The 260,424-nt window shown below is 43.2% G+C and overlaps 4 protein-coding genes and 2 long non-coding RNA genes across 23 annotated transcripts; 3 read left to right on the top strand and 3 right to left on the bottom strand.

Annotated features, from left to right (window-relative positions):
• Nucleotides 1-37,674: 37,674 nt before the first annotated feature.
• Nucleotides 37,675-162,688, top strand: LOC134041457 (attractin-like). Of its 6 annotated transcripts, XM_062488286.1 has the most exons (28): nt 37,687-37,997; nt 71,219-71,302; nt 75,872-75,985; nt 83,933-84,061; nt 85,984-86,189; nt 87,128-87,296; nt 88,658-88,748; nt 89,863-90,106; nt 91,579-91,762; nt 94,551-94,705; nt 98,591-98,675; nt 100,051-100,271; nt 101,457-101,578; nt 102,092-102,230; nt 104,209-104,390; nt 106,524-106,740; nt 107,869-108,054; nt 109,374-109,607; nt 110,244-110,381; nt 116,068-116,161; nt 117,488-117,540; nt 119,105-119,199; nt 120,096-120,174; nt 120,552-120,709; nt 139,741-139,802; nt 149,324-149,402; nt 151,647-151,731; nt 151,886-156,736. In XM_062488286.1, the coding sequence occupies exons 1-27, from the start codon at nt 37,687-37,689 to the stop codon at nt 151,686-151,688; spliced, it is 3,873 nt and encodes a 1,290-aa protein (XP_062344270.1). In that variant the 3' UTR covers nt 151,689-151,731; nt 151,886-156,736. The 6 variants fall into 6 exon arrangements, with proteins under 6 accessions (XP_062344274.1, XP_062344270.1, XP_062344273.1 ...); XM_062488289.1 differs by lacking the exons at nt 151,647-151,731; nt 151,886-156,736 and adding an exon at nt 161,973-162,688; XM_062488287.1 differs by lacking the exon at nt 151,647-151,731 and having other exon boundaries at nt 152,939-156,736.
• Nucleotides 149,790-151,498, bottom strand: LOC134041461 (uncharacterized). Its single transcript, XR_009933005.1, has 2 exons — nt 151,397-151,498; nt 149,790-151,273 (listed from the first exon to the last, which is right to left on the bottom strand). It is a non-coding gene; the product is annotated as an uncharacterized LOC134041461 (long non-coding RNA).
• A 148-nt stretch (nt 162,689-162,836) lies between the features above and the next one.
• Nucleotides 162,837-203,626, top strand: RPGRIP1L (RPGRIP1 like). 10 transcript variants are annotated; one of them, XR_009933002.1, is made up of 24 exons: nt 163,137-163,341; nt 165,059-165,150; nt 165,919-166,063; nt 167,362-167,660; nt 168,877-168,976; nt 170,353-170,496; nt 171,781-171,886; nt 173,973-174,119; nt 175,198-175,271; nt 179,610-179,749; nt 182,471-182,577; nt 182,786-182,842; nt 184,002-184,181; nt 184,852-184,969; nt 186,084-186,536; nt 187,601-187,752; nt 188,691-188,774; nt 191,494-191,665; nt 192,728-192,855; nt 195,554-195,737; nt 197,211-197,295; nt 199,276-199,409; nt 200,063-200,221; nt 201,977-202,099. XR_009933002.1 is itself a non-coding variant. In XM_062488293.1 (23 exons), exons 2-23 carry the CDS (start codon nt 165,066-165,068, stop codon nt 202,078-202,080), a joined length of 3,198 nt encoding a protein of 1,065 aa, XP_062344277.1. In that variant the 5' UTR covers nt 162,837-162,889; nt 165,059-165,065; the 3' UTR covers nt 202,081-203,626. The 10 variants fall into 10 exon arrangements, 8 of the variants coding, with proteins under 8 accessions (XP_062344277.1, XP_062344278.1, XP_062344275.1 ...); XM_062488293.1 differs by lacking the exons at nt 163,137-163,341; nt 200,063-200,221 and adding an exon at nt 162,837-162,889 and having other exon boundaries at nt 201,977-203,626; XM_062488294.1 differs by lacking the exon at nt 200,063-200,221 and having other exon boundaries at nt 182,792-182,842; nt 201,977-203,626.
• Nucleotides 203,627-203,974: 348 nt separating this feature from the next.
• On the bottom strand, nt 203,975-209,050 carry RBM11 (RNA binding motif protein 11). 2 transcript variants are annotated; one of them, XM_062488300.1, is made up of 5 exons: nt 208,830-209,050; nt 207,746-207,908; nt 206,807-206,885; nt 205,966-206,059; nt 203,975-204,238 (listed from the first exon to the last, which is right to left on the bottom strand). In XM_062488300.1, the coding sequence occupies exons 1-5, from the start codon at nt 208,929-208,931 to the stop codon at nt 204,047-204,049; spliced, it is 630 nt and encodes a 209-aa protein (XP_062344284.1). In that variant the 5' UTR covers nt 208,932-209,050; the 3' UTR covers nt 203,975-204,046. The 2 variants fall into 2 exon arrangements, 1 of the variants encoding a protein (XP_062344284.1); XR_009933004.1 differs by lacking the exon at nt 207,746-207,908 and having other exon boundaries at nt 204,095-206,885; nt 208,830-208,855.
• An 8,868-nt stretch (nt 209,051-217,918) lies between these two features.
• On the bottom strand, nt 217,919-236,024 carry LCMT2 (leucine carboxyl methyltransferase 2). Of its 2 annotated transcripts, none has more exons than XM_062488284.1 (13): nt 235,631-236,024; nt 233,806-233,887; nt 233,310-233,490; nt 230,877-231,033; nt 230,258-230,447; nt 229,541-229,648; nt 228,156-228,246; nt 226,618-226,875; nt 224,336-224,530; nt 223,211-223,308; nt 221,312-221,499; nt 220,952-221,087; nt 217,919-219,012 (listed from the first exon to the last, which is right to left on the bottom strand). In XM_062488284.1, the coding sequence occupies exons 1-13, from the start codon at nt 235,795-235,797 to the stop codon at nt 218,845-218,847; spliced, it is 2,019 nt and encodes a 672-aa protein (XP_062344268.1). In that variant the 5' UTR covers nt 235,798-236,024; the 3' UTR covers nt 217,919-218,844. The 2 variants fall into 2 exon arrangements, with proteins under 2 accessions (XP_062344268.1, XP_062344267.1); XM_062488283.1 differs by having other exon boundaries at nt 224,336-224,566; nt 235,631-236,022.
• Nucleotides 236,025-236,185: 161 nt separating this feature from the next.
• LOC134041455 (uncharacterized) lies at nt 236,186-244,458 on the top strand. 2 transcript variants are annotated; one of them, XR_009933000.1, is made up of 3 exons: nt 236,186-236,512; nt 239,104-239,330; nt 243,733-244,458. It is a non-coding gene; the product is annotated as an uncharacterized LOC134041455 (long non-coding RNA). The 2 variants fall into 2 exon arrangements; XR_009933001.1 differs by lacking the exon at nt 243,733-244,458 and adding an exon at nt 239,544-239,755.
• The last annotated feature ends 15,966 nt before the right edge of the window (nt 244,459-260,424 follow it).

Raw genomic sequence — 260,424 nt, 5'->3', positions numbered from 1 at the left:
TGGCGACTATTGAACTCGCCTGCCTGAATCCGGCCCCGAAACCGACCCCGCGTTCTCGGCGCGATTTTCCGTCGCCTTTTACGCGGCGCGGACGGGCGCGGACTGGTCAGCGGTGCTGGAAATGGCTCGTGGGGCAGGCGGCGGGAGAGCGCGCGATCGGCGTCGGGGGTCGGATTCAGGCAGGCGACTTCAATAGACACCATTATCTGGGGCTTTACAGTTACCACAACAACGGTGGCAACGCCACCGGAAGTGGCTTCTGCCAGGACCACATTTGGCGCCAGGAAGGGCGGAAATTGCAGCGTGCCACTCCCAAGATGGCGACCTGGCCATCACTCACCCGACCTTCTACAAAGGACGGCAAAAAAAAGGGCGGGAAAAGAAGGACACACCCCCCCACACACACCCCCCAGCGTATCTCTGCCGGGGCCCTATTGCGTCCGCCGTCCCGAGCGTCGCATCAGTTCCAGTGGAACGGCATCGTCACCTTGGGCCATCCGCCATCTTGAGAAGGTCACACGCCCCCCACCACCCTCCCGCAGCAGCGCCGAGGAGGAGCCCGTCGCCGCTTCGGGGCACGGCTGCAGTACCGCGCTGTGTCCACAAGGCGGCAGCACTGCCCGGGCTCCGGCTCCGGGCACGGCTGCAGTACCGATCTCTTCCCACAAGGCGGCAGCACTGCGGCCGAGCTCAGCCCGGGGCTGCGGCTCTTTGGGGACACGGGGGACACAGACAGAGAGACGGAGAGACACACAGACAGAGAGAGAGACAGAGAGACACACAGACAGAGAGAGAGACAGAGAGACACACAGACAGACACACACACTGAGAGACAGACACACAGACAGAGAGACACACAGACAGAGAGACAGAGAGACACACAGACAGAGAGAGAGACAGAGAGACACACAGACAGACACACACACACACACACAGACAGAGACACACACACAGAGAGACAAGGGGCCAAAAAACATCGAGGTCCCTCCCTTTAAAAAATCCTACTAAACGAATGCCCCCCAAAAAACCCCGACCCAAACTAAAAAAATCCCTGCCATGAACAAATTAAAAAAACCCCAAACCCATTAGAGATATATATATATATGTTTGTTAATAATTAATTTATATTCATAATCAATACCTATTTTTGGATATTGAATTTAATGTGTATTGGCATCAATTACAACATGGGTACAATATTATTTTTATTAAGAAGTCTTTATATTACTAACATTTATATTTTATGTGTGTGTGTATATATGTATACACACACACACACACACACGCACACACATTTATATATTCTATATCTTCACATTTTTATATCATTTATGGAAAAGCCCGGCCTCTAACAAAACAGAAAATTAAAACCCCTTTATTTTAAAACTATATTTCAATTCATTTTTCTATTTATATTTGGCATACTTACGTGGAATTCATATATCCATATAGTCTACACATTATAAACCACTCAGTATACAATTTTATTTATATTAAATACTGCATCTACACTTCTATTTTTGTTCTATTTCATATTTAGATGCATACTTACACATATTCAAATTGGCATATTTCTATTTATAAATTGATGTCTGGATACATTTATATAGATTTACAAATAAATGTAGTTATAAGATTAATTACATGAAAGTTACATTGTATCCACAGATTGATACTGTATCTTCATATTAGACTCTACTAGCAGTACAAATCTCTTTAGAAATCAATTTAGAGAAATAGAAACATATAGAGTGTCTATTTGCATACTTATATTTTGGTTGATATTCTTTACAAAGAAACCCACCTCTAAGCAAATGAAACCATTGAAACATGGATTTTAAACTATGTTTTAATACTTTTATATTTCTGTTCTCCTATTTACAACTTGCGTTTACACATTATATATTTTCATTCTTTATATTACATACTGTATATTGGATAGAAATGTGTTACCCATCTCTGCAATTTATAGTCACACAAATATATTTATATTTTTTAATTGTTCTATACTTATATTTCTATTTCGTATTTATATGTACACTTACACACATTGATATTTCCATAGTTACAAATCTATATGTCACTATATGATTAGTTCTAACAATATATTTTTAAAGAAATGTATTAATATTAGAATAGTCATTCTATTAGATTAAAATGGTAATGTAATCTATCAACAGAATATATTGGTCTGTTATATCAATATTAAAGTTAGCATTTATTACTATTATTAATCCATTTATAGCTGTAATGAATACATAATTTCATGTATAAATAGATTATTATCTATTTCCACACTTATAGTTTTCTTCCTCTTATTTCTAAAAAACCCCCATCTCTAACCAAATAATACCAACGAAACATTGATTTTAACTCCATTTAAATACTTTTACATTTCTGTTCTCATATTTACAACTTACATTTCAACATGAGATGATATTTTCATTATCTATGTTATGTACTACAAAGGTACATTTTTTTGTTGTATTATTACAATATCTTTTCTATTTTATTTTTTTCTATTTTTTTTTCTATCCTTTATGTTTCGTATTTCTATTAGCTATGTAAAACCCCAACTGCAGCCAAATACAAACCAATCCAACACTCCCTCTGAACCACACTTGGGTCCTTCCCCTGCTCCCCTTTCCCACGTGTTCTACGGCCACCCCTCCCTGGGAATGTCCTGGCACCCGTGGGTCCCTCTGGGGGAGGGCACCCAGCACGGCCCCCCCCCCCCCCCCACCCCCCATTCCCCACTCCCCTGCTCCTGCGCCGCAGCGTGGCTCCCTCTGCCGGGGACCTCGGGCTGCCCCGAAACACATCGGAGCCCCCCGAGTCTCCACCCCGTCCCCCCCTCAGCCTTCTTCCCTCACCCCCAAAATGAAGGCACAGAACCGCTCCAGCTGCCCTGGACGGCAGCACGGCCCTTGATGGGAACCCTCCCCACGGGTCCATGCCCCCAAAAAGGGACCCTGCTGGCACAAGGAAAGGGGTAGGGGGGGGGCAGCCCCCAGGAGGGCTGAAGTTCCTCCCCAGCCCCGCAGACACAGAGGACACGAGGCAGAGAGTGGCAGCAGAGAGGACACAGGAAAGAAAATGAAGATCGGGGTGCAGGATGAAATGGAGGAAAAAAAAAATAGAAAACAAAACCACAAAAAAGGGATGCTAGATGGGCAGCACGAGAGAGGGATTAAAAAAGAACAGGGGCAGCGAACGGGACACAAGGATCCCGGGGGAAACAATGGCACGGGGAGCACCACAGAGCCACAGGGAACAGAACGGGAACACGAGTGAGGCACGGAGAAGGACAGACAAAAAGACGGAGTCCCAAACACACAGCAAGGACGCAGGGACACAGAGACAAAAAGGGAAACCAGGACCGGGAGACAGGAATCGACCACGCCACGTGCTCGGGAGGGTAAAGACGGGCACGGAGCGGCACGGGCACGGGGACAGAAAAGGCACGGCCAGCAGGACAGAGGCTCACCAAGAGAGCGTGCAGTCAGGGAGCAGCACTGGGCAGCAGTCAGACTGGGCAGGGCTCCTCTAGGACAAAAATATTTACAGTTAGAAGCCATTCCCTCCCTGGCATCTCATTTGTATTTAACCTCCCCAAAACTGAATTCATATCACGAGCAATGTGCAGTCCTGGCTTCTCCCCGCCCAGGATTTGGACAGGGGACCTGGGCACAGCACCCACTAGTGAGTCAGTGGAACACATCCCAGGTGACACTTCAAGGGTTCTCCTTCTGGCACTGCATGTTTGCAGACCTGGGCTGGCACGTTCAACTCCCCTCATGGCCACATTCAAGAACAACTGACCACATTTGGCAGAGAATTCCCAAGAAAACTCACGTGCCATCAGTGAGCAGAAAATCCTTTGGGGTTTAGTTCCATCTCTCACCTGTTCCCAGTGGAGGGAAGATGGGCTTTAGTCACACATCACAGCCGCAGTGATGGAGCGGGGCTTTTTTTCTTTTAATTAAATGAAGGGGTAACACATTCAAACCAGGTCTGATGGAAATACCTTTAACAATTTGTCTGGCACACCAACATAAACATAAGGAATCATCAACCCCCAAAGAAAGCAGAGGCAGAAGTATCCAGCTCCAGGCCAGCAGGCACCTGTAACTTTGAACACCACAACACCACGCTCGCTGGAAACAAACTGGGGCTTCAGTAACCTCCCCCTCACTGCAGTTCACTCTCGGCTCTGCTCCCCACCAAGAGTCACACGAGTGAACGACATGGAGTTATTCCCTTTTGACCTTTCTTAGGCACCTGTTAACGCACAGACTGGTACGGCACGCAAGGTCTGATGGAAAAACAATCCTGCTTTTACACAGAACAGTCACTTGGACTGTAAGTCGCTGAACACTTTTTCCTTTGACGCTGATGTGAAGAGAGTTCCTCTCTCTCTCTCTCTCTCTCTCATCCGAGTCCTGCTGAATAAAAAGTACACTTAGGAAGAATGCAGGTGGGGAGAGATGAGAGAGAAACAGTCGTATCATTTAGAAATCCTCTCCTTTCCCTGCTACTCAGTCCTTCGCTGCCCATCCCCACAGAGGATTTACTCCACCTTTGGCTCCCCACAGCACCTCTCTCCCCAGCACAAATCCCACTTGGCACAGACACAGACGGAGCAGACCTAAGGCAATGGATCCAGCAGCAGCTGCGATTCCGAGCTCCCCGTTCCCCGCACAGCTCATCCATCCAAGCACTCCCGGCAATCTCACCTCAGCCCGGACTCTCTGTTCCTCAGAGGCAAACACGGCCTGATGGGGCACGGCTCTGGCACCCCATTTCCTCTGGGTCCTGCCGACCTGGAAAGCCACAGGGAAACGCAGTCCCCCGGAACCTCACGTCCCTGGATACCAGCAGAGCCGCAGTTTCACCCAGATCCCAGATTCCATAGACACTTCATCCCAGCGGGGAGGAAAAGGGGAACCCTGCGCGGTCAGGACCGGGAGCCCCCCAGTGCAGAGCCCTGGTGCTGAAGGCACCTTGGCTCTGGCTCCTCAAACACCACAGCTTTTGGCAAAGACGGGAGGAGTGGAACCATTTCTCTGGTCCTGGAAGAGAAGAAGAGGAAAAGAAAATGAAGTCCCCCTGCAGAAGTCAAAGGATCCCAGCTTTCACACTTCTGCTCTGATTGTTCGCTGTGGGGCTGGATCCAAGACAGGTGACACCGATTCAAATATAAAAGTGCCCCTCTCCTGCATTCTTGCTCCTAACCCTTTCAGACATTACAAGGATGCTCGTTTTTCTTACTGCATTCTTTGCTCCATTTTAACAGAACCATTTTCATGCCAGACCCCACTTGTCAGTTCTCAATCCTTTACCACTGGACTTTGCACAAAGGGACACCCGGGGTTCTGCATCACAAGAAATCCCAAAGAGAAACCCCTCCAAAACCTGACAGAGAAAGGTTTGAAGGAATTCCAGAACACAGACACAGTTGTTCAGGCCTTCTCAGGCCACACCAATCCTGTCCCATCCACCTGAGCTGTGCAGGTGAGCTGTGCAAAGGCTCTCCTTCCTCCTCGGCAATTGCTGTCTGAGGCCACAGGTGTCCCTCCTGGGCAGCACCTGGAAACAACATGGGAAAGGCAAAATGAGAATGTTTTCTGTCAGAAAATGAGTAACAATGACAATAATAATCAGAACTTCTGGACAAATTTAGTAACATCACTTTCATATGATAAATACTGGCCATGCCCATCCTTCCAGCCCAGGTGAAAACAGGAAGGAGAACTACAGGAAAAGCACAGTCCCTTCTTTGGATGTCTTTCCTAAGGAGTCTCTGCACTGTATGCTCTTTGTGCTCCTCAAAAGAATGGATTACTGCTAAAAAAATCTCAGGCCATATTTTCTCAGCCACAGGCGGGACAAGGTGGGCTGCAGCTGCAGAGCCAGGGACATGCAGGACCTTGGCACACCAGGGATAAGGGCAGGGGAAGCAGGGGAGGTGCGGGGCAGAGCTGGACAAGTGAAGGAACAGGCATTTTCTTGTTCACGTTCATCCGTGCTGGGAACTTGGGAAACACGTGGTGCTGCGTGCATCCAGGACACAGTGCCCACGGTTTGGTTGTTTTCCCTCTGGTCATAATCCCTGCCTTCAGCCCCACTCCAAGGGAGCAGAGAATTCCTCCAGGCTAGGGGTGAGTCTGGTCCCACTCCAGGGATGGGTCTGGTAAAGGAGGGGAGTGGTTTACAGGAACTGACCACAAAAATCAAACCAAACACTGAAATGGACTCTATTAAGGTTTGCTCATTAGTCACTTCTATTTCTATTTCTATCTTCTATTCCAGCCCAGTATTTTCCCTTTCCATTCCTCCATCCTTCTAAGAAAGTTTTTCTTGTCTGTTTTTGGCTGATCACCAGGTTTATGGCTGTAAATTAATGGAATCATATGGAGGAAACCCACCACCCTACTGCAGGAATCCCAAGGGATTCCCAGACAGATGTTCCCCCTTCTCAGTGCCAAAGTTTACTAGTTGGAAAGCAAAGCAGTGGGAGATTCCAAGTCAGAACTACAATTTAAAAGGAAAATTAAGATAAAGGCAATAATAAATAAACACCAGCTTAAAGTGACAAAGTCAGAATACAACCTGACACCCTGTTGGTAGCAATACAATTAAATGGTGGGTGTAGTCCCATTGGAGTGATGGATGTGTTTCTGTCGAAGCAGTGATGCTCTAGTTAGGTCTGGTCCTTCTCTGAAGGTCCAGTGGTGGTTATGGAGGTCTTGTCCTCTGGGAATCCAGTGGATAGTGCTACTGATGATGTTCCAAACCTCAGCTTCTATCCAGGTAGGAATGCTTGGTTCCTCCCCCTGGGCAGAACATCTCACAAAGGGGTGATGTAATTTTATCAGTCTGCAGGGAGACCTTGATGGCCCATTAGCAGAAGATAGGACCTAGAGGGAGTTATTAGGGATGAGTGTGGAGAGGGTAAAGAGCACTGCCCCTCCTATCTTAATAGCTTATGAAGATGGCAATAGAATACATACTTTTGGTTACATCTTATATTGTAGCCTAAGACACAAGGATGTGCAAAGTCTGAGAGTCCTGAAATACTGCATTTTGGCCTTTATTTCAGGGAATCCCTTTAGGTACATACCTAATTTTAAGGACATGCTTAACTCTTTCCCCTGAGCAGGCTTTCTATCCCCAGCCAGAACCAAGGCAAACACTGTCTTTTATTTAAAGGGTATTCATCTGGAATTTTTCACAAGCCTTGAACACAATAAAAGTACTTCTAACTTCTTACCAGAAAACAAGTTTCTCTGGGTAATAAAACATGATTCCACCTAGAAAGACGTAAGACATGCTTTGATTTGTGTTCCTTGAGCTGTCCTTGAAGAGGAGTGGTGGAAGGGGACAGAATAACTTTATACAGATGCCAGCAATAAATTATTAAAGCCTTTATGAATACAGCATATTATCTGTCCATGTGCCTTCAGGCATTTTCTGTTCTCTTTTTGCTTTTAAAGCAATTAATCTTGCAACTGCTCATCGTTTTCAGATCCAGTCTTACAACTCTGGAGAATGTGTGATTATTGGAGAAACTGGAGTGAGTGAGTGGCAGAGGAACTGAGGATTCACTCTTCCCACCAATAGGGGCTTGCAGGATGGGACCGTCCTCAGTGGGATATTTTCTGGGGTATTCTACTGGAAACTGCAAGTACCTATCCTGGGACTCTCATCCCTTTGTTGGAGAGCTGATCCTGGCTGTTAGAAAATGCATTTTCCATGTCAGTCTGTTCTTTTTTACATTAATCCCATTACTCTCAGGTCTCTCATCTATGCCACCCCTGAATCACTTATTTCTTGCTTGCAGCCCTAGTCTACTTCCTAAGTGCCAAACAGAAAATGGTGCTGCTTTTTTTCTTTCTTGTCAAAATAATCTAAAAATCAAAATCTTCATTTACTTTTAGGCTTGACATCAGTGTTTCACTTCACGTGAAACCATTCAGGCCCCTATAAATCATAAAAACAGTTCAGGTGTTCATAGCCTACCCACTTATATGTCTCCCAGCAGGAAACATGGACCAGAATGCTGCCTTAGAGGCCTGTCCAAGGAGATCAGGCAGAGGTTGGAGTTGGGGGAATGCTCTTCTCCATCTTCTGCCCACGTCAGGACAACTTTGTATGAGTAATGAAAGAGAAAAAGAGAAGGTTCTTTATTATTTTTCTCTGTTCTGAGTGAATGTTCTGCACTATGAGCTCTAGCCTTTCCCAGCATCACCTTAGTGATTACTTAAGTGCTTCACACTCAGCTGAACAGCTCAATCACAGAGCCCTGAGACTTGTCAAGATACCACTCTTGTTGTTATGGTAGGGGAGAAGTGGTTCAAGTTTAAGTAGTGCTGCATGGATTTCTAGGACCCTCAGATTGTCCCAATGGGCTACAGTTTGGGGTTGAAGGTATCTTGTGGGTCTGCAGGGGCATGGTGGTGCAGCCACTGATATCTCCAGTAAAACAGGGCTTCACCAGTTGCTCCAGCAATCCCTCCACCCGGACTCTGCAGGACTTTTGCCTGGGAAAAATAATGTGGCTTGAATTTGTAAATAGTTTGGTATCTTGATTTTGGCAAATTTATCCTTGATGAGAAAGCTTCTCCTGGCTCCAGTACAGCTTCTGGAAGCTGGGCTGCTCAAAATGCTGTCATGGGGAATTGCAAAGCCTCCTCTGAGCAGTGTGGAAGGAGAGCCCCATGGCTTGAATGGGGCTTCTCACCACGGGGAGGTTGGAGCTAAATCACTCAGACAGCTCAGAAGACCTGCTCAGTTAGAAGGTGCTACAGATCCAACGTAATGAATGATACACAAGGTGATTACATCCAGCTCTGAAAGGAAATTCAGAAAGGGATGATCTGGATCTGCCAAGAAGGCCACTGGCCCCTGGGCTGTGCCAGCTGCAGGGTGGCAGCAGGGCCAGGGCAGTGCCCATCCCCTGTGCTGGTCCTGCTGGGGCACCTCCAGTGCTGGGGCAGCTCTGAGAGCCCTGGAGGGGCTGGAGCGTGTCCAGGGAAAGGAACAGAGCTGGGAAATTCCTGAGGGAGCTGGGAAAGGGGCAGGAGAATTCCTGAGAGAGCTGGGAAGGGGCTGGAGAATTCCCGAGGGAGCTGGGAACGGGCTCAGCCTGGAGAAAAGGAGGCTCAGGGGGGAACTTGTGGCTCTGCACAACTCCCTGACAGGAGGGGACAGCCGGAGTGGATTTGGGATCTGCTCCCAGGAACAGGGACAGGAAGAGAGGGAATGGCCTCAGACTGGGCTGGGGAGGCTCAGGGTGGATAGTGGGGTAATTAGGAAAAGAGTTGTCCATCCCTGGCACAGACTGCCCAGGGCAGTGGTCCCCATCCCTGGGGAGATTTAGAAGCCATGCGGATATGGCACTTGGGGACATGGCTTTGTCGTGGTCCTGGCAGTACTCGGGTAGGAATTAGACTCGATGGTCTTGGAGTGGTTTTCCAATCTAAATGAGTCTGTTGTTCTATGGTTAGTGACAGGAGCCCATCCTGGGGAAACCCTAGCAATTAGGATGTGATTCCACAGTTCTTTAGGAAAAGGACTTGCTGCATAGAGAGGTCTCTGGGAGGGAGCAGAGGCGCTGTTGGTAGCAGTGCCTGCACAGCAGCAGGGTGGTGGTAGTGGGGTTTGCAGAGCAGCCAGGAGATGGAGCCCAAATACAAGACACCACAGATTCCAACCTCCTGCCATGGGCAGGGACACTTTCTACTATCCCAGGGTGCTCCAAGACCCATCCAGCCTGGCCTTGGACACTGCCAGTGATCCAGGGGCAGCCACAGCAAAACTGGGCAACCTGTGTCAGGGCCTTACACCCTCGCAGGGAGGAATTCCTTCCCAATATCCCATGCCCTCTGGAAGTGGGAAGCCATTCCCCCTTGTTCTGTGCCTCCATCCCTTGACCAAAGTTCCTCTCCAACTTACTTGTAAACCCCCTTTTAGGCATTCAGCCTGATCTCACTTCTACCAGTCCATGGTGAATGCAGACTTTCAGGCTGGTGTGGAGGTGCTCTGGTGAGGGGCAGCTCTGGGCACCCACACATTAGGGGGTTTGCAGGACGGCTCATCCCTTCTCTCCTTGAGCTCTTTGCTCAAGGGCAAAGAGCTACTGATGGCCTTTTCTTGTTTGTCTTACCTCTGCTAACTGTCACATGCATCCAATGAACTAAATGCAGCCCCCTTGCACGGGGTGGGGGGGCCACACGCTGGGTCATGGGTGGGCTCAGCTCACACATCTGGCCTGAGTAAATGGACACATGTGCAGCTCTTGTGACAAAATAGAAGTCCCTCTGCTGTGTAGTCACATCCCCCACTTGTGACAAGAGAGCTGGCTTTGGGACAGACCTTGTGGACCAGTGGAAAAAAAGGGAACAACACCATTCCTCAGAGTCCACATGTGGTTTGCAGCCTTAGTCTGCAGAGTTCGGGGTCCAGCATGGCTGGAATGTTCCTTGCTGCTATCATCTCCGTAAGATTCACCCAGGGTTGCATTTGCCTGATTTTTCTCTGCCTCTGCTCTGTTTGCAGAAGCACAGCCGAGCTCTCACACAAAACAATTTCCTCCTCCTCCTTGAGAGGAACGAAGGATTGGTCTTTACAAACAAGCTATGGATGTGCTGGTAGATAAGACTAGCACTGAGAGATAAAGGAAACAATGGGAAGGATTCCATTGATTGATGAATAGAAAAAAAATTATTTGCCTTTACAAACAAACTGTAGGTTTGCTGATAAATGAAATTGGATATTGAAAGATGGAAGAAACAATGGTGAAAAAACATTAATTCCATAAGAATTAAATATTAAAAGGGAGGGTTATACATTAGAGGAGAATGTTAGGTATCAGGTGTTTTGGAAAGTCTGTACCTCTCAAGTACCTCAGCCAATGGGGAGAGGGAGAAGGAAATACGGCTGGGCAAACAGGATAAAAGGGAGGCTGCATCCTCTAAAAATTAGAGAGATCCCAGGGCAATGCCCCATGTCCTCTCCCTTTATTGAAATAAAGTAAAAGGACTCCTCTGTCCCCTTTTTGGACATAAACCTCTGGTGTTTGTGGCTTAATTTTCTTGACAACCTGAAAAGCTGGTTTGCTCAAACCCCAGACAAGGTGATGTGTCCCTCTGCTGTGACAAGCACACAGGAAAAATTTTGGAGCTTCCATATCATTCCCTTCTGGCTCAACAAGACACCCCGAGATACAGAAACAGAAAATCATCCCTGACTTTTAGATCACTCTTTCTGAGGAAGACTGTAGGTATCTCTTGCCGTGGTTAGGAATTCAGCTGCCTTGCTGCAGCAACTCAAGGCAGGTGGTCCTTTGGCCACAGAACCAACAAAAGGGAGACACCCCCCCCCAAGTGTAAGACCATGGTTATAAGTTTGAGATGAAGCCATCTTTATTTTGTCATCCATAACACACTCATGTCTCCCTCTAGAGAGGACTTTTTCTTGGGTGTTAGGTCTTCCTCATGATGCCAAGTGACCAAAGACAAGGAAAATCCTTTCTAGAACCCAAGAGCCTGACTTGGGCTTGTGGTCTGATCACTAATATCCCATTAAGCAAAAAGGACTGGATTTCAGCAGTTGTTATTTTATATTTTCACAAGAAAACAGGATTTTCTTGGTCTGGGACATCTGCCCAGTGCTATCAGATGCACTGCAGCAGAGCAGCAGTACCAGGACCCAGGACCCGAACTCCTCAACCCCCATTCCAGGTGTAACTATGATAGACGTCAGTGAAGTTTTTCAAGTCAGATCATCTGCATCTCTTGCTCAGCTTCCCAAAGAGCTTCTCTCTTCACTGTGAGGATGTTCTGTGCAGGAAGGTGGGAGCAATGGACTTATCCCCAGCACATGAGACCCAGGTACACTATCTCCAGTAGAAAATGTCTAGAGATTCCTGCTTCCCACAGTTCCCTCAGAGGACGATTGCCCCAGCACATCCCGCCTGCTTGTGGGCCCCCCTGCTCATAATGTCCCTTTATAAGGCTTCACAAAGGCCTTCTTGGTTCATCTGCAGGCTGCTCTGAAAGGTTGCCAAGGGTGTTGTTGCAAACAATAAGAGGCCTGTGTTTGCAAGGCGGCTGCAGTCATAAATGCTTGTTTTTGTGACCTGCAAATGAAAATAGCTCTTTCTTTCCCAGCAGAACTTCTGGTGTGTCTTCAAGTCACCTCTGAGGGCTGGAGCAGTGTGGTGGCCATGGGGCTGCTGGGGGGAGCAAGCTCTCTCTCTTTGCTGACATCCTTCCAGCTGAGTCCTGCCATGAGCTCCTTCTTGCTTGCGCAATCCAAGGGGCTCAAAGAACACTTGGCATCACCTGGAAATGCTCTTCATTATGTAATTTTGTCAAGTGATTCAGCAAGCTGGATGGAAATCCTGCTGGACTCCTTGGAATGTGGGTCTTCCCTAACCATTCCACTAAACCAGGCTCTTAATGCCAGGAGACATCCCAACGAAAGGATCTTGGAGGGTGCTTGAATACATCTCCCAGCTGAGGCCAGACCTGCACAGGCACACAGCAGACTGCATTTCTGCTCCAAAAATCATTAATTCATCGAGCTGTGGAAAATCAGTGCCACCAAAAGAATTTGGGGTGTCCAAGGTTCTGCAGTAGACGTAGATGTTAAAAGAGAGTAAAAGGTGTTAAAAGGGTGTTAGAAAAATCTACTTGCAAGGAGTAGATTTACTTTGCAAATGAATTTTAATTATATAAAATAAATGAAATAGTAACTACAAAATCTTTCCTGTGAGGGTGGGCAGTCAGTGGCACAGGGTGCCCAGAGAAGCTGTGGCTACCCTTGGATCCCTGGCAGTGCCCAAGGCCAGGCTGGATGAGGCGTGGAGCACCTGGGACAGTGGGAGGTGTCCCTGCCCATGGCAGGGGAATTGAAACTGGATAACTTTTAAATTCCCTTCCAACACAAACCATTCTGTGATGCTATGATTTCTTGGGCTCAGCCTCCCAGAGGCCAGAAGAAAATCACATATGAAAATCACATTTCTCCTCCTAACTTGAGCAGTTGTATGTGTGGCAAATTCAGAAAGCTCAGCATTATTTCATTTTTTAAGCCCAAAGACACTTTTGGGGTGGCACAGGAGGGGACTAGGTGTTGAACTAAATTTAAAAACCCACACATCACAGGCCAGCCTAAGAGGACAGAGAGACAGGCCAGAGCCTGCCCAGCCTCAGATTATTCTCTAACCTCTGCCTGTTCAGACCCTTCCTTCCATCCCAAATCACTGCCCTGTTTTGAAGGTGGTTGTTAAGAAAAATATTAAAAACTTTCACGGAGGCAGGTAGTTGAGAACAGAGCTCAAAGCACCCAGGCATGTGCCCCTTGGAAGCGAAGGTCTCCATGTGTCCACCAAGGAGGTGATACAAGTGGTCTGGGTCAGGAGCATGCAGAAAATAATGAAGGATATATGACTCCATTGAGGAGCTGAAGGACATTGGAACAGTTTTTGAGACTCAACATGGTGTCAAGGCTAAGATAGTGCCTGATGAGTGCAACCCATCTCAGGCATCCTCAGGATGGAGGGAGGAGAACACAGAACAGTCCAGGCAGAGATTAAGTAGCTCATGCACACAAAGCATGCTCTGGCTTCCCAGACTTCCAGGAGTCCATATAAACCCCACAGCCTGAGATGTGGTGACAGAGCAGAGAAACAGGCCTAAATACTCAAAAAGAATATAAAGAAAATGGTTGCAAGATAGTTGCTATGGAACAAAACCCCATCAAAGGTTGTATATGTAGATAGTTCTTCAGGACAAACTTGGTCCTCTATTGTGCTCCTTCCCAGGATCCAGCTGAGCACTTCTATTTCCCCAGGCATTCCTACATGGCCAGTGCATCAGTTCCATATTTTCAGCTCTCCAGATTGCAGGTGGGCTTAGAAAGCTAGGAATATTTGAGAGAACTTGTCAAGAACTGGTTGTATACAAATAAATTTTTAAGTGGTCCTGTAAAGTCTTCTACTATCTTGGCAGCGGGAGGATGATAGAGAGGACAGAGGAGAGACAGACTTCCTATAGATTCACAGTGAAGGGAAAAGGTACAATCTGGAAAAAGAAATCCAACTGGATATAAGGAAGGAAAAATGCACCATGAGGATTACTGAATAGAGGAAGAAATGGTATTTTAGTAACCTGTGTAATAAGGTGAAACCACTGGTCGGTGGTTTCAAGGCAGGTGCATGAAGGCTTGACCAACCCTCATCAACACCCTGTCTTGAACTGTTATTTGTACTGCATAGGTAGAAGTGTTGGATAATGGTTGGACTCAATGATCTTAGAGCTCTTTTCCAACCTAAGTGATTCCATGATTCTGAACCTGACCATATTATCACATATCTGATCACCAAACCAGCAGAAAAAAGCCTGACCAAGAAGCTTTGCAGCTTCTTGAAGCCACCTAAAGCTGGAGCAACACTTTATGTTCATTTGCTAAATTAACAACATCTCCAGATAATTTCCTCCTAGCTTGCAGAGCACCTTTCCATCAGAGCGTCTCCTCCATGCTGCCTTTGCCATGTGGTCCATCAAAGGCCATTCCAGAGGACATCACCACCCCCTCTGGTGCATGGGCAAATGAGGAGACAACAGTCCCCCAGCCCCGACAGATGAATCATGCTGAGGGAATCCCAGCTCTGCAGCCAGATTGGTTTTCCTGGGAAAAGGGAAGAGTTTCACCCTTGGACTTTGAGGGAACAGTATTGAGGCTGTTCAGACATGGAAAAGGCATTGCCTGGAGCTTGAAAATGTCCAGCCATCTGCATTGACTTTCTGCCAGAACATGAACACGTAGTGAATTTGTGATCAACAAAGGAAACCAAAACTAAGTTTACCTGCTAAAGCCCAGGAGAGTGGAGAACTCCACTCTGAGGGCAGAGAGATCTGGGGATGTAAAATTCATGAACACATATTGCTGCACACTCCTCTGACCAACACCTCTCAACCCAGTATGTGTTTTCCCTATCTTGCTCCCTGAAGAGCAGCATCATCTATAATGATCCTAAATGTCTGAACACATGCTTGTCTCCTAGTGAATGACAAACAAAACCAGATGACCCATGCATGAAAAATAAGGTAGTGACATGCTCTGAGTAACATTGTTCGACGATAAATAGATGATACTGTCATGGCAGGACGGATTGTCCTACAATTAAAAAAAACAGTCCCAGGAGTGATGGACTTGGTCTGCAGACTCAGCTCTTGATCAACTCTGATATGGGCCGAAATAAATCACTGCAAGAAATAATCAGGGCTGAGAATAGACCAGAATCCACAATGGCTGTGTGGTGACTAAGCATTGTTCCCACCATGTGGTCATTAGCTTGGTGTGATGAGTTTAGTGGCCTCCCTAGACTAGACAAGCTACTTCGGCAAAGCTGTTGGGAGTAATTGCCTCCTTCCCTGGTAATACAAAGAGGATTTGGGTATGACACCAAATCCCTCCCTCCCTATAAAGGGGGTGGTAGGAAGGCTTGGTGTGAGATGAACTGCTTGGACAGAGAATTGTTCTGCTGGCAAGTCCTCCAGAGCTTAATTCATATGTACTATAAACTCATTTACATTGGGAAATCGATTCAAGTGCTTCTTGCTCCTGACTCACAGCAAGGGGTGACTGGGTTTTGACATGGAGAAAAGCACTGAGGCACTGCAGCCCCTGGCTTGCTGAGCTCAGATTGCCATCAATCCATAACCACCTCTCTTGGACCAATTTGGCACAGAGAACTCAAAGAGAGATTGGAAAAAAATGTCTTCAGATTGTGATGAATCCATAATTTTACTCCATTATTTTGTTAATTGCAGCACCTGAGGATTGTGGAAGAAAACAAGAATCAGTAGATTTACATTCCAGTCCTACTTGCAGGACTTTCTTTTCTCTGGGGTTATTGAGATAGGAATATTTTTCTCAGGATTCAAGATATGCCTTTGATGGATAGTCAGCAGGAGAGGGACTAGGGTAATATGACTCTTGGGCCTAAATTTTGAGCCATGTCAGACACAAGATGGGAAGTCATAGCTGATCACAGTGACCCGAAAACTGCAGCTTGCCTTAACAGCCCCATGGTAAGGATGTCCTCTTCAGAGTGGTATGACTAGTATGTCCTTTGTGGTTGCAACTTCAGATGCTGCTGCAAGACCATCTAATATTATTATTAATCATTGAATGGTTGGAAAGGACCTTAAAGACCATCTCATTCCAAACTGTGCCATGGGCAGGGACACCTTCCACCAGACCAAGGTGCTCCAAGCCCCATCCAACCTGGCCTGGGACACTTCCAGGGATGGGACAGTCACAGCCTCTCCAGGTAGCCTGTGTCAGGCCTCACCAACCTCACAGGGAAGAATTTCTTTCCATTATTCCATCTAACCCTGTTCTTTGCCAGTGCGAAGCCATTCCCTTGTCTGAAGTTCCTCTCCAGTTCTCTTGGAGCCACTTCAGGCACTAGAAGGGGTAGTAAGGTCTCCTTGATGCCTTCTCTTCTCCAAGGTGAACACCCCCAGCTCTCAGCCTGCTAATAATAACTAAGTTATTATAGTTACTTACTGTAACTAGTGAAAGAGGTCAGGCTGTTCTCACAGAGAGAAATGCCTTCTTCCTTAGTAATTATTCTCATCCAGGGAATCTTACAACCACTTCAAGATGACCATCTCCTCCACCAAACTCACTAATGAGGAAGGACTTTATTAACCCTCTGAAAATCTCAGCCCCTGTCTCACAAATTGTTCTTTGCAGCTGTGTCCTAAATCTGGGCTCATCAAAGTCCTGACAGCCAGTGCAGCCCAGCTGGGAAATATGATAAATATCCCACCATTTCTATCACATTTCCCAGCTCCCACAGTTGAGACTGAGCTATTAGGAGATGCTGCTCAGAGAGGGGAAGCATGAGGAAAAATTGCTGCCTTATGGAGATACAGGGAATAATGAGGGGGAAATAGCAGCACAGAATCCTGTTGGCATTGCCAGCCTGAACATAGGCACAGATAACAGCCCTATGTATGCTGGAGATAAATCCCGTCTGTGGCTGCCTGGATGTGAGACTGGATGTAGGACACGGATGTAAGGACAGGAGCCAAGAATTGCATCCTTTTAGCTGTGCTGGGACATTGTGCTAAACACAATGTACAGGAACAATTCCAGTCAGATGCTATAGGTTTCCCAGCATGTACCACGAATAGTGTGGCCTGCAGGAGCAGGGGGTCATTCTTACCCTGTACTCAGCACTGGTGAGGCCACACCTTGAATGCTGTGTCCAGTTCTGAGCCCCTCAGTTTAGGAAGGACATTGAGATGCTCAAAAGTGTCCAGAGAAGGGCAACGAGGCTGGTGAAGGGCCTGGAACACAAGCCCTATAAAGGGCAGCTGAGGGAGCTGGAGGTATTTAGCCTGGAGAAGAGGAGGCTCAGGAGAGACCCCATCACTCTCTGCAACTGCCTGAAATGAAGCTGTAGCCTGGTGGGGGTAGGTCTCTTCTCTCAGGCAATCAGTGACAGGGTGAGAGGTCACTGCCTCAAGCTGTGCCAGAGGAAGTTTAGGTTAGATATTAGACGATTAAAATTCTCCACAGAAAGAGTGTTTTGGCATTGGAATGGACTGCCCAGGGAGGGGGTAGAGTCACCATCCTTGGAGGTGTTTAAAGAAAGACTCAATGAGGCACACTCAGTGCCATGGTTTAGCTGATAAAGTAAGGTTAGGTCACAGGTTGGACTGGATGATCTCAAAGGTTTTTTCACAACCTAGTTTATTCTGTGATTCTATGATAATACTTGATATTCTGCCTGGCAGTGTTCAAGCTCAGGTTGGAAGGGGCTTGGATCAACCTGGGATAGTGGAAGGTGCTCCTGCTCATAGCAGGAGGGTGGAACGAGATGGTCCCTTCCAACTCAACCCATTCTGTGATTGCCTAATCATTCCATGATTCTGGTGGTCAAGAATGCCAAGGGTAGTGTAGGAGCAGGAGATGTGGAGAATGATGGATCACCAGCACTTGCAGAAAGTCAGGGCTGGGAGAAACAAATTAAGAAGGCTGCCAATAAAAATAATTTTTAAAAACCCAAATGCCAAGTCTTGTATTAATTATATATATTATAATTCCAAGTCTTGTATTAATCTTGCATTGAGCTTCCAAAATTCCCGACTCCAGATTAGGAGAGGGTTAAGAGAAAGCTCTGAGCTCTCTGACTGCATGGGATGTTCCCAAGGATGAGCTGAAATCTCCCTGAAAGGCATCCTACCCTTTTAACCAGACTCAAAACAGAATGTCTCTCATCATTAAAGTTAATTCTTCCAGGATAGCAAGCAAGGAGGGGCATTTTCATGGCTGATTAGCTCTGCAGAGCTCAGGCCAATTCAGCTGTTATGGGCAGATATACTGGGCTCCTGCCTTACAGTAGCCAGCCTGCTTGCTGGAGTGGGAAATTGCTTGGAGCAGAAGACATTGCACCAAAAATCCTGTACTGGGGACTGAAGAATGACAAAGCTGCAAAGCCAGATCTCAAAGCCTGCGTGTTGTCTTGATAGTGTTTATATGTCAGATCATAGAATCATAAAATCACAGGATAGTTTGGGTTAGAAGGAACCTTAAAACTCATTCAGTTCCACCCCCCTGCCATGGGCAGGGACACTCTCCAGTGTCTCAGGGTATTCCAAGCCCCATCCAGCCTGGGCTTGGACGCTTCCTGGAATGGGGAAGCCACAGCTCCCCTAGGAACCCTGTGCCAGGACCTCCCCACCCTCACAGGAAAGAATCTGTCTGCATTCAACTAGAGCTAAGCCAAGAGTTGAGATGGCTAAATGCTGGGAGTGGGGCAGGGAAGTGAGGCATTCGGATGCAGAAAGGAGATACTCGGATGCTCTGCTCGGGAAAGTCAAACCTGATTTCACAAACCACTTTTTTTCAAAGCTTTTCATTTCCTTCATCTCTTCTGACTATGCCAGAAAGAAACCAAATCCCATACAACGAATTTTTACCTTGTTTCCCTATAGCACTTCCCATTCAGTAGCAGCTGAGTGCATTTTAGGGAAGCCAGGGACAGCCAGAAGTTGTGAAGCCGTAAATGTAGTGAGAGCCGACGCCCTCTCAAGGGCGTTTCCTAGTGGAAAAGGCTTTGTTCCCAGTAGTTCATGCACTTGATTTAAATGTTGCACAAAAATCCTGCGAAGAGAAACTGCTGAAACTTGTTTGTGGCAGGGGTCAGCTGGGGAGGGGTAAGTGCAAGGCACAGAGGGGACAGGCTCCTGAGTGCAAAATGGGGGATTTCTGGATACCTGAGGTGCTGTAGCCTGGCTTTTGCAAGCTGGAAAGCAAAGAAGGTTGCTGGGGCTTACTGTAAGCAGCTGTTGCTACCCAGAGTGGACTGCAGTGTGTTCCTGCTAGCACCAAGGAGCTTGGATATATCAGAGGTAATCAGGAGACTGGAAAGTACCGGGCTTTATCCTGTGCCTGCAAGACCTCTGTCATCTGAGAGTTGGACACCAAAAGTAGATTTATAAGATAAATCATGGGACTGTGATGCATTATGCCAAGGCCAAGTGAGCTGCAGCCTTCATAAAATCATGGGATGATTTGGGTTGGAAAGGACCTTAAAGACCATCCAGTTATGATGCCTGGCCATGGCAGGGACACCTTCCACTAGAAAGGATTGCTCCAAGCCCCATCCAGACTAGCCTTGGGCAATCCCAGGGATGGGGCAGCCACAGCTTCTCTAGACAACCTGTGCCAGGGGCTCAATGTCCTTATAGTAAAGAACTTCTTCCTAATATTTAACCTGGAAAAGCTACTTGTGGGTTTGATCCAGGCATTTGGTGCAGAAACTAGTGATGCCAGTGGGATGGATAAGTCCTCTGCATAATTACAGAAGATGTGAGGGACAGAGAAGCTGTCTGGGAGCATCTGTGAATTCTAGGTGCTGACAGAGCTTGGGGATGCTCTCTGTGAATTTGTTCACATGTAGCTTGGTTTAACTCAGCAGTGAAGAAGCTGGAAAGCAGAGGACTTGACAGGCCAATTTCTATCACTCTGTAGGTTCTTAGTCCTGATTCTGTCACCCTATAGTGGAGACAGGCCAAAGCAAGGGTGACCTGAACTGTCTGCAACTATCCCAACTTGCTGGCCTGTGTACAATGGCTTAGGGCAGCATACACACAGGTCAGAGCACCCCAGGCATGAGGTTCTCAAGACTCACATATTAGAAACAGGTCCTCTGATTAGCACCACTGGCACTGTGAAGAGATTTTCCAGTTAATATCTTGACCCTTCCCAACAAGGTTTTGCATGGCCCCATCCCTTGAAGTGTTCAAAGGTAGGCTGGATGGGGCCCTGAGTAACCTGATCTAGTGAGTGGCATCCCTGCCCATGAGAGGGGGTTTAACCATATGTTCTTTAACTCCCTTCCAACCCAAACCATCCTGTGATTCACGATTTTAAGTGGTTGTCACTTCTGTACCTGGTCATCTCACTGATGCTGGTTCAGAGGTTGCTCCACCCATCCGATGTCAGTTTCCCTCTGGAGACAAGAGGTGGCCAATGATCCATGAAACTCCATGGCTTCTCCTCATGTGAAGTGTCCACCACTGTCTCCTAAGTGGAGTTTGAGCTCATGTAACAGATTTCAGTCCTGGATAACAGAGGCCAAAACAAGTTAATTATCTAAATGTCTACAAAGAGAGTTCATTTCCCTAAGAGTGCCTTGCTCCTGAGTCACCCTCATCCACCCTCCTGCCCTGCCTCTTCATCAGCCATCAGCACTTCTTAGGTAGACAGATGACTTCTATAGGATCACTTCCCACGAGGCAAATCCTCTAAAAACAGACAGTGGAGCATTTAATCACCATCTTCACAGCAATTCTCATCCAAACTCAAGAACCAGTTACCTCCTCTAAGTCTTTTTAATCCTTTTCCTCTAACATGAGATACCAGGCTGAGGAAAGTAACACCATCAGTCCCAATTCTTGGATGAGGTGTTCCTCAGACGTTTCTGCAATTTTTCTAGCCATCAGCCAGGAGTTTGTCATGCTCTGTGAGACTGGGCAAAAGAAAGTGAAGATATTTTCATACCAGGAAAAAGAATATAGAAATGGGAATTATATATCAACGTCCCTCACAAAAGATCTTTAGAAGAAATTAAGGGCCCTGAGTAAACTGATCTAGTGAGTGGCATCCCTGCCCAGGGCAGGAGTTTGAAACTAGGTGATGTTGAAGGCCCATTCCATGATTTTATGAAATAACCCTTCTCCAGGGCAGGGGAACTCCCTAAAATATTTTCAGACAGCACAGATCGCAGAATGGGACCTGTAGGCAAATTAGGGAGTTTGGCGTATTAAAGCTGTGGCAAATTATGCTGATAACCAGTCTGCCTCTGGATATTTGCTGTAAAATACTTCCTCTTCACCTTTATTCCGATATTTTTATAAGACAATGTAAAAATGTTCATATCAACAATGCTGTTCTGTTTATTTAACTAACAACAATTGAGCTCGCAGGCATTTCCTGGAGAAAGCCTTCTGGTGAGGAGCTTTCATGTTTTAGCTGCTTATTAATCCTCCTGTGAACATCCTGGTTTGACACCATGAATATCGAGGCTGCTACACAATCACTGTTGAGACTACAATATGATTACCTAATGGTAGGTTGTTATTTCTTAGCACCTAATTATGGCAAGGTGCTTGTTGTGTGTCATTAAAATTACTCCTGAATGAAAATTCTCATTATTTACCCCCTGGTTCCCACTCATAATTCTTCTCATCACAAGGCAAGTTATTTCCCCCTCTTTCTCCTCACTCTTTACCTTGAGTTCTGTGTGCAGGTGAATCACCTCTTTCTTGCTATTTTGCCCCAAAGGTAATCCATTAATTTCTAAGCAAAGGGAGAGTGAAAGAGTAATAAAAGTAAAATGGGGCTCATCGTGAAAAAGAGACACTTTACCTGGTCACGAGGTTTCTGTGTGAGCCAAAAGGTTGAAAGGTGGTCTAAGGAGTTGGGTTATGTATGACACCTTTCTGAGAGGTGGTACTCCTCCATTGCTTCTGGGATCATCTTCCCAGTTCATTTCTCAAGCACATTGGTCTTTTGACTCCATCCTTTTCCTGCCTCACAGTCTGAGCCTGCATCAAGCAAAGCACCTTCTTTGCAATTGTCACTCCATTCTCCATATATCTGCAGCCTTTCACAGCCCCCAGAATGTGAAATTTTTGCCTTCTTTTTCTTTAAACTGCTCCTCAGTCTTGCCTGTGCACTGCCACCCACAGTGCCTGGAAGGTCATCTCTTGCTGAAATCTGCAAAAATCACAGCTCTTCAGCTCTACGCTCATCACTCCTCTCACCTTCTTTTCTTGGCTCCTCCATTGGCCTAGTCCTTCCTGCCATTTAGTTCTGAGGTTCCTGCAGAAAACATTTTTTGCTTTGCTTGACATCCTGCACACCAAATCTCTTATCTTGGCTGAGGCCTTGAAAACACATCTGTTACATGTACAAGGATGTCTAACCTGCATGTTATAGGCTGGAGCCCCTCTACTCTGGAGACAGACTGGGACAGCTGGAGGATGTCCAGCCTGGAAAAGAGAAGGCTCTAGGGAGACCTTTCAGCACATTTTAGCATCTGAAGGGGCTCCAGGAGAGCTGGAGAGGGACCTTCGACAAGGGTCTGAAGTGACAGGACAAGGGAGAATGGTTTCACACTGACAGAAGGCAGGGTTAGATGGGATATTGGGAAAAAAATTGGAAGAAATTAATCCTTGTGAGGGTGGTGAGGCCCCAGCACAGGTTGCCCAGAGTTGGTGTCCAGGTGCCCCTGGATCCCTGGAAGTGTCCAAAGCCAGGTTGGATGGGGCTTGGAGCATCCTGGTCTAGTGGAAGGTTTCCCTGCCCAAGGCAGAGGATTGGAATCAGATGATTCTGGGATTCTACGAACTGCAGAAATCCAAAGATTTTTTTGAGCTGCTGTACATGGGTGTCTGCATTGCAGCCCTGTGGTGTGTACTCTCTCCTGGGGCTCTAAAAGCTTTCCAAATGCAACAGATAATTGGATTTCACTCATACTTATCTGCAGACCAAAGCATGGCACAGTTTTGATTTCCTGTTTCAAAGACAAAATTTGCTGTGAACGTTTGTACCGATCTTTCTTGCAGGCCCCCTTAGAAGTACTGAAAGGTTGCAATAAGGTCTCCCTGGAGCTTCCTCTTCTCCAGGCTGAAAAATCCCAAGTCCCTCAGCCTTTACACATAGGAGAGGTACCCCAGACCCAGACTTGCGATCAATTCACTACAGACTGCAGAAAAAAGTTCTGGGACTGCCTCATAAGAAGACATAATCACAGAATGGTTTGGAGTGAATGGGCACTTAAAGACAATCTCACTGCAACCCCACGCCATGGGCAGGGACACCTTCCACTAGACCAGGTTGCTTCAACCTGGCCTTGAACACTCCCACAGATGGGGCAACCACAGGTTCTCTGGGTAACCTGTACTAGTGCCTTACGTCCCTCACAGGGAATAATTTCTTTTTGAAATCTCATCTAAGTATCTTCTGGTTGCTGCCAGTTTCACAGGCCTACTGAGGAAAGTCCCACCCTTTGGGACAGAGACAATGCTATCCATAAAATTCAAGTAACCCTTAGCCCATGCAGTACTTCTGGCCTGGGGCAAGGACGGCATTTGAGGCTCCAGAAAGGCCATCACCTCTTACTCATTGTTGAAGCACAGTTCAGTCAAGGAATGCATTTTCTTGGCTCTCCCTGACTGTTCAGGACTTAACCACAACCACTTCCTAAGCCAGTCTCCGCAAATGGCTAGCAAACATGTTGGCCATATCAGCAGCTGAGGCTGTTCCTTCAAGGTGGTTATTATTGCATGTGCCTATTCGTATATTTATCTGTCAGTACCAAACACAAGCTGACTCACAGATTCCCAGATAAGACTTCTATGCAATGTTATTTCTAAAACACACAATTCTGTTATAAAGACGCCCCTGGGGTGTGTCTCGTTGTGGAAGAGCCCGCTCTGTTTTCAATCTGCATTCTCAAACACAGCAGCAGCCAGTTTTGTGTAGATCCTTTCAGCAGAGTCTGCACAAGACAGTTTTGTTCATTCTAAACCAGCATTTCTTGTTTTGGAAGGTGTCTCATCATCTCCCAATAGTTGTTAACCTGCATGCGCAGTTGTGCTGAATTGAGGGTGGTTTTGTCCCATTTCTTTGTCTCCCACCTTTCCTCCTTGTCTGTCTTTGCTCAGACTGGACACTCACAAAATCATGCTGAGGAGAGCTCAAACCAGTGGAAAAAATGTCAAAAAACTTTTCTATATTTATTTCATAGATCACAACATTTTATGTTTAAGCCACATTTATTTAAACTTGAAAAAAAAAAAAACAAAAAACAAACCAAGCAATCCAGCACTCCAGACCTTTCTGGATTATAATGAAAAACTGTTTTCTCCCAAGAGATTCCATAGCAATCTCCTCGAGACAAAAGTTTTGCTTCCTTGAACAGCTGCACAGTGTTTTTGCAGTAGCCATCACCCCAACTTGTGCCACAGAGCCGAGCTTTTCCAGCCCAATCTGGGAGTCCAGAGATGTGACACCTTCCGGGACTGTGAATGGGGTAGGAGTACAGTCTGCACCCAAGGCAACAGGATGGAACCAAAATACAGGAACTCAGCCTCCATGAGCTGATGATCCCTCCTTGCCTCTGACTCCATGAACTGTCATAAATCCTACACAAAACAGTTGTATGGTAGCATCTGTTTCCTATTTTGTTCATTTCTCTCTCCCTTTCCTCATGACCCCTCTGCCCTCACACCCAAATTTTGCAATGACTCACCCAGTGGTGCAAAGGCTGTTGCAGTCTGCTCCCAGCAGTTTATTCCTCCTCTCTGTGCCACCTAAAAACCATGCCCTGGTGGTACTCCTCCTGATGGAGTTACACTATCTCTACCAAGGAAGGAAAAAACATGCTTTCAAGGTTCTTTTACTCCTAAAATTGTTTTAATCCCCTGTTAATATGTAGGCATCTGCAGCTGTACTGCAGCTAAATTGCATGAAACTATTAATCCTGATTTAGTGCTTAGAGATGTGCTGACTAGTCATGTATCTTCAAGCCCCAAATATTTCTCCAAGGTGGTTTGAGCTGCTTGGTGGAAGGGGAGAGGGCTGGACGGGGATATTTCTTCCAACTTCAGTTTTTCTGTGATTCCACAGTTGTGCTTTCTTCATCCATAAGAATTCACTCCTGTATTTTGTTTGTTCTCTGTATGTCCATCCCCCTCTTTTATGCATTTCCTACTCTCCAGTGCAATTCATGCAACCTCTAGCAAAATACGTGCTTCAATGCTGTTACTATCCTGGGCTCTATTATCCAAATTATACTTTGCCCAGCTATTTTGGAGAGGTGTTTGGAGAACTGGTTTTAGTGTAAAATCAGTAACTCTTTACTGGTTTGGCCTGTCATGATAGGAGGAAGCAAAATGTGTTGATATAATCTAAACCCCAAGTTCCTTGTGTGCTGTTTCAACAGGCCACAGACCAGCCCCTGGGGAAGTTCCCCTCTTCTTCAGATGGAGGCACCAGTTTAACTACACATCCATTCCCTTCCATGAAGTCATCCAAACCAGTAATTCTCTTAATGATGAGTCCATGTATAAGTTTGGGTAAAGTGTAGTTTCATAAACTTTCTGTAAATGTGAGGCTCTGTATTCCAGAGATTCCATGGCTAAGGAAATTAATTTAGCCCAAGGTGGCTGGACAACAGGGTTTGCAAATGCTCTGCCAACACAGTCCCAGCCAGTTATTAAGTTGATTTAAATGAGCATAACTTCACCCAGGGAAGCCACTGTCACTCCAGGCCATTTTTCAAAGTCCCACTCCATCTCTCTTGAAGCCCCTTAATTCACAGAATATTTGGAATCGGTCAGGTTGGAAGCAACTACAGTGGGTCATCTGGTCCAACTTCCCTACTCTAAAAGGGTCATCCTAAAGTACGTGGCACGGGACTGCATCCAGATGGTTCTTCAATATCTCCAGGCACTGGAGGTACCTCAGAGGTCTCCCTGGAGCTTTCTCATCTCCAGTTTGAACAATCCCAACTCTTGCAGCCTGTCTGCAGAGCAGAGGTGAAGTACTATACTATGAAAAAGGAGCAGCTCTCCTCTAGAATACCTCTGATTGTATTCAACTAGTATGAAGCTGGAACTCCCTTCAGGCAAACGCTTCCAGAGCTGTGCAGACAATGATCCAGATCTTAGAGCTTTATGGTACTGGTGCGTGGTTTGCAGACATCTTGAGGATGAGATATATGAAATACAAGACAATATAATGTAACGCATAATTCCCATTCCTCAGCCATGAACATATAGATTCAATGCATTTCTGCTACCACAGGTCTAGTGTAAGTCTGACTGTGAACAAGCAAGGTCCAAGAAACTTCAGGGCCGTCACCACTGAGGGGTATGTATGAAGAACAAGAAGATTTGAGAAGCAACATGCTACTGATGGACTAGAGCCCAAATGTTACATTCAGGTATTTATCTTCTTGTAAATGTCAGGATGAGGGTATTTGTGCTTTAATAGAATAACAGAGTCATTAAGAATGGAAAAGTGCTTCAGGACCATTCAGTCCAACTGCCAGGGCCCTGCCAGGGCCACCACTAAGCCATGTCCCCAAGTCCCACATCCACGTGTCTTTTAAATCTCTCCATGGATTGGATACTCTGCCACTGCCCTGGGCAGCCTGTGCTAAGGCTGGATAACCCTTTCCATGAAGAAATTCTCCCTCATATCCAACCTGAACCTCCCCTAGCACAGCCTGAGGTCACTTTTTCTTGTGCTGTCACTTGTTATTTGGGAGATGAGCCCAACCCCCACCTGGGTGCCTCCTCCTGTCAGGGAGTTGCAGAGAGGGAGAAGGAGCTCCCTGAGCCTCCTTTTGCCCAGTCTGAGCACCCCCAGCTCCATCAGTTGCTCCACATCAGACATGCTCCAGACCCTTTCCCAGCCCTCTTCCTTTTCCTGGACATGCTTTCAGAGTTTAACTTTTTGATGGTTTCTCTTTTCTACAGCATGAAGTTCATGTTTCCAATAGTTCCCTCCAGCCCTGATTGAGAGCTAACAGGAAAGCTGGTGCACCAGCAGCACAGCACAGCACAGCACTGAAAGGCCACCAGCCCGAGCTCTGTGGAGCTGGAGATAAGGAGCTCCGAGGCTGTTTTTGTTGGGAACACTGAGGAGTCTACCATAGAAAGGACTTTGCACTGACTGGCTTTTTAACAGCATGTTTTTGTGTACAGCCTCATTAGGCCTTTGTCAGGAGTGGCTCGCCTGAGACATGCTGTCTTGTTATCTTCAGCCAAGAGGCAGGTGCCCAAGCAACCTCAGCCAGCCCTGCTCCATCCCCTGGCAAGAAGCAGGCATACATTCCAGCAGAGATTTTTGACTGGGAGTCACCATAACAGCCCTGGAGCCCAAGGCTGGTGTCTCCTGCCACTGCTGTTTCCCTGTAGCCAGGGAAGGTGGTTAAGGCTTTAAGCAGCTGAGAAAATGGAGCTCAGTATCTTCTCCCAGAGAGTGAACACCATTCCGACATCTCTCCCAAGAGCTGGAAAGAAGCAACTTGACATGTGAGCCAGAGGGCCAGAGGGGAGAGAGAGAGAGAGAGAGAGAGAGAGAGAGAGAGCAAGAGAGAGAATTGGTAATGGAATGGCACCCAGCAGAAGTTGGGTATTGTGTAGGGTCTGTCTGTGCTGCAGGTGGAAACACACCTACATCCCTGGAATGGTGCCTGACTTCCCCGTAGTCCCTCTGATGGGGCCATGCCTGTTCCCAGGAAGTAAAAAATGCCACAGGAGCAACAGTACCAGGGACTGACTGGGGAAGGTGTTCCCACCCCAGATATGTGAGTCAGCCAGTGCTAGTCTATGTGTCAAGGGCAGCAATCACATTTCCTTGTACCTGTGTTGGTGAGGGTTGGGCAGCACTGCTCAACTCCCAACAGAAAGGGCTGAGGCAAGGAAGTGTTGCACTTCTGGAGCCTCTGCAAATTACCTGGGGAAGAGGAGAGGTTGGGGAGGCACAAATACAATAGCATGTCCTTTTCTTCCTTCTCTTCCTCATCAGTAAATCTCTCTAAGGGAGGTGAGACCTCCTCAGACATATAGGGCACCATCTGCCTGCTCGTCTGCACCCTCAGGATGGTGTTAGCAGGGTGAGTCTTACACCCATTGTGGGGCTGCCAGGGCTCTTGCTCTACCAAACCACCACGGGCGCCAGCTGCTCCCCCAGCCCTGAGATCAGAGCAGGGAGTCACTGAGATCAGACATAGCAGAGATGCTTCCCTGTGAGAAACGCAGACTGTCTACTGTGGCCCTGAACGATGTGCAGCCTGTCTTCGCTGTTTTGTTTGAGATTTGGTTTTGAATATACTAAACTGTCTTGCCTCCTTTTTTTTCTGCCCAAGAGCACTTTGAATAATGCAGGCAGCTCTTCTCTTTTCAGCCCCTTTCCTGATTTGAATGTGGGGATGGTCACCTTATCCTGGGCTCCTGCGGTGCCTCTGAATGCCTTTTGTTACACTCTTGCTGGGCTCTGTGCTGGAAGGAAGGAGACAGAGCTGTTTATATAGCATCCGGGCTCTCCCCCGACTGCATCTAACTTGCTATTGTTGGTCAATGATCTTTCAATCACTTGCTGCACTTGGGACTTTGCTCCATGCTTGAAAAAAGGCTGATGTAGTTAACATGCTCCTTCCAGAGAGCAGGCTAAAACTTGAATGATTCCTCTATGCAGAAGAGTTGCTTGCAAATACATTGTTTCTTTTTATAAATATTGGGGTTTGAGCATGTAGCTGGCTTTTTCCATGAAGCAAATTTACTATTCTGTGTTAGTTTTCAAAAAATGTCTGTCAGAGATGGCTCGCTGAAATGTTTTTCTGTTCCCAAGACATGCAAGTTTCTTTCTTTTGACATTTTCTTTTTCCTTTGCCCTCTTTGTTCTTAATGCAATATTTTGATTTTCATTGTCAAGGTGGAGGTTATCTCAAAATATGCCAGGGTTTTGGAGGAGTGGTTTTACAGAGATTATGGCTCTAGGCTGGGAGCCAAACTTCCCAGGTCTGGCCCTAACTTTAGTACCTGGTCTATATCAATCAACACTTTCCCAAACAGATACCTTGTTTTCAGAGTTAACTAACTTTAGGCCATCAAATGCTGCTCTTCAGAGCCTACACATCTCCTCCCTAAAATCAGATGGAGATAAATGGGTCAAATCTTTCCATTAATCTCTTTCAAGACATGACCTCAAAACAGAAAATCTACAAGAAAGAGACAAAGAAGATACACTTCAAGTAACTTGACCACTGAGATGCTTTTTGCTGAACCTGGATGGATCCACCAGCCTTCCTGATTCTACATATGAACTTTAATGTCCCTTCCAACTTAAAACATTCTATGATCTTATGACATAGTGTTTATTTTGAATTACATGCAAAACGAAACCCCAAACTTTTATATTCACTAGAGTTCTTCCTGGGGCCTACACATAACCCAAGTCCACATGCGGTTTTCAGAGTCTCACTAACCACCATGTCCTCAGCAGCTTTGGAAGAGTGCACTGTTCTTCATTTTCTCTCCCAATTTCTGTGCTTCAATAAAGTTTTATTAATAGTTTTCCCTTATCCTAAAAATCTAAAGCAATTATGCAGATGTAGTTATTATTCTGTTCATCATTATTGTGCTTGCAAATCTCTCAGACCTTTGCTCCCAGCAGCATTGAGTTACTATATTTCTGCCCTTATTAAGCACTTTTTCAAAGGATCTTTGGCCATCCACATTTCAATAAAGGAAAAAGAGAGATCAAATTAGATGTCTAGCAAACTCTGAATTTATACCTAAATGTGCTTAATAATTGGATTTGTGTTGTCAAACATGTTCATAGCAGGATTTCCAGTTGGGTCGGTAGAAAATAGAGGGTTTCTCTGCTTACTTCTGCCATTCTGACATTTGTATTGGCTTGGGAACTTGGGTGGAAAAGCATTTTGGTATGAGGGGGACTTGTACCAATGAGGCTCAAGGAAACTGAAACAAAACAAGGGTGAATTTTTTGCAGGAAATAAGGAGAGATAAAAAAAAAAAAAGAAAAAAGTCCTTCAAATGACCTAGTGAGTGTTTTGAAGGAAGAGTTGAGGTTGTTAGCTTAGAGAAGTCTCCAGGGAGACCTTTGAACACCTTCCAGTGCCAAAAGGAGTTACCAGAGAGCTAGAGAGAAACCTTGAACAAGGACCTGGAATGACAGGACAAGGGGGAATGGCTTCCAGAGGGCAGGTTAGAGTAGATATTAGCAAAATCATTCCCTGTGAGGATTGTGAGGCTCTAGTATGGCTTGTCCAGAGAGGCTGTGGCTGCCCCATCTCTGGGAGTGTTCAGGACAGGTTGGACAGGGCTTCCAGCAATCTGGTCTAGTGGCCCCACCCATGGCACAGGGTGGAACAAGGTGGTCTTTAACGTCCCTTTCAACCTAAACCATTCTGGGATTTTACAATAAGGCCACATGGCAGTTTGTACGTGTAGAGTTGCCTCACATACCTCCACAGACAGCAAACAAGCATCTTGAGTGAATACATTTTGGTCTGGGCATGATCGTGTTTGGATTCAGACTTCACTGGTGCTGCATAGCTGAAGCACTCAGAGGTGAAGGGAAGAGGAGCTTTGGGGAAAATGGTAGGACCTTCAACAGGACAAGGTGCAAGGTGCTGAGAAATGAGGGCAGAGGTTGTAATGGGTGGAAGCAACAGGTTGGGTGAGGAGTAGAAAAACTGGCAATGCAGAGTTATGAGATAATTGGAGAGTGTTAATTCCAGGCCCTTGGCTAGGCACTTATTTCTGAACTTCAGGACTCATGAGATGTGAGCTCATCTCAACAGCAGACAAAAAGCCTGTACAATGCAGCATTAGGCTTATGGTTTTATGTGATTTTGGACCTCTGATACCACCATGACTTGATCTGTTCTGATAAACATACCATTGAACCAGCCTCCTAGGCAAGATCCATTGTTTACATGTCTGGGATACCCAGCTCAGCAATGACTCAGTCATCTGCAATGATGTTCTGACCATATTAATATCAATGTAAATCTTCTTAATGCAGACATAATTTCACCCCAGAGGCCAATTCATTAATTAGCATGTCCTTCTATCCTGTCATTTGGCATATGAAATGGGTAGTAACTTGGCTTATATAAGAAGCAAATATGTGCTGAGTAAATATGGATTCAACTGCACACATAATGACAACAGATGGGGTCATAAATGTTTGGCAGTAAAAGCTAACAGAGGTGAGTATAACTCCTCATTCCAGCCCTAATTCAGTGCTGGTGGCACTTGCTTGTTTGCTTGAAGTTTGCTTGTTGTACTTGCTTGTTTATAGCTGTCTAAAATCAGTGTCTATGGAAATGGTTGTTGAATTGGTTGTTTATTTCACTTACTGCATGAAGTTGTGTGAGTCAGAATATCATGGATAGAGTAGCCTGAGTGGGAAATGATCCACAAGGATCAGTGAGTCCAACTCCTGGCCCAACAATACCACCCCGTGCCTGAGAGCATTGTCCAAATACTTCTGGAGCTCTGGCAGCCCTGGAGCCACCACAATCCCTGGGCAGCCTGTTCAGTAACTGACCACCCTCTGGGGGAAGAATCTCTTCCTGATAGTCACCTAAACCTTCCACGACAGAGATTCAGTGTTCCCTTTGGTTCTGTCCCTGGTATCCAGAGAGCAGAGATCAGTCACTAAAGTGTTGCTTTGATGATGTTATGTTTTCAGCTGTGATACACAGGGCTCTTCCATTCCTCAAGGCAATCCCCTCCCAATGTGAAGTTTGCAAAAACACCATTGTACTGCTGTGCCTGTTTCAATGAAAGGGTGTTTTAACCATTCTAGTACATCTATTATGAAATAATTTTGGTTTTTGAAAAAAAATAGCCAGTCAGAACTCTGGGCTAACCTAACTCCTCTCCTTCCAAGCAATATTTAATGTCAGCAAGTTGCTTGTGAATAAAAAACAACAGCAACAACAGCAGCAACAAAACTAAAAACCAACCAACAAACAAAACCCCAAGCAAACCAAAACAAAAATGAAAAAACAACAAACCCCAAAGCAAAAAAACAAAATAACACCTCCAAATACAAACAAAAAAAAACCCCAAAATAACAGCAGCAACAACAACAACAAAAAAATAACAAAAAAACAAATTAACATTTTTTGCATGTTAAAATCAAACACATTAAGGTTTATATAACAATAATTATCTCCTGCAGCGAAATTTAATGCAGACAGTGTCAGGGAGGGCAGTGTGATCACTAACATGATTAGGAGAGGATTTCTTCTCTTGTGCAATACTCACAGATGTTACTCTTCTCCCAAGTATTTGAGATTCACCACAAGCAGCTGATGAACACTCTGTTATCTGGACTGTTGGTTTATTGTGATGTTAGAATTCTCTCTTCCTGTTTTCATTCACTTGATGATCCTTCTTAACTCTTTTGTTAAATGATTTAAAGTTTGCCTGATAAAAACCATCAACCACTGCACAGAATCTAATAATTCCAGTAATCTGGTAAAAAACCTTTTGATTCCCCAACTGCAAAAACCTTTTGAATTGCTAATTTCCCAGGCTGCCCAGGAAAGTTGTGGCTGCCCTGTCCCTGGAAGTGTTCAAGGCTAGGTTGGACAGGATCTTGGAGGAAACTCCTCTATGGGTGGTGCCCCTGCCCATGGCAGGGGGTTAGAATGATACAAGCTTTGAGATCCATTCCAACCCAAACCATTTTGTGATTCTGTGATTCTATGATTGTATGACTTTTAGGGAACTACTGTTGGGAAAAGGGTGGGGAGAGATCCAATGATAGATGGCACCTTGTTCTTTATCTGCCTAGCTGGATAAAATCCCACATAAACGCTGAGCACAGAAGCAGTTTGCTAAATCTGAAACCAATGAAGAGAAATTCAATTTCTATCTAGGATGGGAGCAATTTCTCCAAGTTTATTTGCACCCTTACCCAATGTTTTTACTTTTTGTCTTTTCTGCAACAGTGAGCTATGTTTGGCAAGAAAGGGGGGAGCAGATGTTGTGAAAATATAAGTACTGTTATCACTGGTAACTGCAAATGAACACAAACAGATGCAAGGAAAGACAAAGTAGAGGATGGGGGTAATATTTGACAGTAGATTCCAACCCCAGCCCTGAGCCAGCTGTATCTGGCTAATCCATGCAGTGTTTTAGAGCCATGCCAGAAACGCTTCCATTGGTTGGAACCTTTTGGCATCACTTGGTGGCAGCAATTTCTCCTGGCATCACTTGTGTGACTGTGCTGGTTTTGGGTGACAAGGCTTTGGTACAAGAGTGGCTCCTGTGAGGAGGTGCTGGAGCTTCCTTCCGTGTCTGATGGAGCCATGGAGGGCATGGGGGTGCAGAGATCCACCTGCAGTTCAAGGACACCCCATGCCAGAGCATGGGGATGCCTGAAGGAGGCTGTGACCCCATGGGAAGCCCACACTGGAGCAGGGGGAGAGTGTGAGAAGTCCAACCCCTGAGAAGGAAGGAGTGACAATGTGTGATGGACTCACCACAGCCCCAGTCCCTGTCCCCCTGCACCACTTGGAAAGAGGAGGTAGAGAATCATGCGGGAAATTGAGCCTGGGAAGAAAGGAGGGGTGGGGGAAAAGTGACTTAAGATTTGGGTTTGTTTCTCATTGCCCTACTCTGATTTGATGGGTAATAAATTAAGCTGATTTCCTCAATCTTTTTTGCCCATGAAAGTAACTAGTGACTGATCTCTCCCTACTCTTATCCCAACAATGAGCCTTTAATTGTATTTTCTTTCCCTGCCTAACTGAGGAGGAGACTGAGAGCAGTTTTAGGAGGCACCCAGTGTCCAGCCAGGGTTGCCCCACCAAAATGACAATCCAGAGAGCCTGTATCCTGAGCTGGGTGACTCTTAGAGCTGGACTGGCTTTTCTGGCAGCACCTTGGGAAATGACTAGGTATCTGAATCCACAGATTCAGGGTTTGATGGCAGTTGTCTGTGTCCCAGGAATATAGATGTATGTAGAAATAGCCTCTCTGTGCCTCCATTTCTTCATAGCCTACAAGGGATTTGCAATCTATTTCTCAATCACTCACACCTTTTTGGTTTTATATTGCCTTTGAATACCAGGTCGGCCCAGCCCAGAAGTTTTAAATTAAACCCAAGGTTTCATCCTCCTTCTTGAGACTTCAAGCAGAAAAGACAAAATCTCTGAGCAATGGTTTTGCTAGAGATAATTGAGTGACAAGAAAAACCAACCACTCATTAGAATGTTTTCTCTCCTATCTCCTCAACACCCTTTGTTATCCCAGTAACTCACACAGAAATCACTAAGGCTCCCACTGAGAACCTCCCTCAGACAGGTAACTAACATGTGAATTTCTAAATGGAAATTAACTATTTAAATATGGTGAGTTGGCTATTTCCACCCAGTCTGCTGTGTGTCTATGCATTACTGTACCTAAACCCTGGTCATCCTTTCGGAGAGAAAAATGTGAACAGCATCTTGTTGGGGGTTGGTTCTCTCCCTATTCCCTCTGTGGAATTTTCCCCATTGTCATGCTAAGATACCTGTTGACTGAGCCCTGGTGGCAAGGGAGAGGAGAGAGAAGAGGGAAACCCCGCAAGATTCAAACAGCCAGAAGAGGAAGCGGAAGGCTGGGCCTCGGCCCATTTCCCCCCGGAGTTCAGACGAGAAGGACGATCGCCGCCTCTGTCCCGTCTCTGCCATCCCAGCGCTGGGAGCCACCCTCACTGCTGTCGAGCTCTCGCCTTAACCTACCACCATTCAGCACTCTGCTGAGCATCGGGACCGACACCGTGAGCGGAGGGGTCTCTCCATCTCTCTCTCCCCCTGGCACAGCGCTGTCATCACCCCCAGCCCTCCTGCGGCTCTGCGGGACCTGCCCACCCCCAGCACCGGGAACTGCAGCTCAGGGAAAAGGTGCCTGCAGCCAGAAAGGGACTGGGACTGAGTTACTGTTCTGTTTGTGGGTAATTTCATAGCTGTTGTTGTTCTTGTTTGTCTTGTTAGATATACTAGTAAAGAACTGTTATTCCTACCCCCATATCTTTGCCTGAGAGCTCCCTTAATTTCAGAATCATAATAATCTGTAGGAAGGAAGGATCATTTCCTTAGCAAACATCTGTCTTTCAAACCAGGACACATCTTTCCCTTTTTCTTCTTTTAATAATAAATTCTGAACTGTTGATATCTTTCCTCACTCAAAACAATTTGTGAAAGTTTGGACACAATCATATTTCTGGGGACAGACCAAAGGTAACAGTTATCCAAGAACTCCAAACACTGTCAACTTTCTCACATCTTTTTCACTCTGTTAAAAACGAAAGGTCTAAAATTTTCACTCTTCCTGCTGCAAAGGACATTTTTGCTGTGTGTCCAACAGAGTTTGTTGCTTTGACCAAAAATTCAGCAGAGGATGACTTTTAACTTCTTTATTCTTCCTTGCTCAAGCTTTTGCAGTTACAATTAAGACCCAGATATCCTTGGAGATCATTAACTTGTTTTCCAAGGTAGGGCTGTTTTTTTCAGTTCCTCTTTTTTCTCTTGCTTACACAATTAGAATCATAAAATCACAGAGTGGTTTTAGTTGGAAGGGATCTTAAATCTCATTCCATCCCACCCCTGCCACAACAGGGACAGCTTCCACCATCTGAGGCTGCTCCAAGCCCCAATGTCCAGCCTGGCCTTGGACACTTGCAGGGATTCAGGGGCAGTCACAGCTGCTCTATGCACCCTCTGCCAGGGCCCTACACCCTCACATGGAACAATCTCTTCCCATATTGCTTCCTAGTGTTATAAACAAGAAACAAAGTCTTGATATTTAGCAAAATTTAGATTGCTTTATTTGATATAGAGGGAGCACGCAGCGCTGGGGAACGTGAGGGGTCACCGCCCACTCCACACTCTGTTGAACCTTGATTTGCAGCTCCTTTTTATAGGATGGTTTTCCTTGTAGTCTCTGGACAGTTTGTCAAGTAGCCATGTGGTCTTGGTAGATAAGGAACAGTAGACGTGGGGTCTGGTCTTAACAGATAGTTTGCGATTGATTATACAAAGGCAGGAAATCTGATTTTACAATAACTTTCAGGCCGTGGGAAACCCCTGTTTTACAAACTGGTATCAAATATAATTTACTAAAAACCACAATATTCATGACAGGGGGATTTAAACAGAATGATTTAATCATATATATTTTTCTTTATCTAACGTCCATGCTTCATTTCAGACCTAAGTATTCTGATTTATACAAACCCCAATACTTTTGTGATTAACACAAATCTTTTATCAATTATCACACTAGGTAGCTCAGAGCCCCATTCAGCCTCGCCTTGAACATTTCCTTTTCCCTCCCCTTCAGCCTCGAGGTCTCCCCATGCCTCAGGCCCACACTCAGAGAGTCTGGGGTGGCTGGGGGGCAGTCCCAAGGTAGGGTGGACATAACCCCACCCCTAAGGGGACATTTTCGGGCTCACCTGGGATAAGGTGACACCCGGGATGCTGGTGGGACAGACCACCGGGGAGCAAACCCCTCTCCATGGGCCAGGGGGACAGCGTAGCCCAGCACGGGGCTGCTGATCCCAGGGCAGTGCCTGTCCCCCGTGCTGGTGCCGCTGGGGCACCTCCAGTGCTGAGGACAGGCCCGAGGTCCGCAATTCAGGACGGGCATTAAGGGGCTGGAGTGTGCCCAGGGAAGCAACAGCGTTGAGGGAGGCTCTGGAGCACCAAGAGGGGCTGAGGGAGCTCAGCCTGGAGAAAAGGAGGCTCAGGGGAGATCCTGTGGCTCTGCACAACTCCCTGACAGGAGGGGACAGCCGGGGGGATTGGGGATCTGCTCCCAGGGAACAGGGACAGGAGGAGAGGGAACGGCCTCAAGTTGTGCCAGGGGAGGTTCAGCTTGGACATCAGAAGGAATTTCTTCATGGAAACGGCTGTCAGGCACCGAAGGGGCTGGCCAGGGAGCTGGTGGAGTCCCCACTCCTGGAGGTGTCCAAGGTGCAACTGTCTGTGGCACTCGATGTTCTGGGCTGCTGGGCAAGGTGGTGCTGGGAGCGGTTACAGGTTGGACTGGGTGATCCTGGAGGTCTTTCCCAATCCCAGTGATTCTGTGATTCTGTTACTCCAATTAGCATTCCTTTAACTGAGGCAGTGCTCGTGCTCTATCTGTGCCAGCTGCTGCTTTCTCACCTGCAATATTTAACTAATGGGGAGCAGTAAAGGGGCTTTAATTTTACAGCTCGATTTTAAATCGACTAATTTCCCGGAAAATGCCATTTCACGGTTTGGGAATTGCCGTGTGTTTTCATCTCTGCTTGTTGAAGTTGCCGAGATGAGAAACTCACCCCTAAGTGAAGAGTTGTGCAGCTGTAGGACCTAACCAAGAACTGCCTCTACTCTTTCTAAACTACGGATTGTACTTAGCGCTCCGATCACGGCACTCGGCGATTCCCTGATCCGCCCTCTCCCTGCCGCCATGGCCTCGGGGTGACGTCACTGGCTCCGCCTTCCCAGTTCCCCCCCCACTCGCGGCCACCGTAGCGGGATCGGCGGAGGCCCCGCGGCGGCCGATGGTCCGTGTTGTGCCGCCGCCCCCCGCCCGCCCCGCTCCGAGCCGGCAGCGGCCGCAGCCGCAGATGGCGCGGCGGGGACCGGGAAGGCGGGGCGGAAGGTTACCGGCGCCGCCGCCGCCGCCGCTGTTGGCGCTACTGCTGCTGTTGGTGCTGGGCCCCGCCGCCGCCGCCGGCGAGGAAGTGGCTGTGTCCAAGGAATGCGACAAGCCGTGCGCCAACGGCGGGCGGTGCCAGCCGGGCACCGGGCAGTGCGAGTGCCAGCCTGGCTGGGTGGGCGACCAGTGCCAGCACTGCGGGGGGCGCTTCAGGTGAGATCCGCGGGGTGGGGGGGGGCGGGGACGTGCCCTGGGGTGGGGGAACGGAGCGCGGGGACGTGCGGGGTCGGTGTGGACGGGGGTGGAGGGGCTGCTTCGGGACTTGTTCAGGAGTGAGGGGTTAGGTTTGGGGTACGGGTATGAATGCCTGGTTCAAGGGTGCGGGGCTGGTTTGAGTGAGGAGTTAGTTTGGACCATGGGGATCGGGCCGGTTTGGGGTACGGAGTGGAGTGTGGGGCAGCCACATCAGAGATGGGGGTGAGGGACAGGGCAAGGGAGGAAGGAGTGGCTCGGTGGCTCGGGTCAGGTTGCTCAGAGGCGCACTTGAGGGAAGTAGGGAGGTGGGTACGAGAAGCAGGTTTGGGCACTCAGACGGGGTGGGAGGCTGAGGGGGGTCCAGGGATGATGAGTGAGGGCGGTAGGGTCGTGGTGCCAGGGGAAGGGCCGGCTGCCGGTAGAGGTGAGGGGCGGGACCAGGTGAGGTTCAAGGTGAGCGGCAGATGGAAGTGACCCTAAAGGTGAGTGACAGGCCAAAGGGATGGTGGGGGACACTCAGGTGATGATAAAGGTGAGGGGCAGGTCCAGGTGACAGTAAAGATGCAGGTGTTGGGGCAGGATAAGAGCGTGTTGTGGGGACAACAGGGGCTGGATCTCTGTGCAATGACGGCGTGAGTGTGGGGCTGATTCAAGGGGATCTGAGTGTAAAGGGATGGGCAGGAGCCATGCAGGGGGGCAAAGGGGATTTGGATGTGGAGGGAGAGGTGGGTGTGTGGAAACAGGCTTGAGGGATGATGGCAGCATGGATATGATGGGGTGACAGTGTGGAAGGCTAGGTGTGGAGGTCTACAGAGTGGTTGGGGCTTCCTGGAAGAGGTCTGGGAGCAATGGGATGTGGATGTTGAGTGCTCCAGTTGGTGCGTGGGGTATTTGTAATGCAGGAAGGCACCCCTTAGGAGGCTGAATTTTCAGTGTTCCTTGGCTGGGGTTGCAGAGGCGTAACTGGCGATCAGTTGGCCATCAACCCCTCTAAGGGGCTGCGTATGAGCAGGGATGTGGTTGTAGGGCACTGGGTCAGTGAGGGTCTAGGTGTGATGGATTGCAGAGCCAGGAAAATGTTTGGTTTAAGTTTTAGTAGGTATGGACAGAAAGTAAGGCTGGAGGGGAGTGGTAGGGGGATTTTTTTTGGCAGCAGGGTTAGTTTTGGGGACTGTGTAAATGGAAGTCTAAGGATGGTGGGTGAATGGGGATGGCTTTGTGTGTGGATGTGGCTGGAGTTGGAAGCAGATGGGAGCAGTGAGGAGCAGGACAGAGGAGGAGAGCGTGGGTGTGGGGCCAGTTCCTGGGTGGGGAGAAGGACTAATGTGGAGATGGGAATAGATCAGACTGAGAACAGGTTGGAGGGGAAGGGCATGCAAGTGGGTGTTAGGGCTGGGTGGAGACTTAAGAGGTGTTTTGGGGGCGGGGGGGGGGTGGTGGCTTTTAAGGAAGCTCCTCTTGGCAGATCAGCAGGTGCTGGTTTTAGTTAAATGTTATTTCAGGACAGGTATGCGCAGGGGAGAGAAACAGTGTCCTTATAGGAGTACTTGGCATTTGGGAGGCTCATCTTCTGGAACTGTAATGCTGCTGGCTCTTGGGGAGGGACAATGGACATGACAGCCTGGTGGAAGAAAGCTCCTGGGCTTGTGAGGAGACAAGACTGGGCAGTGGGAGGGGATTGAACAGGACAGAGGGTATTGGGAAAGTCCTGCTGCTTCAAAGAGGTTTTTTTGAGAAAAAAAACGCTAAAGGAGGGCTCTGGGCAGGAGGCTGGAACCCCCTGACTCTGCACTGGTCCGGGCCATGTGCTAACAACTGTGTGTTGGAATGAGGGGTGTCTGCACAGGAGAGTGATTTTTGGGCTGTATGATGATGGGAAGTGTGTTTCTCCAGTGTTGGGGCCAATTAATTTAGTGTTGTGTTACTTGGTTAGGCTGTGTGTCTGAAATGTATCCCACTGGATGAGAAGATGGAAATCTTCATGTGAATAAGCTGGGGATGCTCTCTGGCTTCTCTATTATGGCAAGGGTTTCTGCAAGATGGTTACCTGCCTTGGACTTGTCAGCTGTGGCAGTGAGAGAGCCAGTGTGTGTGTGTCTGCATGCAATAGGTGAATTCCCTGGCCGGGCTGATTCCTGGAAAAGAAGGAAATGAGAAAAGGATGATTCCTAGGCAGTGACTGTTTTCTTGGGGGGCTACTGAAAGTACCAAGCACCCTTTGATGACGTTCCTTATGGATTTGGGAGGAGGGTAATTGTCTGTATAACCTGAATTAGTGGAAGAAAAATACTTTAATTTTTGTTACTCATATTCATTGACAGTCTGTAGATGAGTACGTGTTGCAAACAGTTTGAAAGGGGTTTTGCATGGAAACAATTCTGGGCTAGGCAAGCCCTGGAATTCCAAACCTGCCTTTTTAATGTCTTTTTGCCACTGTCATGATAAGCATTTTCTTTTAGTTGGGAGAGAGCTTTAAGGAATAGCCTCATACCTGTTACTTTCTTGGAGAAACTTAGGGTATTTGTTGTTTTAAGGGGACTGGATTCAAGAAGCTTCTTTTTTGGTATGGTAATCCCAATTAAAAAAATAAATTGGTATATATTCACTGCTAATAGAACCTCAAATTTTTATCATCTTACTTGTTTTGATAAAATTTCTTTTTTCTTTCTCACTTATAATTCTAGTCTAAAATTTTGCCTGACAATATAATGTATCTTTTTCTCTGTAGATGGTTTATTTGTCTCTTTATTAGTCTATTAAGAAGTTTCTAGTAATGTTTTTAAACTTGGAGCTCTGAGAAGTGCAAACAAGCAGTGTTCAGAGTTTTGCAGTCATGTGTCTTCTTTCACATGACTTGAGTTTGCTCTGTCTCCTCTCAGAATTGGCTTTGCAGGAGGATTTTTTTTGGTTCATGGTTGTCAAGAGTTTGGCTTTAAAGGACTTAATGTGTTATTAGATGCTGTAGGTACAAATGGGAAGTGTCTGGTGAAAATTATTTTCCAAGTGCATCATATTTTATGAGCTTATCTGCTGGACTGAGAGATGTAATTAAATTTGGCATGTTAATCATTGTATCTTATCTAGATGTATATGGTGACTATATTTGTGGCCTTGACTGTTTTTATTTACATTGTAAAGATACACCTTGTGCTTCACTAACCTAATAATCTCTCACATCTTCTTGAGTTCACAGTGAAGGATAAACATTGTAGCATCGAAGGATGAATATTGCATACTGCTAATGCTCCATTTCCCTTTTTCCCTGGGAAATATTTTTTTTCAGCCTGCAGTTAGATGTATGAATAATGCACCCCAGATCAGTGGTGCTCTTTAGAGGTAGAAGGCTGATTTAGGAAGGACTTCAGGTGACTTTTTTTAAGGTGTGGAACCAGCCACTTCAGTCGTTCAAAGATAAACATCTTGATGTTAAAGGGAAGCTGAAAGAGAAAACACAAAATGTGCCTGATGTGCTTGTGTCTTCTGTTTCAGTACAAACCTCCAGAGTGCTCTGGGCTGGCTGGGAGCTGTTGAGGGCTTTGAGCTGCCATGATATGGGTAGGAGAGGAGCTGCTGCTGGGAGAGATGAGAACTTTCCCAGTCACAGAGCTGCAGCAGCATCCTGGGATAACATCTGGAGCTTGGGAGCTCCGAACTTAAGAGTGAAATTGGCAGCATTGATTATTGTACAATCAAAAAGATGCTGCACACTTTGGTTTACAGAGTCTTCAGAGCACTATCTGCAGCTCAGTGACACAACCTCTTGTCCTGCCTAAACTTGAGTTGTCAGGCAGCTGCCTAATTAGCTGATGGAGTAAAGGCTGGAAAAGCCCTCAAAGATCATCGAGTCCAGCTGCCCCCCAGTGCAGCCAAGATCACCACTAACCACATCCACATGTTTTTGAACACTTCCAGGGATGGGAACTCAGCCACTTTCCTGGGCAGTCTGTTCCAGTACCTGACCCACCTTTCCATGAAGACATTTCCCCAGTATCCAACGTAACCCTCCACCACTTGAGGCCGTTTCCTCTTGGTCCTGTCTTTTGTTCCCTAGGAGGAGAGCCCGACTCCCCCTGGCTGCACCCTTCATTCAGGGAGTTTTAGAGAGAGTGAGAATAAGCTCTTCTCATTCTAACCCCCTGAGTTTTTCTGGGCTGAGCCCCCCCAGCTCTCAGCTGCTCCTCACCATACAGAGCAGGTAAAGCACAGGGCAAGAAGTGACCTCTGGTTCACATGGATTTATTGTCCTGAGATTGTAAAGGGTTGGATTAACAAATTCAGGATAATGATTGACTTCTTGAACAGTCAGTGTATGTGGATTGTGTGTAGGCTCACTGATGGCCAGTTTGATGTGTGGCGCTAGCTGAAAGTAATATTTTGATTGCATAATGAAGTACCAAATAATTCCAGGAATATGGATTTTGTGTGTAAAGGCATTGGTGCTCCTTTCATGGTAATACTTTTTCTGTGGTGGGAGATGGCAAATGCTGACAGGACTTAACCATTCAGGCTAACAGTTGGAGAGTAAAGGATACACTCTAATTTTTTTTTTCTAAAACTCCCTTTTTATGAATATAATGGGAGCAGTTATGTGTTGCTGATTAAATGTTATGAAGGACTTGGAGGTAATAGAGTGTTCTTGGCCAAAGAATATGACAGTAAAGAATAATTTTATCTCTAGATTTGTGTAAATCACAACCTGAGAGAGTGTGAGCTGGAAAAGAGCTATCACAATTCTCTTTGTTAAAGAAATAGGGACCTTTGGTCAAAAGCTTAAATACAAACTGTTGTCTTTAAAATGCTACCTGAAGCAGTTTGTAGATTTAGGAAGGTCAGGAAGCTGCTTAATAGATCCAAGGATGTTGGCAATTTGAATCAAATCACTTTAAGTGCTCAAATTAGGTCTGGGGGCTGCATTTGTGCCTGATCCCCATTCTGTTTTTCCCTTTTCATTAGGATATTATTGTGCTTTAAAATGATTTCCTCTTCTATGAATGAGGAATTTCCATAATGAAAGACTTGCTCAAGCACTGTGAACTGGTAAAAAAGAATTAGCTATTCAGGTAGGAAATACTTAAACATCATCAATTCTGATGAATACACTGAATAAAAAAGAATAATTATATGCTTTTATTTAGTTCTTGGAGGTATGTGTGGATATCTTTATGCATGCATATCTATATTTCTGTCTATCCATACATGTAAGTAATGTATAAATATATATTTTGTGGCTTGGAGCAACCTGGTCTAGTGGAAGGTGCCATGGCAGGAGTGTGGGACTAGGTGGTCTTCAAGGTCCTTTCCCACCCAAACCCTTCCATGATTCTATTTAAATGGTCTGTTCAATGAGAAACTCATGGCTATTACTTAATCTGGATTCTGTGTTCTCACACGGTTATATTGGATGATCTGATATTTTACTAGGACTGTTTTAGGAGCAAAACTTCACCTGTGAAATTATTCAGTATTTTTGAAATATCTGAGTTGTTAGGCATTCTTTGCCGTGCACTAAGCAAGCAGCATAAATATTTGACTTGTGGGAGGTTTTGTTAATGTTTGCAATAACCTCACTGCTTATTTTCAGTCTGCTTTATAGTAAGGAGGCAGTAGTGGAAAATTCAGAGGAGTCAGACAAAACAGCTCATGCTGGATCCTCCGCATCATCTCTGCTTCACACACATCCTGTGCCTTCCCTATTGGAGCTCTGGAATACCTATTGGAATTGTTGGAATCACTGAACACTTCATGTGTGAGAGAGAGGAGTAAGTCCTGTCCTGTTCCTGTCTTCCTGCTGAGCATGTCTGAGCATGAGACCTCCTGAAACAGAGCAGATAAAGGATAACATTCCTCTGCCTGCCAAATCCAGGGACATACCACTGACTTAGACTTACAAACACCTCCTTATCTGCGGCAGTCACCATTTCTGTCTCATTTCTCTGTTTCTGTAAGTAGCAGGGAATACCTGCCTGAGTCCCTTAACAGTTGTTTGACACTGCTCTAGATTTTTCCAGTATTTCAGTCTCAGTTGTTCCTTTTGGTTTGGATGCGAAATAATCACAGAATTATTTGGATTGGAAGGAACCTTAAAGGTCTTTTTGTTCTAACACCTTTCACTAGATCAGGTTGCTCCAAACCCTGTCCAAACTGATCTTGAACACTTCCAGGAATGGGGCAGCCACAGCCTCTCTTGGCAACTAGTAAAATAAGCTCAGGTCCAACCAGGTGTTTGTTACCCTCTTCATCAATTTACATTTAACATAAACAGCTTACCCTGAAATACCAAAAATGACTGAGATTAGCATTGTTTTCATAGAAAATAGTTGCTTTCTTTAATAATAATAATTAAAAAAAAATCTAGGACCAGCAGTCCTTTTATCCAGTGTCCTGATACATTTAAATAATATTTTGGAATGTATGTGATGGATTTGACTTTCCTGGCTTGTTCCTCTGAAGCTTTTGTCAGCAATCAAATTTCAAACCCTGAGTTTTCTGTGCCTGACATGTCTATGAAATCCATCCTGAAAATCCTATATTTAGATAAGGCAGCTGCTGACCAAGCTATTGTCTTACTGTATTAATTTAGGTTATCCTTGGGTCTTCTTTTCTTGAACAGTTTCCTTGAAGAATTTTTTTCTGATTTGAAGTTCTAAGCACAGCACTTAGAATTACCTTCTTGACCAGGTAGAGCTTTGCTTTTTTTTCCCTGCACTCAAAATATTCCAGCAAGTAGTTTTTAAATCACAACATTTAAAACATAGTGAAAAAACAGAGTAAACCAGGCAGAAGATGGGGTTGAAAATGATGTGATTTTGTAAGTGAAGTAGTTTTGGGGGAGGAGGGAGCTGCTCCAAACTTGAATTCATGGTAAGGAGTACCACAGCAGTTTTGTGCCAGTGCTTTGTTCTTGCACAGCCGCGTGTTCACATCTGCCCATTAAACCACTGCAGCATCTTGGAAGCAGGGCTGGAATATTTGGTAATCAATTTTACGGCAGTGAACAGAGATGATAATTTGCTTTTTTGCATGGTTTTGAATGAAATACTCATTTAGTCACTGAAACACTGGAGCAGTAATGATGTTTGAGTTTTGTTTCCTGCTTTTGTTCCCTTGCTTTGTTTATGGCTGATCCTCGCAGAAATTCCTTTAGATGTACTTGAGATTGTCACGTTTCCTCCTTTTGCTTAAAATAAATATTTATTTGATGGAGAGGCAGGTTGCTTACCAAGGTTTTGGTGAATGTGTGCTGCATACAGATGATTCTGACCACGATTTGGGCTTGAGGAATGTGAAATGCTTGGGGTATTCAGAACATAAGAGCTCTGTCCTTATTGCAGAGTTGTGACATCATTAGGGTTGTTAAGAGGCCTTAATTGCACACAGAACAAGCTTTATGTAGCAATCTGATAACCTAAATTTGGGACATTAGCATAGTGGGGGATTTGGAGAATAATTTAAAGAAAATGGACTCTGAGTTTTGGGCTGATAATAATCGTCTTAGTGCATCTTGCATGATGGAGATGAATTTAAGTGTTTTACTGACAGACTGAGCAATATTCCTGCTAAAGAGGGGCAGCTGATCCCCAGAACAGATTGTGAGAAGTACTTCTTGGACACCCCAGGGTCTGGATAACATTCCTGGTCCTGATTGTGGCTTCACTTGGTAAAACTAGTTTCCTGCAGTATCACCAGCTTCAGAATTTTCAGTTCCCTGAAAATGCAGAAGTGGAATTAAGTTGGTTTAGGGGATACCATGCTGACAGAGGTGGTCTGGGCATTCCAGCCAAGGGTTTTCCAATGTCTAAACTACCTTCTATTCTCTGCTGTGCCTGCTGGGCTCACAGCTGCAGAAGTAAAAGCATTGCTGTACACAGATTCATCTTAGGTGTGCTCAGTGCATGTTGCAAAAATTTAAATAGGGGGTTGTTGCTTCGTGTAGGTACAGGTTGTTACACATCATCTTTGGGGTGAAAATTATCCATAATGACCTTTATCATGAAACAGTGCTGCTCAGTTTTTCATAGAGACTTATGCAGGATACAGTACAGCTGTGAAAATGCCAGATTTTCTGTTATTTGCCTTTGTCCTCTGTTTCCTGATTTTCAGAAAACTTTTTTGATTTGCTAGTTTCTGTAAGCTGAAAGGAAACCAAAGGAAAGGAAACAAAATAAGGAAAGTTGTGCTAAGGAAAGCACTCTTTGGAAGACTTTCTTGTTAGTGTTTGTATTGCTTGAAAATATAATGTCTGTCTCCAAGGTAGAGCTTCCCTACTCGAAGGATAAGAAGCTTCACACGGATGAATTAGCATTTTTTGTAAACTCCTTTTATAAACTTAGATACAGAAATTGAGAGCTTTTTCAGTTTTTTAATTCAGGAAATTTAGATTTGGTTTAATATTATTTCATGGTAAAGGGAAGGAATTATCATGTCCTCAATTGCTTTGTGATTAAAAGCTGATTAGTTTTCAGTCATTGCAATGAAAAAAATTACTTCTGCAGTGGATTAGCTGTGTATTCAGTGGCTTTAGTGTTTTTTTTTCCCCTCAGTTTCTTTGTGCTTGTGTCATTATCTCTTTTCTTCCACAGTTTGGTCATTTTCCATATGTTGGTGTCATGGCAGTGCTCCCAAATGTAATTGCCCTATCTAGGGAAAATCTGTGATTCAGGTTTACCCTGAGCACAGCTTTTAAATTTCATTGCTTGTCACGATCATGAATGTGTTTGAGTTCCTCTAAAATAAACTTTTCAAGGTGGTTTTGTGAAGGCTTTTTGCGGCAAGGTGCAGCATGTTTCCTGCCAGAGTTGTGCACCTGCCTGTTTAATGATTAATTTACACAGTCAATCTCCCATTAATCCAGAGTGGAGAGTGTCACTTGAATTATATTGTGATTTGAGAGCTTAGATCTCTAGCATCTGTTAGCTACATACTTTGATCTTGTGTGAAATCATCAGAAGTAATGCTGCAAAGATTTCCAGCCTTTGCAAGACCTGAGTTGCAGAGGAATGTAGAACAGAAGTGTTGACTGGACAGGCCAGTGCTGCAAGAAAAAGAAAACAACCAAAAAGCAAAAAACCAAAAACAAATGGAAACCAACACCCCCCCCTCCTCCCCAAAATAACAAAAAAAAAAAAACACACAGGGAAAACTGCAGCATTGTTTTCTATTAAGGATTTTTGTGCAGCTAAAAAATAAGTATACCACTGTATCCAAATTGTGAGCATATATTGAAGTTGCTGGCTTGCTGAAAGCAAAGTATTGAATTCCAGCTAATATGGTGAGAAATAAGTAGTTTTCAGGTCACTGGTGATTTTATTTTTTTTCAAGGGGATATCAGGAACAGGCAGAATTGTAGGGTGAGTAGCTTTTAGTTTTGTTGAAAAAGTTGAAATTTATTGTCTTTCAAGATACACTGTATTTTCATCTGCTTTCATAGTTGCTGCCTCCTTGTTTGACAGTGCACTTTTGTTAAGGGATTGATTTATTTCACTGAAACACATAACAGGCAACTCTGTAAATTTGGGTCAGTTGGTGTCTTTCTCACAAGCACAGGTTGCAGTGACTCTTTAAAATTACTGGTTTTCAGTTTGGGAATAGTAATGGGTGTTTAAGTATGCCCTCGTTCAACTTTTGGCGCATGAATCATTTCAAGGAGGTGTTGATGTAGTTCAAAGTCAAAACCAGGACTTGACTTCCTGCCTATGCACATTTTTTCTAAAACATTTGTACTAATAGTGCTGGAATTTTAAATTTTCTTGCAGATGCTGCTTGATAGTCTGTTAACTAGTTTTATCTGAATTTATGTGATGAGCCCAGAGAAAACTCAGTTACTGAAAACATGTTGAACCAGTTATTAGTGGATCATTTCCAGCTTTTCTCAGTACCTGAGGTGATGAGAATTTCTGGGACAGCAGGCAAATGTCAGCACCAGCAGAATTCCCTTATGTGAATGGTACAATAACAATTTCTATGCAAGTTTGAATGTGAGAGGATGGGGACTTGGATTTCTGGTAGAAACAGGAATGTGTGGTCTGGCTAGAAAAGCTGAAATGACTTTATAACCTCTAACTTTACTGTTCCCTTGAAAAAAAAAATAAATGATCACAGACTTCAGGAGTCAATACAGTTTCCCTAACAATTAATTAGGACAAATTATTCATATGGTTTAAAGATGTTCTGATGATGACTCTATTTACATAAGAATTTGAAGGTTTGGAAGGATATTTTAATGACAGTTTTGCATGGCAACTTGTATTCAGTTGTCTATTCTGAGAATAATACTGCTATACAGAAGAAATGTGGTTATTGTTACTATAAATATGCCTAAATTATCTTCACTGAGGCTGATGAAAAAAGATATTGTGTGTTAAAAGTGATGGAATTTAAATGTGATCTTTAAGTTCTCTATTCAGCACTTATGGGAATTTGTCATGTGATGTGGAAAGACAAGGAATCACAATGTGAAAATTGTGTTATCAGATCAAAGCTGGTTGAGGCATGAGAGTGGCTTCTGTGCCTGAGCTTTGCTTGCTTGCAGTACAAGATGTGTGTGCATTAGATAGGACAAGGTGCTGGAGGAGAGATGTCCTTTGCTATATTCCCACTGTCTAAATCCTACTGATTTTCCAGTATCCCAAGCAGGTAGGATTGAAACATGAGTGCATGTTTTTTACATGACTCACCAGATGTAATTGTAGACCTGGGCTCCTCAAGCAGTGACCTGTGGTAAGACAGGTTCTACATGAGGTTCACCAGTGCCAGTGAGATCAGGCACTATGGCTGGGCTGGAGATTATCCCAGGGAGCATGGAGGGAGGTCTTCCCCGTTTTCTTGCCGGTTGATGTAACTTCATACATCTTCATGGAAGCACAGACTGGTTTGGGTTGGAAGGGACCTTAGAGCCCATCCTGTTCTACTCTTTGCCAAGGGCAGAGGCACCTTCCACTATCTCAGGTTTCTCCAAGCCCCATCTAGCCTGGCCTTGGATACTTCCAGGGATGGGGCAGCCACATCTGATCTGGGCAGCCTGTGCCAGGGCCTGCCCACCCTCGCAGGGAACAGTTCCTTGCCAATATTCCATCTAACCCTACCCACAGTCGGTGGGACAGCATTCTCCCTTGTCCTGTCATTTCATGTCCTTCTCCCCAGTCTCTCTCCAGTTCTCTTGGAGCCGTTTTAGGTACTGCAAGGTGCTGGAATTTCTTTCTGGAGCCTCCTCCAGGCTGAACCAACCCCAGCTCTCTCAGCCTGTGTCTATAAGGTTTCTTGCTTTTACCTGTGGATTTGAAGAAGAAATTCTGTAGGAGACAGTTATGTGTGTCTCTTGATTTTTGTTTGCACCTGATTTTTTCATACATTTTTTATTGATTTAAAGTTAACAATTTGCAGAAGCCTGAGTATTTAATCGCTAGGCTTTGTGGGGCTCTCTGGGCATCAAGGCTGTCTTGCTTTTCCATAGTAAGTTCAATAAACAAGAAGTCAATTTCTGTCATTCACTGAAGTTTTTTCAGTGCTTCAGATTTTTTAATTTTTTTTCCCCAAATTTTTCTGTTCAGGTTTAGGGAGCTTAACAGGATTCTGTAGACACAACTGAAATTGATGTTTCCTTACTGTCTTGTAACTTAAAGATTTTTTGAGTGATGTGACCAGAAAGAGCAAATTCACACTAAAAGTATGAAAGTAGGTGGATGAAGGCCACTACCCATCTGTGCTGGAGGAGATAAACCACTGTGGATGATCTCTGTGGTAACTGCCATATCTGAAGAAGAAAAAGCAACCATTCTGAGGTCAGAAAGCATTGTGGAAAGTTTTTAAATTCTCCCAACTTAAAAACATTTGATAAAAACAGTTAAAAGGTGCTGTGCGTGATGGTTGGAAGCCCTTTGACAGGCCGGGCTGTTGATCTGAAGATTAATGGCAGGTCAGGACTGTGCCATGGCACGAGATGCTTTCCCTTTAATCTCCAATTAAATTAAAGAAGTTCCAGATAGTGATAATTTTAATGGAGTAAAATATATACACACACATATATTTTTCTCTCCACCATGATTGATTCATATTTCAATAGAGGTTCTCCTCTAATGACTTTGAGTCTTTTTATGAGCTTTTTTTTGTAAGTTGTACATGTTCATTATTAAGTCTTTAAAAACAAACTCTGGAAAAATTTGGCCCCAGTGAGTTGTGTGTCTCTGTAACTTCTGCAAGGAATGAAAATAGTAGGAATGATAAGTTTCTATATTTTCTTTTTTGGGTTTTCTTTTGGCAGCTTCTTCTGTAAATAGTTTGTGTAAAACATTTGTAGTGTAGGTAATGCTCTGTGATTTCTGACATGTGCAGTCAATGTAATTATTGTGCATATGTTCCTTAATATATAATATTCTATTTAAGTAATGGAGCTAAGGAGAAAAGAGGACAGGTCAGCAGAGTAAAACAGATGTACAAAGTAGTTTCGGTATATGTAATATGAAGTATATTCTGTATCGTCTCATCCTGATCTTGGTAGCAAAGGTCTTACTCATTGTACAGTAAAATACCTTAAAACATCACTGGCGGTAATACTGTTTGAGATATTCCCTGACACACTGAGTAATTGGGTGTGGGATTTTGAAATTAAACCCTACTTAGGATCTAAAACTGTGAATAAAATGTTATGAGCTGCCTTTTGAGGAACCCTATCCATAGACTGCATGTTATGTGTCTGTTCTAAATTGGCACTAAACTAAAGGTAGATGGTAGCAATATGCCACCTGCAGTCTTATTCCAGGCATCTTCTCTCCCTTCAGGAGAGAAGGGGAGACTGAGAACAGAGCTTGCTGTGAACTGCAGTTCCTCCTGAGGGGCAGGTCTGATCTCTGTTCTCTGTGATGAGGGACAGGAGCCAAGGGAATGGCTGGAGCTGTGTTGGAGGGGGTTGGATGGGTATCAGAAAAGGTTCTTCCCCCACAGGGTGGACAGACACTGCCCAGGCTCCCCAGGGAATGGTCATCGTCCCAAGGCTGCCAGAGCTCCAGGACCTTTTGGGCAATGCTCTCAGACACAGGGTGGGACTGTTGGGGTGCCCTGTGCAGAGCCAGGGATTGGACTTGATGATCCTTGTCGGTCCCTTACAACTAAGGATATTCTGTGATTCCATGTGGAAACAAAGCAAAATCCAGTACAGCAGTCTTCCCTGCTGCTTCCTGGTGATAGCTGTAGCAAACTGCAACAGGGTTGAAAATGGAGAGGGGGAATTGCTGTGCATCACTTAATCTGGTTTGGGTTTTTTTTGGGTTTTGTTCTTTTCCAGAGTCATGGTTTGTACCTTGATTTGTTGTTGTCGAAGTTTCAGTTCAGAAGGGTATAGCACACTTCCCTCTCCAAGTGAATTAATACAGGATAGAATTACAGGACTGATTTATGAAGTGGATAACAGCTGTGATGCTGAACTGGTTGGGTACAAGGAGATACTTTTCAGCCACTGCAGACACAGAGGCTGGGCACTGTCAGACTGATGCCATCAGAGTCTTACCTGCCAATCTGAATGTGCTTTTAGAGAACTGTTTCCACATCAGTCTTTTGGAGAATAATGAGTCCTTGCCCAAGCAGACTTTTAAACTGCAGACCCCATCTTGGGCACTGGAAGTGGGAACATGGGACACGTATACGTATCGTGTTACTTACGTGCACTGAAGTGAGTATGTAGGACTCCTAGTCAGAACATTTGCATTGTGTTTTCCCTAAAATGCTGCATGTTGTGCTTTGTTCTGATTATTTGTATACTGATGGCATTCATGCTCACTGGTTCAAATGAAATTTTCTACCTTTTTCATTGCTGCTCTTTTAATCTTAATGCTCTGATTGGATTTTCAGAAGTTTTATTTTATCCTCTAATCCTTAATTTACCTTTAAAACCTTTTTTTCATCTAATTATAATTGAATTTTGCCCTTGAGCAGGTGTATGGATAATCTTTTAGGAGCAGTTTTAAAAAAGGGTGAAGAAGGTGAAGAGCTAGTCATAGAAAGTAACATTAGTTGAGTTTTTGGTTTGTGGAATAGTGATTAAAAGAAATGGAGGGGAAGATGATCTGCTATCTTCAGACCCATCAGTCTGACATTGAGATCAACATTTAAGAATGCATTAAAGGAAAGAACAATGGTACACAGACAGAAATGCTAGATAGATTTGCCATTTGTAAGTGATACTGTTTAAAATACAATATATATCTGTGTTGGATGTTTTATAAGCCTCATTTAGGATGAAGGCACCTTTAAGAGATAAATAACTACAATCTGGGTTTTGGAAGGCTCTTTGATTCAATGGCACCACCCAGAGCTGGACTGTACTGCATGACCTATGAAGAGCTTTTCAGTTCAGGTGTGATAGTCAGGAAATCTGGAAAGCTTATCTTCTATTCTGCTGTTTCTGTTGATAGAGAATTTATCAGGCTTTTTCTCATATTACAGGTATGGAAGGGGAGCAGTTGGTGAGGTGTTAAATAGGAGTATAAGGGTTAAAAGAGGGGCAAGGGAAGGATTTCTGCCCCTCTCAGGTGAGACCTTACCTGCAGAGCTGCCTCCAGCTCTGGGCCCCCAGCACAGGAGAGACCTGGAGCTTTTGGAGTAAGTCCAGAGAAGGCACCTAGATGATCAGAGGAATGGAGCAGCTCTGCTGGGAGGAAAGGCTGAGAGAATTGGGATTGTTCAGCCAGGAGAAGATAAGGCTCTGGGGTGACCTAATTGTGGTCTTCTAGTAACTGAAAGGAGCTGACAAGAAAAATGTAAAGAGACAAGACAAGAGGGAATGGCTTCAGACAGAGACAATGTTGACTTAGATGACATATAAGGGAGAAGATTTATGATGAGGGTGTTGAGGTGGCACAGGGTGCCCAGAGCAGCTGTGGCTGCACCATGTCAGGAAATGTGTAAGGTCAGTTTGGATGGAGCTTGGAGCACCCTAGAATAGTGGAAGGTGTCCCTGCCCATGGTGGGGGTTTGAAATTGGCTGGGCTTTTAAAGTTCGGTCCAACCCAAACCATTTCATGATTCTATCGTGACAGATAAAATAATGTTTTGTTTCAGCCATAAGACTGCATACTTAATGTCACGTAGGCAAAGATGTAGCTAGCATGAGGCTGGCCTTGGGAGGGAGCCTGGCAGGGAGAAAAAGGGGAGAGTTAACTGATGTGTGTCACAAGGGAGAGAAAGGGAGAGAGAAGGATGTGTTGATTTGAGTGTAGTAGGTGGTCAGAAAGAATGTCAGTTCCTGAGTACCCAGCCAATGGGAAAGGGGACAGGAGTGCCCCCCAGCCGAGAAAAAGCATAAAAGTTTGTATGTTTTAGGGGAGATGTGCCTCCTCGGTGAGCTGCACCTGACTCAGCTGTCTATATTAATAATTAGTACTGCTTCGATGACTTTGATCTCTTTCAGCTTTATTGGTGATTGAGTGCTTCTCACAGTGTGAAAGAAAGGGAGAGGGTCAGAAGTTGGCTCTGGAACCTGGTTTAGTATTTTCATTTGTGATGTGGGTAAAGTGGAGAGATGCACTTCTTTCATCACTGATGATGTCATAGTAGAGCAGAGATCACACCACATCTGGGCAGAGCAGGGGGAATGAAGTGACAGCATGGGGCTGAGGTGGCATCACACTCACAGGAATTTATAAAAAAAAATCCTGTTAAGATGAAGTTATATTAAAAAAAAAAAAAAAGACCCAGAAACAGTAATTAGTTCTTTGAATGGTTGTTACTTGTCAGCATGATGCATTTGGGAAGAGAAAGGAAGAAGGCATAGAGAAGGAGGAAAAATGATACTGTGGTTCAAAGCCCTAGGAGTATCTCCTGGGTAATATCATCACTCTCTGATCAGTTGGTTTCCTTTCAGTCACGCATTTGCAAAGATAATTTTTCTGGTTTTGTTTTTAGGGGCCCTGGCTGTTATTTCTCTTTAAGTTTTTTATGTCTGGTGATCAGCAAATGCTCTTGGCCTGCAGCTGTTTCGTACCAGTATAAGAACCTGGTGGTGTTCATTCCACAGTGCTTCATGGGTGCTAAACTGAAATTACTACTTCTGTTACTGAAGAGAATTTTTAAATGGAGCAAGTCCTCATGTTTAATCCAGAGACATTGATGATTCAGTCCAGCACCAGTCATTCCACGATCCTCTGCATCTCTCCCTCTACAGCCCAGTGACATCTACTCAGATTAGAAACTAGAAGTCAGTAATTGTAGAACATTTTGTCAGGCCATCTTCCATTTAAAAACCTGTTAAGTTGTTTCAGAAATATTTCTTTATTATTTTTTGTTACATGTTGCTCCCTAGCTTACTGGGAGCAGGTGGATACTTTATTTCTTAATTGTCACAATATCAGCTTTTTCTCAAATGGAAAAAAATACTTTTATATTAAAATGTAACTAGGCATATAAAGGCTTGTCACACTCTTAATATGGAACAGCAGCCTCAAATGGAATCAGTTTGAGCCAAACAGTGTGTGTATGTTATCACTTCTCATGGAGAGCTGCTGACAACAGAGCAGGCTGGGGGGGTTCTCCCCCTCTGCTTTCTGCCTGGAGCTGAAGTTCATCCCAAACCCACTGGTTGAGTAATCCTAACAATGATCACTCTTTGGGAGCCTCGCAAGGCTTCTCAGGTGTTCTTCTATATATAAAACAACTTGCAGGAAGCAATTTTTTTCCCAATTCCTCAGAATATTGTGATGTTTGGGTTTTGCTTGGTTTGTTTTGTGGTTTTTTTTGAAGCACAAAGTTTTATGTTTCCAGCTTTCTGCAGGAAATTCTGTTCTCCCAGTTTTGGTGCCTTTTGTGATGTGTAGTCACTGTTCATGTGATAAAGTTTGTGCTTAGAGGATTGAAACACTAATTTCAACCGTTGTAACTTTCAGTGAGTTAAAAAATTCGTATAAAACCTAATGTGGGGCCTTGTATTTTTGGTGTGGAATGGTGGAACCTGTGCAAAAGTGATGTTAAAGTTTTTATGTAATATTTCAGTGAGGCATGTTTGCAGATTACTCTTCCTCCCCCCCCCGCACCCCATTTATTTGCATAAATTAATTTTAATTTGTTTTCCGGGCTAAAAAGTGATTGTTTTAAATGCAGAGCTCAAGTGATACTTTTAGTAACCTTGCAGAAGTTTTGCATAAACATGTAACTTTTATGTAATGCTTCACTACACTGAGTCCTTGATAAAATCCTCCTCTTGCCAATGCCCCCGTGTTAGGGAATTGTGGGAATGTGACTGAGATAGGCAGGATGCAAAGTGCTCTGCAGCAAATTAGTGGCTGGGTGAGGTCTGGGAGTCTTGAGGCTTGTCTGGCAGAGCAGCCTGTGCTTATTGACAACTCACAGCACTGCTCATGTAGAAATAATTTTTTGTCCTGGGAAAAGAGGATGGAGAGCCCTGGGAAAATGTCTGCTTTTTGGTTCAGTGTGGAGCAGTGAGGATCACAGGCAAGAGACAGTTTGGACCAAACTCCTAATAAATGCATTGGCCATGGCTTTTGTCCATGCGGGAATTACTGATCATTATGGAACCAACATTAATGCCGTGAAATCCTGTGTCTCACTGAGACAGCAAAAGTGTCATGCAAATAGTAACTGAATTTATTTGGCTTCCAAAGCAGCAATAAATTTAGTATGAACTGTGCAAGACTCTCCTGTTTCCCTCCAGTGTTAAAGGGGTATTGTGAAAGGTCCTGTGAGTGCATTTAATAATTGTCTTTGCCTGTAAATCCCTGTTGGGTTTCAAGGTTTTTCTGTGTTTGCTGTCCATGAAACACTTTTGGATTCAACCTTAAAATTGTTGCCCACACATAAAAAATGGTGAGTTGAGTTAAACTTGGAAATTAAATAATCCAGATCTTAAAAATGAGCATTCAGTATTTATCAGTTCTTGCCTTTTCTGTCTCTGAAATACCAGATAGTTATTTAGGGAGAGGGAGAAACAAACAAACAAACAAAAAAAAAAAGAGTCAAGTAATTTGTGATGGAGTTGATGGCAAAGGTCTAAATGCTGGTTGTCCTTGCTTTGGAGGGTTCAGGTCAGGGCTAGCTGAGCTGATACTAACAGGTATCAGCTCAGTGTTGGCCTAGTCCTATTTAATATTTTATTGATGCTCTGGATGAGGGGATCAAGTGCACCCTTAGTAAGTTTGCAGATGGTACGAAATTCTGTGGAAGTATCACTCTGCTGGAGGGCAGGATGTTCTGCAGAGGGGTCTGGGCAGCTGGATTGATGGGCTGAGACCACCGAGTTGAGGGTCAGCAAGGCCAGGTGCTTGAGTTGCAACAACCTCACTGAGCACTCCAGGTTGGGCCAGAGGGGCTGGGAAAGGCCCTGGGGCTGCTGTGACAGCGGTTGGACATGAGCCTGGCTGTGCCCAGGTGGGCAAGAGGCCACTGGAGGCCACTGGAGGCCACTGGCCCCTGGGCTGTGCCAGCTGCAGGGTGGCAGCAGGGCCAGGGCAGTGCCCATCCCCTGTGCTGGTCCTGCTGGGGCACCTCGAGTGCTGGGACAGCTCTGAGAGCCCTGGAGGGGCTGGAGCGTGTCCAGGGAAAGGAACAGAGCTGGGAAAGGGCTGGAGAATTCCCAAGGGAGCTGGGAAAGGGGCTGGAGAATTCCCGAGGGAGCTGGGAAGGGGCTCAGCCTGGAGGGACCCTGTGGGGGGACCCTGTGGCTCTGCACAACTCCCTGACAGGAGGGGACAGCCGGGGGGATTTGGGATCTGCTCCCAAGGAACAGGGACAGGAGGAGAGGGAACTGCCTCAGGCTGGGCCAGGGAGGCTCAGTGTGGAAATTGGGAAATTCCTTCCTGGAGAGGGTTGTCCTACCCCGGCACAGCTGCCCAAGGCAATGGTGGGGTCGCCATCCCTTGGGGGGATTTCCAAGCCCTGTGGATGTGGCACTTGGGGACATGGCAGTGGTGGTCTGGGCTGTGCTGGGGAACAGCTGGACTTGATGGTGTTAGAGGGCTTTACCAACCTAAACAATTCCATGGTTCTATGGTAATTTATGACTCAGATGCAGAAATCAGACACCAGAAAATATGGAAAGGCATCAAATACCACTTGTCCTGGCTAACTTGGTGAAATGTGTGGCTGCTGCACAAGAAGTGCTTCTGTACTACCTGAGTCTTGCATCTCCTGCTCTGCAAGGAGCAGCTGCTACACCTTAAGAAAACAGTAAATCAGGTCCTGTACTACAATACTTACAAGGCTCTAAACTACATCAACTTTAAAACCTCTGGGGTAGACAAAACAGCTGCAAGGATCTATTCACAAAGCTCAGATTAAAAAAATCCTAAGGGTACAGCATAAATAGATTGTATACATGCCTGTACACACAGTACTTAAGGCTTATTTCACACTTCACTGTTCACAACAGTGTTGTGTACACTAAATTTTTTATGGATTTCCAAGTGGACTGCAATATATAATAACCAAAGGGAAAGAAGAGAGTTAGGGAGATGAACCTACAGTACATGTATTTAAAGAGCTCCAGCCTTGAGTACTACCTATTCCAGCTCTTTTAAAGAAAAAGACAAAAGGGAAGCAATGACAAGAATGAAGATTTAATGAAAAAGAACTTCAAAGAGAAATATTTTATGCAAAAAGATTCTCTATATTTAAATACTCTCCACTCATTCTGGGAGCCCCTGAAAAGCACAAAACCAGCACAAGAAAATCAGGCACCAATCAATGGTATCTCCTGGGTAAACAGCCAAAACTGATATTGGAAATCACCAGACAAATCCATGGTTTCTTTAATAATAACATGAGTAATACTAGCAGCATATATTTTTCAAATGCAAATTAGTATGCACTGAGAAAATTCCTCTGTAGCCAGGAACTGCACAATAAAGCAAAGCCTCAAAGCTGTTGACTAATTACTATCTAATAAATCTAAAGCAAGCCTGTTGCTAGTGTGTACAAAGACTCACAAATAGTACCTTAGAATCTAGGATTAAATAACTTCGCAGCACTTACTTCAAAGCACTGTGATATTAAAGGTACATTATATGCAGTATATTATATTTATTTTCATCAGAAGTATTAATAAAGAAAAAATGAAGCTTGCCTTTCCTTCATTGCTCACCAGAAAAGGTAAGCAGGCTGGTTTGGTTCATAAAGCATGTTAAAATTTAACCTCTAAGTGGTCATCACTAGATCTCAAAACAGGTTTGTATTACTTTCAGTTAGACTGCAGTGACACTGACAGTCAAGACTTATCAGCATCTTGTCTGGAGAAATTTCACAGCCTTTTCACCAAAAATAACCCCAACCAAATAATAAAAAAACAAACAAAAATAACAAAACCTAAACAAACAAGCAAAACCAAACCTAACAACAAAACAAACCCCAAAGCTCCTTGTCCATCCTAATTTTGAAGTTGTTAAATCTAGGGACTGATGCAATGAGTTTTCCTCCTTTCTCTCTCCTCCTTCCCAATTGCTCAATCACTTCACAATTAAAAGTCATTGTTTTGGATGTACTTGGAATTGAAGGCACAAAGAAAGGGCTGTTACAGCCTCTTAGAAGAACAAATGCTTTCTATCCTAAATTGATTAATAATTTTGTTCACGTTCTCACTAAAAGCACTGAGGTTAAAGGGCATATATTATAAGCAAATGCTTTAGTTTATAGGCATGGAATAGTGATCAGGCACACTGGGCATGGGAGGAGAAGATAAACAATCCAGACAGCTATTTCATGAATTTCTGATGTAGAACAGCTAAATCCCTTCTTCTGCCACCTTGGTTCCACACCACAGGTTAAGCTGGGAAGATGTAATTAATTACAGGCCAGGTTTCACTGATGGAGATAATGATATTACTGCAAAATCCACTTTGGTAAGGATTTTGCTTGTGCAGCAACAAGTACCTAAAACGATGAACTACTCCAGGTGTTCAGAGAATTTTCTCCTCTCTCGTTCACGTATGTAGTCTTCTGAGATAAGTCCACAAGATGAGCAAACTCATGCAAAAGTCACTGTTGTAGAGTAATCATGGAAAACTTAAGTGTTTTAGGTTGGGAGGGACCTTAAAGTTCATCTCATTCTATCCCCCTTTCATTATCGCAGGGTTCTCCAAAGCCTGTCCAGCCTGGCCTTGGATGCTTCCAGGGATCCAGGGAGAGCCACAGTTTCTCTGGGCACCCTCTGCCAGGTCCTTCCCGCCCTCAGAGGGAAGAACTTTTTCCTCACAGTAAGGATTTTTATCCTAGTAATTAAAATGCATAATTTAAAAAAATGGATTATAAAAATAATTAAAATTCCTAGCCTCAAGACTAAGACAACAGAAACTATGAAGGAAAAGCTGATTTCCCTCCTCCAACTCCATTTCCCCACATCGGAAGCATTGAAAAAAAACCCCAGAACTGAGCTGGATCCCAAATGGCACCAGCGCTTTCCACTGCTCAGAGCCATTGTTTATAGATGCTGCCTTGTGATCCTGCTGCATTTGCCACACCAGAAACACACTAGAGCTCTACTCTTGTTTGTGCCTCTAAGTTCTAAATTCAAACTGAAAGCATCCCAAATTTAGGTCCCTGCATATTCTCCTATTTCTTTATTCCCAGCCTCAGATACCACCTCTTGGAGACCACAAAGCAGCATTTATTCACTGCATAACCTCGGCTTTATCTCTGCAGAACCAACCAGCAGCACCGTAAAAGTCAACAGTACTGTGTATGTTTACTACAGACTTTTCCCCCATTCAAACTTACCAGGTAAAACAAATACTAAAAGATTATTATTACTATTATTATTGTTGTTGCACTGAAGGGGTGTGTTCTTCACACAAGCAGCACGTTTTGTGCTGTTTGTCAGCACATTTTTCTGTGACATTGTTCTATTATCTCTGTATTATCTTTGATCTCTGCTTTCGAGCTGTAAGAACTCCAGTCTTAGCACTCTCATTTCTTTGACCCCCTTCCCCAGTGCCTGTGTGTTGTGCAGAAACGTTACCATGACAAAAGGCAAGTTCATGACATCTCCTTGAAGGTCACCGATACCACTCGTACCTTAGACACTGGCCATGCAGATGGTGGATGCTACTATAGCTGTCTATTAATCTAATCCAGCAGTTGAACTCTGCTGTCCCACCTGTTCCCAAATCCACTTACTGGATCTTGGCCTAGTTCTTTGAAATAAAGATAGTTTAGCTGAAAGTGTTTGTAATGCCCAGAAAAACAGGAGTCTCATCCTTCACTGGTGGTCCTAAAATCCTTCTGGGATTTGTGGTAGGGAGCTGTCTTATTCATACCAGGCTGGGGGAGACAGCAGAGCACAGTGGAAGCAAATGCATCTCACACATCATAAACATCTCACTACAGCAGGAAAAGAATATATTAATCCCTCTCTTTCCCTAGCATGCAATGAACCCCTAAAACCTTGGGGCAAGAGCCCTTGCAAGTATCCAAAACTTAACCCCCTGCAAGACAAAAGGACAAAGAAAGCACATTATTGCAATGGTCAAAGCAAATTGTCACAGGCTCATGCACACAAGGTCTATAGGACGATTTTTCATCCCTTTCCCAAAACTAGAAATACTCAGTTATTCAATGGATCTCAAGCATTTGTACAATCATTTAAGTTGCAGTACAGCACACCTGTGACCCTTGTAAATAATGCTTCATAATTCAAATTCTTTAAGTCCCACATGCTTAGAATTGACAGACATCAATCTTCTCCAGTCGGAGAGCCCTTCACTTTAATAAGCTTTCAAGTTGTAAGGCCTACATTTAAGACCAGGAAAAGGATTTGTTGGCAGAATATGTGCTGTATTGTGAATGAAAAGAGGTTAAACAACTGATTTAACCTTCAGGCCGTCAGGAATCAGAATAAGTGGAGTTTAAGGCCATCCCTGTGGAGCAGAGGGCCATCATCCTGCCGCATTTTGTCAGACAAATGCAAACCCACCAAGTTTCTACAAGAAACGTAAAAGTAGCAACAGTGATCCTTTCTGCTTTCCAATGTTGCATATGGAACTGCTGCCCTGTTCTTCCTAAATGCCTAACCACAAAATAATCCACTGAACTCTCAAGAAGCCCATTTAGACTCTGATTTAGCTCCAAACCTGCCACTGTCCATCACTGCTGATTTTTAGGCCAAATGCAGGACTCAGAACTTGGTAGTCACACTTAGAGAAAAGCACAAGCCAAAGAGCAGTCAGTGTTGCAACAAAAATGAAAATATTGAGACATTCTATAAATAAACATCACAGCCTGACCCACTTTCCTAATGGGGATAGGTGTAATGCCTTTTATTTCCTTCCTGACATTCAAAAATTTTAAGCTACTACACAGCAATGTTACCTGCTGGGAAAAATGATTCCTAAAAAATTAAAAGTAATTAGGAAAAAGATTAATGTCAACTTCTGTTTGGTCCAGGCCTCAAAACCAGATTTTGACACAGATCCTCAGATGCAGATCCCTAAAATAGTTATAGTACATCCCAAAATCCAGAGGGGTATTTGAGAATGACAAATCCTTGACTTTTTAAAGCAGGTCTTTGACTGAAACAACACCATAAGAACATGCAAAGATCAGGGAATTAATAATGAAAGTACTGTATTTATTAATGAAACAAATTTTCAGCCAATAAAATAATTTAATGACATCTTGATCAACTAATAAGGAAGATGTTCTTAAGGATGCCACAAGCAGTAAAAATAATGCAACAGCAAAGGAGCCTTTTAAGCATTCAAATATTAAACCTGAGAGAACAATGGGAATGCGGTCCCCCAGAAAAAAATATCTGTTTGAATGATACAAGGATGTGCTGTCTGTCCCAAAAATGTCCTTGTTCTCACACGTATTACTATAAAGAATGAAACACATGTAAATATTTGTCTTGAAGGAGGGAAGGGAGAAGAGTTTTATTGAGGGGAGATGGAGAAGCCCATAGGGCACCAATAATAAAATAAACCAACAATTTCTCACTACAGTCTCTGAAAATCTATTTAGATTGTTCTATTTTCTACCTCATTTCAGTGAATCTGCTTCCAGACATACTCCCTTCAGCCGCATGAGCTCTCTCTCCTAACAGTCCCTCCAGCACACCCACCTGAAAGATTTTGGACAGGCACTCAAGCAGGACTGTGATTGCTGGCTCAGGCAGCAGAGCCCAGGTCAGCACCAGTGCTGGCCCGAGAATCCAGCTGCGTTTCTAGCTGTGTTCCCTCCCACAAAAGCTGATGATACCAAGCTGAGTGGTGAGGGTGACGTGCCTGAGGGATGGGATGGGATGGGATGGGATGGGATGGGATGGGATAGGATGGGATGGGATGGGATGGGATGGGATGGGATGGGATGGGATGGGATGGGATGGGATGGGATGGGATGGGATGGGATGGCACCCAAAGGGACCTGGACAGGCTGGAGAGGTGGAACAGTGCAAAACTCATGAGGTTCAAAAAGGCCAAGTGCAAAGTCCTGCACCAAGGTCAGGGGAATGCCTGGTCTCAGAACAGTCTGAGGATGGAGAGCAGCCCTGGGGAGAAGGACTTGGGTGTGCTGCTGGGTGAGTGCTGGACATGGCCCAGCCCAGAATCCCCCAGCCCTGGGCTGATCCCAGCATGTGGGCAGCAGGAAAGGTGGGAATTTTGTCCCTGTGCCCCCCCAGGTGAGACCCCACCTGGAGAGCTGCCCGAGCCCTGGATCCCAAATTCAGGAGGACGTGGAGCTGCTGGAGGGAGTCCAGAGGAGGCCCCAGAGCTGCTCCAGGGCTGGAGCTGCTGTGCTCTGGAGCCAGGCTGGGAGAGCTGGGAATGTTCCCCTGGAGAAAGGAAGGCTCCAGAGAGAGCTGGAGAGGGACTGGGGACAAGGCATGGAGGGACAGGACGCAGGGAATGGCTTCCTACTGCCACAGGGCAGGGCTGGATGGGATATTGGGAATTAGGAATTGGGAGGGTGGGCAGCCCTGGCACAGGGTGGCCAGAGCATCTGTGGCTGCCCCTGAATCCCTGGCAGTGCCCAAGGCCAGACTGGATGGGACTTTGAGCCTCCTGGGATAGTGGACAGGGTCTCTGCCTATGGTAGGAGGTTTGGAACTAGATGTCTTTAAGGTCCCTTCAACCCAAATCATTCCAGGACTCTATCTTTTAGCACCTGCAGAAACAATTGCAAATAAGCACACAACTTCACACCATAAACAAGAATCACTTATGTTTGCCAATATCCAGGAGAAAGAAAGACAGGAACAAAAAAGCTGTTGCCTGATTTTTGGTTTTATAGGAACTTCTTATTTCCACATACATATTGGTACAGAATTGTAAACACTTCCACAAACACTTATCAGTTCTCCCTTTTCCAGTTCAAGCCAGCTGTTCCTCCCTCCCATAGACTGTTGTGCTAAATTTGTTACCAAAGCAAGAAAAATAATGAGTTGCAACCCCTTGCAGAAATGCACAAGTGGCATTTTCCCCAAATGACTCATGTTAATGAAAGCAATTTCACACTACACAGAAAAGTAGCAAAATATTAAGCACTTTGAGTATCTAATGAAGACAGGTGTACACAGTTGGTTTCCTTGAGAACTTCCCCTTTGTTAGTAGAACAAAACTCAAAAATAAAGGATAATCCAGATGACTTGAATTTAGGCAGGACTACATTGACATGCGGAAAATGTGAATACCAAGCACTTGTCCAGCTGTGTGTTCTTACTCACACCTATGGGATGGGAAGTCACCTGCAGCACTTTATGCTCAAACACACAGCCAAAATCTTAGTTTAGCAAATGGAGAAAAGGCCAGAATTCATGCAGCTTTGATTAAATCATCTTAATCCCTTCAGTGAAAACTTTCTACTGCTGGCACTAGTCACTTTAACCACCAGCCAGCCTAAGCTTTTGCACCAACTCCTGGGAAGAGTGGAATAAAGCCACAGTGCTCAAACCATCCCAGTGTTTATTTAAGAGCCTGAGCAAATAAACCAAATGTGAAAGTAAGTCAGTAACTCAACTGCTCTAAACTCCAGGAGGTGAAGAGTTGGAGTGACTTGCAAATGCCAGTGTGTTTGTTAGCCTCACTGTGACTGGCCTAAATCCCTTAGGGAATGGGGTGGATGTAGGCACTATAGACTGCTATGTTGTATTACTTGCATCTGCACAATAAATTTACAATCCAGATCAGGTATTTCCTAACCCACCAACAGGAACTCTTGGCTATTAAAACACTTGGTTCTTTACCAGAGCAGGAGATGCAGCAAGAAAAGTTGGTTTTGGAAAAAAAAAATCCTTCTGCAAGATAAAAGCAGGCTGGGAGAGCTGGAAATGTTCACCTGGAGATGAGAAGGCTCCAGGGAGACTTTAGAACCCCTCCAAGAGCCTAAAGGGGCTCCAGGAGATATGGAGAGGACACAGGCTGGAGGGACAGGACACAGGGAATGGCTTCCAACTGCCAAAGGGCAGGGATGGATGGGATACTGGTCAGGAGTTGTTCCCTGGCAGGGTGGCAGGCCCTGGCACAGGGTGGCCAGAGCATCTGTGGCTGCCTCTGGATCCCTGGCAGTGTCCAAGGCCAGGTTGGACACTGGGGCTGGGAGCAACCTGGGACAGTTGAAGGTTTCCCTGCCATGGCAGGGGGTGGCACTGGATGGGCTTTTTTAAGGTCCCTTCCAACCTAAATGATCCTGGGATTCTATGATATTTTTAAGCACTTTTTAATCAAGCAAAGACTACATGAAGCCATTTTGGTTTTGGAACAAAATTTGAAAATATAGAAACAACGCACTCTGGCACATTACACAGAATTTGTGGTTTGTGTTAATGCTGCCTTAGCAACAGTCTTGCTACAATATCTTTATAATCCAGGACCTGTTAGCATTTCTTTCTAGGATAAGTAGCTTTGGAGTGCTTGTTTGTGAAACACTTTTGGTTCAGGGAAGGTCACACTGCAGTCTCCCAATTTCTTAGCTGCAGAGGCAGATGTTCCTGCATGGGAGAGGGTATCTTCTTGTAGTAAGGCAGATTCTGGTCTAAAATGCAGATCTCTTGATAATCACTACTAAGAAACTCTTCCTTCAAAAAAATCAAGAACGCAAAACAACAAATCGAACAGACAGGTAGACCAATCAGAAAAATACCGCAATTGTGGACATGCAACCCAACTGGCAAAGTGCTGAACTTCCTAAGGAAAGGCGTAGCTGCAAAAATAATTTCTTACATCCCTAGCTCAGCCATATGAACCTCTCCTATTGCCTTCAAAATGACTTTGAAAGGATTTCTTCTGGGACAGTAGTGGGAAAAAATGAAATTCCATCTGCTCACAACAGATTTGTGACAATAAAAACAAAGACAGTGGCTCAACACTAGTTACGCAAAGTTTTGAAATATCCCCTCACTTTGCTACCAAGCTGAACATCAGTGACAGGCTGCCTCTCCACTAAAAAATGCCAAAAAAAGTCCCCACTTCTTATTTAGGATTCAGTCACCACCAATACTTCCTCACTCTAGTACCATCCTTAGGAAATGGCCCTCAGATGAAGGAGAGTTTAGGTTAGATATAAGGAAAAAATTGTTCTCTACAGGAGAGATAAGGCCCTGGCATGGGTTGCCCAGAGCAGCAGTGGCTGCCCCATCCCTGGAAGTCCACAGCCAGTCTGGACAGGGCTTGGAGCAGCCTGGGATAGTGCAAGGTGTTCCCACTAATGGCAGGGGAATGGAATAATATGATCTTTAAAATCCCTTCTAACCCAAACTATCCCATGATTCTATGCCTGTTTGTACTAACAAGGAATTGTGCACAAAATACTGCTGTGCTTGCCTTAGTTTATTAAGAAAAACAGGAAAGAAGGTTTTGCCTTTTTCTACTTTCCCATTTAGCTTCCTGCATTTTCATTTCATTATCTCTATTCATAACCAAGATGGCTTAAAACATTGTTTATAAGAGAAACATTGATCACCCCCAGTCCAACCCTTAAACCCGTAAGGAGAAGTTCATTCCTGCCTTCAAATTGCTTAAACAAAGAAATGATACTTCACAGTACCCTATGGCAGGGCACTAGGAGAACCACTTATGTGAAGTCGTCCAGAGCAGAAACCCACAACCCACTTCACATGGAATTAATGTTTCCTCTGGCTCGCTCCAACACGGCTGCATTGTCCACGCTCAGAAGCATTTCAAGGTGTTGATGTGACTTGTGTGTCTACCAGGCTCTTTTCCTCTTGGATATATTTTTGTTCCAGGCCCAAAGCAGTTATTTGCCCTGCTGTGGGGCTGAGGAACACACACAGGTGTAGTGCACGTATAACACCGAGGGCAGTCTTGGTGTCATCCCTTATTTCAGATATTTAACACAATAAATACCAAACTTCATGTTCAAAGGAGGAAATTCCAGCTGAATGTTACCCAGACCTAATCACAGATGCATCGATGCATTATAAGGTCAGTACTTCCTCTCATCTCGTGTGCTTGAAATTAATCTGTCAGAGGTAATTTATAGCACACAGAGTAAGAAGTGAAGCAGTCATGGAGATAAATTCTTAGACATACGAAAAATCCAAAGGTACCAAGCACTGGACAACAGCTTTCAGGAACCATTTTGTTCTTATGCTAAAATTATCTATGCAAATCTACAAATAAAAATTCATAGTTTCATGTGAAAAATAATTCAAAATATGTCTGCACATTTCCTAGGAAATTTTAAAACTCCCACATTCAATTAGAGAGTCTGTCCAAGTATCCCAAGTATCTGGAATGTGAGTACTTGACCAGGTGAGGTTCCCACAGCCCAGGTCACATCAAATCCCTGTTACATGTGAACACACAGAACTGAAACCTCAAGAAGCAAACATCATTCCCAAGGCAGAGGGAAAAGTGGTGCCCACCTCTCCGGAGTGTCAGTGGCTGAGATGAGCTCTGGAAAGAAGGTGAGCTGTCACAGTAGTCTGGATAGGGACAAGCAAGAGCAGGTTGCAGACCTAACTTGTTTTTCCCCTTCATCGACCCACGAGAACAGCTGCTTTCCTGCCTGCCAAGAGCTCTGCAGTACTATTTTGAGCTTTTTGCATCTCATTATTTAATTTATTTATTAAAGCCTGATAGGGAAAAAAGAAGGCAAAACTTGTTCAAACCATCTGAGTTTTATTTAGATTAAGACAGGCTGTTCAAATTGTCTCAGAGTCAAATGGTTCCACTAATTACAATCCGTAGTTTAGAAAGAGTAGAGGCAGTTCTTGGTTAGGTCCTACAGCTGCACAACTCTTCACTTAGGGGTGAGTTTCTCATCTCGGCAACTTCAACAAGCAGAGATGAAAACACACGGCAATTCCCAAACCGTGAAATGGCATTTCCCGGGAAATTAGTCGATTTAAAATCGAGCTGTAAAATTAAAGCCCCTTTACTGCTCCCCATTAGTTAAATATTGCAGGTGAGAAAGCAGCAGCTGGCACAGATAGAGCACGAGCACTGCCTCAGTTAAAGGAATGCTAATTGGAGTAACAGAATCACAGAATCACTGGGACTGGGAAAGACCTCCAGGATCACCCAGTCCAACTGGGATTGGGAAAGACCTCCAGGATCACCCAGTCCAACTGGGATTGGAAAAGACCTCCAGGATCACCCAGTCCAACTGGGATTGGAAAAGACCTCCAGGATCACCCAGTCCAACCTGTAACCGCTCCCAGCACCACCTTGTCCAACAGCCCAGAACATCGAGTGCCACAGACAGTTGCACCTTGGACACCTCCAGGAGTGGGGACTCCACCAGCTCCCTGGCCAGCCCCTTCGGTGCCTGACAGCCGTTTCCATGAAGAAATTCCTTCTGATGTCCAAGCTGAACCTCCCCTGGCACAGCTTGAGGCCGTTCCCTCTCCTCCTGTCCCTGTTCCCTGGGAGCAGTTCCCAAATCCCAAATCCCCCCGGCTGTCCCCTCCTGTCAGGGAGTTGTGCAGAGCCACAGGATCCCCCCTGATCCTCCTTTTCTCCAGGCTGAGCCCCTTCCCAGCTCCCTCAGGAATTCTCCAGTCCCTTCCCAGCTTCTCAGGAATTCTCCAGCCCCTTTCCCAGCTCCCTCGGGAATTCTCCAGCCCCTTTCCCAGCTCCCTCGGGAATTCTCCAGCCCTTTCCCAGCTCTGTTCCTTTCCCTGGACACGCTCCAGCCCCTCCAGGGCTCTCAGAGCTGTCCCAGCACTCGAGGTGCCCCAGCAGGACCAGCACAGGGGATGGGCTTTGCCCTGGCCCTGCTGCCACCCTGCAGCTGGCACAGCCCAGGGGCCAGTGGCCTCCAGTGGCCTCCAGTGGCCTCCAGTGGCCTCCAGTGGCCTCTTGCCCACCTGGGCACAGCCGGGCTCATGTCCAACCGCTGTCACAGCAGCCCCAGGGCCTTTCCCAGCCCCTCTGGCCCAGCCTGGAGCTTCAGGGGTTGCTGTGAGCCAAGTGCAGGACCTGGCACTTAGCCCTGTTGAACCCCACATCACAAATATGGCCAAAGCTTTCTGGGGCCAATGACTCCTGAGCCTGGTGGTGTTGGTGACAGGTTACATGGGGTAGGAACATTCTGTGTGAGAGTGGCCTGATGTATGTCAGGAAAACTTTCCACATCCCAGTCTCATTCCTGGAGTGTTTTTCCTTCTGGAGTTACTCGTGTGTTCCCTTCCCAAGTCTTTGCTCGCAGACAAAGCCAAAAAACTGTGTAGGACATGTCCCAGATATGCAAAGCTGCAGACCTGTGTCACGTATGGCACAGGCAGCAGTGAGCATGGAGAACAGGAGGCTGTTTGCTTTTTTACTGCAGCTGGGAGATCAGTTGAGCTTTCTGTACAGAATGGGAGCCATGAAATTCTAATTTCTGTTTGCTTTTGTGCTGAAGATTTCTATCTGTCTGGGAGAGTGTTTATAGAACATGGATGCTGCTGCCCTGCTCTACCCAGGCAGTGTAGACAGTGATAACTTAATTCCTATTTATTTTCCTTTCAGCGATGTCATCTCTGATTTATTATAAATTTTTAATATCCCTCATTTGTCTACGATGGCAGGAATTTTAGTAAGCAGTCTGAGAAACTTACACATATGTTTTTACTAATAGTGTATCAAAGAACTTTGACTTATATTTTTAAAACTAAATCCAATGTTTTGCTGAAACTTCATTGAATTACATTGATGTGGAAATGTTCTTTTTCCACCCCCTCCTGAGTTGTGGCATGCCTGGGGCTACAGTATTAACAGGATTATTTTATTTTGCTTTTGCTGTCACTCTTAGTAACATTTCTGTGGTAATGAATTAGTAATTGTTTCTGGATAAAATTGTTGCAGGAGTTCCATGAGTAGAAGCTCCCTGAGAGCTTGCCACATGGCATAAGATTGCTTTTAGTTTGAGACTCGCTAAGGTTTTCAGAATCTGTCCTCTTGGTTGCAGGTGAAGTTCTATCACTGTTGATACTGTTTGGTTCGTGGCTTTTCCTTGGATATTATATTCAAATGGATACATTTTTAAACAAAAAGACTAGATGTTACTGCCTCCACTTGGAAATTTCATTTAGTTTTGTGTATTCCTGGTCACTAGATAAATGGTTTGAATTCTCAAAGATGTTGAAGTTTTAGAAGAAATATAAATCACATAATCACAGAATAGTTTGGGTTGGAAGAGACCTCAAATCCCACCCAGTGCCACCCCAGCCATGGCAGGGACACCTCCCACTGTCCCAGGTGCTCCAACCCCAATGTCCAGCCTGGCCTTGGGCACTGCCAGGGATCCAGGGGCAGCCACAGATGCTCTGGGAATTCCACCCTGTGCCAGGGCCTGCTCACCCTCACGGGGAACAATTTCTTCCCAATATCCAACCTAAATCTGTACCTTCTGTTTGTGTATTTCTTTTTAATCTAATCTCTGTTTACACCTGCATCTGCGTTCCATAGAAGGCCCAGATGCTTCTTGTGCTTCCAAAAATCTGAGTTTCTTATTCACTTGTTTGAATGTTCATTTCCTGCAGAGCTTTAGTAAGTGGGTTTTAAAAATCTTCAGCTCAATTTCTCAGGTTGAAGAGTATTATCATAAATTCATTTATAGACAGAGGAAGGTAGTTTTTAAAGATCTGTGGGTTTTGCTTTTTTAATTTGAATCAGAGATCAACCTTAAAAATGCTTGATGGAAAAGAGTTTGGAAAATCATTTTTAACACAGCCAAAATATTTAGAAAAGTGAGATGGAAACAATAACAGATCGCTGGGGAAAGGTACAGAAATGGTTCCAAGATACCAGTTTGAGGAACTTTTTGCTTGCTTCTCTTTTTGCCAAGTTTAAATTTAGACTGCTTTTATTTTAAAGCTGTGTTGTAAGTAGGACAGTTGAGTTTTGTCAGGGGGCTGTAATTTGCTCCGTCCGTGTGCCGATGATGGAGTTTACAACTTGCCTAGGAAGGAATCCTGTTTTGGGTGCCACTACCAGAATGGGGTGTTTGGGTACCTTCAGGTGCTGCTGCCATCCTTCCCTGTCATTTATTTTCAGCAGTTTGTTAGAACTCATCTGGAATATTTTTGACTAATTTGTATGGGATAGGAATGTGTATCCTGATGGTTTGGCTCTTGGTTTTGTCTTTTTCTGGTGTAAATTTTTCACTGTGCAGAATTTGCAGATGTTGATAACAATATAGAATCACAGAATGATTGGGCTGAAAGGGATCTTAAAGCCCATCTCATTCCAGTCCTGCCATAGTCAGGGACACCTTCCCTTAGACAAGCACTGTCCAACTTGGCCTTGATCACTACCAGAGATGGGGCTTGGGGATCAGTCCTCCAGTCAGGTGGTTATCAAGGAGTTTGTGGAGTCAAATACAGAATGAGTGAGAGACTGTGCCACGGACGTCATCTGATCTGCATGCAAGAATGATGCAGTTTGCATAAATAAATAGTTTAGGAATAATTTTAGCTTCTGTTTAGCTTCTGTTGTTAGCTTCCTTTTGGTGGTTAGGTGGAATATCCATACATATAGGTTTGGAACCATGACATCAATCTGGTAGAGAAACCATCACTCTTGAAGTGATGTCCTTCAAGATGCCATTCTTGAAGAACAATCATCAGAAGGCCTGCACAGAGAGTTCAACAGGAAACTCCCAGCTGGGTTTTGTTGTGCTGTAGTTGGTTTGTTTATCGGGGCTCTTAAGTAAATAGTAATCTAATGATAGATCTTCAGAATTTAGGGAATCCTTTCTGAATGTGTAAAACCACTGGACACTAATGCTTGTCTTTGTGTTTTTGTTTGCAGACTCACTGAACCTTCAGGGTATGTCACAGATGGGCCTGGAAATTACAAATACAAGACAAAATGCACCTGGCTCATTGAAGGAAGGTGAGTGTTGGAAGCAGCTTGGGACTTTGCGTTGCAAGTTTTAACTGCACTGAATATTTTTGGGTCTCACAATACTTTCTGGCTATTCTAAAAGCTAGATAGAGCAACACTTAATTGTTCTTGGTACATAAGTTTTTGTGCAACTGAGCCCTCCAATCTGACTTCTGATTAAGAAGTTTGTGTTGAAACAGCATGTGGCAAACAAAAATTAGTCCACTTCTGTAAATAATGAAGGATTATGAATTACTTAACTGATATTATAGTAAGCCAATCAGATGATGGGTTTCACTACACATGGGATTTTTTGGTAGCATGAGAAACAGGAGAAAGCACTGAAAGCTTTTATTGATGAATAATCAGTTTCTGTAGTGATGAACTTCAAATGTTTCTTTACTCACTGAGCCATGAGGACTTCAGAGGAACCGGTGACCTTTTATTGCAAAGGTTTTCTAAACTGGGAGAAGTCCCTCAGATCTCTCCCCTCACTTTGTTACGCTTCCTGTATTTGATCCTTATATTGCTTACAGCAATTTCTTGCACAGGTTTTTAGGAGTAGCATATTTCATGTCTATCCTTGATCACCTGGTTGATGGCAGCAGTTCATTGCATCTCACTTGTTGAAGTATATTTTTGATGGTACCAAGCTGGTGCCAGGAATGTAAGACGCATTTGTTTAGTCTCAAAAGCCTTTCCATGGTCATATATGATGCTGTCTGATGGCATCTGTGTTTTCAGTCACATTCCATGTTGTTCCCTGAATCTGCAGGTCTGTGAATTGGCATAAGTCATGTGAGAGTGTGAACTTGTACTGGACAGTGCAAACTGAGTGAAGCCTCTTGGCATCTTGGAGGATGAGAATTGACTACAGTCCCAGAGGGCACTTTTCCTTAGTCTTCTCCCTGTGTTTAATCTGCTGCTGACATGCACAGTGGGATCAAGGCATCCTTAGCAAATTTGCCAATGGACACCAGGCCATATGGTGTGGTCAAGATGCTGAAGGGAAGAAATGGCATCAAAGGGGACCTGGACAGACTGGAGACATGGGACTGTGTGAACCTCATGAAGTTCAACAAGGCCAAGTGCAAGGTCCTGCACTGGGGTTGGACCAAACCAGCGCCCAAACTCAGGATAGGTGGGGAATGACTGGAGAGCAGCCCTGGAAGGGCTGAGAGGGAGAAGGACTTGGGGGTGCTGCTGGATGAGGGCTGAACATGGCCCAGCCCAGATCCCCCCCAGCCCTGGGCTGATCCCAGCGTGTGGGCAGCAGGAAAGGTGGGAATTGTGTCCCTGTGCTCCCCCAGGTGAGACCCCACCTGCAGAGCTGCCCCAGCCCTAGATCCCAAATTCAGGAGGACGTGGAGCTGCTGGAGGGAGTCCAGAGGAGGCCCCAGAGCTGCTCCAGGGCTGGAGCTGCTGTGCTCTGGAGCCAGGCTGGGAGAGCTGGGAATGTTCCCCTGGAGAAGGGAAGGCTCCAGAGAGAGCTCAGAGCCCCTTGCAGGGCTTGAAGGGGCTCCAGGAGAGCTGGAGAGGGACTGGGGACAAGGGATGGAGGGACAGGACACAGGGAATGGCTTCCTACTGCCAGAGGGCGGGGCTGGGTGGGATATTGGGAATTAGGAATTGGGAGGGTGGGTAGCCCTGGCACAGGGTGGCCAGAGCAGCTGTGGCTGCCCCTGAATCCCTGGCAGTGTCCAAGGCCAGACTGGATGGGACTTGGAGCAAGCTGTACATAGCAGGGGGTGGAACATGATGGTTGTAAAGGTCCCTTCCAACACAAACCACACTGTGGTTCTTTGTTTGGGAGCTCTGATGAGTTAGGAAGCATTATTCATTGTTTCTGCTTCAGACATGTAATTGAGTTGAGGAAGTTTAAATCCTAAGCTCCTAAGATACTCAAAACTGAGGTCTAAGATGCTCCATAGAACCATGTAGAATGATGAAATTGAGGGGCAACCACTTACTATTAACTTCATAAGGAGCCCAGTTGTTTGAGCTGGTTAAGAGCAAAAGTTGGATGCTCCAAGTGGCAACACCTTTTAATTTGTGTAGGTAATACGAATACAGCTGCAGACAGTTTGCAATTACAAATAATTAAAAAATGTTTCATAAGAGCATTATTGCAGATAAACCAGCCTCAGCAATTCCAGCATAGCCAGCTTAACCCTCATAAATTCTGTTTTTAAAGGATATTGTGACTCATATTTTTATCAGAAGCTAAGTGTTTCTCTGGAGTCCTCCATAATGTCACCAGAGCTGCTCCTCCAACCTATAATTACTACTACTGAGAGGCTTCCTAGGGAAGCACCACTTTGTGGGGTTTGAAGTGAGATCTTTCTTGCTGGTAAGACAGAAGTGTTCCTCCCTATTCTGTAGCCAGGCATTTATGTTGGAGTCCTTTTCCTCCCTGTGAGTGTTTATACCCTGCTATCAGGACATGGTGGTAAACAGAAAAGACATAATCACACTGATTAAACCAGCTGAAATATGCAGCCGTGTGAAAAGAGTCCATGCTTGTTTCCAGGAGTGAAATTCCCAGAAATCTGGACTTGGAAAGCAGTGCCTGCAAAGCTGTTCAGTTCTGAGTGCCCTCACCTCGTTGCTGGCATTCCATTGTGCAGAGGGCTTTGAGGTTAGCAGGGAAGGGTACAATCTGTGTGAGCTGTTGAAGACACTGGAGAAATTCAGCTGCAGAATAAGCCATGTGTTCCTTAGAGTTCTCATTTCCTTTCTGCACCGTTTCTGATTTTTCTTGACCGGTGTTTTTGCTGTGTTCTCATCCCAGGGGAGTCCTTTTTACTTTTCCCAGGAGTGTGAACAAGGCAGATGAGCTCCATGGAGCCTGAGGACCATGTGATTGTGCAGATGAGTGCTGTCTGCTAATGGTTGTTGGCTGTTGCAAAGAGACTCTTCCTTTTTGTTTGTGGTCTGAACCTTTATTGATTGACAATTTCTTTCTGCTTTACAGCTGTCAGGCTATTCAAGTAGAAGTAAACCTCTATGACTCCATAGGCTGCTCAGTTATGAAGTCATAGATACTCTTTGTACCTTTTCTTTAAGCAGGACATTATCCTTGAGTTCTGCCTGCTGCTTTTTTCCAAATGCCTAGAGTAGATTGTTGTACTTATCAAAAAATCGTCATTTGCAGAATAACTCCCTAAAGAGTTGCCCTCCTGTGCGGAGGAAGGACTCTATGGCAAGCTGACATCTCAAAAATTCATTTCATTAGGATAACAGGGATTTAATCTGAATTCAAGGGCAATGCTGTTGGGGAGATCCTAGATACTTGTGTCTGGCCTTTCAACAGCTCCAGCTGTAGGTGGGAGCAAGAACTGCTGATGCAGATTCATTTTCTATTAGTTTCAGGTCCAAGCACAATGTTAGTGGTGTTTACACCTTCCTGAAGCAGAACCCGAAATTAAATATTTGCTGTGGTTTCTCCGTGATTGTAGTTAGATGTATCTTTTTATATTAGCCATGAAACAAATGGTATTATACCATGCTGAAAACCTGGACATGCCCCAGCCATGTCTGCTGGCTCCCAGAAGCCTCCCCATGCCCTGGGCTGATCCCAGCATGGGCAGCAGGGGAGGGGAGGATTCTGTCCCAGTGTCCCCATGCTCCCTCAGGTGAGACCCCACCTGCAGAACTGTCCCAGTCCTGGATCCCAAATTCAGGAGGATGTGGAGCTGCTGGAGAGAGTCCAGAGGAGGCCCCAGAGCTGCTCCAGGGCTGGAGCTGCTGTGCTCTGGAGCCAGGCTGGGAGAGCTGGGAATGTTCCCCTGGAGGAGGGAAGGCTCCAGAGAGAGCTCAGAGCCCCTTGCAGGGCCTGAAGGGGCTCCAGGAGAGCTGGAGAGGGACTTTTGGCTTGTTTGGGCAGTGGCTGAGGTCACTTGGTTTGTTCAGCCTGGAGGAGACTGAGAGGAAACCTCATCAGAGTCTGCAACTTCCTTCTGAGGCAAAGGGAAGGGTCTGACACTGATCTCTCTGTGGCCAGGGACGGGACCCAGGGGAATGGCTTGAAATTGTGTTAGGGAAGCTTAGTTTAGATATCAGGTAAATGTTCTTCCCCCACTGGGTGGACAGACACTGCCCAGGCTCCCCAGTGAATGGTCATGGTCCCAAGGCTGCCAGAGCTGCAAGAGCATTGGGCAATGCTCTCAGACACAGGGTGGGACTGTTGGGGTGCCCTGTGCAGAGCCAGGGGTTCCTTGCTAGTCCCTTTCAACTCAGCATATTCTGTGATTCTGTGATCTTTTCTGCACAACAGGACACAGTTTTCTAACCATAAAGAATTTTTTGGTTAATACCAGGAGAGCTGTACACCAAAGAAAAAAAAAAAGAAAAAAAACCCCAAAAACAAACAAAAAAACCCCTGAACCACATCATGTTTAATGCACCTGCAATTATGCCAAGTCACTCAGTTTTAGTCTTGTCTAGACCAGAGCTTCACACCAGAGGAGTGTGTTGAAGGGATTTTGTCCTGTGTGTGTTGAGTGGCTAATTAAAAATATTTTATTTATTTATTTATTTATTTATTTATTTATTTATTTATTTATTTATTCTTTACAGGCCAAATACAATCCTCAGGCTTCGATTCAATCACTTTGCCACAGAGTGCAGCTGGGACCACTTGTATGTGTATGATGGAGACTCAATTTATGCTCCCTTACTGGCAGCTTTTAGGTAAGTTCCCCTTGGTAAGACTTAACTGTAGCCAGTGGTATTTTCTTAACTTAGAGCATCTCTTAAATGTGGCTTCTGACACTTTAAATATGATCCAGTAATCCAAATGTATAACACTGCAAGTGTAGCACATATAGCCAGTGTTCTTTTGTGCACTGTTCGTCAGTATAAACAATTAAGGGGTTGTTTTTCACTTTTACAATGAACAAGTTGTGTCACTGCACTCTAGCATGTAACTATTATGTTTTCATTTCCAAATCCTGATTCTTTGAGAGACAAAAAAATTATTGTCATCTGTCTGGGCTAGAGATGATTTGGTGTGCAAGCTCCTTTGAGAGGAGAAAACTGTCCCATTTATGGGTTTGAATGTGATTTTTGAGTTAAACTTGTAGTTCTGTCAATGCAGACAGAAGGGCAAAAGCCAGCTAATGTTATAGACATGGAAGTATCATAGAATTATGTCTATATTTTATGTACCTTAAAGTTCAAATCTTTTAGTTATTTGGAACATGTTCAGGAACAGCAGAGATGGATCAACGTAGTTCTTGTTTAAACATAGAATCACAGGATGGCTTGGGTTGAGAGGGATCTTAAAGCTCATCCAGTGCCACCCCTGCCATGGCAGGGACACCTCCCACTGTCCCAGGTGATCCCAGCCCCAATGTCCAACCTGGCCTTGGGCACTCCAGGTATCCAGGGGCAGCCACGGCTGCTCTGGCCACCCTGTGCCAGGGCTGCCCACCTTGACAGCCAGGAATTCCTTCCCAATATCCCATCCAGCCCTGCCCTCTGGCAGTGGGAAGCCATTCCCTGTGTTCTGTCCCTCTCTGCCTTGTCCCCAGTCCCTCTCCAGCTCTTGATGTGTACAAGTATCCATTCTTTTATCCATTTTTTAATCTTACCCAATAGATTTCAGGAATTTGGCTCGTCCATGTGATGAGAGATCAGTGTGGATGCTGGTGAACAATCGACATTTCATGCTGAGACCTAAACATAACTTGTGCTTTTCTGTATTGCAGTCTCGCAGTGACACCACCACCTTATTTATGCTTTTTATTCTTTAAACTGGAATTAGGAAAATAATCCCAAATTATGTATGGAAAAAAACATTGGTTCCCCTGGCACTCTGCTTGTTCCAAGTGACTGTGTCACTATTTCCAGAATTAACCTTCTGCTGCGCTTCCTTTCATTTGTGAAATGAAGGTCTAAAAATACTTTGTGCTTGTTCTAGAAAATCCTTGTAATGTCTATGAGAGAAGATCAGCAGAAGAACAAAAGTTGATAAAAATTTAAACCATGTGTTTTTTTTTTTTTTTTGTCTTCAACCTCAAATGTAGAGTTGTTTTGGAGTGAAGGAATGTTTCCTGTAAAGCTTCAGACTAATGTGAGGTCAAAAGAGGACACCTCATTTGGAGAAGAAACAACCCTTTTCTTCTAAAAACCTCCAAAAACATGGCACTACCACCTGGAAGTGCTCTCCTTGTATCATGCCCTGACTGATGTGCAGGAAGAGGAGGAAATGTCATCTTGACCCAATGTCATTTTGTTCTAATCAATCTATTTTTTAGTACACTGGTGAAAAGGTGAAATGATGATTTGTGCCCGCCATTTCTTGTGTGTTTTTCCAAAAAAATTAATAGGCTTTTAAAATTGAAGTTATATGTAGTTCACAGCATTAACAGTTACAGTTCAGACTGGGATATCTTCCCTAAATCAGGAAGCCTGGGCCTGAGGACAAGCAACATGAGCTTAGTACAGTAATGTTTTTGAGGCAGGAAAATACCCCAATTTTTTTAAAAAAATGCTTCTTTAGATGACATTTGAATTTAACTTCATTAGGAGTGAGCTGTGCTGTTCAGTAATCCAAGTTCAGGAAATGCCAGATGCTTCTCATTTTGGTAAAGTACTAGAAAGCATCTGTTGAAAAACACCTTTCTCTGGTACAAAATAAATGCATTGGAATTTTTTAAGAGCAGTGTTTATATTTTCTCAATTTACTTGGTTTATATTAAATTTATTATTGTCATAACATATTTCCTTGTTGATTAGTTTTGCACCCTTCCAGGAGATTTGCGAGACTGAGCTTTGGACCCTGTAAGCTTTCTAGAAATTCCTTTCTTTTTGAGCTCAGTTTTGTTCCCTCCCTGGCTTTTTACAGCAGTTCCCTGAACCTTCACTTTCTTCACTGCTCTCATTTTGTTTTCTTGACCTTCTGATACTCATTTATTTTTGTTCACAATATAATATTTATCCTGAAATATATATATATATATATATAAAAGATGATCTTGGGAATCCTCAGCACTGGACTGTAGGGAAGCTTTGGTTTTATCAGTTTTTAGCAGCAATAAATATTTGCTTAATGCCAGCATTTACACAGTTCTGGTGTGTGCATAGACTAAACTCCTTGTAGTCCGAGAGCCTCCAGAGCTGTCTGGTCTTGCACATTAAGCTTTTTTTTATTAAACAGTGTTAAAAATATCTTTGCTGGTTTATATTTGCGACCACAGGCACAGTGAGACTGTGTAAATGTGCTGCTTCAAAAATGCAGTAAAAGAACATGGAAAACAAATGCAGCATGTTTGTCAGCACTGGTGAAGAAATCTGAATTAGATAAACTCTACTCAGCACCTGTGAACTTTGTTGGTTTTGTTAACTTTACTCCACATTAAACATTTACCAGAGCTGGTTTTGTACCTTTATTTTCATTTTGCTCTGGTTGGCAGGGGGTGTTTTCTCATCAAACCCAGTTGTTCTTCTGCAAGACTTCTGGCAGTGGCCCAGAAGCTCCTGGTGGTTGCTGTCAGGTGCCACATGGATGGTCATGTCAGCCCATGTTCCCTCAGGCAGCAGGATCAGCTCACCATCCTTTGGTTCCTTCCTGGCCCATAGGGCACTGGAGCACCCAGATTTGAGTGTAGGGATGAGTTGGGTTGGAAGGGTCTGATCCCTCTCTCAAAGCAGGGCCACCATCAGAGCCCTTTGACCAAGACTTTGTCCTGTCAAAATGTGAATTTATTTTTAGGATGGGGCTCTTGTTGATCCTCTGGGTCAGTGGTCCAGAGATTGGTGTTAAAGTAATGACAAAAAATGATAAAATATGAATTTAATACTAATGTGTAGCCACAATCTCTTGCTGCAACCTGTATGTGTTACCTCCTGTCCTCTTCTTGCAAACCTCTGGTATTCCCATCTCTCTAATTTCTCCTGAGTTAGCTGAGGTCAAAAATTAGGTTTCACCCTTATTCAGCTATATCTCCTTGAAGTTAAAGAAACCTCAGTCCTTCTACCTCTCCTTGTACATAGATCATATGACCTTCCTCTATTTTTCCTTCTATTCTCTCAGTTCTTTGCCAGAAATTGTGACTGACCTTGCTGTCATGGGAACGTGTATCCAGCTCAGGGGCTTCCAGCAGCAGGAAGACATGGAGCTGACAGAGCAAGTCCAGAGGAGGCCACAGAGATGCTCCCAGGGCTGGAGATTCCTTGCCATTGAACCAGGCTGGGAGAGCTGGGAATGTTCCCCTGGAGAAGGGAAGGCTCCAGAGAGAGCTCAGAGCCCCTTGCAGGGCCTGAAGGGGCTCCAGGAGAGCTGGAGAGGGACTGGGGACAAGGCATGGAGGGACAGGACACAGGGAATGGCTTCCTACTGCCAGAGGGCAGGGCTGGATGGGATTTTGGGCAGGAATTGTTCCCTGGCAGGGTGGGCAGGCCCTGGCACAGGGTGCCCAGAGTATCTGTGGCTGCCCCTGGATCCCTGAGTGCCCAAGGCCAGGCTGGGCATTGGGGCTGGAGCAGCCTGGGACAGTGGGAGGTGTCCCTACCATGGCAGGGGTGGAAGGAGATGATGTTTAAAATGTCTTTCAACTCAGACCATGCTATGTTTCATTGATTCTCTGATACTGTTTTACTTTCTGCCCCTGACTTCACCAATCCAGTTTGCCCAAAATAGATGTTATTTCAGTCCAAAGCAGAGGTTTGCCTTTCCCTTGGTTTTACTGGGCAGCTGAGCTGAGTAGGAGTGTTTATTTGCTTTGGAGTAGAGATGGTTGCACAATGTTTTAAAACCTTATGAAAGGAAATAAAAGCTGCGTGTTGCAAAACATGCTAATCTTGGCCAGAGTTGAGTTGCTCAGAGATTCTGGATCATAATTTAAAGGAAATTTTGCATGTTCCTTTATCATTTTGGTTCTGCGTATTGGATCATTTTTCATGGCAGATAAAAGTTCTGTTTGTGCTTCTGTTTATTCCATATGATGCTGGGAGCAGACTGATTTATTCACTGTTTTCAAGGTTGAACCTTTCAGGGATCTGATTGCTTCCACTGTGTTGTGTTCTCTTCATGGCTTTCTCTGAAAGAAATTAAAATACCCCATCCCTGGAAATGTTCAAGGCTAGGTTGGATGGGACTTGGTGCAGCCCGGTCTGGTAGAAGGTGTTTCTGCCCATGGCTGGGGCATTTGACTAGATGACCTTTAAGGTCCCTTCCAGCCCAGACAATTCTATCATTAAGTTTCCTTAGACTGTTTTAAATTTGTCTGGGTGGGATAACATCCTCTTTAGTTATTTACACATGAATTATCAGAAAAAGATGGAAATAAGGCAGTAAGTGGGATGCAAGAATTGTTATGGAGGTACCCATGTTCTTGTCAAACAAACCCCAAATTCGAGATTTCTATGAGAAAACAAAGAATTGTCTAGTGGTAGTCCATTTATTAGGAAAGATTATTGAGGGGAATTTTTTTGTCTTGCCTTCCACTTATTTTTCCCTGTAATATCAGTGATAAGTACTGAAGAAGAAACCAGAAACAAAGCAATTTTTTTCTCATCCCTGAGCTGCAGTTTGCCTTACCCAAATTATTTTCAAATGTTTGTTTTCCTGTGCTGGAGATGAACTGTCCTACAGTGTCCATTACAAAGAAATGAAACAAACAAGAATTTTGTTAGGCTTTTTGTTCTTTGCTTTTGTGGGAGATGGTCTTTTGGGAGAGATAAACTTCAGAAGTCTCAAAAGTTGAGAATGAAACAAGGCACCTCTTCCAGAGAGATGAAAAGGAAATTAATTTTGCTGTTTAATCCCATATCCTTGAGAAGTGAGTGAGCAGTGGTGGGAAATTTGGCTTTCTCATAAGAAATATTTCTTGGAATATATATCACCAGATGTGCTGGAGTTGTTCAGCCAAAACATGGGATCAGTTTCCAGTGATTTTTATGGTGTGTTGGGAAAATTAAGGATATCTCTTTGTCCACCATAAGACTTGTAGTGCAGGAAAGGCTGTTGTGCAGTTTGCAGTGTGGTCCTGCTGTAAGTAACTCGTTCATCTGCTATTTTTGGTGCAAATACCCTAAAAACTGTATCAAAAAGGATGTGGGTGTTTGTGCTGTTCATGGAGCATACCATTGTATGGTATCACGGGGACAGAAAAATTCAGGTCACAGAAATGTGCTTTCCAGGTGGTATTAATGGATGCTGTGGATAGCTGGGAGTAATTTCCTTGAGTGGATTAACTCATTTACTCTGTCCTAGGAAACTGTCTTCAACTGCATTTGCTTTCTATTCTAAATAGATGTGAAAAGAGGAAAAGTAAGTTCTTCTCAAGGGGGAAATTCTTTTCATCATTACTTTTTAGTTGATGGTGGCCCTGGATACTTGGGAGTCACAGGGCATGGGACAAGACTGGGCTGTTGTCCCAGGAGAGCGGCTGGAGCTGCCTCTGGCTATCTGCCCTACACCCTCTGCCCTGTGACTTGAAGGCTCTGCTTGTCACAAAGCTTTGACTTTGCATTTGAAAATGGGAGTGAGGCTGGGGAAAGATGGATTTGTACAGGAAAATATCAACTGAGTGTGAACGGGGGTGGTAGACAATGTGTTGTACATGGATAAAGGCTTTTTAAAACACAAATTCAATGGACTTTGAATTTGTGCCCACTTTGATAGCTTTTGTATGAAGGAGGAATCAAATTTTTCTCGTTGTTTTTGTCAGGCTTCTGTTAACTGAAGAATAAACATTCCTTCTCAGATACAAAGTATTTAGTGTAATAGGGACTTAGGTAGTAGTTACTTTTTTCAAAGCTCATTTTATTTTGTCAGTTTACTCCAATTATTTTGACAAAACATCAAAGCATTATATAAACCTGTAGTGTGTCTGGAATACTGTAGAGAGTCTTGCCCACCATCTTTGCTTCTCTCTGCCAGTCCTGGAAAACTAAAAGGCTGGAGGATCTCAGAGAACCTGGAAGGGTGAGAGAAACAGCCAAAGGCATCCAGAAGTCTGAAGCAAAGAATGAGGTGGGAGTTGAGAGTGTGACAGGCTGCTGTGATGAAAAGACAACAAACGTGGATGTGATGAGTCAGGTGGAACTTATAAATCGAGGGATGATGGGAAGATGTGGTGCAGTTGAGATGGCATCCAGAGGGACCTGGACAGGCCCAAGGAGCGGCGCTGCAGGAACCTCATGCGGTTCACCAAGTTCAAGTGCAAGGTCCTGCATCAGACTGAAGTAGTCCTGAGTATGAGAACAGACTGGGGGATGGAGGGATTGAGAGCAGCCCTGGAGAGAAGGACTTGGTGATGTTGGTGGGTAAGAGACTGGGCATGCCCTGGCCTTGTGAGCTGGGACCCAGAACGCCCCAGCCCAGGGCTAATCCCAGTGTGGGCAGCAGGAAAGATGGGAATTGTGCCCCTGTGCCCCCTCAGGTGAGACCCCACCTGCAGAGCTGCCCCAGCTCTGGATCCCAAATTCAGGAGGACGTGGAGCTGCTGGAGGGAGTCCAGAGGAGGCCCCAGAGCTGCTCCAGGGCTGGAGCTGCTGTGCTCTGGAGCCAGGCTGGGAGAGCTGGGAATGTTCCCCTGGAGAAGGGAAGGCTCCAGGGAGAGCTCAGAGCCCCTTGCAGGGCCTGAAGGGGCTCCAGGAGAGCTGGAGAGGGACTGGGGACAAGGCATGGAGGGACAGGACACAGGGAATGGCTTCCACTGGGAAAGGGGAGATTAGGCTGGGATCTTGGGAAGGAATTCCTGCCTGGGAGGGTGGGGAGGGGCTGGGCTGGAATTCCCAGATATGCTGTGGCTGTCCCTGGATCCCTGCAGGTACCCAGGGCCTGGTTGGACATTGGGGCTTGGAGCAGCCTGGGATAGCAGAAGGTGTCCCAGCCCAGGGCAGGGGTGGAATCAGTTGAGATGAGCTTGAAGTCTCTTGCTTTCAGCTTCTAATGCAAACCAGCCTGCGATCCTATGGCTGACTGTTTGTATTTCTCATAGAAATGGACCCCAAGACGCAGCAAGTAAAAAATGAGTAGAATAATCCTTTCTCTGCTGTTGTGGAGTTAAATTGTTGACCTCACTGCTGGAGATTTTTTCAGGTGAAAAGGATATAAATGATTTAGAAAGGAATTGGATAGAAGCATGGATGAATGGTTTATTTAAGTGCGCTGACTTGGGTGCATTCTCCAGGTCTAAGCATCTGAACTGGATGTCTGGAAGGTGGATTACACATCATCAAAGTCCTCTGTACTTGCTTGATATGTCAAAGCCTTTCCCAGTCATTTTTGTATCCCACAGTCAGGAGGAGACCTGGGCTCAGCAGACCATTAGTTTGACTTTGTAATACAGATTTTATTATTTTGGGACACATTAATTTCTGTTTCCAAACATTGCCTTGCTTCATGAATGGGATCTGCTTAATTCACTGCTAAGTAACAAGGGAGGGAAAGGTTTTTGATAAGGATAACGAACATTGTAGATAGCTTCAGGTTTTCTCAGGTTAAATACTTTCAGTATACATTTATTTATGATTCCACAAATTCATTATACTTCAAATAATGGAAATACATCGAGTTTAAAGAGTTTTATTGAAATTCAGTTATTTTATTGAACGTACTGGTGCATTTACTCTTGTTGCTTTGCTCCCTTTTATTTCACTTCTAATATTGTTCTTTTACTTTTCCAGTGGTCTTATTGTTCCTGAGAAAGACAGCAATGAAACAGTACCTGAAGTTGTAGCTACTTCTGGATATGCCCTTCTACATTTCTTCAGTGATGCTGCCTATAATCTCACAGGGTTTAACATCACCTATAAGTAAGTGGCACCACTCCATGGTGATGCTGCAGGTTGAGCAAAGGGAGTTTTCCCCTTTTCTCGCTTTTGTCTTGAAATAAGCAATTGCCATTGAAGTGTGTAATTATGAGCAGACACCTGAAATTAGATTTTTATCTTTATTGTACCCTTGCAACAGCTAATAAGTGGCATGTGCTTGATGTTGCAACTTGTCACTTGTAAGCATGGATAAATGTTTGCTCAGTTTGATTATATATCATCAACAGGAATTGATAATGTTTTGTGCACGTCTGTGCTCTTAAGCGTTCTTCAGAGATACTTCTGCACAAACACTCTTTTCCATCAGACAGACATTTCACTTGAGACAGTGGGCTGTGGCTGCTCTTGAGGATCCTCATCCTTGGGATATTCTTTCTTAATCAATCCCTGGATTGAATGCCTTAATCTGGCTTGTTTTTATTCTGGACTGGTTTTATATTCTTTCATTCATATTCTAAACAGGTGGGTGCTTTCTGTTCACTGGCATGTATTTAGTCCTCTTTGATGAGCTTTTTAAAAGTAATTCTGTGTGCTCCCTAATTCATTAAATGCTTTTAGTAAGTTTTTGTCTTGAGGTAAATGTGTGGACATACTCACAGAGATGGAAAGTTTCGCTTCTGTGGGGTTAGTGAGTTTTGAATTCTTTTGCTCCTACAGATGAATATTATGTTTGTGCCACACTGGGAGATTCAGTTTGGGAGTAACCTGCAGAAGGTCTCAACTCTTTCAGAAAAACAAACTGGAAAAACTTCAGTTACAACTAACTTCTTGCAAAAATTGAGTTTCTCTTAAAATGAGTAGCTTAATTTTTGAGTATCAAGTCTCAGTGCTTTCACCCTTAGTAAGAACATAAGTATATGCTTAATAATCCACATAATAGTGAATTCTTTCCTCCTGCCAGTCACTTCAAGTGAAAGAGTTGGTTTGAAAGTTACTTAAAAACAGGGGCATCCAGCACCCCTTGAAAGCTCCAGAAGAAGATGAGGAACCTTTGCAAAGTTACTTTGCAATCAGAGGAGCTGAAGAGGAAGCATTTTCCAAGTCTGGCTGATTGCATGAACCAGGACTCCATCTACTGCCAGCTGTTGGATTTGCAGCATTGCAATGAAATACTCTCTTCAAGATAATAAATATTTTTTTTAATTCTTCACTTTCTTCATAATTTCAAACAACTTGAAGTGCTGTTTCACGTTCTGGTTCTTAGGTTTCCTTGTAACACTTTTGCAGTAAGTAGATTAAGTGGTACATAACAGTCTTCATATTTACTGCTGGTGTAGGTGCTCAACAAACACCTGTGAAATTATGTCTTGGAGCCAGTGACAGTGAGAATAATGGATAGTAATTTCCATCTGTGAATTATTCTGGTTGATACACCAGCAAAAACTGGAGTCTGGAAATTAATATAATCTCAAAATTTGGACATTTACCAAGGATGTATCTGGTTTTGCCTCAGCTACATTGCAGATATTATAAAGTCAGAAATTATTCAATTAGGCATATCTTCAGCTTGGGTTTCATCTCCAGCTGTTCTCTTGGTAAGCAGGTCCCAGAATAACACCTAATTGTGAGCAGTTTAAGTATAAATTGCACAGACACCACAGCAAACTTATACTCTCGAGTAAAGTCCTCACTTACTGTTGAGAATTTTAAGGCAAGTCATTTGCCTTACAAATGGCTAAAAATCATATTGATAATTTTCTTGGAACCGAGAGTTTAACTTGTGAAATGCAGCTTTGTAGGAATAGAGTACAAATCTCTACAGGTCCATCACACCAGGTAGCAGATGACTGTCTCTTGGTTTGTAATAATTTGTGTTAACTTTGTTCAGCATCACTCTTGCCTTTGTTAATAATTCAAGGGAATCTGCTTCCTTCCTGATGAGCTGCTTTGTGCTCTGTCCCCAGTTTCAATATGTGTCCCAATAACTGCTCTGGCCAAGGGGAGTGTAGGCTCAACAGCAGCACCATGGCCCTGCAGTGTGAGTGTGCCGAGCGCTGGAAGGGAGAGGCTTGTGATATTCCCTACTGCCCGGAGAACTGTGGGGCACCTGAGAGAGGCCAGTGTAACCTCAATGGCTCTAAAGTGTGTTTGTGCTCTGCAGGATGGCAAGGTGGGTCTCCTGGTGGATATACAGAACTTTTGGGATGAATTTTCTATGTATGGAACTGGCAGTTAATTTGGAGTACGTGGGAATATTCTGTGTGACAAGTATTAGCATTTTAACTAGGAGCACAGTATTTGCTTTTTAAATTTGTAAGATCAGACTTCATTTGGAAGGATGGATATCCTGGAGAGGAGGCCACAGAGGGGCTCCAAGGGCTGGAACCTCTCAGCTCTGGAGACAGTTTGGGAGAGCTGGGGGTGTTCACATGGAGAAGAGGAGGCTCCAGGGAGACCTCAGAGCCACTTCCAGTGCCCAAAGGGCCTCCATGAGAGTTGAAGAAGGATTTTGGACAAGGGTCTGGAATGCCTGGACAAAGGGGAATGACTTTAAATTGAAACTAGGTTCTTTTATATTAGATATAAATAACAAGTTTTTTACAATGAGAGTGGTGGCATCCTGTGCCCAGAGAAGCTGTGGCTGCCCCATCCCTGGAAGTGTCCAGGTTGGATGGGGCTTGGAGCAAACTGGGATACTTCAAGGTTTCCCTGTCCATGGCAGGTGGAAGGGGATCTTTCCAACCCATCCCAGTCTGTGTTTTTCATGATTGCTTCTGAAAGCAACTTTGTCAACATCCAAAGTGGAACCAACCTGTAGTGTACAGGCATCCCTTCAAACCACATCCCTATGCAGCAAATTTGAGCCTGGTTGCCATAGTTGACCTGTGTGAAGATGTAAAATGCTTGTTCTCGTGTCCAGCTGAGCTATCTTCCATGCCCAACTTGGCAGTGATTTGGCCTGAACATACATTTTCCTTTGCAAAGACCTACTGACATGTAGAAATTACTCTCATATTGAGTGCAGTCAGCTACAGCACTAGCAGGAGACTGACCTCCAGCTGAAATACAGCTTTGGAACAAAAATGTTTTTAAGCCTTCTTTTCCCAGGTCCTGGCTGTTCAATTCCTCTTCCTGGAAACCAGTCGTTTTGGACCCGGGAGGAATACACTCTTCCAAAACTTCCTAGAGCATCTCACAAAACCATCATCCATGACAATAAAATGTGGATTGTTGGGGGCTATGTCTTCAATCATTCTGACTCTCAGAAGGTTTTAGCGTGAGTATAAACCCTGATAATAAAAACTAAAGAGAGGAACTTAGATTTAAGAGTTATTTTTAGGAAATGCCATCTGATGTGCTTTGTTTTGTTTTGTGCTTCATCTCCAAGGGAAAGCAACCATAATAAAAAGTCAGGCTCACGTTAGAGATGGGGGAAAATCTTGCTAAGGGGTGCTAATTTTGGAAAAGAAAAGCATAAGGTTCCTGATGTTCAGTGAGGTTTTGATTCATCTGCGTCTGACAGAATTTAACTATTCTCTGTATATTTCTGGGCCAGCTCCTAAATTATATCTAGCCTCATATTCAAAGAGGGTAGTTTTGTCTCAGTGTTTTTAGCCCTTTCCTATGTTGTGTCTGTGTGTCTTGAGTTTTTGGCTCCTTAATTAACACATACTGATTACTCTGGTTGGTTATCCACAGTTAATGGGATACCACACAGGAAGTGTCATTAGGATGAAGACATTTATGCAATTGTTGGAAGAGATTCAACAGTAACTAAAATAACAAGTAATAATCGTGTACTCCATGAAAATACTCAGTGTAAAAAAGCCCAGCTTTTGTATTGTATTAGGGCAGGTCTAGGCAAAAGCTGGATTTTTTTTCCCAGGGATCCTCACATACCTCACTTTGATGGACCTCAGTGAGAGCTGTGTATGCTGCACTCACATCCTGAGGTAATAGTTCTTATAGGGGAAGAGGAGCTGAAAACACACATTTAAATGTAGAACAATTTCTAGTTGCTCCCACAATTTACTCCCCCAAAGTCATACCTCCTTTTTTTTCATAGGATACCCTGTGGCTTTGTTGAATGCTTTCTCTCAGAGGTGATTTTATCTCACAAGGCCCTAAGCCTGGCAAATATAGTGCCTTATTTTGAATAAAAAGCCACAAGCCATTTTCAGGGCAGAGGGTTTATGTTATTTTCGAGCATGAATGCAAAGGCATAATTAAAAAGTGCTTTTAAGCACTGGCAGAGTTTTTAAAATCAAATAGCTGGAAATTACCTCAGTTTAGTGTAAGGTTTTCCTACTTTTTTGAGGGAGAGGTGGTGTAGGTTGTCACAGTTTAATAGGCAATGCATTAGCTCTTGGGTTTATATGGAAAAGAAAACAGGGCAAAGGAAATCAATATGTGGATGTTGAGTAAGAGAGTGGGCTCAACTGGATTTTTCTAACCCATAAATAGTTTGTGTGAGCTTTGTGCATGCTGAAATCGTGGCAGGATTTATTATTTCAGTGAATAATTATATGTAGCATACTATATTGGTAGATAATTTTCCCCAAATCTTAGAAAGGACAAGCAGTCATATTCTCAGCTTTAACACCTGTTCCTTGGAAAATAATTGTTTTTATTATTAAGGTATGATCTTATTTCTGAAGAGTGGCTTCCACTGAACAACTCTGTGAACTCAGTAGAGATGAGATACGGTCATTCGTTGGCATTGCACAAGGTAAGTTCAGTGTTCCAGACTCACTTCCCAGCTGGTTTCCCCTTCCCTCCTGCTTCCCACTCCTTATCCCAGATCAGTCTTGCTTTGTGAGAAGGGCTCCTCATTCAAAGGCTTGTCCATGCTTAGTCCAGGCTGTACACTTGTGCTCAGGGAATCCTTGGGTGGTTGTCCTAGGAAGTCTGTTGTGTCTCTGCCTGTGTGTTTCTTCTTTGCCCTTTTTCCAGGGATTTTGAGGATGGCTGAGGTCAGTGAGTCCATTATTTCCTTCTTACTGTCTGTGCTAACAAGACATGCCTGAGGTTGAGTTTGCTGGAGTTCAGCTGATTCCCCAACTGCCTTTTATGTAGATCACATGAATATTTTTATGAGCTCTGCTGTCCAAGACACCAAGGCAGATCTGAGGGATTAGGGATTTTTGTTACTTGCTCTGCAAGTAAACTCGTGAATCTGATCTTTCAGCATCTGACACAGCAAATGGATTTGACTGTTTTTACCTCCTTTCTCACTTGTGTGCCTTGCTGTGAGTGCAGGCCATGTGAGAGCAGGATGGTAAAGTCTTTAGGAAGGAAATGAGCAGGTCTTTTATTGACCTTTAGGTTTTGGAATGTTACTTAGCTCAAACAGTGCAGGCCTGTGCAAAACTTAATCATAAATACTCAAAAATCTCCACACACCGTTGTTCACAGAGCACTTGAAGAACCTTGAAGCATGGAAATTCATCATGGAATCACAAAATGGTTTGGGTTGGAAGGGACCTTAAAGATCTCCCAATCCCCTGCTGTAGGCAGAGTCCTTCCACTATCCCAGCGTGCTCCAAGCCCCATTCAACCTGGCCTTGGACACTTCCAGAGATGGGGCAGCCAAGCTTCTCTGGGCACCCTGTGCCAGGGCCTCCCCACCCTCACAGGGAAGAATTTCTTTCCAATATCCCATCCATCCCTGCCTTCTTGCAGTGGGAAGCCATTCCCTGTGTCCTGTCCCTCCAGGCCCTTGTCCACAGCCCCTCTCCAGGGGACTTTATTAAATAACTTTAGACCAGTAGCTCCATTCCTTACCAAATAGCTGTTTCCTAAACGCTGAACTCCTTGGTCTTACTTTACGTGACTCCTTTCAGGATAACATCTACATGTATGGTGGTAAGATAGATGCGACGGGGAACGTGAGCAGCCAGCTGTGGGTGTTCCACATCCCCAGGCAGAGCTGGGCCGCCGTGACTCCCAAGGCCAAGGAGCAGTACGCCGTGGTGGGGCACTCGGCCCACATCGTCACCCTGCAGGACAGCAGCACCGTCATGCTGGTGCTGTTTGGGCACTGCCCCCTCTACGGCTACATCAGCAATGTGCAGGAGTACAACCTGGGTGAGTGAGGGAGGGAGGGAGGCCCTCCTGCCAGTCACTTCAGGTGAAAGAGTTGGTTTGAAAGTTACTTAAATAACTCATGTTCAGAAAGCAAAACACGGGCAAATGTGTTCTTCTCCTCCTGTTTGTAGTTACAAGAAGTTGAATCTAACATATTTGTATAACCCAATGAGCAGGCAGCCACGTGCTTCCAGTTTATACACAGTGTTAGGTCCCAAAGACATAAAGCTGTAATTGAGAGGTAATGCAGGGCAACTCTGGGACAATTTAGATTGAATTTCCTCTCTCCCTCTGACAAAACAAACACTTCTGAAATTATTTTTGGATTCTGAAATTACAATAGTGGCTGTAACAATTCAGACCAAATATCTGATGCCCACATCCCCAGCAGCAGATGCTATAGGAAACAGGTGCTGAATTTCTGTATTCCCATATCCCTGATAGGATCTGACCCCCATATCCTAGAATAGTCTAGGCTCTGATTTTAGGATCCAGAGATTTCTAGTATCATCAGTGGAGAAGCAGGGGAAACTTTCCAGGTAAACTGAACTTCTACCTAAACCAGAGAGGGAGGCATGTTCCTGGCTCCACAGACCATGTAGAGGTCATAGTCAAGCACAGGAAGTTCACAACAGGAATATGTTGGTTATTCTCAGGAATAGTGGCTCTTTCTGCACTTTGGACCTGTTATCTTTGTCCTCCAGTCATGCTGATCCAGAGGATCTGCTGGAGCCTGATTCTCTGGAGTCCATGTGAGCGAGATTTCTTCCTCTAGGAGAAGTCCAGAGAGAACCAGGGCGTGTGGGGCAGTGATATGTTTTCTGCCATGTGTGATCTGGCAGACTGTTCAATTCCTTTGCCTTTTGCATGCCTTCTCTGGCCTGGAGTTGGGAAGCTTGTTTAGAGTTTCATTCAGCACTTACTACAGAGATTTGGTGTGTAATGTGGTATTTTTATTTCAGTTGTCATTATAATATGTCTAAAGTGCTTCAGACCAATCTTATTTTAGTGAGTGAGATGCAGGATCATGAATCACATATTAGTTTTTAACTGCAGTGTTCTTCACAGTCAGGCTTGGCTTCAGTGCTGTCTGGCTTTATATATATATATATATATATATATATATATGTAAAGTGAAAGTGCTCTTGAGTCCCATTCCAAATCAAGTCACAGTGCTGGCATTCTCATGTCATTGAAATGCAATCTATTATTTGTCTACTTTTTATTTCTCATTTACTTAGCTTGTCTGCAAAATGTAATAAATTACTGTGGAAGAGCTACTTCTACTCTAATTAAAAATACCTGGCAATGCTTCTTGACAACAGGCTTCTTGAAGGAGAATATTTTTGGGTTAGAAATAATAGAGACAGTGTCTAGATTTGAGTGATGGGAATCCAAATTTATTTAATCATGTTGTTGATGAGTTATTAATGGACAGAAATTAACCATGTTTTGTAACTCATATTTTTCAGTGACAAATACCTGGAGCATCTTACAGACAAGTGGAGCTTTGGTGCAAGGAGGATATGGTCACAGCAGTGTTTATGATCCAAATACAAGATCAATCTATATCCATGGGGGTTACAAAGCGTTCAGTGCCAACAAGTACAGACTGGCAGATGATCTGTACAAGTATGAAGTTGATTCCCGTATGTGGTAAGTGGTTCTTCTGTGTTTTTCCTGTTTACTACCCTGTCAGTTTTGTTTGTAGTGAACAAGAAGATGGATATTTGATAAGGGTACAGGGGTTTATATCTACCTGAATTCAGGATAGATGCTGCCCTCTTGGATGTCCTGTTTTTATGTCTTATGAATAGAGAATGATATAATCAATATAATCAAGGCTGTAAACAAGCCAGGAAATCAATGTTAATCTATTGTTTGATTCAAGCTGAAAAGAAAAATATTTGATTTTTTTTCCTTGCTAGCTGTACAGTCTATGCATATGAGTGCAGTTACTGCAGTCATGCAAGTGATCCATTCTGCAGTTAGGACTGTAAAAGAATTTCTATTATAACCCTATTTTCTTCTGTCCCTGTAACTGCTTGGAATGTTTTTTTCTTAAGATGAAATCTTCTGTAATTTGTTTCTGCCCAAAGGTGAGTTGTATTAAAAAGCTATAGCCACAATTCACAGCCTGAAGCAACAGAGGTGAAATACATTTTCCTTAATTCTGTTCTTTTCTTAATGTTGATTCTAAAGGCTCCTGACAAAAAGGAGACTTTGGGTTAACATATGTAAATTTGACTCGCTGCATCTCTTACTGGGTGTTAAAATAGCTTGTGTTTCTGCAATATCTGTTTGTGAGTCTGTACTGATGGGAAGGTAATAAGTGACTAATATCCAACCCCCCTTCTTCCCACTCAGTTGTACACACAGAAATAACCCCACTTCTGTGGGAAGATAGTTTGTCAGGATAGTGCAGAAGGTAATTTTCCTCAAGGACTTACAGCTGTACTGATTACCAAGGAGTAGAAACAGCCTTGCCTGCCCAATGAGGATGGGGCTATAAAAGAGTGGGCTAGTTGGGCCAGAGGTACCTGGGGTTTGGGATTCAGGGCATGCTGGGGTTTGGGATGGAGGCTGCTGGCTGTGCTGTGAGGAGGAGAGGACCTGTGGTTGTACAAGGGACAGGCAGGGTTAGGAGATAGTGTGGGAGGGACAGACAGGATTAGGTGGCTGGGTAGCTTGGGGTTAGCCAGTCATGCAGAAGGAAGAAGGAAACTTGCATAGAGAAGGAGTCAGTGCTGTGTGGTATGGTGAAGACAGGAGTCAAGAGTTGCCTGAGAGGACTCAACTGAGTAAAAGCACAAAAAGTTTTTAATAAAGGACTGGTGATGGTGTCAGTTGTCTGTCTTGACATCTGAAACATGCTTCCTCTCTGGATTAACTTCATCTTCCACTTTAGGCTTGGAGTGGACAAATCTGGCTGAGTAGGCAGAAACTTAACAAATGTGACAATGTTCTTCTGAGCTCCTGCAGCACCAATTTTCTTTTGTCACATTCATTTTGTCACTTTGGCAAGCCCTTTTGAACAAGTGGAGAATATAGGACTGTATGTTCATCTCTATCTCTACTGTTTTGTTGTTACTGTTTTGTTTTTGTTGTTTATTTGGGGTTTTTTTGTGTGCGTGTGTGTCATAGACTCTTTGCTTTATTCTTCAGTGAGTTAGGCCCTCTCTTCCTTGTTAGATCTCATTATCTTCCTGTGGGCCCTATTCTTGAGCTCTTCTAGGTCCCTCTGGAACAAACCCTGTCCCTCAGGCATGTTAACCACATATTCAACTTGTCCCTTAGTGAAAGGGACCTTAAATCTCAACTGATTCCACCCCTGCCCTGGGCTGGGACACCTTCTGCTATCCCAGGTTGCTCCAAGCCCCAGTGTCCATCTTGGCCTTGGGAACCTGCAAGGGTCCAGGGACAGCCACAGCATATCTGGGAATTCTAGCCCAGCCCCTCCCAGGCAGGAATTCCTTCCCAAGATCCCAGCCCACTCCCCTTTTCCAATAGAAGCTGTTCCCTGTGTCCTGTCCCTCCATGCCTTGTCCTCAGTCCCTCTCCAGCTCTCCTGGAGCCCCTTCAGGCCCTGCAAGGGGCTCTGAGCTCTCCCTGGAGCCTTCCCTTCTCCAGGGGAACATTCCCAGCTCTCCCAGCCTGGCTCCAGAGCACAGCAGCTCCAGCCCTGGAGCAGCTCTGGGGCCTCCTCTGGACTCTCTCCAGCAGCTCCACGTCCTCCTGAATTTGGGATCCAGGACTGGGACAGTTCTGCAGGTGGGGTCTCACCTGAGTACAGGGGCAGAATCCCCTCCTTCAGCACAAATCCTCTCAGAAAAGTAGGAAAATCCTCTAAAAGATGACCCTCTGTGTTCAGTGCCATCAATCCTACTGGTTAAAGTTGAGATCAGTGTTGAGTTTGATTAATGCTTCCCCATGATTTTGTCACCGATTATCCAGTGTGTTGTGCAGGTATTAACCTGCAGGTCTCCTTTTTTAGGAGCTGTATAGATTTCCTTAAAATAGAATTTTTAGTCATGAGCAATAGATGCTGCCCAGTGTGAAAGAATTATTTGGGTTGCCATAAAAGCAGATTTACTACAAAATATTGGTATCTTCCCAGGGTGACTATATTCAAAAGACAGGTTAGTGTGAAATCTTGAGAATCCCTAGGGGAAAAATTGATAATTTGAAGATTTATACCTTTAGAAAGAGGCTCTCATGGATATTTCTTCTACTAATTGGCAAAGCAAATGGAATGATGAGAATGGAATTACAGATGGAATTGAACAGTGTGCAATATAATTGGTAAGCACCTCATTAGGAAAAGTAGATACTATCACCCTCCTCCCTGCACCCTCAAAATGTTCTTCATCTTGGATTTATGGAGTGTTTTGCCTTTGCCAGGTACTTAGCAGTCTCATTAATACATATATTTTTATTTCTGAAGGACTATTCTGAAAGACAGCAGATTTTTTCGCTACTTGCACACAGCTGTGATAGTGAGTGGGACCATGCTGGTGTTTGGAGGAAACACTCACAATGACACCTCCATGAGCCACGGAGCCAAGTGCTTTTCTTCGGATTTTATGGCCTATGATATTGGTAAGTTCTTGCAGAAATAATAATCCCCCAAATACTTGGCTATTCCTGGGGAGCTGTCCTCAGTTTGTCTCCAAAATGACTGGTTTGTATGGGTATATTATCCCAAATGGTGCTGGGCACAGGGATGTGCAGTCAGGAAAGGCTCATTAGTTTGCTACAAAATTCCAAGCAAATGAGGTGCAGTGATTTCCAGTTACAGATGGCAGCAGTTCTGCTTTTTTCAATAATAAAGCCAAATTACTCGGTAGGATTTTCTGAGTTTCAATAGCCAGGAGAGGGCAGCATTTATTTGTAGATTTAGATTCCAGAGACTGAGTTTAAGAAGAGCAAGGAAAGAAGAGGTGAAATTACGTAATGAAGGTACATATGCACCCAGATAATTCACATTGGGGAAAAACACCACTCTCTACTCTGACATTCACCTTGTGCCCTCAGAATTGCCCTAAATGTGGCTTCTCTGAAATAATCCTGTAAATCTGAAATCTCAAAGTGACTGTCCACCAAGACCTCACCCCTGGTTTGTGAGAGGAAAATGCAAGTGAATACTTAAGTCATCAGGGTTTGGTATCCTTGTGTCCTTTGGTTCTCTGTTACAGCAATTATTCCATTCTGCCTCCTGCAATTTCTAGTCACATCCCTCTGGAATCTTTGTGTCCCCCTAGCTAGCTTTATTTTGACTTAATTTTTTTTTTTTTAATTGAAGAGTTAAAATTAGGTATTTGACCAGGTTGGATGGGGCTTGGAGCAGCCTGGTCTAGTGGAAGGTGCTCCTGCCCCTGGCTCAGAGATGAAATGAGGTTGTTTTATGCTGCCATCCAACCCAGAAAGTTTTGTCATTCTGTGGCAGTCATGAACAGTTTGATTTTTTTAAACTGGTAGCAACAGTGATAGATTTTTCTCTTTTCTTCATTCTGCTCTCTGCCCTGACCTGTTCAACTCTGTTAGGTATAAAACATATAAAACACAAATTGCATTAATTTGACAAAATATGCCAACAGTGATGTTCATTTTGATCCACTTCAGGTAACAGGCAGGTTCATGTTACATGACATGAGTGATGTAGTCAACATTCCCAGTTCTTACCAGATATACACTGACATGTGAAGCTTACATTGATTTTACCTCACATGATGGGTGAGAGGTGTTCTTGAGTCCCCTCATTCCTTAGAAAAGGGACTCAGCCTGAATAGAGCAGCTTTTTTTCAGAAGTAAGACCACTTCTGTTCTCTTCATTGCAGGAGCCATTGTGCATGATTTTCCTTATCCCATGTGACTAGGAATGCATTAGGTTGGTGCTTCATCATTTGTGTCACAGCAGAAACATGTTTTCAGTGGTTCTTCATGCATGATCTCTGCAGTAGTTAATTACCCTGGTCATGCTCCCATTGGTGTCCATGGGAATAAGCCCATATAACCCTCCCTGTTACCTCTGCCTTGGTGTTCCCAAGGCACAAGTTACCCAGGAGAAAACCAAACAAGGTCAGTTGATACTGAGAGCCTTCAATGGAGAGGATTAATAATTATCTTTATTCCCTACTTTTATAGTACAGTGGCTGGTTTACTAACTTTTACATCTTGTTGTTTAGCCATCATGATTGATTAATGATCACAGTGATGGTTGGGAGACTGGAGAGGAGTGGAACTAAACCCAGTCTGAAACAAATGCTTCAAACCCAGGTCTTCTCCTTAACCTTTGCCATTAAACTTATTTTGGTGGTAACTAATTTTATTTATGTAATCAAATATTTCTGGTTTTCCCTCCTCAAATTTCCAAGTAATTGGAGCACGTGCACTGAATACTGGGAGGACATACAGATTTTTTTCTGTGTGAGGCAATGCTAACAGCTTGCACTGAGATGTGTGCTGGGGGTGAGCAATAAAAATTCTTGAATGTTTCTTATCCTTTATCCTCTACTTGACTAGGTTGGGGCATATTCAATCCCACTTGTCCAGGTGCTGCCAAGTTTGGGAAGGTTTCAGGGTAACAGTCCAGCTGTATGCATGTGTTACTCTCATTTCTCAGGACAAGCCTTTAGATTGATGTTTGGGTTGGGTGAGCTCTTGGGCAAAGCTGTCTCACAGTATTTCTGTACTTTCTGCACACTGAAATGGCCAGTTAGCTCTTGCTATCACCAAAACTGGTCTCTTTGGCCTTTGTCAAAAAGTTTCCTGCTCTGCAGCAGCTTTGGGTGGAAAAATACCTCACTTAACCCTCCACCTGCTACTTCTGTAAAGGTGCTACTTTTAATTGGTCTTTTCTCCCCAGAGAAGAGAAACTAAAACCCTTCTATTTACCCCATCAAAATTCTGATTCTGATGACAAACACAGGGAGAGGCTGGAAGTTTTTGTAGCTGATATGTTCTGTTTGAACAGTATATTTTATAAATCCTGGCATTGTAAGTTTTAGGTTAAGTCAGGAAGGAGAAGATTCTTTGTAGTCTCAGAATTACTCTGTTTTGCCAATACTTGATCTCTGGTTAAAATTGGGAAAGAAGCTTAGAAAGCAAAATATTCCTGGCCTTCTATTAATCTAGAAAAAACATGTTACTTGGCCTCAAATAACACACAACTTGAGGGCTAAAAAACTGTGAATTGGTTTCCAGTTTCTCTGAAGTCTCCTATTAAAAATTGAAACTGTCATGCTTGGCTTGGGAGTGAGGCTGGGGATAGGTTAAATTCTTTGAAAATGGGGCAAATGATATGTAAAAATAAAATTCAAAATTATAATTTATCGAAGTACTAAATCTAACGGCGTCTTCTGTCTTTTCTTTATCAGCACTCTTGAGCAAAATTGCTCTGCATCTGTTGTTTTATCCACAATTCTCCAATTAAATTTAGTAAAAAATTAAAACTTTGTTATTCTTTGCCCTTTTAGTTTATCCACGGACTAGTTTGGTTTGTGGGCTTTCCTTTTTTTTTTTTCTTTTTCCAGAGGGCCAGCCCATGACACAATGATTTTATCTCATATTAAAGAATCTTAGGAGTATTTGAGGGCTCTGAGGAGTATTTGAGATCTTTACAGAAGATTGACTTTTCTGTCTTAATTGCATAAATTGCACCCAAGTTCCTCTAGGGTATTGGCCCCCAAGGTGATCAATTCCCTTTATGAAGTTTGAGTGTTATGAATTGGACTGACTTTTCCTACTTCTGTTCCTTTGCTCAGTGGGTTACATGTTTCTTAATTTGCTTTTTTTCCTCCCGTGCTACCCAAAGGAAAAAAGTTACCTGAGAAACCAAGTGAAAAATGAAGTAGAACTTATAAATTTTATGCTAATAGAAAAAGATGGCACAATCTAACATTGTATTAAAAGAGAGAAACAGCCACAAATCCTTGAGCTATAATGACTGAAAAATATTTTTAAAAACATGGATATCTGCCCTCTAGGAACATAATGGCAGTGGGAAAAAATAAAAAAAGAAGATAAGCCTCTGTTCTCAGTCATACTGGTTTGAGGCAAAACTGGAAAGAATTCATGTATAAACAGATAAAACCTGAACTTGTTACATGATGAAAAATACTACTAGTAAAGGAGGAAAAGCAGCTTCTTGTCTTGTTCCCTGGGAGCAGATCCCAAATCCCCCCGGCTGTCCTCTCCTGTCAGGGAGTTGTGCAGAGCCACAAGTTCCCCCCTGAGCCTCCTTTTCTCCAGGCTGAGCCCCTTTCCCAGCTCCCTCGGGAATTCTCCAGCCCCTTTCCCAGCTCCCTCAGGAATTCTCCAGCCCCTTTCCCAGCTCCATTCTCTTCCCTGGGCGTGCTGCAGTCCCTCCAGGGCTTTGCTGGAGCATGGCAGGTGCTTTGGGATGGTTCTGGAGGAACCCAGGTGCTGTGGGACTTCTCTTTCATTATCCAGGGAAATGTTTCTGAAATGTTTTTTCCCTCGCAGCCTGCGACCGATGGTCGGTGCTCCCCCGGCCGGCCCTGCACCACGATGTGAACAGGTTTGGGCACTCTGCTGTGCTGTACAACAGGTAAGGGCACAAAGCTCCTTGTCTACAGAGGCTGTGGCCGCCCCATCCCTGGCAGGGCCCAAGGCCACGTTGGATGAGGTTTGGAGCTACCTGGTCTAGTGGAAGGTGCCCCCCATGGCAGGTGGTGGATTGAGAGGGGATTTAAGGTTCCTTCCCACCCAGACAATTCTGTGAATCTCTGAAAGCTTTCAGATCTTCAGTCTTGTAATGTCTTCAGTATTCACCTGTTCCCATCTGCCCTTCTTCACTGGGCTAAACTAAGCTCACTTAGTTATTTTCAATAATTTGAATTTTTTTCATTATTTATATATATATTTATATTTTTATTTATTTTGTACATTATTGTGCATCTCACATTTATTTCTTAGCTGCACTGACAACATTTATTTCCAAATCTGAATTTCACTCATGCTTTTTAAAATTTGTCCATATTTCACTTTACACACCTTATGCTATGGGGCTGCTCTTCCCCAGGCACATGATGTCCAGTATTTAGGTGAAATCTTAGGTGAGATTTTGGCTGTTAAGCCTTACAGACTGTAGTGTTATCCCTCTTTCCAGATGAACAGCTGTTACTAAATCAGTGCAACCAAGTTTGAGAAATCAATTTTATAGGAGGTCTAAAATGGAATGAAAATCATAATAAAAATACCTATTATTCAACCAGAACTTCGCCTTGGCCCTTCTTCACTTTATTTTTAAAGGTGCAGTGACAAACACAGATGCATAGAGAATTTTTGTGTGACATTTTCTTGTAACTACTAAAATTTAATGTTTTGCCTGGTGCAGCTGTGATACTGAAGGAGGTTTGAAATCCCCCACTCTTCCCCCTACAAAATATTATTTGTTTTGGGCATTGTTCGGGGTTTTTTAGTTGACACAATGACTCTGCTCAGTTGTTGCTAGCCATGCAAAGTGTGGTTTTCCTACAGAGGAGCAGAGAGGGACAGCACCAAATTGTTTTGTCACAGTTTCTGAACTCTGGTTTAATGCTGTGATACCATGTCCCCAATTTTTAGCCTTCTTCCATGTCTTGTCACTGCAGATTACAGGAGGATCCCACATTTTTGCAGAATTTTACATATAATCATGTTGATCAGGTCCCTGCAATGTTTGGGCTGAAGGACCTTGAATCAGCTGATGACCTTGAATAGCTTTGGCTCTGTGTTGAGTCTCTCTCAGGCTTATCTGAAACAGTTGAATTTGTCTGACCTTTTCTTTAGTGCCTCCCTTAATCGAGAGCTATTTATTTGGATTTATATATGCTGGCATGTAATAAAGCACTTCCTTCACACCTTAAATCCCATTTACCTGGAGCAGTACTCTGTCCATGAAAACAGCTGTGTTTTTCTCTCTTTAATTCCATGTTGTCCAGCACCATGTATGTGTTTGGAGGCTTCAACAGCCTCCTCCTGAGTGACATCCTGAAGTTCACACCTGAGAGATGTGAGGCTTTTGACAATGAGATGTCCTGCCTGCGGGCAGGTCCTGGTGTCAGATGTGTGTGGGCTCCCCGCCCTCCTGGCTGCATCCCCTGGGAAAATGCAACAGTGGAGCAGCAGCAAAAGGTCTTTGAAGACTGTCCTCCCAAGCCAGGTATGTTTCACATTCTTCCTGTTCCCTTTTCTGAAAGGCATGCAGTCTTTTTCCAAATTCTGTCCTGTGTTAATTGTATGCCACTACAGGGTCAGGTTTTAGATGGGGGCTGTGGTTGTGCTTCCATGTGTCCTGGGGGCCCTTCCTCTCACCTGGGGTCAAGGAGATGTGGAGGTGTTTCTCTCTCCTGCTCCTGAAGCTGCTTGTTCATGAGATTGTTTTCCTACCCTTACTTTTGGACTTACTTTTCTATCTCTAACAAGCATCACCAGCCAGGAATTGGGCCTGGACCATCAGTCTGTAGATGTTTGCTCTGAGAACTGACTTTGTGAGAGCCAAGAATTTGCTGAAGAGCACCACAGGGCAAGGAAGGGCATCTGGATCTGGTGGAGTTGTCCTGCACTCTTCAAAAGAGACAGCAGGAACACTGCTTTAGGAGAAGTTACTTTTTTTTTTTTTTTTTTTGGCAGGGGGTTGGTACCATATGATATTTAAGGTCCCTTCCAACCCAAATCATTCTGAGATTCTGTGATTCTTTGTATAGAGGAGGCAGATAAAATAAATTAATATTTTAAGGTCTGATCTCTGTATTTCCTCTTAGGATATTTTTAAGCAACTTTATCCTCATACATTCATAGTTCTGAATTGATTATACAACCCTTGATTCTGCAACAGATGTCCAGCCTTTAATTATTTTATGGAAATTGATGTAAGGGGACATTGCCTTGCTGGGCTCTCAATGTACAATAAATTTTCACAAAACACAGTGAATAAATAATTATCAAGATGAATGAAAAGTTCAAGCTTCACATGAAAATGCTCCACTTGAAAGCCAGGCTTGCAGGAAGATGGGTCTGTGGTGAGAAATGGCCACTGTCCTTATGGAATATTGTCTGGCATCATTTCCCTGGGCATTAATGTATCTTAGTTCATGTGCTTCCATGTCTTGGTACATTATTTTCTGGTGGTGTGTTTTAGGGCTCCTTGGGCACCAAAAATGATTGCTATTGTAAATAAAAGTGATTTTCTATCAGTTCAAACACATGAAAGTACCTGATTTTAGCTGCTAACAGAAAATCTACTGGCACTGCTGTTTGGTTGTATCTTTTGCTGTAACTAATCAAGTTCTTAGAGCTCTGTCAGGAAATGCCTGTTTTTGGTCATGCAGGTTTTTTTCTTTAATAGTTGTAGACAATGAAAAATGTGATCAGATTACAGACTGCTACAGCTGCACAGCCAACACAAACAGCTGTCAGTGGTGTTCTGACCAGTGTATCCCAGCACACAACAACTGCACAGAGGAACAGGTAATGGTTCTCGACACTTTTAGTTTAAATTTGCCCTTTGGAATAGCAAATGTCCATGTTTTCATCTGTCAGTGTTAGGATCCCTGTTTCTTTCTTCCCAGTGCATGTCTAGCTCAAAAGTGCTATATGCTTGGGTTTTTTTCAATTTGATCCAAGGGTTTTGCATGAAATTTTCCAATTAATTTAGGGCGATAGCTGTGGGCAGGAGAAGATGTGGAGATTTTGCCATGGTATGATTATTCATTAATCAGATTTTGGGTTTGATATTAATAGGGCTTTTCCTAGGGGGAAAAAAAAATAAAAATAAAAATCTTTAGTATGGAAGATATGTCAGGTGGTGTTTTGGGGGAATATCATGGATAACCAGTTCAGGCTGTGCCCAATTCCACAGGTTTTGGATATATAAATTGCTTTGGAGAGCTGAACTGTGATATGTAGTGTTGCAATCATGGCTGTTATTATCCCACGTGGCTTGGATATTGAAAAAAGCTTCATCTATGCTATTTATTTTAGGTTCCTGTTACTCTCTATGACAATTGCCCTAAGGATAATCCTGCCTACTACTGTAACAAAAAGACGAGTTGTAAAAGCTGTGCCATGGATCAAAACTGTCAGTGGGAACCTAGGAATCAGGAGTGCATTGCTTTGCCAGGTAGGTACTGGTGGCATAACCCAAATTCACCCACTCCCAAAATTGTTGAGGGTTTTTAAATTTTTTTGTTTTATCCCCAAATCTGTAATTTTTATTGTTACAATGGAGCAAATAGTGTTGTTTAACCATACTAGCTTTGGTATGAAACTTAATTTGTAGTAAATCCAGCAAGTCTGCTGGAATATTTTTAGACCCAGTTGTCTGAAGAGAACTATGATCACTCGTATAATTATTAGGCTGTATTTCATCTCTCCATTTTCATTTGATAAAAGCTGTTGATAATAGGTTTCTGCAAGATATTAGATTTAATAATGCATGCTATTTAATTTAGGAACTAAAATGGTGCAAAAGCATAATGCCACATAGTGGACAAATGAGGCAAGTAACACCTGATGTTTAAGGAAAATTCTCCTGTTAGAGTGTTTTCATTGGAGCTCACAGCAGTTGGTTATTAGTTCCATTGCAGTAATTTATTTTTTTTATCCCAATGACTGGGAGAGAAATACAGGATCTTCAGTGATTAACATTTGTAGGTAATAAAATATAGAGAAAGGGGAGAAAACCCATTAGACAGGATATTTTAATGGACATGGAAAGCTTTCCTCTAGGAACTGGTAAGTCTGGACATGTCTAGGTCTGGTGTTTGCCAGTCTGCAACAGTTTAAAATTGAGGAGACTTTGAAGAAGATCAGTAAAAGTGAGAAAAACATTTTTTAGTGAGATAAAGAACTTGGTCTGTTTTATTTGATATAGAAAGGGGGACGACCTGATTATGTGTGTAGAAAGCTCTTCTGAAAACTTTGATGCTTTGAGAGTTTTCTGTCTGTTAAATCTGAATTCACACTGGAAATACCCATCAGTTTTTTCTGGAAGGGAAATAATTAATCACAGAGTGTAAAGAGTTCTTAAGTAGTGAGGTTGTGCTCAAGTTGAAGCAGGGATTAATCCTGGAAGTTCATGCTGTGGACAGGATTAGCACAACAGCCCACTCCTGCCAAAAGGTCCCCTGACAACTGTGGATGAATAAGTGGCTTCAAGACACCAACAAAATACAAATGTGGGTTTTTTTCCTCTTTTTCCTACCACAGTTTTACTATTCAACATAGTAATACGTGCTTTGATTGTGTACTGCAGATAACCAAAAGCTGATGTTGGACTTCAGATCCCCTAAACAGATTTCCTTCTCCTCCAATATTATTATGTATCAACATTTCTGAGCACAGCTCTGTCATACTGGTTTGAGATGGGGCTGTAGGTATTTCTTAGTGGAAGGGTTCATAGAATCACTAAGACTGGAAAATACCTCCAAGATCATCATAATCAAGTTCAGCCTCTGTCCCAACATCACCATGGCATTAAACCACAGCACTAAGAGCCATGTCTGCTCATTTTCTGAACGTTTCCAAGGGTGGGGACTCCACCACTGACTTGGCCAGCCCCTTCCAGTGCTTGGCAACACTTCCAGGGAAGAAATTTTCCCTATTACACAAACTAAGCCTTTCCTGGCACAACTTGAGGGCATTTCCCCTTGTTCCCTGGGAGCAGATCCCAAATCCCCCCAGCTGTCCCCTCCTGTCAGAGAGTTGTGCAGAGCCACAAGTTCCCCCCTGAGCCTCCTTTTCTCCAGGCTGAGCCCCTTCCCAGCTCCCTCGGGAATTCTCCAGCCCCTTTCCCAGCTCCCTCGGGAATTCTCCAGCCCTTTCCCAGCTCTGTTCCTTTCCCTGGACACGCTCCAGCCCCTCCAGGGCTCTCAGAGCTGCCCCAGCACTGGAGGTGCCCCAGCAGGACCAGCACAGGGGATGGGCACTGCCCTGGCCCTGCTGCCACCCTGCAGCTGGCACAGCCCAGGGGCCAGTGGCCTCCAGTGGCCTCTTGCCCACCTGGGCTTATGTTTTTTCATGGTTCTTTTACTTCTTTGGCTTTTGGGATGGTCACCTGCATCTCTGGGTTTACTTTCTTTGCCCCTTTTGTCTCCCAGAAAATATCTGCGGAGCAAACTGGCATTTGGTTGGCAACTCCTGTCTGAAGATCACCAATGCCAAGGAGAACTATGATCATGCCAAACTGTCCTGCAGATCCAACGGTGCTTTACTGGCTTCTCTCACCACCCAGAAGAAGGTGGAGTTTGTTCTGAAGGAGGTGCAGAAGTTTCAGTCTTCGGTGAGTGCTTCTCTTGTACATCCCTTGCCAATAAATCTGTGGCTGTGGCGGAGTCCTTTCTGAAGTATTGTCTGCTCTGTACACAATGGAAATGCCTCTTAACCAAAACCAACTGATTTTCTTTTGGAATTCATTGTACCCTCTGGGTGCTTCTGAGCTGAAATTGTGAAGAATGTAAATGGGAAAGATAAATATAAACATACACAGTGCCTTAGAGATACCGTTTTCTGCACCTGAATCACACCTGCGTTTCCCCGGTGGAATATAGGACTGCAGTAGGAGCCCTCTGGTGATCTGTACACAATGTTTTATAAATAAAAGTCCCTTTGGGGCACTGGAGGTATTTAATGTGAAGTACTGAGTTATTTACTCCACTCAGATAAGCAGCTGTTTAAAATGTCACCTTCTCATTCCACAGAGCTGCTTGGTTTATTTGGCATTATTTGTGTGTGATTTAGTTGCAAGTGCTTTTCTGTCAGGCCCAGGGAGAAGTGAATTGGAATTTTTCCCTCTTTATGCATCAGTGAAATACATACATATTTTTTCCAGTCTCTGGGAGAAGAAGGGAGATGTTTAGGCCAGGTTATGTAGGTGGTGCTACAGCCCTGACAAAGAACGATGCTGTGCATCTCTTCTAAAATCCTGGATTAGCCTGGAAAGCTGCTGTGGCCTGATGGCACATCAGAATAACAACTCCTGGGTCCCAGAGGCCACTCTGGGAAGCATTTTCTCTAGGAAAAATGAGGCTGGAGGTGATAAGATTGCTTTTTTTCAAGGGACAATGTGCTTCAGTACTTATGAGACATATTCCCGTGCTTAAACAAGAACTCCCATTTCTGTTTTGTCTGAGGAACACCCATTTCATTCATTCTCTGCCTTGATTCCCATTATAATTTTTTTAGAGGGTAGTCATTTTAGCCAAAGAAGGGTAGGCTGCAGTTTAAGCAAGGTTGTTTGTTAAATCTTTTGTAAAACGAGGAAGCTAAGCCTGGAATACTGTAAAAGTACATGATTTTGACAGCTCCAGGTGTTTCTGGATATTCCAATAGCTGACTGCAGAGTAAATTCCTAAAGACACACAGTAACCCTCCCCTCTCAGTGTTTAAACCTTTACACTGTGTTAAGAAGTTTTACATTTCTTAAAAGTGTAAAAAAGAATTTTTAATCTGTGGGGTTTTTTTCCACTTACAGAGTCCTTTATAAAGTGAGCCTAAAGAGGTTACGAGCCTGTTTTAATGGATATTAGTATAGAATGCTTGTAAGGTAGGAAAGTGTATCCTGGGCTGATCCCAGCACATGGGCAGCAGGAAAGGTGGGAATTGTGTCCCTGTGCCCCCCTCAGGTGAGACCCCACCTGGAGAGCTGCCCCAGCCCTGGATCCCAAATTCAGGAGGACGTGGAGCTGCTGGAGAGAGTCCAGAGGAGGCCCCAGAGCTACTCCAGGGCTGGAGCTGCTGTGCTCTGGAGCCAGGCTGGGAGAGCTGGGAATGTTCCCCTGGAGAAGGGGAGGCTCCAGAGAGAGCTCAGAGCCCCTTGCAGGGCCTGAAGGGGCTCCAGGAGAGCTGGAGAGGGACTGGGGACAAGGCATGGAAGGACAGGACACAGGGAATGGCTTCCTACTGCCAGAGGGCAGGGCTGGGTGGGATATTGGGAATTAGGAATTGGGAGGGTGGGCAGCCCTGGCACAGGGTGGCCAGAGCAGCTGTGGCTGCCCGTGGATCCCTGGCAGTGTCCAAGGCCAGGTTGGACATTGGGGCTTGGAGCACTGGTGACTGTGCTGGGGGAGGCTCTGTTTTGCAGTTGCTGCTTTTTCAAGTAAACTGTATATAGATGTTTAGTAATGACAAGAAAATGTGTTAGTATGAGCATGATATGCTTTGTCATGCTGTTGCTGTTGGAAGCTGCAGCTCTAGGGTATAAAAGTGCATAAAATCATTCTGAAGTAGGTGATGTTTACTGATTTTAGCAGTAAAACCACATATTATACCAATAGAGCTCAAATGCTCCTCCCCAGAATGAAAGTGTGCCAAAAAATAAATTGCCAGTAGAAATAGTTGTCTTATAGGATCTTTGCATTAAGAAGTTTGTGGCCAGCACCACTAATTTAGATTTGACTTGCTCCTTTATTTCTAGCCCAAGACTTTGACTCCGTGGGTTGGACTGAGGAAAATCAATGTGTCCTATTGGTGCTGGGAAGACATGTCTCCCTTCACCAACACCCTCGTCCAGTGGCTTCCCAATGAACCAAGTGATGCTGGATTTTGTGGATATTTAGCTGAGCCTTCCCAACAGGGATTGAAGGCAGCAATGTGTATCAACGAGGTCAATGGCACTGTCTGTGAAAGGCCAGGTAACAACAGCTGTCTGGTTGATTTATATTTCCTAGAGAGTAAAGAGAATGCAATTTATTATATTTTAAACCAGCTGCATCATGACTTTGCCAAAGAAAAGTACTTGTGAATCAGTATCTTGTGTACGTATGTCATGCAGGAAGTAGAAATTTTAAAAACAGCTGAACATTTATGTTGTTAACTGTAAAATATTTGAAGTATGTTATTTTAATTATTTTTTTCTCGATTGCATACCTACGTGTGACGTTTAGGGTAATTATGGTATGGAGCAATCTCCTGTTTCAAAAAAAAAAAGTAACTTCCTGATTGAATTCCCCTTTTCCCCCTCCCCTGCTATGTAGCCAGAGGAGGATTTTATCAAAGTTTGAAATTAATTGGCCAAGACACTTTGGAGATATGAGAACTTTGGAAAAAAAAAAGCTATTTGCTTTTGGGGAAAGTCTTCCAGCTTTGTTAAAATTGCATATCTTTTCAGATGGCTTGGTCTGTTAATTCTCCATTGTAGCTGATTATTTCTGAATACCAATTAGTGCCTCTTTAAGCATTAGGGAAGTTGGTTGATTCAATAAAAAATTTAAGTACACTGCACCAGTTGAAATAATTCTTTGTGGAAATGCAGGATGCAAATCCTGAATGTGGAGCCTGAACTAAAAATTCCGTTATGTTTTCACTTGCAGCACTTGGGTTTAAGCTTTACCCTGGTTTTTATGGTCTGAGAACGGTCACTTGAAGCAAAACTGAAAGCATTGGCTCATACTGCAAACTGCTGAGTTGGTTCTGCTTTCAGTGCTTGTTTGATGTCTGGAACTGATCAAATCACTTAAAAAACATCCCTGCCTGCTGATGTGAAACAGCGTTCTACCCTGCACTTTGATGGGGAGTTTAGCTAAGGAATATCTCAGCAGAACTGCAGAGAAAGAGACTGGGCTCACAACACTGTTCCCAGATTTGCTGTGGCTGCCCCTGGATCCCTGGCAGTGTCCAGGGCTGGACTCTGGGGCTGGGAGCAGCCTGGGATGGTGGGAGGTGTCCCTGCCGTGTCAGGGGTGGGATGGGATGGGCTTTACGGTCCTGAAGTATTCCACGGCTGCTTGTGGAAGAGAACTGATGGCTGTCGTCCCCCACAGCCAACCACAGCGCCAAGCAGTGCCGCACGCCCTGCGCGCTGCGCGCCGCCTGCGCCGAGTGCACCAGCGGCAGCTCCGAGTGCATGTGGTGCAGCAACATGAAGCAGTGCGTAGACTCCAACGCCTACGTGGCCTCGTTCCCCTACGGGCAGTGCATGGAGTGGTACACCATGAGCAGCTGTCCACGTGAGTCACCGCTCCTGCTCGGGGCTGGGCACCAGGCCATCCAAACCTGCGGGCTGTGCTGGGAATGTCCTGCGCCAGAGGAACGGGGCCAGGCTGGGTGGGCTCTGGAGCACCCTGGTCTAGTGGAAGGTCTCTTGCCCATGGCAGGGGGTGGAACAACACAGTCTCTAAGGTCCTTTCCAACCCAAACCATTCTCTGATTGCCTGATTATCAAATCCAAATTAGGGTTTATATGAGTGTTTTATTCTGAAGTACTGTCTCCTTAGAGACTGTAGTAGGAATTCTACCTTATTTGAAATAAATTATATACTTTTTTGCCCCTTTTAGGTAGATGTGAGCAAACTGCAAAAGCTTCATGGCATTTTGGAATAGCGTGTATTCTTTTCAAACTGGCGTAAAAGAGCCTAAAAACTTAAAATGAGTGAAGATGTAGAAGTTGTTTTATTTATGTTGACTTCTTTAGGAGCTGGGTGTGAGCAGGGGCCTCACAAGTAGCTCAAAGTGTTGCAAAATAAGAGATGAAGAAAATAAATTTAAGGAACATGAGAATATGAACCTCCCACATTGCCAGAGGTCAAAAGTTGGAGGAAGCATAAGGAAGGAGATGAGTAAGCTGAAATAATGGAAAACAACCTTTTTTTCTCTTTAAAGGCAAATATTGTCTATCTAAACATCAAAATGGAAAGTCTGCTTATCTTGTAATACCAAGAATCCAGAAAATTTTTTCAAGATGGTCTGGGGAAAAGAATAGAAGAAAGTTTTCTGTATCTAAAGAGTTTGTCACCCCTGAAATTCAATCCCATTAGAGAAAGGAGGGGCTAAAGGGTAGAATTTCATTCTCCTATTTGTATTCTATTTTTTTTTTTTGACTCAGATAAATACTTGAAATAATAGCATGTGATACTGAAATGTGGCAGGAAGAGGCTCAGAGTGACTGAACTGGTTGGTTTTTAGCCTTTGCTTCCAGATGGTTCATTTGGCCATCTGATCTCTTTTTAAATCAATCGGAGATGTTTTGTAGAGGGAACATTAACCTCTGGTGTTAAAGGATGGTGGGTAATGGTTTGAAAGACCTCTCTGTGTTGTGCTGTTTTGTAAGTCATTGATTATTGGAACCTTTGTTGATAGTTATCTTAGATTCTGGACTAAATATGCTGATAGGAATTAATATATTACTGTGAATATCAGAATAAATATTTCTAGATTTGGTGAGATAAAAATACAATTACACAAAATACATTCTGCATTTTTTTGTTCCCCATGTTTGAGATAGTGATTTATTCTGCAATTTCATGTTTTGTTTTGTTTTTTTTTGTAGCTGAAAACTGCTCAGGGTACTGCACCTGTGCTCAGTGCTTGGAGCAGCCGGGCTGTGGATGGTGCACAGACCCGAGCAACACTGGGAAGGGCAAGTGCATCGAAGGCTCTTACCGGGGTCCTGTCAAGATGCCAACCCCATCCACACCAGGGAAACACAGCTTGGAGCCTGTCCTCAATGTCAGCCTGTGTCCTGTGGAGAATAGCTATAACTGGTCCTTTATTCAGTGTCCAGGTAAACGAACAGCGTTTAATTGTCCAACATTTCGATTAAGTTCAAGGAGAGAGAGTTTTTAAGACTATGGTCATGTCTAATGTTCCCTGCTGTTAATGAAGGGAGTAGAAGAGTATGGAATATAAATGGGAATTACACACTTGGCGATGGAAGGAGCTGTGAAGCAGCTGAGCTGCATGAAGATATTATTTATTACTTGGGAGAAGTTTTTCCTTTCCCTACAGACCTTTGCTGAGATTTTAACTTCTGTTTATTTATTTTAAGAATGTTTGAAAGAAAGGCACATCTTCCTTTGAAGGTTGTTTTAAGTGTTAATAATGCTTAGGATGATTTTTGACTAATGTTTTTTACAGAAAGCCAACACTCCACTCCCTGTTCCTTGTAAATCCATCCCACCAGCAGCTTCCAGTCCAATGTGCACATAATGTTTCGCAGTTCAGTTTTCCATGTGTTGCTTTAAATTTCATTTTTTGATACACACCTGTCTTTGGGTCTGTGTATTGCTAGCAAGAGACAAGAACCTCTTGGGAAGGTGTATGAGATGGTTTCATTTGTCTTCTGCACAGTACAGACTCCTGAGGGTGTCTGGGAGCTATATTTGAGCACCAGTACTCATAGTTTTCCTGTTTTCCACAGCCTGTCAGTGTAATGGGCACAGCAAGTGTGTAAACGAGAGCATCTGTGAGAAGTGTGAAAACCTGACCACGGGCAGGCACTGTGAGATGTGTATCTCTGGCTACTATGGGGATCCCACCAACGGGGGCACGTGCCAGCGTAAGTGCTGCCTCAGAGCTTCCTGCACTAAGCTCCTCCACGGTTTTCACTCTTTGCTCATTCTTCTGCTATTTGAACACAAATCATATCCTGGTAATTCATGTTTTCTTTCCTGCAGGTGAGGCTCAGTTCTTGTTTCTTCAAATCAAAGACACTCAAACTGATGAGTGAAATTGCTTTCATTGCACATAAAGATGATTTTATACCCTCCTTTCTAAACTTGGAATGACCACAGTGAAAAATGCTTGTATTTTAGTGTTAGATGATGCTGTTTTTAAAAGAAAGTGTTGATCCAAATGTCTTCAACAAATTTCTGCTTATCTAAGTTTCACCTTCTATTCCATTTGGTTAATGTGTTGTGTGTCTATAGTTAAAATTGTCTGCTTCATAAAGGCTTGCTATGTTTCACTGAGGATTTGGATGGATTTCAGTTGAGGATTAGGAGAACCCTGTTAAAATTGTATTTGAGTTGGTAAAGTGCTTTGGGACTCTTTGGCACAAAGAGCTATTTTCAGCTGTGCAAGATCCAGTTAACAAATTGGGAAGAGGGCTGCCTTGAAAAACCATGGCATTTAATACTGAGAAATATAAATGGAAGACTTGGAGTTTTGACCTGCAACCTTGTGGCATAGTCTTGAACTGCTGTGATTTTTTTTCAGTGCTGTGGCAGGGGGTGACCAGTTGTAAACCAGAACCCAGCTGTGAGAGGTACAGATGTGAGGGAAGGTGCTTCTTGCTCCTGAGTGATTTTCCTAGAGTCATGGAATAGTTTGGATTGGAAGGGACCTTAAAACTCAGCTCATTCCAATTCCCTGCCATGTGCAGTGACACCTCCCAGTATCCCAGGCAGCTCCAAGCCCCAATCCAGGGATCCACGGGCAGCCACAGCTGCTCTGGCCACCCTGTGCCAGGGCTGCCCACCCTGCCAGGGACCAATTCCTGCCCAAAATCCCACCCAGCCCTGCCCTCTGGCAGTAGGAAGCCATTCCCTGTGTCCTGTCCTTCCATGCCTTGTCCCCAGTCCCTCTCCAGCTCTCCTGGAGCCCCTTCAAGCCCTGCAAGGGGCTCTGAGCTCTCCCTGGAGCCTTCCCTTCTCCAGGGGAACATTCCCAGCTCTCCCAGCCTGGCTCCAGAGCACAGCAGCTCCAGCCCTGGAGCAGCTCTGGGGCCTCCTCTGGACTCCCTCCAGCAGCTCCACGTCCTCCTGAATTTGGGATCCAGGGCTGGGGCAGCTCTCCAGGTGGGGTCTCACCTGGGGGGGGGCACAGGGACACAATTCCCACCTTTCCTGCTGCCCAAATGCTGGGATCAGCCCAGGGCTGGGGGGATCTGGGCTGGGCCATGTCCAGCCCTCATCCAGCAGCACCCCCAAGTCCTTCTCCCTCTCAGCCCTTTCAGGGCTGCTCTCAAGTCATTCCCCACCTATCCTGAGTTTGGGCTCTGGTTTGGTCCAACCCCAGTGCAGGACCTTGCACTTGGCCTTGTTGAACTTCATGAGGTTCACACAGTCCCATGTCTCCAGTCTGTCCAGGTCCCCTTTGATGCTATCCAGGAACTGTGGGAGGCTATCTAGGTCTGTGTGGATGTCCCCCCTTCCCTCTAGCATGCTGACCTTACCAGTTTGTTGTCACCAGCAAACTTGCTGTGGGTTCCTCAGTCCCACTTGCCTCTGTCACCAACAGAGATATTAAACAGTGGGTTATGTTAGTGGAGTACAGTGAGGTGGGATGAGACAATTCGATGCAGTGATGGAAAAGGTAGAATAAAAATAACATTGCTCAAAGTGCCAGTACTTCTGTGAAAGGAGTATGGGTGGTTTGTGGCCAGCCTGGAAGAATGAAGTGGAGCTGCCTCCCTTAGAGCAAAGGGATATGGAATTCCAAGCAGACAGCACAACAATGTGGGTACAAAGGAGAAGGTGCATTCCTGACACTTGATTTCACAACATTATCTGCCAGATTAAATACCACTGATACTAATAAACTCATTTCAGCTGAAGAGGCTTTGAAATGCTCTGAAGTTTACTTGAAAGTAATGAATAAATTGAGGCTGAGTTGCTTGAGAAAATACAGAATTCTACCCTGAGCTTTCAGGTTTAATCACTGGATCGCAAGGTGCCTGTTGGTAGGTGTAGCTTTTCTATGCGTGTAGAAATGGAGAGTAAGTTCTTTTGGACTCTTGTGCATAAGGATTGTCCCAAAATAGTTTGTCGTTGGGATAACGAATGGCAGACTGAAATCATCCAGATGCCTGAAAAAGAAATTAGAAAATGTATTGAGAGATTGTGGAACAGTGTTCATTCCTTATCTGATGGAACCAGTAGCTCATGTCAGAAGTGCTTTGCTCTCAAGTGCTTTGGACCCAGGTTTTTATTTTGCTGTAACACTGTTTACTGGGAAGGGGAAAGAACGAGGGAAGCAGGAACCTGGGCAGAAAGGCTGAGGTGGATTGGGAAAGGGAAAGCTGGAGCAAATCACCCTATCTGATGCAGCCAGGCTGATTGCTGCCAATTAGTCATTTCTGCTTGGTGAAAGCATTTTCAGAGGGGAATTCTTCAGATAAGCATTGGCTGATGGGCAGCAGAGCTAACTCCTGTTTTCTCCCTTCTTTGAGCTGTGTTCCTTTCATTCTTTCCCATTAATAACGTGCTGATTTCATTCTTCTTGTGCATTTGTGAAGAATACTTAGTGCTGCTCTGTTTTTAGAGGCCATGGTCACAGCCATGCTGGAGGCTGTTGTTGTACACTCCAGCCTGACACGCAAACAAACATCTGTATGTTTGTACACTCACTGCCTGGTGCAAGTCCTGGGATTATGGAATGGTTTGGGTTGGAAGGGTTCTAATAGACCATCCCATCCAACGCCCTGTCCATGGCAGGGACACCTCCCACTGTCCCAGGCTGCTCCAGCCCCAATGTCCAGCCTGGCCTTGGGCACTGCCAGGGATCCAGGGGCAGCCACAGCTTCTCTGGGCACCCTGTGCCAGGGCCTGCCCACCCTCCCAGGGAAGAATTTCTTCCCCTTATCCCATTTAACCCTGCCCTCCTATTTGAATGCCTTCAGTCCTACATATTCCTGTAAAAAGTCCCAACACAAGATTATATTACTTGGGTTGAAAATATTTTGTCAAACTGCAGTTATTTCCCTGAGAAAATTGTTAGCATCACATCATATGCCCTGGTGTTGGCAGAGCTGGGCAGTTAATAACTAAATGGCAGGTAAATGACTCCTCAGAGGTTGCTTTTAGGAAGTCTCCAAGTAGAGGAGAATTAATCAGGAAGGGGAGGAAATGCAGCACATCAAATGTAAAAATAGCTGCAAGGTGCTCTCTCTGCATTCAGGATTTTTCTGAATTTTCTGGTTAAGAGTTTCCCATGAAAATATGGTGGTGGGAGATAAGGTTTTTTCAAGTGAAGGGAATGTACTATTATGCCTGGAATCAGATTGCATCTGTGGCAGTGCTTCTGAACACGTCCATGCAGCCTTCACTGGTGGCCCATGAGCTGCTGGTGCCATGGATCTGCCTGATTCCCTCTCCCAGGGCTCAGGGAGGCCCTGCAGGGCAGCTGAAGCATGTGGCATGGAAGAATAGTGTTGGGCAGGTGGGTGATGGTGTTGCCATTGGGAAGCTGGACCATCACAAACATGGAAAGAGGAGTAATGGTCACTATGACCATCTCTGAATGAATCTGTGACCTGTGGTTTGTGGAGAAGGTAGGAGACTCATCTGGTGGATGGTGCTTCATCATCAGGCTGTTACCATGGTACAGTCAAAAAGCCATTTCCAGTGGTTTTGGGTTTCTGCTCTATCATTGTACTCTGGCAGGAAATTGTCCTTTGTAGACTCCAGTGAGGTTGTCTAGAACATTCTGTCAATAGTTTGTTTCCAAAGTTTAAAGTTCTCTGAAAAGCCATGAGAAAATGTCTCTGTGCATATTCCAGTTCTTCAGTGAATGATCTCGTTACAGGCTTGTAGAAAAGTGGATAAATTAGTCAATTCCATTGTTTGAAATAGAGATATTTGAGTGTCCAGTCTTCTTGATACACCAAAGAGCAGAGAGGAAAGATAAATTAATGTTATTGCTCAAGATGCTGCAATCTGCCTTTAAACAACCTGAGGTTTAAAAATCAGGAGACATTTCATGTGTGTTCATACTGAATATTGATCACTTTGCTTCCTTTGTGCAAGGCATAAAGAAAGAAGTACAAGACATTCTCAGTAGTACTAAGACTTAATTTTCTTTAAGTGGCACTAATGAAAAGAGTGTTTCCTTCACAGAATATAATTATTTTGTTGAATTTTCATTCAGTCTCCTTGTTCCCACAACAGGCCTTTTTGCTTCTTCCTATTTTTCTCTGTGTTACTGCTAGGAAACCACTCATCCACATCTGAGGAGCACAATTAAGTGTCCCTGATACAGTATAGCTTCCATTATGTGCCAACAGAAAGAAGATATCAAAAGGATTCTGAAAATGAGGTCCAGGCTGGCAGAGATATTCAGGATGGGGACTTCATGTCTAAGAATCTGCTGGTGCATTGATTGGCATGGCTGCTTAGTGAGGAGGAATATGCCTTTTTAACAAGGAAGCTCCAGCCTTTAAAGCATCTTGTTCCCAGCAGGCTCAGATCATAAACAAGGGATCTTTGCTTTGTGTAGTTTTTTTCATTATATTGTATACTTTGCTATGCTCAACTCCAGATGGATGCACCTGCATTGGCAGAATGACTCCTGAAAGGCACCTAGATGCCAGGAGAAGTTGTTAAATCTGTTTTTCCAGTGACAGTGAAAAAGATATCAGAGTCAACTGGCTGTGTAGGCTTTGTTCTTACTTGTTGGTTTGTTTTTGGGGTTATTGTGAATGTTTCTCTTCTATATCTTTATAAATAAAAGTCTCAAAGTGTGTCAATATGAGCATTTAGCTTAAATAAGGAGCATTCTTGTGAAGAAAAATCTCCTGTGTGTCCCTACCATGTTACCCTGGGTTGCATCTTGAGCAAACTGAGGTGTATGAGGAGGTCTGTTTTGGGCATGCCCCAAATCTGAAGTAGCTTAGGGCTGTACAGGTTTCCTTCAACCACAATTTGATATTTGGCACAAAGCTATCCTAAAGTATATTGGGGAATGCACTCCATCTATTCCCAGCATGGATGACATCATCTTAGCATCAGATGTTTTCTGCTGATGCTGTTGATAATGACATTATTTCCTCAATAGAACTGATGAAAGATTATTTTTCCCTAGGCCTATTTATTAGTTTCTGTGAAAAGCCCTTGAAGTCCCACAGGCTTTGTTTTATTTTCCAGACTCTTCTCTCAAGAGTTTTGAGTTGGGCTGAAATGTGTTAGCAAGCCCAAAATGATTCCAAATATTGTCTTTTCCTTCCTAGTTATAATATCACCCCTGCTGTCTAACAATAGGAGAGGAAGCTAAATGAATTTCAGAGGCTAAAAAGCAGAGTCTGATGATGATTTCATACAAAACACCAGTCCTGTGCTTGCTCTGTTTTGACACACGGTTCTATTTTAATCTGCCTTCTGTAGCACAAAAAAAGCAAAGAGCACCAAATGGCTTTTCATCTGCACGTTAATTGTTGATGTGTCTCAGACCACTAAAGGACTTAATTGCTATCAAATCTGTTTCCTTTCTTCCTTCAATGTTACATCTTCTCCCCCTCTGCTCAACAGCTTGCAAGTGCAATGGCCACGCGTCCGTCTGCAACACAAACACAGGGAAATGTTTCTGCACAACCAAGGGAATCAAAGGAGATGAGTGTCAGCTGTGAGTTCATTTCCCTTTCTTATTTGAAAATAAAAAATTATGCACGTACCTCCTTTCACCCCCCCACCCCCCCCCAACCCCCGTTTTTTTAATGGTTTGTTTATGATGTCTCTGCTGATTTCTTCCTCCTGACAGTTGACTGACTTCACTGAGGGTGAAACCAGCCGTGCTTCCCCTGGGGAATATCATGAACAGGGTGATTTCCTGAAGAATTCCAATTTTAAAAACATTTCAAAAATGAATGTCATGCAGAAGGGATGGGTGAAAAAATCCTCACCCCCCAAACTATGCACAGAATAACAGAATAGTTTATATGGGAAGGAACCTCAGGGCTCCTCCTGTTCCACCCCTGCCATGGCAGGGACACCTCCCACTGTCCCAGGCTGCTCCAGTGTCCAACCTGGCCTTGGACACTGCCAGGGATCCAGGGGCAGCCACAGCTGCTCTGGCCACCCTGTGCCAGGGCCTGCCCACCCTGCCAGGGAATAATTCCTATTTTCCACTATCCCACCCAGCCCTGCCCTCTGGCAGTAGGAAGCCATTCCCTGTGTCCTGTCCCTCCATCCCTTGTCCCCAGTCCCTCTCCAGCTCTCCTGGAGCCCCTTCAGGCCCTGCAAGGGGCTCTGAGCTCTCTCTGGAGCCTTCCCTTCTCCAGGGGAACATTCCCAGCTCTCCCAGAGCAGAGGGGCTCCAAAGCAGAGGGGCTCCAGCCCTGGAGCATCTCTGTGGCCTCCTCTGGACTTGCTCTGCTTTGCTTTATCCCTCAGTGGTTTCTTTTTAATTGGTAGATTTCAGTGCCCGTGCTCTCTGATGATGTTCAGTGGGAGTGTAAATATATCCGAAATGAGCCTTTGACATTCAAGCAGTTTAATGGAGCAGTTTTAGAGCAACAAAATTGCTGGAGGGTTTTCTGTAACATAACAGAAACACTTTTAGTGTAATGTTAGTGGAAATAATTTAATTCCAAATAATTTAATTGCCAGGTTTATTTTTAAAGCACTGCTCACATGAGCAAACATTTATAGGATAGAACCTGGAATAGCTATAAATGACTAAGCTAATCCAGTTCCATGCATTGTGAACAGCTAATAAATACCTTCCAAGTAGATGCAAGTGTTATATCCTGAATTTTATATTGCATTTTTACTGCATATGAGTTGAACTTGCAGGGAATATGGAATTTCTTCATCAGCCCAATCTAGCTCATACATTAATCTTTAATTGTGTACTGTTATAAGCACAGGTTGTGTTTTCTGGTATTTAGTGGCTGGGAATAAATAGAACTGAAAAAAAATTCATTTATTAAAAGATGTATATTCTTTTCAGGTGTGAAGTTGAAAACAGATATCAGGGAAATCCACTTAAAGGAACGTGTTACTGTGAGTACCCTTGGGTTTGTTTTGTTTTTTTTGGAGATAAAAAATGTGATTGAAGTTTAAAATACCTTATTTAAAACTTGTTTAGTTGCCTCAGCATGTGTTTAAAATATGGGGGATTAGGGAAAGGACTAAAAAATAGCTCTAAAAACCTTTACTTTTCTCAAATACATTGTTTAAAGAGAATGAAAATACTTTACTTGATAAGGTCCGTGTGATGATTGGATCTTTTGAACAATGTTTTAAATGTTTTTCATGTGACTGAGATTGTCTGGTCTTTTGGAGAGCACTTTAAACTATATTCCTAACAGGTAAAAAGCAAAGAATGTCCTTAGATTTTTTATAAATGCAAAATACTGTTTATTTTAAATTCTGGTCCATGTTAGAATGGATTTCAAAATTGCCATGCTTCCTCTGAAATGAGCTTTTGGATTCCCATGCAGTTCCAGAAGATCCTTTGCCAAGATTCAGATTATCTAATGTAAACTTTCCCACTTCTATTTGCAAATACTAGCAATCAGCAGCCTGGCAGGCGTGGAGAGATGGAATCTTAAACTACATGAAGTCTCCAGTAGTGGTTTTGTCCAGCTCAGAAATGATCAACTGGCTGGTTTTGGCTTATTTGAATTCTGCCTGTGGGGCCAAACAGAGCACTGCTTGCTTCTCATGGCATCTCTGTATAAGAATGACCAAATTCCTTGCTGACATGGCAGGGATAGTTAAATGGGCAAAAAGTGGGGGAAGTCAAAACTTTCCAGCTCTTAGAGGAAGAACCTTATGCTGTCCAGATCCAGTCTTGCCTGGTTTCATTTTCTGTTCCTTCGTGCTGTGTTGTGGATTGACACCTGCAGCTTGTGTGACTTGTGTCCGTCCAATGAGGGGTCACCAGGAGGCAGTAGAACAGCACCTGGTGTATCAACTCCTGCTCATTACTGCTTGGAATATCTCTGCATGACTTCAGGAATAATAGTGTACTTTAATGGAAGGGTACTGAGGTGGGTGAGTGCATCCCCACCAGCCTGGGCACACGGGAGCAGGGAAGGACAGACAGACCAAAGGCTGCTCCTGGCATGCCTGGCTGGGATGTGTCCTGAAGCAGGATGGCAGCTGGTTCTTCACCAACCAGCTGCTCTGTAGAACCTCTCCCAGGAAAATATGCTGGTGTACAGAAACCTGGAATGAGGGGAACCATTGTCCCCTTCCAAGTGGGAATTACACAGCTGCTGAATTTTTCTGCTATTCCCTTAGATCACAGAGATATTGCAGGCTGGAAAAGTAAATCTTTTGGCATGTTTCTTACAGTGTATAGGTAGGAATATTGATTTAGATCAAGGCTGGAGGCTGTTGCCTGGCAAGTATAAGTCACTCTCTTCCTCCTCTAGGCTCAGCTCCCAGAGTTTTTTGTTCCTTATGTGGGATCATATGTAGGTTGGAGTAATTTGTAGCAGTGTCATGGCAGTGTCATGTCCTAGCTGTCCAAGAAACCCTTCAGTGACATCATGCCTTCCTTTACAGAAGTTATTTTATTCCAGGTGATAGGATAACTGTCTCCCTGCATTCCTTACAGATACCCTTCTCATTGACTATCAGTTTACCTTCAGCCTTTCCCAGGAGGACGATCGTTATTACACTGCAATCAACTTTGTAGCAACACCTGAAGAGGTACATTTTCTATTTCCCCTTTTAACTTTGTCCTTTGTCTCTCTTGGCTCTGGAGGCAATGAATTTTTACAGTTCTGCCGGTCTTTAGGTGTAGTCTTGTGATAAGGAAGGTGTGTCCTGCTCCATTGAGCAATCAAAGATTTTCACCTTTGCTTTGCTGTGCAGTCCCAAATCATCACAGGAAAATTTCATAAAGAATCACATTTGATTCTTTCCAGTTGTTGGACCAACCTCTGGGCAGTTCTAGTTTTTTTTTAAGTCACAGAACAGTTTGGGTTGGGAGGGACTTTAAAGCTCATCCTGCTCCAAACCCCTGCCATGGCAGGGACACCTCCCACTGTCCCAGGTGCTCCAGCCCCAGTGTCCAACCTGGCCTTGGGCACTGCCAGGGATCCAGGGGCAGGGATCCTTCTGGGCACCCTGTGCCAGGGCCTGCCCACCCTGCCAGGGAACAATTCCTAATTCCCAATATCCCCTCCATCCCTGTCCCCTGGCAATAGAAGCCATTCCCTCTGTCCTGTCCCTCCATGTCTTGTCCCCAGTCCCTCTCCAGCTCTCCTGGAGCCCCTTCAGGTACTTCTCCTCCTCAGGCTAAACAATCCCAGCTCTCTCAGCCTGTCTCCAGAGCAGTGATGTTATGCTGGTTTTCATCCATCTCTTCTGTCTCAGTTCTTCCTGTGATATTCCATACACATAACTTCTTTATCCTTTGATATATATTCCTTGGGAAGAATATTTCGTTCAGAAAATATAGTATATCATTTTAGCTTGATGTATTTTCTTTATATAAGTGACAAATTTCAAGATAATTTTTTTGTAGCAACAATTTCATAGGAAACAGTACAGTAAAATTGCTTATCCTAAAAATGGGGTTTCTTTTCTATTTCTTCATTTAGCAAAACAGAGACCTGGACATGTTTATCAATGCATCTAAAAACTTCAACCTCAACATTACTTGGTCCACAAGTTTTGCAGGTAAATTGAGGATGATCTAAGCAACTCAGGAGCTTCTTTCATTTATCAGTTTCTGAAAAAGGCAAATTTAATTGGGAAAACTTGGGGAGTTTTTAACCTATGTACTTTTTGCATACTGTTCGTAAATTGTCAGCCTGAGAGGTGAAGTAAAATATTTAAAAACCTTATGTTTTCAACTTTATTAGTGTTTTCTGTAAACACTAAAAGTGCAAATTTGGTTTTTAACAATGCAACATGTTGGCATACAGTGATTTTGATAGTGCAGTGCAGCTTAACATAGTTTTGAATGAGTAGTTAATTTTTAAAAAGTTCTATCTAGGATGTTTTGTCCTTTTGTTTGTTTTCTTAAATAGACTTCTTGCTATTCCTTACAACAGCTGGTACTCAGGCTGGGGAGGAAATTCCAGTTGTTTCCAGAACCAATGTAAAAGAGTACAAGGACAGTTTCTCCAATGAGAAATTTGATTTCCGCAACAACCCGAACATCACGTTCTTTGTTTACGTCAGCAATTTCACCTGGCCCATAAAAATACAGGTAAGAGCTGCTAATAGATGTCAGATTTTTTTAAGGGTGCTTTTTTTTATTTCTCTTAAGAGCTGTGGTAGTTTGCTGTGCCTGCAGTTGTCCAAGCTGAACCAACCTGGTGTAATCCCAGAGTAGACAGAGTTTGGTGTTCCTGGGTAAGAGGAAGAAGGTGTGAGACATCTGGTGTTGTCTCAGGCCAGTGGATCTGAAGATGTGCTGTGAAATAAAGAGAGGCACTCATTTATTAACAGGGCTGTGTTTGATGAGATGTCTGACTTCAAATGTGCAGATATTGATGGTGCAGAAAAAGACTGATAAAGCTGAAAATAAAGCCTGGAAAGAGCAGACAGAGGAAATGCTTTAGTAGCTCTTTAGTGCCTGGTACTCCAAAGGCACAGCTCAAGGCCCCCCCTGCCCCTTCCTCCTGCTGCTGCCTCAGGCTGGTGGCAGGTGCAGGACAAGAAGCTCATCCTTTCCCTTTATTTAGGGTAGTTGGTTGGCAGGCAGTGGTGATGGAGCTGGTGCGGGAGAAGCAGTGGATGAAGCTTGGTGGTCATAAAATCAGACAGAATCACTCTGTGATTGAAAAACAGATTCAGCAGCTGCTGAGGCAGCTCACAATTCGGAGCAGCCTCGGCCACCTTCTTGCAGTGGGCTGGGCAAGTATCAGCTCACTGTGTGCTCAGAATGATGTGGGTGTTTGAAAGACAAAATGCTTCGAGGTCTAGAACAGAGATCATGGAATGGTTTAGGTTGGAAGGGACTTTAAACATCTCATTCCACCTGCTGCCATGGGTAGGGGCAGCTTTCACCAGCCCAGCTTGCCCCAAGCCCTGTCCAGCCTTGAGCAGTTACAGGGATGGCATAGTCACAGATCTCAGATAAAGCTTGGCATATTTGAATTCTGCCTTATTTAAGAAACTTGGTCAAATATGGGAACCCAAATTCTTCCATCTTCACCCTGGTTCATGCAATTGTTTTGTGAAAGCTGACACTTCACATTAATGTACTTGGTATTTCAAATATATTGGTCAGGCAAACTCACTCTTTCAAAAAAATAATGCACAGGATAATAGTGAGCAAGAAAATGAGATCCACCTGGAAAAGAGGTCCTTAAGATATAGTGATATTTTTCCCGAATTTTTAAAAAAGTATTAGGAATGCTTGTGAAATTTGGGTTCTCCTAAAGACAGTGGGTTTTAATTACTTGGGAAACTTTCTCTTGTTGATTGCAAACTGAAGATTTGGCAGGTTGGCTTTGGGCTGTTTTTAATATCACAGTTTTGGTAATCAGTTTGCAGCTGGAGAGTTTTTACTTTATAAATTTGTAAAGTCTTAGTTTATTTTGAAGTCCTGATTTTTAAATATGGAGGAGTTGATGAGCTGCAATGTAAAATCATAATGTTATTGGATACTCAAGTAGCAGGTCCTAAACCTCCTAGTTTTCATGTAAGTGCTACTTGCAGTGGTAGTAGCATCTGTGTACAAAGGTGAGCACTTGTGCAACTATTTATTTAAATATCTGAGCTTCTCTTTCATCAAATTCATAATTGCAGGAGTTAGGAAAAGAATTATTTTTTTTAACCTTAGGGGTTATTTTGATTGATACTTGATTTTCCATGATCAGTGCTGGACTGCACCTTACCCTGATTTGTTTCTTTGTTATTTATTGCTGCGGAACTGAGTGTTAAGGATACAGCTGATTGGTTTTTCTCTTACCTCTCCTTAAAGCATCCTCTCTTCCCTTCCCTTCCTGGTTTCCTTTGCTTGTATGGTTGAAACATCTCGTGCTGCTTTGTTTTCATTTGCTGAGCAGTGGCACAGCTTGACTTCTGGCAGTTCTTATTTTCTCTCTCTACTTCTTGCTGGCTTTAAAGACATTGCTAATGAATCCTTTCCTCTCCTTAATACAAAGTCTCTTTAATTCATCCTCATATCCCTTTTGAGGTTAGCTATGAGGATGCAGCTTTCAAATAGTTTTGCATCTTTGACCTGAGAGAAATAGTTACATGGCAGCTTTCCCATCCTGATCTCCTTAGTCCACTTTTTTTTCTGTTTTATTTCATTTCTCACAGTTAAAGAGTGAAGTTGGATTCTCTTAGAGCACTTAACCTCTCTTTATCCTTAATTTAATGTGAATGTGCTTGTATGCACTCAATCCAAGTTAATGTTTTATCACCACCTCTTCTTAATGTCTTTATTACTTGCCAAAACAAAGTGTAAAATAGCATCAGCTCTTATTCATTGAGACACAGTTTTTGTAAAGAAGTCTGGCAGTGACCAGCAATCAGTGGTCCATAGAATTTCTCTTAGTTTCCTCTTCAGTGCATGGCTAAAAACCAGGACTCACTGTGTCCTTTCAGGTCTTGTGCAGTCTGTTGTGATGGATTGAGTTTCCCTCAGTTGCAGTCTATGTTCCTACCTGTCCTTTCCATGCCCCAATTTCTTTTCATTTTTGTGAAGTAGTAGCTGTCTGTAATCTGTGTTCAATGTGATAAAATAGAAGCTAAATCATAGTACAGGTATTTGGGCAAAGATTTATTTAACAAATGCCCAGAGAAGCTGTGGCTGCTGCACCCCTGGAAGTGTTTGAGGCCAGGTTGGATGGGGCTTGGAGCACCCTGGGATAGTGGAGGTGTCCTTGCCCATGTCAGGGGGGTGGATTGAGACGAGCTTTAAGATCCCTTCCAACCCACCTCATTCTCTGATTCTGTGGTTTTAGGACTTCCTGCCCATCAGTCCTTGACTCATCCCATGCTGCATTCTTCTCAGGAATAGTTTTTATTCAGAGCTTTCCTTATCTCATTTGTTTTTCCAAGGGGTTCATCCCTGATTTCACTGCAGAAAAGTTCCTGTGCTGTTGGGATCAGTCCTTCAGGGCAAACTGGCTTGTTAATTAAAACTCCATGTTTTATGGGTAGAATGCAAACTGATCTCTTATCTCCTAGCTTGTCTCCTACAGTATTCCTCATTGCACTTCCACTATTAAACTGTTATGCAGCTACAGAACATGTTTCAATTTCCCTTTGGAAATTACACTGATTTTAATAGAGTATGTCAAAGTCAGGAAAAATGTGTTCCTGCCAAGCTGCTGGAAATTATTCTGTCCTCATGTGTGTGCATCACCTGGCAGCTCATGTATGTGTTTGGGCTGCTCCTGGGCAGTGCAGCATGCCCAACTCATATTTTTAGGGGTTTATTCTTTCTTTGACTATCTTAGTAAACTGTCATTGTGCATACACTCACTTGTCCTGGCTTATTTTCAATTTCAATACAATACATGTATTTAAACAGGAGTATTTATGTCTGTACAAAATCTTGTTACAGAAAACTTTATAAATCTAATTTTTATTCTACAATCCACCTTTTTTTTTGCCTGAAATATTACGAACTTTATCTTGAAGTCCTTGATATCTGTCTCCTATTCATTCTCTCTCCTTGCCTATTAAAGTCTGCATTTGGAAAGTAGAAATGCTTCTTTGTGTAAGAGATGGCTGTGTCCCTGCTAATGCTCAGTTCTGGCTCTTCTTTCCCCATCTTGCTCCACCTCTTTTTCATACCATTTCAGTTCATTTCTTTTTCAGATATATTGGTTTAGGATGTCTTTCCCTGCCTGGTTAATAACTTAAAATGATTATTCAGTAAAAGAACTAAAGCAGCAAAATGCAGAAAGCTTTCTAAGTACAGCAGTCCTCTTCCTAATTCCTCCTTTCTGAGCAGTTGCATGAAGGAGACCTTCCTTAAAGCCTTACCTTGCTAAGCTTTCCTGAAAAACCAGGGTAAGGTCTTGTGAACAGAGTCTGGATATTTCCATTCTCTCTGCTTTGGGAGCTCACTGTTGCTGCAAACACTGGACACATGGAATTTTGAAGCATTTAGCGAACCCTAACTGTTCACCTTCCTCTCTTCAGCTTTCCTCTAAATATTCCCTGTCTTTCCCCAAACTGGGAGTGCACCCTTTAGGAAAGGACGCTAGTGGGCATTGGAAGGTTGAGGGTTTTTATCACTTATATAAATGTTATTGTAATATCTTCCTCTTTGCATAATCTTCATTGTGAGTTTGCTTTGTTGTTCTTTTCAAATTAAGCTCAGAGTAGAAGAGAGGCATTGGCTATAAGTAATCAGCAATTAGCACATTAACAGTAACAAAACAATAGCACAGTAAGAAGTGAAGGAATTCAATGCAGAAACTTTCTCTTCATGGGTTTCCGTCCATGCAAAGTCAGCTGACTCTGAGGTGAAACTGCAGTTCTGGAGCTGACAAGCAGCTCATGGGGAGAATTTGAAACTCTCTTCGATACCTGTGTAAAATGTCAACAGGTTTTAACACTGTTTGAACTTGTATGTATTTACCTGGGGCTGAGTCCACTGAGTGTACCCCCTCCAGAGTGTACAGGGGGATGAAAATTTGATCTACTAATACAAGAAACTCTTCCCTGCCAGTGAGCTTTATGTTTTGTCACAATTTACTGCTCATGGTGTTTGCTACCACTCACTAAATAGAAATCAGTGCTTTAGTCTTGTTTCATACCCAAACTGTTGTTTATATTCACTGACATTCTGTCCCATTTGATATTTGATTTTTTTCCTCTCAGGTTTCAAGCATCTTGCATTGATCTCTGCGTTCTGAGAATGTGTAAGACTTTTAGGAGCTGATTAAGGCAAAACCAATTTGTAATTGTATCATTAACTGGCAATTACCTCCCTTCTTTCCTTTGTGTTGGTTGAAGGATTTTGATTTGAACACACTTAAATATTAATTATGAACCAAATGCTTCAAGAAACGAAAAGAGAAGAAGGAATTTTGCAGCCTTTGCATACAAAATGTACCATTTGCAAAATCTCATTAGGTATTCACTATATATAATTTTCTTGTCAAATTGTTGTTGTGTTGGGCTTCAAAAAGTGCCACTGTGACTGCACAGCATCACTGCACGTGCAGCGTGGTGGAGGCTGCAGCAGCATTGTATAGCTCCCACTGTTTGAAGAGCATTTGAGAACCAGGGGAAATGTTCAACTCACTGAAATTGTTGCTTTCCACTCAGATTTTATAAGGGCTGTAATGGAAAAATAGCTAAAATTGCCTCTGCGGCCTTCAGTTCTAGTTTCTCAAACATTATTCTGGTTTCCTCTACTTGACTTATTTCAGGATGGTCTATCTATATAGTCTCCTTTCTATCTTTATCACTTTATACACAGATAGCTCATGGAACAAACAGGATTGGAGGGACCTTAAAGACAATCTGTGGATTGCTTAACTCAGTCACATCATGTGTTGTCATAATGATTCTATCTCCAAACATGCTGTTTACCCTGATAGGAAGGCACTGGTGAACACACTCAAAATGCTGCATTGCTTTGTGGTTCCTCTGTTGAAAGGGTGAGTGGTGAGCTGAAAGGTGGAAACAATTCATGGCCCTTCAGTGGATTGCAGCTGGCACAGGAGGTGTCAGGTGGTCACGTGCAGACACTGTCCCTATTGGGAGGCCTGGAAATTGAGGACAGGCTCAAATGTGCTGTGATTAAAGTAGAATTTGGTCTGTGGTGCTTTCTTTTGGTAATGATCCAAGTGGCTGTCACAGGTGACTGTGTCTGGAGTGGCACGCAGAATCCTGGAACCACAGATGGGTTTGGATTGGAAGGGACCTTAAAGACCCTCTCATTCAAATCCCCGTCATGGGCAGGGATACCTTCCGCGACCCCAGGGTGCTCCAAGCCCCATCCAGCCTGGCCTGGTACAATTCCAGGGATGGGGCAATCACAGCTTCTCAGGGCTACTTGTGCCATGGCCTCACAGGGAGGAATTTCAAATCTCGTCTAACCCTTCCTTCTGGCACTCGGAAACCATTCCCCCCAGTCCTGAAACTCTATGCTTTGTCCCAGGTCCCTTTCCAGCTCTCCTGGAGCCCCTTTAGGCCCTGGGAGGGGCTATAAGGTCATCCCAGAGCCTTCTCTTTCCAGGCTGACCTCCCCCAGCTCTCCCAGTCTGGCTCCACTGGAGAAATCCAGGTGTCACAGCCCCAGCTGCTCTGTACAGATCCATTGCAGGTACCATCCCCAGGAATGAGATGTCAGCCATTAGCTCAGGTGCTCTTTAATGAACCCCTTCCTTTGGGGCCTCCCCTCTCTGCCTTCTGTTGCTTTTCTTAAATTCGCATTGCCAGGATGACTGCATCCAACTTCGGAAGGAAAATGCTCATTTTAGTGCTCCAGTGAAGAGCTGCAGTGCTGCATGAAGTGAGATTTCTGATAGATGTGGGGGTATGACTGTGCTCTCGTTAAACCTTTCTTGGAATCAAGTGCCTTGTGTGTTAGACCTGTGACTACTAATCTTTTTAAGACATTTTCTTCTGTCCTGAGTTGTTTTAAGGGAATAGCGGAAGTTCTGTTGTTTCACAGGCATCAAAAGACTTCTTTGCCTCTCTCTGCAACCCAAGGGTTTCCCAAAGTGTTACAGTTACTAATTGCCTGCTTTGACCTGGGAGCAGTTCCCACTGGTTTCCAGTGATACGCTGAAAATGTCTGTAGGGATGAAGGAGAGCAAGCTCCCTTCACATCTCTTCGGCATAGCAGGGCTGGCAATGATGTTGGAAATGGGACTTTTCCTTCTCCATTTCCTGTCTTAGGATGTAGGCAAAGTTCATATGGAGCCATCTGGTATCAGCTGCATTTTGGAGTCAAGATGAATTATACACTAGACTGAGATTCAGCTGAAGGATGGCTCTTGTTTTTTCTTATGCTGAACATGGCTATTGAAATTGGAAATATTAGCCAGTGTTTTGCAAGCTGTCAGGAACTGCATTTTTAAGAAGACTCCACAATCGTCAAAGCTCTAGCTCTGAACTTTATCATTGTTTATTTCAATATTTCATTGCTGTTGTGTCCTCCAGTATGTAAATATTGAAACCTTCTGAAATTCTCATTTTTCAAAGTAAAGCTCCTTCATTAAAGCAGTTTTGATTTGAAATTATTCTTCTAATGCCTTTCCCCATCACCCTGCTAGTATTATTGGCAACATTCCCCCTAAAACAGACAGTCTGCATTAGCAAGAATCTTAATACCACTTTCAGTTAGGCTTTAATTTTACATGCCATTCATGTTTAGTGTAGTTCAGGAAGCATTTGTTTTCTTCCAGAGATAAATGATGGAAGACACTGCTACAGCCAAGGAAAGCTGTGGGGTACCCCTTACCCTGCCGGGTGAGGAGGGGCCCAAAACAGAGCTGGAGGAACAGCAGATCTCACACATTCCTTTTATTTTAGGCTTTTAGCCTCTTTCAGGGGGTGTGATCATTGCCATCAGTGATGCGCTCTGCATTTCCCTCTTTGAGGTTTACAGCCTGACTAAAAGGCTTTGATAATACATGGAAAAAGAATGAGTGAAGAAACCATCCACAGTTAAAAAGCAGGGCCTGAACTGTCTCTAATGCTTTGATTCCTCTCTGGAAGAAGCATTAGCTATTTGATACAGGATATAAATAACCCCTGAGGGCTGGATATGGCCCGTGGAGGTTTCCAGTCTTTCTCTAAATTAGTGTCATTCTCAAATCAAAGGTGACAGGCCCACTGAATGAGAGCTCTCGGTGAGGGCAGACAAGAAGTGTCCTTGTTGTTGGCCAAAGAGAGTAAAACACATTCAGACACGTAGGGATTGCTTTGATAAAAAAATTGTGTAGGCTTGAAGTTGCAGTGAGGTTGCTGATCTGGACAGCTTTCCTGCCAGGTCCTTATGTGCCTCGTGCATATTTAACAAGGAAGAGATGTAAGTGCAGAGATAAAATACTCCTCAACTTTCTAGGATCCTTTATTCAGAAAATGTTCTTTTTTGGTGTTGCTTCTGAAAGCGTTGTAATGCCAAATTTCTTTGCTAACGATGTTCCTTGCCTTTCTTTAGCTATAACTGCAGGTGCTTTTGAGCCTCTCTCCCTGCATCTCTCTCTCCATGTGAAAGGTTTTCTTGCAACCCAACAATGAAATTTAAATCAATTTGTTAATCTGATGAAATTTGCTGTTTAATGTAATTACTTTTGAAGACATGCAATTACATGATGATTTTTCAGAACAGGCAAACTGACATCTACTGTGGGATGGAAAGATTTGAAACAGAACAGTTAAATGGTCCTTCAAAACATGAAACAGCTGTTGTTTTATCTGCTCCTGCCACCTTATTTTTGGCATCAACCGATGACATTTTTCTCTTTTTAGAAGTTGTTCCCTTTTCAATTAAGTAATACTTTTGCTAGCACCTTCTTAAATCTTTAAAAAGGAGGATTTCTCTCACAGGCAGTTAATCCTTGGTGGGATGTGGTGCCACTTCAGTCCTCTTTACAGGAGGCTGTAGAATCAGCAACCCTGAAAATTGTTCATGCCAAACTTTTCCAGGTGCTGTGTTGGGGGGGCAGGAGGGGTGGGATTTTTCTGTGAGATTCATAGAATGGTTTGGGTTGGAAAGGAGGTGAAGGAGCAGCTCATTCCACCCGTGCCATGGCAGGGACACCTCCCACTGTTGCAGGCTGCTCCAAGCCCCAGTGCCCAGCCTGGCCGTGGGCACTGCCAGGGATCCAGGGGCAGCCACAGCTGCTCTGGGAATTCCAGCCCAGCCCTGCCCCACCCTCCCAGGCAGGAATTCCTTCCCAAGATCCCATCCAGCCCTGCCCTCTGGCAGTGGGAAGCCTTTCCCTGTGTCCTGTCCCTCCATGCCTTGTCCCAATTCCCCCTCCAGCTCTCCTGGAGCCCCTTCAGGCCCTGCAAGGGGCAACCAATAAAATTCTGGGGTTTTGCATCTGAAGCTTGGGATTTCTTGGGAAGGACTGTAGTGACTCGCATAACTTTTGTGAGGTTTATTGTAATATCTTTCTACAGCCCTGAAAGTCTTTTTGAATGCCCGTTGCAAAACTTGAGCTGCATAAATAAGAAAAGTTATAGGTTAGCAGAGAGAGACAATCTGCAATTCAGATTTAATAATACCAGGAGCATTTCCTGGGTTGTGTTTTATTGAGATCTGATAGTGACATATGTATTTATTGCCTTAATTTTAAGGAAGCTGATTTTTTTTCTCTTTTCAAATGTGGGGCTGGAAAATATATAAGAAATCACAGAATTAATTTTCTATGGAAGCGAAGTCTGAATCAGGCATTAATTTCTTCTGTGTGAGGTTGTTTGAAGTTGCTGTATTTCTGTGATGAATAACTCCTGAAAACACCATAATCCACCACAATGTAAATATAGACCTCAAATTCAAATATATTTCAGAAAATGAGTGCTGTGAGCCATTGCTGGGGAGCCAAAAGAGCGAGGTACTTTTCTTTATACAAAAGCTTATTTAAAGAGTCAAAGAATAGTGAGCAGAGCTAATGAAGGGGAGAAAAGTGTATTGGCAGTAAAATAGAAGAAGTGCAACAGTGGATGTAGCCTGGCTAAACCACAGAGGAAGGTATATCCAGAGCTAAGAGAAGGTGAGAAACCCCAAAGCCTGTGGCTGGTTTAGCTCAGAAACACCAGGCCAGAGACACCAGCACTCCACTTACAGCTCTCAGCTGACTGTGCAGGGCTGCTTTTGCGAAACAAAAAACATCCCTGGAATGTCCTGAGAACTTCTTTTTCTCTCACATATTTTCCTGACTTTGTGTTATTAAGATTTTGACCTTTTTTTTTTTTTTTTATTGTATTGACAAATGTTGCTCACAGCAGTGTTGGCAAGGAAGAGCTGAGGTCAGGCAGGGTAGTACTGTCACAGTCCTGTGTGGGAATAAATTTCTGGGATGATTGGGTTTTTCATAGAGCTGAAAATTGGTTCTCTCCTAAATTATTTATTTTGAGTTGTAAGTGTCATGTATAGTTACTTCTTTAACCAGTCTGTTTTGCATGCAAGATTAGCACCATCCACCTTCCCACACCCAGACCCAAAGTATCAATAAATTACAATAATATTTTCACTGAGGATTGAAGCAAATTCCATCAATTGATTTGTCACTTCAGTATTTTACTGGGAAATTCTTCATGACAAAAGAGTGAATTACATGTTCTAGAAATCCTTTGGTGAGAGGCAGTGACTACCTGGACTTTTAAATACAAATATAAGAGCTTATGGAGAGGTTGTTCATTCTGCCCTACCCAGCATGGTTATTTTTTTCATGTTAAGATTACCTGAACACCAAATCATAGCTAAGGCTTTTGACAGAAAAACCTGTGATGAATAAAACAGCCCAGCCCTATGATTCTGATTTAATATCTCTTTCATGTTCTGGTGCTATGTGGTTTAAAGTAAATTTGGGGAGTTTGAATTACTACCACTTCAGGTCATGATGTGACACCCGGTCTGAGACGACTTGTGGCTTCAGTGTTGTGTAATAATGTGAAGATGTTGTCATTCAAAGGTATTCTAAATTTATTTATATAAATACATATTTAGTTTGGGTCTGGAACTAGATAATCTTTAAGGTCCCTTCCAAACCAAACCATTCTATCATTCTACATGCAATATGTATAAATACATATACTCTTATTTTACTACTTTATTAAATATGAGATTTCTGCAGCTGGCATATTACAGGATGTCTTGCTGCAGGTTGATAAACATGTTAAATTTCTCATCCAGTATGATCCTTGGAATTCACAGCCTCCTCAGGGAAGGAGACAGAGCTGCTTTTCCCCATTAATGGCACTGTAACTCTGAACTCTCTCTTGCATTTTTTCCCTGATTTGTCTGGTCAGAAATGATGCAAGACAGAAGGTTTTGCCTGTTTCCATCTGTCAGCTGTATTGAAGTCTAGAAAAATAAACTTGCAAATATTGCTTTAGCTGTTTTATACTTTTTATTCTTGATTCCCTCTTGTGTACTTACATCACCTGCTCTTTAGGAAAACAACTGTTCTATTCCTTTTAAGTTCAGTAGACTGTAAAGCTCATTTTTAGTGGACTTTGAGGGTCTGAATGAGAGTTGGAGCTGTTATGTGCTAAAGTTTTAATGTTTTCCATGCTGAAACTCCCCAGCAATAGTTGGCATACTGCCGAATGTAACCGAGCCTGCACGCAGATGGTGTCAGAGCTCTGCTGGGCACAAAGCCAGGAACAGGATCCTTCCTTCCCAAATGCATCCACACTGCAGTGCCTGGGACTGGAGGGAGGTGTTGAGGACTTCAGAATTTGAGAGGATTGGAGTTTTTTCCTGCTGGTGACTTTTCTTCTGTCTCAACGTTTAGGATCTTTATTTTTAACCACTTTTTCCAGGCACCTCAGAGCTTCCTTGTCTCCAGAATAATTGTTGCAATTGCAGGATCACAGAATTATTTATGTTGGAAAACCCTCAGACCATGGAGCTCAGCTGTTCCCCAGCACAGCCAAGGCCACCAGTGACCCATGTCCCCAAGTGCCACATCCACAGGGCTGTTAAATCCCTTTAGGGAGAGGTGCTTCTTCACCTTGGGCAGCTGTGCCAGGGCAGGACAGCCCTTTTCCAGGAAGGAATTTCCCAATTTCCACCCTGACCTCCCCTGGCCCAGCCTGAGGCCGTTCCCTCTCCTCCTGTCCCTGTTCCCTGGGAGCAGATCCCAAATCCCCCTGGCTGTCCCCTCCTGTCAGGGAGTTGTGCAGAGCCATAAGGTCCCCCCTGAGCTTCCTTTTCTCCAGGCTCAGCCCCTTCCCAGCTCCCTCAGGAATTCTCCAGCCTCTTTCCCAGCTCCCTCAGGAATTCTCCAGCCTCTTTCCCAGCTCCCTCAGGAATTCTCCAGCGTCTTTCCCAGCTCCCTTAGGAATTCTCCAGCCCCTTTCCCAGCTCTGTTCCCTTCCCCAGGCATGCTCCAGCCTCTCGATGTCTCTCCTCTTCTAAGTGGCCTGAAAGAACTGAGAAGTTCAGAGGATTCAGGAGTAATCACTGAGGATTGAGAAGAACTGAGTTTTTTCTGGCCCTGCCTTGGCTTTCTTGGGGTGTGTTTCTGTCGTGGGGAGGTGTGCAGGGTCTGAGCTGAGTTTGTTCAGTTACAAGACTTTCCAGAATTGTATTTCTTAGTACACTTTAAATTTAGATGAGCATCACAATTCAACCCCTGGCTGTTTATTGAACAAATACTTCTCATTTGTGAGATTTGTGTGATAATATCTGTGATGCAGTGAAATTTGGGACCACATCTTAAGCACTATTTTTAATTTACAGTCATGCCTGTGTTCACTCAGCACACCATGAGAGAGTACACATGGGAAGACAAAACACGTATAATTGGCATTTCTGAGCCAACTGCTGACTGCAGCCAATTAGCTGAGAAGTGACAATTTGTGACTACTGCAGGAAGGCAGCACAGTATTGGAATATAAATTGATTTTCATCTCTGAATAAGTTCAGAAGTGAAGCAGGTTTTATACTTGCACAGTAGCGAGTATTTGTGCCATAAAGCTCAATGGCTCAGTTAATATTGCAGCAGGTGAGGAGTCAGTCATTAATGTCTTTCATCCTTCATGCAGGAGCAGAGTGACTCAGAGTAGTAGGTGTGAAAATCAAATTTGAGTGAGGATTTTATTTTTGCTTGTTGTAGAACTCAGATGTGAGCATGGGAACCTCTTCAGCTGCACCAAGTTCTCTCTGAATTGGAGAAAGATGGATTTGATGGGTGAACTGTTCAGTAGATGAGCAACTGGTCCAGAGGAAGCCATGGAGGTGCTCCAAGTGCTGGAGCCTCTTTGCTCTGGAGGCAGAATGAAAACTGGGGGTGTTCAGCCTGCAGAAGAGAAGGCTCCAGGGAGAGCTCAGACCCCCTTGCAGTGCTACTTCTGCTGTCCACACCTACAGCATCAGGTGCATTGCAAACTCCCTGGGGTCTCCCACCTCCAAATCATGATCCATTTCAACTTGTTGTGTGTCAGTTTTTCAAGTTACAATTAACTCCTGTTAAGATCCTTTTTTCTCTGAAACCTAAGATTTAACTTTCACCCTAGAGAATCTATCCCTGTGGATCAGGTTAAATTTTCTACCTAACCTCCAAATTTGGGTGCAGTTTTGCTGTTCATTTGAAACAGAGATCTGTGTGTCTCTGAAAGAGAATCTCCTGCCTCTGTGTGGTGATTGGGATATGGATTCATCCAAAAGCTGTTGGATGGGGCTTGGAGCAACCTGGTCTAGTAGAAGGTGTCCCTGCCCTGGCAGGGGGTGAAATGAGATGGGCTTTAAGGGCCCTTCCAACCCAGCCCATTGTGTGATTCTGGAGCAGCAGCTGGAGGCCAGGTGAGCTGTCCCAGGGCAGATGTAATAGCTTTTACCCCCTTTAGGCAACAAATGGAACTTCTACTTCATCCGTGAAACCAAGGGCAAGGATGCACCATGGAAATGGAAACTATATAAATTTAGGGATCTACAAATAGATGTCTTTGTGTGCCTCAGTGTTAATGGTTCTGTTATGGAACTGGTCAGGTAATAATTTTTGTTATTTATTCCTAGGCACCTGTGTTGGTCAGCTGAATCACAGATGAGGTTTCCATTGAGTGTAAAGGGCTAATAAGAATACCCCTGTGACCCTAGATTTGGATGTCATAATCTGTGTCTGAATCCCACAAATCATCAGCAGAGGTGAACAAATGCTTCCTTCTGGAAAGTGTTCCTTGGAACTGACATTGAGATCATTTAAGAGCCACCTACCTGAAAAAGGCTCATCTCAGGTTGCTGCTGTGTTTGCTCATCCCTCAGTGAGCAGGGTCAGCTCCAAAATCCCAGCTTCTGAAGGGTGTTTTTGAAAGGCTTTTTGTCTTTCATTCCTGTGATTAGCTCTCCGCTGCCTTGACTTCCATGGCTCATTAAAGATGATCACAGAACACAGGAAGCAGCAGCACATGGCAGACCTGAGACCATGTTCAGGTGGTAGAGCTGGATTGCTGTATTGGCACATTCTTTCCTAAAACCTCCTGGCCAGGGCTCTTAGAGTTGGCTCACTGCTCCTCTGGAGTGGAGAGCACCGAGCTCAGTGTGGGCTGTGGCCATGAGTTTCATTGGAGCTGCTGTGATTGCGCCTAAAGAACTGCAGCAGGCAATGGCAATACTCCTGAGCAAAAGAGAACTTTCCCTCCCATTATTCTAGAGGGCAAAATGAATGTTTTGATGACGTTGGCATCACTCAAGAATACTTAAAGACTTTTTGTTTTACAGCAAGTCCTTTGACAAAGGCACGGGCACTCAGCATTCAAACCATGGCATCCTCTAAGTGTTGTTTGTATTCACCAAGGTCAGATTGAATCATTGCTCTACCCGTAGGAAAAAAGAGACAAGACAATGGAATTTTGGGGAAGTAATAGAGGAAGATGTGCATAAATGCCCCCTGCAGCTGATTTGGCTTGTGCCTTTCTCTCACTGGAAGCCTGTGGAACTCCCAGCTTTCCACTTTTCCCTGCTGCTTTTTGTTTGTTAACTTTGGTGCTGGGGCTAGATTGAAATAAAAAGCAAAAAGCAGCCCAAAAGCCACTAAATTTCTGTGTGGTCCTCTAGACTTTCAAAACATGTGCTGTAGCATTCTCCCACCTGCCAGGTGAGGTTAATGGATGCAGCAGTTGGACCTTTTGATACTTTCTGAATTCACAGCAAGCTCCAAGCTCTGGGAGCCAGCTTCACATTGTGCTGTCTCTGTTGGACCCCTCTAGTTTCAGAAGGTAATTAGACTTTTGTTTTTCTTTCTTACACAGTTCTATTCTAGGAACGTGTCCTGTGCAAAATACCATTTTTAGTTTCTCTTTTTCTCATCTCTGATATGAAATAGGGATGAAAAGGAAAGCACTACTGGTGGGAATTTAGTCACTTTATATATTTGTGAAGAAAGGTAGAAATATAATATGTAAGGTAAAAAAGTTGTGGAAACACTGTTTTCTGTGGCTGTTCATGTTTTTCATGTTTAGAGATCCAAAATTTACCAAATTTTGGTGTGAAATTGCCATACTTGAAATATTCTTTAGTACATTCACAGAATCACAGAATACTTTGGGTGGGAAATGACCTTAAAGCCCATCTGTGGGCAGGGACACCTCCCACCATCCCAGGCTGCTCCAGCCCCGATGTCCAGCCTGGCCTTGGACAGTGCTAGGAATCCAGGGACAGCCACAGCTGCTCTGGGTATCCTGTGCCAGCCCTGCCCACCCTGCCAGGGAGCAATTCCTAATTCCCAATATCCCATCCGTCCCTGCCCCCTGGCTGTAGGGAGCCTTTCCCTGTGTCCTGTCCCTCCATGCCTTGTCCCCAGTCCCTCTCCAGCTCTCCTGGAGCCCCTTCAGGCCCTGGAAGGTCTCCCCAGAGCCTTCTGCAACAGCCCCAACTCTTACGTTATCGGTTCTTTAGTTAATTTTAGATTAGAGGTACTCATATTATGGATCATATTGGAAATTACTTACATTTGGAGAAGTTGTTGTCTTAAACCCATTGTGGTGAATCGTTTGGCTTCCTGTAAAGTATCACTAATTTCCAGCACAAGTGGAAAGAGTCATGCTGTGATGAACTATCTACATCTGTTTATTGCAGTTGAATGGGAGGAGTTACTCAAATTTGGTTCTTGCTGGATGTAACAAAAACTTTCTACATAATTTCTTATTTGGTTATGGATTTTTCTTAGTGGTATGTGAAACTCAATTTGTTGTTAAAGAGTTCAGAACACTTGTAGATCACAGGAATAGAGGTTTAAATAATTTTAGGTATTGTTGCATGTACAGGTTTAAGGTGAACTTATATCATAGTTAGCCTACTTCAGTACAAAATTATCATCTCAAAATTATTCTCAATTTTTTTCCTCTTGGAGAACAAACTCTGGTGTTTATGCAAAGCAAGTCCTGGTATGTAATTGTTCTAGCTGGTTTTTCAAAATTTCTATCAGTCACAAGCTGTAGTTTAGCTCCAGCAATATTTTGAGTTTGTAATGCCAGCTGTTACTGAAATGTCAGTTGGGTTCAAATATATTTTTCCTTAGTTTCTATTATTTTGTGGCCAAGGCATTTACCATTAACTCCTTTGAAATTTGTGTGTACTAGTTCAAAAAAACAGTGTAATTTTTAGATGTTGGCTAGTTAGAGGAAGCCAAATTTTCTTCTTGGCTTCATATTTTATGCTAATCAAATGATAAAAATGTAAAGCTTTTCATTATAATTTTTTGTCAGTCCATGCAGCCAGCTACTTCTGGTTCTCTGGAAAGCAGGTGGATTACTTTGGTACTTCAAATGGCATGGCAACAGAAAAAGCAGGACAGGTGGTTGTGCTCTCCAAGGTACCTTTGCAGATAAGATAAATACAATTTTTAATATTCTTTAGAATGAACATGGCTGAGTGTCTGATTGTAGCTACCTAGGGGTACTGTGTTATTCCTGAGCATGGGATACAAACCATCCTTGAGTGCTGTGCATGGCTCGGGAGGAGTCATGGAGCTGCTCCTTGGAAAAGGACCTGGGGGTGCTGCTCCACCACGGCTGAAGGTGGCTCAGGTGTGCCCAGGTAGAGGTTGAAGTTGGATATTAGGGAACATTTCTTCCCACAAAGGGATGTCCAGCCCTGGCTGCCCAGGGCAGGGCTGGAGTCCCCAGTGCAATCCTCCCCCTGCAGGGATTTCAAAGCCCTGTGTGTGTGGCACTTGGGGACGTGGACAGTGCTGGCCTTGGCAGTGCTGGGGATGGTTGGGCTGGATGGGCTCAGAGCCTAAACCTAAACAATTTGGGATTCTGTGATATGAAAGTGGGGCTTTGATTGTGCAGCTGAGCTAAGGCTCTGCCCCATACCTGGCGGAGGCTTTCCAGGTCCCAGCTCCAGCCCCACTGAGCTTTCCTGCAATTAAACTGCTTCAGCCTGTGGTACAGAATTAGTTTTCTGAGAATGGATGAATGAATCTTCTGTTGTCAGTTAAACTTAATTAAAAATCCGGACTGCTAAGAAATTGGTGCCATATTTTTTGTGGATCCAGAATGAGCAGCCTGCTTTCAACAGCTATTTCCAACTAAACTTTCAATGTAACTGAATTAATTAAATCCTGGGAACAGATTATATTAGGGGAAATTAAGCTCTAAGTAAGCAAACCATTAACAATTATGAGACCAAATTGCCTGTGACGCAGATTGGTCAGGTTTGATGGCACAAAGTATTTTCAGCTTGTGAGGAATAAATTGTAGAAACAACCTGGATTTTTTAATCTATGTATGAGGTACAGGTCCTCAATTGGACTTTACAGGAGAAGAGCTCCAACAGGTAGAGAATATAATCACGACTGGCAAAGCTTTTTTAAGGTGTCTGTGTGAAATAAATATAAATTATTTTTTGTTTGTTTTTGCATTTACTTGTTTTATCCTGCAGTTGTCAAAGAAAAAGAAGCCCTTCTCTGCTAACAGACTCATTAATCTTTCATAGAATCTCTCTTATTTTAAAATTAACAGATTCTCGTTTCTTCTAATGGGAGCAAGTTTTGGTTTCTGTCACAGAAACCGATCCTGATGGCCATGCGCAGGGGACTGGCCTATTAGTGATTCCTTTGTGCTTTTAATTTTCTTTTTCTGCTAAAGGATTGTTGATACATAACAAGGGTTTTATTTTGAAATGCATCTCTTCTAGTCACTCAGCATCAAGGTTATTCTCAGAAATAATAAGAAAAGTTATTATTTTTATACTGGGTGTGTTACATGTTTGTATTTTGGGATGTGATATTTCACTAAGGATTATCTTTGCCTTAAAGACATTCCAGAATATCCGTTTATGCACATACTCTACCCCTTTGGTTACTAGGCACTGTTTTTTTACACAAAAAAGTGAAATCTTGCTCTCTGTCTTTTAATAATCGGAAGACTATTGGGAAGCAATTCAGAAATAAAAATCAAAAAGAAACTCTTTCCTTGTTTTTTGTAGGCAGGACTGTTGAGGTTGCAGCATCTGGTGTGTAGGTTTGGGGTTCACTTTCCAGCCACACAGTGGTTGTCCACTGCAAAGGAACTTTCAACTTCAAAATATTTCAATTTATTTATAAGAGAACTATTTGGGGCAGCTTCTGCACCAAGTTACAATGGATATTTAAAGCAAACGTAATAATAAAAAGTGTTACAGAGCAACAGGAACCCAAGCAATGATTCACTTTACACATATTCATGAATTTTGGGATGTGGCTATTGCTGGGAGGAGGGATTTATGTTTATGCTAATGTTGGTGTAAGTACTGATTATTAAGGGAGAAAAACAACAAATGACACCAGAAATGCATTTAATGTCCATGAAAGGCTTTTGTCAGTGCAGATTTCACTTTAATTCTGATTAAATCCTGTTACTCCATGAAAGAGTTAATATTCTGTTGTGGTGCTAAGAGATTGATAGGCAGAGGAAATAGGAGGTACCTGGAAAGAACTTCTGATTCCTAATATTGCACAAGTTGCTTTTCTCTTGGCTCGCCTTCCCTCCACGTTGTTATTTTTACCCAGGCTCCCTAATCTTCCCTTTTGCCTCTAACCACCTCCCAGTTTCCTGTTCGCCTCTTCCCTCTGGTTTTTGTCCCAAATATTCCGTTGTTTTTCCCTGCTCTCTGCTGCCGGATTGCAGGGCAGGGAGCTGAGATGAATGCCATAGCTGTTTTCACAGTATCTATCATCTTCTGTGTTTCGTGCCTCTTTGCAGCTCTTGGTGTAAGTTCCTTTCTCGAGGAGATTTTGTCATCTGGATATTGTTTGAAATGTAAATATTAAATTTTGGTTTTCTGTGTAAACAATAATTAAAGATTTTCACTTTAATTAAAGATTATTTGCAGCTCTGTGAAACCTCTGTTCTAAGTTTCTGAAGTAGTGTTTTCTTCAGTGTGCACTGATGAATATTCCTTGGAACATAGCTGGGAGACAGAGTTACTTGTTCAGCTTCATTTTTGGGATATTTGTTTTCAAAACAATGTGAAGTTATAATTTATTTTCATTTCCCTCAGAATATTCCCATTCTTTTTCAAAAACAGTGTTCAAAAATATTAATTGATCTGAGTAAAGATGCTTTTCATTGTAATATTTCATCCTTTTTGCATATCTTGAAATAGGAATTTTCAGTAAGTAACAGAAAGCATTTGCTTTTCTCTTGCAGATTGCATTCTCAGAGCACAGCAACTTTATGGACCTGGTGCAGTTCTTTGTGACATTTTTCAGGTACTTTTCATTTAAGACAGCTAAATGTTACTTCTTAGGTTTTGGGCTTCACAGTTTGGGTTCTTCTTGGTCTGTGTTTTTAACTTAAACATCCTGCTTACAGCCTAGAAAATGGAAAACTTTAGTCTGTTTTAAATATTTAATTAGGAATTATATTAAGAAAATTAATTGTCTGCCCATTGTCTGCCAGTGCATGCAGGGAAAAGAAGGATGGGGCTGGGAGAGGCTTTTGGAAAAGGAGAAGTTCCTTTTGAGATGGTGTAGAAAACATTGACTTCCCACAGGTAACATGTGCCTTATGCAGTTTTTCACACCTTGTCGGACACCTGTTATAAACTCAGTGAGTTATTTTACAAAGAGTTAAGTCTGGAGTAGCTTCCAAGTCTTTAGGTACCACCTTTTGATTTTAAACTGAGCTCTGAAAGTATGTCAAGTTAAATATAAACATACAGAAGTAAATATAAACAGTACAATAGAAGTAAAATACTTCTGTTTTTCATACACAGCTTTAACATTCCGTAGTGCCAAGTGAACTGATGATTCCCTCAGAGTGGGAACCTACAGAAGTCATTTCAGTCCTTGTCTCCTCTCTGTCCTTCAAAAGATACAGCCCAGCCAAAGAGGTGAAATGCTTCCAAAGCACAGCAGGCCCTCTCTTCAAAGCTTCAGAATACCGTATACTGGCCTCTATTTTAGGGACTGTTAATACTCCAGAAGTATAAGCCAATACCTGATCAATAAGAAGTCCTACGGGAGGGATATACACAGAGTAAATATTACTCCAAGTCTTACAGCGTGTTCTAAAGCAGGTAATATTGCCTGGTATAAAATGAGCAGTGGGAATATCTTGCTTCAGATTTCATGCTAAATTTAATTAAAGCAAGAAGCTCCAGACAGGTCCTTCAGACAAGTGGCTTATATCAATTTTTTTTCATGTGGAGCTTTTAGAGAGTAGAATCTGCTTTAGTACAGTCCCTGGGAAACAGGAGTTTGAACCACCACCTTCCTGCCACTGCAGCGGAGTAGGTGGTTACTCCTGGCTCAGACTTAAGCTTTTGTTTTGGTGAATTAATAAATCAACATCTTCCCTAAAAATTTTTGTGGCAGGGTAATTGCTTATTAGGAAAATGAAGAGGGAAAGCAGTTGGTTCCTTACTTCTTTTCTAATTGTGTAAGATTAGTGCTTTACAGACCCCAACTACATCTGCATATGTGGCTTTAAATTCTTCAGTATGGGGGATTGCTCCAGATTCATTATTTGAAGACATTCCCAGAGAAGCTGCAGCTGCTCCTGGATCCCTGGCAGTGCCCAAGGCCAGGTTGGACATTGGGGCTGGAGCAGCCTGGGACAGTGGGAGGTGTCCCTGCCATGGCAGGGGTGGCACTGGATGATCTTCAAGGATCCTTTCAGCCCAAATCCTTCCATGATTCCTATCCCAGGTGAAAGCAGAAGATAAGTGCATTAGGTATCTCAGTGAGCACATCCAGCTGAACATACATGTCCAAAAGCTGCAAGTTTCCTTTTCTCCATCACTATTATCACATGGATCTTCTTAAGAAGTAATGTTGCAATATTATTTAACATCCTAACATGCCAGAGGAATAATAACATGTGGATTTGAGAGAAGACAGTTAACTGGTGTTTTCCAGTTAAGCATTTATAATGTGTTAGAAATTCTTTTGATTCTTTCACTACTCCTAAGCTTCTCTCCCAAGTGTTTTATTTTAATCATTATAGCTCCCTAATTAACCAGTGGATTAGTACAGTGTGATTCATCTCACTGGGTGCAGGGGAAAGTATTGAAACATTTGCATTTTTAATGCTCTAGGGCGCATTTCATAATTATTGTTGGATCCCAGGCAGACCATAAATAAGTAATATCTGAGAGCTCCCTGTGCTGTTAATAAGCAACAGTTGGCTGAAAATTTGCTCCCTAAAATACAGGCAAGGAAAATACTTTGTGAAAACCTAAAACCAGTTGGTAACACTAACACCAAACTCAAAAACTGGGATATGTATCCATTTCTTAGGTGTAATGGAGACCTAAAGAGATGTTGTTCTGGAAAACAGATGTTTAGAGTGGCTTTCTGTTTGCACATTTAAGGGTGTTGGTTCATTCTGCAGGAAATGCAGGAGTTGCCCAGAGCAGCTGTGGCTGCCTCTGGATCCCTGGCAGTGCCCAAGGCCAGGATGGATGGGGCTGGGAGCACCTGGGACAGTGGAAGGTGTCCCTACCCAGGGCAGGGGGGGCTGGAACAAGTTGATTTTTAAGACCACTTCCAACCCAAACCATTCTGTGATTCTATGATTTTGGGAAATCTGAGCTGGAGATGATGTGGCACATTTCTATGTTCTGGAAGCCATTTCCCCCACTTGATTGTAAGCCCATCCTAACTGTGTTTTCTGCTGTGCAGCTGGAGGCATCATCTGTGTCTTGAGCTGTGTGGAGCACCTGAGAGGGAAAGGGGGGATTTTCAGTTTCATTGCTGACATTTGAGATGAATTAGGTGAGTCCTGTCCTTGCAGCAGGCTGCTGGACTGCCAGACTGCAGCACTGCTGAGTCTGTCATACCCCAGGCTCTGGCTGGGCTGCCTGTGGGATGCACAGGGGTAGGGAAAAGCAGGAACCTGGTGATGCATTCCAACAACAGCAGGCAGTGTGGAGCAGGACATAGGACTGGCTTCCATTTCATTTAGGGGCTGGCCACTGTGACCAGAGGGCTGTGCCTCACATTTAGAGGAGCTGTTGGACTCTTGAAGTTCAGCACCTAGCCAGGCAGGGGGCTGTGTATTACCCTTAATTTGTACCATGTGAATGTTTTATTTTAAGCTAAGAAAATGTCATTGGATAAAGGTTGGGTAGAATGGTGAAGTTCTGAGGTTGTTAATATTGCATTATAATCAGAGCTGGAGGAGAAATGTTATTCCAGCTATTGCTAACCTTTGCAAAGCTAATGAATTGAAAGTAAACTAGGTTTTCTCTTTCCTCCTCTCTGCTTTTCGTAACACAGCTCTTTAATTTACAGTTTGTGCAGTTGTCTTTCAGCACACAGTTTGAGCTATTTTGACAATTTCTAGTGAACGTTTCTTACTGGTAGCTGTGCTTCCTTATCTTCCAAAAAGTCTGTTGGCAAGCACACCTATCACAGATATTAATCACATCCTGCGGAGGGACTCCAGTTTCTGGTCTAGCCTAGTGGGAGGTGTTGCTGCCCATGGCAGGGTGGTTGAAGCTGGATATAAGGTCCCTTCTAGCCCAAAGCAGTATGTGATTCCATGATCTATCACTGACCTGTCCCACTGATGCCTTACAAGGATTGTTAGAGAAATGGGTGTTATTTCACAAATGGAACAAAAGATGCCATTTTAGTGTTTTGTGGTGGCACATGAAACCTCATGTGCCCCTATTATGGTCTGAATATCGAATGGCAGTGGTGTAATTTTAGTTTGATACAAGTAATTGGACGTGTACCTCAGAAAAACTTGAGTGGGAGCACTGTTTGCTCAGTAGAAGACTCAGGCAGATGGTTTTATGTGTTGTATATTGTTTTTCTGACTGTAAATATTTTCCCACTATTTTCATTAACTGGGAATGGCCTCCTGCAATAATTCAAATCTGGAGTTGTGCTGCAGATATTTTATTTCCTTTTGTTTCTTAGTAAATAATTTTTTACTGCAGCACAAATGGCATTAAATTGCATTTGCTAGATAGGTGCCTGGAATACAGTCTGAGTCCCATTTTTTTTTATACAAAAGAGGAAGAGCTTGGAAATAATCTTTGCATTATTTCTAACAAAATGAAGAAGATGAACAGTTCAGCATCCATAACTTCCTTCTTTCCATGTTCTCAGCACTCTTTGCTTCATCCTCCATAATCATAGAATAGAATCATAAAATCATCTTGGTTGGAAAAGCTCTCTGAGGTCAGCGAGTACAAGGGCTCCCCCAGCACTGCCAGGGCCAGCACTGTCCCATGTCCCCAAGTGCCACATCCACAAAGTTTTGAAATCCTTCCAGAACTGGGGACTCCACCACTGCCCTTTCCAGGAAGGAATTTCCCAATTTCCACCCTGACCTCCCCTGGAACAACTTGAGGCTGTTCCTTCTCCTCCTGTCCCTGTTCCTGGGAGCAAATCCCCCTGGCTGTCCCCTCCTGTCAGGGAGTTGTGCAGAGGCACAGGATCCCCCCTGAGCCTCCTTTTCTCCAGGCTGAGCCCCTTCCCAGCTCCCTCAGGAATTCTTCAGCCCCTTCCCAGCTCCCTCAGGAATTCTCCTGCCCTTTTCCCAACTCCTTCAACTGCTCCTCATCAGACTTGTTGTCCTGGGTTTGGCTGGCATAGAGTTAATTTCTTCTCAGGAACTGTTCTGGTGCTGAGTTTTGGGTTCAGAATGAGAATAATGTTGATAATATGCTGATGCTTTGGATTTTGCTGAGTTGTTTTTCTCAGAAGTTTGTTGCTTTTTTTTTTTTCTCTTGGTCTGTCAGTGAGGAGTTGCTCAAACTGGGAGTGGTCATAGCTGGGACAGGTGACCCCAAGTAGCCAAATGGATATTCCACACCTCAGAGCATCGTGCCCAGTGTACAAACTGGGGGAGGTACCTGGAAGGGTCTGATCTGGGAAGAGGGGCTGGTGCTGGTCAGCAGGTGATGAGCAGTTATGTTGTGCATCACTTGTTTGGTTTGGGTTTATAGTTTCTCTTTTTAATATCATCATTATTATTAGCTATATTATTGTATTTTATTTTGTTTTCAATTATTAAACTGTTCTTCTCAGCCTACAAATTCTATTTCTGATTCTCCTCCCCACTCTACCAGGGTGGGGGAGAAGAGAAGGGGGTTGAGTGGCTTTGCAGTGCTTAATTTCCACCTAGGTTTAACCCATGCCCCTGTACTCCACACCCTTCCGTGTCTCCATTGCCCTCCTCTGGCACAGCTAAGGTGAACTGTGGCTTGTTGAGCCTTGTGCCATCTTCAGCAGAAAGATGAGGTCAGGAATTTGCCTTGATGGGCTGCAGGCAGCTGTTTGGCAAAGCCCAACCAACCACGTGTGTGTTATGTACTTGTTCCAATTATTTCAAGGTTTAATGGATCCAGTATTTTAAAATGTGTCCTGTAACTCTCTGGCATATTAAAATTTACTTGTAAATAGCACTTAAATAGCTTCTAATTCATCAAAATAATTTGAGCTGTGTTTCTAGTAATCATGACAGGGCTTTCTGAAATTACAAAGTGACCTGTACATGTTAAAGCACATTAGCAGTAAGGCTGCTGTACATTTTGATGTTTAAAGCTGCCATTTTTACAAGCAATTCTGATGTGGATAAACATTTTATGAGGGTTTAATAATTGGGCCCTAATACACCAGATGGATTTTCTTCTCCCCTCCTGAGAATGCATTATAAAAGTAAAGTGCTGATGGAGTTTTCCAGACATTTAAAAATGAAAGTATTTGAAGTGAGAGTGGAGAGAATATTCTCTCTGTGGTGAAAAGGAGATTAAAGTCCAGAATAAAACCAGACAGTGTGTTTAAGTTCAGATTTTTGTGTCAGTGTGGGGATACCCTGAGGTTTTCTGAAGGCTGATCAACTGAGGTTTCATGCATGTGTTGAGGCCAACTGAGGAGAGATTATTTATAACCACGTTGCTCATTTATTGTACTTAAATAATCTAATGAATAATTAAGAATTAATTAAAAAAGCCATTTGCCAAATAGAATATTTTCCATTAAATTTAAATGTATTTTCTCCCTGCATTGCTATATTTATACTGTGTAAGCACAAATTTTTATAGCAGTATGAGTCCATGGAAGCTCTGCTTGGTAGAGCCTAACTGAAATGGTTCAAATTTCCCTGGGATGAAAAACTCTCAAGGGTGTTTGGTGGCTCTTGATTTTATTTGTTTTGTTTTGTTTTGTTTTTCCTTCCAGTCTGGTTTCTCACCTGAGTTTGTTGGTTTCCTTTTTTTTTTTTTCTGTTGGAAAAGTTTAACTGGTCTCAAACTGGACATGTCACAGGCTATAGGAAAATGGAAACCCAACAGCTGATAGAATCACAGAATAATTTGGGTTGGAAGGGAATTTAAAGATCACTTTGTTTCAATTCCCTGCCATGGCAGGGACACCTGGCACCATCCCAGGCTGCTCCAGCCCCAATGCCCAACCTGGCCTTGGGCACTGCCAGGGATCCAGGGGCAGCCACAGCTGCTCTGGGCATCCTGTGCCAGAGCTGCCCACCCTGCCAGGGAACAATTCCTAATTCCCAATATCCCATCCAGCCCTGCCCTCTGGCAGTGGGAAGCCATTCCCTGTATCCTGTCCCTCCATCCCTTGTCCCCAGTCCCTCTCCAGCTCTCCTGGAGCCCCTTCAGGCCTTGCAAGGGGCTCTGAGCTCTCCCTGGAGCCATTTGAGATGGGGCAAGCTGCAGAGAGAAGACTTGGGTGAAGAGTGGATTTCTGGGATGAAGGATGCTCTTGGTAGGCTGCTGCTTTTGGAGAAAAGAGAGGGCAAAGCAAATCCTGACATAAAATGGAATTTTGAAAGTCGTTTGTAAGCAGGTGGATGTTCATGGCTGGCAGAGATGTGTGTGGAGCTGCTGAGGAGAGAGGGGGCAGAGCACAGCTTCCACCAGGACTCTGCCAGCTGGCAGCTGTCACTCAGATCATTCCCAGCACATCTCTCTCTGCACACAGCTGTTTCTTTCTGCTGCTTCCAGATCTACAAAGTTGCTTTCTCAGAGAAAATTGGAAAAAAACCCTCCTTTAAAGTTACTGATGCTCACATCAGGACTTTTAACTTATTTCAGGGTGGTTTAGGCTGAGTAACTGCAACAATAGATCTTGACTTTGCTCTGCCCCTGGGGCTCTTCCAGCAGGTGATGGACTGCAGCAGGCTGTGCCTTTTATTTCTCCCTCAGTGCTTCCAAGGGATGTTAGTTCAAGGGGGAAATTATATTTCCTTAGTGATTTTATAGCTTTTGTGGGTATTTGCTGCCTCCTTGTGACAATACAAAGATGTATGGTGCTGTTCCTTTGAAATAAAAGGGTACTGTGGTGAGGGTTTCAGGAGAAGTTTTTATTAGTCTTTAATTGTTAATTCCTCTCTGTGTTTCCTCAAGAAAGTCTTGGCTGTGCTACCAGAAATGGGAAGGAAAGAGAAACCAATACTCCAGAATATGCAGGCTTGTGCAGTGTTGCATTTTGGAAAGGGAAATTAGTAACAAAGGTGATCCTCTTAGTGCTCCACTCTAGCTTTCTTTTCTGAGGGAGTAAATAATGCATAGGGAGACATATGTACAGTGCCACTGAAAATGTGGCTCCTGGGGACATGGTTTAGTGGTGGCCTTGGCAGTGCTGAGTTAATGGTTGGGCTCGATGATGTTAGGGGTTTTTTCCAACATAAATGATTCTTTGATTCTATGAAATCAACCCAAAAGAAGAGGTCCAACAGTTTTCAAATTGCTGAGGTCACTTTTTTCCTGAAAAGGGCCATCCTTACAGCAACTAAGCATATTCTCGTGTGTATCTTCAATTTGCTCCATGTATTTCTGGAGCGGTCTCATGGGTACCTGTAACTGGAACGTGTTGTTGTGTAAAGGGGAGACCTGGTTGACTTTGCTGGCTGTGGGTGGCACAATGCAAGTTCATCTGCATCCCTGACCTCCTAATAAACTCCTGGAGAAACTCCTCTGTCATGGGTAATTTAACACAGGTGCTTGGGAGCAATGGCATTTTTGCCATTGCTGGCATTTTTCCTCTGCCCTTTGGACTTCCATCTTGTTTCCCCAAATGAAGGTGGACTGAGGAGGTAAACATGGATAAGCTGTGGCAGCAGTGTACATTGCACATAAACTACATCTGAAATCATAAAATTATGGAATGGTTTGAGTTGGAAGGGACCTTAAAGCCCATCCAGTGCCATGGGCAGGGACCCCTGCCACTGTCGCAGCCTGCTCCAGCCCCAATGTCCAGCCTGGCTTTGGTCACTGCCAGGGATCCAGGGGCAGCCACAGCTGCTCTGGGCACCCTGTGCCAGGGCCATGAAAGTCAAACAAGTGCAAGACTTTTAATATTATATGGTGTATAATAATAAAGCATATTTCTGTACATATCTAAGCCTGAAAAATGTAATCCCATCACTGACTGGCTGCCTTTGGGTGTCTGTGCCCCATCCATGGAGTTTTATATCACGTAGTCTATAGATGGTGATATGGCAACAAGAAGAGTCTCCTTAGCTTTTGCATTCCTCAGGGAATGGCTCCTGCTGTCTAGCCTGTTGTTTAATTATAGGCGTTTCCAAGTCATAGTATCACAGAATCATCTAGTTTGGAAAAGCCCTCTGAGATCAGTGAGTTCAACCATCCTCCAGCACTGCCCTTGTCCCCAAGTGCCACATTCCCAGGGCTTTGAAGGCCCCCAGGGATGGGCGCTCCACCCCTGCCCTGGGCAGTTCCAAGTCCTGACCACCCATTCCCTGAAGGAATTTCCCCAGTTTCCACCCTGAAGCTCCCCTGGCCCAGCCTGAGGCCATTCCATCTCCTCCTGTTCCTGGGAGCAGATCCCAAATCCCCCTGGCTTTCCCCTCCTCTTAGGAGCAGCGTGAGCACATCTCTGCAGTCCTTTGCAAATTCTCTCTTCAAGAGAGAGCCCTGGTGGAGCATCCAGAGCCTAGTGGTTACTGTGAGTGCTTCACTTGAACAAATAAGTCATCTGTTCTGATTAATCTTCCTTTCAATGGAAACTTTCCTTTAACCCATCTTTCAGTATATGCTGGAACATGAGAAGAGGTCAGAGAGGTTTTCTGTAACCCATCAGCGCAGTCCTGGAGGAAAGAGGCTTCCACTGGGGTTCAGATTTTAATCTTAACTTGTGTGCCTTGAAGTTGTTCAATAGGTATTCAGTGTGATAAAGATCATGACTGTCAGTACAGTTGGTGGTTGTTGTTGTTGTTGCTATTATTATTATTGCTACTACTGCTACTGACTTTTGTTATATCTTCTTCCTTGCATTTTCCCTAGAAATGGTTATATCCATTCATCCTTTTTTCCACCCTCTGTTGACTGAAGAAAACCAATATAGATTTGGAGAAATCAAGAAATGCCTCTAGTTTTGCAACTGCCTGCCTGCTCTACTGTATCTTATTTTTGTAATTTGGAAAGGGAATAATAATCAATTTTCTCTCCTTCTTTCAAGGCTTTTCTTTTTGGGGGTTATCCTCTCATTTAAAATATCACCAGAGATGGGCAATAGTGGCTTTTTGAATCTGATTAAATCTTTCAGCCTTACTGTCACTTAAGGAAGTGTGAGATAGGGAAGTTTGGAACAACAGTTCCCTGAAAATAACTGTGTCATTCCTCAGTGGGTATCAGAACCACTGAACTGTGCTGGATTATCTTTCTTCAGCGTATCTCCAATTATTATATGAACTTTTCATTTAATTTTGCATTTCCTAGAGTTTTTCAGCTGGCAGTATGTTATGAACAAGGGCAATAAAATACTTTTTTTCCATTTTTTTCCCTTTCCAGTTGTTTCCTGTCATTGCTCCTGGTGGCAGCTGTGGTTTGGAAGATTAAACAAAGTTGTTGGGCATCACGACGGAGAGAGGTAAGAGGGATAAAGTGTTGTTCCTTAAATGATTTCTTAATAGTTGCTCTCTCTAGATCCGTATTTATTCACATATGCATCGCATTAACCTTAAATTGAAGGCTAAGCTAATTCAGTTAATGCTGCTGCTCAGGCCTTTAGCGTATTTTTGATTACAGTTTCACTGACAAATTGTGTTATTTTACTATCCTGATGCTGCAGTTTCTGTGAAGCACCAAAATAATACAAGTGACTAGCCTGAATTCCCAGATCTTCCATTTCTAGACAGCTTAAGAAAAAAACCCACATAAATTAGGAGATTCTTTATATCTGTTTCAAAATAGGAAACAGAAAATAGAAACATTACCTTTTGTGTAATATGAAAAAAAAAAAAAGAAAGAAGTCAAATTCCCATTTTCAAATTGATTTTTATTCAGATATTTTGGGTGGTTGTATTTTTTGCCCCGGAACATTAGGAGCATAAGAAAAAGGTGGGGAAGGCACACAGAATGTGGAAATCTGTATTTCACTAGTTAAAAATGTGACTTTTAGAGCCAAAAGTTTTTCTCTCTTCCCCTACCCATGGTCCAAACAAGCTTCGCAACTTCTTGTGTTTGCATCACGTAAATAACTTTGTGCTTTACGCCCCCAAAATCTGGTTCCTCCTTGTTTATCCCTGATTTATTTTTGCTCACTAGCTTCTTTTCTTGCTTCTCAATGGAACCTGATTTCCTGTTCCACCCAAAGCACTCAGGGTGACCAAGGTGAGGTGGCCAATTGTTGTGGCACAAAGAGTGTGTCCTTAGTCCTCATTTCTCAGCACAAGTGCCCACATACATGAGCTGTGTTTGTGGAGGAGTCCTGGGTGCCATAAGCAACTGACCACACATTCATCAAGTTTTCTTTATATATATATATGTTTGTTAATTTATATTCATAATCAATACCTATTTTTGGATATTGAATTTAATGTATATTGGCATCAATTACAACATGGGTACAATATTATTTTTACTAAGAAATCTTTATATTACTAACATTTGTATTTTATGTGTGTATATATATGTATACACACACACACACATTTATATATTCTATATCTTCACATTTTTATATCCTTTATGGAAAAGCCCGGCCTCTAACAAAACAGAAAATTAAAACCCCTTTATTTTAAAACTATATTTCAATTCATTTTTCTATTTGTATTTGGCATACTTACGTGGAATTCATATATCCATATAGTCTACACATTATAAACCAGACACAGAGGACACGAGGCAGAAAGGGAGAGTGGCAGCAGAGAGGACACGGGAAGAAAATGAAGATCGGGGTGCAGGATGAAATAAAAAAAAACAAAAAAACAAACAAACAAAAAAAAAAAAAAAAAAAAAAAAAAAAAAAAAAAAAAAAAAACAAAACCAGAAAACAAAAACACGGCCAGCGGGACAGAGGCTCACCAAGAGAGGGTACAGTCAGGGAGCAGCACTGGGCAGCAGTCAGACTGGGCAGGGCTCCTTTTGGGCAAATATATTTACACGTAGGAGCCATTCCCTCCCTGGCATCTCATTTGTATTTAACCCCCACCCCGACCCCCCCAGAAAAACCTGAATTCCTATCACAAGGAATGTGCAGTCCTGGCTTCTCCCCGTCCAGGATTTGGACAGGGGACCTGGGCACAGCACACACACCTGTGAGTCAGGTGAATAAATCCCGGTTTACATTTCAAGGCTTCTCCTTCTGGCACCGCATGTTTGCAGATCTGGACGGGCACGTTCAACTCTCCTCATGGCCACATTCAAAAACAATTCACCAGATTTGGCAGAGAATTCCCAAGAAAACTCACGTGCCATCAGTGAGCAGAAAATCCTTTGGGGTTTAGTTCCATCTCTCACCTGTTCCCAGTGGAGGGAAGATGGGCTTTAGTCACACATCACAGCCGCAGTGATGGAGCGGGGCTTTTTTTCTTTTAATTAAATGAAGGGGTAACACATTCAAACCAGGTCTGATGGAAATACCTTTAACAATTTGCCTGGCACGCCAACATAAACATAAGGAATCATCAACCCCCAAAGAAAGCAGAGGCAGAAGTATCCAGCTCCAGGCCAGCAGGCACCTGTAACTTTGAACACCACAACACCACGCTCCCTGGAAACAAACTGGGGCTTCAGTAACCTCCCCCTCACTGCAGTTCACTCTCGGCTCTGCTCCCCACCAAGAGTCACACGAGTGAACGACATGGAGTTATTCCCTTTTGACCTTTCTTAGGCACCTGTTAACGCACAGACTGGTACGGCACGCAAGGTCTGATGGCAAAACAATCCTGCTTTTACACAGAACAGTCACTAGGACTGTAAGTCGCTGAACACTTTTTCCTTTGACGCTGATGTGAAGAGAGTTTCTCTCTCTCTCTCTCTCTCTCTCTCATCCGAGTCCTGCTGAATAAAAAGTACACTTAGGAAGAATGCAGGTGGGGAGAGATGAAAGATTAAACATTTTTTTCCAAGTACCTCTGCATCAACTAAGACCAGTTACAGACATCACACCTGCATGCTGCAGACAAACGACTGATTTTCCAAGGTGTACTTTGAAACCTACTGTATCCTGCTTTGGAATCTCTACCAAAACTCAGAGTAGCTGTTCTGGATCCGGGAATTTTGAGGTAACTGTAAAAAAAAAAAAAAAAAAAAAGCAGACACAAGAGAAATGAAACTGTTTTCCCTCTGGGAATGACATTTCTTTTATACTTTTTGTTCCACTTCAGTCCTTGAAAGGCAGCTTCTGGGCGAATATCATGCAGAGGCCCAGTGTAGGAATCGGACTGACTGACATGCCAAGCCAGACCAGTGTTTTGGGTGAGGAGTTGGCCCATGGCCCCAGACCTTGGAGGGCATTTGTTTAAGTTTAGAATAGCTCCTAAGAAGGTTGTCACAGGTTTTAAAAATTCTTTATGGCAAAGCTTTAAGGTAAAGCTTTATAACCCTCATTTCCCATTGGTTGCCTCTATTCCCAGTTATGTCATCCCTTGTCTCCTCCCAGCTCTGGAAAGTTCTTGTATCCTTGTACCCCCCCCCACTGGTTTATGTTCACTGCACTGTTCCACCCATCCTACCTTATCGGCCCCTGCCCTGTATTACTCCTCCCTTACACCACTTTTCCCTTTACCCACTGGATTCTCACCCTGGACCCACCTCCCATCATCCCTTATAAATACCCTGGATTTTCCCTCAGCCTTGTCTTCGACCCTGAACTCTTCCAGTGTATGCCCTCGCTGCAGGGGACTGTCAGGCCTGAATGGCTGGGAGTTCGTCCTCTTCTCCCTGGGCAAGCAGAAATTGGCATTCATTACACCACAGAAATGCTTTCTGAAACCTTTCCCCTCCCCTGCCCTTGGCTGCTACATCTTCTCTCTCTGCCTCGGAACTGACAGCTGTATCCCTGAGGTCATTTCCCCTGCCTGACTTCTGCGCAGCTCCAAGCTGGGACAAACTGGGATAACTTAGGGGGGACAGAGGTGAGACTTTTATTTAGCAGGATTTTTCTCCGACTTCTAATTACAGCCAAAACATTCTCCAATCCCCCACTGAGAAGAGCACAAACTCACAGCCATTCCGGGCTGAGGGAAATGTGACACAGTATCAATAAATAAGTGACCTTTCCTGGGAGCAGCCATCACCCCAGTCCTCCAGCCTCTGCGAGCTGCTGCAGTCAATGGACCCAACTTCCAAGGCTTAACCTACATTTCTGTCAGCTCTCGTTCGAAAGCTCCCGGACAGTAAATCACACGACAGAATTTTAAAATGGCACCAAGAATAACAGAGCCCAGGCCAAACCCAACCACCCCCATCGCTGCTCCACCCCGCTCTTGGCAGAAACAGTCGTATCCTTTAGAAATCCTCTCCTTCCCCTGCTACTCAGTCCTTCGCTGCCCATCCCCACAGAGGATTTACTCCACCTTTGGCTCCCCACAGCACCTCTCTCCCCAGCACAAATCCCACTTGGCACAGACACAGACGGAGCAGACCTAAGGCAACGGATCCAGCAGCAGCTGCGATTCCGAGCTCCCCGTTCCCCGCACAGCTCATCCATCCAAGCACTCCTGGCAATCTCACCTCAGCCCGGACTCTCTGTTCCTCAGAGGCAAACACGGCCTGATGGGGCACGGCTCTGGCACCCCATTTCCTCCGGCTGCTGCTGACCTGGAAAGCCACAGGGAAACGCAGTCCCCCCGGAACCTCACATCCCTGGATACCAGCAGAGCCGCAGTTTCACCCAGATCCCAGATTCCATAGACACTTCATCCCAGCGGGGAGGAAAAGGGGAACCCTGCGCGGTCAGGACCGGGAGCCCCCCAGTGCAGAGCCCTGGTGCTGAAGGCACCTTGGCTCTGGCTCCTCAAACACCACAGCTTTTGGCAAAGATGGGAGGAGTGGAACCGTTTCTCCGGTCCTGGAAGAGAAGAAGAGGAAAAGAAAATGAAGTCCCCCTGCAGAAGTCAAAGGATCCCAGCTTTCACACTTCTGCTGCGGACGGACTGCTCGCTGTGGGGCTGCATCCGAGACAGGCGACGGCTGCAGTACCGCGCTGTGCCCACAAGGCGGCAGCACTGCCGCCGAGCTCAGCCCGGGGCTGCGGCGCTTTGGGGACGGACAGACAGACAGACAGACAGACGGACAGACAAGGGATGGGGGGAGGGAATGAAACAACGAGATCCATCCCTTCAGGAAATCCCCCTGAATGAATGCACCAAAATAAACCCCAGCCAAAACTAAAGAAAGCCTTCCTCTAACGAAATGAAAACAAACAAAAATTTTTCATGTATTCTACGGCCACCCCTCCCTGGGAATGTCCTGGCACCCGTGGGTCCCTCTGGGGGAGGGCACCCAGCACGGCCCCCCCCCCATTCCCCACTCCCCTGCTCCTGCCCCGCAGCGTGGCTCCCTCTGCCGGGGACCTCGGGCTGCCCCGAAACACATCGGAGCCCCCCGAGTCTCCACCCCGTCCCCCCCTCAGCCTTCTTTCCTCACCCCCAAAATGAAGGCACAGAACCGCTCCAGCTGCCCTGGATGGCAGCACGGCCCATGATGGGAACCCTTCCCACGGGTCCATGCCCCCAAAAAGGGACCCTGCTGGCACAAGGAAAGGGGGGGGGGGGCAGCCCCCAGGAGGGCTAAAGTTCCTCCCCAGCCCCGCAGACACAGAGGACACGAGGCAGAAAGAGAGAGTGGCAGCAGAGAGGACACGGGAAAGAAAATGAAGATCAGGGTGCAGGATGAAATGGAGGAAAAAAAAAATAAAAACCAAAACCACAAGAAAGGGATGCTAGATGGGCAGCACGAGAGAGGGATTAAAAAAGAACAGGGGCAGCGAACGGGACACAAGGATCCCGGGGGAAACAATGGCACGGGGAGCACCACAGAGCCACAGGGAACAGAACGGGAACACGAGTGAGGCACGAAGAAGGACAGACAAAAAGACGGAGTCCCAAACACACAGCAAGGACGCAGGGACACAGAGACAAAAAGGGAAACCAGGACCGGGAGACAGGAATCGACCACGCCACGTGCTCGGGAGGGTAAAGACGGGCAAGGAGCGGCACGGGGACAGAAAAGGCACGGCCAGCAGGACAGAGGCTCACCAAGAGAGCGTGCAGTCAGGGAGCAGCACTGGGCAGCAGTCAGACTGGGCATGGCTCCTCTAGGACAAAAACATTTACAGTTAGAAGCCATTCCCTCCCTGGCATCTCATTTGTATTTAACCTCCCCAGAAGTGAATTCATATCACGAGCAATGTGCAGTCCTGGCTTCTCCCCGCCCAGGATTTGGACAGGGGACCTGGGCACAGCACCCACTTGTGAGTCAGTGGAACACATCCCAGGTGACACTTCAAGGGATCTCCTTCTGGCACTGCATGTTTGCAGATCTGGGCTGGCACATTCGACTCCCCTCATGGCCACATTCAAGAACAAGTGACCACATTTGGCAGAGAATTCCCAAGAAAACTCACGTGCCATCAGTGAGCAGAAAATCCTTTGGGGTTTAGTTCCATCTCTCACCTGTTCCCAGTGGAGGGAAGATGGGCTTTTGTCACACATCACAGCAGCAGTGATGGAGCAGGCCTTTTTTATTCTAAAATTTAATGAGAGGTAATAAAAATAAACCAGGTCTGATAGAAATGCCTTTTAAAGCCATTAAAGCTTTTTAAAGCCAAGGAGACCATCACCATGCCCGAGTTCAGTCTCCTATTCCTACTGGTTTTGGTATCAGCAAATCCATCAGGCTCTTTTCAGAACTAGTGCTTCATATCAACTAAACCTCTGGCTCCTCTTTATTTGCACTTACAGCCCCTTGCAGGAATCTCTGCAGCCCTTTTCCCCCCCATCCTGCATTGGAGAGAGGAGGGATATTAGTGACACATGTATGCTCAAACAATCCTTCTGGCTCTTCAAAAAGTTCCAAACGCCTGTAATAAAATTGATATCAAGTAATATTGGGTCTCAGGCTGTTCAAGAAAAGGGAAAGTGGAGCTTTGATGTCCCACTGAGAGCTGTTGAATAAAATCTTCCCCGTGAGCTTGCACACAGCAATAACATTTTTTGGACCAAACCAAAGTAAGAATTTTTTGACAAAACAACTTAGGTCTGTGTGAGCACACTTTTTCCTTTCGTGCTGATGGGAACAGAGCTCCTTTCTCTCACCTGAGTGCTGCTGAATAAAACGTACACCTAGGAAGAATGCAGGTGGGGAGGGATGAAAGAGTCAACTTGTTCCAGAGTACATCTAGCAGCACATAGGACAGAAGCGCACGCGACTGAAACATTGTATCCAGAACCACAGGAACAGCGGGCTCGGAATTCTCAGCAGCTGCTCCCTCTGGCTACTTCAAGGACTTTCCCAGGCAGGGAATCCAGCCGGGGCTCCCGGCTGGAAGAGGCACCTTTGCAACAAAATGCCATGGCAACTTGCTCCAAACCAGCGCTGCAGCTGCTGCCGCATGCAGAGGACATCGGGCTGCTGCCAGCTGAAAGGGGGAGCTGGAATTGTGCCTGGGAATTCTCCCGTGCCCGCTCTCCCACGCCGCCCCGTCCTTCCGCCCCTCTCACCTTTCCGGCAGAGAGAGCAGCTGCCTCCTCCTGCGGGCTGCTCCCGGCTGCGGGTAGGGCGATGGCTCCGGGAGCTGGGCGACCGCTCTTCCTTCGTCGATGCTTTCCCCGGGCGGGAGCGGACCGGGCAGCGCGGAGAGGTGGCGCGGCGGGAGGGGAGTCGCTCTCCGCGACGGCGGCCGTGGAAGGACCCCAGCAGAGAGAGGGGCGGAGCCGCCGCTGCCTGTCGGCGCCCGCCGGGCTCCCGCGCGTCCGCGGCGCCGCTGAGCCCACAGACCGTGTGGGCACGATGGGAAACGCCGCGCAAAATCGCGCCGGGGGGTGGGGGATCGGCGTCGGCGTCGTGAGCAGGCAAGGCAGTCGACACCCCGTGAGGGGTCCTCTTTTTCCCCGCCCCTTTTTTGCCGCCCTATGTAGAAGGTCGGGCGAGTGACGGTTGAGTCGCCATCTTGAGAAGGTCGAGACGCAATTTCCGCCCTTCCCTGCCGCCATCTTTGGTACTGGCAGAAGCCATTTCCGGTGCCTACGCCATCTTTGTTTAGGGAGGTGAAAATGAAGGCCCCCTACATTGGCGATTATTGAACTCGCCTGCCTGAATCCGGCCCCGAAACCGATCCCGCGTTCTCGGCGCGACTGCCCGTCGCCTTTTACGCGGCGCGGACGGGCGCGGACTGGTCAGCGGTGCTGGAAATGGCTCGTGGGACAGGCGGCGGGAAATGGCGCCGAGAGCGCGCGATCGGCGTCGGGGGTCGGATTCATGAAGGCGACTTCAACAGACACCCTTATCTGGGGCTTTACCGTTACCACAACAACGGTGGCAACGCCACCGGAAGTGGCTTCTGCCAGGACCAAAGATGGCGCCAGGAAGGGCGGAAATTGCAGTGTGCCACTCCCAAGATGGCGACCCGGCCATCACTCACCCGACCTTCTACAAAGGGCGGCAAAAAAAAAGGGCGGGAAAAAAGGACCCCCCCATCCCCCCCCCCCCAGGGTGTCTACTGTATTGCCTGCCCGCGACGCCGACACCAATCGCTCCCGGCGCGATTTTGCGCGGCGTTTCCCATCGTGCTCGCACGGGCTGTGGGCTCAGTGGCGGCGCGGGCGTGCGGCAGCCCGGTGGGTGCCGACAGGCGGCGCCGAGGACGCCTCTCTGCCGGGGCCCTATTGCGTCCGCCGTCCCGAGCGTCGCATCGGTCCCAGTGGAACGGCATCGTCACCTTGGGCCATCCGCCATCTTGAGAAGGTCACACGCCCCCACCGCCCTCCCGCAGCAGCGCCGAGGAGGAGCCCGTCGCCGGTTCGGGGCACGGCTGCAGTACCGCGCTGTGTCCACAAGGCGGCAGCACTGCCCGGGCTCCGGCTCCGGGCACGGCTGCAGTACCGATCTCTTCCCACAAGGCGGCAGCACTGCGGCCGAGCTCAGCCCGGGGCTGCGGCTCTTTGGGGACACGGGGGACAGACAAGGGATGGGGGCGGGGGGGGGGATGAAATTACGAGATCCATCCCTTCAGGAAATCCCCCTAAATGAATGCTCCAAAATAAACCCCATCCCAAACTAAAGAAAGCCTTCCTCTTAGGAAATGAAAACAAACAAATCCCTTTCAATAGAAATATATATATATTTCTTAAAATTTATTCCATATTCATATTAATAATCTATACATATTTTTATGTATACAACTTAATTTATATTGTAATACATTACAAAATATATTCAATTGTTTACTTTGTATTTTTTATATATATATATATATATATATCTTTATTCTACTATTTCTTTTCCTCGATAAATTCCCACTGTCAAAACCCAGCCTGAAGCTGAGCTCCCCATCTCCTCAATCTCTAAGGAATTTGGCTTGGATTTCCCAGTCCAGCAGAGCAGAAACGGTGTTGTCCTTCTTGTATATCCTAAGTGCAGTAGTTACCTAAAAAATAACTGAAAGAAATTAAAGGAATGATGAGAAATTCAGAGCTGCCTGCTTCAATCAAGGGATGCTCTTATCAAACCCCATATTAATGATTTGCTGTAATTAACCAACTCAAAGTAAATAACACCACATTGACACAGTACAATTCTTTTTAATTGAATTATACATTGCAGGATGTAAAAACCTTTCTAAACCCAGGAACTCTTAAAAGAGATATACAGGGCACAGCTGCAGAGTGAGTCTTGGGTTTCAAGGAGAAAAAACCCCAAATTTTTCAGTCTTTAGCATCTTGCACTGTGCAACCTCTGACAGCAAACACAGCTTCAGCCCCAGGGAGACACAGACAGTCAGAGATTTTACAGATCCTGCTCTCACCTCAGCCTTTCAGCAGGTAGAATCCGCAGGGAGAGGAAAGAAAATGGATCAGAACAGACAGCCTACTTACAGAAAATCATCATAATTCATAAAGCTTTAAATAGAGCTGTAAGAACTTCCCCAAAGGCTAATTTCCCTGTGCACTGAGCCCCCCTGCTCCATCCTTTACCCCTTTTATAGCCACAGTCCCACCCAGGACACAAAAGGAGTCTCCCAGGTGCCTCCTGATACCCAAATCATTCCAGGTGGGCCGGGAAGTTTTTCTCTTCAAGTTCTGAAATTCACGTGCTCGCCTGGAGAAAAGCAACCATTTCTCACTTAAGTACGCTTCGATTTCCCTGGACACAGGAGCTGTGTTGGGGACACAGAACAGAGATGTCAGAAATGCACCCACACAAGTGTCAGAAGGAACTCACCTGCTGAGTCTCTTCAGGGAGCCAGCTCTGAACCAGTCTGATGCCCTCCATGTGCATGTTCACATCTAGAGGTGATGATTGTTGCCAGAAAATCTAGTCCTTCCTATCAAATGTAGAGTTAAACCATATATTTCATAGCTGAACAAAGACAAGAACCCACTTAAGACACCACCTCCGGCTTGATAAACATTGGGTTATTCAACCTCCCACCTAAAGCATGAGCCAATCTTCAACTAAAGGGCTGACCATGGCTCTCTCCTGCTATCCAGAATGAGGTCTATTGCTGTTGAGCAGCATTCAAAAACTTGTTAGAGCAGAAACTGCCTCACAAATTACACGGGAGTAATGTGAGCTCCTGCGGCAGGTACGCCAAAGACAAAATGTTTTAGTTACCTGAACAGAAAAAGATGAGAGACCCATCACTGCAGGCTGAACTGGAGCAGTACTTCAAAACGGGGCACTGAGGGTGGAGGGTAGAAGCTTTGAAGGTTTTCTAAGAGTAACAGTGCCTACCAATGTGGCAGAATGGAGAAATTAATTCCAAATTCTTGGAGAAAACTGTAACACTCACAGTTTTAAAGTTAAATACAGTAAAGTTAAATAGTGTTGGGAAAAACAAACAAAAAAGCCCCAACAAAACAAAACAAAAACAACAACAACAACAACAACAAAATAAAAACCACCAAAAAAAAAAAAAACCCACCCAAAAACACCCACCAAACCCAAAATAAAACCCAAACCACTTTTTGGAAATATTCTTGCTTTATGCCACAATTGATTGCTTTTAATGAAAAACACTAGGCAGAACACTCCTACTATATGAGAAACACTGACAATTAGCCAAATGCACAGAAAACCCAACACAACTGAAATAGTAGCATTAACACAAAAAACCCATTCGGAATGAACTGCTCAAATATATGCCAAGCCTTCCTGAAAGGAGCGTCGCCATCAGCCTGGTTTGGTTTCCTCCCCTTGAAATTGTAAAACAACTGACCTTCCACACTTCATGGAAAAGCATTTATCTAATGCTACAAAGAAAGCCTTTTCTTACACCATATTTTAGCCCTGAACTTGCAAAAAACCCCCACCAAAATAACAGTTCACCACATATAGCTATTGAGTCATTCCTGTCTTTGAGCAAAAGCAAAGATAAAGCTGTGGAGACAAGAAAAAGTGACTTCATGCTGCTCCTCTGGAAATTACAGAATCACAAGCAGGTTTTTTATTAGCTTAGGAAGATGCACACCCAGTTCAGTAGACAGCGAATGTCAGGGAGGACAGGAGATAAATGCTTTTCTTTCAGAGACAAAAGTTTAAATAAATATTGACATTAAACCACGAGTCTACAGATGGACTGATCCGAAGTCCTTATTAGGAAAAAAGCCCTGGGGTGTCCTCTCGAGGCACGTAAGAAGAGCTCCTCCTTGGCGGGGACACAGCCTGGGTCAGCACTGCTCCCCCACAGCTCAGGCCACCCGTGGCCTGCAGCCCTTGCACATCTTCACAACGTCCCCACAGACCCCAGAGGATTCCAGGGCCAAGTTTCACCCCGGCCACTCTCCTGCAGTTCAACGTGCATTTCCCGTCAGCCCAGCCTGTGCACAGCAGCCACACCTTGCTCAGTAGTGCTCAGTCTTGCCTCCAGAGCTCTGAGTATCGGATCAACCTGCAAAATAACCAGGGAAAGGTACTTGGTTACACACAGAATTTGACAACACAAAGAGCACGCGTGGACGTCCTGAGCTGGCAGGGTCCCACAGGGGCCATCCAGTCCAACCCCTGGCCCTGCACAGACACCCCGACAATCCCACCCTGGGCAGCCCCGGCAGCGCTGTCCAAACGCTCCTGGAGCTCTGCGGGGCCTTGCCCATTCCCTGGGGAGCCTGGGCAGGGCCCAGCACACTCTGGGGGAAGAACCTTTCCCTGGTATCCAACATAAGCCCCTCCAGACACAGCTCCAGCCGTCCCCTGGGTGCTGTCCCTGTCTCCCCCAGGGAGCAGAGTCTGGAGCTGCCTGTCGGGAGGAGCTGCAGCCCCGGGGAGCTCTGACCTCAGCCTCCCCTGGGCTCAACAGGCCAAGTGCCCTCAGCCATTCCTGCTGTGGCCCCTCCAGAGCCCAGTCCTTCCCATGCGGATACATTCAGGAATGTTTTTCAGCCCAGCTGTGCTCAGGAGCGCCCAGGAACAGTGCGCTGCTCTGAGAGAAGGGTTGGTGACCCAGCTGGCACTTAGCCACCCTGTCCCTAGGGTACCGCACACCCATCTCAGTTTAAAACATGCTGAAGAGTAATGCAAGTGTCCGACAAGAAGCGAGGATTCCATTTTTAGGGCTGTTCTTACATCTCTACCATACATTAATACTCGCTGCCACTAGATGTTTTTAGTCCCAAGGCAGTCCTTGAACTGCGGGACTCCGCCGTGGTTGGCAGAGGCATCAATTGTTCAATTCTCTTCCTGAGGGCACTGAAGTAGTGAAGCAAAGCAGTGGGTCGGAGTTCTGAGCTGGCTTAAAAGGCACCACTGACACATGGCTAACAGGACAAAGTCCTCTGAGTATTTCTGGTCTTACAAACATTACTGGGATTACATAGATCCACTTCCAGTAGATGGAAGCAAATTGAAGGTTAATAAACGTAAGTATTGTGGAGTGGGTAGGTGCTAATCTAGCACAGGGAAAACATTGCACAGCTTGTCTCACTGACCTGGTTTTGTACATTTGCATCAAATAAGATGAATGATAGACATCACATTTACATATTGCATATTACAGACAAATAATTGATTCTCCAAGGTGTGTTTTGAAACATACTGTACCCTGCTTCGGAATCTGTACCAAAACTGAAAGTAGTTGATCTGCATCTGGGACTGTAAAACAGAATGACATGCATCAGAAATCAAACTGAAATGGTAAGAAGATGTATTTTCTTTGAAAGCACACAATTACTTAGCTCTACTAATGCTAATATTTTCCTTCTGTTCTATATATATATATCCTGTTACCACCTTTAAGCAAATTCTGTTTCTCTCAGCTGAGAGAAAACAACCTAAAGGAAACACAAATATCCAAAATTTCCACACTTAATAATTTTAGGATGTCTCCGGGACAAGGTTGATCGCTGAGGGAAAAAAAAAAAAACTCTAGAAAGAATTGTGTCATCACCAGACTAATAAAAGGTTTTTAACCTTTTCCTCCCAACACCTGCCCCTAGAGTGAAACACTTTAAATGTTGACTAGTAAATGAATAGCAATACCAAACCCAGTACACCCTGTACAGGCGTATCTGATTGCAATCTTCGAACGCTTTCTCTAATAGTTTTATAGAATGAGCCTTCCTTTTCATTAATATCACTAAAATGACCTTCAAGAGTCAATTACTGCTTTTCCATGCTGCTGTTTTGTAACCAAACCCAGCAGAGGTACAACGGCCACCAAGAGCAGCAATCAAGAAAACGCTCACATATTAAACATTTTGAAGAGGACCTCCACCTCCCGCTGCCGCTGCCCCGCTCTGCTCCGGGCGCACGGCGCCGCCGAGCCCGGGGCTGCGTCCCGAGCGCGGGCGGTGGCTCCGGGGCTCGGCCCGAACTCCAACTCCCGGCAGGCGGCGGGGCCCGCGGCCCCGGCAGCGGGCGGAGCGGTTCGTGCCGGGGCGGCTGCGGCGGAGCGCCGGGGACGGCCCCGGGCCGGTGAGTGCGAGGGGCTGCCGCTCCTCCGGGAGCGGCGCGGGGGATGCGGCACCGCCGCCTGCAGCGGGCTGTGCCCAGCCGGGGAGCCGGCCTGCGGCGGAGCTCCTGCGGAGATCGTGGCGGAGCCCCGAGGCTGCTGGCGCGGGGCTCGGTACCCGTGGGCGCGGCGGCGCCTCCCCGCTTCACTCCGAGCGGCCCGAGAGGCCTTCTCGGCTGCAGCGCCTGCTCTGTACGTAAACAGCGGGAGTCGGCCGCTGGCTTCCAAGCGGGAGGTGTGTTTGCCTGCCCGAGTATGGAAAATAGCGAGAAAAGCTTCATTTTGGCCATGTACGACGCTCGTGGGATTCTAAATCCACACTGAAACAATTAAATGTTGTACTTTTTAAGATTTCCCTAGACACCCCTTCCCTAGAAGTGCTTCCTGCCCCCACTGGCTGAGTACTTTTGAAAGTGTAAGTAATCCATCTTTAGTTTTGCTACTTTGGAGTGATGCTGGGAAAACAGCTTCCTTCTGTGAGTTATATACAAATTTGGACCGAAAGCATAAGGTTTGATTCTCTAGTTTTAAGTATTTATCTCGTTACAGGCTGGTCTCGCATAACACAGCAAAGTCATATGCAGTGTTTTGTAATTTGTCACATGGTGATAGAAACATTAATTAGCGCAGTATATAATTTAAAGTTTCTTGAACTTCAGTAACTATAAAATTCTTGCTTATACCTAACCGGAAGTTCTTATATATAGTAAATTCTAGAGATATGGAAAAATTTCCCCTCTTTGTATGTGAAGTTCTTTTCTCTTATTTTTCATTATCAAAAGTGCTGAAGTGACTGTATGGTAACTTTCTTGGAGATAAAATCTGATTTAAATTTTTGAGGTTCAGCATAGCATCTGGATCTGTCCAGGTATCAGTTGTTATTTTATTCTAAATTTTAGCGATTAAAAAACAAAAGATTGAAAGCAAGACTAACTTGTTGGAAACTGAACATCCTTGAATCCTTTCTGTTCCTTTATGACAAAGCCATATGGGGACTACTTTGTGAGAGAGGGCTTTGGTGGTAGAAGAAAGGCATCACTTAGGCAGTAGTTTTGATTATAAAATGAAAGAGATACTTCATGAAATGTTTGTGGGCTGTACTATGTCACTCCTGTCTTCTGATGCAAGTCTTTTTAACATCACTGTTAATATGCCAATGGTTTCCTAGATATTTTTGGATTCACTATGGAAGTGAATCAATTTATATCACCTGAAGGGCCTAACAACACAGGGGGAAAAGGCCATCCTAAGGACTTCATGCGCCTCCTTTTCACGTTGTTCCAGCATTCCTTAGTTCTCTGGCCAACATTTAATTTTCTGCAATGAAAGACAAGAAAGAAACAGCAGTATCTTCATATATTATACTGATTATTACTTTAATTAATACTTTCCTAATCTCACTTTGTCATGCAACTGAACTTTCTGTTGTCTCAAAAAATGAATGTGTTTGGATTTATGAGTATCATACATAGGAGTGTGTCTATTTTAAAAAGTAATTTCTCTTGGGATAGTGATTGAAAGACTTAAGAGATTGGCAGGCAACACTGAAATGACTCCATAACCCTCAGCACCTTGTTTCAGAGTCCCATTCAGAATGTGGAAGATGGCATTGCTCATCTAGCAGTTGATGCCTTAAGCTTTGACCTGACTTAAAATGAAAAACAACAAAAAAAAAAACCCACCCCACCAAAAAAACAAACAAAAAACCCACAAAAACCTGCACCAGAAACACAACAAACAAACAAACAAACCAGAAGAAACCCCCTCAGGTCCTCCTCCCACATCCATTTGGAAATATGGCCTTGGCCCAAAGATTGCTGAAGACAGTAGAACCTAGAACTTTAACAGCTCATGCATTCTACAGGCATTACATACAGTTGGAGCTACTGCATAACCCAATCAAGCATATTTTGTGCATGCATTAAAATTGTCATGATATTAAACTTGAAGGATTTGATTGTCCTCTGAGGAATTCAGTCGGGATAGGAGCATTTACAGGAACATGCAAGTGTTTGGCATTTCAGTGAATCTGTCATTACTTTTGCCATGATTTTATATGATGTTTTGTAGTTCATTCTAGTCTCACAATTTAAATTGCAGATGGAGAAGCATTTGAATTTTGTTATTCCTAGGTAAGCCATGCCTGTTTCAGCTGATGAAACTGTGGGGAGCCTGGCTATGAGAGATACAGTCCTAACTCCAGCAGGAATTGAAGGGTTACAAGGTTTGTACCAGATGCTGCTTATTGCAATTACAAATTTCCATCAGTGGCTTCCCTAGCTGTTTTCTAAAAACGTTCCACAAAATGAAGTTCAAAACCATAGTTACATTTTGAAAGGTAAGGTGACTCATTCTGTGTTCAGTTAGATTGTTAAAACAGAAAAGTTGCTCTGCGATGCTGAAAACGGGAAAACTCATCGAGCTATAATGTTAATCCTTCCAGAAGGAAAGAGAATGCTTTTTTTCTGAATTGAGGACAACGCCAGACCCGTTTGGCAAAATGAGAACCAAAAGTACTATGCAATTCTTACATGTTACTCAGCTGCTATTAGAATGGAACTGCTGGGCCTAGTCTTTTATTAGAGTTGGTTTTCACAACTGTGAGTTAATTCTTTCAAGCTTCAAGAGAGTATGTTCACTTTGAAACAGATTAGAAAGCATCTCAATGGTAATGCTCATCCTCTTTTTAATTAGTATGTTTGACCATTCCTGCTTGCTTGCTAAATTACCTTTGCATTGCATGGTAGGTAAACAGTTTGCTGAATCATTTGAGCTACATTTTTTTTTAGTCTCCATGAGAAAGGAGAAAAGGAAGTGATTAACCTGCCAGTAAGTGTGAGGAAATTAATCAATAGACTGAAACAAGTGTAAAATATCATATTACTTGAAAATTTTCATTAGTTTTTTTTCAAAATTTCAAAGTGAAATAGACTTTGAATTATTTGTTGTTGAGTGTATTGAAGGTAATTTAAAATCTCCTTGGTTTGGGTAGAGTCATCATCTACACAGAATATAAAAGCTCAAGAAGTCATATCACGAATCAGTCGAGAGGAGCTGGAAGACAGATTTCTTCATCTGCGTGATGACCACATCCTACTCAAACAACATGCAAATAAGCAAGAGGAGAAAATTAAAAGGTACAGGGTTCAATATTTTTATTTTAACTCACAGTACCTTATGGTCCCTTTAAAGCATCATCGACAAATTAAAAATCATGCTGATTTCTCTCAGAGCGCTATTTAACACAGTAGCAAAGATCACTCACTGGATGTGGTTTTCCTATTGATTTCTATTTGTCTCTGAGTATGTGAGGTGGTTTTTGCATTAACCCCTATTAGATCTCCATGTAGAGAGGTACACTGCTGTCTGCTACATCAGAGGTGATACCTTGGGTTCCCAGCTGTGCTGCAGAGTGTTCTGGTAATTGGAGAGCAGACTGTAGAAGCCTAATGGTTCATCTGACATTTCATTCTAGAATCCAAATGTTTTATACAGAGAGATTCTGCCCCCTTTTTTGGTCCCGGTCTGTCTTTCAAGAAGTTGAATAACATCTAGCTTTTTATTGGTGAATTAGCACTAAAATGTCTTTATAATCATCATTCCTTTATTCAGTGTAATAGATAACTTCAGTGAAGAAGTCCCAAATAGCATCGAGAGCACACTACCCAGTTTGCCTACAAATACACAAGCAACTTTAGGGTGATTATTAAACCTAGTATGCTAACATCTTTGTACTAATCTTTGCCAGGACTTAGTGTGGCAGCAAACCAGTCTGGACTGTGAAGAATTGTTTGTAGTATTACATATTGCAGGAGGGCTGAACGCTGTGACTCTGTGTTCACATTGTGCTAATAGTTAACAAAGTCTTTCTGCATCTAAGTCAGTTTCTGGTGAAGAGCTAATGAATTTGTCAAAGGGTAGTTGAAAGTATTGCATATTTAATACTTTAAAGTCCAAAACATTATTTTCTTTTGACTCAGTATTCAGTGAGCCACGGTCCAGTTAACCAGTCTTTTGTGTCAGTCTGTTGTCAAGTACAAGATTGTAGATCAAATTGTTTCACTATTTCAAATGGCAGTTCCTGTGTTTCTGTGCACAGGAAATACCAGTCATCATCCACTTATACCAGGTGGGCATACTCATAGTCCACTTAGGTGAAATTACGCACAATGTAAATATCCCCCTCCTTTACTAACCTTAAGTGGTAAGCCTTAGGAAACTGTTATTTGTCAGTGCTACAAAGCAGATTGCTGCTCAGTGGTTTCAGTTATCTTCTAGGAATTCGTCACAGGCAACAATAGTTACATCAAAACTTGGAAGTCTGCGATCAAGGTTCTATGCTGAAATCTTCACAGTGGTTAAGTTTCTTTCAACAGAATACTTTTTATGCTGACTTTTCACATTATGTTTCATATTTTTTTGTTGTTTTTCCCAGAATGACCACCAAATTAATACGGCTTGTTAATGATAAAAGAAGATGTGACCAGGCTGGCTGTGGACCCAAGCGGCTGGGTCATGCTCTGGAGCTGGAAGACATGATTGAGCATTCGCGAGAAAGAGTTCGTGAGCTTGAGAGACAAAATGAGAGCCTCCGCAACAAACTCATTTCAACTAAACAGCAGCTGCAGATTCAAGGCCATAGACCTTGTCTGTACAGCTCCGTTCAATCTCGTGTGAACACTGGTCTCAATAAAGAGACCGAGGCTGCTGCCATGCCAGAGCACACCAAGAAGGGTACAGTTCACATTTATTAAAAAACAGCGAATTCTGATTGCTCTTGAAACCATGAGTCTGAATTTCAAAACATTTTTGGTGCAGACCAGAAAATATGCAAAGAAATTATCAAAAAAATAAAATGCCTGGAAAAATAAGGATAGTTCAGCCATCTCTAAGGTATTAAGAGACAAGAAAACTCTACAAATAATAACTATAGCTTCCTGTATCTGATTTTTGTTTGGCTGATTTTAAAATACCGTGGAAAGCTCATCCAAAAGTCCTAATTGGGTATGAATGTTCTGTAAATACTTGCTTTCTTTATTGAGTGCAACCATCTAAGAAAATCCTTGATTTGGACAAAAGTAAACAAAATCAAATATATTTTCTAGGCATAAATATACACACACACATATGCATACACGCAGACACACACGCATATATATGTATCACAACTACTGGTACCTTAAAATACACATAAAGATTGAAATTCAAAATAGTTCAAGTTGAAGCAGCAAAGTAATTGTTTTTTTCAGGCATTTTGGGAAACTGCTGGTATCTTTGTACCTTGAACCTAAATGATGCTGTCCTGGAGACTGAGGGATGGCTGCGTTACTGCTGTCTTTCAAATGAAATGTGTTTGGTCCCACCTCAAAACCTGCTTAATTCCTTCTTGCTAAGAGTAGGAGAAAAATGTGGAGGAACCATTGCATTTGCTCCTAAAGTAACAATTCTTCGTTAATTAATTTCTCACTTCTCTTCTTCACCATGAGCTTAGGATGCTTCTACACAGCACAAAGAATTACCTGCACTGCTACTAAACTATGGTCCTAACAGTTTCATGTCTGGGTGAATGACACTTGGGATTTTGCAAAGAAAATGCTGAGAAAAAGTGATTACAAGTCTATGTTCCTCTCTAATAATATTTATATTTCTCTTCTTTGAAGACAAAAATCTCTCTTCTCTGTCTTCGAAAGTAAAGTATTCTAAAAAACTTTCAGGACATCTTTTTAACAGTTCACTTTAACACTGTTCTGCATCACCCATCCTTCAGATTTTACAGCAGCTTATGTTGTGCATACTATGATTATTTCTTTCCATGTGATTTTGATGTAAAAATTCTTTTTTTGACATCTATATAGAACTTGCAATTGTTTGTACTGTATAAAATTAGTTGGTTTGTTAAAAGCTGTTTCATTCAACAAGTCAAAAATATATCTTTTATTTTGGTTTTCAGGAATGAGATTTCAGAGTTTAGAAGCAAGATCATCTGACCTTGTGCTCTCCAAATATGGACAGAGTCTGCTTGAGGATTCAAGGGCTAAAATCAGAAATTTGTATGATTTTCACATTGCTTATTTTTTTGTCATTATAATTCTTTGAACTTACAGTTTTATTGAAGGAAAAAAGTATATGTTTTAAGAAGTTTTCACTTCAGAAAACAAAATGGTTGGTTCTGACAACAATAACCCTGGTAACAATGCAGAAACGTTTTATGATAAAGAAAGCAGAACATCGGAGATTTAGAATGCAAAATGTAGGTTCGTAAGAATTTAGCCACAAGTTAAAACTGGTCTCCAGTGGTGAGGCTATCTTTGTTAGGATGCAATGCCTGCATTTTTTGTTACGGGTCAAAACTGACAAAAGAAGAAAGAACCTAGCTGCAAAATTTTTACTGACCTAAGTCCTTAAATGTGCACCACCATGCAAGTGGTGTCTACGTGAAGTTGTTTCACTGATGCATTTAAGTTTCATTTCTAGGGGCAGACAGATTTTATGGATAAGTGCAAAAAGCAGTGGAATAGTTATGTAAAATGATACTGATTCACGTTTGCATTTTGAAGTGTGGCTTGTAATCCAATTCCACATTTTAACTGAAATTGAAGCCTAGGAAACCCTTACAACATCCTTGATGTAGAGATTGCGTGGGTATGGAGAGGTGTTGTGTAGAAAAGGTAGTTAACATCTAATTTAAAGATACTGAGGTCTGATTAGAATATTCTCTGAATTGTGTGTGTTCCAAAAGCTGTTTGTTTATTTCCATGGTGTTTTACTTAAATCAGATCATTGATTACATTCTCTGTAAATGCTAGTTTTCCAATTAATGGGCAAGCTAAATTTAGAAATACATGGGTTAATGTCCACATTGTTTTGTGCTTGAAATTTTATAAACACAAAGATTAACTGGAATCATAGGAAAAAAAATGTACAGAAATATTCCTATAAATTACTTTTTAAATTGCATTTAATGGATTAATTCCACTGTTCAAAACACATCTTTTGATTTTCTTTTCTTTTTTTGGGATGGGGGTTAGATTTTTCCCATCTCAGAATAAAAGCTTAAAAATTACATTCAGTGCTCCATCTGTTGAAGATCTAATCTTGTGATAGCTAGTAATAATGGTGTTTTGCTTTTGAGAAACCACTGGTGCTACTGGATTAGAAGGAGGATACTTCTAACACAGTGTATAAGAAACCATGAATAGTGTTTTAGTGAGGTTCTGCTAAACATTATTCCATCCACAGAAACATTTAATTTGAGAATTTGTGTCACGCTTTCATAGCAATTTAAACTCAAAAGCCTCTCCTATGATGTATGTTAATAAGAAATATGGATTTTGCTGAACACTTAAAAGTTTGGCTTCTTGAGTACTCTTTTCTTTTTCCTTTGAGAAAATAGTGGTTTTGGAATGTAGGACGCTTGTACTTGCAGGGAGACTATCATTGAGTCCCAGAGGAAACAAATTGAGGAACTAGATCATGCCAGAGAGATTCTTGGGAGTCAACTAAGAAGGAAAGAAAAGGAAATTGAAGAATCCATCCTACGGCTGAAAGAGCAGGGTACAGCAAGCCAAAGGTACTTGAAAAATTTAAAATCTCCATCGTGGAAGCATTAGAAGAGCTATGTCATAATGTTTGTAGGTAGCTGTGGAAGTTACTACTTCTGTAAAGAAATATGGGCCTTATAAATTTTTGTCCAATTGGTCAAACCAAGTCATGAAATATTTTGCCACCTAGCATGGATAATTCTAAGCAAGGAGATAGTTACAATAATGTGTTATTGTAACACTGTAAATAAATAAAATATATTGTGCAAAGTATATTGTAAATAAACAAAAAGGTTGTAATTACCATTTTAAAGAATTCTTTTCCAGCCGATGCGGGTTCAATTGAAGTCCAAGGTATAAAATTTTAATCACCTATTTTCCCTTCACTTTAATTCTTATCAAATTTTAGGTGTAGGTTCATAGCAGACAATTTAATGTTCACTAATACTCAATAATTTGGAGTCTACAAATAGTAGAAAAATCCTGTCTCTGCTGTTGCAGGAAATGTTGAGATAAATGAAAGTCTTTAACACTGTTTTAGTATTAGAGAACAACATTACTTTATTTACATACTCAGCTGTTCTCCAGATGTCTAAGCTTAGTCGCCCCTTCACTTGCTGCAGCATGTCATTGTGACAATTTGTCCAGCATGTCTAAAATAGATAAATATTGGAAGAGAAATTGCCTTTTCAGATATTGAAAAATTATTCTGATTTTATCATAATCTGTATTAATAAAAACCCCAGTTAGCTTCTCCTCTCATACTTGTGGAAATAGTGGAGTTTTGTTGCACCATTTGAAGTAAGGAAAAACACCTAAGTAGATACTTTTAAAATTTTTAATTGCTTTAAATATCTTTTCTAATAAACAGTACAGGCTCAAATTAATCTTAGAATTGTAAGATATCTGCATAGATATTAATTGATTTTCATGTAATTAAGACATGCCTGCAGCTTGTTTGAATACCAGACTTAGGGTGTTATAGTCTAAATTGCTAGCTCACATTTTCTTCACAGCATTTGATAGCTGGAAACTTCACAAAATGGTATTCCACTGGCACCAAATACTTTGGATGGTGAGAGTGAGGGAAAACAATCTCTTTAGGCATAAGATTGTTTTCCTTTTTCTGTCATATAGAGTTTTATACAATACACAAAAATCTATATGTATTGGTTGATGGGTCATCAAACAGTAAAATATTTATTTAACTAACTCTCTAGTGTGAATTATATAAGAACAAATCAATTTGGGTATTACACACTACATCTCCTTCAAAGTATGTGTTTATGATGCATTTATTTTTAATTTTGAAGGCTAAACATTCAGGACAATGTGGAAATGATCAAGGTCCGTAAACAGCTGGCTGAGAAAACCAATGCTCTTTCAGCAATGGAAGGAAAATTTCTCCAGCTTCAAGAGGTAATTGCAATTTGATCGATAAAATTCCTATATTCTTATCACATAAGCATACTAAACAGAAGAAAAATTATGCACAGTTCTTGATTCTAATTCAATTCTGTGTACATGAAAATGAACCTCATCCCACATTACATTCAAACTACTCCAGATGGAGTAGGGATTTTTAGTCTTAATCTCTCTTTTGATTCAGCAGGATCTAGCAGGTCTTAGTGATTTCATCTGCAAAGTCATACCAAGCAGATCATGAAGAATGAACTGAGTTGTCTAGCTATGGAAAGAGATCCCTGATCATTTAGAGGGAGGACTTTGACTTAGATGTACTGATTTGCTAAAAAGGGGTACCAAGCCCCCTCCACTTTAATACTCCTTGCTGAAGTTTGGGCAGTTTGGCTCTTCTGTTATGACATTAGGGTTTAACATCTGCTTATATGTTCATGGAAATTATTTTAGAGGGATACTTTAATAATTTTCCTTATAAAAAGAGCAATTTTACGGAAATATCTCCAGAGCTTGCAATTCCATGGTAGATTACCTATAGGTTTTAATTATACAGCTTTTTCTGATGTTTCCTGTATGCATTTGAAGAACTGCATGTGCAGACAAAGGTGGTATGATAATACCTTGGAAATGGGAGAGTTCCTGTAAGTAGGAATCCTAACTGCCATTACAGCTTTATAAATTATTCAGCCTTATGAAGTGGAAGCACTGAATATCCTTATAAACTCCTACTTGGGAGTGCTTATTGTTAGCATGCTAAATAACACTTGTGCCATTAGATTTTTGTTTGATTCGGTTTTTTTGCCCGTGTTTGTTTCTGCATTTTGTTTTGCTTTTCCTCCCTCCCCTTCTTCAGTGTATTTCCTGTGCCTTCTCTGCCAAACTGAGAGAAGGTTTTTTGTCTTCTTTCTCTTTAAGAAATCTAAAATCTCAAATTTAGATTTTGACTAGTTGACTCTAGAATTTAGATTTAAATTCTCTCTATTTATAATGATAAATAACTAGTTATAAAAAAGAGCTACAGAAAAAAAGCTCTATTTCTTTTTCTTAGACTGACTGCTAATATTGTTTATTCTCTGTGATTTTTATCTTCCTGAGAAATAAGATACAAAAGGCTGAAGATCAAGTTGGTGACTGATTTTTCATGACTGATTTTGTTATGTTCATTTCCAGTCTGTTCAGACTGCATGTGAACATAAACAATTTTTACAGGATTAACATTTAGCTTCTCCATTTAACTACTTTGTAGGAATATTGTATGGAAAAAAAGAAGCTAACTTCTTTCTGTCTAAAAGCATTAAGCATTAACTATATTCATATATGTATTTGGCACACATTGTCATCCAGTTTCGTTTTATGAAACCAGAGTGGGCTTTTGACTATTATGTGTCAAGTCATAATTAGAATGTGGTTTACATTAGAATTTTTAATGAATGAGGGTTAATTACAGGACTGTGGAATGTAGGCAGTATAATATTAACTAATGTTCTGGAAACAGAGGCTCTATCAGCATCCTCCATTTAATCTCAAAATTGGTTAAATGTGCCTTACTGTAATACATCAAAGTAAATGAAAATATAAAGGAAATCAGAAGTTCCTTATTTAAGTTCTTCCAGCTGAGAAATAGAGCTGAATACATGAGGGTTGCAAAAGAATTATATGTCTAGAATTTTGTGTATATGTGTATCTACTATGTGTATGTATATATATGTATATTTAAATATAAGGGTTAAAAGAGCTGTGGCAAGCTCTGTGATTAGCATAGATGTGGACAACACTGATTTCTGCTTGCTGCTGCTGTGGTTTTGGGTTAGCATGTCCAATCACAGCAAAACCTTTTAACTGCTTTAGAGATTTATTTCTTTGTCATTTTCATAATGAGTAAACTGAGGGTTTTATGTTACTAGGGCAGCCAGGTCATCTTCTGCTGGCCATGCAAAGTGAAAGTTACTTTCAGTTACTTAGTTCAAGACTGTTGATCACATTGAGACCATTTCTCAATGGCGCCTTGACAGCCCCCTGTAGAAATTTACAGTCTGGGAACAGTCTACTAGGTCTGATTTTGTTATTCCTTCCTTCCTTTTCACAGAACCTAAAGAACCTGAAGACCAACCATGATGCTTTATTAGCAAAAGGTGATGAACTGAATGTTCAGCTTAAAGAGGAGCGGTTAAAATGCTTCCATCTTCAAAAAGAGTTGCAGTCGGTGACTATTTCAAATAGAAGGATGGAAGAGGTGAGATTGTGTTCAAGAGATCTGTAATCTGCATTAGGTACCTATAGATAAGGGAAGAGTTAATGATGGGATACCTTTTAGTTGTGGAAATGTGAATAGACGTTTCAAACAGATTTAGAAGACTGACCTAGTGATACATATACTAGTGATATATATACTTTCTTCCCATTAAAAAAAACCCCACAGTGGCTGCTGCTTGCATTTGATAGGGTAGCAACCACACCTGATCCCTGTTCCCCATAGTCACTGCACCAGTGTTTGGACAACATTTGATGTTAAAGCATAGGATTTCATGTCAATTCTGATACTGAACAAGTGGTTTGTTAAGTGAAAGACAATCATACTTGATTTATTAATAATAGTTTTATAGTATTCTTTCAACCTGATTTAATTCCAGTACAGTACAGTGTTGTATCTGATTTAGCAGTTCAAATCAGTTACTTCTGTTTCTTTGTCTGGTGGCTCTCAAACTAATGTCATCCAGACTTAGGGCTAAAAGTCAAGTGATTTGTTCCTCATTCTCTTCAATGAATGACGAGTAAGAGACTGCAAGCTTATTTGTTTTTCTGTTACTAAGTTTAGTTTTACCACCTGGTTTACCTATTTTAAATATATATTGCATGAACCAAGTTTACCAAGATTATCTCATACATACTTCCTCCAAACCTTTAAACTATTGTAATTCATGTAGATATCTTCTTGGTATCTCATAGCTTTAAAGTTATGTCTTAGTTTAGTGAATATTTTTAAAACAAGGATATGTTGTTTATAATGTCAGTAATACACTTAGACTTTTAGATTTTTCTATTATTTTGCAGGTATACCCTGAAATTTGCTGTTAGTTGGAGCAGGGTGGTAATACTGCCAAGGTTGTGGGTTTCATCCCCAGATGGGCCATTCACTGAAAAGTTAGACTTGATCCTTGACGATCCCTTCCAACTCAGAATATTCTGTGATTCTGATTTTGTATAAAAGGAAGAAATATTGACAATGCCTACAAATAATTGTTTGTCTTCACAAATTCTTAGTAATTCTTTTTTGTGCTGTGCATCAAATGAAACTTCTTTCTTCATTTTAGTTACAGGAAAGAATAAAGTATCTAGAAAAAGAGAATGAACTCTTGAAGGAAAACTGTGATAAGCTGCATAACAGGTAAGTTATGGTTTCTGTGTATAAAAAATTAGGTTCCTGTCCTGTTCAATAGGTCTTCATACACTACATGCTACATTGAGTGTTTGTGCACGTGTGTAAATATCTTTGTGCTCCAGTTTATCATATCAGCAAGTGTATATGGAAACATTCATGGTACTCTGCATATATTTTATCTCTCTTGTTTTTCTAATACTCTTGAAACAGTAGGTTGCTACTTTTAAAAATGTAATTAAAAATAAGTAGGAGTCACTTTAATTTGAACATAAATGCAGGAAGCTCTTACTTGAATTTCTCATTATTTTCTTTGGAGTTATTTTTGAAAGAAGAATACATATACGTAGATATATATTAATTTGGGTATATTTTGGGTCTTGGGATTGTTTCTTGTTTTTTTTTTTTTTTAAAAAGGTGTTTGAATTTTTGTCTTAAGTTCTTCCAGCACTTCACAGTGAACCTATATAAGCTGATATTTGACAGCTTTTCCACTACTTATTTTTGAAGTGTGGTTTGTTTCTTTTGTAGTAGCTATAATTTCATTTCTACTGATACAGAAAATAAGTAATTCTAGCCAACTGCCACAAGCATATGAAAGAAAAAAATGACCTTTAAATGAGCTTTTCCCTTATTGTGAAACTGATTTCTTTGCACTGAAGAGGGTTAGATAATAAGACACGTGTCTTAATTGCCTGAGAAAGTAGGTAAAATACTTGACATCCTTTCTTGTACTGAAATTATTTAGTCTCTTAAAGTGTTTGGCTTGTCAGTGTGATGTCTGTCAAAAAAAAAATCAATGATTAAACACGGTGTGAGTGATATCAACTTTTGTTTATAGTATTCTTACAATATTTCTTATACTTCTTATACTATTTGTGGTGAAATTAAAAATTATAGAAGTGAAAAATGGCAAGTACAAATAACGTAAAGCAGTCTTTTACTTATAGAATGTAACAGTTGTATAATCACAATACTCAAGAGTTTTGTTTAGGGGAAGTTGATCAGTTGTCTGTCACTTAAGTTCACTGTTGTAAATTTCTCCAAAATTCAATCATGTTATAAATATTTCTGATTGTGATTTCTTATCCTCTTTTATCATTATGCAGAAAAGTAACACTAACAAATCAATGTATAGTATTTCTGCTATGTTCTACTTAAGTCATAGAGAATTTAGGAAGATATTTAACTAAATACATGTAAATATGCTTCTGTTACTACGCAGTAACCTACAGTATGAGTATTTTTTCATCTAAAATGATGTGTCTTTTCATATTGTCCCATTTAAATGTTGATTCATGTTTCATCATTCCATGTTGTGGTTTAGCCCCAGCCAGCCCCCAAGCCATTTGCAGCCCTTGCTCATTCCCCCAACAGCAGACTGGGGAGGGAATTGAAAGGGTAAAAGCTAGAAAAACTGTACAGTGAGATAAAGACAGCTTAATTGGGAAAGCAAAAGTCATGTACACAAGGAAAGCAAAACAAGGAATTAATTTCTGCCTTTCCAGGGATGGGCAAGTGTTCTGCACCTTCAGGGCCCCCTCACACATAAGGGTGACTTGGGAGGACAAGCACCATCACTCCAAATGTCCTCCCTTTCTCCTCCTTTCTCTTACTTTATGTACTAGAAAATACTCATTTGATCTGCTCTCCCAGCTGTGTCGCCTCCCAGTTTCCCAGACCCCCCCAGCCCTCTGCCCAGGACGGTAATATGAAAACCTGAGAAGGCCCTGCTGAAGCAGTAAGAAAAACGTCTCTGTATTATCACTGTGTTTAGCACAAGTCCAAAACACAGCCCCATACCAGCCACTAGGAAAAATAATTATCTCAGTGTCAGCCAAAACCAGCACATAGAATAACAAGAAATTTGGGAAATGGATAATTTCATTATATCCACTGTTTAATGGCTTGCTTTTTCACTTTCCCATTTTCACGATACAGCTCTATTGCAGCTTACTCATTGCTACTGGTGAGTAGGAAGTGTCCATTAATAAATCTTTTTTAATAGAGGAAAAGAAGCACAAACCCATCCTTTGCTGATATTATTTCTGGGAAATTGATAGCAATATTGCCAAAGCCAAGATAGCGGAACTGCACCTAAAAAGTTTGCAAATAATAAATACAAATTTGTCAGTTGACTTATTATTTACTCTTTGTCCAATAAAACAATACGTTTTGACAAAAGGCTTGGAGGAGTGGTTTTCATATCACCTTGTAATGCAAATCTGGCAATGCTTAAATTCCTTCAAAAGAAACAGTGCCTGACGTGGTTGACCATTATAGTTTATCCACCCGGCTTCAACTCCGATGGAATACATCAGAAGTGAAAGGCATTCCACATGAATCTTAAAATTCACATGAATAAAGTAGACTCAATTCAAACCTACCAACATAAACGTTAGCATTACATAGGCTTGGATGAAAGCTGTCTTCTGAAATGTTCTTCATTTAAACACCGAACTCTTAAACTGCTATCATAGTAATTCTTAATGATTTCTCTGACAGTGTAGTCTTCCGAAAAACTGAATTAGATGTAGCTGCATCTTTATGTGAAGTTATTGTACCTAAAGCTAATAAATGCACGTATAGTTGTCATTAAAATGTGAAAACACTTTCAGAAATGTGAAAACTAAGGGTATTTGATACTTTTTTTGGTACACTTTGTTCTTTCCTTATGGGATGGATGAGACTTTAAGCAGTTAGAGAACACGCTGTATCTTCTCTGTACCTAGACAGTATTATGGAGTGATAGCGGGTGCAGTGCATTATATTCCCTGCATATTATCTTCAAAATTATAGGAGAGTAAAATACATATTATTTTACTGCAGGACTCAGAAGCATTCCTTAAATTCATGCATTCTATAAAAGACAATCTGTCAAGATGCTCCGTGCCTGGAGAAATATATTAAATAGGTTAGGTATACAATTAGGAAACAACAAAATTCAGGGAAATGAAACAGTTTTTAAGAAGAGCACAAATCTGGAATATAAACCCTTGTCACATACTTCAGAGTCTACAGTTCATGCTATATTTTTTTTTTTAAACCATAAGGTCATTCTTCAAGTATTTTTGATATAACTCTTACAAGTACTCAGAACCACTGCACATGGTCACCCATTAGAGCAGGCCATTCTCTTTGAGTCCTCAGGTACAGTCTACAAGGCTCTGTGGGCTCTCCCTTCTGCAATACTTTTTTTGTTGAGGCTTGTTACATAAATCTCTGGGAGAGATAGATTGCAATATAGATTCCAGAAGATTTTTAAATACATTTAAATATATATATAATATAATATTAGTTAACTGGGGAGCTTCAGCAAAAATTGCAGAGCTGACTCCTTTGTTTAAAAAACCCTTACAGTTTATGATTTCTCACAGAATATATAAGTGAATAAACTGGTTTATGATTTGTTAAGATGAACATTTTTCCAGTCAATAAGAATGCTAGAATTGAAAGACAGTAATATAAGGAGCACAGTACTCACTGTCTAAGTTATAAGAAAGCACATTACATTGCTTTTTCTTTTTACCTGCAAGGAATAATACTGTAAATTGTATAATATAATTACTCTTATTTCAGTCTGAGTTATACATTTTGTTGTATTTTTTCAGCAGTTCTGCTTTTGTATCTGTGCAGTCCTTGCAAATAGATTGGCAGTTTACAAGCAAATAATGTTAAAGGCAAAGTAGTTATTCTAATTTCTTTTCCCACTTTTTAAAAACATTTCTTTGAGTAGGAGAAAGATTACTTTATACGTGTTTCTTACCCAGTATCAGAATTGTTCTTTTAGAGTGTGAGAAAACTGTTGTCACTTTGTGGTCAACATTTCTTTGACCAGGCAACTGACTTAAGGTTCTGTATATCTTACAAATTTAAAATAAATCAGATGGATGCTCCCAAGTCTCTACATTTAGGGGGCTTGTACTCAAAAGAAACAGTTTTGTAGTTATCACTTGCTGAAGTTTGCAGTTGTGGTTTATTCTGGAATATGCATTGAATTCCTTTCCTAGTCCCACAGATGTTGCATGCTACCAACTTTTTTTAGCTTTGGAGCTCTAAATGAAGGCCAGTTCCTTTGCTCATCCCACAAATCTTTCATGTTTTTTAACTGCAGCCTGCGAGAGCCACCTTGATTTCAGGAGCAGCAGACCAACATATGTTCACATAACTCCTCAGCCACGATGATAGTGGTCTCGGTGCTGCTAAAAGGTTATTTTCTTTATTGTTTCCTGCTGAAGCTGATTTCTAAAAGTTTTTCATATAACGTTTTTATTTACATTTTATTTACATGACAGGTTTATTTACATTTGCAGTTACAGTTTATTAACATTAACTGTTTTATTGCAGTGTCTTCAGTCTGCCCCATGAACAGCAATGGAGGTCAAAGGAACAGCAACTGAAACTGCAAATTACTAAACTAGAGACAGCTATCAAAAGTGATTTAGCAGACAAAAATGAAATCCTTGACAAGATCAAAGTAGAAAGAGGTATATTTCTGAAAAAAGTATTTTCTCAAGATGTGAAGTTATACCCATGTTGGAGTTGAGATATACTGCCCAAAAAAGTGTAGTCTCTATTGCTGATGTTTTCAAAGCTGTGTTTTAAGTGTACGTTTGCTAAATACACCTAAGTTATGACTATCTACTAAGTGCAAAAATTGACCCAGTGGAGAATACGGGTTGAATGAGGCTCATATAATTTCAGCTGCATTCATTCTTCATCTGTTGGGTTCTTACTTCTTGTTCAGTATTTCTTCTCTTCTCTACACTGAAAGTTCTTATGGAAAAGTGACCCCTCTGACAGTCTCTTTCAAATTATAATCCACTATTCTGTTCACTGTACGAAGCTACATGAAGCCCAGATAGGCCCTTGTAGAGGAGACAAATCCCTCTGCAGATAGCTCTGTGAGGCCCCCTTGGTATTTTCTCTGAGACAAGAAAAACTACTTCACTAGAATGGCTAATGCTAGAAAAATGTAGACCCTCTCTTATCTTTGTAGAATATTATTGGTTAGATTTGATATTTTATAATTGGTTGTCCCAAACAAAAAAATCTAATGTAGTTGGTTTTGTGTCCGAACTCTGAACCCTGTTGATTTACTTTTGATCCCCCTCTAACCCTATAAAAGTACACGTAGTACCCCCTATGTTCAGATTGCTCCAGACCCCCTTCACAGGGGAAATAAAGCCTGTGGAAAAAGTCTGAGCTGCTCTCCCGGTCTTTTTATGTCGGCTGAAGAAGGTCCCTGTGAGCAAAGATAAAATCTCAGCAGAGCTGGCGCCTGATGGACCAGCTTACACACCTTGTACTGCCCCCTGGCCGAGAAAAGCAGGGGCAGGGGGCAGAAAACGTTACAGGCCCTTGGCAACGTTTCAATTTCATTTATTCAGAATTTTTCATATTTTCAGTATATACTAATTTTTATTTACAGCATTGTACATTGAAAATAATGCAGTTTTCTTTTAATATAATAATTAGATTATTTCATATGTGTTTTCCTCCTGCTGTAGGACAACTTCTTAGTGCATACTGACCTTGCAATCTTATTTTTATCTCAACACTGCTTACTCGAGCAATATGAAGTTTACAAAAGACAAGCACAGGCAGAAAGTAAAAATATTTTGTTTCGAGTTGATTCTTCAAATGTGGTATATTTCTGTTAACAATTTAATGGAATGAAGTGGGCCAACTTGTTGTGAATAATTCTTATGATTATGGCTTGAGTTCAGCACGTGCTTACTGTTAGGATTCTCAGTAGCTCTGCTGACTTCAAGTACTATATTGAATATTCGAAAATTTGACCACAGCAAGTGATTGCAAAGTTAGCCTTAACTGATACTAAAATAAAGATGCCTTAAGCTACATTATTATGAAGTTATGACATATTAACACTTGTTACTCATAGCATGATTATGAAAAAACTGGCATTCCATCTTCTTTCCTTCCCGTGGGCATTATGTTTAACTGTCAAGCATTTACCATCCCTTCCCCAGTAGCTTCTTGCACTCCTAAACTGAAACACCAGTGTACCACAGTTCCGATTTCTACTGAATTGACTTGCTGCAGCTGGAGTAGATGTTCCAATATCCTTTTAGGCCTCTGTATCTAGGATTTAATTACAGCTCTGTCCTTCACAAAACATAGGCAGTATAACTTTCCTCAGTCACATATTTGAGAGTATCTGCCTTTGCTGAAGGCAAAGATTCCTGTTTGAAGTTCAGTAGGAGAATTGAAATTAATGCTTGTCTTAACATACTGCCTTAGAACTAGCGTGGAAATAATGTCTTGTCTGCCCTTTGTAGTTTGGCATATGAATCCTTTTCCTAAATTTCTCTTCCAGGTCTAAGAAAGATGGTAAAATACATGAAGCCTTGAAAATTCTTAATACTGCAGGAGACCAACATCACCTTGACATTTTTCCTCCTTCTGTATTTCTGCTTTAGAATGGCCCTTTAATTTGATCTGAATGTTTTAGTAGTATTTTTTTGGCCATAACATCATAATGTGCTTTGTAATACTTAAAATAAATGTATTTAGACAGAAAATAGAGTGACATTCTAACTATGTTTCTCTTTTTTTTTTCTCAGTATGGTACTTGCAGAAGCTATATCACCCTTCCACTGGCCTCATTTCCCTTAGACATTTATTCTCATGTTTTTGTTTTACCAGTATTTCCCAGCTTCTCAGCCATAAAATACAATAACTGTTAGGTTCATGTTCATTGAAGCTTACTAACATTAATGTTTCATGGAGCTTTTAAGAGAGTGAGATAATAAGCTAATACAAAATCTAAGTTGAACCAATTCCTATAGCAAGGATTGTTGTCACTCATAAATTCACACAGTGTATGTATTTACTTAGCTATGTCTAAATATTTTTTTATTTTACATTAATAAAATCTCATGCATTGCTGCATTTTTTGTTCTTAGTTATAGTACTGTTTTACAGAGTATGCTATTTACTAAGTACATTTTTTTGTATTGTTGTCTTAATAGAAAAGTATTTCTTGTTTCAGTAAAAGTTGACTTGTTGCAAAAATTAGCCTTGTTCTAACCAGAACAAGGACACGAAAATTTCCCCATACTACACACATTAGTTTGTGCATTTTGCAATTAAATTTTCATGCATATATTAATATGAAAAAAACAAGTTGGTAATTTTTTAAACTATGTTTAATTAAGTGCAATATTTTGTTATTTCATATCAAGACCAAAAGGAAAAGCTGATGCAAGACAACAAAGACCTGCAGTTACGCTACCTGGAACAACAGCAGGAGCTAGATGATCTGAAAAATCAAGTGAAGTTTTTGACCAAGGTGAACTATACTTTTGTTTCAAATATGAGAGAAAAAAAAAACCTCTCTATGTTTTTTGCTTAGTGCAGATACTTCTTGAAAGTCAAAGAATATAGAAAAGTGTTTATTAATTCATGCTGTCAAGCAAAATATCATGTCTAGTGAGAATGTATCTTCTTATTCTGAATGCATTTCTTTGATTCACATGTGATAACATCTTTCCATTAAGTTTCAGGAAAGGGATGTTGGTGTGGTAGAACTCAATGAAACCCTCTTCCATATGAAGGTAACTTACAAAGAATGAGAGGTTGGAACTAGATGATATTTAGGATCCCTTTCAACCCAAACTATTCTAGACTTTTATATTTTGCATTCTCTTATTTTCTTGTTTGTGCAAGGGGTTTTTGTTGGTTTAGTTGGCTTTTTTTTTCGTTTGTTAAATCCTTGGCTGGCCATTACGTGCTCTCTACACACCTGGAATTTTCAAGGGCTGAATTATTTGAGCATCTTTCAGTAGTTAATACTTCCAGCTCAAATGTGTGCTTTTGTCATTTTTTGGTTACAGTTAATCAGAAGGGAAGATGAAAAAATTCCAGAATTAAATTTTAATTTATGTAAATAATTCATTATGTCATCAAAAGTGAATTTAATCAGATTCAGAGCCATTTAAAAAAACATTTGTTTTACTCAGTTAAATTACTTATCACATCATCGTGTTATCCCTATAATGTCCACTAAAACCATTTTTGTAAATTAATTTGGTAATTGAAGCAAGTATACCATAAGCATGGATGTTCCAGTATGTGGTATAACAATGCTTAGCAACTTCTCTTTGTTTATTAAAACAAAAAACCAAGAATACTTGGAAAACACTCTATTCTTTTTTCTCTTGCACAAATTAAAAAAGGAGTGAGAGGGAGAAATCAGTGTACAAATAATTTTGCAATTTCCACCGCTTGGGTAACTTATGCATTATTTTCTTGAGGAAGTGTTTACTGTAATGATGATTATATAATGATAATGAAACAAAATGAAAAACACCTCAATGACAATTAACTCCCCAGTATCAATAACAGAAGGAATATAGACTTGAGAATAATAGTTTGGGGTCTGTACATTTGTAGAGGCAAGATTATTAAGTATGAGAAAGGCTAATGTATCTGTCTGTATTTTCATTGGATAGACAGGAGTGATTGCTTCTCAGTGTCTGATACATTTTAATTGGTTCCTGATAATCATGACATTACATTGCTGAAAACAATCCTGACACATTCTAGTCTTCCTCATTCCTCTTTCTGTGTTACATGTGCTTGAAGTTTATAAAGTTCTGCTTACTGTCTTACTGTTGTACCAAAAGTATATGCCAGTGTTACATTTAGCCAGGCACAAAAACATGCAAATCTTTTGCATAAGTCCTTTCTAGCAATTTTTCAAATGTGCTCCAGGATCGAAAGCAACAAAAGAATGTGGACCTTCTGTTCTTGGAAAAAGTGGAAGATGATATCCATAAAGGTTTAGAATACTCCATGCAGGAGCTGCAGTTAACACATGCGGAAACAGTGCAAGAACTTGAAAAGACAAGGAATTTGTTACTTGTGCAGCACAAAATTAGCAAAGATTACCAGGTACTAAACTCTATTCACAGTGGAAAATAACCTGATAATAACATTTTAACCTTTGTAGCTCTGACACTTGCAATAATTAAGACTCACAAATTCAGCAACAAAGCTGGTCTGTGCATAGGGAACCAAACATAAAATCTGCCGTTGCTGAAGATATTGTTTAAAAAATGTGAGCTCCAAGTGACTGTAAATTGTAGTCCTTTAGCTCATTCTGGCCTTAATCTTCAAACTGTGCCTTCTTGGGATTATCTCTGAGCTCCTACCAGATCTTCACAGGTAAAACAGTAAATGTGCATACCAAATAAACTTCCTTTTCCATACCACTCACTCTGCTTTCATTGTCTTCTTTCTACTTCCACTGTTGGAGTATTGCAGATCATATTTTAACTTTTCATTCAATTAATTAACGTTTAAAATAAATAAAATCATTAAAGAAACGGGTATATTCTCCTAAAACAAAAGCTACTCTGTTTTTCCTCATGATGTTTTTAGGTTTTACTGAAATTGGAATAGAACTGATATGTTGTATTGATAAATGGAAAACTTCTTCTATTTTTGCATATTCTAAATGTTCTTTTCCTCAAATCTGACTGTATTTTAACTTGGAGCCAAAGCATGTGCAACATGAGTCCAGACAATCTCCAGAACTTCTTTTTATATGCAATTTTTTTAGACTGAAGTAGAAACAATGACAAGAAAGATGGAAAGTCTACAGAAAGACTATGAGTTAAAACTGGAACAGCATTCCCACCTTCTCGATATCAGAGCTGCACGTATCAGAAAACTAGAAGGTATCTTTAAATTATATCCTTCACTATTTTTTAAAATATTTTATTGCTCTCAAATTACTGTTGTAAATTTGTTCTCCAGTTGAAGCACTATTCCATTCCTAAAAGTGGTAGAAAGGTCAATTCTTACATGGAAAGGTATCTATTCCTGTTAATTTTCATTGACTTAAATTATGGTTATTAATTAAACCAAAAAACACACAGTGTTTTTTATACTGCGGCTATTGCTGAATAAGAATAAAATTAGCAAACTTGGTTTCTTTAAAATAAATCATACTTTCATGGTCAACCTTTTACTTTACTATCATTACAGAATCACTTTGTGTTACTAAAATCCCTCAAGTCTTGTTATAATATAGTGACACAGTATTTAAACAGGATGAATTTCAAGTATTTCTTTAGTGGCTTGACTGCATAAAACATGCACAAGAAGCCTCAAATCGGATATTTTACAAGCATTGATGTTGAAACAATTTTCACATTTTGTCTCCAAGTTGCATCTACTGCATCATGGTTTATGTCCTAATTCTGTAAGCATGTATTTTGATTTCTTAGAATCATAAAATCCCAGAATGGCTTGGGTTAGAACCCATCTCATTCCAAGTCCCTGCCAGGGGCAGGACACCTTCCACTAGAAGGCTGCTCAGAGCCCCATACAACCTGTGTTAGCCACTTACCACTTGAGGGTGGGAAACATGTGAAGGTCTTTGCTGATAGTTCTGTCCACTCAAGAGGTAACAGATGTTAAAAGTCAGATTCACTGAGAAATTTCGATCAATCCTACAAAAATACACATCTTAAATCTCTGCTACATTTGCATAGTGATACTTACGTTGAATATTGCATAAGATTTCTGATTTTTTGCTTTTTAACTCCCTTATAACCTGCTAATAACTGTCAGGGGCTTGTGTCTGTGTACACTGAAGCAGCTTCATTGAGGAAATACTCTTGATTTTTGTCATTGTGCTCAGTGGGTATTCAGTGTATGAACTCTTTTTGGTAATGCCTTTATGAAAGTAACATAGTTAATATAATTGAATTGTGCTTTTATCCTTTCTTCTTACTCATTAATTGTATTTGAGTTTTTAAAATTACAGCTTTGTTTTATCTGTTGCAGCCCAATTAAGAGACGTTGTCTATGATACAAAACCACTTAAGTCCAGCCCAGAAGTATTGCCAAGTGACCCAGTGGGTGGATTTGTTGAAACTGTTCATTTAGAAAGAGGAGAGAACCTTTTTGAAATTCATATCAGCAGAGTGATCTTCTCTTCTGAGGCTATGCACACTTTTGGTGACTGGGAACCTGAAACCTTTTGTACTTACGCATTCTATGACTTTGAACTTCAGATGACCCCAGTAGTTCATGGGAACATCCCATCATATGACTTCACTTCTCAGTTTCTTGTGCAGTCTGATGACAGCTTCTTTCACTATATACAAGAAAACAGCATCACACTTGAGGTTCATCGTGCGTATGGCATAGATTACGAAACAATTGCTTCTTGTCAGCTTAAGTTCCATGAAATCTTGGAAAACGATGGCAAGATCTACAACACAGCAAATTTAGTTGGTAGTTAACATATCAAAGTCTTCTGTTTGGTTATGTATCGCTGTATTGCAAGTTATAAATAATGCATATTTGACCAAAAATGAATTTTTGCATTACTATTTCAAAAGAAAAAAATAATTCCAAGAATGCTATTTTCTGTTGGATGTGCAGCTTGTTCTTGTGATTCTGCCAGTACTTGTGGAAAGCTGGGATCAGTGCAGTTTTGCCCCTAATGGCTTTTAGCCACAGGGTAGGAGTGAAAAAGCCCAAAACAGGAGGCACCCCCTCTTTGCCTATATCAAGCATCAAAGCTTTATATCAGGCCTGAATGTCATAAGTATATGCTCCCCTTCCTTATCAATAAATAAAGGAAGAAATGGTGTAAACTGGTAAGACAAAGGTCACCATATAATATAAGAAGACAAAGGTGATTATAGTTAATAATATTTCATATAATGGCATAATCCAGGAGGGTGTTAATTTGCATTTTGTGCATTATTTTAGGTACATTCATATGCACTATACTAAAATAATTTTAAGGTATCCTGGAGAAGACACTTCTAAGAAGTATTCAATGTTCTGTGCTGCTTACCTTTTTCTTCTAGAAACATTTTGTCAGATCAGCATATTCAGTGACTTCTTAACTGCCCACTGTTGTAGAGAATCTGGTTTAATAAGGCATTGTAAAGTGGTATTTCTGCCAGTAATTTAAATTGCAGACTTTTTGTGACACTTCTAACGTTTTTAGAAAGAGTTTTGTGACACTGTTAACATACAAAACTGTCCTAACCTTTATTTGCCTTGAGATAAAAATATTGAACTTTGATTTGACCCTGTAGTAAATATATAAGTAGGGAAGAATGGTCATGTTTTGATTTTGGATCACACAAGGGGAATCTGAGGAGCTGTTTCTGTTTCTAACATGAGCTACAAATCTCACATCACAAGCACTGGTGTAATGCATTGACACAATCTTCAATTTTTGGCCGATCTATTAATGTTTACTTTGTGTTTTTTCCTAGTTTTTGAGTAACATACCTTAATGTTGAAAAGAAAATTAATGCAATCCCCTATTTATTCCTTAGGAAAAACAGGACACATTCAAAATTATGGTACCGTAGAATACTGGATCAGGCTACAAGTTCCTATGGATGAAGCTGCTATTCCCTACAAACAGAGGTCAAAGGCTCTGGGATATATAACACCCAGTTTTAGAGGACATGAACAACCACCCAAGGTATGTTCAGGTTTGTACTTGATAGAGAGAATTACTTCATGGAGAAGAGAAGCTTCTTATTAGGTGACCTAATTGCAGCCTTCCAGTACCTGAGGAAGCCTACAAGAAAGTTGGAGAGAGGCTTTTTTCAAGGGCATAGGACAAGATGGAATGACTTCAAACTCAAAGAAAGTTGGTTTCGATTAGAAGGCAGAAATTCTTCATAAAATCGTGCAATAGGCTGAGTTAGAAGGCACCCAGCAGAATTAGTTATTAGTTATTTATTTTTACTGAAATTGTCACTAGAACATTTGACACTGTATTTCATTTTCTCAAGCGGTAAGTGACAGATATTTTAGTATCATACTCCAATTTTAAACCCACTAGGTGTTGGATCCATAGAATGGGTGAAGTAGCTGTTCAAAAAGGTCTTGAAATTCTTAACATTGGAGTATTATGAGATTGAGATTCCTTCACATTGGGTTTTTTACTGAGTATTTTAGCTGATATTGAAGAGAATTTTGACAGTATAATTCACTGTATGATCACGTTTAAATAAGGGCCATAGAAAAAGAAGAGACTTTCAGACATCTTTAACAGTTGGTTAAGAAATAAAAGCAAAAAGGTTGAAATGTATAAATTAAAATACTAGAGGTTTTAATGGATTTTTTTAACTTAAGCTGTTTGAAATACTGTATGTCTGGAGCAACTCTTATGTTTTATATTATTCTATAATGTAAATTTATATTATATATGAAATCTCCATAGGTTCCATGATGTAATCTGATACGTATGCTGTGTATGAATTCTGTTGTGTCTCATTAGAATTGAATTTTCAGTTGAATTTGAATTAGAATTCAAAGCCATTCGATTTGGCTTTGAAAAAAATTAGGGTTCCTCATAATTTACTGTAAAATAAGATGGCAATAAATGATCTTCAATATATTTGTTTATTACAGACACCAAAACTCAAAATGAAGCAGCATGCAGCTCAAGCACACAAGAGAGTCTCTTTTCTGGATCTTAGTACAATACAGATGACAGTAAGTATTTCTGTCATGCACACTGAAGCATGAAAGGCTACTTACAGCTCCGTATGGACAATTTGTAGAACTAATAATCAAGAACATTGGATTATTTTGCCAGCACAATGCTGGGATGTCCCAGGCCATGAACAATAGCATACTACTGCATATAGGCAGGGGATGCAACGCAGTGGTATTGGTGTGACTCCCTCAGAACTGCTTGGTGTCCTCTGCAGTTTAGAAGCTTCAATTTCCACTGGCTTAGGGCAGATTCCAACATGACCAGTCAGCTCTCTCTGCACTGTTTCTCAGCTCTCTGCCTTATTCAAGTGCCTTTCTATAGTGCCCCACTCGCACTTCATATAAATGGCTCTACAGAAACCAGCTTGAACCAAACAGATCCGGAGTGTTGGGCTAATGAGATGAACAGTTTGACAGTTGAGAGTCACCTCTAAAATGAAGTTTATCAGCTGAGGTTGCACACATTCTGAAAATAATTGTACTTCTTAACTTGAGATACGCTGTCTTCAGTACATCCTTCTAGAGTTCTAAGAGTCTGCACGGAACTATACTCACGTGTATTTGCTGCACTGTGTAAATTTTCATCTGAAATAATTTGCATTCAGAGAACAAAGAATAGGTTGTGTTTAGTCTTTTAAGTAAACTCAGTAAGTTAAAGTACCTTCTTGAACAGGCAATTATAAAAGGTTTTGTTTTTATATTGCATATAATTATAATACTGATTATATTGCATTAATTAAAAACTAGTTGTGGGGTTTTTTTCCTTTCATAAATTACTTGATTAGATTTATTCTTTGACAGGTTAACATCAATTTTCAGTTAAGAGGTTCTGTTACTGTGTAGTTTACTATGACTAGAACTTCACTGACAGCTATACAGTATTGACTGGAAATAAGAATTGATCTGTTGCATTTATGAACTTTAAAAAAAAAAGTCAAATGTTGGTGAATGTAATCTTTTCAGAGCTTAGATATGAAAAACTGAAATGTTAGCCACGTAGTTGCTAACACATGAAATATCTTCAGCTGTCCAAACAGTAACTTCTGAAAGTTTGATAATTCTTCACAAACTAAGATTTTGTAAGTGAGACGGCTACTTGGTCTCCATCAGAAATCTTTTTTGCTGGGTTGGCAACTCCTCTAGCTTTAGCTCCTCTAGTTTTAAAAATCTAAGCCTCATTGTCTGGTTAAAGACAAAATTACTATTATAATGAAACAGCTGGGCCTTCTCTGATGTCTAAAGAAGTGTCCATGCAAGAAAAACAGAAGTTCAACAGATTAAAATGGGAAGTCTCATTTTCCAGTTAATTTGTTTTTCTAGCAGTACCTCATGATTTACCTGACAGGGTCAAGAGACACTTCACTACTCAGCTGGTTCTGTCAAGGCTTTTGAGGAATGTCTGAGATCACAGAGTAGGACTGAGGATGATGTACTTGCAGATGGCATAGGAGGGATGCACCACCACAATATGTAGCATTTCAAGAAGAAAAGTATTAAATATTTTACTTTGTATTGGCCCGATTGGTTAGAAAAGTAGGTTGTGGTACATTGGCAGACTGTTTCTAGTGGTATTACACAATATTTAATCTCTGGCTCCTCCTTTTACTTTCCTACTTTAAAGCTCATCTGGGGCTTTGATTGAGAAAAGTCTCTCTCTGACTATATCAGGTGGTATTGGTCAATTAGAATAATCAAAAAATGTTCTCTCTGAAACTTTCATCCACAAAGTGCAACCGTCACTGAAGGAATTAAGAAGAATGGCCAAACACTGTATAAAACACACTGGTTATGACACATCTATAACAAAAACAAACATAAGACACATAAAGTCAGTTTTCTGTTACTTGAAAACTTGTAGGATAACCTTGATTTGTAGAACAAGGCTCTATTGTGTTTGTTAACATTGCTTTTCTTTGTATGACTCCAAATGTGTTAGAACAGAAATAATTCTTCAGATCCAGTTTTGGAAAACTCAGATGTTCTATAGACAGCTGTAAGGTTTTTCATGGATTCTGAGGGGGGGAGGTGAGGCATCAGTGCCTCTGTGAGAAATTCAATCCTACAGGAGAATTGTTGGATAATAAATAATGCACAGGTAGTAAATCGCTGCAAATTTTCATGGAAGGTGCCTTGTCTATAATGCAGTATCCACTGATGTGGTATTATTCTGTGCAATTAAACTCAAAGAGAAGGAAAAGAATAAGATTACTTCAGCATATGTGCACTGAAGATATTTTACTTTAGATGACATTTTTATACTGTGTAGCAAAACTGGTTTTTTTAATATTACATTAGTTTGCTTTTGAGACAGAAAATACCATAAAATTTAAGTTATGAGATTGTTAACTGCATAAAGTGGTGGTGGTGTTTTCTTTGTGTTTTGGGGATTTTTGACTGAGTCTTTTAGAACTTAGAGAAAAAGATGAAATATAAATGAATCTGGAAATCAAATAGGCTGTATATATGCTGACAGGTACAAAATTATCATAATAGTTATGTTTTCGCAAATGCAGTTCAATATAAATGTCTTTCTGCTGTATATGAGTTATACATTACAGCATCTGGCACTTTCTCATTGTTTCCTGCACTGCATAAGCAGTACAATTGTTAAAAGGCTCTGGATAATGAATGTGGGCCGTAAGTCTTCAAGTTTTGAACTTCAGTTACTTCTGCTATTCAAGTTCTATAAAGACTGTACGTTTATCTTTTTCTGTAGCATGCGGTACAGGAGGCTAAACAGCTGTCAGGTGACAAAGTGAAGGAGATTGCTGAAGAAATTCAGCAGGTAAAAGAAGAGCTCTCTCATTTGTCAGAGGAGCAGTTGCCTGACCAAACACTGATTACTTCCAGAGATGAGACAAAAATAATTGAAGAATTGGAACCAGAAGGTAGAATTCATTGTGATTAATAAGTAATTGCATTTTCTGAAAAAATCTCTCTTTCCATTTTCATAAGCATTTCTTACCAGTAGTGGAAGCTGCCTCATTATGAGAAACTTCATTTCACATATTATATTCTGGTGTACTACATAGCTGAAGCTGGATGGTGGATAAGATGTGTTTCCTTCCCAAATGGAAACTATATTGTAGTTGATTGCAAAAATCTGATATATGACTTAGATTCATAAAATATTAAAGGAAACCTGGCTTCTATTTTAAATGTCTTTGTATTCTCCCTTAGAACTATGGTGTTCCAAAGACTATTTTAATGAATATGTTCTTTTTGTGTGTAGATAATAGCCAATGCTGATACTGAAATCTATTCAGACAGTGAGATGGCTAGTATGCTGTATCACATATGTGACACAAAGCTGTTAATTTGTAAAAGGCAGATCATCCTGTTCCACCTCCAAGCTTAAACTGTTTATTATGGCAATAACCAAGTCCATCATACCAAGTTTAAAATAAAAGCAGAGGGAGAATGGTAAAATGTTGTGTTTAGTTGTTTGCAGCTTTTACATAAGAATTCATTAAAAAGATGGGAAAACCTTGTTGAATGTTGATTTTGTATACCAGTTGTCCTTATAATTTACTTCATTGAAAAAAATGCTCTAGAATGTTCCAGAGAATAATGCACCTGCACACAGAACTACTTTTTTACTAAAGCAAACAGTTCTTTTATGTATGCATGAAGTTAAAGGAAGTCAGAGGAAATCCACAAATTCAGGCCATATTAAATAAAGCTAACAGTTATACATACTTAGTTCATTACAGAACTTACTCTATTTGCCAGCTTGCATCTGGAAAACATTACTGTTTTTTTAACAAGAAAAACTCTAAAGGTCATTGAGTCACAGTGTTAATCATCTGAAAGGAACGGAAGATTTACCTGGCATTCTTCTTTTTGTATTAGAAAAGGAAATTTATTGCTATCAGATTTCTTTTTAATTCTTAGGTGGTCTAAAATATAGCAGGTCTTACTTGCATTGATTTTCTTTTTTTCTTTTTAAGACCAAGAAGATCATCAAGAGGATGATGCTGTTGAATCAGTAAAAACTGACAGTGATGACTGTATTATTTCAAGTCCATTATCCACAAATATTAAACAGCTGAGTCAGAGTATACATGGCAGTTATTTGGTAAGACTAAGAAAAATATTTTATGCCTAATGTCCTCTAAGAGTAACTTTGCTATATCTAACATCAGTTTTCAATTAAGCTGTACATGGACAGTATCAAATCTCTTGACTTATTCTTAAAACCAGCAATTCAGGACTAGAAATCATACCAAAAAAATAGCACAGCATAATATAAATTTGGAAAATTTACTTTGAACAGTATTTCAATAGGGTAGTTCTGAAAAAAAGAAGTCACACTCTTAGTTCTAACATTGACTGAACAATCTGAACCATAAAACTAGTACTTAAAATAAACAGGTTTTAATGTTATGCAATGTGATATCCTAGAGGTAGTTTTATTTTTTTAAGCAGCTGTTTTCAAGGCTCTGTGGTTTCTTTCAATGTACCTAGCAACAAGAAACACATGTAAGAAATACTGGTCCTATTTTTTTTAAGCTGTAGAAAGTACTTCTTAAAGAAGCTACATGTCTTCAGCTACAGTAGGTTTGTAGAAATGCTGTCACTGATATGGTCTTCAGAAAAATACAGAAGGTACTTTTGAAGATTGCATTATTTATATATAAAATGTTTAAAAAATTCACCTGTAATTTTGAGAAGTAAAATGAATACTAGTAATCACTATTCAGTCAAACTATAATACAGTTGCTCTATACCTTTGTAGCCATCCTGTATTTTATTTTATTAAAATTATTTAAGAATAATTATGAGAGGATTTTGTATGTAGATTGAGGTTCATCAGTTTCTACGTCCCTCCATTGATCTGTTCTTCAGTAACAATGTTTGTGAACAGTAGATAATAACAGTAAAAGCTATACACTCTTAAGGCAACATGTGTGACAAAAGTTGGATTTTAAAAGTATGCATTGTGTTACTTGAAATCTTGGATTGCTTATAGAATACAGCGTGTCAAAATTGCTATTTAATTTTTTTTTGTTGCTTATTTAAGATCAGAAATCACTACCTTTTATCTTTTGAGGTAACTCTCCTGCTGGTACTCAAATAGTGTAAATATGTTTTGTGACTTTTGGAGATCATTGTGCTAATTATCCTATAAATCTGAATTGTATGCCAGACTGTGTAAGTTATTTAAGATAATGTCAGGGGTTTTTTTATGTTGCAAATCAGACAGTTTGTGATTAATTCTTAGATACATTGATCATAAGGCATATCCAGTATCAAGCTGTACCAGTTGCTTCTGTATTTTTTCTTCTTTTCTATTATGGATGATTTATCATAAAATACTTCATTTTGTTTCATTTCATTTATAAATTTGAATATGAAAAGCATATTCAATGTCAAAGACATTCCATGGCCATTTAACTTACTACATTTTAGGAAAAATATTTCCAAAAGCCATGTACCTATATTAGTAGAGACAGAATGGTGTGGAATTTTTTCTGTCATCCTAGTAAAATTTCCATGAACCTGATGAATAGTGAAAGAACATTATAGAAATATTGATACAGATTTGGATGTACATACATTATTATGTATGTCATAGGATACATAATAAAAGGAAAAGTCTCCTGAAAAGAGGGGGTAAAGTTACATCATCAAATACTGAAAAGATTTGACAGCAATGGAAATTGTTATGTATGGTGGATATTTTTACAATAGGATAAGTTGCCTTTCATTTTTATTAATTTTATAATTTGCTCAGCAAAATGTAATCTGTCTTCATATTAAATAAGAACATTAACTTGGAGTTCTGACTGAATATAGAAAGCTAATACTTTGGATATGATTCAGTACTTCAAGTGATTTTTTTAAAAAAAGAAAGTTATATATTGGAAAGAATTAAGTAAAAAAATTTCAGCATTTCTGTATCCAGGGTGTTGTGTTTGCTCTTTGGAGAATATCATTGTTGAATGCTCACCTACAGAGTCCAGTTTTGAAACCATAGTGGCTTTTCTTTCTTCTCTCTTCCCAGAGTAACTTCAGGAAATACTTGTGATTCTTTCTCTTGAGTCCAACATGCCTACTTAAATAAAACTTAATAAAATTTATCTCTACATAAATATTCCAGACTTTGCAGAACAGTATGAAACAATTTCATATAAATAACAGAAAAATGTCTTTTCAGTTTAAGATAGTAAGAAAAGGCTCTGGTGAACAATTGGGATATTACTTTTATTATCAGATGTTAAAATTAACTTTTAAGGCATGTTTGGTTTAACTAGGGAAGTTCACTTTACAAAGTTGAATTCTTTACAAATACATTATTACTTTACATGCCTAACACTCTTGTGATTTGATGGATTTTTTTATTGAACTGTTTGTAGTATAGTCTGCAGTAGGTACTAAAAATTCTCTTTTTATTTGGAAAACTTTGGTACCTTGTATTAATGACAGTATTTTAAGCAGTTAGAGGATCTCTTCCTTGTGTAGTTAAAAATGATGAGAGCTGAAATTTGTGATTCAGATAGCATTTTTACATAAAGATAACCAGCAGAGTATAACTATGACTACTGTGAAAATATTTTAAATATTGAATTGAATGAAAACCACTATCTCTTGCAACAACAGTCTTGGCTACAAACCCTGGAACTTAAGATTCTCATTTTGTATATGTCAGTCAATCAGTATTAATCATATAAAAAAGCTGATGATTTACATATATATATATGTATGTTTGTTTTATGTTAACACTTAAAGAAACAATAAATAATTTTCATTGTTTATATTTTGTTTTTAAACAGGAAGTTGAAAAAATACGGATTAAAATTGCATCACTTGTTCTTACTGAGTCACGAATTACAGCAGATGAAACAATACAGCAGCTGTTTGTAGAATGCAGATTGAACAATTTCCTTGCAGAGGAGACCCCACTGTCACTTCCAAAACCAACAAGTGGTCAGAGGATTCACTATAACTACAGCACTGGTAAGTCTGATGTATTCCTGAGCAGGCTTGGTTCTTCTCTTAAATTCTGTCTTAGGAAAATACCTACAGTAAAGCCTACTTCCTATATATTATAGTTGTATTTCTCTGTGTGCTGACTCTATGTGCATATTTTCCAGATATTTTGGGAAATACTAAAAGTGATTTTTAAGACATGAGGTAAGTATGCAATTATCAAGTATAAAATGAAGTGCTGAAGGAGGCTGGTACATAAAATGGTAACATCACAACAGATTTAAATATGCTGGTAGTGCATAAATTTCAAAATTAGACTATACATAACTAAAATCTATATATTCTTTCTAGAAGAGCATGATGATCTAATTTTTCTATCGGTTCATGATGATACAGCAAAAGAAAAGCTTTCTAACCTGTACATCTGAAACACAATTGAAAAGAGAGAATATGTAATTGGACTTTATCACTGCTAGCAAATATTCAGTGTTCCTTTAATGACGACTATTTAATAGGTGAACTGATTCATCCATGTTTCATACTAATACAGTGCCAATTAATATTTTATATTTATACTACTAGTGTATATAGAACTATTGTAATAATTTATAATTCTCTTGTTAATTATTTCCCCAGCTATTTCATCGTATTTCAATTATTCATTAACTTTTTCTTCCTGGTAAAATTTTATTGCATTTAAGATTCAGCCTGAGTGCTTCAGTCTTGGACTTTTAGCTGAGAGTATTCTGGAGTGGGTGAATCAGTTTGCTATTTGTGACAAACCCTTAATCCAGATATTCAAATTAAGCATTCTTTTAAAAATAATTACGTAAAAGTGGCTTTGTGGAAATGGTGTCTCAATCAGATCTTTAAAATTGCTGCCATCTGCAAACCTGATTTTAGAGTGCAACTTGCCAAAGAATTCATTCGTTTAGATCATCCTTTTACTCGTAAACTGTTGGATCATTCTGTGTGTAGCTGAAGACTGAAGTGAATCAGAAGTGTCACAGCTGCTGCTATGCTGGCAGTACCCACTTGAGAGGGAATATAGATGACAGATTTTCTCTGGTCCACTGGTCTGAAGAGTTCTTATAGTGAAATACTGTGGCAGGAAAAAGGGATTAAATTACTGAGGCTGTCAAAAAGGATAAGTACTTTGGCATACATTCTCATTTTTGCCAGCTTCCTTAGTGGAAGACAATACAGTAAATCACTTCAAATGCAAAGCAATAAAGAGCCTTGACTTTTAAAACCATGGCCACTATTGCCATTAATAGAAAGCAGCAGCTCTGTGACATGCTTAGATGCTGCTTTTTGACAGTGTTCATATAAACCTGCCAGTAACACACCATTAGATCACATCATTCGAACACTGTTGTTTTTCCTTAGAAAATAAGAGGAAATAAATGCTTATTTTATTTTGTTCTTTTCCTCATGTTCTTTCTTCTAATAGGTGAAAAACAATTGATAACAAGCTATATTAATTTATTTGCTTTGCAGTGATAAATGTGGGTAAGGAAGATAATCATGCAGAAAGAGAGTATCTCAAGTCAGTTCTTCTAAAGCCAGGTTTATCTGCTGACAGGTACAGATTAATGCTGAAAACCTCTGTTATAGTCTTTGTAAATAATGCTTCTGCTTGTCTTTTGCTTGTCTTTACAACCCAAAGTAGTTGATACATAACTAACAAGAAAAAAAAATTGTTTCAGCTAGGGATGATGCCTGCATTCTGATGTGGCTGTTGGTCTCATTTCTTCTTTGAGTAGGTGCATATGGAATGGAATATTGCAAACTCATCTAATGTTTGTTTAGTCCTGAGGTTTAATTTGGGGGAGGGGGGGTTGTTTGTTGGTATTTTTTTAAAAACAACTTTGTTTTACTAAAGAGAGTTTCTAGATTCTATGATGAGTAGTCTTATGAGAAATTAATTTTAAAAGCACATATCTATACAATGGTAAAGTAGTACATTTTGTTGCTTTCTGAATTCAGAGTACTAAAAGGAGTCTTAAGAGCTGCAGGTAGTGTTCCTTGGCCCCGGAATTTAAAGAAAAGGAAAAAAACGTATATGTGTATATATGGATGTAGCAGACATCTATTATATGAACACATGTGAGAAAGGTTATAAATTAGACTTGTTCAATTTCATAGTAATAAATTTGTTCTTACTCAGTTTTTTTCATTGAGATAGCATGTGCGTTATTTGGAGAGAATGAATGACATGCTTTGATTCTGTTTCTTCTTGAATGTCAATATTCATTAAAATGGAATAACTATTAATTTAAAGATCCATTTAATTTACAGAAAACTAGGATACCTGCTGATTGCATTTGAAGTGTCAGAGTAATTTGTAAATCTTACTTACAAATCAGTGATTCGTTCTGAGAGAGTGCTCTCTTCATTCCATATCCCTTATTTTGACATCTGTGTTAGGAAGGTTGCTAAACATATTCTACTAAAGCGTGTTTTACTAAGATTTCATAATAATGAGGATAAAATACTCCTTTTCTTTTTTCCCTGACAGATAATTTAGTTGCTAAAGAAATTTCCCTGTCCAACCATCCAGGACCACTGTGGCAGTCCACTTCACCACCTGATCTGGGACTGAGCTCCCTTTGCAGCTACACCCCCCACACTGTCCCTGTCAGATCAGTTGCCCTCACCAGCTCCAGCCCAGGTTTCCAATCACTGAGTCTTAGAGGTCCCAATCCTTAAATTAATTGAATTTTTGGTGCACTAATTAAATAAGACAATACCATTTCAAGCTGGAGCCTCAGAGGAGGGAGCCTGAACAAAGGAAGCCCTGGGCTTTCATACCCCCACAGGACAGTCTGGGGGTCATCAGCTCCTGCCGTGTCCCTGAGTGTCCCTCACCTGGCTGTACCCGAAGTTACAGCCAGGTGTGTCACTGCCTGGGCGTTGCTGTGTCCCTGAGTGTCCCTGCCTGACTGGAACACAGGGCTCTGTGCCCTTTGCTGTGCTGAGGGTGGGAGGTCACAGCCTCTTGCCTTGGGCTGGGCTCCACCAGTGCCCAACCTGCAGCTGCTCCTGAGCCACCTGCACTGGATGGATTCCTTAACAGTGAAACAATACCTGGTCTGTGTGCTGCAATTTCCCCTATAAATACTTAGATAACTATACTAAATGTTTTACAAACCTTAGGTAAAAAATAAGGTAAAATAACAGCAGTGAGCTTTTTTTCAGAACAGAAGCATTCATCTCTTACATGTGCCATCATGTCACTACTGTCACCCCTGTTATTAAGTAGGTTGTTTCCTGCAGTTATCAGAATGTCTAGTTTGCCTTGTGCTGAAATTTTAATTCTGTATTGAATAAGTAGGAAGGCAGAAGTTCATCAGTACTCTCGTTTCCCATTTTGTCATAGCGAGGGAACCACCAAGAAACAAAATTTATGGAAAGATTCTGCCCATACACCAAATATTTCAACCTCTGTGCATTTTAAACTTGTAAAATAGTGTGGTTTTTCTTTCTTTATCATTTTTATTTGATTTTTGAGCTTTTTTGAAAGAAAAACACCTTTTTTTTTTTTTTGTGCATGCATGTTTAGCCTAAAATTTACAGTGGTCAGTGATCCCCCAGAAGATGAGCAGGATCTTGAATGTGAGGATATTGGGTTTGCTTATGTCAGTTTAAAAGAGATATTCCAGAAGCAAAGAGATGTCATTGAGCAAGATATTGATGGTAAGTTTTAAACATTGCTTTCTTGTAAAATTCTGTAGCCTAAAATTAATTGAATTTCTACTTTGCTTTGCTGGCGTTACTGTGCAAGTAATTGTTTGGCTTTGTTTCAATAAGAAATTCTTTAATACTAGCTAATAACATCTACGTTTGTTTGCAGAAGTCTGCAAAATCTGTCTATTAGTGTTATTCCTTAAAGTCTGTTTTATAAAACCCCAAACACAACATTCTCACCTCAGAGAAATTAGTTTATAAAATCTAAGAACTTTCAAGCCATGTCCACTGCTATAATTCTCTTTTCTACAACATACTTCATTGTGGTAAGACAATAAATATGTATTTTGTATAAAAATTTGTTTTGTAGTAAGATTTTTATCAGCAATTTGGTGTTTCTGATGTCTGTATTTTATTGGAAATTACGTTATAACCCCGAGTGTCTCAAGACTGTTTCCTCCATATAAAACATGTGTGAGACAATATGAAATACTGGTGGTTTTGATTAGGAATCAGTTTTAGTGAGCACCCTTCTGTAACAGACCATGACCAAACTCACTGTGACTCCTTTGAGCAAGGTGATGTGAGTAGATATATGATTACCAATGGTGCATTTTCCTCTTTACCTTTCCTCTCAATCCTCTTTCCCCCTTGGGGTGAAGCTCACTGAAGAAGCTGGAAGCACCTCTGTTACAAAAGAGTCGCTCTCCTTTCCCAGTAAGTGAACTAGTTTGATGATTGGAGGCAGAGCACCCAGGTTCACAAGGTGTCTTTTGCAATGGCAAGAGTTCTAGTGAGCCCCAGCAGAATGCTGGACAAATGTAAGTTTACTACTTCTACTGCTGTGTCTAATTCCTGTACCTCGAGCAATGGGGAGCTGAATAATGAGGGAAAGAAACAGGCATGATTTGCATCCATGCTGTTGCTAAAATACTCAGTTACAAAAACGCGATAAGGAAAATCCTAATATTCAAATGTCCATACTTGGGAAGAATAATATATGGATTTGATGCATTTCCTGCTGTGGCTGAGCAACTTAAGCTTTTCTCCACCAGTAATTTCTCTCCAAGTACAAAAGCTCCTCCAAAAATGTATTTTGTAATCTCTCACTGGAAAATTGATTTTTGTTCTGGAATTTTTGACCGTATCTCCCAGTGTCATAATTCCCATTTGGTAAGATTAATTAGTTATATAAACATAATTTTTGAAAGTCACTTTTCACAAAACTCTTAAAATTCCTAATCATCATCTGAGGGAATTGTTAGAACCAGAAGGACTGGATTTTATTACTAGTTACTGTAAGCTGATCATTACCATGTAACGACAACTACTTCAGTGTTGTGAGGAGCATTTCTTCCCCTAATCATCAAACATTTGAACTAATTTTTACTTTATGTTAATTATCTCTATGAAAATTATAATAGTGGCTAGAAATACTTTTATTCTTTTTCCTTTCCACACTTCTCCCCTTTCCTGCATATGCTGTACAGTTTTTTGAGGATTTTTATTGCATCCATAACATATAAATTTGAATATTTTTTTGAAAATTAAGATGTTTCCAAGAATTTTAATTAATTTTATGTTAAAGTATGTCAGATCATGGCAGAAGAATATATCTATATATTTTCTTGGATTAAGTCATTGTAATAGGATCAATTCTTCAGATCTGGACACAGATGTCAATACAATGTAAGGGCACAATAAACAGAATTCCTAAGCAGTGTTGTACACATTCTCTGAGTTGGATATTGGTTTAAGAAAAAACAATAAACCTAGACACAGGGAAACTCATAGGACACTACCGCATGAAGACTAAGCCATTCTTTAGTTAAATACTAAAATTCCTTTATTCTTTTTGAGGATTGCAGCCATATATATTTTTCATATTTTGTTCCTTTCATTGCTGATTTTGTGAAAGAGGTGTATGTGAAATTTGAAGCAATTAGGTGAATGGCTAAGCACGAAGATGGATTAAAAATACTATAGTCAAAACATCTAACAGTATGTCTCAGAGACAATAGGATAGTATAAAAAGAAAAATATAATTAGTGTTATCTTCTGATATAAGTAACTACAACTACCCTGCTCTTCTTTTAAATAAAAAGGATACAGTCCCCTGAAGTCTGCTCTTGAAGTTGACAGTTCACTGAGTGATCTGTTGAGGCTGGTTTGGACCCATCCATCATACACAGTGTAGAAAGCACATTAATTGATGTATTTTTATTTAAAACTATCCCTGTGTATGTAGATACATCTTTAATAGAATTTGGAACATCTTTATTGATATATTCTGAAAAATAATTACTTTATATAAACAATTATTATATAGATCCTTTTTAAATTAATTTCAACACAAATACTTTTATTGATGTATATTCTAGTTCTAAGAGTGGTTAATTTCCAGTAGCCTGAGGACCTGAACTGCAAGATTATTTCTTTCTTTATTTCCCCTTTTTTCCCCCCTATGCTAGCTGCCCTTTAATCTGTCCAAACACTAAGGAAAATTATCAAAACAAAAGTGAAATCATAAAAAAATGTTAAATAGCTAATGCTGTTTTCTGATGTTTCCTTTCTAGTGTTTGATTCACAAGACGCCAGTGCAGTAATTGGAAAGCTCACAGTGACAGTGGAAGCTCTCAATGCACTGCGTTCAGTCCATGAGGAATGCCAAAATGATTAGGAGGCAGGAGCAGGATATTTGCCTATTGAAGTTCTTGCTTCCAGTGTAAAGATACACTTGATGGTTCATCAAAAATTAGATATTTGTCATTCTTACAGTGTATTTAATGTAAAATGTATATGAAAAATATGCTTGATGTCCAGGTTTCAAGTTTTCTATACTTTTCAGTCTGTTTTCTTATTTTTAAGGTGAATCATTCTTGCTGAATCTCAGGCTCTCAACACTTGATAGTATCACAGTCTAACTTAGTTCCAACAAAGTTTCGTTTCAAATGCAAGCTTGCTTGTAAATTACCAGATACCAGTTGAGGGTATTTTGTCTAAGGAAGTAAGTGATGGTGAACCTTCAAACAGAAATGCTGGTAGATTCTTACTAAGAGTAGTTCTATCACAATACTTTGTCAGAATACAATTATTTGTGTTAGAAGTGACCTCAGGCAGTTTTTAGTCCAGTCACTGCAGGATTAGGTATTACGTTAGGCCATGTTGCTCAAGGCTCTATCCAGCCTGGTCTGAAAACCTCCAAGGATAGGGACTGCTTAACTGCTCTCTGCACAGCCTGTTCCAATGCCTGACTGTTCTCTCAGTGAAAAAAGGAGATGCATTTTTACAAATACGTCAGTCCAGATTGAAGCCAAATCTAGATATAAGTATGTGGAGCAGATTTTTCACTTAATGCACCGTCTAATAATTTCAATTTTTTTATTTTTTTTTTAATTCTAGGGATGGCATGTTTGTTATTTGTTTCAGCCATTTAACATTTGCACAGAAATAAAGATAAAGCATTTTAGTGTTGTCACACTTTGCAGTATGCCATCGAATTTTCATCCAGTTTTGTGAAGCAATTGACAGCAAACAGCTGTTACTGTTATCAATGTGATTTGCTTAAGTAATGTTTCTGTAGATTTCAGTGGTAAACAATTGGTTGTGGTTTAATCCTGGGTTCGGAGGTTTTTTATATTAGGCTTAGATTATTTTAAGAGTAAGGATAGTGGCAACAATGCAAGACCGGTCTTCTACACAATTAGCAATTATTTGTTTCACATTTTTGTGGATTTAGAAAATAATCTATTTTCTATTTAAACAAACTGTCATTCTTGTTAAATGCAGAATTATTTCCGTATGTATTAAAGTCACAAGAACTGAACCATTCTTGAAAAAATGTTGCAAAAATGTGGTCCTTCTACTGCTACCAAAAAAAAAAAAAAAAACCATTAAACTCTTTTGCTTGTTATAAACCAGTGGTTATTCTGATTACCTACTCATAAGTATAAACAGCTACACAAGCTGAAAGCCATTAACTTCAGTGGTAATGAACAACCAAACTTCACCTTAACATGAGGAAGAACTTGTTTACATTGAGGGTGGCAGAGCACTGGGACAGTTTCCCAGAGTTTGTGGAGTCTCCTTCACCAGAGACATGCAAGACAGAAACCTCCCTCGATGTGTTCCTGTGTCACCTCCAGGTGACCCTGCCTTGGTGGGGTGATAAGACTAGATGATCTCCAGAGCCACCAATTTCCAACCACCAATTAACTATTCTGTGGATATATTTGAAATCAATGCCTTTTATTGAGGCTAAGTAAAGGTAAGAAGTTGATGTAGCTGGGCCTATGAAATTTGCAGCTACTTAAAGGGACAGTGCAAGTACAGTGGAGCCAGCTAGATTCCTTTCAGTCGTGGCAGACAGTTTAGAGAGCTCAAAAGCCAGACCTTGTGGGTTTAGTGGGCTCTGGTAGGGTTTTGGGGAGAACTTGTTCCCCAGGGGCTGGTGTGCTGGGAGGGGATGGCAAGGGCGACAGCATGGAGGGTGCGGGTCCGGCTGGATTCGATGACCCTTACAACTCAGGATATTCTAAGTTTCTATGCAAAACACATTTCAAAAGTACGGCAAATCTTGAACATTCCTTCTTTAATAGAGTTCAAAGATGAAAGCAAATATAATAATGAAAAATATTTATCCCGTATTAATGTGTCTTTTTCTTGGCTTTCTTTTTTTTAAAGTTTTGGCCACGCTGTCTTTGCCTCCTTTTATTATCTTCAGTACTAGTGTCATTGTCACAAGTTTGCCATTTTCTCTTTCTTTCATCCCGCTTGGTGCACTTGGATATGGCCAATTCAGGAGAACTCTGTGCAGTCTTGAATTGTGCAGTTTGATTCTGACAGGGAGAAAAGGATAATTCTGAAGGTACAGCTAATAAGGAAATTGTTAACCTATTGGACTCTTTACTGTGTACTGCTATGCGAAAACATGGTACATTTAAAGAAATAGAAACTTGTGTTTTTAACATTGTGAAGAGGAAATTTTAAACAATTTTGCATGCATTATGACTTACACAATTAAAAGACCAACAAACTATAAAATAACACAGAATATTTGAGAATAAAGCTACTTTACAACAACTAGTATAGTTCAGAAAAGTAGACAAATTTTTCATGGCAAAGTTAGAACAGAGACATAACCTGATTTAGGGTTAAATTGCCAGCTATTTATCACATAATGTAAAAAACATAGTATTCTTTTAATTTCTTCATCTCTATTTGATAAATATTTACTAACTGCAGTGCCTGTTGGTACTGTAAAGGAATGCACATCTGCAAGTTCTTCAAACCTGGTTTAATCAACTTTAAAGTAAATGGGGAACAAAGCATTCCAACAAGGACCTTGAAAAATTCCCAAGTGAGCAACTTGCCTGACACCCTGCCAAGGCAAGCTGAGGTCGATATGTTAAGGTGTACTAGTGATGAGATCATTTTCTTCTGAAGATTCAACAAATTATCATGTGAGACACACTGCAATACCATCCTCTCTGGCATGTAAAAAATGGGATGAAGTTGGTTGTGTGTGCTGGTCTGCCATATCTGGTCTCGCAATGTCTACTGCCTTGTTACTGAGGAGTAGGTTCATGAGCAAGCCCAGAGGATAAGATGGAGCCTTCAGCCTTGAAAAGGGAGTAGAGGAGATGGAAAAGTTGATACAAGCATGTGCTCTTCTCAGGGCACAGTCTGGAAAAATGGGAGGGCAGGCCCCCACCCCATAGGTGGGGAACAGATTCTCTCCATTTTCCTGCTCAGATTGCTGCCAACAAGGGTAATTGATCGAGACTGCCCCTCTTCTGTAGTTCCAAGGGCCGGCCAGTCCCCAGTCAGACAGGGTGAGCAGGACTGCAGCTGGCACCTCACCTTAAAGGCTGGGTTTCTTCAGTCCTACCAGTCCACAGACTCAGATTCAGAAGCTTCATGATGTGTTTGGGGAGTAGGTTTGATGCACAGGTTTCTGAAGAGACAGTTTCCTTGCTTTGTGGAGTATCTCAGACGATAATGGTCCAGTGCACCAGAGTCTTGTGGAGGGAAGTGAAGTGTGGGTTTTTGTCATCTACTGCTGTGAAAGTAAATCATGAAGGAGGGACCTACACAGGCATGTGAAGGTTTAGGGCAGAGACCCTCAAACCGTTGTTTCCCAAACTTGGCCATTGGTGATCGATTGAGTTTTAGGTTTGGTTTTAGCATATTTCAAACTTCTGCTGGGCATTTCTGAATTGGGAAGAACTAAAAGGTTTCCCTATTAGCTGTATGTGAAGAAGCTGTTTCTTGCATGGTTGTAGTCCAGTGAGGTCAACTTATCCCACCACTTGGAACACAGTGCAGGAGAGAGCTTTGTAGACTTCAGCATTTTTAGATTTCTTAAGATGTATATACCTTTAAGATATTCTTGCAGGAAGAATATAGTTTGGCTTGGTAGATCCTGTTATTAGAGGATACTGAAGTGTCCTTAATACTGTCCTTATAGCACATTTTGTGACCTGAAGTAAGCACTGTTTTTTGCAGAAATGTAAAATGCATTCAGCTTCATAAAAATGCTCCTGAATTTTTAACACAAACTCACCACCTTTTGAAAGCCAGGGTGATCATGAAGTAAACTGTTGTTCTCTGGCAAAGGAGCAACAGGTAATGGAGAATTTCCAGAAAGCTCTTGATGCCTAAAGGAAAAACAAGCCAATGTACAAAGGCTGAATATCCACCACATACTGCTTATCAGAGTGCTGAGACTTAACTCTTGGGCTGTAATGAGAATATCCAAGAGGACAACTGAGATATTAGCAACAGGACTTACATGAAAAAGAAAAAAGAAAAAAGAAAAAAAAAGATAAAACAAAGGAAATATATCCAAAGGCTTAATTAAAAAGCAATCCTCATATGTACATGAACAAAAGCATACTAGAGTTCACCACGGGAGTTCAGCTTCAATACTGAATCTGGGGTCTTCAGACTTCCATTATAACAGGTTTATAACCATTCATTCATATGTACGACAGCTGCTTATGCTTTTACACACAAAAAATGCAGGTGTAAACTTGGTGGGGTTAAAAAAAGACTGTCTCTGTTGTCAGATTTTGTTCCCCAATGATTGAAAACATTGTTAGCACAAAACCCAGGATTCAGTATGTTCTCATGATCCTGAATATTGCAGAAACAAAGAACGGAAAATTGAAGCTAACCAGTCATCTGGCAAGCTAAATAACCAAGCATTAAAATAAAATAAATTTAATTAACTAAATAATTAAAATTAACTGCAGTCCGTTGCAAGCCCCCGGTAAGGATGCAATGACAAGATGCTGTTTTGATGAAAAACCTCAAGATTGCTCTACCACATCAACTCACTTTCTTTATACAATTTTTTTTAAAAAATATAATCATAAGGTTCATTCACAGGTGATCTTTGTTACCTGTCTGGAGGAGAATTTAAGTCACTATGGTGTTCAAAACCATCTGTACAACTGTCTAGTTCTGGTGAGTGAGAACTCCCTGAAAATAAGACAAGAGTGACTATTCAGTTATGACAATTCAATTAACAAGTTAAAAATCACAGAAAGTGTTTTGTGTCATCTGTAGTGTGCTTGTAGATCTAAGATAGTAGAAGAAAGGTATGGTGCCATTTTATGGCAGATAATCATCCTACAGCTTGAAAATATTCATTTCTCATTTTTTCACCTACAGAAGCATAAATCGGCTGTTGAAGTAATGAAGAATAGAAGTGTCACTCAGTTACAGACACAGGAGATGCTCCTGGTTTTAGGAACCACAGATATTCTGCTTAAACCCAGCAACTGTTCTGTAGAGCCTTTGAAGGAGGCAGTGGCACAGCAGGAACATGGGTTGCAAACGATGCCTGATTGTTGGCTTGCTCAAAGGTTTAGTTCCATACACATAAAATTAAGAATGACTTTGAATTTAATACATTCTTTGAACTAAAAATCTCTTCCCTTTAAAACAAAAGCACTGATAATCCTGTGGCTTTAATCTCAAAATTATCCAAGAGCTCAATAGTGGCTGGCTGTGCTGAATCAATTTTTTCTGTCAGACTGCAAGGTAAGTTACACCCCCATTCCTAAATGTAATCTGGCATTAAAACCTGGATTGCTGTTTACCATACAGCAGCATCTGACACAGCTTGCAAGTTACGCTGTTCTGAACCAACCTATTGTATTCTCTTAGTAAAAAAAAAAATACAACCTTTGCAAAAGCCATAGGAAGTCTTTGTTTCTAAACAAAAAATTAATTTTTCCAATCACAAATTTGTAAAAGACTGTAAGATTCAAAACTGTTCTTAAAAAAAAGTTCAAAATTTTACATTTAAACTTTACCCTTGGGACTATGAAACATACCCCTCCAATACTGCACAGTAATTGGTCTTCCATACAAACGGATTCCATCCAGCAGAGCTTTTGCATAAGGCACTGATACTTTGTGTTTAAAGCAGACATATCCAAAAGACTTAGGTTTTCCTTCTTTGTCCTCACAAATCGTCACTTTGGTTAATGGGCCAGCCTGAAAGAAATTTCTATTATTTAGCAGAGACTGACACTTCACTGTGTTTTGAATGTTTCATTATTTCTCTTTGGCCATAGTCAGAAACCGTAAGTTTCTTACTTTGAAAATGTCTCTCCATATTCCCAAAGCTCAAATTCTGAGCCTTCTACAGGCTACAAAAGTCAGCCCCACAAATGTTAAAAGGTAACCAAGCATCAGCTCATGTTTAGTCTTTCATAACCAGAATTTTTTATTATTTTTACAATGCCATACCGTAACAATTACCCTCCCGAAGGGGAAGACTAATTTACTGACTCCATTGCAAAAGTTATCTTCCAGTTCATAAATAAAAATATTAATAGTTTAGTCCATCATTTGATGGAGGGGAAGAGCTAGAGGTCAGGGGTGCAGGTTTAGGACTATGCCATAGCAGGAATATTGAACTGGCTATTTTCCAAGATAGGGCAAGACTACAATAAGAAGCATAGGCTGCTGCAGCAAAAGGGAAACCTGAATGAAAAAAAGATAAATTGAGGGGAAAAGACAAGATACTGGGATGACCTAAAGAATCAGATAAAAGCTGGCAGTTGGATGACTGCTGCAGATTATGCAGAATAATGCAAAACTGGTATAAGAGCATCTTTATCACTTTTGCATTTTGTCTTTCTCATGTCCTCTAAGAAGATAAACTTTCTTAAGATCACATTTACAGTTATAGAGCAGACTACCGTTTAGTCTTGAAAACAGGTAGGAATTAAGCTCAGGCTTCAAACAGGTCCAACTACTTCGCGTTTCCACACTGTCACTGAAGGGTCGGGGTTTGAAGGGACCTCTAGAGAGCATGTTGTCCAGCTCTCCTAACCGAACATCCCGCTGGTGGTTTTTTTCTTCTCGAGCGTTAAAACAGCATTTCGATATATAAGGGTACCCGTCTGCTACCTGCAGGAAGAGCTCGTAGAGGATCTCCTCCCTGACCCGGCTCTCCAAGTTCCCCACGAGCAGAGTCTGCTCCGCCGCCTCGGACCGCCCTGGCGACGACATGGAGCCTCGGGAGAGCGAGCAGAGCGCCCCAGCTGCGGGAAGCTGCGCCCGGGAACGGCGCTCCGGGACACGGGCCTGGCTCCTGGGAACGCAGGAGCGCGGGTGTCGCGTCTGTTTGTGACAACATCGCCATCTGGACAACATCCATCTGTTTGTGGCAACACCCCAACATCTGTTTGTGGCAACACCCCAACATCTGTTTGTGGCAACACCCCAGCGTCTGCTGTTTGTGACGCCGCACTCAGTCGTTCCGTGTGTAGTAGTGACGGCAAATACAAACATGAAGGTTTTCTCTTTTATTTTCGCCACTGGATCTTAAATCTTAGCAGGGCTAACTGGCGCAAAACAAACGCTGAAAAAATCCACCTTCCCAGACTAGTATTCACAAGTGTGTACACACCATCCACTCCTGCTATTAACTTGACAATGAGCCCTTACTGTAAGAAGAGACTGCAAACAGAGCAAGTGCTCGACTCAGGAGCAAAGAGAGGGGGTTTTATCCGATGGCACTCCATCTGTGCAATAAACGACTGGAATTGTCCAGTGACAGCTGGGCGAATGAACAGGGACTTGCTCCTGATGAGCTCCCAATGGCAGCAGCTCACAGGCAGAAAAGAAAGAGTGTACCCAGAGCCCGGCTGCAGGAGCAACCCCTGGGCAGAGGAGCACTGAGCTCACGGCACAGTGAGAATTCCCGATCCAAGCCTTTTTCCTGTAGAAACACCAGATCAATCGCTAACGCTACCAGTCAGACACTGTTGTGAGCATCAGTCAGTGCTCCTGAACATCTTTGGCTCTCTGTAGTGATGGCACACTGAGGCCCCCCCAGACAGCTGGGCGTGAAGCAGCGGTGTCTCCCGGCTGCCACTGACCCGCAAACACTGCCGAAGGGCATCAGCTGAGACAAAGGAGACTCACCTGCACCTCTGCTTGACAGGACTGGGGCTGTGCTGAGAACTGCTCTGACCACAGAGCCAGCAGAAAGTCTCCAGCACAAAGGGACACAGACAGAAGAACAGCAACTCTACAGGAGCTGTTTCTGGCAGACTGGACTTGAGTTGTGCCGGGGTGAAAAATTAGAGCAAAGATTTGTGGAACAAGCTGCATTGCCGAGTGCTACCAGAGCCCGAGAGCTTGTCAGACAGAATATTTCACCTCTGTAGATCAAAGTATAAAAGCCTTGTACCATCAGTAGCCTCAGGGAATAAATGAGAAATGAGCACATTAAATGCATAGTATGAACTCAGTATCTGGGTATGTGTGCTGGAGATGAAAAGAATTATTGATACTTTAAATAAACAAAAACATTAAGCTGACATAATGAGGCTTTTCATTTTACCAGCATTTAATTTTACCTTTTAATTTTACCAACATCCCCAAAGCCATGAACTTTACACGGAATCGGTTACACTGCTATTGAAGTATGAGTTTATTCCCCTGCAGAAAACGGGGGGGTGGGGGGCCAGGAAGCAGAACAAGGCACTTCACAATACTGTCATTATTTTCACAGACTGCTGTTATTGCAACAATATCCATAAACAACTATCAAATTTCCCTCCAAATAAAACGAAATGCCAGTAAAACTTAGGTGCAACAGCCTTCATTATCTTCAAATGGCTTTTGAAGGGTAGTACTTCTGTATTCTGCATCTCAAGGCACAACAGACATTTTCAAATGAAGGCTCAGACCAACGAACCCTAATCTCTGGCAGTTGACAAGTTCCCTAGACAGAGCATTCTCTCATCAGGGAATACAGACCATGAGTGTATTTCAACTCATAGCTCAGGTCCATTCCTTACCAGGCACTAAGGAAATTATCTTCAAAATGATCTGCAACCATTGTAAAATCACTTCTGCACAAACCCATCTGTATCTACGTTTATGAACACTGAGACATTGAGACAGAGACAGAACTGAAACAGAGCAATGGGAACAGAAAAAAAAAAAAAAAAAGCAAACAAACAAACAAAAAAAACCACCCCCCCCCAACCAAAAAAACACAGCAACAGGCAGCAGGCCAGCTTGACAAGAAAAAACAGTAGGAAGAACAGACCGACAGGGAAATCAGGCTAGGGACAAGGAATGAGAAAGTGGGATACAGCCAAAGGGAAAAAGACAAGGAGCAGGACGCTGGGACAGAGAGAATGAGAGCAACAGAGAATAACAGAGATATGAAGAACAAGAGGAAACGGGCCCAGATGGATGAAGTAATAAATAACAGGGTCAGGAAACAGCAAAAGGATCAGAGAGAGTAATAAATTAACAGGAAAGTGGAAAGGGAAAGCGAGATCCAGAATTGAAAAAAACAGGAACAGTTAGCAAAACAAAAGGATGGAGAAACAAAAGGAATGAGGGAAATGCAGGGAAACATTGCACTACACAGAGGTACAGAGAGGGAAAACGTGCCAAAGAACAGGCCAGATAAATTGTGAGGGGAAAAGAGGCAGATTCAACTCAGAACAAATCGATGGAGAAAGAAAAAAAACCAAAAAACAGTAGCTGCAGAAGAGAGACAGAGTATGAAGAAAGGAGAGGGAACTGGTGTGAGACAGAAGCACAGAGAGAAAAAAGGAGCCTGATAGGAAGAGGAAGGAAGACAAAATAGAGACAAAAAGAGAGATACAGGGAAGTAAAATAAAGTAGTCACAGCAGCATGCAAAAAAAAAGGGGGGCCAGGAGAGAAGCAAAGAGGTGAGACGAGGAACCCTGGACACACCTCAGCTCTGATTCTTGGCACTACCAGGAACATTTACCAGTTCAGATGCATCTTTCCCCTTCTCACCCAGAGGGGCAGGCTTTCACTTGCCTGCATAGAGGCCCTCAGTTAGATGGCCTCCATTTTTTATTTCCTTGCCTTTTTTATGGCCTCTCCAGTCTCTGCCAGAGAAGCTGCTGTCCGAGCCAGTAAGTACTCATCCTGTACCTCTTGAATGCACACCCTGGAGGGAGTAAGACCAGTCCTAGCGTTAGAAATTACATAGAGCACAAGGGACTGGGAGTAGTACAGAATACACACAAAAGAAAGCAACCACTAACAACAATCAACTCCAGACATCAAACCTGGCATGGTCAGAGACACCTGGTATGGGAAAAGAGAGATAATAGTGACAAATTAACTGGCATCAGCTTCAAATTCCATCGAAGCCCCTTCCTCAGTACCAGTTTCTTTCCCCTTCCTACTCACAATCCCAGCTCCACTTTCCATTTCCCAGACACACACACCCTGGTATCCAGCTCCAGCCCTACAGTGGCCCTCACACACCATGGCAATAAGCCAGCACGGCAGGGATTTAAGGCACAAGCAATATTAGAATAATGTTTTCAGCCATACATGGCCTGTGCCATGCTCAGCCACAAGACAAAGACCCACCCTCAATAGCCCAGGCCTCCAGTGACTTCAGAACACTAATCCCACAGTCTCGATATCAGCCCTACATAGTATCCTGCACTTGCAGCTCCTATTCCAGGCCCCAGTGATTTCAGAGTCCCCTTTTCCCCAGCCCCAGTGATTTCAGCTCTTTGTCAACCCACAAGCTTTATTTCACTGCCAGCTCTGCTCTTCCACCTCCAGCTGTTCCATTTCTCATCTCTGCAGTGGACTTTTGGGCAGATTCGAAGCCCCAGTGATTTCAGCCTCAGTGATGTCAGAGTCCTGTTTTTCCCAGCCCCAGAGATTTCGGAGTCCCCTTTCTCCCAACCTGAGATTTCAGCTCTTTCTCAACCCACAAGCTTTATTTCACTGCCACATCTTCTGTTTCACTTCTGGATCCATGTCGCCCCAGCCATGCCACATAACGCTGTTTCTCGTTCACAGGGCAGGATATTTGTTTTAGCCATGTCTCTGTGTGGTTTCAGCTCATTTCCTGAACCCATATTCCAGCCCCAATCTGACATTCCTTACTCCACTAACAGTTCTAGACACCCTATCCCATCCCTTAGTGATTTCACCTCCAGTCACACACTTCACATCCTCACTCCATATTCCCTATCCCAGTGCCAAGGAGGTTTCTCCTCAAATCCTACCATATTTCTGTCTCCACCAGCTCTGCTTGCTCAGCTCCAGCTCCTCAGCTTCTCACTGCCAGCAGCTAAAAGCCGCTGCTGCTTCTCACTGCAGCCCGGGGCTGTTGGTAAGGCCACAAATCAATTACTGTCATCACTTCAGTATCTCCAGGAGTTGTCCCACCTGTCCTGAAGGGATCCCAGCTCTGGGGACACTTGAGGCCCGTTGCCCAACATGTACCTTCCCCCCCTCTTGGACCTCAGCCCAGCATTCCCTCAAAGGCCCTCTCACTCACTTCCCCAGGCAGCCTGTGTTTCAGCCCCAGCTCTACCATCTTTATTGAGTTAGCATCAGATACCTAGTAAAAGCAACTTACTAAAAAAAAGCAGCAAAACAATGAAGTAATTTAATTAAGAAGACTGTGATCACTGCAAATAAAAGAAAAATAAAATAATAAAACCGCAAAAAGCCAGCTTTATTCCCGGTATTTTAAATATTGTTTTAAATCCAGAAACCGCAAAACGTCCGCACCCCAATGGCACCGCCGCCGCGACTGAGCGGGCTGAGCTTGGCGGGGCCGCGTCCGGATTGAAAGGGCGGCTGTGATTGGACAGGGCGGAGAAAGGCGGGCCGGGATTGGCGGAGCCCGGAAGCTGCGCGGCTGCAGCCAATGGGAGCGCGGGGCGCTCAGCCGGAAGGAGCCAGTGCTGCTCCAAGGGTCCGCGGTCGCGCTGGGTCCCGCTCCCGAGACTCCCCTCCCCTTCTCCGACCTCTCGTGCCCAGGTCCCGGCTAAAAGGGCTGCCCGGGAGTGGCAAGCACTAGCAACGACCAACAAGTGAAGAGGAAAGCAGATTATCACAGAGACATGGTGGAATGGTTCCTATGACTAGAGCACTGGAATGGAAGGGTTTAGGCGTTTTAGGAAAGGCAGGCTAGGAAGATGAGGAGGGGATGTAGCCCTCTGTGTATATGGAACTCTGCCTGGGGAACTACAAGGAGCCAGCTGAGAGCTTGTGGGTGAAGATTAAGGGTGTGGGGGGGCAGTGACAGGATATCAAAGATAACAGGGAGGGCTTCTATAAATATGTTGCAAGCAGGAGAGTTGGGATAATGTGAGCCCTCTCCAGAATGAAACCTGACACCCCTGGACAAAGAAAAAACGGAGGTTGTCAAAGACTTCTGTGCCTCAGTCTTCAATGGCAAGTGCTCCAGCCAAGCTGCCCAAATTGAGAAAGGCAAATGGAGGGAGTGCAGGAATGGACACCCTGAGCCCACTGAGAGGATTAAATTCAAGACCATCTAAGGAATCTGAATGTGCTCAAGTCATGGGACCTGAAGAGATACATCCCCAGGTCCTGAGGGAGCTAGCAGAAGCTGCTAAGTAATTATCCATCATTTTTTTTGAAAAATCGTGGCAGTTAGGTAGTCCCTGATGACTGGAAACGGGAAATATAACCCCCATTTTTAAAAAGGGGAAAGCAGAAGACCTGGGGAATCACTTCTACCCCTAGCAATTGATGGTGCTGCTTAGCCCCATGGAGCTGCTTCTCCTGTCTACAAGATCCTCCACTTCCATCACCCTCCTCCTCAGTGGCTCCACAAGACAGCTGCTGCCCAGATCTGGAGATTGATGGAGATTCCCAGACATTTCATGGGCAAAGGAGTGCTGAGGATGTATTGTGATGGTGTGGACCTGAGCAGGACATACACAACATGGAATAATAAAGGCTGGAGATAAATGCTGAGCTGGGCAGGAAGAGTTCAGTTTTGTCCAATGGACACATAGTTTGGATTTGTGCTGAAAAGACTGTCAATAACCCCGGGACATTTCAATCAGTGCTAAGCATCAAGGCCTTTGCTGCTCCTCACACCATCCTGTCAGAAAATAGGCTGGTGTTGCAACTGGGAGGAGATAAACTTTTCAGAAGGGCTCAGCAAGGAAAGAGAAGCAGTGGGGTAGCCCTGTATATGAGGGAGTGGTTTGGCTGTCTAGGAATTGACAGTGGTGATGAAAGAATTGAGAGTTGACGGGTAAGAATCAGGGGAATAGCAGATACCAAAGTGGGAATCTTCTCAGACACAGAGGGAAAACTGGTAGGCACATTGGTAGTTCCCAGGGTCCTTTATTCTACCCTTAAAGCAGGATGCAATGAAGTTTCCTGGATTATCCATAGCTTCCATTCTATGACAAAGTGATCTGCTTGGTGGAAGAGGGAAAGGCTGGGGATGGTGTTTACCTAGGCTTTTAACCTTTGACACCATTCCTCAGACTATTCTTGTGGAAAAACTGGCTGCCCGTGGTTTGGACAGGTCCACTGTTCACTGTAAAAAAAGGGTCTGGATGGCCAGACCCAGAGGGTGGCAGGGGACAGTTTAATTCAGCTGGTATCCAGTCACCAGTGGAGCTCCTCTAGGCAGCACTGAGACCAGTCCTGTTTCTATCAGTAACTTGGAGGAGGGGAGCCTCGGCCAATTTCTAGAGGGCAGGATCTGCCAGAGGACAGGAAGACTCTATAGAGGGATCCATAGAGGCCCAGGGATTCAGCTGTCCCAGGCAGTTCCTGAAACCCCCTACTCCCCTACCCATCCCTGACTACTCATTCTTACTACACCCTTTTTCTCAACTGGGTCCAGCACCGCCGCCACCACTGGGACTTGAAGTGGATGCTGAGGCACCAGCGGCGCTGAACACGGTGTGCCTGCCAGGCTTTCAGGTATCTCTGAAGGCGGGCATGAAGCTGCCCCAGGAACTGTCCAGCAGCAGTGCTGGTGCTGTATTCCAGCTCCATGGAGCTGCTGCTGCTTTCCAGTACAATGGGATTCATGATCACTACCAGTCTAGGGAGCAACCTGGCTATCACCGCAGATCTTCTGTGTTGCAGCATCATGGGGCTGTTGCTGCTGCATTGTCTTATGTTCTTATGTTTGACCTCTTCTGTCATCTCGTTCATGTCTGGCCTTGCCAACTCCACTCCAAAGCACTGGGGACACTCTCTGGCCCCCAGCAGCCTTGGGATAACATGCACATCAGTGTGGACCACCCTGCCACTCCCCCTGCCCCATCGCCACTGGGCAAGCTGTGCCTGCAACTCCTTGCGGTGCTCCTCAAAGAGCGCCTGGGAGTCCTGGCAGCTGCGGATGAACCTTGGGAAACGCCTCCTGGAGCTCGTGGAACCGCCTGGGGAGCTGCCGTGGGGCAGCTCCATGTCTGCTGATCTCCCTGCCCTGTCCACGTTGCTCTGCCCCTCCAGCCGGCCTCTCGCTGCGCTTGGGTGCTTTGAGTTGTGATGGATCCTCTGCAAGAACCACAGATGGGTGAGACAAGAGCAGCTCCCCAGAATGCTCCACATTGTCACGGCACACGCGCCACACCGGCTCACCCCAAACCCACACGGCCCGGCCCGGCCTGGCCAAGCCCAGCTCAGCCCACACAGTAGATCAGAGGCCACCTACCCACAGACACTTGTCCCGCAGCATGACAGTGACCAGGATGAGCTGCAGCAACACCATTGTGATGGCCACCAGCTCACCCATGGTGAAGATCTTGAGGAGCCCCATGGCACTGTCTGTAGCACTCCAGGTTACCAGCACAGGCTGGTGAGCTCCCCAGAGACCTGCAGGGTTCCAGTGAGGGGGATCCAACCCTGGTAGGATGGCAGAGGGTGAGGCTGTTGTCTGCCAAGACACTGCCAGACTGTTGTGCCCAGCACTATGTGGGACTGGGGGGCCCCTTTTATAGCCTGGCAGAATCCCCTGTGTGACATCATGGGGCAGCCAGACCCCTCTTTGTGACAACATGGGGCAGGCAGAGCCCCCTTTTTGATACCCAGGAGCGCACAGGAGACCAAGAGAGCCCTTGCTGCCTTGGGCACAATGACCATGCATTCTATGTTTCCCTGCTGAAACCTTCAGGATTCTTTAAGTCAGTAAGTTCTTTGAGGGTCGTAACACCTTAAATTTGGTATCATGGATCTGGTTTTTGTTGTTGGATCTGTGATTGCTGGGACCAGGAGGAGGTTAACTGCTTCATAAAATAGACCTCTTTTGAATAGATGATTTGTCTCAATTTCATGAGCCTCCATGACACAAGGGCAGTGATCATGCCCTTCTGCTGGGAACTGGTGTGGTTGGACCTTGAATCCTGTATTCAGTTTTAGGCCCTACACAACAATAAAGACATTGAGGTTGCAGGAGTGTGTCCACAGAAGGGCAGTGGAGCTGGGAAAAGGGTCTTGTGCTTTAACCCTAGCTGGGAATTCAGTAAGGAAAAAAAAGTGAGAAAGAAACTCATAATGTGAGATAATCTAATAAATAGAAACAAATTCCAAAAATATTGAATGAGAGAAAAGAAACAGAGAAGAAAACCAAATTAAGTAAATGTTAACAGTTTCTCTGCACCCAACAACTGATGTGCACTCAAGTCAGACGCTCCTCATGGAATCACAGACTGGTTTGGGTTGGAAGGGACCTTAAAGATCATCCACCTTGCCATGGGCAGGGACACCTCTCACTGTCCCAGGCTGCTCCAAGCCCCATCCAGCCTGGCCAGACAAAGGGCAGCCACAGCTTCTCCCTGAAACCTGTGCAGGGCCTCACCATCCCCAAAGGGAACAATTCCTTCCCAATATCCCATCCATCCCTGCCCTCTGGCAGAGGGAAGCCACTTCCCCTTGTCCTGACACTCCAGGCCCTTGACCAAAGTCTATTTCCAGCTCTCTTGAAGTTGGGGGCCCTAAAGTCTCTCCTTCTCCTCCCTAGGCTGAACACCTCCAGCTCTCTCAGCCTGTCTGCAGAACAGACAGGCTCCAGCCTTCGAGCATCTCCGTGGCCTCCTCTGGACTCAGTCTAGCAGCTCCACATCCTGAAAGACCAAATACCATCCAGAGGGACCTGGATAAGCTCAAGAGGGCCCATGGGAATCTCATGAGGTTTAACAAGACCAAGTGCTGGTGCTGCATGTGGATCAAGACAACCTCCAGTATCATACCAGGCTGGGGGATGAAGAGATCGAAAGAGCCCTAGCCAAGACCAACTTGGGGATGCTGGTGAATGAGGCTGGACATGCCCTGGCCCTCTGTGCTGGGCTGATCCCACAGTGTGAGCAGCCAGGGAGGGGGGGGAACTCTTCACTTCTGCCCTGCTCTAGTAAGATCGCACCTGCAGTGCTGCCTGTAGCTCTGGGCTCCCAGCACAGGAAGGACATGGAAGTGCTGGAGAGAGTCCAGAGGAAACCTCAAGATGATCAATAGGATGGAACACCTCTATGCTATGACGAAAGGCTGAGAGAATTGGAATTGTTTAGCCTGGAGAAGCTTTGGAGTGAACCTAACTGAGGCCTTTCAGTACCTGAAGGGTGCCAACAAGAAAGGTGGAGAGAGACTATATCTACAAGGGCCTGTAGTGACTGGCCAAGGGAGAAAAACTTCTCACTGAGACAAAGTAGGTTTAGATTGGATATCGGGAAGAAATTCTTCCCCATGAGGGTGGTGAGGCCCTGACACAGGTTACTCCAAGAAGCTGTTGCTGTCCCATCTGTGAAAATGTCCAAGGCCAGGTTGGATGGGGCTTGGAGTAATATGGGATAGTAGGTTTCCCTACCTACGGCAGGGGGGTGGAACAGGATGATCTCTACAGTGCCTTCCAACTCAAACCACACTATTCGTCACCTCTAAGGACTACTGCTGCCAGCTGCTTTTGAGGTATTTTATTTACAGCAACACAAAGAGTCGTAAAAATGCAACAGCCAGTGAGGTGTGAATCCCTTGTTTTAACTGTCCCTCCTGATCCCACCTTCACAAATGCATTCTGGATACAAAGCCTTTGTAGAAATATCATGCTGCTTTTGGACCTAGAGTGAACAGACATCTCCCCACAGTGCAGTAGTATGGTTCAGCCCTGCTTGGTGCCACTCAGTGATTGATCAGGATGCTGCTGAGGCTCAGTGAGACAGGCTCTGGGTTCAGGTGTGTCCCAAAGGAGAAGCAGTTTCCACCACCACCAATAACCAACAGCTCCTTCTCATTTGGCAGAAAGACACTGCTATGATTGTGTAGCATTAATGGCCACTCCAGGTGTTCCTGAAAAAAGAAAGGAGATTTTGAAAATACAGGACTTCACATGGTCCACCGTACCACCCATGAATGTGGGCAAGAACAAATAGAGAATATAGGAACAAGTAACCCCTAAGGTGTACTCCTCTACTACACCCACCCACCCACGAACTTGCAATTGAGTGATTTTTTTAATGAGAGAAAATGCCTTTGTACTCTCTCAGTCTTAATGGTTTTCCTCCCAATAAGGTAGCCAGTCAGTTTTTGATTCAATGTAAATCTTTGACATTCATGGCCTGTGGCACGGAGTTCCAGAGCTTACCTATGTAACTGGTAGGTTCAAAAGCCTAAAGTTTCACCTAAGTCAAACAAACAGCTCATAAGCAAAGGGAGATACCAATCCATCTGCATCTGCTGATTCAGTGTAAACAAAAAAAGTTATATTCTTTTAGATACAACTTTACTATCACTGTACCTGTCCTCATTGCCGTCCGACAAGGGCAGTCTATTTTATCTAAAGGATATGAGGCCACTTATAACTTCTGCTACAGATAGTAATTGAAAATTAAGCTACAATTAAGCATATTTCATGCTTTTATACCCTCCACAAAATGCTACAAGGCCAACTAGATGCACACATTCTGTCCAGTATAAAAAACTGACCTGTCACAAATTCCAGTTTCATCAACAACAGGTTCCATGTGTAGTTACCAAAAGAAAATCATTTCTTTACATGAAAGATAAATAAAAACTTGTCAAACAAAAGAAATGTTCTTACAGAATCACAGAATGGTTTGGGATGGAAGGGCCTTAAAAAATGCCACCTCACTCCATCCCCCTACACTGGGCAGGGACAGCTTGCACTAGACCAGGTTGCTCCAAGCCAAATCTAATGTGGCCTTGAACATTTCCAGGGATGGGGCAGCCACAGCTTTTCTGGGCAGCCTTTGGCAGTGCCTCACCATATTCTTCATTAAAAAATTAATCCATATACCTAGTTTGAAGCTACTATCCTTTAGATGAAAACCATCACCTCTTGTCCTGCCACTACAGACCCTGCCAAAAAGACTGTCCCCATCCTCCTAACAAGTCCTTTAAGTGCTGGAAGGGGCTCTAAGGTACCCCCATAGGGCTCTCTCTCTAAGGCTGAACAACCCCAACTCTCTCAGCACAGCCTCACAGATCAGCTCCAGCTCTCTGATGATCTTTGTGGCCCTACTATGGATTTCATCCAACAGATCTATGTCTTTTACTCAAGGCAGTGTTATTTGAGATGAGGGCTACTCAGAGATGTAGACCAAGTTTTGCCCAGAGTATGCCGAAATCCTACTCTGTGGCACCACCTGTATGACTGTTCTTCAGTGATTCATAGAAGAAAGTCACCAAACAGTTTATGTTGGAAGGATCCTCCATGCATCATCCAGTCCAACCACCCTGTTCCAAGCAGGCTAAACTCAAGCAGGATTTTCAGTACCTTGCCCCATGAGGTTTCAAGTATCTCCAATAATGGAAATACAACAGGCTCTCTGAGCAGTCTGTTCAGCGTTCAATCATCCTTACAGGAAACTTTCCAGTGGAGTTTCCAGTATTTGCATGCTGGTCTTTTTCTCATATTTCAGCCAACAACTACAGCACACTGCAGTGCTTCTATCAAGAAGTTCTGAATGAAATTATACCTCATAGACTTCCATAAACACTAACTTAGCCTGTGGTTTATCTGTTCCCTTCCTCCGAAAACATCCTGAAGTGACTATGCTTGTGCCCATTTCAGTTCTGCTGCCCCTTGTCTGAAACAGAGCAGCTCCATGTTCCAGTCTTCTGCACATTCCACCTCTCCCTCTCTTAATGCTGCTACATTCTCTGTGCTGGGTAACAGCACTTTGGAATTAGATCCTACCTCTCCATAAAGTTACCATGTTCCTTCACAGGACGCTGTTTACCCTGAAAGAAAAATTTCAGTACTTACCACATTAATCACATAGTCCAAGCAGAGACCAGTGATTAAGTCAATGACAGTGACACCTGGCACAGAGGATGCATGAAACCACACTCCACCAATGAGCAGAAGCTTTCCCTCATGCACATGTGCAGTATGTGAATACCTGTGAGTTCAAAATGAGATTGAACTCCATTAGCAATGGAGGCTGGTAGAGACATGCTCAAGATTCTCTGCTGGATGCTCTGAGCAACCTGTCTAGTTGAAGATGGCCCTAACTCATTGCAGGGAGGTTGGATTAGTTGGCCTTTAAGAGGTCCCTTCCAAATCAAACTATTTTATGAATAGTTTGAATGAATTTTATGAATACTATGAATGCCTTCTGCTTACCTTGGGACAAGAGGAGGGTGTGTGTCTATTGTCTGCCACTGAAAACCATGTTCAAGCTCCCTCAAAAGGAAAACTGAACCTAAGGGCTGCTCAGCTGCTCCCAGACCTCCTGCAATCAGCACACCTCCTTCCCAGCTGCAGGCACTGTGAGAGTGGCGGCTTTCTGGGACTGGACCCTCAACAGCAATCTGAAAAAAAACCAAGTCCAAGGCTGAAGTTTGCCAAGCTAAGTGTCTGCTTAATGTCCAGGCTTTTAAATGCCTTTTCCTGTGTGGTTGAGTTTTTTGACACCCAACCTTCTCCACAAGCTCCTGTAGGGACTGCTACATGCTTCCATTTACACTGTCTCTGTTCCTCAGTACATTTAATATAATCAGTCTTTAGAGGGTTTATTTCCACACATTTATTAGAGGTAACTTTATGTGCATTCCTGCATGCTGATTTCTACTCAAGACATACACCTGGGAACTACAAGTTTGTTTAGAAACACGTGGACTAATGCAGTGCCCAGCAAAGCAGGTGATCAGTTGCTCAAACCACAGAGAAGGATAAAAGGCTCAACTGCAGGACTAAAATCCAAAGGAAAAAAAAGTAAGATCAGGCATTTAAAGGAATATCACAGCAAATAAGTGATGGAGAAATATTTGGAGGCCATTTGGTCCATACCTTTTCCCTAAAACAAATGAAACTATATCTGTTATCATCTGGATGGATGGATGGATGGATGGATGGATGGATGGATGGATGTTCATATAATAGTTTCCAAAAGTCTGCAGTGACAAGAATTTCTCACCTCTTTAGGAAGTCTATTGCAGACTCAGCTAGCTTCACAATCAATAGCTTTCTTTAGTGTCCAGCTGATTCTCTGTACTACTCAAAGTTAAAATGGAGAACAATTTTTGTCTTCCCTGCAGCACTATTTTAGATATTAAAAGGTTTCTTTCTATCTTCAATCTTCTCCAGATTCAATAGCTAGAAGACCTTCAAAACCCTCCCCCGTGAGGTATGTGCCCTGCTCACTCTTACTGCATACCTCTATACAGTTGTTTTACACCCTGTCCACCTATTTTCAGCAATCAGCTTTGGGCATTTTACAGGAGTTCTGCTGAGGTTAGAAACACTGTAGAAAATAAAAGAAGCAATTCATGTGTCTACCAGATAACATTCCTTGTTACGTATCTAAAGACAGTGTAGGCCTCCCACAACAGCGGGATATTGCTTACTCATTGCTTGTGACCTCCTGCAGTCATGAATCTCTCACCGTGTAATGGTGCTATGTACAAGGCTGGGCTCGAAGAATTACAGCAAACAGAGTTACATCAGGCTGGTGGCCAGTAAGTAAACAAGAGAGTAAGTCCTCTTTCACTCAATTTTCTTTTGTGACACATTCAGCAATCTAGTTGACTGAGGCAAACCAGCAGATGTGGAGGTGGTTATCACTGTAGCAAAGCTTTTTATACCATCACTAACAGTATCCTTCAACAAAAATATCCAGCTTGCAACTAGACAAGTCCATGATGGGAGAGGTGAAAGAACAGAGACGGCATGTTCTCAGTAGCATCCAGCAACAGGTCAAGAGGCAATGGGCACAAACTGACATAGAAAAAAACACACATAAATGTAAAACCCCCTCATACTGTTCTATCAGGGCAGTAAAGCACTGGAATAGGTTGCCCAAAGAGATTGTAGAGTCTCCACCTATGGAGATAATCCCACCTGGACAATATACCCAGCAACCTGCTCTAGCAAGACCTGTTTTAAGCAAGAGTGCTGGACTAGATGACCTCCAGATGTCCCTTCCAACCTCCACTATTCTGTAGAGACTGTATTAGACCGAAAAGCTGGGTGTTTAGAAGTTGCCAGTAGTCTAGATCTAATCACAGCAGAGTACATCCTTACCTCAGTGTAGGAGAGTTCTGGAGTGTGCAGGAAATACCAATCCCCGAGCACAGGCTCCATAGCAGAGCGGCCACCATACACAAACAAGTACTGCTCACCTATGGATACAGACAACCAGGTGGGAACAGAAGTCAGAATCTGGTGTGCCAGATTTTTGCCAAAAGCAAAAGTTTCTGTTTGCATAGAAGGGAAGCTGACAAAAAGGTGGCAATAGTACTTTGGATAGATGTCAAGGACATGCATTCACTGCACTATGCCCTGTCCTTTCACTGGTTCAGAATGGACTGTGCAGGTAACACTAGGGTTGGTCACCTTCTTCAGCTACAAAGCAATATCAAGACAAAAATAAGATGAAACAACACAGTTTGACAAAGGCAAAACCCAATGTATTATTAATAAAATTTTATTTACCCATTTAGCATTTGCTTTTTTGATATAAAATTCTGACTGGAAGGCTGAATGCTAAACTGTGCTACAGTGTTAATTAAACACTAAATCCACAAATGGAAAGTGTGCTCCAGACTAGACTAACAACTGCTTAAAAATTCCTTTCTGCTCCTCTTGCAGAATTTCCTGCCATCTGAGCAATGAGACACCTTAGGAAAGGACAGCTTTCAGCTCCTGAATGCCTCTGCTTAAGTATTTGCCCCTTACAACCAGGATCTTTTAGACCAACCTTCAGCTTACTATTGCAGGACCTCATTCTAGAGCTGTTCACAACTACTGAGTGTTTGTCAATTGCTACTAGAAAAGTAACATTTCTTCTGAAGGACTTCTTGATAAAGAACTAGGGATCCTGCTCCCCAAAAAAATATCCTTTGGAGAGACCAAAACTTATTTCTGGCATAATCAAGCACGAATAACTTCAGCCAAAGATGATGTCAAAAAATCAGTCTTCCAGAATGGATTACAGCAGGTTTCAATCCTACTTGCAACCAGGGATTATGTAGACAAAATTACAAATCACCACATTTCAAGTGTCAAGAAGAGATCTCAGAGCTTCTTAATTTCCTTCCTACTGTAAGGCTTGAGAAGTGGTCAATATGAACTTCATGAAGATCAACAAGATCAAGTGCAAGATCCTGAATACCTACAAGCCATTTCCACTCTTTCCAGGATTGTTACCTTTGAAGGTCATTTCAGTTGTGCTGTGTCTCCAACGAGAAGTTGCTGCTTTAGCAGCAGGCTGCAGACTTACAAGCTCCACTGAAACGTCATCTGGGCCTGAAGCATTACAGGTTTTGGGGAACTTCAGCCACAGCGCTCCCAAGCCTGCACTCGATGGGGAAGTTCGTCCTCCTACCACCAGGGCCAGAGTGTCTGAGAGACAAGACACAGTATGGTACAACCTCTCCCCTGTGGAGATTGAAAAATGTCATGGTTCACACAGGTATTTTCTCCAAGAAATTTGTAATTTAAGTTGGAAAAGACCCTTACAGATTATTAAGTCCAACCATTCCTCCAGCACTCTCAAAGCCAAAACTAAACCATGTCCCCAAGAGCCACTTTCACACAGCTTTTAAATCCTTCCACGGATGTGGACTTCACCTACCCTAGGTAGCTTATGCCAGGTATGGTCGACCCTTTTCTTAGAGACATTTTTCTCAATATCCAACTTAAACCTCCCCTGGCACAGCTTGAAGCCATTTCCTCTTGTCCTGTCCCTTGTCTCTTGAGAGAAGAGGCCGACCTCCACCTGGCTACACTGTCCCTTCAGGTAGTCATGAAGAGTGAGAAGCTTCCCCCAGCTTCCTTTTCTTCAGGCTGAGCCCCCACCCACCCAGTTCCCTTGGCCACTACTACAATGAGCTTAGAGCAGTGATGGATGAGGGAAGAGAAACAGATGTCACCTACATGGACTTGTACAAAGCATTTCGCACTGTCCCACGCAGCACCCAGTCTCCTAACTGGAGAGACATGGATTTGACAGCTGGACCATTTGGTGGATTAGGAATTGGCTGGATGGCCTCACTCAAACAGTCAGTCACAGTCACCAGCTCACTGTCCATGTGGAGACCAGTGATGAGTGCTGTTCTTCAGGTCTCCACAGGGACCAGCACTATTTAACATTTTTGTTGGTGACGTGGACAGTGGGATCAAGGGAACTCCCAGCTCATTTGCCAGTGACAAGGAGCTGTGTGGTGTGGTCATGCTCTGGAGGGAAAGGGAGGGGCATCCAGAGGGACCTGGATAGGAGAGGTGGGAATGTGCTAGCCTCATGGAGTTCAGCAGGACCAAGGGCAAGGTCCTGCCCCTGGGTTGGGGCAATCCCAGCACAAAAACAGACTGGTCAGAGAATGTACCAAAAGAGGTTCTGGGAAGAAGGACTTGGTGGTGTTTGTGGACAAAGTATTCAGTACGACTCGGCAGTATGTGCTTGCAGCACAGAAAGTCAACATGTCCCAGGCTGCATCAAAAGACGTGTGGCCAGCAGGTTGATGGAGATCATTCTCACCCTCTATGCTGCTTTTCTGAGACCCCACCTGGAGTTCTGCATCCAGGTCTGGTGCCCCCAGCACAATAAAGACATGCTGCTGTTGGAAAAAAATTCAGAGTCCACTAGCTTGATCACAGGGCTGAAGCCTCTCTGCTCTGAAGGCAGGCTGAGAGGGTCTGGGCTGTTCAGCCTGGAAAAGTGAAGGCTCCAGGCAGACCTTAGGACCCCTTCTAGTACCTAAAGGGACTCCAAGAGAGATGGAGAGGGACTTTGGAAAAGGGCCTGCAGTGACAGGACAAGGGGGAATAGCTTCCCACTGCCAGATGGCAGGGTTAGATGGGATATTGGGAACAAATTATTCTTTGTGAAGGTCATGAGGCTCTAGCACAGATCGCCCAGAGAAGTGGCTACCATTTGTCTGGAAATATTCCACACCATGCTGAAGGGGGCTCTGATTAACCTGGTCTAGCAGAAGGTGTCCTTGCCCATGGCAGAGGGTTGGAGCTAGATGATCTTTACGTCCCTTCCAACCCAAACCATTCCATGATTCTATGACTCCAGCCCCTCAATGTCTCTCTTTCTGTTAGAGGCCCAGAACTGGACATGGCACTCGAGGGATCTCTGCAGTGCCCAGCAGAAAGGGACAATCACTGCTCTGGGCCTGTGGCCACACCAAGCTGGTACCAGCCAGGTGCCATTTGCCTTCTTGCCCACCTAGGCTAATGATCAACCAATGTCGAACAGAATTCCCAAGTCCTTTTCCAGCTTTCCAGTCATCCTGCTCCCAGCCTGGAGTGAAGCATGGGTTTGTGGTGACCAAAGGGCAGGATACAGCATTTAGCAAACAGAACCTTCAGATCTCTGTGACTGCCAGCATCACTGTGCCACGACATCACTTCTCCACTAGAGTTTATTTCACTTTTAGCACAAAGGTATCCCCTTTGCACTTGCCATCAGTATGGGAACTCACCCCATCTTTCATCAGGAATATTCTGTGTCACACAGACAGCTTCCCAGTAGCCTGCACGCTTACTCAGCACATGGAAGTTTCTCATGCGGCAGTGCTGTCCATGCTCCTCCCCAAAGCCTCCCGTGGTAAGAATCACATTGGGTTTTATAAGAACAGAGTGGTGACCGTAACGTCTCAGACCAGGAATTCCTGAGAGCCTTGCACATACTGCTGCAGGGACACTCCCAGCCATCCCAACAGGACCAGCATGACGAGGAACTGTAAGCCAAATAGAATCAAAGAACTTATGCACAATACAAACCAAGGACTACATTTTAAGTAAGAGATTAAGCATGTCACCTTTTCTAGATGACCACTTATCTTTTCAAGAAGAAAAAATTGAGAAGCAAGTTGACTTGCTTCTGTGCACACAGATAATCTGACATGCCCTAGAAATCAGGATGTAATTGTTAAAACTACTACTGTACCAATTGTAACTTCTACTCTGCTCATTCAGCTCCTGCAATTCTGAGACTGCTTTCATGGGGTGTATGTAAGACTAGCCAAGTGAGTCCTAAACTGCTGCAGCAAGATATGAATCACTGCATTGCCTTCAAAATATGAAGCATTAAACTTACGGACCAATGACAATCACACAGATTAAATCACACATTCATTTAGCTTCAATTTCACAACATCTTCAAATCTAATTGAGACACAACACATGGATTCAGTGGCCTTGTTGGCCTCAGGAATGCCATCCTGTCCTATCCTTTTTCAGTTGATTTTCTTGCTCCCTAGAACACAGATTTCAATTTTTTCTTGAAGCTGCAACTACTCGTGGTGCTATACTGTGAACACTAATGATATAAAACAGGGTAAAAATTACCTTCTGCTTTCTACCCTGAAAAGGAAGCAAGCAGTCAAAACCAGGAATTTCTTGGACTTCAACTGCCACCAAATCCTTTTTATCTTAGAAACACAATTCTGGTCTTGGCTTTTCCCCAGCTGTACCACTTTTCTCCCATCTAAAATAAATGACATACAGATCTAAAAGCATTTCAGAAACAGAAATACAACAGGTACAATTGCACCCACAAGGAATAACAAAGCAAAGCACAGCTTCATGTCAGGCTCCTGAGTGGTCTGCCAGACAGGGCAGTAAAGAAAACAGAACAACCTTTTGGGAGCTGGAAGGAGAGAATGGTTCAGAGAGCCATATGTAGAGGCAACCAGGAATAAATTTGACAGGAAGATCCCAAAAACAGGAGGAGCAGGGTAGGCTGGCATTGCAGCCATGCACTGGAGAGGCTCATGTATGAACAAATTACAAGCTGTTAGGACTGAGAGGTTTATTGAAAGAACTGAAGTGATCAGAACCAGCAGCGTTAGGCCATGGCCCAGGCCTTGGTTTGGACAGCAGAACTATTGTGGAGCAGTAGAGAAAGCTACCAGACAGCAGCATCCCATCTGCCCTTTCCAGCATTTCAATGTCTCCTAAAACCTTCCAGAGACGCCTACACGAGATAAAAGAATACTGAAAACTACTTGGTGTATACCTGTCACACTGGGTAAAAACGGAGTCCAGGAAGGTTCCATCCCCTTTGATGCAGCCAACACAAAGTAATGAGAACATTTCAGATGCCATTCCTGTAGCAAGCCCAAAGTAAAAATCAAATAAATAAACAAACAAACCAAGAAAGGAAGAACCAAACAAAAAACAATCCCCTTCAAAATCTTAGAGCAAACAGTAGTAAGGACCTCAGAACAGCCATGGTGACCAAATCAAATACCAACCCAGCCTAGCACTGTTTCCATCAATGGTCAAAATCAGAGGGGTAAAGCTGAATCAGAGAAAGAACTGCTGGGTAAATACCTCTCCCACGCCAACTTTCAAAAATTTACAGCCCAGAGATCTTCTAAGCGAGAAGTTGTGTCTGTATTGAACAATCCCTGAAGGATTTCTCATCCATGAACTTACCCAGCTGCTCTTTGAACTCACATAAACTTTTAATGTGGCCAGCATACATCCCATAGCTTAACTGTATGTTGCATGGGAAAGTTTTTCTTTTGGGAACCAGCTTTATGCTTCTCAGTTCTTATAAAAAAAAGTGAAGTCTTTACACCACGGGGATTAAGGTTTCTTAAAGTTCATGGAATATAAGTGATTCCAAAGAAATCACAAATGTTAAAAGGTGCAATATGGTCCATGCTGGACAATAACACATCATTTTCAGTCTGGCCTTGGAAACATTCTGAGGCAGAAGCACAAGCAAAAGGAATGTACAGGAAGCCAGTAGCAATGAGAGTTCACTCTGGCATTTATGAGACATGAGGGAATTGAGTGTGCTCATTTCCACGGGGTGGGATATATTCAGTGACTAGCAAGCATAAGAATGAATTTAAAAGGCATAAGAAGTCAGAGCAAAAAACATCAAAAATTAGAAACCTGTATTCAACAATGACACACAATAAAGTAGTCTATGGAAATGGAAGAGAGCAGGAAAAGTGCATCTGCTTTCCCCAGGAATGCTCTCAACGAACTGCAGTCAGGAACAGCACATCAGGTGTACATTTATGTATCCAGTCGTCCTCAATGGATTTCTCTTTTATTAAAGTAATTGTCCCTTGGATATATGCCAACTTTCAGCACGTACAGCTTCTTTTATACTACCCGGTAATTTTCTATGGCAAGCCTGTCTCCTTGAGAGACTGCTCACAGGAAGAAACATGCAGCTTTTCTAATATCAAGGAGAGCCTTCTTCCCATGCTGCTTCACCAGGAGCTCCTCATGGCCTCTGTGCTAACTAAGCTGACCCAAGGTCTCTTTTGCCTCTGTGAACAGCTGTGCCTCAGCAGCTCTCTACAGAATTGCAACCATAACTGCAAATACTTTATGATATCAAAATCAGGTCCCCCGATCCTCAGAATAAAGGAGGGTTACCTCATACTCATCAAAAGGCTCCAGAGTCTGCACTCTTTGCTGCTCATCTTCTGGAATACAACAGGTGAAAAACTCATTCATATCCATGACACTGCACTCAGTCCAGCCCTAAAAGACAAATCCCTTGAAGTTATCACCTCTGGAAGGACAGAAACTCGCTTTGTTGTTAATTCCATAGCTGTTGTTTTGTTTGTCTTACTGGATGTACTAGTAAAGAACTGTTATTCCTATCCCTGTATCTTTGCCCGAGAGCCCCTTCATTTCAAAATTATACTAATTCAGAGGGAGGGATTTACTTTCTCCATTTCAAGGGAAGGCCCTGCTTTCCCTAGCAGACCCCTGTATTATCAAACCGGGACACTCACTTCCCACAGGAAAACAAAGACCCTAAATTAAATACCTGAATGAGCCACTAAGACTGTCTAGCTAGAGTAAGAGCATCCAGAAAGCTGGTGAAAATAGATTTCTCATCTGTAAAGTTCTTAAAAACTTAATCTATTACATCAAAAATCTCAGAGGAACCCATTCATCCCATATGAGACAGCAGGCTGCAAGCCAGTTGGAAGCACCTTCTAATGATGAGTCCTACTACCAGAGAAAGCAGTACCTCAGCCTCAGCCCTGTTTGCTTCAACCAATAACAGACCAAGCACTTAGTGTTCCAATCTGCCTCAGATAAATCATGCTTCATGCATGCCCTAGAGCTGCAGGTGCTCACCTTCCCCAGAAAGCGCCTCTGCTGAGCCTCACAGTCAGGGTACTGTGCCAGTGAGTGCAGTGCAGTGTTCAGCTGGCTGAAATGCTGCTGCATGACATGTCCAAAGGGGTCCTCTGGGTGCGCCTGCTCATACACTAGGAAGCATGCCTGTGGGAAATGCTCTGCTGCCCACTGAATCAAGGCATCTGACCTGTTGGGAGATTGTCCATAAGAAACTAAACTGAGGGCCCACTCATCATACGACAGATGCAGCAGATGTACCTTCCTGCAACACCATAAAGCAGCTATTAAGGCATCCTGACAAGTGGCAATACACTGAGAGCGGTGTGCTGAACATCTCCTCGCCATCTACACAGACAATTCAGGGGATGAGAAGAACAAAAACCTCAAAACTGCTCATTTGAGATTTTTCTTCTTTTTTTCCTTCCTTTTAGGATATCACGTGGACATCAATTTCATCATCATAATTACAATGTAGGGAGATATTTGGGACACCAAACACAGAATTCCCAAGGCTTTAGTTTCAAGAGAACAGGTCTCCGAACCCAGGGTGATGTACTCAGAAAGAAGCTTGCTGTTTTCCCTTTACCACTGGGTAAGAGAGAAGAACCCAGCTGACCTGGTGTTCTCCATGTAGGTGAGCACCACCTCTGCGATGAAGAGGGTGGGGATTTCATTGTTCAGTCCTGCTTCCTCCAGGGTTTGCTCCAGCTCAGACAGCTCCGATAAATCCACTCCCAGTAATTTATAATCCTCTCCAGAAAAGGTAATGGCTCCTGGGAGACAAAAATACTAATCACTATGGTGCTGCTGCAATACTGAGACCAAAAGACCAAACATGAAAATCAAACCCATGGGCAATCACTCACAAGGTTATGTCCATCAACTACATTTCTCTGGAACATATACAAGAAAATCCCCATCACTACATGACCCATGAAGGGATAGTGCCATGTCGTCCATTAACTGCAGGTCTAAAACCCCATTATTCCTAGTGCAAATTTCACCTACAGATTTCTCACAGAATTATTACACTTACTATAACAACAAAACTTTACTATATTTACTTTAAGAGATTTTTTTAGAACCACTGTAATTCAAAATCAAACCCAAAAGACTCTCATTTATATACTTTTCACTTTAGGCTAAGAAAGCACCATTTCTTTGATAGAATTTCAATGGTTTCCCCTCACAATCAGAAAACCATTCTAAGGTTTCCTAGGCTTGGTTGATTTGTTTGTTAAACAGACTTCATTTCTGTAAAATGGCATTGAGTCCTGAAACTGCACATGCTAGCTCTCAGCAAACACCAGGACCTGACTCACAGATCACCATCCCCAGAAATAAGTTCCAAATTATGATCTGCAAGCATTATCATACCTCTGTACCCCATCAGAATATGGTAAGTTATGGACTGTTGACCTTTTCAGGTAAAACCACATCATTAACAAAGCAAACTGTAAGGTACCTTTAGGAATCACCTACTCTGTCTCTGCAACCCAACAACTGTATCTGTCCTGAGGACAGTCAACCTACACTGCTCTCAAAAGGCATACACTTCTGGAGGCAAAATGGCCTTTTCCAGAAGTCCATCAAAGTGTTCCGCTCTAATTTCTTCTAACTTGTGAATCCATCCTTTGCTGACCTCTGGACACAGATAATAGGGTATTTCCAGTGATCTGACACCTTTCTTTAAGTACCTGAAGATTCTTGGTATGGACAGAGTTCCTTCCAACAGGACTCTGCCAATATTAAAAATGTGAATAGATTCAGGAAAAAAATTAACAAGCTCATGGAAGAGTTACTCACTAAGACCTGGGAGTCAGGAACTCACACTCTGTAGCTGTCTTCCATCTGTATTTAAATTGATTAATACCATCTAAATGCAGCAGTTTATGAATGTCCCTACTGCATTTTATTCCATGTTTTCCAGACCATTCATATACTTTGTCAAACTCCTATTCTTATTCATCTTATTGCAAGCCCCCATGTTTCCTGCAGGTTCATTTTCTATAGCACATCATCTAGAGCATTACTGGAAATGCTGGAGGAAAACAGATGCAGGAGAAACCTCTAGTAATCCATATACTTCACATTCTTCCTTTTGTCCCTTAGCACTTAGCTGGCCCAATATTCTGCAGTAGTTTCACAAGGTTCATTTTCTCCTGTCTTGGAGGGCAAGAAAAAAGTCAGGAGACATAACAACTAATGTTTTATTACAGTCAAGGCACTTAAGAGTCAAATCTCTCTTACCCATTAAGCCCATAAATCATTGTATAATTTAGGGTGAAACGGACATTTAAAAGTCATCTTGTCCAAATACTTCCTCATGGCAATTATCTGTGTCATATTGCTCAAAGCTTTGTCCAGTCAAGCACTATCTCCAAGGCTGGAGATTCCATTACCTTTCTAGGCAATCTGTTCCCATTTTTAACTACTCATGTGGCACAACCTCCTCCCCACCATTTTCATTATACATCACTGGAATTTCCCTTCTTTTGCAACTTTTAACCACCATCCCTTGATTATTTGCTTTATGCCCCCAAGGAAAGTGTGGCTCTGTCTTTTCTAACCTCTGGCAATAGATAAGCTGAAGAGTGCTGTAAGAGTCACCTCCCTCCCAAACTCCTCCCCATGGCTGAACAAACCCAGCTCTCTCAGCCTCTCCTCCTACATCACTTGCTCCATCACTTCATCATCCCCATCACCTCCCACTGGACACGCTACAGTTTGCCACTGTTTTTGGAGCAGTATGCTCCAAGCTGGAGCTTACTTTCAGAAGTAATTACTTTCAGAATTACTTTCAGAAATTGCAACAGAAAAGAACTGACTTTGGTTTGATATAATCAGCTCCTAACAAATCCATCCTGGCTTCTTGTTATCTCCCAATGCTCACAAATGTTTTGTTTCAATGTTTTCATGAAATGAACATCCTTTTCATCTACAATTTCATTAGTTCCCCTACTATAACCTCTTGCTTTCTGAAGGCTGAAGCTATGTTTACTTCTTATAAACATTTTGTACAAAAAAAAATCTTCCATGAATGGCATACCTAATCCTTCCCCTCCAGTGTCTCCCACCAGTGCTGACAACTCCTTCATTCCTTTGATCAGAGTAGCTTTTTGGTGTGCCACATTTGGGAAATCTACCTCAAATACCACAGTGTGATGCAGAAGGCCCAAATCCTTCAAACGGAAGTATAAAGAATCAAAGCCAGCACCTAAAGATAGGATCTGCAGAGAAAGTACCAGAAAAAGTTATACTCAACTCCAGCAGCATCTTGAGCATCTAGGTGTGAAAAACTTTAAATATCATCTGTAGAGTGACAAAATCAGGCAACCTCCTGCAAGAGGTAGAAGAATTTTGTGTGGACATTGCCCCCTCCCAGATACTTCTGTGCAAAGGGACAGCCACAATACTGCCAGTCAGACTTCTGTGCCCTGCTGGGAATGGATCCCAACAGATGCACTAACAAGTTACTGTCCAGATGCCATAAAGACTTTACACACATGTAGTGAGAGATACCAGAAGCCCCAGAGAAAATGTACCTGTGTCCTGGAGAGGCTTTGTGTCTTCAGCAGGAAGTCCTGAACACAGTGATCTACAGCACGGGCACGGACATAATAACCCCTGTAGGAGCAAATTCAGTTGTGATCACTGTCCAGGAACCTGATCTCTCCAGCACTGGCAACTTCAATTTAAAAAACAAAAATAATTTATTTTTTTTTCTCTAAGCTTCACCCAATAATTCCTTTTACAGACCTGCACTGGGAGATGATTTTGTCATCTCTATAGCTTGCTAATAAATACAGATCTCCTGCAATCAGTGTGCATAATAACCATCAAGACAATGGATAACCCAGAGAAAACATGCAGATATCTCAGCTGGACCAGTTCCGTTTTGCATAAGTAAATATTTGCTGAATGAAAATGTATGAATCCAGACAGTGAGGATGCTCCCTGGAAATCCAGATGGCTGAGACCCAAGTTCCTGCCCCAAACCATATGCCATAACAACAAAATTAATGAGTGCATGCTAAGGTAGTAAGAAGAGAACAAAAAAGGGAGGAAAAGCAAAGTCAGGAGAGGAATTCTGTTCTCTGTTTTTTTAATAAATGGAACTAAGTCAGATAAACTCATGGAAAGCATTTACCATTTCCCTAGTCTGGCATGGATTGATGCCTCTTGTTTCTTGGCATTCTCTTTTACTTAGTTTCATCCTATATCCACCTGGCTATACTCCAGCTCTATCCCCCTTTTAACATGCAGGTTATCATCTTCACACATCACAGGGACCACACAGTCTAACATATCCCAAAATTGTTGATAGATGCAAGACAGAATCTAATACATCCCAAAATCGTTGACAGATGCAAGACAGAACCCTTCCTGAGAATTCAGCTTGGTATGTCAGTGTTGTGTGACAAATCAATGCAGTCTTCCTGATGAGCCACACCCATCTTCATAGGCCTGCAAGCTTCTGCTTGAACACCACCGTTTGATTTTCCCTGGAACGAAACTCCTTTGGCAATTCACAGACATTTAGATTGAATTAAACTATTCACCTCGAATTATGTAATTTCTATGTCATCAGCCTAGAGCCATCTGCAAACACACATTAAAACATTCTTGTGTCTTACAAAGCTCTGGAGAAGTCCTCCTGGTCAGACGCCACTGACTCAAAAGATATTGCTTCCCAGAGCCACCAAATACCTTACAGAAACTGTATCATCTGGGGAATTAATGGGAAAACTACTGGTGTTATTACATTATTAGTATTCTTTCAAATATTACGTTTTCAGCAGCATTGAACACTGGAGTTAGGAGCCAGTCTGGTGGCATATTTTATTCAGGCCAACGTGTTCAGTTTTGGTCCAGAAGCTGTGTAACATTATACTAACAGTCTAACAAGGTTACACTCCTGCGAGAGGATGCGCTGCACACTGCCGCTCTGCCATTCTGTGTACTTAGCTTGAAATGCGTTTGAGAAGCTGTGCCTTGTCCAACTGGCAGCTCCAAGCCTGGGGGTTTGTGGTGGAAGGGACCTTAAGCTGCTCTTGTTCCACCCTTCTGCCATGGGCAGGGACACCTTCCACCAGACCAAGTTGCTCCAAGTCCCATCCAGCCTTGGACACTTCCAGGGATGGAGTCACAACTTGCCTGGTCAACCCGAGAGCCAGGGCCTCGCCACCCCCACAGGGAAGATCTTCCCAATATGTAACCTAAACCTACTCTCTTACTGCTTAAAGCCATTCCTCCCCGTGTCCTGTCTCTCCTGGCAGTCCAAGAGGCCGAGATCCCCTCCACGCCCCGCGGGCACTGGGGCTCAGCAGCCGGAGCAGCTGAAGGCCCTGCGAAGCACTCGCTCCTCACCGGTGGATGAGCGGCGCTCGCCGTCGCCGCCGCCCCGCCAGAAGCCGCAGGAACCGGTCCTGGATATAGCCCCGTGCAGCCGCCGAGCACTTGCTAACGGCGCTGCTGCCACCGGTGCCCTGGACCCGCAGGGACAATGACACGGAGCCGCTGCTTCCGACCAACATCGCGCACCGAGAGGGGACGGGGCACGGACGCCCCGGGGCGGGATGGCGGGGCCCCAGCAGGGCTCCGAGGGGAGGAAACGGCAGTGCTCGCCACCGTCGAATCCTTCCCCGTCCCAGCCTCCGCTTCCCCTCACTCTCCGAAGCAGGCGGGCCGGGGCTCCCCGGGCCGTTCCCCGCGGCAGCGGCCCCCGGGGTCGCTCGCGGCCCGGGGTCACTCACGGCGCCGGGACGGCCGCGACCCACCCTGCGCACGCGCCGCCGGAAGCGGGAGCGCAGCGCCGGACGCGGAGAGGGCGGAGCGCGCGCGCCCTCGGGGGCCCGTCCCGGCGCTGCCGGTGGGTCCCTCCCACGGGTGCGGGGCCCTCGGACGCCGCCGCCCGTCGGGAGCGCGAAGAAACGCGCCGGGTATCGGGCACCGCGCACCGTGCGGCCCCCCCGCAGTAAGCGGGCTGCAGGGGCGCAGGGCTCTGTGCAGGACGACCCTTGGCAGCACGGGCCAGGCGCTGTCTGCTGTGCTGCATTCGGGGTGGAGATGGCACAAACGACTGCACGCCGCATGGCTCTGCTGGGTACCCAGCTGGCCTTCCCGGGCCGGCTGTGCTGAGGACAAATGGGCAGGGCCAGAGAAGTGTCTGTGGCAGCCGTGGTGAATGTTTCATGTTACGGCCCTTTAGGATTTTTACTGGGAGTTGTGGAGGAGCCCTGGTAGTCTGAGGTATGTAAGATGGTATCCGTGTTGCACATGCGGTTCTATTGAGTGTCTCTACACATGTTGCAATCCACAAATTTGTGCATTTTGCTTTAAATAAGTTACGATCTCAAAATGTCACTTCTAAAGAGAGTGCTCAGTATATATATTTATTACTGGGACCATAAAACTCAGTCCTCAGCCCAGTGCTAGATTTAATCAACAGCCACATGAAAGAGTTTCTCTGACATGTATTTTATCAGTGTTGCCTTCCAGGTGATTCCTGGCAGATTCTGAGGTACCAGCACAGAGGCCACAGTTACAGCACAAGATGCAGAACCTTACGGGAGCTCCTGTATTTCTATTTGTATTCTAGATGTGTGTTCAGTTCCTATAGGCATGAAGGCCTCTCTTTCATTTGAGTTCACTTTTCCTAGCTGTGTATCATTCTATTGGTCTTGTCATTGTTCTGGAATTATATTTTGCTTTAGTTACAGGTTAAAACTTAAAGGTAATGCTAGCCTGTCCTGCTGGCCCTTCAGAACCTGCAGGATTTCCAATTACATCTTCAGCCTGAACATTGTGGTGGAGTAAAATTCATGGCAGCAAGTTGGGGAATGGCCACTGAAGTCAGCGCCTCCAGCCATCCCAGGAAGTCCTTTCAGTCCTACGTTTCTATATCCATAACAATGTTCTGTGCAATCTCTGACCTGAAACTGAAACATGAACTGGGCATCTTGGGTTTAACACAGACCCAAATTGTTTTGAGGGGTGGTGGCAGAGCAGGCTGGGAGATTGCTTTCCTGTCCTTGGGTACCACATTTGCACTCCAGGAAGGAAGTGTGGGTCAGACTTCTGTGGTAAAGGATGAGAAGGCAGTGTGCTGCCGTTCCTGAGTCTGTGAGTGTCTGATCCTTAGCTGCCACAGATATAAAATCCTGTAATCACTCACGGCTTTAGCAGGCTCTCATTTGAAAGCAGATGGGATTTCTATGTCCTTCGTAGTTTGGAAGGGTGTTTTGGAGCCTGATTGCTGCCATAGCTAGAAATCTCCTCCAGATCTCTTGTTGTGTGCCCCACTCCTCTAAGGATTCCCCCAGGGGTCTGCATGACATTCAAACCACGTGAGGAATGCACAGCTCACCCCAAATAACAGAAAACACGTAGCAGAGCAGCAAGGGGGCCCCATGCTGCTCCCACCCGCACTGGGTTGAGATGGGGAGGTACATAATGGAAAGCATTTGCTGCAGAGCTATCTATAGTCCGTTGCGTTTGGGAGGGGGCCCTGCCTGCCTGACCTCAGAGCTGACGTTAGAGAGCCCCAAACGAGGAACAGGGAGTGCTCCAGAGAGTCACAGCCAGGCTTCCCAGCCTGGGAGGGACACGCCAGCACCACTGAAGGAGAGGGGAGAATGGGTGGTATTGTCCCCATAGATGGGTACTCTATCCCCAGGATGTAGACAGCTCAATTCCAGGTGAACCAAGGAAGTTTGAGTCTCTCTACCGGCTGACTCACCCACACAAGGTCTGTGTTTCTGATCTTCCATAAGCATTTTCCCTTCTGTGTTCTGCTTTCTTCAGCATTTGGGTGTAAGCTGAAGGTTATCAGTTGATTATCAGCATGGTGTCTGTATCAGCTTGCACCCGTGAAACAGTTACAGGTCAGAGGGCTGTGTCTTGCTTCCTAAAATATTTGGCTGTAGCATTAGGGATATTGTCCTGTTGCTCCCCTTTGTTTCAAGAGTAGAGGGCTGGATTCATCTGCCAGTCTAGGACAATGTGGTAAGAATTTGATCTGGGAGAGCATATGGTTTGAGTCTCAGATCTCAATCATTTTATTGTAATGTAATATCACAGAGAGGCCTCAGTGGTAGGGCGAGACCTTGTCTGGCTAAGGGCGGTGCAGTAAAACAGAGATAACACAACTTGTGAGTTATGCACATAGAAGTCATGAGTGTACAGCATAAATACTGTACAAAACACATCTGTGTCATCAGAAAGGCTGTGATAAATAAGATACAGTCACAGAATCACAGAATAGTTTAAGTTGGAGAAAACTTAAGAATCATCTAGTGCACCCCTCTGCCAAGGGCTAGGACATCTTTCACTAGACCATTTGCTTAAAACCCCATCCACCTGGCCTTGATCACTGAATGCAATCCCAGCAACGTGGTCACAGGAGACTTGCATCCTGGTCATCGTTAAGAAAGTAAACATCTCCAAAAAACCCCATCACTGTCAAGGAAAATGCTGTGATTTTTTTCATTCTTTGATGTTCTTTGGAACCTTGTCTCCATCAAAAAGAGTGATAGAAAGGAACTTTAGAAGATATCCTTAGATATAATGGCAGTGATGTCAGAAGTGGAGAGAAGAAACAATCATCCTCTGTCTTGTCACAGAAGTTAGGAAGTGCAGGAAACAGTTGTGAGGACTTTCACGAGTGGTTTGCTTTATTTCCTTGTGAATATTGCAGTAGAGAAGGAGGAAGTGAGATATGGATGTGCTAAAAGACTAGCCTGGAAGGATAGGTTTTGGTATAATGACTTGATTTGTGAATCAACAGTTGAGCAGTTGTGGCGAACAAGAATTTGTTTTGTTTTTCTGTTTTTGTTTTGCAGAGAACTTTGACCAGAGGATCTGGGGGAAGTACCAATGTGCTGATATTTATAGGATGAAAATGACATGTCTTGTGAAATTATTTGATACTACAGTATCAGCCCTGGACAGAATAGTGGAAGGGTTGGGCACACAATGTCAGAGGGAATGATGACTGCCATTAACTCTACAGCCAACATTCATTTCCAAGAAATGTAACTTCTGCCTGTTTGGAATACCATCAGTGGAGGTATGTTGCTGTCCCTGGATATTTTATTTCCCTGTTTTATTCTTATGCAATATTGTGGTCTTTTAAAATCTGTGTGTTCATAATCCAGAACTTTAAGCTTAAAGTTGTGTTATCCATTTCATGTTGAAGGACAAGAGCTTGATTTTTAGGCACTGCTGGAATCAGCAATTTTTGAAAAGTTACTAGAGCTTTGAAAATTATGTATTCTTGCAGGAGGACACTCGTAAGCTCTACATCAAGGGATGCTGACCTCCACCTGCCTTCCTTTTACTCAGTGGGAGCACTCCTCATCTCCTCACCTGCCACTGAGCTCCTGTGCTACCTGCTGCTTTCCCTATTTTAACGACACATTACCAAATGTGTCTGTTGCATTTACATTCAGTGATTTCCCTGCATTTTGTGAATAAACATGGATTGTACTCGTGGCATGGTACTCCTGACAAGCTGTCACTGCCTGTGCTGCTGTGTTACAGATATGTCTGTGCTGTTCAGAGACCTTGAAACATTGGCTCAATTTACTTTTACTCTCTAAACAGGCCGAACTGAAGTTTGAGGTATTGGACGGTGTGGGTTTTTTTCAAAGAGTTATTGAGCAAGACTTTAACTTCCTTTAACTTCCACTGAGGGAAGTTGAAGTTCCAAAAGTAACCTTTATGCCTGTGCTTAGGGACCTGGTGTTTGGGGTGCTGTTCCTGCAGCTGCTTTGACTAGCAGACTCAAGCCTCTCAGAACTCCATTTGTATCTAAGAGATAAAGACCCAGCCTTATTCTTCTCTCCAAATGTACAAGTTACACACTGATTGCTTCACAGTTTCTTTGGTGACTTGAAAGCTTTCAAAAATATGGCTCTTGTTTCCTCCTCACCTCTGTCTCCATTCCCTGTCTGTAAAATGGGGTTCTTCAGTAGTACATGAAGAGCTAATTAAACACTGAGCAGTAATTAATCAACTTTTGACTTAAACTCTGTTGCTGACTTTCCAATAGATGGTTGTCAGCAGCAGGGCTGTTTCTTGAAGAGTGCCACAGAGCAGTTCATGGGTACAGATTGATGTCTGTGTCCTGGAAAGCAGGAATTAAAGGAATTAGTGACTGCTTTAGGTGACCAACAAAACAGAGGTTCCATTTTAATGAAACAGCTAGACTGGAAGGTGTTTTGAAGCATATATGAAAAAGTGGACTAGAACAGTTGAAAGAGATAAATAATCATCTAGTTCAACTTCAAGAAGGATTTGCATTACTTACATTTATTTCATTAAAAATGATTGCTAGCACAATGTCATTGTTGTGGGATCAGCATTTCAAATGATTCTTGGTTACGTGTTAAAAGGAGTTGTGGTTTGAGGTCTCCCCTATATTCAGAAGTTGTGTCTCTTTGTTGTAAAGTGGTTGTAAAATTGATTAGTATGGATCTTCAACAAGACTTTCAGAAAACGAAATCTAATCTGTATTTGGACTGTGAGCAGATTTTGTCAAGCTCCCAGATACATGATGCCTCTACTCTGCTGGCAGATGACATTATTCCAACCAATTTTCTGATGCTTCAAGGATCACCAGTATTACGTTTGTCAGCAGAAGCAGTGCTGCTTTCCCCGAGTTAGAATTCCCCATTCACATGATGTTTAAACCAGAATCACATATACCAATTTATTGCCAGGAGGCTTAGATGAACAGGACTAGGAAAGGGAAAGTCCTTCTCCAGTGTTCTGACTCCCAGTTCTGCAACGTTTCTCAGTTTCATGCCGCTCTTGTTTCTGCTTTCAGGATCTCCTAACCTCACACAGACATCTACTCAGTCTCCAGGGAGTCTCTGGTCTATAAATTTGGCCTTATAGCATCTGAGCCACACTGTCATCACTGTGGGGCCCCACACATGGATGGCAGGGGAGGAAACAATATAAATTGTGCTGGCCTCTGCTTTCTTGTGGTGAGATCTGTAGTTGCCAGAATCTTCCAGCCTTTGTTCTGGGCTGGAAATGGGTTTCATAATGGGGAGGAAGGCACTTCCAATTCTGAGAGGAGAAAGCAGCACCAAGGAAGGTTTTAATCTTCTGCCACCAGTGCAGAGCAGGCAGTTTGCTGGCAGTTGCTGGGGCTGATAAACAGTGTAGTCCTGATCCAGTGTGTCACAGAGAGGAGGACTGCAGGAATGGAGCATGTTGTTATCCTGTGGGAAAGGGTCCTTGCTGGAGTGATGCCTAAAGATTTTTGCTTTCTATACATTTTTCATAATTTTATAGCTTTGTGGACTGTTAATACATAGTTATAACTTCTAGTACTTTTCCTGACATCTCCCATACTTTAGCAAACCCTTAAGACTATGTTCTTGAGATTCTGTTTAGTCTTAATTTTTATGCCTTCCCCTGAAATCATGCACTTTTCCTCTGGTATAGTCCTGCACCCTGAGGTCCTACCATGACAATTGTCTGCTTAGTGTTTTTCAAATGCTTTGAGGGAGGGTTCTTGTTTATGTGCCATTCTTGCTTTTTTTATTCCATCTTGCTGATGCTATTTCTCCATCTTGTTACCCCTATCTGTTAGTGGTTCCCATTGCCTTTGCTAGATCTTTTCTCTGCCTTGTTTTTGTTTTCCCATGGTAAGTATAAATTTAAATTCTGTATCCATTTGCAAGAGTTGCTGCTTCCTTCTCTCCTCCTTAATTTGATTAATATTTCCTTCCATTTTTTTCTGCTTATTCAGCTGGTCATGTCGCTGACTTTAACATCACCTTGCTTTTTCCTGCTGTTTCTGAAATGCACCTTGTAAGAAATGGATCTGTCTCTGGCACCTTCATGGTCTCCCTGTCTACATCCTGAGTCCTTTAGCAGCCTCAGTGCCTTTATTTGACATTTCTCAGGTCTAAATTGATAACTTATGTTGTTTGAAATGAGTCAGGTGCCAGGGGAGTACTGCACTGCTGTTTTTCCATTGCTGCCTTTTCCCCTCCCCTGCTTCTTTTCATCTTCTCTTCAGAGCAGTGCTGTTTGGCTTGCTGTTTGGCTTTTTGGTCTTGCTGTCACCAGATCCACTCTGCCAGCCTTTCTTTTTTCAGTTTCTGGCTCTTTCTTTTTTCTGCTCAGCCATGGCTCACCCTTCTCCACTGACTTATTCTCTTTATGCTATTATGTTCTCTACCCTTGATTAATTTTCTCCTTCTCTTCCATTACAATCTAAACCCTGAAAATCCTCAGCCTTTAAAGACTTCTAGGATCTCCTTCAAATGCAATGATTCCTTCCACTTTCACTTTACCATCTTCCTAATTTAGAATGGTTCAGAGTTTGGTTTATTCCTTGTCCTTCATTTCAGATGAATTTGACCTGTTTTAGCTCGTTCCTCAAACTCTTTCCTCCTCCTGTGTTCAGTTGTTTCTTTGTAAGAGCTCTCTGCTTCCTCCCACAGGAAAGGAACAGGAAATAACTTTTTTCTCTTTGCCTTGTTTCATTCTTCTCTTTCTTCTCCCCATCACTAATGCAGAAATGTCTTCTATTGTTCTTTCCTATTTTGTTATTGTAATCTCAAGTAACACACTCTGACGATTTCAAGTGCAGAATTTCAAAGAATTTATGTGACTAATCGTTTGCTCTAGAAAGGAAGATGAAGTCTGTAGGTAGTGTTTGTACAAGTAGTGGCTTTGCAGCATAATGAGCTCTGTATCTCAGTCTCCAAGGTCACAGGCTTCAGCAAGAGCGAACTAAAACCTGTGGTGCACAAAATCACTCAGGCACAAAGTAAGTGCTGTGACATGTGCTAATTTTCTGTAAACAACACTTAACCCTTACGTTTTGCTTCTTTATTTGAGAAATAATCAATTGTACAAATAAAACAGAAGATCTGCAGTTGTAATATAGGTGAAGGATAACGCTTCTCAAAATCAGAGTTCTGAAAGCTTCATATTGTTCATTCTGCCCCGTGGCTGTGACAGAAGCTGCTAAAGCCACTGCAGGTCCCAGGGTTTCTTAGGTGAGTGATGTTAAATGTAGCCTTTCTAAGTGCAGATTTGCACATAGGATGGAACAGACCTGAGAAAGTACTAAGAAGAATCTTTCACCTTTGACAGCAGTAGAAACAGAAGGCATTATTCTATATTAGAATAGAATAGTTCCACTTGGAAGGGACCTGGAAGGATCATCTAGTCCAATTGCTTGACTACTTCAGGGCTGACTGAAAGTTAAACATTTAAGGCATTAAGAGCAATATCCAAATGCATCTTAAACACTGACAGGCCTTAAACATTGACCATCTCTCTAGAAATCTGTGACAGTGTTTGACCAGCCTTTCTGTTAAATAAATGCTTCCTAATTTCATCTGAGCCCCCTGCTTAGGTTAAAAACCAACACAGATTTTTCTCATTCCTCTACTGTTGTGCTCTCTGCTCACATGATTTTACTTTGAACACTTTTTCAGGTTTGTCAGATTCGGGATAAAAGGAGAATGATCAGCTGCTTAAGATCATACGTTGCCTTCATTGAGGAACCACAGAACAGAGTGGGACAACCACTGGTATCAATGGAGGCTGGGGATGGAGAGTTTGAGAGCAGTCCTGCCAAGACTGAGGGTATCAGTGGATGAAACCTTGGACATGAGCCAGTCACGTGTGCTGGAAGCCCAGAAAATTGATCAGGTGTGGGTCCAGGTCCAGGGAAGTGATTCTCCCCTTCTCTGCCCAAGTGAGACCCCACCTGTAGACCTGCCTCCAGGCTCTGGGGACCAACAGCAGAAGGATGTGGAGTTACTGGGAGTCCAGAGGAGGCCACAGACGGTCTGAAGGCTGCACCTCCTCTACTGTGGAGACAGGCTGGGAGAGCTGGGGGTATTCAGCCAGGAAAGGAGGAGGTTCCAAGGACACCCTGTTACAGCTTTTCAGTACTTGAAAGGGGCTGGTAATAAAAACAAAGACACTTTTTACCAAGGCCTGTAGTGACAGGACATGGAATAATGGTTTTAAAGAGTGTAGATTTTGATGGGATGTAGCAGAGACATGTTCACATAATTAAGGTTGGGTGGGTTTTGTTTGCAATCCATGATAATGTAACACTGAATATTCTTATCCTTGGAAAACTCTAATCCTTGAGTTTTCTTGAGTCATTTTTAGTTATGTCTTGCAATTATGAGATCTACAGTTTAAACACATGTGTAACTGTGGGTTTTTTCTTCAGAACTGTAGGATTTAAATTACTCTGAGATGCAGTTGCTAGCAGTCAAAAATTCCAAACCAACAAAAGGAGTACTGTGAATTGGACTGTCATCTTGTAAAACATAGGCCATAAAACTTCATTGAGTTATCTTTTCCTTGATTTAATAACACATATTTGGGGGAAAAAAAACTGTAACAAACCCACAAACAAACAAAAAATTGAAACAAAACAAAAAGAAACCCACAGCAAAGCCCCACACAGACATGTTTTCATTGAGGAGTTACCAGTCACCAGAAATTTATAACATTGTTAGTTGAGTTGCTCATATTGTTAATTACTTGGGCTGTTAAATTATGTATCCTGCTTTTGAGCTGAATTGGTCTGTTTCGTAAGATTGCATCCAGGACAGTTTTTCATTCTGTTACATTCAAGCTAACACACTGATAATTGTTACAAACACTTTTTAAGAAATCTCTCCCTAAATATATCTACTGCGTTGGATGCTTTCCTAATGTTTCACCTCTAATATGGTAGAATTGATTTAAATTGTTTCCATTATCAATTGCTGCAGTTATGTATGCCCATTCTGTCCATTCTGGAATGGAGACAATGTAAGAACCTAATTTAAATTAAATTCCAATTGTTTCCATCAGAGAAATGAGCATTCCACACCCTACTTGCACCTGTGCTGTTAAAGTCATGCTTCTCAGGTATACAAATCAGCCTCTTCATTTCTGTGGATTCTAGGTTTCTCTCTGTTACCTTTTCCAAGTAGATATTCATACAGGGAAGTCTGATGCCTTAGCCAAGGACAGAACAGTATTTGGCCTCAGTTCTACAACAGCAGCAACTACACAAGCAAAACTGGTTGCAATTTCAGACTGCTAAAATACAGAATAGGAATCAGAGTGCTAAAGGACCACTGCACTAAGAGACCACTGCACTGCTGCTACAAAGGGACCACCAGGAGATACCTGGACTGGCCAGCATGCTGGAACCTACCAACTGTGGCAGTGCACAAGACTGGGGCAAGATTGCTGTAAGGGAACTGTAGTTACTGCTGTGGGGGTATCTAAGAAGAGCAGGAAGCTGTGGAGCAAACAGGCTTGTCTGTGGTTTCTGAGAGAGCTCTCCATGCACAAGCAGTAGTTCAAGCTACTGCTGCAAGGTGAAATGCAGTCCATCCAGATTGTCTATCTCCCCTGCTTTATACTGGGCCATCAGTTGAGAAATAAATTTCTGGTTTGTTTGGTCAGTTGTCAGGGTTCAATACTCTCTGACTTGATTCTTTTAGAAGGACCGCATGAGGAGGATTTATTGTTTGGAAGCAGATCTGCTTATTTGAAGATACCTGGCTGGCATTACACAGATTTGATGTATAGACATGCTCCAGTTTTTACACCTTTCTTACTGTACCCTCACCTCAGGGACACTGCCAGCAGAGCCCATCAGAGAGGTTTTATAGTATTGCCTGATGAGTTTCTGGAAAATGTTTAGATTTTGTGAGGCAGGTAAGGGTAAGTGCTATAAACTGGAAATTGTACCTTCTCTGCTTTGTGGGCTTGTGACCCAGTGGCAAATTAGTGGCTGCCAAAGACTTTCATCTTGAGTAATAGGTAGGACCCTGTTCTTGGTCATCAAAGAGAGTATCATAGAGGAGAAAAGTATCACAAACTTTGAAATGTTAAATATAAAATTACACTACAACTTGTGAAAAAATATATTTAAAGGGGAACTAACGCCCTGGATTTAAAATCAGTGAGTCTGTGCACTAGCTGTGGGACTGACATTGTCTGCAGTTACCTAAGGTATCATTCAATTTAAATGAAAGGAAGAAAAAAACATTACATGCCGGTATTCAAAAAGGTGACGTGAGAAGGTTTTAACCCATCTGTTTACTGGAAAAGTTCAAGGCCAGTTTGGATGGGGCTTGGAGCAACCTGGTCTAGTAAAAAGTGTCCCTGTTCATGGAAAGGGGGTTGGAGCTAGATGATGTTTAAGTCCTTTTCAATCCAAAACACTGGAGTTGTGACTGTGGTTATCCTTCCTGACTGGAGCCTTACTAAAGCTGAGCCACCAACACCTGCTGATCTCCTCTCCTACACTAAATCATGTACTTGTAGGAGGTTGTTGGGTTACTTGAGCATGATTTTCTCTTTATAAATCACAAAATATTCTTAGCTGGAAGGTACCCACAAGGATCTCCAAGTCCATCTCTAAAGTGACTGATCCATACAGGGATTGAACCCACAACCTTGGCATTATTAGCAACATGCTCTCACCAACTGAGCTAAAATCTTTACTGATTACTCCCAATCACCTTTGTGCCTTCTTGTGTTGGAAATGTTTTTCAGGAAGGTTTGCTTCATTGCCTTTCTAGGGACAGAGGTGAGGCTGAGTTGTATTTCCCTGACTGGCCTGGATCTTCTTTTTTGCCTTTCTGGAAGATAGGAGGGATATTTGCTTTCTTCCAGTCATTGGGAGCCTCCCTTCATCACCATTCCCTCTCAAATAAAGTCACGAGTGGCCCCACATTGGTGTTACTCAGTTGCCTCACTACCCATGGGTGCATCCTTTCAGGTCTCTGTTAAAACAAAGTGGGCCCTATGTCAGTCTGCTCCACTGAAGGTATGTATGTATTTCTTGCTCTCCAGCTTCCCTTTGGTCTCAGAGACTAGAAGTTCCTGAAGGCTGCTGTTCTATGCCCTTCATCACTGGGGTGCTTGCCCCATTTGGTCATGGGTCCATGTTTCCCTTAGTTTTCCTGTTGCTACAGACATACTTGCAGAAGCATCTCATTGCACTTCACATCTCTTGCCACATATTTGACTCCACATGGGCTTTGGTTTTCCCTATGCCTTTTCTGCTTGTTTGGATAACACCTCTATATTCCTCCTGAATTTCCTGTCCCTTCTCTCATCTTGTAGCACCTCTCAGCACCCTGAGTTGTTTTTGGATCTTTAAGAATCATTGAATTGACTCATAAACTAAATTTTCATCCTTCTTCTGCATCAGTTATGGCCCTTAAGTTTATGTGAAACAGGATCAGCCAAGTAGTGGTTTGTAGCCTGATTCTATTCTATTCTCCTGTTGGAGGAGCAACAGGGCTGGGATTTAACCTGGAGGGCTGAGTAACTTTTAAAGTGAATGGTAGGCTCATATGTGCACTTTTAACCTCGGGGATATTTTAGGATTGTGACTTAGATTAGATTATGTGATGTTACCGAGTAGTTGTGTTTGCCAAATTATGTGCATCATGGCAGACTAAAGTGCAAGGTAACAATCTATATTTTGGGTATTTTTAAATGGCTCAAACACGATACATGTAGCAGGCATACTGGTCGGTGGCTGGCACTCATAAGCGATGCTACACCACAGACAACTAATACTCATGAGATCGGGATTGTGTCAGGCACAAACGCCCACAAGATGGAGCTGCACCATACCAGTTTGTTCTTTCTTACTCTGCGCTGGAGGTCCTTGTATGTGTGTGTGTGTGTGTGTCTGTGTCTGTGTGTGTGTCTGTGTCTGTGTGTGTGTGTCTGTGTGTGTCTGTGTATGTGTATCTGTGTGTGTCTGCGTGTCTGTCTGTGTGTGTGTGTCTGTGTGTGTGTGTGTCTGTGTGTGTGTGTCTGTGTCTGTGTGTGTGTCTGTGTGTGTGTGTGTCTGTGTGTGTGTGTCTGTGTGTGTGTGTCTGTGTCTGTGTGTGTGTCTGTGTGTGTCTGTGTATGTGTATCTGTGTGTGTCTGCGTGTCTGTCTGTGTGTGTGTGTCTGTGTGTGTCTGTGTGTGTGTGTCTGTGTGTGTGTCTGTGTGTGTGTCTGTGTGTCTGTGTGTGTGTGTCTGTGTGTGTCTGTGTATGTGTATCTGTGTGTGTCTGCGTGTCTGTGTGTGTGTGTCTGTGTGTGTCTGTGTCTGTGTGTGTGTGTGTCTGTGTGTGTGTCTGTGTGTGTCTGTGTGTGTGTGTGTGTGTCTGTGTGTGTGTGTGTGTGTCTGTGTGTGTGTGTGTCTGTGTGTGTCTGTGTATGTGTATCTGTGTGTGTCTGCGTGTCTGTCTGTGTGTGTGTGTCTGTCTGTGTGTGTGTGTCTGTGTGTGTGTGTGTCTGTGTGTGTGTGTGTGTCTGTGTCTGTGTGTGTGTCTGTGTGTGTGTGTGTCTGTGTGTGTCTGTGTATGTGTATCTGTGTGTGTCTGCGTGTCTGTCTGTGTGTGTGTGTCTGTGTGTGTGTGTGTCTGTGTGTGTGTGTCTGTGTGTGTGTGTCTGTGTCTGTCTGTGTGTGTCTGTGTCTGTGTGTGTGTGTGTGTGTGTGTCTGTGTGTGTGTGTGTGTCTGTGTGTGTGTGTCTGTGTGTGTGTCTGTGTGTGTCTGTGTGTGTCTGTGTGTGTGTCTGTGTCTGTGTGTGTGTGTCTGTGTGTGTGTGTGTCTGTGTGTGTGTTTGTGTGTGTGTGTGTGTTTGTGATCCCCTCCACAGACAATTCCCCATGCCTATTTTTGGTATCTGATATTTGCATACAGCATATTCTGCCCAGACCCTCTGGTCAGCACTGCTCCCATTTGATGCTTGTGTCTGCAGTCCAGAGTATTTGTGGGATGTCATTGCATCCTAGTGGGCAACAGTTGTGGATAATAAAGATGGTTTGTCGGAGAGAAAAAGGTCACAGCATCTGCTTTTATCTTTTTTTTTTATTATTCTGGAGGAATAATGAGATCTTACTTCAGATCTGCTGTTCCATGTCAGACCAGAGCTTGAACCAAAGCTTACGAGTAGAGAAATTTGGTGCAAGTGGGCATTTCCTGGACAGTACCCTCATCCTTGCAGAATTCTCCCGAGTCACTGCTGCTGGGCAGAAAAGTCCAATGGAGTCAGAAGCATGCGGGTGAGATTTGACTCTACTGATCTCAGAGCCTTTCCTTCCTGAACAAACATTTTCCATTCTGAAATAATCACCTCCCTATATATAGAAAACTCCTCCAAAGCAAAAGCCGTGTTCTTTAGGAAGGGATTATTCTCAAATTGTTTTCTTCTTTTCACCAGAATCAGCAGCTCCTGTGCTATCAGGCTTGTACCCATTTGTGAACACTGCTGACCAAAGGCACGTGTCACCTCCCGCAAAAAGAACCTGGATTTCCCCTGCAGCCCCTGCGCCCCTGCCCCAGCCCGCGGATTCCAAGGCCGGGTCTGTAATCACAATCCGCAGCATTTCGGAAACCACCCCCCCCATCTTGCTTCCTCCCAGCTGATTTTCAGGGGAACAGAAGGAGACTTGTTTGCTACCAGGGAGGAAGTCCAGGCCTTAGCAAGCAGCTTTCCAAGAGGCACCGGTGAGAGCAGTGTGCTTCAGACAGCGTTCACTCGCAGAACTGCTGCCAAATGAGGTCACCCTGCTGCAAACGCGGATGGAGAGATTTCAGAGGAGGAGAATGGAAGAAACCAGTACAGGAAGAAGAGCAGTCAGTAGCACAGGGCTCGGCTCGGTCAACTCACTCTCTGGAAATGTTGATTTCAGTTCTGTCTTGGCTCACAGATGAACGTGTATTAGACTGTTTCCTTCTCATCGTTATCTCGTTGCCTTTTCTCGTACAGCGATTCCTTGGTGTGACGCAGTTCAGCCATCTCTTTGGGTAGGCTGTCATGGGGCAGGCAGCACACAGCTCAGGAGGGCAGTTCAGACACCAGAACTGGATGACACTGTCCGTGTCCTTTGGGAATTACAAAGCTCACAGAAACTCTACCTCTTGAGAAAGGTCACAGACTTGTAGAACTGGAGAATACCACGTTGGAAGTGATCTCAGGGGTCATGTGGTGCAAATTTTCTGGGCAAAAGCATGGTCCGTATGAGCTGGCCCAGCACCCTTATTAGCCAAGATGTAAACTTTGCTGGGAATCTGTTATATCTTTTTAATGGTTATTCTAGTGATTAATTCCTCTTTCCACTGAACTACCGCTCTTTCAGTTTGTATCACTTCAGTTCCACATTATTGCTCCTGTTACACCTTTATTTGCTAGACTGAAACATTATTATTATTATTAATGAAACAATGTAAAATTTTCATTCTTAGAGATCCTTAGAAATCATTATTTTTTAAAATCTTACTAAAGGTCTTCACATGGAACCTTGTTCCTGGGATCCCAACTCATTCTTATGAGTCTTCTCTGGCCATTTTGAGTTATCTACACCCTTTATAAACATTGAATATTAAGTCTGCATCCCTAGAGCTGCAGTAACAGAATTTCCATGTTGTTCTGTGTTCTTCTGTTTAGTCAGTTTATATTTCCTTGAAGATCATTAGTTAAGATGCTAAAAACATTGACAGAATTTTTTTTTCTTGGTAGGAAGTTTATCTGCTTAATAGGAAGAACGTACTGTACAGATAGACTGAGAAAAACAGTCTATATAGTTTGTTTAATAGGGGCCTGTAGGTTGAATATGAATCAGGTGAGGCATATTGTAAAAACAAAATAACATCATATGAGATAGTATAAACAGGAATATGACTTGCAGGATGCATGAACTAACATTTCTGGCTCTCCTTTGCTGTGATCAGACCCACAGCCACAGACTGTGTCCAGTACTAGCCAGTGCACACCAGAGAATTAGAAATAGAATAGAAAGATTTGCAGAAGTCCAGAGGAGACACTTAGAGGTTCAGAAAATGCAATGTGGAAAGATCAAATGCTCTGGGCAATTTAGCTTACAGTAGAGTGAAAAGATATGATAACCACCTTGGTTTGTAAAGGACAGTTGCACAGAGAACAATCTACTTCCAGTGTTCATGTACAAGAAATAACGTTCAAAAAATAGTAAAGAAAATTTAGCGCTGAATAGACTGACTGACGGATTTCTGAAATCTCCATTATGGGTGGATTTTAGAACCAACTAGGTGCACATCTGCAAAGTATGGCAGGTGCTCCTGAGTTCAGCTGAGGTCTCTTTGAGGTGAGGGGATGAATCATGTGACAGCCCTAGATCTTTCTTCTGTTTAAAACCTGACTCTATTATGCTGTTGGGAAAATACCTGCCAGAGCTTCACCAAATTTCCAAGAATGTAAACATTCTCAGCAACAAATCAAATTTTACCCACTCTACCTTAAAAGCATCTATCACATGCAGCCCAGGGAGAGGACCTTACATTCAGGTCTTCAGGAACAGCCCCTGTGGCACAGAAATATGCCTGTTGTGAGAACAGGAGCTCTGTGTCCATCCAGACAAGCAGGGAATGCAGAAGAACTCTTCCACTGTGAGGTTCAAAGCTCTCTAGTTGGGTTAGATCCAGAAGCAGCTTACAGGAGCGTGTCCTCTTGTCCTGGCTGTGAATACAGAGCTGCACAGGTGAGGTACCAGCTCCATTTGTAGGTGAAATGATCCTGCAGCTCTTTCTCTATTAATGGATTTAATGGATTCTCTTTCATGGATTTCAAGGGAAATCTAAATGGCAGAGGCAAACTTGGGATCTCACATGCAAAATACTTTCTCCTGTCTGAGGGAGAGCTGTCCCCTCACTTCCCTCCAGCCCCAGCCATGTATGTATGGTCCTAGCAGGTGCCTTATTTTATTTTTACCCTCCATTCTGCATGGAGGAAGCCTTTGCTTGCTGCAAACATCCGGGAATCAGAGCCTAAGCACATCCTAGAAGGATTTCCTGTTTGGGACTTGGAGCCAGACTTCTGCCTGCACAAGCAGAAGCCTTTGAGCAGCGAGCTGAGTCCTGCCATGCTATGGGCCAGAGGACTCCTGTCTGCTTCAGGAGCAAGTTGCCATCTAGTAGGGAGGTGCCAAACTACCCAGTCATTCCCCACTGCTAGGGATGAGGATAGAAATACACAAGTCCAGTCTGGACAGGGATGTACCTGACTCTGGGTTCAGGGTTGGTGTGGGGTGGCAGAACAGCATCCTGAGGGGTGGTATCATGGCATCCAATCATGCTTGCCTGCAGCTCTTGGAGCATGCAGAGTGTGTTTTCTGTGCTCATCTCAGCTGAGCCTGGGCTCAGTTTGCCGTATTTTATAGCTTCCTACATTATTTCAGTTTTGGGAGCTCATCAAAGCACTGATTAAATATGACTACCAGTAATGGTCTGCCCTGAGTAGGTGAATCATGAACTTCTACTCTTACTTCTGTGTCATAGTTGCTCTCACGAAGCACTGCTCAGTGTAACCTCTTTCTACCAGTCCATGTATGCACGTCAGAAGGATTGTGGAAGGCCTCTCTGAATGTCCAAGCACACATTATGGGTCTCTTCTCCCCTCTCTTGCAAAGTTGCTCCCAGAATATCTAGTAAACTAGAATTTACTAGAAGACCAAAAGCAATCCACTAATTTCTATCCTTGAGTAGAGGGAGCACTTGAGAACCAATTGCAAGTCTGAGAGGAGGGTTCTTTGATGATCTGGGGTAATGCCATGGGGCTGAGGACTAACAAAATCATTGGTACTGAAGGAAGGACTGAAGGGATTGACCTAGGAAAATACAGATTGCTTGCAGTAGTATAAATGATTCAAAGCACATTTTAAAGGGAAATGTTAATATGAAAACATGGCAGTAATGTGATTAGACCCTGTGCTCTTCAACATCTTCATAAATTACTTGGATGCAGGAATGGGAGAGATACTAAGCAAGTTTGTTGTTGATGTAGAACTAGGAGGAGCTTTTGACTCCCTTGAAGGCAGGGAGGCCTTGCAGAGAGACCTGGACAAATCAGAGGAGAGGAAAATCACCAGCCAGATGAAGTTTAACAAGGGAAAGTGCCAGGTTCTGCACCTGGGATGGGGCATCCTGGATATACATACAGACTGGGAAATGAGATGCTTGTAAGCAGAGCTGTGGAAGGAGACCTAGAGGTCCTGGTCAGCAGAAAGCTGAATATGAGTCAGCAGTGCCCTGGCAGCCTGGAAGGCCAACTCTGTCCTGGGGGCATCAGGCACAGCATGGCCAGGGAGGGCCATGCACCCTGCTCTGCACTGGGGTGGCCTCACCGTGAATATTGCATGCAGTTTTGATCACTGCAATATGAGAAAGATATTAAACTATTAGAGAACCTCCAAAGGAGGGCAAGAGATGGTGAGGGGCCATGGGGGGAAGCCGTGTGAGGAGCAGCTAAGGGCACTTGGTCTGTTCAGCTGGAGAAGAGACCTCAAAGGTGTCTACAACTTCCTCATGAGGGGAGCAGGAGGGGCAGAGACTGATCTCTGTGGTGACCAGTGACAGGACCCAAGGGAATGGCCTGAAGTTGTGTCAGGGGAGGTTTAGGTTGGATATTAGGAAAAGGTCCTTCAGCCAGAGGCTGGTTGGGCACTGGAACCCCGGGCAGTAGTCATAGCACCAAGCCTAACAGAGGCTTCAAGGAGCATTTGGATAATACTCACAGCCACTTGGTGTGACTCTTGGGGATGGTGCTGTGCAAGCCCAGCAGTTGGTCTTGATGATCCGTGTGGATATTTTCCAACTCAGCATATTCAGTGATTCTGTGATTTTGCCAAATTATGTCAGAATAGCACATCAGACACCTTGATAAGTGGCTTTTCTGGAGCCAGGATCAACTTTTCAGTTGAGCAGACTATCTGAACTGCAGTGCTGTAGTAACACATGAGAAATTATTTACTCAACTGAAGAAGACAGATATTAATATAAAAATTCTAAAATGTGGAAGACTGGCAAAAAAACAAACAAACAAACAAACAAACACACAGTAAAATAGGAGTTTTTTGCTTGACGAAATGCACAGTCTTCTTTTCAAGGTCGATTTTGGAGCTCATCTATTTAGTTTTTTTTCCAGTAAATATCTCAGACAAAAAAAGGTAAGGTATAAGGTAGCTCAGTGACACAAAGTCAAGAGGCAATGTGAATATAGAGGGTGAGTGGGACATCATAAATCAAAAAGCTATTATTAAGGAGTAACAAACAGAAATTTAATTTAAATCATCAATTCATAATAGACAGTTCTGTGGTTAATAAGAGTGTCCAGAATTGCATAATCTAGCCCCTTATGTGAAGAGAATCAACAATACCAGATCAGATCAGCCTTGGAAACTTGCAAGGGGGTGAGATTCACTACTCTGTGAGTAGCTATTTCCAGTGCTACACTACTCTCCCAGTGAAAAAAACATTCTCTAATCTTCACTCTGAATCTCCCAAGGTGTGAGTGTGGTCATTGTTACTGTGCTACTGTCTGCATTTGGCTCCATCATCTTTGAAACCTGTTCTTGAGGTAGCAGCAGGATGCTGCTAAACAGCCCGACTGCTTAAGCATCACCAGACCAAGAGAGCCCAGCTTCATCAGAGTCTTATTATAAATTGACTGGATGTCTCAGACCACTACCTATGTACTACACTTTTTCAATATCCCTCATGAACAGGGAGAGACAAAAATGTATAAACGATTCCAGATGTGGCTTCACTATACCCCAGTTCAAGAGGGATGATTATTTCCCTCAATCTGCTGCTAACCATTCTCCTGCTGCAGTGCAGGAAATTGTTTGCCTGATTTACAATGAGAGCATCCTATTGACTCTTCATTCCATGTTCATCCCTACCCTCATGTCCCTTTAAGCAGGACTGTGACTTAGCCACATGGTTCCCAAGCAATTCGGGGGTTATTCTGACTGCAATGCAAAACTTTGTATTTCTCCTTATTGAACTTCATGAGGTTTCTGCTAATTCCTTTCTCTGAGTTTCTAGACACCTCTTTGGGCTAAAATGCCATGTATCAGTGACCCCCTCCTAGTGTCATCTCCAGACTTGTACTCCATGTTATCACAGAGTATCAGCAATGACACTGAGCCGTATTGGCTCCAAAATCAATGCTTGGTATATTTTGTTGGCTGCTAGGCACCAACCCTGTGTTGTGTCATTGATCACTACCCTTACAGCCCAGAGGTGCAACCAGTCTTCAGCCCACCTAATGCTCTATTCACTTAGATCATATGTCCTCAGGTTGTAAACTAAAATTCAGGGAGCAGCTGTCAATGCTGTCAAGGCACTTTGCATCTACTGCTTTCCCTTCATCCATATAGCCCATCGTTTTGTCAGAGAAGCTAATTGGGCTGCTCAGGCATGACTTGTGCTTAATAAATCTATGCTGACGATTCCTGGTCGCCTCTTTTTTCTCCATATGGTTAGAAATGGATTCTGAGACAATGTAGTCCATGAGTTTTCCAGGTGTGGTGATGACCTTGAAAAACTGGTCGTTCTCTGAGTTCCTTATTTCCTTTCTTAAAGGTGAGTGTAATGTCTGAATAATACAATCATAGCACAAGATGTTGGAAGGAACCTTTAAGGGTCACCTATTCCAACCCCCCTGCAATGAGCTGAGACATCTTCTACTACATCAGGTGACTCAGAGCCCCATCCAACCTGGCCTTGAGTGTTTCCCCACCCTCACCATAAACATTTCTTCCTTACACCTAGTCCGAAACTACTGAGGTTTTTTTTAAAACCATTGTGTCCTGTCATTACAGGCCCTGCTAAATATTCTGTCCCCATCTCTGTCATAATCCCCCTTTAAAACTGGAAGGGGGCTCTAGCATCTTCCCAGAGCCCACTCTTTCCAGGCTGAAAAACCCCAACTCCTTCAGTGTGTCCTCACAGGAGAGGTGTTCCAGACCTCTGATTATTTTGGGGGCTCTTCCCTGGATCAATCCAACAGCCTTTCCTGTACTGAGGACTCCAGAGCTGGAAGTAGTACTCCAGGTAGGGCCTTTCCAGAGTGGAGTAGGGGGGAGGAATTATTACCCTGATCCTGCTGGCCACACTATTGCTGACAGAGGCCAGGTGCCCTTAGCCTTCTTGCCCACCTGGGCACATGCTATCTCATGTTTAGCCACTGTCAACCAGCACCCCCAGGTCCTTTTCCATCTTTCCAGCCACTCTGTTCCCAGCCTGAAGTGCTGCCTGAGGTTGTGATTCAAGTCCAGGACCCAGAACTTGGCCTTGTTGAATGTCATACATCAGCTGATCAGCCCATCAATCCAGCCTGTCCAGACCCCTCTGCAGAGCCTTCCTACACCCCAACACACCAACAATCCTGCCCAACATGGCTGAACCCATCAGCCTTCTCCTCGTCCTTTGTTACCAGTTTGCCAGTCATGTTCCTTGGCAGGTTACACTGTCTCTGACATTTCTTTTCTGGCTGACACACCTGTAGAAATTCTTCTTATAATTCTTTGCATTTCTCACCAAGGTGAGCTCCAGATGTGCCTTAGACTTCCTCACAATTTCTCTACACAGCTGGGCAAGACCCCTATACTCCTCTTGGGATACCTGTTCCTGTGTCCACTGCCTGTGGATTTCAATCTTGCTCTTTAGTTTGACCAGCAGGCCCTGACTCTGCTGTGCCAGTCTCTTACTTTCCTTGCTTGATTTCTTACATATGGGGATTGAGACCTGTTGTACCCTACACAGAATGTCACTGAAGGTCTATCAGAGAAATAAGAGACATGATAGCTAAGTCAAGGCTGAAGTGTTGAAACTGGAACAGGCACAAGATTGTAAAGACCATCTGATCATCCCAGAGCACAGAGCCATGGCCTTTAGCAGATCATCTTGGCAAGGGACCCTAGTCAACAGCACTAAGAAATTCCCACTAAGAAATCAAAGAAGGTCCAGCAGTGGTTATTGGCCTAGACGCTTTGTGGCTCCAACAGACACACAGACACTGCTGAGACCTGTCTGGAACAGGGAAAAGCTGCCTGAGTGGCCAAGCCGAGCTGAGGACTCAGTTGCTGGTGGAGATGCCTGGATAGTCATCAGTCTTGTGTTTTTCCCTGGCACAGACTGGTGGAGCCCCAGTCCCTTGTAGCACAGGCACATCAGGGGAGCATCTTCCAGTCTGGACCTTAGGAGCCCTGACGTGAGTCAAGGTGTTGGCAGGTCACAGGTACTTGAGCTCTGGGTTATGCGCTGAAGAAGCAACTGCAGTAGAGAGGAAAGAACGGCCTGTGATCATGTCCCCACATGCCCTCGGCGTCTCCCACAGCCTCATTTCATCCCCTGCCCAGCCCTCTGGCTGCCCGGTCTCGTCCCACTCCTGCTCCTGCCAACCCCTTTCCATTTTCTCGGGCTCCCGGCGCCCACCGCTTCCTTCCATCTTTCTGTGCCCCAGGTCCAGCCCTTTTCCCCTCTCCGCGCAGATCCTGCTCCCCGACCCCTCCGTGTCCGGCCATACCGGCCCACCGCCCGCACCCCCGCTCGCTCGCCCGCCCGGGGCCGCCTCGAGGCCGCGATCCGCCGGCGCGCTCCGGTGCGGGGCGGGGAGGGGGGCGGCGGAGGGAGCGGGGGGCTGAGGGCGGCGCTGGGTCGGGTTTCAGCAGGAGCCTTCGCGCCGAGCCAGCTCCGAGCCAACGCCGAGCGCTCCGCAGGGCCACAGCCGCACCGGGGCGGCCGCGGCACCGGGGGAGCACCGGAGCCCTCGGGGCACTGGAGCGGCCGGCGGTACCGGGGGGACGGTGGCGCCGGAGCAGCGGGGCCGCTGCGGGACGTCGTGGCGGGGCCGGACCCTGCGGGATGTAAACGCCGCCGGTACGGGACGCGCAGTGTAAGTCCTAGCGCCGGAGACCGGCCCTAGCTCGCCCGCCGCCCGTTGCCCCGCACGGTGGCATCGTCGTACGGTGGGACCGGACCGGGACCGGGACCAGGCGCTTTGTTCTGCCTCCGCCGCGGAGACAATGGAGCTGGGGGGGGGGGGGGGGGGGAGGGGGGGGGGCGGGGGGGACGCGCCCGAGGCGGCGCAACACCGCGGACCCGCGGCCGGACCGGGCTCGGTGGCGGCCCCGGCGCTGGCAGCTGCCGGGTGGGACGGGACGGGACGGGACCGGGCGCTCCCGGTGCCGCTGCACGGCAGACCCTGCAGAGAGGAGGGCGCTCGGCGGAACCGTGGAGGCGCCGGGCAGGGGCTGCGAGCCCGGGCGGAGCGGGGAGCGGGGCAGGCAGAACGCCGGCACCGAGGGCGCCCGGTGCGGGACGTCCGGGAGCGCCAGGGACGGGACAGGGAGCGGCGGCTGGGGAGCTCTAGGAGAGAGCGAGCCCCGACAGCCACCGGCTCCAGTGTACGGGGAGCAGGCGAGGCCCCGCAGCGCGGTGGCGATGGGCACAATCTGGCAGGGGCCGATTAAGCGCGGGGATGTCCCAAAACTGTGACTGTGGGAATTGGCTCCGGCGCGGAAATATTTCGTTAGACTTTCCTTTGTGGGGGATGCATTCTGAGGGTCAGGAGAGCCCGCGGGGAGCCCCAGGATGGCACAAAAATGGGATTCACAAGGATGCAGTAGGGGCATAACTGCATGCGCAGGAAAGGAGTGCCACCGCCGCTCTGGCTGCTCGGGGCCCGTATCAGAGGGTCGTGAGGCTGTGTGGCCGGGCTGGGAGGGAGCAGAAGGGTGCTGGTTCTGAAGGCCTAGGTGGGAGATGGTAGGAGAGCCAGGAGGCACGGAGGTGGCTGTAGGCTGAGTAGAGGCTGGAAGCGAATAGTTAGCCCAAGGGTGTACTGCAGGCATGTCCGGGCTGTGCATGGTTCCGAGGACAGAAACTGGAGAGAATCTGTGTGAATGTACAGGAGGAAAGCGTTTTTCAGGTCCGTGACCAGTGCTCAGCAAAGATTAAATGGGCTTTCTCTTCTGGACTGGAGTCTGAAAAACATCGTTACACGAGTCATGGTCTCTCATGTCAGACCTAGGGTATGGCATCAGCAGCATCTGCAGCTTTCATGGAGCCTTTGCACAGCAAGCACTCTGACATCTGTTTGTGGCATGCACAGTGGGTGCCGTCTTTCCAGATCCTCTGCTGCGGCTGCTGTAAGCCCACTTCCCCTTTCTCGTGGCTGACACAAAGGCGCAAGCTGCCACTGGTAAGGGTGCACACAGTGGTCCCAATGTGATTCCATATCTTTTTTCTTTCAAAATATCACACATCTGCTAAATGTAGGCTGGGCTCCCCTGGTGCCCCAGCCTGTCAGCCCTAGGCTTAGATGGATGTTGCAGCTCACTCCATTTTAGCTGCCCTTCCTGTCAACCTCCTCACCATGGCTCTGGACCTCAAAGACCTATGTGAAGAGATTCTCATCCTGGCAGTTTTCTTCAGAGACTCCTGCTGCCTTTCTTCACTAGGGATCTCGGTGCCCGGTGGTGGGAGGGACAGAAAGGGAGCGGGGCAGTGTGGCTCACGTTACACGGACCGGCCAAGCCAGCCCCTGCACTGAGCTCTCTGCTAACTAAAAGCAGCTGTTCAGATTTTGTGACTCTGCATCCACTGAGGTCAGTGCTTTTTCCCTCTGACCCAAGCCTGTAGACCTCATTGTAACAGGGATCTGCTGGTACCAAGGAAGCCTTCTGCCCACCTCTGACTGGTGCAGTCTAGTAGCAACTGTTCAGTTGCACCTTTTGCTGAAAGATAGGCTTGCTGTGAGACTACTCAATTGCATACGAGGACGATTGAACTGAAGAAGCTTACACAGGCTTTCATCACCTGTTTTCCAGCCCAGGGACCCTAATTTTTGTTCCCTGGTTATACTAGTGCTCTCAGCTGCTCTTCACACTCCCCAGATTTGCTTTTCAAGTTTCTCTCCTTCCCTCCAGCAGCCCACAAAACCTCACTGGCTTCTCAAGAGCAACATTACTAATTGAACCAGGTGGGCTTTTCCCCATGTCTGTGTCCTGATTTCTTCCAGACACTACCCAAGAACTGTTAGCTCCATCCTGCTGTCCTTAGTCACTGAGGTTGCCCCAAGGAATCTTGGCCTTCTACCTGCTTTTCTCCACTTTTTAAATTTTTTTTATTTTTTTTTTTTATTTCCTGCCAAGCCTTTAAGCTCCTCTGCCCTGGCCCTTCCCATGACCTGAGCATCTGGAGCACCATTGGAATGATGTGGTCTCATGACAGAAGCTACCTCAGACCCCATTCCCCCAGCACTGCATGTTCTGGGGGTAGGCAGTTACCCCTCCATCTGGGGAAGTAGAACTAACTCCAACCGAAAGGC

This window comes from Cinclus cinclus, chromosome 2, assembly GCF_963662255.1.
Source record: "Cinclus cinclus chromosome 2, bCinCin1.1, whole genome shotgun sequence".
NCBI lineage: Eukaryota > Metazoa > Chordata > Aves > Passeriformes > Cinclidae > Cinclus > Cinclus cinclus.
Note: the sequence above shows the minus strand (reverse complement) of the source record. Positions and strands in the feature narration are given on the sequence as shown.

Excerpts from the sequence above, each read along its gene's own strand:
- LOC134041457 (XM_062488290.1), top strand. The coding sequence starts at position 37,687 with ATGGTCCGTGTTGTGCCGCCGCCCCCCGCCCGCCCCGCTCCGAGCCGG. Across the intron at positions 37,998-71,218 it reads CACTGCGGGGGGCGCTTCAG|ACTCACTGAACCTTCAGGGT; the intron begins GTGAGATCCGCG and ends TTTTGTTTGCAG. Across the intron at positions 117,541-119,104 it reads ACTTAAAGGAACGTGTTACT|ATACCCTTCTCATTGACTAT; the intron begins GTGAGTACCCTT and ends CATTCCTTACAG.
- RPGRIP1L (XM_062488293.1), top strand. The coding sequence starts at position 165,066 with ATGCCTGTTTCAGCTGATGAAACTGTGGGGAGCCTGGCTATGAGAGAT. Across the intron at positions 171,887-173,972 it reads AATTTCTCCAGCTTCAAGAG|AACCTAAAGAACCTGAAGAC; the intron begins GTAATTGCAATT and ends TCCTTTTCACAG. Across the intron at positions 182,578-182,785 it reads AAGTGAAGTTTTTGACCAAG|TTTCAGGAAAGGGATGTTGG; the intron begins GTGAACTATACT and ends CTTTCCATTAAG.
- RBM11 (XM_062488300.1), bottom strand. The coding sequence starts at position 208,931 with ATGTCGTCGCCAGGGCGGTCCGAGGCGGCGGAGCAGACTCTGCTCGTG. Across the intron at positions 207,909-208,829 it reads TCTACGAGCTCTTCCTGCAG|GCTGGCCCATTAACCAAAGT; the intron begins GTAGCAGACGGG and ends AATTTCTTTCAG. Across the intron at positions 206,886-207,745 it reads TACTGTGCAGTATTGGAGGG|GGAGTTCTCACTCACCAGAA; the intron begins GTATGTTTCATA and ends TCTTATTTTCAG.
- LCMT2 (XM_062488283.1), bottom strand. The coding sequence starts at position 235,797 with ATGTTGGTCGGAAGCAGCGGCTCCGTGTCATTGTCCCTGCGGGTCCAG. Across the intron at positions 226,876-228,155 it reads GTTTTTACCCAGTGTGACAG|TTCCTCGTCATGCTGGTCCT; the intron begins GTATACACCAAG and ends TTTGGCTTACAG. Across the intron at positions 224,567-226,617 it reads TATTCCTGATGAAAGATGGG|GGGAGAGGTTGTACCATACT; the intron begins GTGAGTTCCCAT and ends CAATCTCCACAG.